The sequence below is a fragment of the Thamnophis elegans genome, chromosome 16 (assembly GCF_009769535.1).
Source record: "Thamnophis elegans isolate rThaEle1 chromosome 16, rThaEle1.pri, whole genome shotgun sequence".
Classification (NCBI taxonomy): domain Eukaryota; kingdom Metazoa; phylum Chordata; class Lepidosauria; order Squamata; family Colubridae; genus Thamnophis; species Thamnophis elegans.
Window position 1 is genome coordinate 30,386,042 of NC_045556.1, and position 259,331 is coordinate 30,645,372.

The 259,331-nt window shown below is 45.3% G+C and overlaps 8 protein-coding genes across 13 annotated transcripts in view; 1 reads left to right on the plus strand and 7 right to left on the minus strand.

The window, feature by feature from the left end:
* Window positions 1–9,287, minus strand: part of AK1 (adenylate kinase 1) — a 43,011-nt gene extending 33,724 nt beyond the window's left edge. Inside the window, exons 1-4 of the mRNA XM_032233731.1 lie at window positions 9,135–9,287; window positions 4,425–4,605; window positions 2,801–2,962; window positions 10–182 (exon numbers count right to left, since the gene is read on the minus strand). Of these exons, the coding sequence (XP_032089622.1) occupies window positions 10–182; window positions 2,801–2,962; window positions 4,425–4,605; window positions 9,135–9,197 (579 nt within the window). The 5' untranslated portion in view covers window positions 9,198–9,287. The remainder of the gene's footprint in view (window positions 1–9; window positions 183–2,800; window positions 2,963–4,424; window positions 4,606–9,134) is intronic.
* Window positions 9,288–14,703: 5,416 nt separating this feature from the next.
* On the minus strand, window positions 14,704–32,459 carry ST6GALNAC6 (ST6 N-acetylgalactosaminide alpha-2,6-sialyltransferase 6). Of its 2 annotated transcripts, none has more exons than XM_032233509.1 (7): window positions 32,212–32,459; window positions 29,809–29,986; window positions 26,562–26,626; window positions 22,739–22,921; window positions 21,069–21,466; window positions 16,785–16,892; window positions 14,704–16,678 (listed from the first exon to the last, which is right to left on the minus strand). In XM_032233509.1, the coding sequence occupies exons 3-7, from the start codon at window positions 26,574–26,576 to the stop codon at window positions 16,492–16,494; spliced, it is 891 nt and encodes a 296-aa protein (XP_032089400.1). In that variant the 5' UTR covers window positions 26,577–26,626; window positions 29,809–29,986; window positions 32,212–32,459; the 3' UTR covers window positions 14,704–16,491. The 2 variants fall into 2 exon arrangements, with proteins under 2 accessions (XP_032089400.1, XP_032089399.1); XM_032233508.1 differs by lacking the exon at window positions 32,212–32,459 and adding an exon at window positions 31,803–32,175.
* Window positions 32,460–40,751: 8,292 nt separating this feature from the next.
* ST6GALNAC4 (ST6 N-acetylgalactosaminide alpha-2,6-sialyltransferase 4) lies at window positions 40,752–52,299 on the minus strand. Its single transcript, XM_032232396.1, has 6 exons — window positions 52,162–52,299; window positions 48,406–48,470; window positions 47,416–47,601; window positions 43,458–43,870; window positions 42,429–42,536; window positions 40,752–41,492 (listed from the first exon to the last, which is right to left on the minus strand). The coding sequence occupies exons 2-6, from the start codon at window positions 48,415–48,417 to the stop codon at window positions 41,303–41,305; spliced, it is 909 nt and encodes a 302-aa protein (XP_032088287.1). The 5' UTR covers window positions 48,418–48,470; window positions 52,162–52,299; the 3' UTR covers window positions 40,752–41,302.
* An 11,874-nt stretch (window positions 52,300–64,173) lies between these two features.
* PIP5KL1 (phosphatidylinositol-4-phosphate 5-kinase like 1) lies at window positions 64,174–76,208 on the minus strand. Its single transcript, XM_032232476.1, has 10 exons — window positions 75,961–76,208; window positions 74,939–75,133; window positions 72,575–72,625; window positions 71,173–71,327; window positions 69,988–70,112; window positions 69,833–69,867; window positions 68,631–68,686; window positions 67,624–67,736; window positions 66,401–66,563; window positions 64,174–65,234 (listed from the first exon to the last, which is right to left on the minus strand). Exons 1-10 carry the CDS (start codon window positions 76,018–76,020, stop codon window positions 64,718–64,720), a joined length of 1,470 nt encoding a protein of 489 aa, XP_032088367.1. The 5' UTR covers window positions 76,021–76,208; the 3' UTR covers window positions 64,174–64,717.
* Window positions 76,209–81,205: 4,997 nt separating this feature from the next.
* On the minus strand, window positions 81,206–89,029 carry DPM2 (dolichyl-phosphate mannosyltransferase subunit 2, regulatory). The gene is made up of 4 exons (XM_032232429.1): window positions 88,949–89,029; window positions 87,054–87,143; window positions 84,135–84,237; window positions 81,206–81,947 (listed from the first exon to the last, which is right to left on the minus strand). Exons 1-4 carry the CDS (start codon window positions 88,949–88,951, stop codon window positions 81,889–81,891), a joined length of 255 nt encoding a protein of 84 aa, XP_032088320.1. The 5' UTR covers window positions 88,952–89,029; the 3' UTR covers window positions 81,206–81,888.
* Window positions 89,030–93,064: 4,035 nt separating this feature from the next.
* On the minus strand, window positions 93,065–158,955 carry FAM102A (family with sequence similarity 102 member A). 2 transcript variants are annotated; one of them, XM_032232622.1, is made up of 13 exons: window positions 158,877–158,955; window positions 152,689–152,811; window positions 152,097–152,325; window positions 117,534–117,654; window positions 116,732–116,761; window positions 109,255–109,371; window positions 105,869–105,915; window positions 104,199–104,365; window positions 103,296–103,388; window positions 100,370–100,559; window positions 99,501–99,622; window positions 98,032–98,101; window positions 93,065–97,483 (listed from the first exon to the last, which is right to left on the minus strand). In XM_032232622.1, the coding sequence occupies exons 3-13, from the start codon at window positions 152,240–152,242 to the stop codon at window positions 97,438–97,440; spliced, it is 1,149 nt and encodes a 382-aa protein (XP_032088513.1). In that variant the 5' UTR covers window positions 152,243–152,325; window positions 152,689–152,811; window positions 158,877–158,955; the 3' UTR covers window positions 93,065–97,437. The 2 variants fall into 2 exon arrangements, with proteins under 2 accessions (XP_032088513.1, XP_032088512.1); XM_032232621.1 differs by lacking the exon at window positions 158,877–158,955 and adding an exon at window positions 155,895–155,914 and having other exon boundaries at window positions 152,097–152,811.
* Window positions 158,956–166,591: 7,636 nt separating this feature from the next.
* NAIF1 (nuclear apoptosis inducing factor 1) lies at window positions 166,592–178,706 on the minus strand. 3 transcript variants are annotated; one of them, XM_032232384.1, is made up of 3 exons: window positions 178,545–178,706; window positions 176,504–177,082; window positions 166,592–167,850 (listed from the first exon to the last, which is right to left on the minus strand). In XM_032232384.1, the coding sequence occupies exons 2-3, from the start codon at window positions 177,015–177,017 to the stop codon at window positions 167,378–167,380; spliced, it is 987 nt and encodes a 328-aa protein (XP_032088275.1). In that variant the 5' UTR covers window positions 177,018–177,082; window positions 178,545–178,706; the 3' UTR covers window positions 166,592–167,377. The 3 variants fall into 3 exon arrangements, with proteins under 3 accessions (XP_032088275.1, XP_032088273.1, XP_032088274.1); XM_032232382.1 differs by having other exon boundaries at window positions 178,536–178,705; XM_032232383.1 differs by lacking the exon at window positions 178,545–178,706 and adding an exon at window positions 177,543–178,417.
* Window positions 178,707–179,155: 449 nt separating this feature from the next.
* SLC25A25 (solute carrier family 25 member 25) lies at window positions 179,156–234,921 on the plus strand. 2 transcript variants are annotated; one of them, XM_032233355.1, is made up of 10 exons: window positions 179,156–179,454; window positions 225,178–225,304; window positions 225,414–225,501; window positions 227,420–227,531; window positions 227,853–228,011; window positions 230,780–230,932; window positions 231,540–231,647; window positions 232,156–232,323; window positions 232,535–232,685; window positions 234,055–234,921. In XM_032233355.1, the coding sequence occupies exons 1-10, from the start codon at window positions 179,176–179,178 to the stop codon at window positions 234,237–234,239; spliced, it is 1,530 nt and encodes a 509-aa protein (XP_032089246.1). In that variant the 5' UTR covers window positions 179,156–179,175; the 3' UTR covers window positions 234,240–234,921. The 2 variants fall into 2 exon arrangements, with proteins under 2 accessions (XP_032089246.1, XP_032089247.1); XM_032233356.1 differs by lacking the exon at window positions 179,156–179,454 and adding an exon at window positions 216,387–216,719.
* Window positions 234,922–259,331: the final 24,410 nt, after the last annotated feature.

Here is a 259,331-nt window from a genome sequence, read left to right on the forward strand (position 1 = left end):
TTCGCTTACCGATGGGGCTAACTCGCCGTCGGCAATGATCTTGGCAATCAGCTCCCATTTCTTCTCGTTGGTGGCCCGGCAGAGCATCCGAGCGCGCAGAATTTCTCCGATGGAGACACAGACAAAGCCAAAGTGGGAGGCCAATCTCCGGCTTTGCGTCCCCTTCCCGCTGCCGGGACCCCCTGTGAGGGAGAAGAGTGGGGGTCATTTCGAGAGGAAGTAGGATCGAAGGGGCAATCTGAGCGTTGGGACAAGAATTAGTCAAAGGGGTTTGGTCTACATTAAGATGCCCTGAAGGAATTCTACATTGCCTCTTTTAATCCTGCAACTTCTTAACTCTTTTTTTAAAATATATAAAAATATATATTGTCTTTGCACCACTTCTACATCTTTTAAATATCCATTATGTTTCTATCTATACATATATACCTTATACATCCATATCTATCTATGGTATCATCTATCTATCTATCTATCTATCTATCTATCTATCTATCTATCTATCTATCTATCTCTATCCATCCATCCATCCATCCATCCATCCATCTATCTATCTATGGTATCATCTATCTATCTATCTATCATCTATCTATCTATCTATCTATCTATCTATCTATCTATCTATCTATGGTATCATCTATCTATCTATCTATCATCTATCTATCTATCTATCTATCTATCTATCTATCGTATCATCCATCTATCTATCTAACTATCTATCTATCTATCATCTATCTATCTATCTATCTATCTATCCATCTATCCATCTATCTATCGTATCATCCATCCATCCATCCATCCATCCATCCATCCATCCATCCATCCATCCATCCATCCATCCATCCATCTATCTATCTATCTATCTATCTATTATTTATTTATTAGACTTATATACCGCTTCATAGGGCTTTCAGCCCTCTCTAAGTGGTTTACAAATTTTTTAGCAAATTGAGTCAGCAACTTGCCCCCACAGTCTGGGTCCTCATTTCACCCACCTCGGAAGGACACCCACCTCGGAAGGATGGAAGGCTGAGTCGACCTTGAGCTGGTGAGATTTGAACCGCTGAACTGCAGATCACAGTCAGCTAAAGTGGCCTGCAGTACTGCACCCTAACCACTGCGCCACCTCGGCTCCTATCATCTATCTATCATCTATCTATTTACATACATATTTTTACATATCTTTTACCTCTGTTGATTCCATACAATACCTCTTTTATATACATTTGATTCTCTTATATTTCTTATTTTGTACTATTTTTATATACAATTGATCTTATACTTCCCCCTCTTATTAATTCTAGAGTTTTGTATTTATTTTCTGGTCTCTTGATCTTTTTTCTTCCCTTTATTGCGTTCCTATTTTTTCCCTTTTTCCTCTAGCCAATTGTACCATAAGCCCCATTCTAAGTAGTTACTCGGATTCCTCTTTGTCTTTTAGCTCTTTTGTGAGTCTGTCCATTTCGGTGCATTCCAATATTTTTTTAAATCACTTTTTCTTCTGTTGGCGTATATTTGTTTAAACATTTCCTTTTATAATCCTGCAATTTATTAACTTCAATCTGCAAAAAGTCTGGGATTAAAAAATCCACGGGAATTTTTTTTTTTTTTTAAACCAGTGGGAATTTCTCATCCCACTAAAAAATTTGGTAGGTTGAGAAGGGAGATTCTTTCTAGGGCTGCATAGAGAGAGGACAAGTAAACTATGCTTCTCCAGATGGTCTTCTGATTGATCATTATGCTTTTGTCCATCTGCTCTTCCTTGCTTCCTTTTTCCTCCAAAGTGATCTATTAAATTGCGACACCCTCCCAAAGAAAAGACAAAGTAGCTACAACACCTTTGGGCAGGGAGTTGGTCTACAAGACCTCTAAGGTCCCTTCCAGCCCTATGACTCTATGGTTTATCTTCTCCTTCCTCCTCCTCCTCCGTTTTCTCCTCCTCTTTCTATCTTCTCTTCCTTCTCCTCTTTCATCTTCTCCTTCTCTTCCTTCTCCTCCTCCTCCTCCATTTCTTCTCCTCCTTCTCTTCCTTCTCCTCCTTCATCTCCTCCTCCTCCATTTCTTCTTTTTCTCCTTCATCTTCTCTTCTCCTCCTTCATCTTCTCCTCCTCCATTTCTCATTTTCTCCTCCATCTTCTCCTTCTCTTCCTCCCCCTACTTCTCCTTTTCTTCCTTCTCCTCCTCCATCTTCTCCTTCTCTTCCTTCTCCTCCTCCATCTACTCCTTCTTCTCCTTTTCCTTCATCGTCTCCTTCTCTTCCTTCTCCTCCTCCATCTCCTCCTTCTTCTCCTCTTCCTCCTCCATCTTCTTCTTCTCCTCCTCCATCTTCTCCTTTTTCTCCCCTCCCTCTCCTCCTCTTCCTTCTCCTCCTCAATCTCCTCCTCCTCCGCTTCCTCCTCCCTCTCCATTTACTCCTCCATCTCCTCCTTCTCTTCTTTCTCCTCCCCCTCCAGCTCCTCCATTTCTTTCCTCTCCTCCTCCTTTGACCATGATGGTATAAGGCCTCCTGCTTTGAACAGGAGGTTGGACTAGAAGACCTCCAATCTCCCTTCCAGTCCTATGATTTTATGACCTTCTACTGTCCTCCTCTGGAGTGACCTGTCACATCTCCCACCGTTCACAAACAAAGCTCTCGTGGTCCTGCAAGAAACACAAATCTCGTGTGGAATTGGTCCTCTGCCAGCCTGACTGAATCCAATGGCTGGAAGGGACCTTGGAGGTCTTCTAGTCCAACCCTCCAAGGACCTGCTCCTCTGACACCCCCCCATCCAATTCTTTCCTTCTGACTGAAACCTCTCACCTATCACAAACACGATCTTGGGACGGGGGCGTTGGGGGTCGAATGCATCGTATTCTTGGATGAGTCCCGCGGATTCGGTCATATCGGAATCGCTCTCGATGGAGAACTGGCTCTGCACGGAGGATCCGTCCTGGTGGAAACTGAATGGAGCCGAGGAGGAGCCTGCCAGAGAGAAGGAAGAACTCATAGCCTAGTTGGGAAACTCCTCAGACAACGTGAGATGGACAGGACTAAAAAAATATATGGAACAAGATATAATCCTTAAGGTATGACCACAACGGTGGGGGTGGGATGGGGAGCAGAATTTCCGTTGCTCAACAGAATTGCTTCCGTTCAGCGAGCCGGTTTCGCAACCTTTTTATTTTCTCTACAGCTAAGTGAATCGCGATGTCATTAAGCGAATCGCTGAGGTTGTTAAGCAAGCCTGGCTTTCCCCACTGATTTGGTTCCGCTGGGAAGGTTGGAAATGGCTCTGGGACGCTGCAACCATCATCAATAGCCATCCAACCCCCAAATGCTCAAATTTTGATCAAGGACAAGGAGTGGTGTGGTGGCCCAGAGGGGGAGCTCTCACCTCACCATCGAGAGGCTGTGAGTTCGATCCTAGATAGAGGCAGATATTTCTCTCTTTCTGGGCACAATGAGAATGTAACTGCCGAACAAAACTCCGCATTGGCGACAGGGAGGGGCATCCGGCCAGTAAAACACTCTGCTAGCTCCATTCAGTTGCCCAGACTCCACCCTGCGAGGGATTATGGAGTCGTTACAAGATGATGACGATGATGATAGATAGTCGTCGATTTACAACCGCAATTCAGCCCAGAATTTAAGCGGCTAAGTGAGAAATCTGTTAAGTGTGCTTTGTCCCAAAGGACCTCTGTCCCTCTCCAGGAGCTAGAGACACCATGGATCTCAGAGGGAAGGATGCCTGGGGAGACATAGTTCTCCTCCCAAGATCCTGTCCCTCTCCAGAACCTGGAGACCATGGATCTCAGAGGGAAGGGTGCCTGGGGAGACATAGTTCTCGTCCCAAGATCCTAAAGGACCTTGTCCCTCTCCTGGAGCTGGAGAACCCCATGGATCTCAGAGGGAAGGATGCTTGGGGAGACATAGTTCTGCACCCAGGACTCGAAAGGACTTCTTCTCCCATCCTGGAGCTGGAGAACCCCATGGATCTCAGAGGGAAGGACTCCTGGGGAGACATAGTTCTCCTCCCAAGATCCTAAAGGACCTCTGTCCCTCTCCAGGAGCTGGAGACACCATGGATCTCAGAGGGAAGGATGCCTGGGGAGACATAGTTCTCCTCCCAAGTTCCTGTCCCTCTCCAGAAGCTGCAGACCATGGATCTCAGAGGGAAGGGTTCCTGGGGAGACATAGTTCTCTTCCCAAGATCCTAAAGGACCTTGTCCCTCTCCTGGAGCTGGAGAACCCCATGGATCTCAGAGGGAAGGATGCCTGGGGAGACATAGTTCTGCACCCAGGACTCGAAAGGACTTCTTCTCCCATCCTGGAGCTGGAGAACCCCATGGATCTCAGAGGGAAGGACTCCTGGGGGACACATAGTCTTGGACTTCACCTTGTCAGGTCAATCTCAAAACCCACCACCTGTAGAATGAGCATCCACCTGACTGGAAGATGGCATTCTTGTTTAAGCCCTCAGCGGTAGGTTGAAGGTCTTCTTGTCTGAGGAACGTGTCCCATTGCAGCTTCTCCAGACCACCTATCGCCCGGACCTTCTTCAAGCATCCTTCAAGGTAGCTGATGGGATCTTCAGGCCGGTAATACATCAGGCCTGTCAACATGCTCTGGAGGAGGAGGCAATTGAAGAATGAAAGGAGGAGGAAGAATGGGAAAAAAAGAGGAGGAGGAAGGGAAGGAGAAGGGAGAGGAGGGGAAGGAAAGGAGATGATGATGAGGAGGAGGAATGGAGGAAAAAAATGAAGAATGGAGGAAGACAGGTGGAGGAAGAATGGAAGAAGAAAGAGGAGGAGGAGGAAGGGAATGAGAGGGGAAAGGAGGGGAAGAAAAGGGGATGAGAAGGAGGAGGAATGGAAGAAGGAAGAGGAGGAGGAAGAGGAGGGGAGGGGGGAAGAAAAGGGGATGAGGAGGAGGATTTCTGCCTCCAGAAATCGTGGGGGCTTCATCACTGGAGGTTTTTAAGAAGAGACTGGACAATCGCTTGTCTGAACTATTTTATAGGTTCTCCTGCTTGAGCAGGGGGCTGGACTAGAAGACCTCCAAGGTCCCCTCCAGCTCATTCTATTCCATTCCATTCCATTCTATTTTCTGTTCTAGTCTATTCCATTTCCTGGGAAAAGCCTCACATTTCTGCTTTGTCATTTTGTCCATGATTCATTTACCAATGTGATAGATAGATAGATAGATAGATAGATAGATAGATAGATAGATAGATAGATAGATAGATAGATAGATAGATAGATGGCTGTGTGTGTGTATGTTCCAGCATAACTCTGGAACGCCTTGATCAATTTCAACCAAACTTGGTATACAGATGGCTTACTCTCTGGAAACAAATACTGTGTGGGTAAGACACTCCTAAAACCCCTGTTAAGATACAGCCGGTTGTGCCTTCAAATGGCTTCTACTGTACTGCTGTAAAATGGCTTCTACTGTACAGGGCAGTGGAGTTGCCATGATAACAGCTTCACAGTACTCCACAAGGGGGCTCCCTCTAGTAAGCAAGAAAATCCAACATTAGAAATTATGTTTGATCCGGACAATTTCCCCCTATAACTATAGGGGTTATCAGCTATATTCCCCAAATGGGGACAAGAAAACCATTCTGATTGCACTGGATATACTTCAGAATAAAACAGGACCATCAATTTAACACTATTAAACTTAGAGTAACATTATTGCCAGTTTGATAGATAGATAGATAGATAGATAGATAGATAGATAGATAGATAGGTAGGTAGGTAGGTAGGTAGGTAGGTAGGTAGGTAGGTAGGTAGGTAGGTAGGTAGGTAGATAGATAGATAGATAGATAGATAGATATATGATAGATAGATAGATAGATAGATAGATAGATAGATAGATAGATAGATAGATGATAGATAGATAGATAGATAGATAGATAGATAGATAGATAGATAGATAGATCTAGATCTAGATCTATGTATCTATATAGATATAGATTAACAGAGTTGGAAGGAACCTTATAGGCCATCTAGTCCAATCCCCTGCCCAATCTCTTGGTAGTCCAATCTCTTCTCTTAATGTAAGGAGAGATGTAAGGAGAGATGTGTTAATTGGAGGTATAAAATGCAAATTTCAGCCTAGTGTTTTGCACTCTCAGTTATTTTAAAACCAGTGGACAAAAGGGGAATTCTAGGCAGTTGAAGTCCACTGCTCTGAAAGTCACCGGATTGAAAACCATGACTCTCACGCCCTTTTGTTAAAAGTTCCCAGAAGAAACACATTGCAAAACCAGCTTTCAGGATTAGCCATGGAGACGTTTGCTGCACTGTGATGCTGCTATGTACAAACACACCCTTGTTGTTTAGACTGCTCTGCAGAATTGTCCGAAGAGAAAAGGGACTCGCTGAGCTAAACAAGACAATGCGCAACTGAATTTAGCTAGCACTTTTTTTAATACCCCAGAATGCCTCGGGGTGTAGCATCCCTCTGATGTATTGTGGGAAAATCAGTGGGGAAGATCTCTGGCCTTCATACACCCTTCGCTGGTTGCCACTGTTATCTCTTGCATTTAATTCTATTGTTTCTTCCTACCTGGGAGTTTAATGCAGTGCATCTAAGACACTGAGCTTGTTGATCAGAAAAGTCAACAGTTTGGCGGTTCGAATCCCTAGCGCCGCATAATGGAGTGAGCTCCCTCTACTTGTCCCAGCTTCTGCCAAGCTAGCAGTTCGAAAGCACATAAAAATGCAAGTAGAAAAATAGGAACCACCTTTGGTGGGAAGGGAACAGCGTTCTGTGCCCCTTCGGCGTTGAGTCATGCCGGCCACATGACCACGGAGACGTCTTCGGACAGTGCTGGCTCTTCGGCTTTGAAACGGAGATCAGCACCGCCCCCTAGAGTCGGGAGCGACTAGCTCATATGTGCAAGGGGAGCCTTTACATTTATCTGGGAGTTCCCCCCCCCACTTTAACTCAACAACAATCCTGCGAGGATGCAAAAAGTCCTCATTATGTTTGCCGCCTGGAGTTATTTGTAAAAATAATAAAAGCAAAGACAAACATGAAAAGACATGAAAAGCTGTAAGCTGGGATAGCTGAATAGAGAGCCAGCCTTTATAGGAATGTTATACCAGCAAATATTAGTTGTAAATGGAATATATATTTTAACAGAGCAGAAGGCTGTGGCCTTCCAACCCTGATTATAAATTGTGATGGGCCCATTTTACTGCATTTCTCTGCTGTGTAAACTTTTTCTCCTTGTTTTGTTTTTCTTGTTCTTGGAAATTGTTTATAAACTCAGCTGGTCTTGAAAGGCGGGACAATAAAAGCTATAAAGAAACAAAATCAGGAAGCTTGAGCAAAACATTCGACTTTGGCCTGAGATACCATCTGCCTTATTCTTTTCTTGGTCCCTTTTAAGTAGAGCCTCCTGAGGGAGAGGCAGTCTATCTGTCCATAGAATGTCTCAAGAGCGACTTCGGGCAATCTAATCTCACATTTTGGAATCAGGGAATGGCGAATCAGCTATGCCTTTTACTGAAAATCACGGCTACCTGCCTCACTCAGGGGCCCTGTGGGCGCCCACGAGCACAGGGCCCCCCATACTAATCTGTGTATGTTAACCCTTCAATGCACCTTGTAAATACAGCAACATATTTATTACATTTTACTGCATTTTAAATTAATACTAAAAAGGGAAAGGGAAAGGTTCCCCTTGCATATATGTGCCAGTCATTCCCGACTCTAGGGGGCGGTGCTCATCTCCATTTCAAAGCCGAAGAGCCAGCGCTGTCCGAAGACATCTCCGTGGTCATGTGGCCGGCATGACTCAATGCCAAAGGTGCACGGAAAACTGTTACCTTCCCACCAAAGGTGGCTCCTATTTTTCTACTTGCATTTATTTACGTGCTTTCAAACTGCTAGGTTGGCAGAAGCTGGGACGAGTCACGGGAGCTCACTCCGTTATGCGGCGCTAGGGATTCGAACCACCAAACTGCCGACCTTTCTGATCGACAAGCTCAGCTCCTTAGCCACTGAGCCACCATGTCCCTATCATATAAATACAACATATTTATTACATTTCACTGCATTTTTAAAAGTTAATAACTAACATGCATTAATAGAATTTAACACTGATAGCACTGATAAATATATGTTTAATTTTATTTATTGACCATTTACATTTTTATTCCTGTGAATCGTTGTCGTGGGGGTCCATAATGCTGTTAAGACCCCCACCCCCCAGCCTCACTCTTGGGTGGTATTCAGCAAGGTTAAAAAAATCAGGGCCAAGGAAAGCTTAAGATAGCACCTCACAGCAGCTGGAGTTTCTACAGGGGGGGGGAGGGGAAGGGGAAAGCAAAGTGGAAGGCATGAGGAACAGGGACTCAAACCTCCTCAGTTCTGGTTGCAAAATTGTGTCCCAATTGTTCCATGCCAGCTGATGGTTTGACTCACCCAGGACATTCATTTCATCCGTGGCATCAGCCACGCAGCCTGGTTTGCAGAACAGGTGGGGGCAGGGCAGCACCAGCCCAAAGAGGACCCCAGAGTGGCATTAATGCAATGGGGAGGAAGGGGGGGGGGGAGGAAACTCCAGTCTTTCGCCAGCCAGGTTTGGGGTCGCGCCAGAGGAAGCCCCGCGCCCGGGCAAAAACGTCGTTGGCTCTGCTTGGATTGGCAGCTCAACGTGTCCGGAGCCGTCTGGGCATCTTTCCAGGTAGTCCCACGTGAGTGTGTGTGTCTGTGTGTGTGTGATTGTGCACAATCTCCCCTCCCGTTGTAGCAGCGTTCCCGTCTCCACTTCATTTATTAAGGAGCGTTGGCACCCGCGCTCCAGACGAATTAAGGGGCAGTCTTGCCCATCCCGAAGAAGCTCCCACCACCACCTTTGCCCGAATTGCCAGCCCTGAGAGCGCTCTGCTTATGCTCAGAAACCCTCTGCCTCCCATCCTGGGTATTCTGGCCAGACTGGCTCCCCCCCCCCCACCGCGTCCCTCCTGGCGTCTTGCGCAAAGTTTGGAAACTTTGGATACTCCCCAAAGCGCCCCGGAGCGATGCAGACCGCGCGCCGGGCGCTTTGTGCATGCTCAGAGGCGAGCCCAGGCGTCCGGGAGGAGGGGGCTCGCTTGCACCGGTGGAGGAGACCCCCCGCCCCGCCCGCAGGACCTACCTCGAAGAGCCGCGGGATCTCCCGACGGGAGATGTATTCTCCAGCCTCGGCTGAGTCGCTCATCGCCCTGCTTGGACACTCGCCTTTCCCTGCCCTTCCCTTCCTTTCCTTGTCCAGCCCGGTTCTGGCTGCCGTTCTTCGGCTCGGGGCGGGGAATGGGGGCGGGAGGTCGAGCCGAAGACTGCCCACCACGTGTGGCTGGGTGGAAAGAGCGTCTCTGAGCCTGTGCAGAGGGCTAGGCAAAGCTGGCTGAGTTGTTTCGAAGGCTCTTTAAAACTGCCGCCAACTCTCTCTCTCCCTTTAACCTTTTTTTCTTTCTCTCTCCTCCCTTTTTCTCTCTCCTTCCTTCCTTCTCTCTCTCTTCTTTCTCTTTCCCTTTCTCTTCTCCTTCCCTCCCTCCCTTCTTCTCTCTCTTTCTGTGTCTGTCTTTAAAACTACCTCCAATTTTCAATCCCTCTTTTCTTTTTCTTTTCTCCTTCTCTCTCCTTCCTCCCTTCTGTCTCTCTTCTTTCTTTCCCTTCTCCTTCCTTTCCTTCCCTCTCTCTCTCTCTCTGTATCTCTCTTTGTCTTTAAAATTGCTTCCAACTCTCTCTCCCTTTCCCTTTTTCTTTCTTTCTCCCTTTCTCTCTCTCTTCCTTCCGTCTCTCTCTCTTCTTTCCTTTTTCCTTCCCTCCCTCTTTCCCTCTCTCTTTAAAACTGCTTCCAACTCTTTCCTTTTTTCTTTCTTTCTCTGTCCTCCCTTTCTCTCTCCTCCTTTTCTTTTTCCTTTCTTTCTCCCTTTCTCTCTCTCCTTCCTTCTCTCTCTCTTCTCTTTCCCTTTCTCTTCTCTCCTTCCCTCCCTTCCTCCTTTCTTCTTTCTTTCTCTGTATCTCTGTCTTTAAAACTGCCTCCAATTCTCTCCCTCTTTTCTTTTTCCTTTCTTTCTCCTTTTCTCTCCTTCCTTCCTTCTGTCTCTCTCTTCTTTCTCTTTCCCTTCTCCTTCCTTCCTTTCTTCTCTCCCTCTCTCTTTGTCTTTAAAATTGCTTCCAACTCTCCCCCCTTTCCCTTTTTCTTTCTTTCGCCCTTTCTCTCTCTCCTTCCTTCTGTCTCTCTTCTTTCCCTTTTCCTTCCCTCCCTCCCTCCTTCCCTCTCTTTAAAACTGCTTCCAACTCTTTCCTTTTTTCTTTCTTTCTCTCTCCTTTCTCTCTCCCTCTTTTCCTTTTCCTTTCTTTCTCCCTTTCTCTCTCTCTCCTTCCTCCCTTCTCTCTTCTTTCTCTTTCCCTTTCTCCTTCCCTTTTCCTTCCTTCTCTCCCTCCTTCTCTCTGTCTGTCTTTAAAGCTGCCTCCAACTCTTTCCCTTTTTCTTTCTTTCTCCCTTTCTCTATCTGCTTCCTTCCTTCCGTCTCTCTCTTCTTTCCCTTTCCCTTCCTTCCCTCCCTCCCTCCTTCCCTCTATCTTTTTCTTCCTTTCATCTTTTCATTTCTCTCTCCTCTCTATTTCTCTCTGCGTCTCTCCCTCCCTCCTTTCTCTCTCCCTCTCTCTCTGTATCTGTCTTTTTTCTTTTTCTTCCTTTCATCTTTCTCTCCCAGTTTCTCTCTCTGCGTCTCTCCCTCCCTCCTCTCTCTCTTTCTCCCACCCTCCCACATGTATGAGCTACAGCCTGCCACCACTCACCACCTCAGTCTCCTCTGATAACACCTCCCATCGTCCCCAGCCTGAGGCTCTTTCTTCCAACTGCTACACTCTCCCAAAATTCTGCAAAAAGCCTCCCACATCCAGCTAGCAAGATCCACCTTTTCCTTCAAAAACAGCAGGGAAAGAAATCACAAGGATACTCTTTTTTCTTTTCTCTTTTGTTATAGAAAGAGACTCCCCTGCGCCAGCCTCGGTCCCTGCTTCCTCCTGCATGGAGGGTCCTTGCGCTGCTGGAAAAGGAGCCAAGGGACCCCCAACTCCTGCCCTGGCTGCTCTCCTCCCTTCCTCTTCTTCCTCCCGCTTTGAATGTTTTTCCAGGCCATGTTGCTGGAAACGGCCTCCGGGTTGTGCAATGCCAGGGCAGCCGGAGTAGTTTCCAACGGCATTTATGGGAAAACAGAACACAGCCTCCGGATGTGGGTGCGAGTTTGACCTCGGTCCAAAACGGTTCGGAAAAAATCAGGTGATCCACAGAGGAAATAACAGCCTTCGGAAGACTTCGAAAAAAAGGGGTGAAAATGAGCAATCCTCTCTTTCCTTCCCAGAGGTGGGTTCCTACCAGTTCGGCTGAGTAGGTAGTAATGCGGCTGCCCATGCCCCCGAACCGGTTCTATCCGCGGCATCTTGATTTTCATTTCTGCGCCTGGGCAGATAACCTTCACTGCAGAAATGTCATTTTTTCTGCCTTTTCTTTTTTGTTCTTTGCAGATTTTTTAAAATTATTTTTTCCCTTCTACAACACCTTACAGTCATTACATCAACATTGTTATGTCATACCTGTACATGTATATAATATTTCGCTTCTATATTCACACACCTTTATACACAGTTCTCTCTATATATATATATTTATATATATATATATTGTTTTTTGTCTTAATTAATTTTATTCCTGTTTTGCAGCCGTTTGTGCCAATTGTTCCAAATTTCATAATATTCCGACTCTTCTTTATCTTTTAATTTCAGGGTTAATTTGTCCATCTCTGCACAATCCAAAGTTTTTTTTTATCCCTAATTCGTCCGAGGGGGGTATTATTTTGTTTCCAGCATTGGGCAAATGGTATTCTAGCTGTAGTTAGCAGATGTGTTAATATGTACTTAATTTTCTTTGTATATTTCCCTTTGATTATTCCCAGCAGAAGGATTTCGGGTTTGTATTTTCTAACGTTTTGTGCCTTTTCTAATGTTTTGTGCATGTGGAGAAGTTTTTAAATGCAAATGCGAGCAGCGCGCAAAATTTTTTGCACACCGAACCAGCAATAATGCCGGCAGCAACCCACAGCCCCATCTCTGCAACTGGTATTCTCACCATATCGGGAAACTAAACTGGAATAACGGTAATCTACCAGGCCGATATCTGCAAAACTTGGCAAGGAGTCTCGGAGAGTCATCAACCAATTAAGTAAACTAATTGCCTCCTGCAAACTCCACTCCCCTTTCGCTCCTCTTTTATTTCTTCTGGGAGGGGCCATTCACAGTCCCCCTGTGGCCTTACTCCCAAGTCGACCCGTTCTTTAGCTTCGTCAGGAAACTCTGTGCATGCACAAACTGGGAACAGGCTCCCGCTGTTCTTCTGCCTCACTGATGTCTGACTCTGAAGGCAGCTGATAACTGTCAGATGGCCCTGTCCCCCTCTCTGCCTCCGACACAGAGCCCTCATCCGAGCCTTCCCCAGACTCCAGGACTGGCCCAGGTTCCTCCCCAACCTCCTCGCTGTCCGAATCTGCTGCCAGCACCACAAAAAAAAAAGGCTGAATCTTTTGCCAGCTAGGGAAGCTCTGACTTTTTTTGCCCTCCTTAGAGTTTACAAAAAATAATGGGCGATGTAATGCTACATTCCAGTGATGTTGCCCCTAAAGCACATACCGTCTCCCTACCATTCAAGGTTGTGCCAGCTTTGGGGGAAGGAGACAGCATGGATGATCATAATGGCATCAGATGTCAATGTCTAAGTGCCAGCTTAATAATTTCTCCCACTCTGAGCCAAGAATTATTGAAATCCCTCCAAAGCGCCTGGCATCCAAATTCTCCCTTGTCTAATCACGAGATTAGAACGAGATTAGAACATAACAGAAGAGATTAGAATAGAATAGAGAAAGAATAGAATATAGAGAATACAATAGAAATAGAATTGGAAGGGACCTTGGAGGTCTTCTAGTCCAACTCCCTGCTTAGGCAGGAAACCCTACACCACTTAAGACAAAGGGTTATCCAACATCTTCTTTAAAACTTCCAGTGTTGGAGCATTTACAACTTCTGGAGGCAAGTTGTTCCACTGATTAATTGTTCTCCCTGTCAGGAAATTTCTCCTTAGTTCTAGGTTGCTTCTTTCCTTGATTAGTTTCCACCCATTGCTTCTTATCTTGCCCTCAGGTGCTTTGGAGAATAGCTTGACTCCCTCTTCTTTGTGGCAGCCCCTGAGATATTGGAAGACTGCTATCATGTCTCCCCTAATCCTTCTTTTCACCAAACTGGACATACCCAGTTCCTGCAACCGTTCTTTATATGTCAATATCATTTAGACAAAGTTGATCCCCTTATTCTCCACTCCAGAACCTTGGAGTTTGAAGTTCTTTGGTTCTCTTCTCCCACCCTCTGTGTTCCCACGAGGGGATTAGCATCACAGCTCAACTGCCCCCCCTCCCACCCATAAAGACCAGGAGAGCATCGCTGCGCATAGCCAAATGCTACCATAGCAACTATGGCGTTGTCTGATGCCTTTCTTGCACACTAAGATGGACTGACGGGGTGAAGCATAGCTTGGCATTGTCCCTAGTGCGGATTCTTTTCCCAGCCTTGGTCACTTTACGAGGGGTAGACTTCAGTTCCCAGAATTCTTCAGCCAGGGAAATTCTGGGAGCTGAAGTCCTCTGTCCCTCCCTTATTCCTGTTTCCTTTTCCTTCATTATATTCAATTGTTTCAATATTAAGTGTAATTCCTCCTTCCTAACATTTTTCCATTTTCTTCCTTATATTCTTTTCCATTTCAACATTGTCTTTGTTCCTTCCATCCTTCCTTCCTTCTTTCAATACTTCCAATATTTTTTCCTTCATTCCCTTGTCTGTTTCAATATTAAGTACAATTCTTCCTTTCTTCCTATACTTCTTTCCATTTTCTTCCTTATATTCTTTTCCATTTCAACATTGTCTTCCTTTTTTCCTTCCTTCCTTCCTATACGTCTTTCCATTTTCTTCCTTATATTATCTTTTCTGTTTCAACAGTCTTTGTTTCTTCCTTCCTTCCTTCCTTCCTTCCTTCCTTCCTTCCTTCCTTCCTTCCTTCCTTCCCTTCCTATACTTCTTCTTTCATTCATTATATTTTCTTTTCCATTTCAATATTAAGTGTAATTCTTTGTTCCTCCTTCCTTCTTTCAATCCTTCTAATACTTTTTCCTTCATTCTCTTTTCCTTCAATATTAAGTGCAATTCCTTCCTTCCTTCCTTCCTAAGTTATTTCCATTTTCTTCCTTATATAATATTTTCTGTTTCAACATAAAGTGCCTTCCTTCCTTCCCTCCCTCCCATCCCTTTCTTTATGTTTTCTTCATGCTTTCTTTTCTTTTTCCTCTGCTCTTTTTAACCCCCCCCCCCTTTTTCTCCTCTACATTTAGGTTGGATTAGTTTGTACGACGGTCATCAAACTTCTGAAGTAAAAATAAATAAATAAATCCATATTTAAGAAGAAGAAGAAAAAGGAAGACGTTTTTAGTTAAGTCAAACGTTTTAATAAAAGTTTCATCTTTTAAGATTCATCCAACACGTCCAATTGTAACCTTAACAGTAAAGAATATCACCCCAGCTGCTAAAGGTTCAACCAGTCTGAGAACCATTGAAAAGACAACAGTGCAAAATCCAAAAGACACAACTTCCTCACCGCCATTGCTTTGGTACCAAATCTTTGAGGAAGGGGCTCCAGAAAGAAGGAGGAAGAGGAGGAGGAGGAGGAGGAAGAGGAGGAGGAGGAGGGGTGGAGTCATCGTTTAACCTGGCTGTCGCAGCTGGGGTTAATGGGCACTGCAACCCCAACAGATGGAAATGAACTGAACTGAGAAAGATGGATGGATGGAGGTCTGGGTTTTGCAGGAGAGAACTCAAGAGTCGCAAAGCTCAATTCTCTTGTTTGAATTTTGCCATTTAAGGTGTAGGAATGGTGATGTTATTTGCGGAGTTGGCAAATCGGAGGCCAGCTACCTCGGTGCTCAGGCCTGGGTACCCACCACGTAACAGAAAAAAAATAAGATCAATAGATTTGGGGACCCCCTTTCCTGGATAGGACAGATAAGGGGTTTCATCACTTGGCCAGCAGCAGGTATGAAATGCCTTCAGAAACTTTGGGGGCAGATTAGATGACCACTGGAGGGCTCTCCCTTCTCCCTTCCCTGTTCTGTTTTTTAAAAAAGTATTTTAATTTTTAAAATCTTTTCGTAATAAGGACAGGAACAAAATAGCACCTTCATCTTGTCTCCCCTTGATAGCCCAAGATTACAACTCCCATCCTCCACAACTGGGGAGGGGCAAGCACCAAGGGAAGTTTAGCCCAATTGACCTCTCTTAAAAAAAACAAACCCAACCTTTGAAAGAATTAAAGAGATGGAGCAAGACGGGGGAAGAGGGGGGTTAAACAGATGGTGACCACCTTCCAAACTATCATTTTCTCTGATCATGAGCAAGTTGGCTAGGAATAATGGGACTTGGAATCTGTAGTTCAGGAGGGCTCCCCTGCCAGGATCAAGTCTCTAAAGTTGAACAAGGCAGTGAAGAAAAACCAGAAAGAGATGGGGGGGATCTATCTTGGAGAACTTATCAACCATTAAACTTCCAACTAGAAGCAAGCTTGATGGGCTTCCAACCAACTGTGAGTTCACTAGACTTCTAATTTCCCACAATGCCTCAAGGCACACCTCTATGGCATGATGGGAAACTTAATACAGCAGTCCAGGAACCAGAGAAAGGGGAAACAAATCTCTCTTGGAGAACTTACCAACCACCAACCATCCAACTAGAAGCAACCTTGATGGACTTCCATCCAACTGTGAGCTCATCGGACTTCTAATTTCCCACAATGCCCCAAGGTGCTTCTCTATGGCATGATGAGAAATAACAAGAACAGAGAAGGGGGGGGGTCTCTTGGAGAGCTTACCAACAAGCTCCACCTAGGAGCAACCTTGCAAGGGGCTGAGATGGACTTCCGCCCAACTGTGATTCTCATCGGACTTCTAATTTCCCACAATGCCCCAAGGCACTCCTCTAGAGCATGTTGGGAAATAACACAGCAGTTCCAGGAACCAGAGAGAGAAGGAAAATAAAACTTTCTTGGAGAACTTACCAACCACCAACCATCCAACTAGAAGCAACCTTGATGGACTTCCATCCAACTGTGAGCTGACCAGACTTCTAATTTCCCACAATGCCCCCAACTCCTCTAGGGCATGATGAGAAATAACAAGAACCAGAGAAAGAGAGAGAGAAAATTCTCTTGGAGAGCTTACCAACAAGCTCAACTTAGAAGCAACCTTGGCCTTCCATCCAACTGTGATTCTCATCGGACATCTAATTCTAATGCCCCAAGGCACTCCTCTAGGACAAGATGGGAAATTTAGAACTCAGCAGTCCAGGGGTGGGGAAGTCTGCAGGATCCCAGTTTTGGCACTTGTGGGGGGGGGGGGTTTGTCTCCTTGTTGCCACTATTCCCATTCGGGGTGCGAGAAAGTGATGTTGTAGAGATTAGCCCATCGGCCGAAGACTCGTTTCTCGGTGATGAAACGGTGATGATTTCCTTTGTGGCTACGTTCGTTGTGGATGTAAGTGGTGCATTCATCTGGCCCTTTGGGTTCGTAATAGTGGTAGGGCAGCCGGTGGGGAGGGGTCTTACTGTTAGGAGAAAAGACAGGTGAGGTCGAGAAAGGGGATTTCCCCACCCACCCACCCACCCACCCACCCACCTCAAGCCTTGAAAGCCAGGCGGGCGGCTACTTACTTGCAGTAACTGGGGGGCACCATGCCATAAACGTGGAGTTTGTCGCACAATTCCACCGCGATCACCATGGTAAACCATCCGGTGCTCAGCCAGGACCGGGAAGTCTGCCTGGGTAGGGCAGAGAACAACAGAGAAAAAGAGGAAATGTTTTGGAAGCTTCCAACCAAAAGAGAAAGAAAACGGCCACATCACATAAGGAACATCTCCATAAAATGTTCAATAAGTGGCATCTTCCCCACCACCACCACCACCAAGATTGGCCAAAATGTTTAACAATATGTCCCCAAACCCGTTGGAAATATTAACAAATACCTGGCACATATTATCACATGTGGTGGAACTGTATAAAGGCAAGGACATTTTGGATACAAATGCCTGTATGTGGTTAGAAAAAAAATGGACTGGACAATATATAGGGTTTAAGCCAGAGTTATTCTTATTAGGCATTATAGCAATAGCAATAGCAGTTAGACTTATATAGCACTTCATGGGGCTTTCAGCCCTCTCTAAGCGGTTTACAGTGTCAGCATATCGCCCCCAACAACAATCCGGGTCCTCATTTTACCCACCTTGGAAGGATGGAAGGCTGAGTCAACCCTGAGCCGGTGAGATTTGAACAGCCGAACTGCAGAACTGCAGTCAGCTGAAGTAGCCTGCAGTGCTGCATTTAACCACTGCGCCACCTCGGCTCAATTATATCAGACGATTATGATAAAGGGACAATATCCCCAATATTGCACATCTTGACCACGGCAAGAATGGCGTGTGCGTAGTAATAGAAGAGTGGAGATAACAAGGAAGATCCTGGTCCATGAGAAAATGGACAGAGTAACGTTAAAGGATAAACTTTGCATACAACCTAATCTTGCGTAGCTTCTTCTCTGGTAATATTGTACTGCTAACCAGAGCACACAAAACCTTTGCTAGACCAATCCTTGAATACAGCAAACCTGTCTGGAACCCGCACTGCACATCGGACATTAATACAATCGAGCGAGTCCAGAGATATTTCACAAGAAGAGTCCTCCACTCCTCTGCTCGTAACAGAATCCCTTACGCCACCAGGCTCAAAATTTTGGGCTTAGACAACTTAGAACTATGCTACCTTCAGTCTGACCTAAGCATAGTACATAAAATTATCTGCTACAAGGTCCTATCTGTCAACGACTTCTTCAGCTTCAACCTCAATAATACACAGGCAAACAATCGATAGAAACTCAAGATAAACTGCTCCAAACTCGATTGCGGAAAATACGACTTCAGCCACAGAGTGGTCAACGGCTGGAATGCTCTACCTGACTCCTTTGTTACATACTCAAACCCCCCAAAACTTTAACCTTAAACTGTCAACCTCACCCCATTCCTAAGAGGTCCGTAAAGGGGGCGTGCATAAGCGCACCAGCGTGCCCACCATCCCTGTCCTATCGTCCCCATTTATTCGTCCCCATTTCATGTATTCATAATCATGTTTATACTTATGTTAACTAATACGTGCTTGACGAAATGAATAAATGAAGGGGATGGAGAATAATATGTTGAATAGATTCTATCAATTTGGAATCACGGGGTGGAAGTTAAGAATGCCATAGAATGAGGTTAGGTGGAAATGGAAAGGGATGCTATATAGGTATGTATTAAAATGTAGGTATTGGAATAGTTTTCCCAGTTGCAATGGAAGGTTGGGCCATAAGGAAGGCTGAGCACCAAAGAATGGAGGCCTTTGAACTTTGGTGCTGGAGAAGACTTCGGCGAGTCCCTTGGACTGCAAGGCCATCCAACCGGTCAGTCCTAGAGGAGATCAACCCTGGCTGCTCTTTAGAAGGCCAGATCCTGGAGAGGAAACTCAAAGACTTTGGCCACCTGATGAGAAGGAAGGACTCCCTGGAGAAGAGCCTCATGCTGGGAACGATGGAGGGCAAAAGAAGAAGGGGATGGCAGAGAATGAGGGGGCTGGATGGAGTCACCGAAGCAGTTGGCGTGAGCTTAAGTGGGCACCAGAGGATGGTAGAGGACAGGAAGGCCTGGAGGAATGTTGTCCATGGAGTCACAATGGGTCAGACAGAACTTCACAACTAACAACAACAAAAACCCAGTCTAAATTTGAGTCTCCAAATAGTACAATGGATCTTAACCATCCTGGATTCAAAGGGCAAGATGGAATTTAGTAATAGTTCTGTGGCACACCAGAAAATCATTAATTGTGTATCCGTATTTTTAAATGTGTCAAACTTGGTGGGGAAGTTATATATAGCTCGTCCTCCTCTTACGATCACAGTGGAGTCCAAAATCTTCTGTCATTAAGCGAGACATTGGTTCGGTGAGTTTTGCCCCCATTTTACAACTAACAACAAAATTAGAATGAAAGATAAATTTGATCCTCTAGAATAAGTTGGTCAGAAATAATCGTACAGCATTAGCACTGTTTAAAATAGTATATATGTTAGTTTGTTTTTTACCTTTGTTTCATGGTTTCAAGTGGAATACCACTTGACAACTGCACTGAATTCATTTCCTTTCATATTTAAACAATAGGAACATTTTTTTTTTTAAAAAAAGAAAAAAATGTTTCTGAAATTTCCAGCAGGAAAAGAAAGAAAATGTTTTTGAGATTTCCTTTTGGGGAAGGATAAAATGCAGAGGATTTCGTTGGCTTTCGCCAAGGCGCGATGTGGCTAGTTGGCAGTTTAAGGATGTGTGAACTACACCTCCCATCATTCCCTACAACCGCACTGAAAAAGGAGACGGATGGCCGTTTTTCACATTTACGACGCAATATCTCTCCATGGGATAAAGTTCAGACGAGCCCTTTTGCAACCTTCTGACTTAAATAGGGAAGCTTCCTGCAGTGATTCACTTAATAACTGCAGAAAGAGAGGTTATTAAATGGGGGCAAAACTCGCTTAGCAAATATCTCAGTTAGCAACATAATTTTTGGGCTCAATTGTGGACATAAGTGTATTTCAAAGTTTCCTAGGCCATCTGTCCACAAACTTTTGCCAGAGCAGCACACAATTGCCCCCTCCCCCAAAGGATAATATTAGGGCAAATTAGCTCTTTATATGCTATAGGGAACTTCACCCCAGAACAACTAGACACAGGGACGGTTTCTTCTCAAATGCTATCACTCTGCTAAACAAATAATTCCCACAACACTGTCAATAATTTACTAAGACTGTATTACTATTATTCTTCTCTTCCTTCCTAGTATCTATCTCTCCCCACTTATGATTCTAACCATGTTGCTTGTATCTTTCAAATTATATTGTTGTATTTGTTTACTAGTACAATTTGAAAGCTTATTAGTAACCTTGACTAAATGTTGTGTCTTTTTACTCTTGATGAATGCATTTTTATTCTCCTTATGTACACTGAGAGCTTCTGCACCAAAGACAAATTCCTTGTGTGTCCAATCACACTTGGCCAATAAGGCAAGGCTATTCTATTCTATTCTATTCTACTCTATAGTCTATTCTATTCTATACTACTTATATTCTATTCTATTCTATTTTATTCTACTCTACTCTATATTTTATTCCATATTCTATTCTATTCTACTCTACTCTCCTCTATATTCTATTCTATTCTATATTCTATTCTATTCTATTCTACTCTCCTCTATATTCTATTCTATTCTATTTTATTCTACTCTACTCTATATTTTATTCCATATTCTATTCTACTCTATATTCTATTCCATATTCTATTCTATTCTATTCTATTCTATTCTACTCTACTCTATATTCTATTCTACTTATATTCTATTCCATATTCTATTCTATTCTACTCTATTCTATTCCATATTCTATTCTATTCTATTCTACTCTATATTCTTTTCTATTCTATTCTATTCTACTTATATTCTATCCTACCCTTTCTATATTCCCTTCATTTCCATTCCACTCCACTCCACTCTATATTCTATTCTATTCTATTCTATTCTAAATCCAACTTACAAACATTCAGAAATATACAAATTAAACATAGTTCTAATTTGGCTAATTGATTTTAAAGGATGCTCACTAAGTTTTAGCTCGCTAATATTTCTGGGAACTCTCTTGACCAAAGCAGAAAGATTGCAAAAGAACAAACATCGTTCTTGAATTAGGTTTTTGTCTGATTGCGGCTGATATGTTTTGAACCCCTAAAAAGCTTCTCTCTCTCTCCCCCCCCCTCCCTCCCCCTCTCTCTCTCACTGTCTTGTGGCAAGGAGTTCCGCAGGCTCTCGGTTCAGGATGCAAACCATCCCACCACCACCACCCCCTGCGTTCCTCAGGGAAGACTCACCTGTCCTTGCCGGTCTCTTTTCGGAACAATTCGTCAAACTGTTGCATGCGCTTGGGAGAAACCGCGAAGGCCGACATGTTGGGGAAACTGAGGCTGACCCTTTCGATGAGCTTGATGATGCTCTTCTGCATCTTGAGGGGGGGACCCCAGAAAATCAAGATGTTCTCGGGGGTCTTGTTGATGAATTCCTGCGGCCTCTTCAGGACCCGGAAGGCGCTGGAGTGAGCCACGACCCGGAAGGTAGTCTTGTTCCCCACGTCGTCCGAGAAGCCCGTGGTGGGCGCGTCGTTCATGCGGATGGTGCATTCGGACTCGTCGATGGCTCGGCCCAGTTTGCTGCCCAGGAGGTGACTGGAACTGGTGATGAGGGCACATTCATTGCAGTGCTGAACCAAGGGCTGGGGTAGAAAGCAACTCAGTTGGAGCAACTCAGTTGGGCTTAGACCACTAAATCATACTTTTAAATCCCGCGGACCACTAATACAATCTGCCTAATGACCGGCAGGGTGGGCGTGGCTAGGCGGTCATGTGACTGGGTGGGCGTGGCCAACTCGATGCCGCTCACATTGAGGGGCGCCCCGACAGCCTCTACTTGCCCCTCCCCTCCCAGCCCCTCCTCGCCTGCCCACCCGGGCTCCTAGGGGACCCAACAGGAAGCCGTTGCTGGAGCTGAGCAGCCCCCAGGAGAAAGAGTTGGCAAAACACCCGAGAGGGAAGCTCAGCAGATGCACCTCACTGAGGACTAGGAGCATGGGCTTTCCAAGCAGAGGGAAGACCTGCGGGAGTGCAAGGCCAGGTGCCGGTGCCTGGAGGCTCAGCGGGCTGAGATGGTCAGCCAGTTCTAGTCTATGATGCAGTAATAGCAATAGCTTTCAGCCCTCTCTAAGCGGTTTACAGAGTCAGTATATCGCCCCCACAGTCTGGGTCCTCATTTCACCCATCTTGGAAGGATGGAAAGCTGAGTCAATCTTGAGCCGGTGAGATTAGAACTGCTGAACTGCAGATAACAGTCACCTGAAGTGGCCTGCAGTACTGCACCCTAACCACTGCGCCACCTTGGCTCTTGCAGTCCCACTGGAACGAGGCCCTCCGGCTCTTCCCCACCAGCGACTCTTCCCTCCAGCCTTTGCCCAAAGCCCCCCCTCCAGGAGGCTGAAGCAGACCCCAAGTCGGAATTTCTGCCCCCCTCCAACCCGCATAAGAAGACCCCAAAGGGGGAGACTCTCTGCAGCAACACAAGGATATCCATTGCACGTATCCGTCCCAGGGGCCGTAGTTTGAGCACCCCCTGATTTAGTGCAATATAAACAATGCAAAGAAGGATAAGGAAGACAGGGAGGAGAAAGAAGGAGAAGATGGAGAGAAAGGAGGAGGAGGAGGAGGAGGAGGAGGAGGAGGAGGAGAGGGTGGAGAGGTAATTTGGTCCTTTGACGCTTTCAAAATCCAGATTTTTGGAAGCCCCTTCGGAAAACTCCCCGTAATAGGGGGGGGAAATCCACCATCCTTGCGCGAAGAAACTCAGAACTTGGGCAAATTCATCACGCGGTGCACCTGGAGACCTCTTGGCCAGGAAACCCTGTGGTCTTTGCTAGAACCTGGGAGCCCCATCCTAAGCCAACCAGGCACAGAGACCCCTTTCCCCACCTACCCACCACCTCCCTCCCCCTTACCTTCCCTCCGGGCACAGGCAGGTATTCGCCCTTCACCCCCCACTTCTTGAGGCTGGAGGGCAGCGGGGTCTTGGCCTGCGACACGGTGTAACGGAGGAGGGCCTCATTGTGGCTGTTGGAATTGTAAATGATCAGCAGCATGAACAAGGCGAAGAGAATCACCAGCACGACGGTGTGAGGGCTCTGCAGGTACGGACACAAGAAGCGGAAAAGGGGACCACCAGGGGATCACGAGGTCAGCCAGGAATCACCGAGCCCCTGAGAAGAGCTGCCATATTTCCCTCCCCTTCCTCTTTGCCATTTTTTAATTTGAATTTTATTTGAATTCCCTTCCTCTTTGCCATTTGTTAATTTGAATTTTGCCAAAAAATCCCTTCCCTTCCTCTTTGCCATTTTTAATTTGAATTTTGCAAAAAAAAATCCCTTCCCTTCCTCTTTGCCATTTTTTAATTTGAATTTTGCAAAAAAAAAAATCCCTTCCCTTCCTCTTTGCCATTTTTAATTTGAATTTTGCCAAAAAATTCCTTCCCTTCCTCTTTGCCATTTTTTAATTTGAATTTTATTTGAATTCCCTTCCTCTTTGCCATTTGTTAATTTGAATTTTGCCAAAAAATCCCTTCCCTTCCTCTTTGCCATTTTTTAATTTGAATTTTGCCAAAAAAATCCCTTCCCTTCCTCTTTGCCATTTTTTAATTTGAATTTTGCAAAAAAAATTCCCTCTCCTTCCTCTTTGCCATTTTTTAATTTGAATTTTGCCAAATTTTTCCTCCCTTTCCTCTTTGCCATTTTTTAATTTGAATTTTATTTGAATTCCCTTCCTCTTTGCCATTTGTTAATTTGAATTTTGCCAAAAAATCCCTTCCCTTCCTCTTTGCCATTTTTTAATTTGAATTTTGCCAAAAAATCCCTTCCCTTCCTCTTTGCCATTTTTTAATTTGAATTTTATTTGAATTCCCTTCCTCTTTGCCATTTGTTAATTTGAATTTTGCCAAAAAATCCCTTCCCTTCCTCTTTGCCATTTTTTAATTTGAATTTTGCCAAAAAATCCCTTCCCTGCCTCTTTGCCATTTTTTAATTTGAATTTTATTTGAATTCCCTTCCTCTTTGCCATTTGTTAATATGAATTTTGCCAAAAAATCCCTTCCCTTCCTCTTTGCCATTTTTTAATTTGAATTTTGCCAAAAAATCCCTTCCCTTCCTCTTTGCCATTTTTTAATTTGAATTTTGCCAAAAAATCCCTTCCCTTCCTCTTTGCCATTTTTAATTTGAATTTTGCAAAAAAAAAAATCCCTTCCCTTCCTCTTTGCCATTTTTTAAATTTGAATTTTGCCAAAAAAATCCCTTCCCTTCCTCTTTGCCATTTTTTAATTTGAATTTTGCCAAAAAAAATCCCTTCCCTTCCTCTTTGCCATTTTTTAATTTGAATTTTGCCAAAAAAAATCCCTTCCCTTCCTCTTTGCCATTTTTTTAATTTGAATTTTGCCAAAAAAATCCCTTCCCTTCCTCTTTGCCATTTTTAATTTGAATTTTGCAAAAAAAAATTCCCTCTCCTTCCTCTTTGCCATTTTTTAATTTGAATTTTACCAAATTTTTCCTCCCTTTCCTCTTTGCCATTTTTTTATTTGAATTTTGCCAAAAAATCCCTTCCCTTCCTCTTTGCCATTTTTTAATTTGAATTTTATTTGAATTCCCTTTCTCTTTGCCATTTTTAATTTGAATTTTGCAAAAAAAAAATCCCTTCCCTTCCTCTTTGCCATTTTTTAATTTGAATTTTGCCAAAAAAATCCCTTCCCTTCCTCTTTGCCATTTTTTAATTTGAATTTTGCAAAAAAAAATTCCCTCTCCTTCCTCTTTGCCATTTTTTAATTTGAATTTTACCAAATTTTTCCTCCCTTTCCTCTTTGCCATTTTTTTATTTGAATTTTGCCAAAAAAATCCCTTCCCTTCCTCTTTGCCATTTTTTAATTTGAATTTTATTTGAATTCCCTTTCTCTTTGCCATTTTTAATTTGAATTTTGCAAAAAAAAAAATCCCTTCCCTTCCTCTTTGCCATTTTTTAATTTGAATTTTGCCAAAAAAATCCCTTCCCTTCCTCTTTGCCATTTTTTAATTTGAATTTTGCAAAAAAAAATCCCTTCCCTTCCTCTTTGCCATTTTTTAATTTGAATTTTGCCAAAAAAATCCCTTCCCTTCCTCTTTGCCATTTTTTAATTTGAATTTTGCAAAAAAAAATTCCCTCTCCTTCCTCTTTGCCATTTTTTAATTTGAATTTTGCCAAATTTTTCCTCCCTTTCCTCTTTGCCATTTTTTTATTTGAATTTTATTTGAATTCCCTTCCTCTTTGCCATTTTTTAAATTGGAATTTTGCAAAGATTGGACAAATTCTGCTTTGCTTCCCTTCCTCTTTGCCATTTTTTAATTTGAATTTTATTTGAATTCCCTTTCTCTTTGCCATTTTTAATTTGAATTTTGCAAAAAAAAATCCCTTCCCTTCCTCTTTGCCATTTTTTAATTTGAATTTTGCCAAAAAAATCCCTTTCCTTCCTCTTTGCCATTTTTTAATTTGAATTTTGCCAAAAAAATCCCTTCCCTTCCTCTTTGCCATTTTTTAATTTGAATTTTGCCAAAAAAAAATCCCTTCCCTTCCTCTTTGCCATTTTTTAATTTGAATTTTGCCAAAAAAATCCCTTCCCTTCCTCTTTGCCATTTTTTAATTTGAATTTTGCCAAAAAAAAAAATCCCTTCCCTTCCTCTTTGCCATTTTTTAATTTGAATTTTGCAAAAAAAAATTCCCTCTCCTTCCTCTTTGCCATTTTTTAATTTGAATTTTGCCAAATTTTTCCTCCCTTTCCTCTTTGCCATTTTTTTATTTGAATTTTATTTGAATTCCCTTCCTCTTTGCCATTTTTTAAATTGGAATTTTGCAAAGATTGGACAAATTCTGCTTTGCTTCCCTTTCTCTTAGCCTGACTTTTGCAAATACGCTGCTTGGCGTATAAATAAAACATTTTCCCTGTGGCGATACAGCCATTCCTTGATGCCAAATCAATGGAAGGTTTGCATTTTAAACAACAACAACAACAGAACAAAACTTTCATTCTCATCCTGTAGTTTCTTTCCAGAACAGGTTAAACAAAACAAAAAGAGGAGGCTGAAATCCACAAGAAATTGACCAGGCCCCTCAACTACATGGAGGGGCTTTCTTTCTAACCCCCCACCCCCTTGCAGCCTGTCCATTTTCCTGGACTACAAAACCCATACAAAGGGCAGAACTTCCTTCGCTGCCCTGATTTTTAGGATCAGGCCTCAAAATCTTGCAAAGGTTTAAAGCTTAAAAATTGAAACGCAGGGGTGTTAAACTTTTGCAGGAAAATGGACCCCGTTTTACTCTGGGCAGATGGAAATCTACCCCCCCCCCCCGTCCTCTCTTCTGGGGAGCTCCACCCCCCCCTTGCTAAAAATCTCACCTTCCAAGAAAGGATGATGGGAGGGAGAGTCCTTTGCCCCATTTTGGCCCTGCCACCAATGCAATTTAAGTTCATGGCTCACTTCTCTCCTTCTGCATTTCGCTCTCCACTCGTCCTGCCGCCCCCCCTTCTCTGTCCCTCCCCTTTCTGTCTCTCTCTCTCCCCCCCCACCCAAAGGAGCTGGACTCCAAGTCATAAGTCAAGGACGAGATGCATTTTGCAAACAATGGCGATGGAAGGGGGGGGGGAAAGGATTTGCCCCCCCCCCCCTTAGTTTGCACCATCGTTCCCATTTAAACCGCACATCCAGGAAGAGGGTGGGAGGATCTGACCACGTTCTCCCCCAAAATTCATACCTGGTGGTTTTTCATTGTGGTCTCAGAAGTTTAGGTTGGAAATTCAGTCACTCTGACCTGGGCACCTGCGTTGAAGTCAAAGGGAGAAAGTCACCTCAAGAGCTCCAGAGTTGTCTCCAAATCTTAGATTCCTCATTCATTCTATCACTCTGACCATTCCACCTCTCTCTCTTTTTCTCTCTCTCCTTCTCTCTCTCCCTCTCTCTCCTTCTCTCTTTCCCCCTCCCCCTTCTCTCTCTTTCCCTCTCTCCTTTTCTCACTTTATCTCTCTCTCTCACACACACACACACACATACACCTATCAGCTATGTCTATCATCTATGTATCTCTATCATCCATCCATCCATCCATCTCTATGTCTGTCTGTCTATCTCCATCATATCTATCTATCTATCTATCTATCTATCTATCTATCTATCTATCTATCATCTATCTATCTATCATCTATCTATCTATCTATCCATCCATCCATCTATCTATCTATCTATCTATCTATCATATCTACCTACCTACCTACCTCATCTATCATTTCACTCTCTCACTTACCTACCTATCTATCTATCATTATCTATCTATCTATCATTATCTATCTATCTATCTATCTATCTATCTATCTATCCATCCATCCATCTATCTATCTATCATATCTACCTACCTACCTACCTCATCTATCATTTCACTCTCTCACTTACCTATCATCTATCTATCTATCTATCTATCTATCTATCTATCTATCTATCTATCTATCTATCATCTATCTATCTATCTATCTATCTATCTATCTATCTATCTATCTATTTACCTACCTACCTACCTACCTCATCTATCATTTCACTCTCTCATCTACCTACCTACCTACCTACCTACTTACCTATCATCTATCTATCTATCTATCTATCTATCTATCTATCTATCTATCTATCTATCTATCTATCTACCTACCTACCTACCTACCTACCTACCTACCTACCTACCTACCTACCTCATCTATCATTTCACTCTCTCATCTACCTACCTACCTATCTATCATCCATCTATCTATCTATCTATCTATCTATCTATCTATCTATCTATCTATCTATCTATCTATCTATCTATCTATTTACCTACCTACCTACCTACCTACCTACCTACCTACCTACCTACCTACCTCATCTATCATTTCACTCTCCTATCTATCTATCTATCTATCTATCTATCTATCTATCTATCTATCTATCTATCTATCATCTATCTACCTACCTACCTACCTACCTCATCTATCATTTCACTCTCCTATCTATCTATCTATCTATCTATCTATCTATCTATCTATCTATCTATCTATTATCTATCTATTATCTATCTATCTATCTATCTATCTATCTATCTATCTATCTATCTATCTATCTATCTATCTATCTATCTATCTATCTACAGCCGTCCCATCTTCTAAACAACTCCTGGAAGCTCCTAAATCAGGCAGCCGCAAGGCTTCAAATTTGTCTTTTGGTCCTAAATTAACACACACACCCTCTTCATCCACCTTTCCAGCAAATATTATTTCTTGGGCCACGGGAGTCTCCGCTGGGAAAAACAGCAGAAGAAAAGAATTCGGTGGGTCTACGGAAGCATCGCTTCGAAGCACATTATGATTTAAAACTCTGGAAAAACTCCAATCCTTTTATTCAAAAGTACCCCAAAGGTTGGCCCCTCCATCCAGAAACTGGCCTCCCCCCCCCTTTCTCATTTTCTAAGATCCAAATGGAGGCAGATACCTTCCGTTTGAGGACTCCTCCTTGACAGCGACTGGAAAAATTGACTAATTTTCCATAAAAGAAGAGAAGGAGGGAGGGGGGGGAGGGAGAAGAAAGTCCAAGGGACGAGAACAATCGTATCTGCTTAGCATTCAGGGGTTATCAACCTTTCTATACCTACCGTCCCCTTTTGTATCTCTGTTAGTAGTAAAATTTTCTAACTGCCCACCGGGTTCCACAGTAACGGTGATTTATAAAGTAGGGAAGTAACTTTGCTTTATAAAATTTATAAAGCAGAGTTACAGCAAACCCCCTACCGCCCACCAGGAAAGCTGGAACGCCCACTAGTGGGCGGTAGGGAGCAGGTCGACTACCACTGGCTTAGATTAAAGTTGTTGTCTCATTTCCCTGGGTAAACTCTTGCCTCCTCTGTGCATCCTCTGTCAAACAAGAAATAAAAGCGTCTTTTATTGGAGTGCTTCAAGAGACGGGGAAGATTTTATGATTGGCTAGAGAAAGGAAAAGAAAGAAGGGAGAAGATATAGAACCCAGGCGATGTTACTATCATAACAAAAGGGACGTGGAAACAAATTGTAAGCAGTGATTTGAGGGGAGAAAAGGGTTTAGATCAGTGTTTCTCAACCTTGGCGACTTTAAGTCGTGTGGACTTCAACTCCCAGAATCACAGCTGGCTGGGGGATTCTGGGAGTTGAAGTCCACAGGACTTAAAGTCGCCAAGGTTGAGAAACACTGGTTTAGATATTTTGTCAACTAATTTTTAGGGTAGGAAGAGGAAGAGTAGGAGAAAGGGAAGGGAAGGGGAGAAGGAAGGGGAAGGAGAGGAGGGTGGAAGGGAGATAAAGAGAAGAAGAGAGGAAAGAGAAAGAGAGCAGTAGGGGAGAGGTAAGGGAAGAAGGAAGAAGGAAGGAGAGCAGGGAAAGAAGAAAGAGGTAAGGAGAAGAGGGTGGAAGGGAGAGGAAGAGAAGGAGAGAGGGTAGGAAGAGGAAGAGTAGAAGTAGGAGTAGGAGAAAGGGAAGAAGGAAAGGGAAGGAGAGAAGGAAGGAAGAAAGTAGAGAAGGGAGGGAAGGAGAAAGAAAGGGAAAATAAGGTGGTGCTACAAAAAGGAGGAAGAGATGGCAAATAAAGCAACCCAAACTGTATATTATATAACCTATTAAATGAAATAATAAATGTATAAGAATGATAAATGTAAAGAAGGAGAACAATCATGTGAATGTAGACTTAAAATGGTATGTAGGAGACTAAAAAATAAAAAAAAATTCTGAGAAAAAAGGAAGAAATAAAAGCGTATTGTGGATGAATAAACCAAGGAAGCAATCTTTCTCTTTGGATTTAAATCCCAAAGGGGGAGAAGTGAATGATATTTCCCCATTTTTCTGCACAGGCCAAGCTGGGCATTCATTGCAAGAGCTTTGGAATATATTCTATATATTTAAAAGGACCAAAATAACCTGGAGGAAGGCGGGGGTACCCCACCCACCCCCATTTACCATGGCAGGAGGTCTCCTTAGAGTGAAAGCAGGAGCACATCTGGCTGGGTCTTTTCCTTCGTCTTGGGGGTGCCATTTCTGACTTCCGGATTGGTCTTCCATGCGTCTGGATTTTCTCTCTCTCTCTTAGCCTCACATCACGGTTGGGGGGGTCCAAAATGAGGATGGGCAAGCAGAGCTGTGGAATAACCAGGATGCATGTCAGAATGAACGTAAAAAGAGTGATAGGTTTATGATCAAGCAAAAGGAAAGAAAGAAAGAAAGAAAGAAAGACAGACAGACAGACAGAAAGAAAGAAGGAAGAAAAGAAAGAAAGAAAGAAAGAAAAAAGAGGAAAAGAAGGAAAGAAAGAGGTAGAGAGGGAAGGAAAAGAAAGGAAGGAAGGAAGAGGGAGGGTGGGAGGGAGGGAGGGAGGGAAAGGAGGAAGGAAATAACAGTAAGAAATCATATAACAGAGTTGAAAGGGACTTCGGAGGTCTTCTAGTCCAACTTCATTCTCAAACAGGAGATGCTACTATTCAGGACAAGAATAGTAAAAGAAAAAGAAAAAGAAAGAAAGAAAGAAAAAAAGAAAAAAAAGAAAGAAAGAGGGAGAGGAGGAGGGAGAGGAGGAGGGAGGGAAGGAAATAACAGTAACAGAAATCATAGAGTTGAAAGGGACCTTGGAGGTCTTCTAATCCAACTTCATGCTCAAACAGGAGACCCTACTATTCAGGACAAGAAAAAGAAAGAAAGAAAGAAAGAAAAAAGAAAGAAAGAAAGAAAGAAAGAGGGAGAGGAGGAGGGAAGGAAGGAAATAACAGTAACAGAAATCATATAACAGAGTTGAAAGGGACCTTGGAGGTCTTCTAATCCAACTTCATGCTCAAACAGGAGACCCTACTATTCAGGACAAGAAAAAGAAAGAAAGAAAAGAAAGAAAGAAAGAAAGAAAGAAAGAAAGAAGGAGGGAGGGAAGGAAGGAAATAACAGTAACAGAAATCATATAACAGAATTGAAAGGGACGTTGGAGGTCTTCTAGTCCAACTTCATACTCAAACAGGAGACGCTACTATTCAGGACAAGAAAGAAAGAGAAAAAGAGAAAGAAAAAAAAGAGGAAGGAAGGAAGGAAAGAAAGAAAAAGAAAGAAAAAGAAAGAGAGAGAGTGAAAGGAAGGAAGGAAGGTGGGTGAGTAGGTGGAAGGAAGGAAACAAGGAAATAAATAGAAATAGGAATAATAGAAATTGAAATAATAGAAATTGAAATAGTAGAAATAGAGATACAGAAATAGAGATACAGAAATAGAAATATTACAATCTCTTCTCCCTCCTCAGTTGATCTGAACAAGACCCACATTTTCTGGGGGAAGATCAATCAACCACTTGAAGCCAAAAAGACTTCATTTGGCTAAGCTTCCCAACATCCCCCATCCCCCCTTTTCTTGCTGCATCCATCTTAAGCCAAGCTGCTGGCTCTCTGAAGCGGGGAGAATGCCCGGCTCTTAAGCCTGCCAGGAAATGCCCAGGCAGCTCTCATTAGAGGCCATCCAAAAAAAAAAAATGCCAAAAGAATTCTCTCACAATCTGGGGAAAATGGGGAGACAGGGAGCACTGCACCCCAATCATGGGGAACCATCTCCCTTCCCCATCCCAGACTGGCATCCAAGCCACCCAGCCGCTTTTCACTTGCCTTGGCAAACCCCTGCCCTCCTTTTTCTTCTGAATGCTGGGCATTGCAAAGAGGGGTTTTGGATTATTTAATTTAATTTTTAAGGCTTTTCCAGCTGCAAATGTTGCCTCTTCTCTACCCACCACTCCCAAAAGGCTCTATATCCCAACACTGTTCCAACGGGAGAAAGAAGAATCAGACCAGGCAGTTTGGATGCCCAGGATCTGCCTGGGACCCGGCTTCCTCCAGTGGGGGTGGGGGGGTTTCTCCCTTCCTGCAGCCCCCACCCCACCCCACCCCTAAAAATCCAGGCTTCTGTGCAAGGCCCTGGCGTGCTTAACTCACCCGCTGGTCCAGGCAGTCGGTTTCCCAGGGGAGCGGAGGAGTTAAAAGGACAGCGGCCAAGCTGGCATGTTGGGGTTCGGGTGTGTCTCCAAATTCCAGGAAGCGGAAGGTGGGTTTGGGTCTCTCCTCTCTGCCCCCTCCCCAAAAGCTGGACCCCTGTTTTAATGGCAGTTTTAACGGCAGTGCATCTTGGAGATAGCTGTAGACTGGAGCATCCAGAGAGGAAATCTGGCAGGCTGAATTTTCCTGGGTCCTCGGTTTCCCCTCGGTTTCCCCCCTCGGTTTCCCACTTTTTCCTCCTCCTCCTCCTGCTCCTCCTCCTCCTCCTCCTCCTCCTCCTCCCCCTCCTGCTGTGCCCCAATCCAATTTCAGCAGCGTTCAAAAAGGAAATGTCAAAGGCTGGTCTTACAAGGGATGGCAGCTGGTGGGGACGTGCAGAGAAGATGGCCAGCTTGTTCCCAGGTTTCCGGCTCCTTTTTTTTCTCTCTCTCTCTCTCTTTCCCCCCGTTGGAGGAAAGGATTTCGGTCTGACGCAGATTGGGGATGAGTTGATACAAACCGATGCCAAGCAGTTACATCGAGAACTCTGTGTGCTGGAGTCACAATAAGCCACATTGGTGTGGGTTTTTTTCCTTCCACCACCCAAAGAATTCAGAATCTGCTCTCTCTTTCTCTGGATCTCTGCAGCCCATTTAGAACGGACAGGGGTTACTCAACGTGCTAAATCAATAAGCAAGGTAAATAAAGGAAAGTTCTACATTTAGGCAGGAAAAACCCAATGCACAGGTATAGCATAGATAGGTATCTTGCTCAATGGTAGTAACTGTGGAAGGGATCTTGGAGTCCTAGTGGACAACCACTTAAATAGGAGCCAGCCGTGTGCAGCAGCTGCCAAAAAAGCCAACACAGTTCTAGGCTGCATCAACAGAGGGAGAGAATCAAGATCACATGAAGGGTTAATGCCACTTTATAAGGCCTTGGTAATAATGCCACACTTGGAATACGGCATCCAGTTTTGGTTGCCACGATGTAGAAAAGATGTGGAGACTCTAGAAAGAGTGCAGAGAAGAGCATCAAAGATGATTAGGGGATTAGAGGCTAAAACATATGAACGGCTGCAGGAACTGTGCATGTCTAGTTTAATAGAAAGAAGGACCAGGGGAGACATGATAGCAGAGTTGCAATATCTCAGGGGCTGCCCCAAAGAATAGGGAGTCAAGCTATTCTCCAAAGCACCTGAGGGTAGAACAAGAAGCAATGGGTGGAAACTAATCAAGGAGAGAAGCAACTTAGAACTAAGGAGAAATTTCCTGACAATGAGAACAATTAATCAGTGGAACAACTTGCTTCCAGAAGTTGTGAATGCCCCAACACTGGAAGTTTTTAAGAAGATGTTGGATAACCATTTGTCTGAAGTGCTGTAGGGTCTCCTGCCAAAGCAGAGGGTTGGACTAGAAGACCTCCAAGGTCCCTTCCAACTCTGTTATTCTGTTCTATTCTAAATGCAAGATTAAAAAAACAAATAAACAGACACAAACCATCTCCTCTTTGCTAATACTAAACAAACAGACCATTGTGGGACTTGCAGTCTGCAGATGTAACTTATTTATAAAATGTATTTGCTATCTATCTCTGCAACATTTTGAACTTTTCTGACTAATATGTTGTGAGAACAAGACACTATGCCTGGGACTGACTCAACGTTCTTCGTTCATTTACCCCGAATTGTCAAATCTCTCTGCAGAGATAACAATCCACCCAAGGATTGAAAAAAAAACCCGGTCTTTCAGAAGGTGATAACCAAACTATTATCTTTCACCGGAAACTCATCAATATTCCATAATAAAGAGCTAATTCAAGATGGACTAACAGCCTGTTGCCTACATGGCAGGGTTTTTTTTTCCTTCTGGCTGAAAGACTGAAATCCTTTGGCAGAAAATGGGTTATAAGTAACCCTGGGGAGGTCCGTCGTAACTTCAGATGGTCATTAAGCAACTCATCATGAGTCGAGGACTACAGCCTCCTGGGTTATTAAAGCTACTAGATAATCCTTTAAACGCTGCATTTTCTGGATCTTCTTAAATTTTCTTGTGAGGCAAAATAGTAGAATTGGAAGGGCCCTTGGAGGTCTTCTAGTCCAACCCTCTGCTCAAGCAGGAGAACTTATACCATTTCAGACAAGTGGTTGCCCAGTCTCTTCTTGAAAACCTCCAGTGATGAAGCACCCACAACTTCTGGTGGCAAGCTGTTCCACTGATTAATAGACAAACAGACTTGGAAGGGACCTTGGAGGTCTTCTAGTCCAATTCCTTGCTCATGCAGGAAATTCCATTTCAGATAAATGGCTATTCAATCTCTTAAAAACCTCCCCAGTGTTGGAGCATTTACAAGTCCTGGAGGCGAAATCATTCCACTGATTAATTGTTCTCACTGCCAGGAAATTTCTCCTTAATTCTAGGTTGCTTCTCTCCTTGAATTAAGGAGAAATTTCATGACAGCTAGGGCTGTCTCAGACAGGGATGGGGGTCAAGCTATTTTCCAAGGCACCCGAAGGCCAGACAAGGAACAATGGATGGAAACTAACCAAGGAGAGATTCAACCTGGAAATAAGGAGGAATTTTCTGACAGTGAGAAACAATCAACCCATGGAGCAGAAGTTGCCTTCAGAAGTTGTGGGAGCTTCATCACTGGAGGCTTTCAAGAAGAGGCTGGACTGCCATCTGTCAGAAATGGCGTAGGGTTTCCTGCTTGGGGGGTGGGTGGGTTGGACTAGATGACCTACAAGGTCCCTTCCAACTCTATTAATCTGTAAATCTGTATGTAGAGGAATATAAGATTTTGGAATGTATATTTATTCTACTTAACCTAGAAATAAGGAGGAACTTAGTGACAGCGAGGACAATCCACCCATGGAACAGAAGTTGCCTTCGGAAGTTGTGGGAGCTTCATCACCGGAGGCTTCCAAGAAGAGACTGGGCTGCTCTCTGTCAGAAATGGTGTAGGGGTCTCCTGCTTGGGCAGAAGGGGGTTGGCCTAGATGACCTCCAACTCCAAGGTCCCTTCCAGCTCTCTTGTACTATACTATGTTGGAATTTTGTAACGATATTTCTTTCCACTTTTGTTATTCTGTACTTAATCAGTGGAACAATTTGCCTCTAGAGGACTGTTGGAATTTTTTTTTTTTGAGACATCTAGAAGAAAAAGCTTTTTTTTTCCTAGTTCAAAAAGGATTTGGTATCTATACCCTCTCCTCTGCTCTCCAAATTCAGTTGCCATAGTAACCCTGGATCACTCCTTGTAAGATCTCTGTGCCGGTTAAAATAGGCTTAGCAAGGGATTTTTTAAATAATAATAATAATAATAATAAAGAAAGCAAAGGCATTTTAAGCCCACAGTCGTAAACAGGCAGTTTCACACAAACGCTATTGTTTAGAAAATCTTCTTGATTCAGAGACTCAGAGCTGGCTGCCCTTTAGAGGTTCCCGAATAGCACATTTGTTTTTGGGGGTTGACCCCACAACACAATGCTTGCAAATTCCATATTTCAGACACCAAAGGGATGCCTTGTTCTGCTTCTCTTTAAGCTCCGACAAACGGCAGATCTGTTTCTCTGTGGGATAGGAATTATAAATTAACGATGTCAACTGCATATAAAGAGAATTTATATAAGATGTTTTATAGATGGCCTCTTCCATCAGCGAGGCTGGCAAAGACATTTTAAAGACAAATCAGCTAAATGTTGGAATTGCCACCAGATATCTGGGTCTTACTATCATATGTTGTGGAAAAGCAAAGAAGTATTGGACAAAAATAAAGATATGGTTGGAAAAAAGGTGATAAAACAACAGATTGAGTTTAAAGCAGAAATATTTTTTGTTGGGGATCCGGCCTGAAACTTATAACAGAGAAAATATATATTTAATTATCAGTGTATTGATTGCAGCTAGAATTGTATTTGCACAATATTGGAAAAGTGGAGAGATCCCTACCACCAATGAGAAGGGGACTGGGAAAATATTAGAATGTGCAGAAATGAATAGACTAAAACTAGCAATTAAGGAGAAGGAACAAGCTAATTATTATATGATATGGGAAGCATTTTACCAATGGTTAGAGAATTAAAAAAGGAAATTGGAAATAAAGGAAGAAGATAATAGCAACAACAAAAAGACAATATGTCCCTCATCTTACCAACGCAGCAAACTTGGCCCCACAATTTTGATTTAAACTTTTTTTTTTTTAACCAGAAACAAGGGAGCGAAACAGCTTCATAAATTCCTTTGGAATGTTGGAAGTAAACATAAAGCAGCCTTTAATCTCTTTGTCGCATTCCCCGCCTCCCTCCCAAAAATTTCAGAAGTTTGGGCAGCCCCTGGCAGGTTCCGCCCCAAAAACAAGGTCTTAAATCAAGAATAATGGGCATTGCAGTCCATTGTCCCCCATCAAATCTTTCTTCTAGTTCCCTGCCCTGATTTATTCAGCTGGTGTGAGCAAAATTTGAGCAATTCTTTTAATTCAATTTTCATTTCCAAAAAGCTAATGACTCAGACAGGGTTGATGCCAGTTTTAAGTAATATCTTTCCGACTGGCAGCTATTCATATATTGCAGAAAGGAGGAGGAGGAGGAGGAAGAGGAGGAGGAGGAGGAGAGATTATGTTGAAGAAGGAAGGAGAAGGAGCAGGTGGAGGAGGAGAGTATGTTGAAGGAAAGAGAAGGAGCAGGAGCAGGAGGAGGAGGAGAAATGTTGAAGAAGGAAGGAGGAGGAGGAGGAGAAGAGATTATGTTGAAGAAGGAAGGAGAAGGAGTAGGTGGAAGATGAGGAGGAGAAGAAATTATGTTGAAGAAGGAAGGAGGAAGAGTAGGTGGAGTAGTAGGAGAAGAAGAGATTATGTTGAAGAAGGAAGGAGGAGGAGGAAGAGGAGGAGGAGAAGAAGAAGAAATTATGTTGAAGAGAAGGGAGGAGGAGGAGGAGGAGGAGGAGGAGGAGAAATGTTGAAGGGAGGAGGAGGAGAAGAAGAAATTATGTTGAAGAAGGAAGGAGGAGGAAGAAGAGGAGAAGAAATTATCTTGAAGAAGGAAGGAAGGAAGGAAGGAAGGAAGGAGGAGGAGGAGGAGAAATTATGTTGAAGAAGGAAGGAGGAGGAGGAAGAGGAGAAGAAATTATGTTGAAGAAGGAAGGAGGAGGAGGAAGAGGAGAAGAAATTATCTTGAAGAAGGAAGGAAGGAGGAAGAGGAGGAGGAGGAATTATGTTGAAGAAGGAAGGAGAAGGGGTAGTAGGAGAGGAGGAGGAGGAGGAGGAGGAGGAAGAAGAAGAAGAAGAAGAAGAAGAAGAAGAAGAAGAAGAAGAAGAAGAAGAAGAAGAAGAAGAAGAAGAAGAAGAAGAAGAAGAAGAGGAGGAGGAAGATTGCACTCAATCCTGACAAGACTGAGTGTCTTGTGTTTTTTCCTCCCAACAGTTGGCCAGATATTCCATCTCTCAGGCTGGGGGGTGAAATTCTATGCCCCTCAGACAGGGTTCGCAATTTGGGAGTCCTCCTGGATCCACAGCTGACTTTAGAACATCATCTGTCGGCTGTGACCAGGGGGGCATTTGCCCAGGTTCGCCTGGTGCACCAATTGCGTCCCTACCTGAACTGGGAGGCTCTCGCAACAGTCACTCACGCCCTTGTGACCTCAAGACTGGACTACTGCAATGCGCTCTACATGGGACAGCCCTTGAAGAGCATTCGGAGACTTCAGCTTGTCCAGAATGCAGCCGCGCGAGCGATTGTGGGTGCACCCCGGAACACCCATGTTACACCTATCCTCTGCGAGCTGCACTGGCTGCCTATTGGTCTCCGGATACGCTTCAAGGTGCTAGTCATCACTTATAAAGCCCTTCATGGTATTGGACCTGGGTACTTGAGAGACCGCCTGCTGCCAATTACCTCCCAAAGACCCATCAGATCCCACAGATTAGGCCTCCTCCGGATTCCATCTACCGGCCAATGTCGATTGGCGACCACCCGGAGGAGGGCCTTCTCTGTGGCTGCTCCGGCCCTTTGGAACAAACTCCCCGCGGAGATCCGGACCCTTACTCCCTTCAGGCTTTCCGTAAAGCCATTAAAACCTGGCTGTTCCGGCAGGCCTGGGGTTGATGAGTTCCCTTCCCCGCTCAAATTATGTGACTGTTGATTGTTTTTAAATTTTCTCTGTATCCTGTTTGTTGTTTTTGCCTTGTCTGTATTACCCCCCTCCCCTGGGTTTGTTAGCCGCCCTGAGTCCCTCCGGGAATAGGGCGGCATATAAATGAAATAAACCTATAACCTAAGAAGAAGAAGAAGAAATAATAATTGGCTAATATAACGTGGCTTTTGATCAAATCCACAAAATTGCAACAAGAAAAGGCAAGTCCCAAGTTTAAAAAGCACACAGAATATGAAATTGTTGCATGCAAACTAGATACGGTTCAACTGGACAATGATATAAATTAGGAGGTCATGGTTTATCTCTGCCCCAGGAACTGTCTGCAAAACAACTGGAATACAAAACAGTTGTGCACAAAAGCCCCAGCAACAAACCGTTGTTGCGAGAGTTTATGGGTTTGGCACTGATCCAAAGAGATTGGTGGCAGCCAAGAAGGGAAGGAGAGAAACCGAGGAAGCCTTGCATGGACAAGGAGTACGGATGTGCGTAAACGCAGGCACGCAAGCGCAGAGGGAGGATTCCCACGTATGCATTGAGAAGTCCAGTTTGCAGGAAGGCAATGCAAGGGAAAGAAAGAGGAAGAGAGAAACAGAGAGAGAGAGAGAAAGGGAGGGAGGGAGAGAGAAAGAAAGATTGATTCCCAGCTGGCCTACTTCTTCCCCACGCCAAGTCCAATATCATGGAGCTAAAATCAGAATGAATTTAGGTAGGTAGAGAAGGAAGGAAGGAAATAGAAGGGCAGAGAAAGGGAAGGGGAAAGGGAAGGAGTGAAGGTGGGGAAGAGAAAGAAGGAAAGAAGGAAGGAAATAAAGGGCAGAGGAAGGGAAGGGGAAAGAGAAGGGGGAGGGAGGGAGAGAGGGAGGGAACAAAGGAGGGAAGGGGAGAAGGAAGGAAAGAAGAAAGAAAGGAAATGAAGGGCAAAGGAAGGGAAGGGGGAAGGGAAAGTGAAGGTGTGAGGGAGAGAAGGAAGGAAGGAAATGAAGGGCAGAGGAAGGGAAGGGGAAAGGGAAGGAGTGAAGGTGAGGGAGAGAAGGAAGGAAAGAAGGAAGAAAATAAAGGGTAGAGGAAGAGAAGGGGAAAGGGAAGCGGGAGGGAGGGGGAGAGGGAGGGAAGGAAGGAGGGGAGAGGAGAAGGAAAGAAGGAAGGAAAGAAAGAAGAAAGGAAGGAAAGGAAGGGCAGAGGAAGGGAAGGGGAAGAGGGGAGGGAGGGAGAGAAAGAAGGAAGGAAGGAAGGAAGGAAGGAAAAGGTGATGCGACGGAAAACAAACAAGAGTCAGAAGAATAAACCACATTTATTGAAAATGTATTTCTAAGCCACAGTTGAATTTCTCCTGAGGGAACTTCAGGATTCTGCCCTAAATGCGCCCCACTCCTCAAATTCACGTTGTTCCCCACCCGTTTTTGCTCCTGCCGCCCTCAGCCTGCTTGGCCCAGAGGACCAAACAGGGATGAGGGGGAGGAGGCAACGGGGAGCCACGCACTTCAAAGCGGCCCCCTCCCCCTTGATGAAAATTTGGGTTCAGGGAATTTCCCACCCAGTCGGTTTCCCACAAGCAAAATCGATGGGGGAAGCCAGCTTTGCTTCACGACCAAGTGACTCACTTACAAGCGGCAGAGATTTGCTTTAGAGCCACGGTGGGGGAGGGGGGAGAATCCTTTAGCCCCCGCCTTCCTTAGCCACGGACATTCCACTCCCGAATGCGGCCGTAAGCCGAGGACTATCTCTCCTGACCTCTGGGCTCAGGTGAGAGGCGAAGAGACAACGTGAGCATGGATTCGTTATGGAAAAAGCCATCTTAGGTCTAACCTAAGCTGTAAACAAGCCACTGTAAACTGGTTTAATTAAAAGTGTTGTGCATTCGGAGTCGGGTTTTCGACTTTTACGTCCCGGATCTCCTTCTACGGTTCTGCCCCAGAATTGCAAACTTGGCCAAATTGAATGAGGGCAGGAGAGATGCAAACAGGAGGATATCCAAGTGCACAACCACTTAAATAGGAGCCAGCCGTGTGCGGCAGCTGCCAAAAAAGCCAACACAGTTCTAGGCTGCATCAACAGAGGGATAGAATCCAGATCACGTGAAGTGTTGATACCATTTTATAAGGCCTTGGGAAGCCACACTTGGAATACGGCATCCGGTTTTGGTCGCCACGGTGTAGAAAAGATGTGGAGACTCTAGAAAGAGTGCAGAGAAGAGCAACAAAGAGGATTAGGGGACTGGAGGCCAAAACATATGAAGAACGGTTGCAGGAACTGCGTATGTCTAGTTTAATGAAAAGAAGGACCAAGGGAGACATGATAGCAGTCTTCCAATATCTCAGGGGCTGCCCCAAAGAAGAGGGAGTCAAACTATTTTCCAAGGCACCTGAGGGTAGAACAAGAAGCAATGGGTGGAAACTAATCAAGGAGAAATCCTTCTTTCTCTCCTTACTTCCTTCCACCCTCCCATCCTTCTCTCCTTCCTTCCCTCCTTGCTTCCTTCCTCCCTCCCTCCTCTCCTTCCTTCCCACCTTCCTTCCTTCCAATATCTCAGGGGCTGCCCCAAAGAAGAGGGAGTCAAACTATTCTCCAAAGCACTGAAGGCAGGACAGGAAGCAATGGGTGGAAACTAATCAAGGAGAGAAGCAACTTAGAACTGAGGAGGAATTTCCTGACAGTGAGAACAATTAATCAGTGGAACAACTTGCCTCCAGAAGTTGTGAATTCCCCAACACTGGGAGTTTATAAGAAGACGTTGGATAATTTGTCTGAAGTGGTGTAGGGTTTCCTGCCTGAGCAGAGGGTTGGACTAGAAGACCTCCAAGGTCCCTTGCAACTCTGTTATTCTGTTCTATTCTGTCTCTCAAGGCCTTCATGGGTTGCAATTGTGCCTTTTTAAGTTTTCAGGGCGGGTTTACAGCATAAAACGTCAACATCCGTTTCTTCTCCGTTCTACCCTCCGGAACCCGCCCCAAACAGGAAGCATCTAACCCCTGGCCTCCGACTTGCGTCAGAGCGCTTCCTTTTTCTTTTTTTCTGTGCAAAATATATATATATATATATATATATATATATATATATATATATATATATATATATAAATCATCACACAAAACCAGGCACGGAGGAAATCATAATAAAAGAGAGGAAAAAAAAAAACAGGAAGAATTTGCAGTCCCTCGACAGAATGTTAAAAACGGGGAGCTAAGAGAAGAAGACGGAGAGGTGTTTTGTTCGCAGGGGATGTCTCTTGCTGCAAACTTTCCAACTTTCTGCAGCGCCGTAATTTCTCCGGGCTCGCCAAGTGGCAAAGTTTCCGCCGACAAATAACTCCTTCTACCCATCGGACCATGACGGATGAGTGAAGACAATGTTCCTTTTCTTCGCCCAGCGGGAAAAGATTGCTTTCTCGGTGATGAAACGGTGCCCGCCGCGGGCAGCCCGTTCGTGGGCTTGGTACATCCGGCATTCGTCCAGTCGCCCCTTCTCAAAATAGTGATAAGGCACAGCCGGTTGGTTCTTCTCTCTGCCAATCGAAGGAGCCAAGTTTAAAGTTTACTTACTTACTTACTTACTTACTTACTTACTTACTCACACACACAGACACACACACACACACACACACACAGCTAGAGCTAACATGCCACAGTGACATTCCACCGAAGGCAGCTTGAAATAACTAGCCATTAATAAAACAAAAATATTGATTGAGGCAACAGAGAGAAAAGATTTTTGTTGTTGTTTATCCTTACCTGGGGAAGAGCCAAATGTGTTTTTTTTTTTTTTTTTTCAAAAGGCAACTTTGGTTTTTCCTTGAAGACAGTTCGCTTCTCATCCAAGAAGCTTCTTTGGTTCTCACTCAAGAAACGTCTTCTGCCAGAACTGAAGAAACTTCTTGGATGAGAAGCAAAATGTCTTCAAGGAAAAACCAAGTCCAGTTGCCTTCTGCAGAACTGAAGAAGCTTCTTGGATGAGAAGTGAAAGGTCTTCAAGGAAGAACAAAGTCCACCTGCCTTCTGAAGATCTGAAGAAGCTTCTTGGATGAGAAACAAAACGTCTTCAAGGAAGAACAAAGTCCAATTGCCTGAAGGACTGAAGAAGCTTCTTGGATGAGAAGCGAAATATCTTAAAGGAAGAACAGAGTCCAGTTGCCTTTTGAAAAAAAGCACCTTTGGGACAACCATGACCTGGATGACCATGAATCTCCATAGAGATTTACCTGGGGAAGAGTTGATCCTTTGGATACAGCCTCCCCATCTTTGTGTCTTCTGGGAAATGAGCATTTTGGGATGGCATCATTTTTTGGAGAACATCTCCAAGATGTTCTCCACCTCTTCGCCCTGGCCACCAGAGCACAGATCATAGCCTCCCAAGATGTAAGGGATGAAGAGAAGTCTCTCATAAAGAGTCCCATCTTCTCCTTTGGCTTCCCAGCTCAGAAGACCACCTCAAAATTACTTACTTGCAGTGGTTCTCGCTGACCATCCCGAAGACAAAAATCTGCTCACACAACTCCATCGCCAAAACCATGGTGAACCAGCCGGTACTGAGAAAGGAACCAGATTTCATCCTGCGGGTTGGGAAGAGAAGATGCTGAGATACCATGTAGGGGGAACCAGGGAAAGCCCTGTCAGATGCAATGAAATCGAGTTTGACACCCCTAGCTTAGAAGGAGCTAAGAGAAGAAATTTGGCAGGAGTTGGAGCCTCAGCTGTCGCTGGAACTCAACCTCATGAGGGCTTCCGTCCTTGCTTTGCTACCCAAATTCCACCAGAAGCCGCTCAACTTCTTTCCAAGCTTCCCACCAAGAATGGAAGCTGGGAATTTCATCACAGAGCTTTGCTGCTCCACCGGGTCCCTCCCTTAGTGAGGAGGTTGTCATCCTCTCTCTCTTTCGAGAGTGGCTCGCTTGGCTGTGGAAGAAACTGGGGAAGGGGCAAAGTCAGGCGGGGCAGAGTAGGGGAGAGGTAGAACAAGGGAGAGCGGGTTCAGATAAAGACCAAGGCCCACCCCCCTCCGTATCCTAGGGCACGCAGGGAAGAACGGAGAAGAGAGCAACGGCTCTCCGTTGCATGGCTTATGAGGGAGGAAAGGGCCCCGATTCCCTTCACAAGGCACACCTGGGGAATGGAGTTTAAAGGAGAGGCAAGTGGGAAGGACAGTTGTCGGAAACAAACACTGAGTTTAACTGCTTAGCTGAGTTCCCAGCATCCTCCCAACTGGTTTGATTTACTGTCCTGCTGCTTCACTTCTGGAACTCCTTATCTTGATTGCTCTACTCAATTAATTACCTTACTTTGCCTCGATGGATTTGTAGTTGGAAGTTTTCAGCTTACAGTGTTTGGACTGGAGCATTTTCAGCCAAAGGCTGTAAAACAGGTTTGTGGAAGAGCGTTTCTCCAGGCCGCAGAGTCGAAAGGGACGTTGGGGGCACAGTTGGTGTTCATAAAGGGACTCATAGGGTCACCAAGTCACCACGCTCCCCGCTCACCTGTTTTTCCCTGTCTCCTGTTGGAAGAGCTCGTCGCAGCGGGCCATGGTTTTCTCGGTGAGCGTGTAGAGATGCAAAGCAGGGTACATCTCCTTGATCTTCACCAGGGTCCGATAAACCAAGCCGGTTTTCTCATGGCTCATCAGCCGGGGAGGCCCCCAAATGATATAGGTGGTGTCGCAGGATTGCTTGAAGAAATAACTGTGGTTGCGTAGCAGCAAAGGGATGCTGGTGTGGGAGACCACGCGGAGGGTGCTGCGGCTGCCCACGTCTTCCTCGTAGCCCTGAGTGGGGGCCTGGTTCATGCGCAGGACGCATTCCTTGGCGTCAATCTCCGTTCCCGAACGGGAACCCAACATCTGCCCGGAACTGGACACAATGGCACATTGGCGGCATGGCACTTGAACCAGGGGCTAACCAGAAGAAGAAGGAAAAATAAAATAGAAGAACGTGCCGTAGCATTGCTCTCTAGGCTTACATTGGGGAGGGGGATTCCTCCGCCGAGAGATTTTCTCCCCCACGGCAAGTTTCATTTCCCTGGGGGAGATTTCAGTATGCCAATGTAGCTCCCAGAAGTAAAATCCTTCCATCGTTCAGTTTCCGGCCACCCCTCCCCATCCTTTTCTCCAAATGGGCTTGGACACGTATAATAAGTCAATTCCAAATGGCTATGCAATGTTAGAAGCAAAGAGCTGTGGTTTTCCGCTCCCAGAATTCATGTTGTCAGGGGAATTCTGGGAGTTGACGTCCACCTCACAAGTCTTAAAAGTTGTTGAGGGTCACAAACACTGCTGAAACCAGTGGACTTCAAATTTCGTAGGTAGGTAGGTAGGTAGGTAGGTAGGTAGGTAGGTAGGTAGGTAGGTAGGTAGGTAGGTAGGAAGGAAGGAAGGAAGGAAGGAAGGAAGGAAGGAAGGAAGGAAGGAAGGGAAGAGGGAACAAAGAATTACTTTTGATACCGAAAAAGAGAAGAAAGAAAATAATGAAAGAGAAACAAAATATGTAAAGATTGGATGGATGGATGGAAGGAAGGAAGGAAGGAAAGAAAGAAAGAAAGGAGAGGGACCAAAGAATTACTTTTGATACTGAAAAAGAGAAGAAATAAAATAATGAAAAACAAAATATGTAAAGATTGGATGGATGGAAGGAAGGAAGGAAAGAAAAAAGAAAGAAAGAAAGGAAGGAAGGAAGGAAGGAAGGCCCAAAGAATTGCCTTTGATACTGAAAAAGATAAGAAAGAAAATAATGAAAGAGAAACAAAATATGTAAAGATTGGATGGATAGAAGGAAGGAAGGAAAGAAAAAAGAAAGAAAGAAAGAAAGAAAGAAAGAAAGAGGAGAGGGACCAAAGAATTACTTTTGATACCGAAAAAGAGAAGAAAGAAAATAATGAAAGAGAAACAAAATATGTAAAATTGGATGGATGGATGGATGGATGGATGGATGGATGGATGGAAGGAAGGAAGGAAGGAAGGAAGCCCCCACAATTTTCCTGGATGGGGAATTCTGGGAGTTGAAGTCCACACATCTTAAAATTGCCGAAGTTACGCACCATAATCAAGGAACATCACATTTCTTCTGGCTGGTTCTTGTCAAAAAAGCTCTCCTGTGATTGGTTGACACGCCACACAACCTTTTCAAGCCACCCATTTGTGTAGCTGAACGGTTGCATTAATACCAGATAAGAGCCCCTGCGTTACTAAAAAGCTTTTGTTATGCATCTATATGGCGTTCTCATATTGAAAACGTTCTCCTATGTGTCTCCTATCTTGCAAAGAGCAAACTAGCATCGAAGGGCCATTTGAAATGTATTTATAGAATTAAGAATAGAATAGAATAGAATAGAGAAAATGCAGAAAAATAGAATAGAGAAAATGCAGAAAAAAATAGAATAGAGAAAATGCAGAAAAAATAGAATAGAGAAAATGCCAAATAGAGTGGAATCGAATAGAATATAGAAAGAATAGAACAGAATAGATAAAAAGCAGAAAAAATAGAATACAATAGAATAGAGAAAATGCAAAAAATAGAATAGAATAGAATATAGAAATAGAGTACAATAGACTAGAGATAATGCAAAAAAAAATAGAATAGAATAAAGAAAATGCAGAAAAAATAGAATAGAGAAAAGGTTCAAGGTTCAAGGTTCATTTTATTTATATGCCACCCTATTCCCGGGGGGGAATCAGGGCGGCACACAAACCCAAGGAGGGGAAGGGAAACACAAGAACTACAACAAAAAGTACAGGGAATTTAAAACAACCAACAGCCACACGATTCGAGAGGGGAAGGGAACTCATCGACCCCAGGCCTGCCGACACAGCCAGGTTTTAACGGCTTTTCGGAAGGCCTGGAGAGAGGTGAGGGTCCGAATCTCTGCAGGGAGCTCGTTCCAAAGGGCCGGAGCCGCCACAGAGAAGGCCCTCCCCCCGGGTAGTAGCCAGATGACATTGGCTAGTAGACGGAACCCGGAGGAGGCCTAATCTGTGTGATCTAATGGGTCTTTGGGAGGTAATTGGCAGCAGGCGGTCTCTCAAGTACAACTTACTTACTTACAAATATCGAATAGAGTGGAATAGAATAGAATATAGAAAGAATAGAATAGAATAGAAAAGATAAAATGCAGAAAAAATAGAATAGAATAGAATAGAACAGAGAAAATGCAGAAAAAATTGAATAGAATAAATGCAGAAAAAATAAAATAGAATAGAATAGAGAAAATGCAGAAAAATAGAATAGAATATAGAAAGAATAGAATAGAATAGAGATAATGCCGAAAAAATAGAATAGAATAGAATAAAGAAAATGCAGAAAAAAATAGAATAGAGTAGAATAGAGAAAATGCAGAAAAAATAGAATAGAGTGGAATAGAGATAATATAGAAAAAATAGAATAGAATAGAATAAAGAAAATGCAAAAAAAATAGAATAGAATAGAATAGAGAAAATGCAGAAAATTAGAATAGAATAGAATAGAATAGAGAAAATGCAGAAAAATAGAATAGAATATAGAAAGAATAGAGATAATGCCGAAAAAATAGAATAGAATAGAATAAAGAAAATGCAGAAAAAAATAGAATAGAGTAGAATAGAGAAAATGCAGAAAAAATAGAATAGAGTGGAATAGAGATAATATAGAAAAAATAGAATAGAATAGAATAAAGAAAATGCAAAAAATTAGAATAGAATAGAATGGAGAAAATGCAGAAAAATAGAATAGAATAGAATAGAATAGAGAAAATGCAGAAAAATAGAATAGAATATAGAAAGAATAGAGATAATGCAGAAAAAATAGAATAGAATAGAATAAAGAAAATGCAGAAAAAAATAGAATAGAGTAGAATAGAGAAAATGCAGAAAAAATAGAATAGAGTGGAATAGAGATAATATAGAAAAAATAGAATAGAATAGAATAAAGAAAATGCAAAAAATTAGAATAGAATAGAATGGAGAAAATGCAGAAAAATAGAATAGAATAGAATAGAATAGAGAAAATGCAGAAAAATAGAATAGAATATAGAAAGAATAGAGATAATGCAGAAAAAATAGAATAGAATAGAATAAAGAAAATGCAGAAAAAAATAGAATAGAGTAGAATAGAGAAAATGCAGAAAAAATAGAATAGAGTGGAATAGAGATAATATAGAAAAAATAGAATAGAATAGAATAAAGAAAATGCAAAAAATTAGAATAGAATAGAATGGAGAAAATGCAGAAAAATAGAATAGAATAGAATAGAATAGAATAGAGAAAATGCAGAAAAATAGAATAGAATATAGAAAGAATAGAGATAATGCAGAAAAAATAGAATAGAATAAAGAAAATGCAGAAAAAAAATCAAGTGGAATAAAGAAAATGCAGAATAGAATAGATTATCTAGGGTTTTTTTGGCTGCAAGGGTTTCCTGGCCCACTTCGCATCTAAACTGCCTTTCTCCCTAATCTTGAGATCCGACTCACCTTGCCATCTGGAACGCTGATATAGCCCTCAAATCGGGCAGTTTTAAAACTCTGTGCCAGCCTGCCCTCCTTCCCTTCTCTGGGCTGGCAGCTGAGCCAGCACAGGGAGCTACAAAGGCGTGGGCACAACAGGAAGTAAGCGATGCTGCAGGCAGACAAGACAACGAGAGTGAAGAAGAGGCGAGGCTGCAAAAGAGAAGCTGTGTCGGTAAACCGATAAGATACCCAGACGCAGGCAGGATTCAACTGTACAGAGCTAACAGACCAACAGAGCTGGAAAGGACCTTGGAGGTCTTCTAGTCCACCCCCCACCCACCCCGCTCAGGCGGGAAACCCTATAACATTTCAGACAAATGGTTATCCAATCTCTTCTTGAAAACTTCCAGTGTTGGATCATTCACAACTTCTGGAGGGAAGTTGTTCCGCTGGTTAATTGTTCTCACTGTCAGGAAATTTCTTCTCAGTTCTACGTTGCTTCTCTCCTTGATTAGTTTCCACCCATTGCTTCTTGTCCTGCCCTCAGGTGCTTTGGAGAATAGCTTGACTCCCTCTTCTTTGGGGCAGCCCCTGAGATGTTGGAATACTGCTATCCTGTCTCGCCTAGATCTTCTTTTCATTAGACTAGAATAGAATAGCAGAGTTGGAAGGGACCTTGGAGGTCTTCTAGTCTAAACCCCTGCTCAGGCACGAAACCCTACACCCCTCTTCTTTGGGGCATCCCCTGAGATATTGGAAGACTGCTATCATGTCTCCCCTTGTCCTTCTTTTCATTAAACTAAACATAACCCAATTCCTGCAACCATTCTTCCTATGTTTTAGCCTCCAGTCCCCTAATCCTCTTGGTTGCTCTTCCTGCACTCTTTCTAGAGTCTCCACATCTTTTTTACATCGTGGCGACCAAAACTGGATCCAGTATTCCAAATGTGGCCTTCCCAAGGCATCACGGAGCCCTGCAGATCTCTAGGAATGTCAGAGCCACGGGATACTTACAAGCACTTGCATCCTTTACGGAGTTTTCAGCCATGTATCTGGTTTGGAAGTCTGGGACAACTTCCCTGCAAAGAGATAAAAGACAGGTGAGCGATTCCAGAGGTGACTTTTCCCATTGCTTACAAGATGCTCAATCATCCAGGTGTTGCTCGTCCCAAAGGACCTGTTTTCCAAAAAAACAACTAGACTTTCCCGGGAGTTTTTTTTATTCCTTTGAAAACATTTCGCTTCTCATCCAAGAAGCTTCCTCAGTTCTAACGGACAGCTGGGGAAACCGAAGGATTTATTGAACGGAAGAAGAATAAACAAACAAGAAAATCGAAGGATAAAAGCACTTCTCCCTGTGTTCAGCTGAGGCCTTAACAGGTCTGTGTCTCCAGGCATCCGAAGAAACTAATTACAACATTAAGAAATTTCAGCTATTAAAGATAGCACAGTGGCACAGTGGTTAGAGTGCAGCACTGCAGGCTACCTCTGCTGACTGCCGGCTGCCTGCAATTTGGCAGTTCGAATCTCACCAGGCTCAAGGTTGACTCAGCCTTCCGTCCTTCCGAGGTCGGTAAAATGGGGAGCCAGATTGTTGGGGGGCACGAGGCTGACTCTGTATATCGCTTAGAAAGGGCTGTGAAGCAATATTATAAGTCTAAGCGCTGTTGTTATCTAAGCAACATGGTGTCGCGATGGTTAGAATGCAGTAAAGGTAAAAGTTCCCCTCACACATATGTTCCAGTGGTTCCCAACTCTAGGGGGCGGTGCTCAGCTCCGTTTCAAAGCCGAAGAGCCAGCGCTGACCAAAGACGTCTCCGTGGTCATGTGACCGGCATGACTCAACGCCGAAGGGGCACGGAACGCTGTTCCTTTCCCACCAAAGGTGCTTCCTATTTTTCTACTTGCATTTTTTATTTGCTTTCGAACTACTAGGTTGGCAGAAGCTGGGACAAGCACATTTAGCCTCCTTTCAAATCTTTCCCATCTTCAACCTTGGGAAAGGGAGAGAAAGACAGTGGGAGTCAGCCAGCCTTCTCTGGTGACGAGATACTTAACAGCTCAGAAACTGGCCTCACGAATGTGTTTGGTGCTCTCCCAAGGAAAGTACAAGACAACATATTATTCAAGTCAGAAAGGTGGTTCCTATTTCTCTACTTGCATTTTTTACGTGCTTTCGAACTGCTAGGTTGGAAGAAGCTGGGACAAGTAATGAGAGCTCCCTCTGTTATGCGACGCTGAGGATTCGAACCAGCGAACTGCTGACCTTTCTGACCAACATACTCAGCCTCTTAGCCCCTGAGCCACCCCATCCCCTTGGATGCAGTATTGCAGGCTAATTCTGCTAGCAGTTCGATCCTGACCAGCTCAAAGTTGACTCAGCCTTCCATCCTTCCGATGTGGGTCAAATGAGGATCCAGATTGTTGGGGGCAGGAGGCTGACTCTGTAAACCGCTTAGAGAGGGCTGTAAAAGCACTGTGAAGCGGTATATAAATGCTATTGCTGTTTCAGTGTGCCACACAAGTTGCCAGAATCAGGATGTTTTTCTGTTTTAAAACCATATAAGACTGGACTTGTTTTAGCTAATCACCCCCAGCCAAATTGGTAAATGCGTTATCAAGAGAGAGAAAAAAGTGTTTGATTTTGCAGGCCTCGTTTCCAAACTAACTTTCTTAGCTGCCTGTAGATTTCATCACAACGCCAGCTGTGTTGTAACTAGTTGACAACAAGAGAAACACAAAACTATTCCATCAATTTTTCCCCCCCTCCCCTGACAACTACGCTAGTTTAATATTGTCTTAATTTAGGATTATTTGAAGCCAGTTGGCCAATTCTGAAAGAAAGACCGGGTAATTTTAACTTTGCCCAAGCGTGATCCATTCAGGGGTAGGAAAACAGGCCATGTTTTCTGCTGGTTAAACTATGATTCCCAGCAAACCCTTCTCTTCCCAGCAGAGAACAGCAAAATGCTTCGATTGAGATCCACATATGTGGGACTGATTGGGGTAGATTGTAAGGGTGACACCGAAATATAATTTTAGGTCATTTTATCCTATTTCATATATTTATGTATTAAATTACATTGTATCTTATTCCATAACTTTTGTGTTTTACCCTACTCTGATTTTAAATTGTTTGTATAAGTTTTTACTGGCGACATGTGTTTGAACCTTGTGCTTTGATATGGCCTATATAGGCTAATCAATAAAGCTATCATATCCCAGCAGAGGATGCTGGGAGTTGTAGTCCGTCAACATCTGGCAAGCCACAGGGGGTCTACAGCTGTTCCTTAAGAGAAGAGCCATGGATTAGCACCCCTCTTCAATTAGGAATAATTTTGCCCCCTTCTCTAACGAAAAAAAACAACCTAACAAGCATTTCACCGCTTAAATTGATCCGCAGTTCGGCAGTTCAAATCTCATCGGCTCAAGGTTGACTCAGCCTTCCGTCCTTCCGAGGTGGGTAAAATGAGGACCCAGATTGTTGGGGGCAAGAGGCTGACTCTGCAAACTGCTTAGAGAGGGTGGGAAGCGGTATATAAGTCTAAGTACTATTGGGAAGGAAGGAAAGAGGAAGGAAGGAAGGAAGGAAGGAAGGAAGGAAGGAAGGAAGGAAGGGAGGGAGGGAGGGAGGGAGGGAGGGAGGGAGGGAGGGAGGGAGGAAGGAAGGACCGTGGTTTCACAGTGGTTAGAATGCAGTATTGCAGCCTAATTCCGCCAGCAGTTCGATCCTGACCGGCTCAAGGTTGTCTCAGCCTTCCATCCTTCCGAGGTGGGTGAAATGAGGAGCCAGATTATTGGGGGCAAGAGGCTGACTCTGTAAACTGCTTAGAGAGGGCTGTGAAGTACTATGCAGTGGTATATAAGTCTATTGCTATTGCTGAGGCTAAGTGGATGTTGCATGGCGCAGTGGTTAGAGAACTGCAGGCTACTTCTGCTGCCTGCTGGCTGCCTGCAATTCGGCAGTTCGAGTCCTTCCGAGGTCAGCAAAATGAGGACCCAAATTGTTGGGGGCAAGAGGCTGACTCTGTAAACAGCTTAGAGAGGGCTGGAAAGCACTGTGAAGCGGTATACAAGTCTAAGTCCCATTATCTTCCTTCCTCCCTCCCTATAATTCTGCCCACTGCCAGCAGTTTGATCCTGACAAGCTCAAGGATGACTCAGCCTTCCATCCTTCCCAGGTGAGTAAAATGAAGAGCTAGATTGTTGGGGGCAAGAGGCTGACTCTGTAAACTTCTTAAAGAGGGCTGTAAAAGCACTGTGAAGCGGTATATAAGTGCTACTTCTATTGCTATTTAACCACCCAGAATCCAGAGCTCCAGGCAGGCAGAAGGGCGAAGAAGGACGCTCTGCACATGCCCCCGAGTCTCCTCCGTGGGACAAAGCGCAGGGAGGGGAAAAGAGGTTCCCCCTTCGCTGGATGGCATGGGGGGAAAGAGACAACACCCTCCCCCCAATCTATCTGCGGCGATTCATTCCTAGCAAGCGGTCGCGGGAGGAGGGAAGGCTGGGAAGGGCAGGCGGGGGCATCGGAGCCCGGGCCGAGGGAAAGAGGGCGCCAGAGGGAACGCGCAAAGGAGCCCGAGGACGCGGCGGGCAAGCCTTTTTTTGCCAGCCGCGCGCGCCCCAGGGGGACCCGCGAAGTGCCAAGAGAAAAGACGAGGATGGCAAGGCGGGGGGAGGCGTCTCTCTCCGCCTTCCCTGGAGGGTCCCCCGGGGGCTTCTCCCGGCTCCAGGCAGACGGGCCTGGCTCGCCAAGCAGCCACTTACCAGCTTGGCCAAAGGAACCCACAGCGTGGCACGCGCGCTCGCCCTCTCCAAGCGCGCCCGGCGCTGGCGGCCCCGTTAATCTCCAGCTGCCCGAGCTGGCGAACCCTTTAAGAGCTCTGCAAAGAGGCGCAGGCTCCGCCTCGGACACCACCACCCCCGCGCGCCCCCCACGTCCCACCCACAGCCCGCCAGCGCCCTCCCTGCCAGTCGGGAGGCGGTTCCGGGCTCACCCACTCCTCCACGTGGTGCAAGGGCGCAGCGGGCAATCGGTGCGCGCTCCATGCCATGCCGGTTTTTTTCTTCCGTGGAAGGGTTGGTTAGGGTCTCATGGCTGAGTGGGGGTGGGGGAACGGACTAGATTTAGGGGCGAGTAGGCAGGAGACAGACAGACAGGGTTTGGCCAAGCACCAGCCTGCCACGCAGCATGGAAAGCCAAGGGGCTTCAAAGCCAACATTCCTGGTGCTGAAGCCAGGGGCCCAGTTCACACAAGACACTAAACCAGTGTTTCTCAACCTTGGCAACTTGAAGATGTCTGGACTTCAACTCCCAGAATTCCCCAGCCAGCATTCGCTGGCTGGGGAATTCTGGGACTTGAAGTCCAGACATCTTCAAGTTGCCAAGGTTGAGAAACACTGCACTAAACTGTGGTGCGGTTGATAAGCTTGTGGTTCAGGAAGTGTGCAAGTCTAGGTTACATACTGGGTGCAGTAGAATTTATCTTCATTTGTCTGCTTGCTTGCATGCACTTCTATAACTGTCTGGTTTGGCCCTGCAACTCAACAAGACAGACACGGACTTCAACGGATAATCCAGAATTGCAGGAAAAACAATGGCTACCAACCTGCCTTCCATTGAGGACCTGTACACTGCACGAGTCAAAAAGAGGGCTGTGAAAATATCTACAGACCCCTCGCATCCTGGACATAAATGGTTTCAACTCCTACCCTCAAAAACGACGCTATAAAGCACTGCACACCAGAACAAATAGACACAAGGACAGTTTTTTTCCTGAATGCCATCACTCTGCTAAACAACTAATTCCCTCCCCACTGTCAAAGTATTCACTAAGGCTGCATTACTATTACTATTAGTCTTCTCGTCGTTCCTATCACCCATCTCCTCCCACTTATAGACTGCAGGACTGTAACTTTGTTGCTTGTATTCTTACGATTTATATTGATATTGATTGTTTCCTGATTGCTTATTTGTACCCTATAGCAATAGCAGTTAGACTTATATACCGCTTCATAGGGCTTTCAGCCCTCTCTAAGCGGTTTACAGAGTCAGCATATCGCCCCCACAGTCTGGGTCCTCATTTCACCCACCTCGGAAGGATGGAAGGCTGAGTCCGTGACCCGTCAAAAGCGCGTTCCACAAAAGCGCGGTCGACGAAATCGCGTATGTGACGTCATCACAACGCGATGAAAAAGATCGAAAAATTGAAATAAAAATTAAATTACAGCAAGTCAATTCACATAAAGGTAAGGGTTAGGTTAAGGGTTAGGGTTATGTTAAGGGTTAGGGTTAGGGTTAGAGCGTTAGCGTTACGTTTAGCGTTAGGTTAAGGGTTAGCGTTAGGTTTTTCGTTACGTTAAGGGTTATGTTTCAGGTTAGGTTTAGGGTTAGGTTAAGGGTTAGGTTTAGGGTTAGGTTTAGGGTTAGGTTTGGGGGGGTTAGGGGAAGGTTTTAGCTTTATTTTTACATTTTTCGATCTTTTTCGATCTTCTTCGTCGCGCTGTGATGACGTCACATACGCGCTTTCGTCGACCGCGATTTTGTCGTCCGCGGTTTTGTGGTAGAACTGGCTGAGTCAACCTTGAGCCGGTGAGATTAGAACTGCTGAACTGCAGATAACAGTCAGCTGAAATGGCCTGCAGTACTGCACCTTAACCACTGCGCCACCTTGGCTCCTATGAGTATCATCAAGTGTTGTACCTTAGGATTCTTGACGAATGTATATATGTGTTACAGAAAATAAGGGTTTCTACTAAAACCAACCAGTTTGTATCCTCATTACTATTCCCCCTTCAAGATGAAGGCACATTTAGCCTCCTTTCAAATCTTTCCCATCTTCAACCTTGGGAAAGGGAGAGAAAGACAGTGGGAGTCAGCCAGCCTTGTCTGGTGACGAGATACTTAACAGCTCAGAAACTGGCCTCACGAATGTGTTTGCTGCTCTCCCAAGGAAAGTACAAGACAACATATTATTCAAGTCAGAAAGGTGGTTCCTATTTCTCTACTTGCATTTTTTACGTGCTTTCGAACTGCTAGGTTGGGAGAAGCTCAGACAAGTAGCGGGAGCTCACCCCGTTACGCGGCGCTGAGGATTTGAACCGCCGAACTGCCGACCTTTCTGACCGACAAGCTCAGCCTCTTAGCCCCTGAGCCACCCCATCCCCTTGGATGCAGTATTGCAGGCTAATTCTGCCAGCAGTTCGATCCTGACCAGCTCAAAGTTGACTCAGCCTTCCATCCTTTCGAGGTGGGTCAAATGAGGACCCGGATTGTTGGGGGCAAGAGGCTGACTCTGTAAACCGCTTAGAGAGGGCTGTAAAAGCACCGTGAAGCAGTATATAAGTGCTATTGCTGTTTCAGTGTGCCACACAAGTTGCCAGAATCAGGATGTTTTTCTTTTTAAAAACCATATAAGACTGGACTTGTTTTAGCTAATCACCCGCAGCCAAATTGATAAATGCATTATCAAGAGAGAGAAAAAAGTGTTTGATTTTGCAGGCCTCGTTTCCAAACTAACTTTCTTAGCTGCCTGTAGATTTCATCACAATGCCAGCTGTGTTGTAACTAGTTGACAACAAGAGAAACACAAAATTACAAGATCTGCAAGTACAAGACAACATATTATTCAAGTCAGAAGATTTAAAGAAATCCTTGTTGGTCCCAATGGACAAAGCAGAGCTGCTTATATATCTGGCCTCCCCATTCATTGAGCCTCTCACTTCTCCCCCAGAGGACGAGGAATTGCACCAACAAGAGACCATGGAAAATAGAAGCCAAGAGCCAAAGGGGCCATTAGAGGTCCCAGTAGAGATGGAGATACTATCACCCTTATCTGAATATCCCATGACACAGTGACGTGCGGTGAGGTTTATGGCTGGTGAGGCACTGACACAGTGGTGGGTTTCAAAAAAAAATTTTTTAGACTTGTGGACTTCAACTCCCAGAATTCCACAGCCAGGCATGCTCAGTTCCGATTTAAAGCGACAGCATTTGTTTTTCTCCTTTGCGAAAAAGTTTCCTTCATTCTTTTTCTTCTCCCTCCCCCTCCTTCCTCCCTCTCTCCCTCCCTCCCCCCTCTCTCAAACAGACACACGCACACAGAGAAGTTGGATTGGACTATCTCTCCTACCCCCTTCCCTCTCTCATTCACTCTCTCTCAAACAAACACAAACCCAGAAGTTGGATTGGATATATTTTCCTCACCTACATCAGGAATTTTTAGGCTTTTAACCCTTGCTTAACTCTGCTCGAGTGATCATAAAACACCTAAAGTCAGACTGGATGAGGCACGTCTTTCTCCTGCCTCCTCCTGTAGAGGGTGCTTTTTTAGAGGCTTTTTAAAACAGTTAAGCAGAGTCATCCATGGTGATTCTGGCAGCAACTAGCTCAGCCTGACCTCAGCTCTTGCCTTTTGCCTTTTACATTTTTTTTCTTTTCATGACGACAGTGGTGAGGCTCTGCCTCCCCTGACTGCACATCCCTGCATGACACCTTCAGCACCAAACCAAGAAACTGAGAGAGCCATCATCTCAAAAAATGAAGCATGACCTAATAACTCCTTCGTGACCCGTCAAAACCGCGGAGGACAAAATCGCGCTCGACGAAAGCGCGCATTTGACGTCATCACAGTGCGACGAAAAAAATTAAAAATTGAAATAAAATTAAAATTAAAGCAAGCCGATTCACATAAAGGTAAGGGTTAGGGTTAGGGTTAGGTTAAGGGTTAGGGTTAGGTTTAGCGTTAGCTTAAGGGTTAGCGTTAGGTTTAGCATTAGGTTAAGGGTTACGTTTAGGGTTAGATTTAGGGTTAGGTTTAGGGTTAGGTTTGGGGGGGTTAGGGTAAGGTTTTCGCTTTATTTTTACATTTTTCGATCACAGCGCGATGTTTTCGTCACACTGTGATGACGTCAAATGTGCGCTTTCGTCGAGCGCGCTTTTGTCCTCCGCGGTTTTGTGGTGGAACCAACTCCTTGCCCCACACCCAGAGAAGAGGCATCGGAATGGCAAGCTCTGTTAGCTGGCGCTAAAATCTCTTAACTCTGAACAAGATCCTCAGGAGTCTACACAGGACTTAGATGGGACACCTCCCCTACTTTTAGAGAAGGCCAATTCTGTGCGTGACGACACCTCAATCCATGGCAACAACCCAACTTCTTCCCTTTGTATAAATCAAGTTTCCTGATGAGCTGCAAAAGATGCCTCACTTTCCCTTATAACCTGGAATATAGCAGGCTGATCTGTTCCATCAAAAGACCAACTCTTTTTTTTGACTATATATATCACAATTTGACATCCTCATCGTACAGGAAACCTGGGCCTCTGCAGAGATACCGTTAGATGGTTATGGGGCTAACTCAATCCCAGCTGTCCCAAGCATGGTGGGTGGGTATTATGACATTAGTTAATACATCCTTGCAATTTAAATGTGCATCACTGCCACCTTTCCAGTCATGGGTTGTGACTCCCTTATTCTTATTTAGACAGGTGGAGATTTCGCTTTTGCATGACTTAAATGCTAGGATGGGGCCAAATGATCAAGCTGTCAGGCCTGCAATTATATTCCTTTTAGAATTTTGGCCTGCCACATTTTCTCTTATTTCATTATGCTGTTTCTTTAGTATAGTTGATGGGAAGGGGGAATAGACAGGAGTTAGATTGTGGAATGTATTGTTTTCATTCTTTACTAGAAGCCAAGGTCATCCTTTTCCGCACCAGTACACCTGACCGGAAGCAGCTGGGTGTGGATGCCAGCATGGAAGAAGACGATTGGACCATGTGATGGATTTGTGGGTGTGGGGGACAAGATCAAGAACTTTTAACTGGGTGGAATTGTGATGTCATTTCCAGTATTGGGATTAACACAGATGTGCTAAGATGTCTGCTTTATTAAATTGGAACTTTAAGGATCATTTTGCCTTTGATTCTGATTTAATTCTACATGATACTGACACAAGCATTATTTAATCAATTTTAAGATCCACTATGATGAGAATGTACCAAGAGAACCCCTGCATTCCAGACAATTTAAAGACCCTTAAGCAAATCGGGCAGGTTTGTGTGTAAGACAGATGACTGTACATTTGGATCTTTGTATCCTTAATGGGTCCACATGGGGCGACTACCCAGCAGAATATACTTATTGGGGTGCAGGAAGAAAATCCACAGTTGATTACTGGATAATATCATATGATTTCCTGAAGTTCTTAACAAAAGATGGAGGTAGACTCGCGACTGGAAAACTATCATGATTCAATAATCTTTATTTTCTCACATTGCACCAGATACCCTTAAGGGCAGGCACAGCCTACCTACTTAGGTTAGAGAGCCAAAATACCCAGGTAAAAATGAAATGGAATGAGAAAAATGGAAAGGAAGTTACTAAATGGATGTGAGTTCCAGAAACCATAGAGCTACGTACATCTCTACTAAGGAATAAGTTTGAAGGATCTTCCTTAGAGGGGTTTGAAACTTTGATTTCAAATTTGAAATCGGTTCTCACTAACAGAATACTGGCTCACTCCAAAAGGCCGGTCTCAAAAGAATAAAAAAACGGCTTGATGGAGATTGCATGCAACTAAAAAGGATATATAATGTGGAAAAGTAAAAACGCCCCTTTTGAGGTTCACACTCACTACTTCAACAATTGGAAGCACAATATTAGACTCTTGTAAAAGCAAAGAAAACTGTGGTTCTGAAGGAGTCTTGGCATAGACTAATTACATCAGACAGGACTAAAAATACATCCCTTTTTTGGTACATCACCAGAGGATTGGGGAAACCTCCCCTAACCCCAACTAATCAGGTACCGATTCATGCCTGGGAAGAATATTTTGGGGAGCTATAAACAGACCCCGACTATGTAACCAAGGAAAGCCAAATTAGTTTGAACCAAACTTCTTACTGGCTCTCTGTTACACCAGAAGAGATATCCTGGTTGATAGGAGCCCTCAAGGCTAATAAGGCATCTGGTACTGATAACGTCCTGCCAGAAATAATTAAAAAAATGCCAGTTGACGGGGTCCACTTTTAGCATCTCTGTTTACATTTATAGATAACACGGCCCATATGCCAAGAGATTGGTGAGTAGCAATTATCATGCCAATTTATAAAAAAGGTAATAGAAATGACCCAGCATTTATACACCCATTAATCTTCTCAGCGTTATTAGTAAACTGTATGCCAAACGCCTAAATTATAAACTTCAGGATTGGCTAATTTCAGGGGGGATAATCAAAGACGAAAAAGCTGGTTTTAGAGAATAAAGATCAATGGTAGATCATATCTTGGTACTCCACCATCTAATACAAAAATATACGTATAAAAAAAATCCTCTCTTTTCATGGCCTTCCGGTTCCAGAAATACCATCCCAAAGAAACATAAATGGAGTTTTGAAATAAACACCAACAACAATAGAAAAAGAAAGAGAGAGAGCAGACAATGAAAGGAAAATGGGGAAAGAAGAAAGAGGTAAGGAGAGGAGGATGGAGGGGAGAGAAAGAGAAGGAGAGAAGGTAGGGAGAGGAAGAGTAGGAGAAAGGGAAGGGAAGAAGGAAGGGGAAAGAGAGGAGGGAAAGAAGAAAGAGGTAAGGAGAGGAGGATGGAAGGGAGCAAAAGAGAAGAAGAGAGGGTAGGAAGGGGAAGAGGAAGAGTAGGAGTAGGGGAGAGGTAAGGGAAGAAGGAAGGGGAAGGAGAGGAGGAAGGAAGAAAGTAGAGAAGGGAGAGAGGGAGAAAAGAAAGGGAAAATAAGGTGGTGTTACAACAGGTGGAAGGGATGGTAAATAAAGCAACCCAAACAGCATATTATAACCTATTAAATGAAATAATAAATGTATGACAAATGTAAAGAAGAATAACAATTATGTGAACAATTAAAATGGTACATAAGAGAATAAAAAATAAACAACTCTTTCAAAAAAGTATATCCAGGAACATCCTCTGGGAGAAATTAAAATGCATGATTGTTCTGACCCCCTCCTCCATCCAGTAACGAAAGCCGAGACAAGCGTAAAATGGAATGTCCTTTAATAACAAGACCAGACTCTTGGTGGCTGAAAGCCAAATAAACAAACAGATAAGGACCTTGGCAGCAAGGCCAACAAACCTTGGCAGCAATGCAAACCAACTCTAGCAGCAATCCAGCCTGCCAAGTTTGTTTCTCTTTAGTCAAACGTTGACCTGCAAGAAGGGTGTGGCACAAGCAGTCTCTTTTATAGTCTGGGAGAGGAGCTTAATGACCATCAGCTGAGCGTAATTACCTCCTGTAATTACGTAGTTGTTCTTGATGCCGACGGCGTGCATCCCGGAACAACTCACAGGTGGTTTCTGGATCACTCTCTCTTATCTCCTCTCACTGATCCAAGGCTCAGGCGCCACCTGGCGGCCAACCAGTCTCTCTGCGCCCTGCTCGGAGTCGGAACCCTGTCCAGGGTCCTCCACATCCTCCAGGGCCGACTCATAGGGCCCTTCGCTGTCGGAGTCTGGTGGCAGCTCCAACGGTTCCTGCCGGGCCACAACACATGACTATCAATAAACGCCTCCTTATCCTCATACAAAAATTGTATGCTAATTCCACCTTGAAAGTGAGGCGCAATCCTCAAGGGACTTTAACCGGCCCAGTAAGGGTACAAAAAAGGGGGTACGGCAGGGTTGCATCCTGTCCCCCTCCCTTTTTAACTTCTATATCAACCCCCTGATCGATCTCTTACAGAACCCTGATCTCCATCCTCCGAACCGAGCACAACGCAAAAATTCCGATTCTCCTATATACCAATGATGCCACTATTATTTCACAAACTCCTGTAGGACTGAAGAGAGGACAACACTTGGCTATTACAGGCAAAACAAGCTGGTCCTTAACTTTGATAAATCATTTGGTTTTTTTTAGTTTTTGCTCAAAGACCTCGCCAATACTCCTGGAAAATAGAAGGACATAGTTTGGAACAGGTTAGAATATTTAGATACCTTGGGGTGGTTTTCCACTCGCAAGGGACATGGAAGGCACACCTGGATCACACATTGCAAGTAGCCAATAGGACCTCAAATGCAATTAAACATTTCTTTTATACAGGTGGAGGTCAGTTAGTACCTGCTGCCTTAAAACTTTTCGAGGCCAAAACATTGGCGCAAATTCTATGTGGGGCACAAACAGGAATCCTCGCATAGAAAAACTTGCTAGAAACCATACAAACCAAATTCCTGAGAGCCATCTTAGCTGCACCCAAAGGAACACCAAATGCCCAGTTAGGAATTGAGACAGGCATACCTCAAATTCAGGTAAGAGCCTGGAAGATGATGATCATTCATTGGCTTAAAATGCATTTCTTTCCAGAGGGACTGTCCCCACTAGTGTTGACACACAACTTCCCCTCCCCCTGGAAACAAACAATTGATCACAAGTTGGGTTCTCATGGGCTCTCACCCCTATTCTTAATGTCCCTAGCAGGGATGGGTTCCTGCCAGTTCTAACCTCTTTTATAGAAAAGGTTCCACAAATCTACAATGCCCTTTAGAACCGGTTCCAGCTCCCTCCCCCCGCCTGTCCGCACATCATCAAGATGAAGAGCGAGAGGAGGAATTCTGGGAGTTGAAGTCCACAAGTCTTAAAGCTGTCAAGTTTGAACACCCCTGGGTTTTTTTTTTCTAAAGGGTTAGGAGTGCAAGGGTATTGTAACTTGACAGCTTTAAGACTTCCATGCTTCAAATGCCAGAGTTCCTGAGCCAACATTTTGGTTGCTAAGCAAGAGCGTTGTTAAGTGAGTTTCACCACATTTTACAAGTTGGCCACGCCCACCCAGTCACATGACCGCCAAGCCACTACCTCTCCGTCATATGGCTGGCAAGCCACTCCCACCCAGTCATATGGCTGGCAAGCCACTCCCACAAAGCAGGCCACACCTACAGAAGAGGTTCTAAAAAATGTTGAAACCCACCACTGGTCCCTAGGCTTTGACCAAACAAAGCAAGTAGTAATCAATCGAATGGAGGACATGGGAGTTCCAAGAAGAACTAAATAGGTTGCCTCTCCACAGTAGGGACAAGGAAAAAAATTGGTGACAGAAGTATAGTTGTCATCTTGTACCAATTATGTGGACATATCTCTAATCAATTTCTGGATCATTTACTCCCATACTTATCGGCTTTTCACCCACATAAAGCAGGGAGTGACTCGAACAGCTGGAGAGCGTGTATGTTATCATCCACTTTTAATGTCAGAACTTTTTAAACATATTGTAAAAAGTAATGTCTATTGCTGTCCTTTGACCGTAATAAAGATACATATTCTATATTCTACTTGCATTCTTTAACCTGCTTTTGAACTGCTGGCAGAAGCTGGGACAAGTAACGGGAACTCACTCTGTTACGCGGCACTAGGGATTCGAACCGCTCAAACGGCCGACCTTCTGATCAACAAGCTCAGCGTCTTAGTCACCGAGCCAACGCATCCCTCATCTTCTTTTAATGACCCCATAATCCCTTGCAGGGTAGGCGTGTGGGCAACTGAATTGAGCCAAGTGTTTACTGGCCGGATGCCCTTATTGTTGCCAGCGCGGAGTTTTGTTTTGACAGAATATATTCTCATGGTGCCCAGAGAGAGAAATATCTGCCTCTACCTAGCATCGAACTCACAGCCCTTTGATTGTGAGGCGAGAGCACTACCTCTAGGCCACCGCACCACTCTTGAGTCCTTCTTTTATAATCTGAGAAAACAGGTGATTTGCAGAAAGATCAGCTCCTCGGTTGCTTTCCTGCTTCCTTTTTGTAGGCCATCTAACAGACAAGCAGAATGGCACAGCACAGGTAGAATATGCAGGTGATCACTGCCATCATGGGAGACCTGGAAGAGAAGCCTTCCCACTTTGTGTCACTAGGCTCCCTTCTTCTTAGCTTGGTTCTGAACCAAGCCAATATCTCTTGATGTTCAAGGTCTCCTTGGACCAGGTTTAACCTTCGGAATCCAAGGAAGGCCCAACCTCCATTTCCTGGCAGGCCCTGCTCAAAGCTTCAAGGGGGCCGTCAGCCAAATATATGGGGCAGATGGTGGCTCCTCGGGCGTCTGCTAAGGCGGGGGTCCCCAACCTTTTGGACCTCAGGGACCACTAAATTCATAATTTTAAATCCCGCAGACCACTAATAGGATCTGCCTAATGACTGGCAGGGTGGGTGTGGCTAAGTGGTCATGTGGCTTGGTGGGTGTGGCCAACTCGGTGTCGCTCAAATTGAGGGGCGCCTCGACAGCCCCTACTTACCCCTCCCAGCCCCTCCTCGACTGCCCACCCGGGTTCCTTAGGGCCCCAACAGGAAGCCGTTGCTGGAGCTGAGCAGCCACCAGGAGGAGAAAGAGTTGGCAAAATAGCTCAAATTGGATATGACCGAGAAGGAGGCTCAGCAGAAGGACCTCACTGAGGACTAGGAGCATGGGCTTTCCAAGCAGAAGAAAGACCTGCGGGAGTTCAAGGCCAGGTACTGGCGCCTGGAGGCTCAGTGGGCTGAGATGGTCAGCCAGTTCCAGGCCATGATGCAGTCCCACTGGAACGAGGCCCTCCGGCTCTTCCCCACCAGCGGCTCTTCCCTCCAGCCTTGGCCCAAAGCCCCTCACCAGGAGGCTGAAGCAGACCCCAAGTCGGAATTTCTGCCCCCCTACAAAAAGACCCCGAAGGGGGAAACTCTCTGCAGCAACACAAGCTTTCACTGCACGTATCCGTCCCAGGGGCCGTAGTTTGAGGACCCCCAATTGAGTGCAATATAAAAAAGGCAAATAATTTTTCTGAGGACCACCAGTTGGTGACCACTGTGCCAAGGTAGAGAGAAGGTGCCCAAGGGTGATGCTGTCTGTCCACTTGGGCTGTCCAAGTCAGGGAGTAGTTAGGAAGCTGAGCAAAGGAATGGAAAGGTGAAACAACTGCTCCTCACCTTTTGGGGGGGGGGGGGCAAGCAAAAGCAAAGAGTAACATTTGGAGGAGACGAAGGCATGGTACGAAACTAGGGGAATGGCCAAAGAGCCGCTTGTGGCCCACCAGCCACCAGCGGAGCTGGCAGCAGATTCAGACAGTGAGGAGGTTGGGGAGGAACCTGGGCCAGTCCTGAAGTCTGGGGAAGGCTCGGATGAGGGCTCTGCGTCGGAGGCAGAGAGGGGGCCAGGGCTGTATGCCAGTTATCAGCTGCCTTCAGAGTCAGACATCAGTGAGGCAGAAGAACAGCTAGAGCCTGTTCCCAGTGTGCCCATGCACAGAGCTGCCAGGAGAAGGGAAGAGCTAAAGAACAGGGGTCAACTTGGGAGGAAGGCCACAGGTGGGCGGTGAATGGCCCCTCCCAGAGGAAATGAAAGAGGAGTGAAAGGGGAGTGGAGTTTGCAGGAGGCAATTAGTTCGCTTTATTGGCTTGTGACTCTCCTTGCCAAGTTCTGCAGAATATCGGCCTGGCAGCTCTCCAAGCCAGATAAGGTCTGTGACTGTAAATCCTCCCTTGAAAGACTTTGCTGGAGGTGAAGGAGCAGAATTCACAGTCAATGAATAAAAGGGTTTTTTGTTGGGACAAGGAGTTTGCTTCCTGCTCTTGGGAAGCCTCGGTCGGAAGAGAGCTCCTACAAAGTTAGCTTGGCAAAGAGGCCCACCCATCATTCAGCATCCAGACCACCCCGCAGGCCCCTTCTGAGACAGATGGATACCCCCTGGGCAGGGAGGTCACTAGGGAAGAAGACTTGGAAGCCATCCTTGGAGAACGTCCAAGGTGGGTTTTCAAAAGAACCAGTCCAGTCCTTTCTCTGGAAGCTCTTTATTCTTCTCAATCCAAATTCTCCTCCCTTCTTTGCCCCTCGTGGATTTGGGACCTTAATCATTCAAGGAAGGAGCTCTTGATTCACCCCGCACCCGCCTGGTTTGGGTTGGCCTACAGAGCACCAAATTGTTCTTGGTCTACAGCTCTGGAAAGTGATGGTTCGCAAGAGGACGCGGCTTGCTTGGGAGAAGGCTGGATGATGTCCCCTTGCACTGTTGAGGAATTCAGTGCCACTGATTGCAACGTCCGTAGGGTTGAGGTGTCCACCTATTTTCCGCAAAGACACCACCTAGGTGCCCTCTAGAACTTCCATGCTCCATGGAAAACTGCCTCCCCCCCCCCTGTTCCTTTCCGCCAAGCGGCCTATTTCTAGGGAAATTTCACTCAGCTCCATCTCCTGGGTAGCCAAGAGGTCACCAGAAGAGGCGACTTGTGTCGAAACTGGAATACTGATCTGCAGGGAACCGGGAGAACTTACGAGAAGGGACGGGGAATACCGCCCTACTTTCAAGCTACACCTGGCCCCTTTCCGCCTCCTCTCCAGTTCATATAGTGTGGCTTTCCACCCACTGGCACAATCTCTGGGCGTAGTAAGAAGGTTGCACCGTGGAGAATTGTTGGCCCCTGTAACGGATCCTCTTCCACAAGTTTTCCAATTTCTTGCGGAAGGTGTAGACCGTGAAGAAGTCAATGATGCCTATGTGATAGCGGTAATCCGGCCCATCGATGGTGTGCAGGGGGTTTTTAGAGGCAGGCAGGACCCGCCGATGCTGCATGGTGAAGGCCTCGCTGGATAAATCGGAGACGCTGCAGGAGCAGAGCGTGCTGCCCATGACGCAGCTTACGTCCTCGTAGCTGTTCTGCATCAGGAACGGCGTCACGACGTTATGCATGAAGCCCTCGCTCTTGATGAGCTGCTCGGGAGCCCGGTCGAGTCTCAAGTAGGGGTACAAATAATCTGGATAGAGCCGGAGGATCTGCTCATAGCTGGAGGAGCTGGTGGAAGAGATGTTGGAGGAAACCCTGCCGAGGTTGCGGCGAGGATAGTCACAGCTGACTGACCTAGTGGCCGGAAAAGAAAATGGAGGTTAGACGCACCTGCGTTCCAGGTGTCTTTGCTGAGGGCCACTTGTTTAGAAGCCGTTCGAAGATATGCCGGCCCTGGAAAAAGCGACTTATGGCTGTTTTCCACAATGGCGACATTTGTAGCCTCCTCACGATCACGAGATCAAAATTTGGATCCTTGGGGAATGGATTCATATTTATGACAGTTGCAGTTTCCCAGGGGGTCACGCTATCCCCTTTTGTGACCTGCTGCAAGCAAAGTCAGTGGGGAAGCCGGATTCACTTAACAACCGCAGTGATTCACTGGGGAATTCTAGGAGTTGATATCTACCCATCTTCAAGCGTGTTGGATGGGGAATTCTGGGTGTTGAAGTCCATACAGATATCAAGAAACACGGTGTTAAAGTGTGAAGTAATTCTGAGTTGTTGGAGGATAGAGAATGAATGAATGAATGAATGAATGAATGAATGAATGAATGAATGAATGAATGAATGAATGAATGAATGAACCAACCAACCAACCAACCAACCAACCAACCAACCAACCAACCAACCAACCAACCAACCAGCAGCTAGACAGTCAGCCAGCCAACCAACAAACCATCCCTCCTTCTCTCTGTCCCTCTCTCCAGCCATTCAACCATCCAACCATCCATCCATCAAACAACCAAAAACCAACTATCCATCCATTCATCCAACAATCCAACCATCAACCAACCATCTATCCACCCATCATCCATCCATCCATCCATTGAACCAACCATCCATCCATTCATCATCCATCCATCCATCCATCCATCCAACCATCCATCCATCCATCCATCCATCCATCATCCATTCATCCATCTATTGAACCAACCATCCATCCATCCATCCAACCAACCATCCATCATCCATCCATTGAACCTACCAACCATCCATCCATCCATCCATCCAACCAACCATCTATCCATCCAACCAACCAACCAACCAACCAACCAACCAACCAATCAACCAACCAACTTATGTTCATGCCATCTGATCTTGCAATCCTCTGATGATGTTGAGGCTAATCGGATTACCTTGGTTTTGATTATGATTTATAAACCAAAATTCAGAGTGTTATGCATTGGACTCCTCTATCTACCCACCCACCCACCCACCCATCCTGGCAAAAATCTCACATTCTTGTCTTGGCTAATATACTTCCCAGCGTGTTGTCCAGGAATTGGTCATCACCATGGATAGGTTGCAGGCCCACCAGCAAACTGTAATCAATCACATGCAAAGTTTTGAGGAACTGGGTGTCCAACTTCACTTGCTGCAGCAACCATGTCTGGTCTTGATCTGGGTGGAGGAGAGAAGGGGAGAGGCTTGATGCCCTCTGGAGTAAGAGGACCCAGAAAGCAGGGATATCTCCCAATGGTTCTAGAATCAGATCAGCTCTCCCACCCTTCTGAGAACTCAGGTGCTCTTGTACCCGTCCAAGCGTTGCCACCCTCAGTCCTTTTAAAAACAGGGGTACTCTATACAAAGCGTTTTTTCAGTCCGACATATTCCAATCAGATTGCTCCGATCTTACCAGGAATATCCTAAAATTGTTCTGTTTTTATTGGAAACGTTCTGAGTTCTAGCGAATCTGAGTGCCAAGCTTCCATGCTCCATAGCTGTTTCAAACTAGAAAGGTTTCCAATTCTGAGCGTGCTACAGGCCACCGAATAACAACAACAACAACAACAACAACAACAACAACAACAAACCACCTTACTTGGAACAGCTTATATTGTTCGGTGTTACCTTAACAGTTCCTAGGTCCTTGGTTAGGACTCGAGCTGTTGAGTTATAACCAGCTCTAAAGGCTGTGAATCTTACCAAAGATTAACCAAATAATAATAATGAGGAGGAGGAGGAGAAGGAGGAGGAGGAGGAGGAGGAGAAGGAGACAGAGGAGGAGGAGGAGGAGGAGGAGGAGAAGAAGAAGAAACAACAACAACAACAACAACAACTGGAAAGTCCTTGTGCTACTCTATGTAATAGTTTATTTATCTGGAATTAAACAAAAGTCACAGTAGTTGGATGCCATCTAAGTTGGCACTAGCCAGCGCATAGGACAACTCAAAGAAGCAGGACATGATCAGAAGATCTGGAGAGACCTGGACCATAGAATCACCAAGAATCAGACACAACTTCATGGGTAACATCCTCATCATCCTCATCATCAAGTAAAAGGGGGGGGGATCACAGTTAGGGTTCGTCTTGGCCCCGTATTCAAAACTGGGAATTATGGCCTCAGGCATTCTTAGCCAGTATGAAATATCTTGCATGGGTTCAGTTGTAGAGTTTTAGTATGACCTCCCAACGGATCCAAGATTGCAGATCCCATGTACCGTGGCGGGCAGAAACTTACTAAGGGAGATCACCTTCTCTCCAAAGTCGCAGTCCTTGAAAACCACAATGACTTCACTGCTGTCTACAGGTGGCTCGGTGCAGCGTCCGACTTGACACCCTTTGATGTCATACCTGGAGGAACACATGAAATCCAGAACCTCAATCCATGTTGATTCAGTGTGTGGTAAGGGTAGGGTTAGAGTGTTCCCCAGCCTGAACAACATCTAGATGGGTTAGTGTTGTGGCCCAGCAGGAGCCGTTGGAGCTGCCACCAGACTCCGACAGCGAGGGGCCCTATGAGTCGGCTCTGGAGAATGAGGAGGACCCTGGACAGGGTTCCGACTCCAAACAGGGTGCAGAGAGGCTGGTTAGCCACCAGGAGGAACCTGAGCCTTGGACCAGTGGGGAGGAGACAAGGGAGAGTGAGCCGGACGTCAGCAGTGAGTTGTTCCTGGATGCCCGGCACCGAAGAGCTAATAGGCGTAAGGAACAGTAGTGCAGTTACAGGAGGTAATTGCACTCAGCTGGTCGTCATTAGGTTCCTCTCCAGACTATAAAAGGACTGCTTGTGCACATGCCCCTCTTGCAGAAGTCAACGCAGGAACTAATGTTGGAGAACATTATGGTGAGCTTGGCAGGCTGGATTGCTGCCAGGGCTTATCTGTGCTGGATTGCTGCCAAGGACCTGTCTGTCTGTTAATTAAATGCCGTAACTTATCTTTGGTTGAGAGTGCATTGGTGTGGGACAAGGGGGGTCAGGACAGGTTAGGGTCCCAGAATTCTTAGTGGTGACTATGAACTCAGGGGGAGATGAAGTCCACCCATAAGGAGATATCCCATCCCAAAGAGATCTAAGAAGACCTCTGCTTGTAATCCAGTCCTAAAGGAATATGTTTGTGGCACTGATTTTAATGCTTGAGTCTTCTGAGAGAAGTGTGGGGAAGTATCTAAGGATGGACCCATGGCCCTCATCTTCAGCCAAGCTTGGCCACCTTCCATCTCGCAGAGCCAGTGCGGATAACTCACCGTTCGGTAATCTTCTCATGTGGATAGAAGACACTTTGCATGATGATGAAGTATCTCTAGGGGAAGAAACAGAAAGAGTGAGCAGATGATCAGGTTGAACCTGAGGGAAGAGTTGAAGGGTCAAAAGCCAATGTTGGCTCTCAAGAGCCATCAAAAAAATAAGGGGGAGGTGGGAGTCTCCCCCAGAGGAAGACCAGCCCTGGAGTGAAAATCTCTCCCTCACTCTCTTTGTCTCTCTGTCTCTGTCTCTGTCTCTGTCTCTGTCTCTCTCTCTCTCTCTCTCTCTCTCTCTCTCTCTCTCTCTCTCTCTCGGAAGAAACAAGGAGATGAAAATGAAAGTGTTGAGATCTCTCTCTCTTCCTCCCTCTTCCTCTCTCCTTCTCTCTCTTTTTCTCCCTTCCTCTCCCTCTCTCGCCCTCTCCCCTCTCTTCCTCTTTCTCTCTCCCCTTCTCTCCCTCACTTTCTCCCTCTGTTCCTCCCTCCCTCATCTCCCTGTGTGTGTGTGTGTGTGTGTCTCCCTTTTTCTCTCTGTTCCTCATTTTCTGTCTCTCTTTCTGTCTCTGTTTCTCTTCCCTCTCTTTCTGTCCCATCTCTCTTCCTCTCTCCCTTTCTCTCTCTCTGTCTCTCCCTCTCCCCTTCTTTTCCTTTCTCTCTCCTCTCCCTCACTTCCTCTCTCTCTGTTCCTCCCTCCCTATCTCCCCACTCTCTCTGTGTATCTCTCTCTCTCTTCCCTCTATTTCTGTCCCGTCTCTCTTTCTCTCCCTCTCCCTTTGTCTCTCCCCACTCTTCCTCTTTCTCTCTCCCCTTCTCTCCCTCCCTCTCTAACCCCCTCTCTCTGTGTATGTCTCTCTGTGTCTCTCTCTTTCTGTCTGTTTCTCTCTTTCTCTTCCCGTCTCTCTTTCTATCTCTCTCTCTTTCTTTTACTGTCTCTGTTTCTCTCTCTTACTCTTCCCCTCTCTTTCTGTCCCGTCCCTCTTTCTCTCTCCCTCTGTCCCTCTCTTTCTGTCTCTGTTTCTCTCTCTTTTCCTTCCCTCTCTTTCTGTCCCCCCCCTCTCTCTTTCTCTCTGTCTCTCTCACATGGAAGAAACGAGATGGAAATGAGAGGGATGAGATTTTGGAAGTGGGCTGGTCACAGCTGATTCCTATGAAGAGGAATCTGATCGTAGGCTGCCCATTTTGGCTGCCGTTTGAAGACTGCCTACCTTCTTCTCTTGGGGGGCAATGATGCTGTAAACACCTGTGGGGAAGAGCCAGAGAGGAGACACTTGGAAGGGGAAGATGTAGCTCATCCTCTTAAACCACTTTTTGTTCCTTTTCTGCTACCCGCTAAGTTAGCCAGCGGACGGCCCAGCCTCACCCAGGAATTTCACAAGGATGGAGTGTGGGTATCTCTCCATGTGGTCGAGGTACTTCGACAGGTTAGTGAGGAGGAAGCGGATCTCGCATTTCCGTTGCGTCTTCAGGAAATAACGCTTGTCATACCTGCCCAGGGGAGAAGAAACAGCAAGATAGATGGGGGGGAGGGAGGATGGTAGGCTGTTCCTATATATTCATATATAAACATATACACACATACACATACACACACACACACTCACATATATATATACAGCTGACATATATTAGATAGATATTAGATAGATAGATAGATAGATAGATAGATAGATAGATAGATAGATAGATAGATAGATAGACAGATAGATGATAGATAGATGATAGACAGACAGATAGATAGATAGATAGATAGATAGATAGTAGACAGATAGATAGATAGATGATAGACAGATAGATAGATAGATAGATAGATAGATAGATAGATAGATAGATAGATAGATACATAGATACATAGATACATAGATAGATAGATAGATGATAGATAGATGATAGATGATAGATAGATGATAGATAGATGATAGATAGATGATAGATGATAGATAGATAGATGATAGATAGATGATAGATAGATGATAGATAGATGATAGAGATGATAGATAGATAGGATAGATAGATAGATAGATAGATAGATAGATAGATAGATAGATAGATAGAAGACAGAGACTAGGTGGGTGTGTGGATGGATGGATAGACTGATAGATAGATGATGGATAGCTAATAGATAGGTAGATCATAGATTGACAGATAGATAGCAGACAGACAAACTGGATGGATGGTAGATTTGAGTAGGTGGATGGATGGATGGAGATAGGTAGATTGATAGCTAGCTAGCTAATAAATAGGTGGATCATAGATGACAGATAAACTGGATGGATGGATAGACAGAAAGACAGACGGACAGACGGAAACTAATAGATAAGTAGATCATAGATGATAGACAAGACAGACAAACTGGAGGGATGAATGGATGCAGATCAACCGACAACTAGACAGACTATAGGTTGAGTAGGTGGAAGGATGGATGGAGGGATAGATAGTCGATAGAGATAACAAAATTAATGTAAATTGGTTTGGTTGTCAGTCCTGTCCGGTACGAGACTTTCTAAAAGAATTTGTCCCCTTGGATTTCCCCCTTCCGATGACTTACGTGAGGAAGAAGTCAGCTCTGCTTTTAGAGTTACTGATGAACTGCAAGTAGGAACTCTCAGACGTCAAGGACTTTTGGAAATCCGTGTCCATCATGCCCAGATACTGCCGGAAACGGGCAAAGACAGGAGCTGCGTATGTCCGTATCTCGTAACCCTGCAGAAGAACGGAGCTGGGGAATCACCTCAAGAGGCAGACAGAGAAGTGTGGGAAAAGGTCAACGGAGAAGACCTGGTCTTCAGTTTGCCTCCCTGGGTTGAAGAACCAATTGATAAAGGTATAGTTTACTAGAGGTCAAGTGAATGACAGCAGTGGGGAAAAAAACAGAGCTAAGGAGTGGCGTGCTAAATTTTCCCAGATAACTTTCCTCCTTTAGTCCCATGCTCAGGGGTGAAATGCTACCAGTTCGGCCTGTTTTAAATGCTTTAAAAAGTTTTTTTTTAAAGTTCCCATGATCAGCTGTCTCCTGAGACTGTCGGAACTATTTTGTAGCATTTTTTTTACTACGTATTCGTCCGAACTAAAAAAAAATGTAGAAAAAAGGTCCCACCATCAGCTGTGCAACAATCAGCTGTGCCCTGCAACTGTCAGAACTATTTTGTAGCATTTTTTTTTTACTACGTGTTTGAACTAAAAAAAAAAGTAGGAAAAAAGTTCCCACGATCAGCTGTGCAACAATCAGCTGTGCCCTGCGACTGTCGGAACTATTTTATAGCATTTTTTTTACTACGTATTCGTCCGAACTAAAAAAAAGTTCCCATGATCAGCTGTGCAACAATCAGCTGTGCCCTGCGACTGTTGGAACTATTTTGGGGCATTTTTTTTACTACGTATTTGTCCGAGCTAAAAAAAGTTTTTTAAAAAAGTTCCCATGATCAGCTGTGAGACAATCAACTGTGCCTGATTGTCTGTGAGGTTCCTACTTGTTGCAGGGGACACCTTGTGTGAAGTCCAGCTGCTTTTGCCTTGTGTGTCAGTCAGTTCTGCAGCCACACCCACATGAACACCAAGCCACGCCCACACAACCGATAAGGAAAAAAATTGAATTTCACCACTGCCCATACCCATTGCTGGTCTCTCTCATTGACCAATCCATTTAAAAAAATGGAGATGTTTTGGGAACCATCACTCTACCTGTTGGCATTCTTCTCCCAGGGAAAACGGCCTTGAAGACGTCCTTGGTTCTCGCGTGAGAAACTATTCTCACAGCACAATTTCACTTTCCCAAAAGCTCTCGACCTCCCTTCCAGCCTCCCGCTTAGGGTTCGTGGCAGACTGGCAGGGAGGTGGCAAGTTCTGACACCAAGTCTAGATCGAGATGCTCGGGGATGGGGGAGTGTCAAAGGTAGCTTGCTCATCGCTTTGCTTGGTTCTGCTACGACTATCAATCCAGCTGTTTTTACCTGATGATATTGCTTAAGCACCCTGGTAAAATCAGATGGCTTCTGCGAGTCCTAGAGAAGAGAGAAGAAATGATGGGAGTTGGTAGACCTTCCATTCCCACCTGGTCTTCTCAACAATCATGGAAACCTACCATCCTCAGAGATCCCCTGCTATGGCGCCCAGGAGAATATTATACATATAGTGTTATTAAGTGTTATGCCCAAATATGGGAGGGAGCATACTGCTTCCCTTTTGCCTTTCAGCTCCACCCTAGGAGCCTTCCAGGCAGGAAACCATTTTTGTGTTGCATTTGTGCTGATAAATAAATGAAGGGAGACTAGTATAGATCTATTTCAAGCTATTTAGCTAGCCATACCCTTCCTGGGATTCGAACCTGAGCTGTTTTTACATATTAGGCAGTTGTATTAGCCTCTAAGCCACAGGCTCTCCTCCCTTATCATCTGAGCCAAGGAAATGATTGTTATGTCAAAGCACCATTATCAGCACAAATGCACCACAAAATATAGTATTGCGCAGGCATGCATAGCGTGCGGTGCCTGTGCGAGCTCTGACAAGCAGCTGGTTGTCACAGGGGTGGTGGATTGCACATGCGCGTGTGCACGAAAGAACGCACGGCCCCGTGAGCACCGAACCGGTAGCGACAGGGAAAGGAACCCACCACTGATACACATACATCGTGACCCGTCAAAACCACGCTCGACTAAGCCACGCCCGATTAAACCGCATCGCTGGCGTCATCAACAGAGCGACAACAGCTAGCGTGGAGAAAGAAGGGCGCTTTAAATAGCGCTTTGAAAGCAAGCCGATTCAACTTAAGGTAAGGGTTAGGTTTAGGGTTAGGTTTAGGGTTAGCTTTAGGGTTAGGTTAAGGGTTAGGGTTAGGTTTAGGGTTAGGTTAAGGGTTAGGGTTAGGGTTAGGGTTAGGTTTAGGGTTAGGTTAAGGGTTAGGTTTAGGTTTAGGTTTAGGGTTAGGTTAAGGGTTAGGTTTAGGTTTAGGGTTAGGTTAAAAGTTAGGTTTAGGGTTAGGTTTAGGATTAGGTTTAGGGGGTTTAGGTTTAGGTGTTAATTTTAGGTTTAGGGTTTACAGCGTGCTTCTGTCTCCGCGCTGTTGTCGCCCTGTTGATGACATCAGCGACGCGGTTTAGTCGGGCGCGGTTTAGTCGAGCGCAGTTTTGTGGTGGAACCCACATACATATATACATACATACATACATACATACATACATACATACATACATACTAGTGCTGGAAGGGGCTTTGGAGGTCTTCTAGTCCAGCCCCCTGTTCAAGCAGGAGACCCTAGATCGTTCCAGACTTTCTCTTCTTGAAAACATCCAGTGATTGAGCAACCTCAACTTCTGAAGGCAAGCTGTACTACTGGTTAATTGTTCTCCCTTTCAGGGAATTCCTCTTTAGTTCCAAATTGCTTCTCTCCTTGATGAGTTTCCATCTGTTGCTTTTTGTGCTGCCTTCAGGTGTTTTGGAGAATATTTGTGGCAGTTCCTCAAAAACTAGAAACCTGTTATCATGTTCCCCTTTGTCCTTCTTTTCTCTAGATTAGCCATATCCTGCAACTGTTCTTTATATATCAGCCCCAGTCCAGGAGTCTTTGCAGGCAGTCACTCTCACAACATTTTACCAGTAAAATGTAACATAATGGTTCGTCGTGAAAGTGACTGCCAGCTATGTGCTAGTCGTTCCCGACTCTAGGGGGCGGTGCTCATCTCCGTTTCTAAGCCAAAGAGCCAGAGCTGTACAAAGACGTCTCCGGGGTCATGTGGCCGGCATGACTCAATGCTGAAGGTGCCCGGAACGTTGTTCCCTTCCCACCAAAGGCTCCTATTTTTCTATTTGCATTTTTTAAAAAAATATATATTTTTATTCTTTTTCTTAAAAAAAAAGCAACACATAAGAAACAAAAGCAAGAAAAAAAGAACAACTTTCCTCCATTTCATCAAGCATGTCGTTTGGTTACAGGTTTTTGCGCATCAATTCTTAAGATTATGAATAACATCACAGGTTTTGCATTAAACGTAACTGAATATTTCGCTGTCATTGAGCCTTGGGGGTTCAAATGACCATTAATATTCTTTCGTTTGTAACAATCCTTATTTCTACTTGCATTTTTACATGCTTTCAGAACGGCTGAGTTGGCAGAAGCCGGGACAAGTCACGGGAGCTCGCTCCGTTACGCGGCGCTAGGGATTCGAACCGCCGAACTGCTGACCTTTCCGATCGACAAGCTCAGCGTCTTAGCCCCTGAGCCGCCGCATCCCAGACTACCCATACCCAAATCCTGCAACCGTTCTTTAAGTTTCTAGGACAAGATTTCTAATCAACCCTGTGGTCCTTCTGGAACTTACCATGCTGACCGGTTCGTCGATGGTTTTCTGGATGGAGGCCTTCAGCCCATCCTTGAGCATGCAGGTGAATTTATAATATTCATGCTGTTCGTTGATTTCGAAGAAGCCCAGCATCTTCCATTGCAGGCGGACTCGCGAGAGTACCCTTTGGAGGGCTGACCAGGTCCTGGGTGGCCTTCGGTACGAGACATTGGACTGCAAGGCCAAATGGTTAGGGCAGGTTAGCCATGCAGAGAGGCAAAGGGTTGCCAAATCAAACATGGGTTCCCTCTTTAGCGGTGCCAAACTCTGCTTTTCACTGGGGAGTGGGAAAGTCTCAGGGTGGGGGAGGGAGGGAAGAATGATTAAACCAGGAAAGAAGGTAAGAGAGAAAGGAGGAAGGAAAGCAGGAAAAGAGGAGAAAGGGAGGGAGGGAAAGCAAGGGACAGAGTGAGAAAATAAAGAAAGAAGAAAGGGAGAGAAGGAGAGAGGGAGAAAAGAAAGAAAAAAGGAAAGAAGAGAAGGAGAGGGAGAAAAAAGAGAGGGTCACAGAGAAAGAAAGAAAGAAAGAAAGAAGGAAGGAAGGGAGGGAGGGAAGGAGGGAGGGAAAGGGAGAAAAAAGAGAGGGATACAGAGAAAGAAAGAAAGAAGGAAGGAAGAAGAAAGGAAAGAAAGAAAAAAAAGAAAGAAAAATTCCCAGCTGGCCTCTCCTCCTTCTCCAAGCCTTAAAGTCCAATTTCATGGAACTAAAATCAGAATGAAGTCTTTTTAAAAAGCCAAAGGAAATTATTAAAGGGCTGGGAAGCAACGGGTGAATTCAATGTATTGATCGATTGCTCCCGGAGTGTTCAATAATGTAACAAGTGAGCAACTTAATTGTGAGATTCTTACCTTCCTAGGTGAGGGAGAGGGGGGGAGGGGAAGGGAAAGGGAAGGAAGGAAGAAAAAAGAGAAGTAGAGAGATATAGACCCATAATCATCTTTTAGAGAGGCATCAGTGCAAGGGGAAGAGAAGTGGAGAAAAATAAGATTCCTAGAGATACCTTCATGTGCAGGGATGAACCCATGATGCCGGATGAACCCATGATGCCGGATGAACCCATGATGCCGGAGAGCCAAGCCAGAGATCGCTTGATGGTTCTTGTCTCCTTAGAAACTATGGAACCCAGTGGGAAAGCTCAGATGATGTTTAACCGTCAGTCAATGATCCTGCTAGGATTCCATCCACAAGGACCAGGAGAGGTTTACAGGTCCAACTGTTCTGACTTAGGCTTCCCAAGAGCATGAAGCAAACTCCTGGTCCCGACAAAAAAACAAACCCCTTTTATTAATTGACTGTGAATTCTGCTCATTCACATCCAGCAAAGTCTTTCGAGGGAGGATTTATGGTCACAGACATTATCTGGCTTGGAGAGCTGCCAGGCCGACATCAGCAAAACGTGGCAAGGAGAGTCACAAGCCAATGAAACGAAGTAATTGTCTCCTGCAAACTCCACTCCCCTTTCGCTCCTCTTTTATTTCCTCTGGGAGGAGGCCATTCACCGTCCCGCTGTAGCCTTACTCCCAAGTCGACCCCTGTTCTTTAGCTCTTCCCTTCGACTGGCAACTCTTCGCATGCGCACAATGGGAACAGGCTCCAGCTGTTCTTCCGCCTCACTGATGTCTGACTCCGAAGGCAGCTGATAACTGTCAGACGGCTCTGGCCCCCTCTCTGCCTCCAACGCAGAGCCCTCATCAGAGCCTTCCCCAGACTCCAGGACTGGCCCATGTTCCTCCCCAACCTCCTCACTGTCCGAATCTGCTTCCAGCTCCATTGGCGGGCTGCAACATCAACACAGCAGACTGGTTTCAACCTTGGTAGATTTTAGGAGAAGCCCTCCTGTTCTACCACCTCTTCTGAGACTAGACAACACTGTTGGCAGGCCTGAAGTCCGAAAGAAAAGATGGCAGTAGGGACCTTCAAATTTATGGGCTCTATGATATATGGACACCTAACGTCAGAAAGAAAATCATCAAAAAAAAAAAAAGCACAACAAAAAAATGTCCTTCCTGCACCAAATTCAGAAAGCTCGGACTGCTCAAGGAGCAGATAAAGGAATTATTGAGTTTATCATCTGTACTTCTATAACTGTCTGGTTTGGCACAGCAACAGGATAGCAATAGCAGTAGACTTATAGCAGTAGACTTATATACCGCTTCATAGGGCTTTCAGCCCTCTCTAAGCGGTTTACAGAGAGTCAGCATATTGCCCCCAACAATCCGGATCCTCATTTTACCCACCTCGGAAGGATGGAAGGCTGAGTCAACCCTGAGCCGGTGAGATTTGAACCGCTGAACTGCTGATCTAGCAGTAGCCTGCAGTGCTGCATTTAACCACTGCGCCACCTCGGCTCTTGGATGGATGCAGGATGGATAGTTAGGACTGCAGAAAAAACAATGGCTACCAACCCGCCTTCCATTGAGGACCTGTAACACTGCACAAGCCAGAAAGAGGGCTGAGAAAATATCTACGGACCCCGCGCATCCTGGACATAAACTGTTTCAATTTCTTCCTGCAAAATGATGCTATAGGGCACTGCATGCCAAAGACAGTCCCCCCTTCCCACCCTCCGCTCCCTGCCATCACTCTGCTAAACAACAAATTCCCCCTGGGATGTTAAACCACTTAGTAAGGATGTGTTATCTACAGTATTATCTTTCTCATCTTTCCTATTCCCTATTTCCTTAGTTTCTTAGGGTTATAGCTTTTGTTGCTTGTATCTCATAATGTTCAAATACTTTAGCCACCTAATGAGAAGGAAGGAGTCATTGCCTAATGCTGGGAACGACGGAGGGCAAAAGAAGAAGGGGACGACAGAGAAGGAGGTGGCTGGATGGAGTCACTGAAGCAGCCGGCGTGAGCTTCAATGGACTCCAGAGGATGGCAGAGGACAGGAAGGCCTGGAGGAACGTTGTCCATGGGGCCGCAATGGGTCGGACACAACTTCGCAACTAAGAACAATCATGATTTATATTGATTGCTTTTATCTAGTATCCTGATTTGTGTTGATTGCTTATTTAGCATCCTATGACTAGCATTGAGTGTTGTATCTTATGATTCATGATGAATGTATTTATGACTCTGATCATGATTAATCATTTGTTGCTTGGATGTACACTGAGAGCTTCTGTACCGGAGATAAATTCCTTGTGTGTTCAATCACACTTGGCCAATAATGATTTTATCATAAATGTATCCTATCAATAAATAATTTATCATAAACTAGGATCACTTGTTGCTTATATGTACACAGAGGGCTTCAAATTCCTTGTGTGTCCAGTCACACTTGGCCAATAAAGAATGCTAAAAATAAAGATGGATTAAACCTCTGAAACATTGTATTTCACGAGGAGATAGTGGTCCTTAGTCTTAATGGTCATTCGTGGGGGTCCATTAAATCCATTTAAACATGTGCAATATTCTAATATAGCCATGTCTTGCTAGCAAAACTGTAATCTCATTTTTTTAAAATCAACCTTCCAGGATTTTTTTGCTTCATGTTGTTTCCGCCCTGCTTTACCTTGGAGAGTCAGACTGCTTTCTTTAGCAACAGCACTTATACATCACTTCACAGTGCTTTACAAGCCCTCTCTATCCCCTCTCTAATAATCTGGGTTCTCATTTTACCGACCTCAGAAGGATGGAAGGCTGGGTCAATCTTGAGAAGCCCTGGCTGGGTCAATCTTGAGAAGCCCTGGCAGTGGAACCCCTGGCAGTGGGCCGAATTAGCATGCAACACTGCATTCTAACCGCTGTGCCACCATGGCTCTAGATAGATGGATGGATAGCAAAAGCACTTAGACTTGTATACTGCTTCACAGCCCTCTCTAAGCGGTTTACAGAGTCAGCCTCTTGTCTTCAACAATCACTCATTTGACCCACCTCCGAAAGATGGAAGGCTGAGTCCACCTTGAACCGGTCAGGATCGAACTGCTGGCAACCGGCAGAATTTCTCTGCAATACTGCATTCTAACCATTGTGCCACCACGGCTCATAGATGATAGATAGATAGATGATAGATAGATAATAGATAGATGATAGATAGATGATAGATATAGATAGATGATAGATAGATGATATAGATAGATGATAGAGAGATAAGCTAGATATAGATGATAGACAGATGATAGATGATAGATAGATATAGATGATATAGATACAGATAAATGATAGATGATAGATGATAGATAGACAGACAGACTGAAAGACAGACAGACCTAAAGAGAGAGACAGACAGATAGAAGAGAGATATAGATAATAGATCAATAGATAGATAGATAGATAGATAGATGGATAAATATAGATAGATGATAGATAGATAAGATATAGATGATAGGTAGATGATAGATAGAGATGATAGATATAGATAGATGATAGACAGATATAGATGAGTTAGATAGATGATAGATAGATGATAGATATAGATAGATACAGATAGATGATAGACAGAAAGACCAAAAGACAGACAGACCTAAAGAGAGAGACAGACAGACAGACAGATAGAAGAGAGATATAGATAATAGATCAATAGATCGATCGATTGATCGATCGATAGATATAGACATAGAAATAGATAGATAAGATAGCAATAAGATTTATATACTTCACGGTGCTTCTCTAAATGGTTTGCAGAATTTAGCATCTTGCCCCCAACAATTTTACTGACCTCGGAATGATGGAAGGCTGACTCAACCTTGAGCGGGTTAAGATCAAAACCCTGACAGTTGGCAGAGTTAGCCTGCAAATACTGCATTCTAACCACTGCCTCCTAAAAAGCATTTAGGAACTACTTCTGTTCTTTAATCAGCCAGCGTTGATAAGAATTCTGCTTGCTGGGTTGTTCTCTTTATTAAGGACCAGAAACTTTATTTTTTTTTATTTTTTTGCAAAATGAAAATGGACTGTAGGAGGAGGCCTGGAAGAACCCTTCCCAAAGCCACAAAGTCCACAACCTTATCATTCTCCGACAACGCGCCGAGGATCACCCGGAAGCAGAAGAGGCAGGAAAACCAAATTACTACAAGAAAAAAAAAAATTTATTGTTCGACTTTTTCACATAATCAAGACCCGAAGACAGAAAACTGAGTTTTGAATACTGAGGAATGGATCTATGTTGCAGAAAACGAGATCCAGAAATGTATTTTTTGGGAGGGGAGGGGGAAACATTTGAACGGGGGACTCCCATTTTGTGGCCCCGGAGTGCAGGTCTGTATTTTGGAATCTTCTCTGAATTATTAATGCATTTGCACAAACATTAATCCTCCGCACTTTGCTTTTTTTTTTAAAGTGCAATGAAAGTGAAGATTGGAAACTTCAAAGGGCCCCAGTTAAACGGTAATTACAAATATGAATGATCCATTTCATTCTGGACAGTGAACTAAAGAAATTAGACTGCAGTTCTATGACAAAACATCCCACAACATCTTCGCTATTCCTATCTTCATCCAGTAAACAAACTTTTCTGCGCTGGGATGGATTTAACGAGGACATCAGCAGAGGATGCTTTTGTGAGTGAAAAGGAAACTTTGGAACGAATCTTTTGAACTGTGTTTTTTCCCCATTACATCATTCTAAAAAGCAGAGACATCACCCTGCCAATCAAAAGTGTGTCTAGTCAAGGCTGTGGTTTTCCCAGTTGCAATGGATGGCTGCGAAGGTTGGACCACAAGGAAGGCTGAGCGCTAAAGAATGGAGGCCTTTGAACTCTGGTGCTGGAGAAGACTCCTGCATTGAGTCCCTTGGACTGCAAGGCCATCCAACCGGTCAGTCCTTGAGGAGTTCAACCCTTTCTGCTCTTTAGAAGGCCAGATCCTGAAGAGGAGACTCAAAGATTAATGAGAAGGAAGGACTCCCTGCAGAAGAGCCTCATGCTGGGAACGATGGAGGGCAAAAGAAGAAGGGGACAGCAGAGAAGGAGGTGGCTGGATGGAGTCACCAAAGCAGCCAGCGTGAGCTTAAATGGACTCCAGAGGATGGCAGAGGACAGGAAGGCCTGGAGGAACGCTGTCCATGGGGTTGCGATGGTTCACAACTAACAACAATATTCCTTTTGGGGGGATGAACTAAAAAAAACAAAACCAGACAGCGGTGCTATAATGAAACATCACACAATGTCTTTGCTATTCCTTCCTTCATCCAGTAAACAAACTTTTCTGCCCCGGGATTTAATGAGGACGTTGTCAGAGGATGCTTTTGTGAGTGAAAAAAGAAACTTTTGAACAAGTCTTTTGAACTGTGTGGTATTTTTGTTTTTTTTTACAGCATTCTAAAGGACAGGAGTGGAACTTATTTGTAATTGCCGTTTAACGGGGTCATTCAAAGCTTCCAATTAACACGCATTAACCCCATCTCAATGGTCACTTGGCTCGAGAGGTAAATAATAAAAAAAGAAGAAGAAGAACCGATCTGTGACAAGAATAGGTTTCTCGCTACGCTGGAAAAACCGAAGGGCAATTCTGGATGGATGTATCATCCCTCGGGAGGGGGGGGGGGGAGTTACAGGTTTGAGTGGGAACTCGCACGAGAAAAGACCAATGCAATCCAGAGACTCAAAAGTCACCACACAAACCACACAAGACGATGCAGGAGAAAAGCAGGATTTAAAAACACCCACACACCCACACACACAAAAGACACAACTAGAACAGGGGCCTGGTAAACGACTGTCCTAGTCGAATTTCCAGGCTAAATTTGGACCCTTAAAAAAAACCCCTCGCTCCGGGATTTCAGATTCTGTAGCACATATGTGGGAATCTCTGCAAAAGGATTCTCTTTGGTTCACAGTTTGGAAATTCGGTCCGTGCCTGGATGGGGTGGGATAGGATGGGATCAATCCTGGGCCCCAAATATCTTGCTAATTGCCGCACCGTTCCCCCCCCCCCCCCAACTGAACCCTGGAAGGGATCTCCCATCTTCCTCCTCTTCTCTCTGTTCAAGCAGTCTTTTTTTCCAATTTCCGATTCTTCCACATCACGATAGATATAAACGTTCCTAAGGAGACACAGAGAAAGAAAAGTAGAAACCTTCTACGCCCTGGCTGAAGGAAAACAGAAAAATTAAAATACAGGCAGTTCCTGTTCGTGTTGTATTGTGAAAATGTGGCGTACGTCTAAGTTTTGTGTGTGTGTGTGTGTATTTTACGTGTTTGTTAATAAAAAATTAATAAAAATAAAATAAAATACAGGCAGCCCTCAAGAGCCGAGGTGGAGCAGTGGTTAGGGTGCAGTACTGCAGGCCACTTCAGCTGACTGTTATCTGCAGTTCAGCGGTTCTAATCTCACCGGCTCAAGGTTGACTCAGCCTTCCATCCTTCCGAAGTGGGTGAAATGAGGACCCAGACTGTGGGGGCGATATAAACCTGTAAACCGCTTAGAGAGGGCTGAAAGCCCTATGAAGCGGTATATAAGTCTAACTGCTATTGCTATTGCTAACTTACGGCGAGTTCATTTAGCGACCGTTCATAGTTACTACAGTGTGGGAAAAAGTGACTTAGGACTGTTTTTTTCGTAGGCCGCCCCATAGTCACACAACCAAAATTCAGTCGCTTAAGTATAAGTTTAATCTTTATTGTCATTGTACTTAAATACAACGAAATTGGTTCCAGACTAGGGATGCCGACCTTTCTGATCGACAAACTCAGCGTCTTAGCCACTGAGCCACCGCGTCCCTCTCACTGCCAAAAAAAAAAAAGGATGCTTAATTAAAACTCAAAACAAATAAACAGCTAGCCAATAACAGGACAGTAAAGTTCGAATAGATGAATGGATATCATTATTGGTTTATTTGTTTACATATTACATTAAGTGCCCGGTTCTCCTTCTTTTTCCCCTTCACTTCCTTTTTCCTTCCTTAGGATTTGATCGCTGCAGAAACCTCGACTTTTAATATTTTATGTATATTTAAAATAAAAAGTTTATCTAGCCACCCCCCCAGCAGCTCATGTGCTGCCGGGGGGGTGGGGGGGTGGCTAGATAAACCTTTTTTATTTTAAATATACATAAAATATTAAAAGTCGAGGTTTCCGTAGGGCAGATCAGACATACGAGACCAAACAGCGATTAAATCCTAAGGAAGGAAAATGGAAGTGGAGGGGTGTCAGCCTCTGCTTTGCTGCTGCTTCGGCTGCCATAGAAACGGGGAGGGGGGGCATGGTATTTGGGAGGGGATTATTAATTGTGCTGGAGGAAGATTCTGGAGTTTCTGCTGCGGAGGAGGTTTCCCGCCAAAGCCAACGGCACCGACATTCCATCTTGGTGATGCCTTTCGAAGTTATCTCGCACCTGACACTTGGGAGAATTATGATTGGACTGTAACTGGGATGCCAAGGGGTGGGGAATGGGTTATTCTATATATCATTTGCTTTCGCGCCTAAATAATCAGTCTTCACTTTGCTACGCTTCTGATCATTTATAATTAGTAAAAGTACACTTGATTTCTATCAATGGAGTCTCGTGGTTTTCTTTCCTAATTATCTAATGGAGGAGTGCTGACAAGGGGAAAAAGAAGGAAAACTAGGAAGCAAGGAAGACTTTCTAGCCAGCCTACGGAGTATTTTCGGGGGTTTCTTATCTTCTTTCGAGCCCCCTGTTGGGTTAGTGTTGTGGCCCAGTAGGAGCCGTTGGAGCTGCCACCAGACTCCGACAGCAAGGGGTCTTATGAGTCGGCCCTGGAGGAGGTGGAAGACCCTGGACAGGGTGCCTTCTCCGAGCAGGGTGAGGAGAGACTGGTTGGCCACCAGGTGGCGGCGGAGCCTTGGATCAGAGGGAGTGTTCAGGAAAACACTTGTGAGTTGTTTCAGGATGCACGCCGTCGAAGGGCTACTCGAAGGAACAACTGCGTAATTGTAGGAGATGATTGCGCTTAGCTGATGCTGATTAAGATCCTCTCCTGATTATAAAAGAGACTGTTTGTGCCACGCCCTGTTTGCAGGAGTCAACGTTCACGATTCAGAGAAACCAACTTGGAGAAGTGGTTTGCTGTGAGAGCTCGTTTGCATTGCCTAGGTTTGTAGTAATTGCTGCCCGAGTGCTTATCTCTTTGTTTATTTTGGGCTTGCAGCCAACGAGAGTCTGGACTGATTAAAAGTATTCTTATTTACATTTGCTTTTGGCTTTCGTTCCTGGATGGAGGAGGGGGGTCAGAACAGGTTAGCCGCCCCTAAATTTGGATGAAACTCACCAATAAATAGGAGCAACACCAGTCCGGCCACCACAGGAATGATGACTGAATATTCTCGGGGTAGGAAGTACTTGTGAACGAGGTGGTCGCTTTCAATGAAGGGCTGAGAGAGAGAAACAGAAAACGTTATCAATGACGCCAGGAAATATTGGCTTAAAATGAAGGATTGGTTGAACAGAGGTTGAACAATTGAACAATTGAAACCAGAGTCATGTTTATTAGGTATATTAGACCCAGAGATGGATAAGAAATATCAATATATAACATTACACGTACTCACCGCTGCAAGGATCGCCTTTGCACAAAATTGGAAACCAAAAACTACACACACACACACACTCACACTCACACACACATACACCCAATTGCATGGTAATTAGGAAGATACTTAAATGTGCTGAAATGGACAGGATAACCATGGAATTAAAATGAAGAGAAGAATCAGACTATTATAAAATTTGGAGTAGACGGTACGAGTGGTTAGAGAATAGATACCAAAACGAGAAAGAAAAGTTTTGTAAACTATCGAATATACTATGAAGAAAAATGTAAGTAATGTAAAATTTGATTATATGCACTATACCACTAGATTATAATATGATTAACACAGATAATCATTAGAATTGTTAAAAACTAAGAGAAGGCAATACAAATAAATCGCAAAAGCAGAATATACATGCTGAGGCGGATAGCTGCAAAAGTACATTATGTGGTTATGTTGTTTGTGTTTTTATCTGTTTTGTGTTTATTTATTTTTCTTGTTCTTTTTAAACTTGAAAATGTTGGATAAAAACTATTTTAAAAAAAAGAAAACGTATCAACAAGAGAGCAGAGAGAAATCTTTCCATGGGTCCCTGAAATACAGCAACTTGTCTTGTTATTTATTAAATGTATATGTTGATAAGGCAAAGTCGTCATAAGGCATCTTCTGTAGATAATAGGTAGGCAGAGTGGTAGTTACTAGAAAAAATAACCAATGTTGGGTTGATTTTCTAGCACTGATGACGTCACCTAGTTGGGTTGTGAAACGTCCGCAAGAAAACAGCTGAAATCAGAGAGCACCAAGGACCCCACAGTTCTCCTCCTGCTCCTTCATTCCCTTCTAGCACTGATGGTGTTACCTAGTTGGGTCGTGAAACGTCTGCAAGAAAACAGCCAAGCTCAGAGAGCACCAAGGACCCTCTCGTAAGCTGCATTGTTAAGCTGTGCTCTTTGTTCCTAGATTTATATGGTTTTATTTTTGTGGTGGTAAAGCATCCGGAGCCCCTTAAGTGAGATGGGCAGGGTAGACATTTAATAATAATTCAAGTTAAGTTGAATTATTGGGTGTTGTCCCATGTGAAAGGGAATTGGATTGTTCATAGCTGTTTAAGAGGACATTATCCATCCATCCATCCATCCATCCATCCATCCACCCATCCATCCATCATGAATCTAACTATCCATTGTATATGTCTCTCTCTCCATCATGTCTCTTTTTCTCTTGTCTGTCTGTCTGTCTGTCTCTGTTTATCTATCTATCTATCTATCTATCTATCTATCTATCTATCTATCTATCTATCTATCTATCTTCTCTCTCCATCATCTCTTTCTCATCTGCCTGCCTGCCTGCCTGCCTGCGTATGTATGTGTGTGTGTCTGTCTGTCTATTATCTTTCTATCTATCTATTTTTCAATCTATCTATCATTAACATACCTAACTACCTATCTTTCCATCTATCCATAGATCTATCATGTAATCATGCATCATATCTATCCTATATTCTCTTGCTCTCTCCATCATCTCTCTCTCTCTCTTTCTTTTCTTTCTTTCCTTTCTTTCTTTATCCATCCACTCAACCTGTCTGTTTATCTATCTAGTTGGCTGAATCTCTATCTCTATATCACACGACCAACTGGAACACAAGACATTTATAAAGCGAAGGAGAATAGGACAAGAAAATCCGGCTGATGGTGTTACTCTGGTAACAAAATGTTCAGAAACTAAACTGAAACAAGCTTGGAGAGCAAAACTCTGCCAAAATCTAAAACCTGAGCTTATAAGTATGTTCTATTCCCAATCTCTCTCTCCCCACCCTCTCCCCCTCCCTCCCCATCCATCCATCCTCCAGACACACAGAAAAACTTGGAAACTTGGTTGCTTGGAAAGAGCGCTAATACAGGGAAAAGTGGAAGGAAAGAGAAAAAGGGAATGACCAGAATAAGACGGATGGATGGATGGATTTTGGTTCCAGTGGTGATGGGGGCATTGTGGGGAGCCTTGAAAGAACAGGCAAGCGATAGATCATCATGGAGATAAATCAATGAATCAGTTTGCTGTTAGGAGGGGGGGAGGAAACAAAATCAACTTGATGGCCCACAAAGAATCAAATTAACACGAGCGAGTCCAGAGGTATTTCACGAGAAGAGTCCTCCACTCCTCTGCTCACAATAGGATCCCTTATGCCACGAGGCTCGAAATTTTGGGCTTGAACAACCTGGAACTACACCACCTTTAATCTGACCTAAGCGTAGTACATAAAATTATCTACTACAACGTCTTACCTGTCAATGACTACTTCAGCTTCAACCGCAATAAACAATAGATGCAAACTCAAGATTAACCGCTCCCAACTCGATTGCAGAAAATACGACTTCAGCAACAGAGTGGTCAACGCCTGGAATGCTCTACCCGACTCCATTGTTACATCCTCAAACCCCCAAAACTTTAACCTTAAACTGTCTCCCGTGGACCTCACTCCATTCCTAAGAGGTCCGTAAACGCACCAGCGTACCTACCGTCCCTTTCCTACTGTCCCCATTTATCTGTGTTTACTTCCTTCCTTCACATCCATGTTCATACATATCCTGCTATCTTGTACCTGTTTGACAAACTAATAAAATGAATAAAACAAATGCTAGAGAAAACTCAGGACGTACCAGGACTATGATCCAGATGGTGTAGTAGGCGAAGAGAACCAAGCTGAAGGCCACTAAGCCATACCCAACCAATTGGTCACTCACCGTGGCCTGAAAACAAAACAAAAGCAGAAGAAATATTTATTTCATTCCAAAATGGAAAAGGAAGTTCCATTCAATAAGCAGGACTCATTTTTTTAAAAAAAGAAATGAATCTCATTGTACACATGTTGAGATCAACCAATCTCATTGTGCATATGTTGTGCACTGACAATAAAGAATTATTATTATTATTTTATTCAAAAAACATGAAACTCAAGTCAACTGAACATTCAAAAATGCATCACAAATACCAGTGACTGGTGCTAATGATTGATACAGGTTGCTGCCAGCGTCCTAGGTATCAATCAACAACCTTCTTAAAATGTATAATAATAATAATAATAATAATAATAATAATAATAATAATCTTCTTCTTCTTCTTCTCCCCCTCTCCCTCCTCCTCCTCCATATTATTATTATTATCATACTTTATTCATTAAACATGAAACTCAGTCAACTGAACATTCAAAAATGCATCACAAATACCAGTGACTGGTGCTGATGGTTGTTACGGGTTGCTGCCAGCATCTTAGGTATCAACCAAGGAGCTTCTTAAAATATAAGATGTTCCGAGTAGTGCAGTTTTTTGCAGTTCCGCTGGTGTCATTGCAGGAAGCTGCAATTTGTTGATGTATCTTGTAAAATTCTTGGACATGGTACTAAATGCCCCGATGACAATGGGTATCACTGTTACATGTTTCATCCATAATCGGGTAGTTTTGATGGCCAGGTCATAGTATTTCGTGATTTTTTCTAGAGTTTTCTTCAACTCTAGCATCTCCTGGTTGTTGTTATTGTTACTGTTAATCTTTGGTGAGATTCACAGCCTTTGGGGCTGGTAGCTCAACAGCTCGAGTCCTAACCAAGGACCTAGGAACTGTTAAGGTAACATCGGAGGATATAAGTTGTTCCAAGTAGGGTGGTTTTTTGTAGAATCAGAAAAATTTAGAATTTCCAAATAGCGAGGTAGCCCTTTAGGTATTGCTCCAAGGGCTCCAATTACAATCGGGACAACACATGATTTCTTTTTCCACAGTCATTCAAGCTCAATTTGCAAGTCCCGGTATTTTGTGATTTTTTTTCTTGATGTTTATCTTCAGTTCGTGCATCTCCAGGTATTGCAATGTCAATGAACCATACTTTTTTCTTTTCAACTATTGTTATGTCAGGTGTGTTGTAGGCTGAGTCCTGTCAGTCTGGATTCTGAAGTCCCACAAGATCTTGACTTTTTCATTCTCTAAAACCTTCTCAACCTGATGTTCCCAGTGGTTTTTGCTGTACTCAAATCCAAACTTTTGGCACAATTTCCAGTGAATGATCTTAGCAACACGATCATGGCGTTGTAGGTAGTCAGTTTGTGAAATACTAATTATTCTTCTTCTCCTTCTTCTCTTTCTTCCTCTTCCTCCTCCTCCCTTTTCCCTTCTTCTTCTCCTTCTTATTAAAAAGGGAGAGCAAACAGTGTTTTTTCTACAAGCTTATGGCTTTCAAATTTCTCGGTAGTTACTTTTCGCAAAAGCAAATAAACAAAACGCATCAAATAAAAATAAATCTGGCCATCCTGCATGGGTTTTTGCAAGGTTTTTGCGCTCCGAAGGCAACACCACTGGAGACAGTGTAGCCAAATCGAAACAGGCAACTCCATATTAAAAATAACAATAACAATAAGCAAACCCCACACTTTTAACACAAAGCACTGCGCCTTCTCACTTTCTCCTCCCTCCCAATTGTTTTGCAAAAGACAGCAACAAAAAAAAACCTTTTGCAAAATCAACGAAAACGACCCTTTCCCCCTTGCAAAAAGCGAGCCTCACCATTGCAATCCACCAATCCCGCCTCGCTCTTCTGCAACTTGGCTCTGCGAGCTGAGCCAGGATGACCTACTTCCGGCCACGCTGGCCAATCAGGAGCGGAGAGGACGTGCGAAAGTTTCCCACGGACAGTAGAGTTCGGGCCGGAGGAAAGTTTAGAGGGGCACCCACTTGGATTTGCTGAAACGTTGAGGGGAAAAAAATCCCCGGGAAAATCAAAGACTTATTCAATAGTGAAGAGTCAGAAATGATTCCAGGTTTGCTTTAATTTTTTTTAATTTTTAATTTTAATTTTTTTTTGGAGGGGGGTGGAATAGGGAGAACTGCAATGTAATGCAATTTGGATAGTTAGAGGATGAAGGGCACAATTTTTTTTGGGTGCTGTCTACCTTAAACAGGTAATCCTCGACTTATGACCACTGAGCCCCAGATTTACGTTAAGTGAGACACGTGTTAAGTGACTACTGCCCCATTGTATGACTTTTCTTGCCCCCTGTTTTTAAGTGAATCACTGCAGTTGGTAAGCTAGTAAGAACGATCACGGCTAGTTCTTGATTTACAACCACAAGGAAGCCCCACATTTATGTTGTTAAGTGAGACATTTGTTAAGTGAGTTTGGCCACATTTTATGATTCTTTCTTGCCACAGTAATGTGTACTGCTGCAGTTGTAAAATTAGTCACATGGTCGTTAAGCAAATCGGGCTCCCCTTGCTTGTCAGAAGGTCGTAAGAAGGGATCATGTGACCCCAGGAACATGGGAACGGTCATAAATATGTATCAGTTGCCAATCATCCGAATTTCGACCACATGATCATGGGGGATGCTGGAACGGACGTAACTGTGAAAAACGGTCATAAGTCGCTTTTTTCAGTGCCATTATAATTTTGAATGGTCACTAAACTAACGGGACTACCTGTAAGGAAATACAGGTATATATAATTATATAATAAGGTAAAGGTTCCCCTCGCACATATGTGCTAGTCTTTCCTGACTCTAGGGGGCGGTGCTCATCTCTGTTTCAAAGCCGAAGAACCAGCGCTGTCTGAAGACGTCTCAGTGGTCATGTGACCGGCGTGACTCAACGCCCCCGAAGGCGCACGGAATGCTGTTCCCTTCCCACCAAAGGTGGTTCCTGTTTTTCTACTTGCATTTTTTACGTGCTTTCGAACTGCTAGGCGGGCAGAAGCTGGGACAAGTCACGGGAGCTCACTCCGTTACGCGGCTCTAGGGATTCGAACTCCCAACCTTTCGATCGACAAGCTCAGTGTTTTAGCCACTGAGCCATCTAATAATATAATATATATGAATAATAAGAAAAAAGAAGATTTGCGTAGTGCTCTTAAGAGGTCAAAGTCTTCAGAATGGATCAGTTGCTATTTTAATAGGGATTCTAAGTTTCCCCTCTTTTTTCTCCCGTTTTCTTCCAGTGGGGATTGCAATGAAATTTGAGGATTCGCATTCAGATATTCTTACACTCATCTCATTTTGAGCATGGCATTTTTGGAAAATCCAGACTTCAAAGGTTCACTGATGTCCTTGTTTGCTTTTCAAACCCTCCCCCCCCCCCAATTTTTTTTATTGTTGTTTTTTTTAAGCCGTAGGTAATTTCCTGACCAGTTTTATTCTATCCAAGGCTTGGGGTGCATTTCACTGCTCCCTCCACAAAGTAGCACATTTGGGTTAGCATCTACTCTGTTTCCTCGAAAATAAGACCTCCTCAGATAATAAGTCCAATCGGGCTTTTGAGTGCATGTGCTAAAATAAGCCCTCCCCTGAAAATATTGCAACACAGCAGCAGCCATGTGATCAGACTCGCTGCCTCCTGCACCCCCAAAATAATAAGACCTCCCCAATAATAAGGCCAAGCACTTATTTCAGGGGAGGGGGATAGAAAGTAAGGCCCTGTCTTATTTTCAGGGAAACACAATTTTGTAATTTAAAAAAAAATGTAGTTACTTTCCCTTTTTGGGGCCGAATGTAAATTTTTGTACCATAGTCATAAAATTATCTAATTCCTTTCATCCTGGATCAAATCTTTAGTTTCTCAACTTTGGCAATGTTTAACTCCCACGATCCTGGAATTTGATCCACCTGTCTTTGGTTGGCCACGGTTGAGGAAACACTACCCAAACCAAGTTAAAAAAAAAAAACCCAAAAACAAAGCCATTATGAACACATTTCTGCTTTGTAGTTCAATACATGGATTTTGTTTTTTATTTTGTAGGGTCCATATTTTAATTTCATGGAGATATTTCAATGACAATTAAGTTTTGCATTCGGACCTCGCAATTCGGAACGGATTGACTAGTTTTCCTTGCTTAGTTGGGTTAGGTAAAGGTAAAGGTTCCCCTCGCATATAGGTGCTAGTCATTCCCGACTCTAGAGGGCGGTGCTCATCTCCGTTTCAAAGCCCAAGAGCCAGCGCTGTCCGAAGACGTCTCTGTGGTCATGTGGCCGGCATGACTCAACGCCCCCGAAGGCGCACAGAACACTGTTCCCTTCCCACCGAAGTGGTCCCTATTTTTCTACTTGCATTTTCTACATGCTTTTGAACTGCTAGGTTGGCAGAAGCTGGGAGAAGTCATGGGAGCTCACTCCGTTACGCGGTGCTAGGGATTTGAACCGCCGACTTTTCTGATCGACAAGCTCAGGGTCTTAGCCACTGAGCTACCACGTCCCCTTAGTTGGGCTATTTGCTTACAATTCTCAGAAGTAGCCTCTTCCCTAATTTAGCACCTTGTGGATAAATTGAAATATGGCTTTGCAAGTGTAAGGACAGAACTTTGACTCCTGATGTTTGAGTCCTCGGCCTGTCAATCTTTTTTGGGCAAGAAACTAGGTATTAATCGAAGTGGATGATTAATTAATTAAATTTGTATTGCCGCCTATTCGCCCATGACTCAGGGCGGCTTACATAATTTAAAACCACATAAAAATAAACAATAAAACTAATAAAAGAATCAGGTAATGTAATATAATAAACTCACCCTCCCATCCTGCCACCAGCAGATCACATGAGCTACTTAATGGGCTCCATCCCACTCTGGATTCCCCAAGCCTGCTGGCAGAACCAGGTCTTCAACACCTTCTAGAAGTGTATGAGAGTGGGGGGGGGGAGCGTTCTAATCTCTGGGGAAATGATGTTCCAGAGAAAGGGAGCCACCACAGAGAAGGCCCTTCTCCTAGGTCCCACCAGGTGTATCTCCTTCAGGGATGGGACCCGCAAGGGGCAGCATTCCCTGCCTCTGTCCTCTGGTGGTCAGATAGATGTGACCGGCAAGACAGTCCCTCAGATCTCCTGGTCCCAAGCCATGAAGGGCTTTCAAGGGGACAACACTTGAACTGCAACCAGAAGCAAATTGGCAGCCAATGCAGCTCTCGCAGGAGAGTCAATACACACCGGGATCTGAACAAAACCGTGTGGGGCCACTGCATTTTGCACCAACAGGAGCTTCTGGATGCTCTTCCCATTTTTGGCCTCCACATGCCCCATTTCCCACCCATTTTGATCCCCGCCGCCTGGAATGAGCCAAAAATGGGATGCAGAGGCAGAAAATGGGCTTGCAAATGCGGCAATAGGCTAACCTTTTTCTAAAGGTGTGCCAAAATTGCATGGCCACCCACCTTGCACGTGTGTGAGGACCCCCCCCCCCGTGGGTTTCCTGAAGCCTGGGGAGAGTGAAAAATGACCCAACAGGCAAACCAGAGTGGCAAAAATGAGCTGGAGCATGCCGGAGCTGAAAGCTGCCGTGCCAGGAAATATGACTGCGTGCCACAGGTTCGCCAATCCCTGCAGCATGAAACAGCTGATCGCCGGGAGGCCAATCAAATCAACAATCAGCTGCTTGTGCTAATCAGGCTGTGCTGAAACTGAAACAGGCTGTTTGCTGCAAGGAGGCAAATTGCTGGGAGGCAGAGGCAGATTTTTTCCCCCCTCCCCAAAAGCTAGGTGCGTCTTATACTTTGGAGCGTTTTATACTCTGAAAAATACATTGTTGATTGCACCCACATAATCTCCAGGATTTAAGAGCAGCTGTGTGTGTGTGTGTGTGTGTGTGTGTGTGTGAAGATTTCGGCAGCGAGAAACAAAAAGAACAGCAGAGACACTGATTGTGATGTACCAAAGAAAACCCAATCTTTATTTCTGCCCCTCCAAAACCGTCACGACATTTGATTTTATAGTGATTTTTCTTCTTTTTTATAACTGTGGCTTTTCTACCAGGTAACAGAGAATACAAAACTGTTTGAATCAAAGACAGCACAGCATCCAATACAAAAAATGATAAATACTAGAACGAGTTAAAACGGGGGAATGTGCAGATCTATGACGGATTCTTCTCTGGGCTCAACACTTTTTGAAAACATATTTGGAAACAGAGAACAGGGGTGGGTGGAAGGAATTTTTTTTTAAAAAAAATCTTTTCTATAAATGCTTTTTAAGGATTTGAGTTTTAATCTACTTTTCAGATTTCAAAGTTCAGAACACATCAAAACTATCTCTTCCGGCAATTCTCTACCTTAAATTTTTGCATAGTCCTGGTTTTTTTTTCTCTCTCTTCCAAAAATATATTTCCTGCTTAATAGAAATATTTGAATATAAATCGCGTGCGCCTTTCGAATCTCTTAAAAAGTTTCGTTCGCTTTCCAAGAAAATAAAACACGATCTCTTTTCTTTCTCTCTCTCTCTCTCTCCTTAACAACCCCCTGAAAAATATGGGCTTAAAAAGCAACGGCAAACTTAAGAAAACGTCACTTTCTTAAAGCACGGTGAAGAATTTATTCGAGTTTATTCTTTTACATTCCAAGTTCGTTTGATTTTGGGAGTCAGGGCAAAAGGATCTTTGTCCTTAGAAGCTGGCGAGGGAAGAGGGGAAGGTTATGCAGCTTTGAAGTTGGCTTAGGTGGGGAAAATCAGATTTATTTTTTTTCAAGGGGGGAAAACCAGACAGTCCCAAAGTTTGGGTGTCAAGAGAAATTATTGTGCCTTGTTAAGAAAGACCAGCTCTGTCTACAGAGCCTAAGAAAGAAGGTAGCCAACTTGCTTATGGGGAAATGGCATTTTCTTCTAACTGGTCCTGAGATCACCTGAAGGAGAGATCTGCTCTCCAGTGGATCCCCTCTCCAGGAGGGGGCGTCCTGATCCGTACCTAGCGGGAATGGGAGATCACCTTCCAGAGGTTTTACAAGCATGAGTGCAGCCCAGCTGCCTCGATCAAGTTTTACTTCGTTTTTTTCCTTTTAAAACTTTTATTTTTTTACAAAGGGGGAACTTGAACTGCAGAAGGAAGCATCATCATCATCATAAAAAGAAGCAAGCAAGCCATTTGGGAGTGGGTCACTGCGGAGACCCAAACTATTAAAAAAAGTGTTAATAATAATAATAAAAAGGGGAATAAATTTTCTGAAGAGATTAGGCGCTACGGGACGGGACTGAGAAGCGTGCTAGTTTTGCACCAAGCTACACAGATGCTTTCTTTGCAATGGGGTCGTCAAATTCTTCATGGGAAATGAATTACTCTCGTGGTCTCATTTTTTTGCAAAATTGGAGGGGGGGCGTTTGTGTGTGTTTGTGGAGTGTTTTCTCGCCTCTCCAAAAAATAGCTCCTCTTGAGAACTTTTGCTCCAAAGATCCAAGAGGGTTTATTTTTTCCTTGCTGCAGAACCAAGCACAAAACGAGTCAATATATTTGGCACCATGTGCGGAAGGAGAACAGAATCCAGCTGTGCCCTCTTCCTTCAATCGGGGGCGCCGTTTTGAAGTTCTGCCGCCTCTTGGTTCTTTTGATCCCAGTTGGATGGGCGAGTGCTAACACCCCCCCCCCCAAAAAAAAAATGTCAAAGGAACGCAACGAAGCCGAGAAACTAGAGAAGTGGAAACTCTGGTTCCTTCCCTCTCTCCCTGGTCAAATTAAGACATAGTTATAAAACAACAGCCCGACAACATACTATTATAAGCAATGAAACAATGATTTAAACAACACCCCCCCACACCTCCCTCCAAAATTCACAACGTTACACCAGCCTGCTGGGTTGATCAACGACAAAAAAAAAATCAATAGATTTCAAAAAAAATCAAAAGGGGAGGAGAAAGAAGTTTAACCGTGGTGTAAGGAGGTCAAATGAAAAACAACCATTTCTCAATTGGTCTCTTTTGGTTAATTGTCCCAGATAGTGTTTGGCTTAGGTGTGACCAATATCTTTTTAGAGAACAGAATTTGCCCACCAGGGGGAAAAAACACCATATATCAAGCTCTACTGCCTCACCCATTCATTGGTGGGACAGGCCACTGGAGACCAACAGAGGTATCTCAAGAAGCTTCGGCTTCTTCCAATTCACCAGGTCCTTCTTAGCAAACCACACGTATGAATGGTGGTATCAAGAAAAGCTCCAGAGGACCTCTTCTGACATGGTGGTGCAAGGATTTCACAAGGCCACCAACTTTCAGATGGAAGTTTCCCAGGTCTATCCTGGAGATTCTAGGCCGTTCCCAAGTTATTTCCTCTTTGCTGAAGATCAGGATCGGCCTGAGATGGTCAGGGAGGGTTTGAGGCTCTCTGATCTGCTCGACACAATGGCCTTGAGCTGGGTTGGAGTCTTCAACTCATACAAACCTTGGCTAGCTCAGCTGAGATAGGAGAGGAGGGTTCTGGTCAGTGGTTGGGTGAAGAACCCAACTTCTGGCAGATCCTCACCACTGATGACTCCTTTGCTACCACTCAAGGGACCACAGGGCTGGCCTTTGATGTCCGTGTGTGCCCCTCTCCCCAATTCCTGATCCTGTTCTGAATTCCATTTGCACACTCTTGTTTTAGAGCAGTCACTCGTCTAAAGGCATGTGGGGGAGATGACACCCTCAAGCCATTATTAAACCACGTGAAATGTAGGTGTGAATCCATTCAACTGGTGCCTCTATCAAGGGCAAGCTACTTTCTTGAAATGGGGAAAACCTGAGTCTCTCTCCCCCCTAAAAGCAACAAGTGAAGGGTGGGGTTGGGGGGACACCCTATGCCTAGGATGAAACTGCCCAGGTCTTCTAGCTGTAGCTTGCAGACGACCAACGCAAGAACACAACGTGGGGAAAAACAGCTAATAAGCTTCACTGCTTCTACACCAAGCCCTAAAGCTTGCTGTGTTCCCTACACAAATCTCAACATCTGGATGGAGAGAGGGCAATAAAAGACTCCATCCGATGGAAAGACAAATCCAGGGGTTCCCCCACCCCCGCCTTCCAAACGTGGAAGAACTCAGTTGAGGACACAGTTGAGTGATGATCGCTGATGCTACTCTCCCCATTTCATTGCTTATGGAGTTTGGACTCACCACAGACTCCACACACTCTATGGGGAGAGCAAGGGATTGGGGAGCATGTTGGCCTATCGTGATGGAAACTTCTCCACCACGCTTGGGCAGGAGGAAAAGAAGGATCCGGATACCTTCTCGATGCTCAAGGCCTTTGGTTTCAAATCAAAACCCAAGCGAGGAGAACCCTAACCCAATGTGTTTTGCATCTGGAAGGCAACGCTGTTGGAACTGATAGGGGATATTCTTCTACTCTACTACCAAGTGAACACAGAACTTCTCTCCACCTTGCAAGCAGGGAATGTGTGTCACCCCAAACAATTGTTCTTTAAAAAAAATAATGAAAAAATTCAAGAGCGGTTCTCATTGAGGAAAGTCCAAACTTTCTTTTCCTGGGCATATCTGAGCTTCTTCAAGAGTTGTGCCGTGCATGGCAGCTGGCCAAGATCATCCCCCTTCCTTGTCCTGCAGGAGAAGGAGGACTACAAGCTACAGTGGCATTCAACATCTGCAAAGCTTTCCATGGCTCACGGATGCTTGAAAGGAGGATTTTGAGGAGGCCAAAAACACACCAGGGGCTTCCTATGAAAGACAAGGACGTGGGGAGGACTTCCGGTTCAAAGCAGTGGCGTAGGCTGGCCCTCCGTTCCTTGGGTCTCAGCCCTCGGGAGGGATCAATGCAAGAGAGGAGATGCGGGTCAACCCAGCTCTTGAATCCTCGCGACGTTCCTGACTAGCAACGTTTCCCATTTGAGGCTTCCTTGGACGGGAGAGGGAAGTGTTCACAGTAAACTAGGTGGCGGAGAAAGGATTGGTCAAGCCACGCTCGCCGAACTGTGGCGCTCGGCACAAGAGTTGCTGTCCCTCCGAGGGAGCCGTTGCATGCGGACATTGATCTGACGTCCTTCTGAAGATCGTCGATGTTACACCTTCCCAGATCCCACCTAAAGTGCCTGTTTTTGAAGTACCTCTGGGCAGGTGTGGAGTGCTTGGATCCCTCCCCAAAAATAAAAATTTGAGAAGTCCTTCCTGGAATGTTATGTGCAGAGAAGACTAAAAAAGAAAGGAAGAAAAGAAAAACGGGGTGGTGGGGTGGGGAGGAAAGGACCACCCACCCAAAATGCTGAGACAAGTTTCCATCGGGGGGTGGGGGACGGACGGATGGACGACGACCACCCATCTAGTTCACATTTAATGGGTTTCGATGACCACTGGCTCGTAAACTCCAGACGAAACTCTGCAGGGAAAAAAAGAACAGAAAGACACTGTGATGGATCTGTGGTTTAAAAGAACAGAAGGGAGAGATTTTGACTTAAATAAAGAAACATGGACCAGTTTGGGGTTCTAAATGTACATTTAGAAAGTAACGTGGTGGCTCAGAGGCTGAGATGCTGAGTCGGTCGATCAGAAAGGTCGGCAGTTCGAATCCCTAGCGCCGCGTAATGGGGTGAGCTCCCGTGACTTGCCCCAGCTTCTGCCAACTTAGCAGTTTGAAAGCAGGTAAAAAATGCAAGGAGAAAAATAGGAACCACATTTGGTGGGAAGGGAACAGCGTTCCGTGCGCCTTCGGCATTGAGTCATGCCGGCCACATGACCACGGAGACGTCTCTGGATAGCGCTCTTCCGCTTTGAAAGGGAGATGAGCACCACCCCCTAGAGTTGGGAATGAACAGCACATATGTGCGAGGAGAACCTTGACTTTTTTTACACTTAGAAAATCCTGCATCTCTCCTAAAGGGAGGCTTAAACCCCAAGTATTGAGAAGCGACGGCTGTAGGATTGTACCTGTTTGCTAGCTGAATCCCGCTTAGGGTTGTCGTGCCATCTCTGCTCACAAACAGCCTCAGGTTACTATCTGGAAGACAAAAAGGAAGAGGACTGCAGTTGCTGAGATGTCCAGGAGGCAAATATTTGAGCCTTTCTTAAAAGATTTTGGGGAAAGGCCAACTCGGCTGGAAGGAGAGGTCAAGCAAGAGCCTAGCTTGGCATCCTTGCGCAGCTGCCAGAGGCACAAACCTTGAATTTGCCCAAGAGCTATGAAACTGGCCGTTTCCAGGGGAAGGCAAGCAGTCTGGAAAGATTCATGGAAGGCAATTCAAGGGTGAAAAAAGGAAGGTTCTACATTTAGGCAAGAAAAACGAAATGCACAGGTACAGTATAGGTGGTACGTGGCTCAAGAGTAGTAACTGGGAGAGGGATCTTGGAGTCCTAGTGGACAACAACTTAAATAGGAGCCAGCTGTGTGCAGCAGCTGCCCAAAAAGCCAACACAGTTCTAGGCTGCATCAACAGAGGGAGAGAATCAAGATCACGTAAAGGGTTAATACCACTTTATAAGGCCTTAGTAAGGCCACACTTGGAATTCCTATGGAACGATCTCCCCGTTGAGATCCGGACCCCTACTACCCTTCCGGCCTTCTGCAAAGCGACCAAGATCTGGCTGTTCCGGCAGGCCTGGGGCTGTTGATTTATCTAGCCCCATCCTATGTTATGAATGTTGTGAAATTTTTAATGTTTTTTTTTTTTTGTATGTCCCCCCTTCCTTTTTTACCTGTAAGCCGCCCTAAGTCTCTCGAGAGTGGGCGGCATACAAACCAATTAAATAAATTAATAAATACAGCATTCAGTTTTGGTCGCCACAATGTAAAAAAGATGTGGAGACTCTGGAAAGAGTGCAGAGAAGAGCAACAAAGAGGATTAGGGGACTGGAGGCTAAAAAATATGAAGAACGGTTGCAGGAACTGAGTATGTCTAGTTTAATGAAAAGAAGGACTAGGGGAGACATGATAGCAATGCTCCAATATCTCAGGGGCTGCCCCAAAGAAGAGGGAGTCAAACCCTTTTCCAAAACACCTGAGGGTAGAACAAGAAGCAATGGGTGGAAACTAATCAAGGAGAAATCCTTCTTTCTCTCCTTCCTTCCTTCCACCCTCCCATCCTTTCCTCTACCATCCTTCTCTCCTTCCTTCCCTCCTTGCTTCCTTCCTTTCTCCCTCCCTCCTCTCCTTCCTTCCCACCTTCTTTCCTTCCAATATCTCAGGGGCTTCGCCAAAGAAGAGGGAGTCAAACTATTCTCCAAAGCACCTGAGGACAGAACAAGAAGCAATGGGTGGAAACTAATTAAGGAGAGAAGCTTAGGGATCCTGGAAGATGAACTTCAAGGCAGGCTCTATTTGGTGGTGAAGTTGGAAAACTGCATGAGGGATGGAGGAAAACGGGGTGAAAAGTTTCTTTAGGGGGGAAGGGACACCTCACCTTCAGTGTTGCTGACGTTGGTGAAATCTTGGCTTTGCATGATCTTCTCTACAATGTCACCTGCGTCGATCCGGGTGTCGTCCACCCAGGTGGGATGGCTTTCTACAGAATCCTTTTTCCTTCTGCAGGAAAAGAGGTGGAGAAGAAAGGCATTCTCACCGAGGGTTCTCCAAAGCATGAAGCAGACTCCTGATCCCGAAAAAAACCCCTTTTATTCATTGACTGTGAATTCTGCTCATTCCCATCCAGCAAAGTCTTTCAAGGGAGGATTTACGGTCACAGACCTTACCTGGCTTGGAGAGCTGTCAGGCCCATATCTGCAGAACTTGGCAAGGAGTCTTGGAGAGTCACGAACCAATTAAGTGAACTAATTGTCTCCTGCAAACTCCACTCCCCTTTCACTCCTCTTTTATTCCCTTTGGGAGGGGCCATTCATCGTTCACCTGTGGCCTTACTCCCAAGTCGATCCCTGTTCTTTAGCTCTTCCCTTCATCTGGCAACTCTCTGGGAACAGGCTCCAAATGTTCTTCTGCCTCACTGATGTCTGACTCCGAAGGCAGCTGATAACTGGCATACGGCCCTGGCCCCCTCTCTGCCTCCTACACAGAGCCCTCATCGGAGCCTTCCCCAGACTCCAGGATTGGCCCATGTTCCTCCCCAACCTCCTTACTGTCCAAATCTGCTGCCAGCTCCACTGGCGGGCCAGAACAAAAGGCATAATTTAAAAAAAACAAAAGGCATAATTTAAAAAAAATAGGGGGAAATAGGGAATGAATCCCCAACACTTGCAACCGGATGACCTTAGTGCCAGATTTATTTTAAGGCAGAAGAGACATTCCTCCTCTGCCATTCCAGTTCACAGTCCTTACCGAGAAGATCTGTCCGATAAAAGGTTGGGCCTGGGAGGTCTCGGAGGCTTCTCCAACCTGTGCTCCCGTTCGCCCTCCGGGCATTCGACCGTCATACTGAGACCCCCGGAAGCGCTGCTGCTGGTTGACGTGTTCCGGCGGTGGGTCAGGTCTGAGAGGCTGGAGGATCGGGAGTGCTCCGTGCTGTATCCTGCGAACGAGAACGTCAGGATGACCTTGGGGGTGAGGCCGGGAATCGTCTTGAACCCAGCGTTTGTTCCCAACAAAATGGCCCACCCAGAAGAAGTTCTTCTAACAAAATGAAATCCAATGGTGAAAAAAGGCAGGTTCTACATTTAGGCAAGAAAACCCCAATGCACAGGTACAGTATAGGTGGTACGTGGCTCAAGAGTAGTAACTGGGAGAAGGATCTTGGAGTCCTAGTGGGCAACCATTTAAATAGGACCCAGCCGTGTGTAGCAGCTGCCAAAAAAGCCAACACAGTTCTAGGCTGCATCAACAGAGGGAGAGAATCAAGATCACGTGAAGGGTTAATACCACTTTATAAGGCCTTGGTAATAATACCACACTTGGAATACAGCATCCAGTTTTGGTCCCCACGATGTAGAAAAGATGTGGAGACTCTAGAAAGAGTGCAGAGAAGAGCAACAAAGAGGATTAGGGGACTGGAGACTAAAATGTATGAAGAACGGTTGCAGGAACTGGATATGTCTAGTTTAATGAAAAGAAGGACTAGGGGAGACATGATAGCAGTCTTCCAATATCTCAGGAGCTGCCACAAAGAAGAGAGAGTCAAGCTATTCTCCAAATCACCTGAGGGCAGGACAAGAAGCAATGGATGGAAACTGATCAAGGAGAGAAGCAACTTAGAACTGAGGAAAAATTTCCTGACAGTTAGAACAATTAATCAGTGGAACAGAAGTTGCCTCCAGAAGTTGTGAATGCTCCAACTGGAAGTCTTTAAGAAGATGTTCTGAAACAGAGGGTTTCCTGCCTAGACAGGGGGTTGGACTAGAAGACCTCCAAGGTCCCTTCCAACTCTGTTATTGTATTGAATTGTATTGTATTGAAGCTCCTTAGCAGGAGATGGAGACGGACCTGTTCAGGTTACCTGAGATTTGGAAACAAGCTACCTTCACTGCAGAGGTGATTTAATTTAGTCTTCAGGACTAGTGAGTTAAACCGATTATCGTGTAGGATACACCAATCCTACATGAATTTAGCGGCCTCCCTCTGTGTTTAACAGCAACTCAAGAGCTGCAAGGGACCTTCAGAGGTCTTCTAGTCCCGCCCCCTGATCAAGCAGGAGATGTTGTGCCCTGTGTTGGCAAACCTATGGCACACATGTGCCACAGGTGGAACACGGAGCCCCCTTGGAGTGCCTATGAGCCGTCGCACAGATCAGCTTTATTGCGCATGCGCGCGCGCCTCCCTCTGGCCGGCTGGTTTCTGGGTCTCTGCTGGGAGATGCATGCACATGCGCGGAGGGTTGCATGTGCATACACAAGGGGTGGCCCCCCTGTGCTGTTTTTGGTGCAAGGAGGCTTCAGGGAGGGCCTCCGGTGCCTGGGGGAGGCTGTTTTCGCCCTTCCGGAGGCTCAAGGAAAGCCTCCAGAGCCTGGGGATGGCTAAAAGGCCTTCCCTGGTGTGGCGCAGGGTGTGTTGCACTGTGGGTGTGGCCACGCATGCATGTGCACGATTTTGGCATACAAGGACAAAAAGGTCAGCCATCCCTGCTGGTCCCATTTCAGACCAATGGTTGCCCAGTCTCCTCTTCAAAAACCTCCACTGATGGAGCCCCCACAACTTCTGGAGGTCACTTCTGCTCCACTGGTTCATTGGCCTCCCTGTTAGGAAGTTTTTCCTTAATTCCAGGTTGCTTCTCTCTTCGATTAGTTTCCACTCATTGCTTCTTGTTCTGCCCTCAGGTGCTTTGGAGAATAGTTTGACTCCCTCTTCTTTGTGGCAACTCCTGAGATATTGGAAGACTGCTATCATGTCTCCCCTAGATCTTCTTTTCATTAGACTAGAATAGAATAGCAGAGTTGGAAGGGACCTTGGAGGTCTTCTAGTCCAACCCCCTGCTTAGGCACGAAACCCTACATCACTTCTGACAAAGGGTTATCCAACCTCTTCTTAAAGACTTCCAGTGTTAGAGCATTCATAACTTCTGGAGGCAACTTCTGTCCCACTGATTAATTGTTCTGACTGTCTGGAAATTTCTCCACAGTTCTAAGTTGCTTCTCTCCTTGGTTAGTTTCCACCCATTGCTTCTTGTCCTGCCCTTAGGTGCTTTGGAGAATAGTTTGACCCCCTCCTCGTCTTTGTGGCAGACCCTCAAATAGTGGTAGACTGCTATCATGTCCCCCCCTCCACCCATGTCCTTCTTTTCTCTAGACTGGCCATACTCAAATCCTGCAACTGTTCCTCCTACGTTTTAATCTCCTGGTCTTTAATTATCTTAGTTGCTCTTCTCTACATTCCCCCCACCCCCAAACACACAAAGTCTCAACATTGTATTTGTAATGTACTGACCAAAATTGGATGCAGTACTCCAAGTGTGGCCTTACTGAGGCTTTAGAAAGCAGTACGTTGTGACTCTATCACAATGCCTTGGGCTGTGAATATCCCAAATTTACAGCAGTAAGTGTAAATTCTGCAGAATGCAATTAAAGCAAAAACCAACACTTCTTGTTGGCTTAGATAAAATAAAATAAAAAACCCTGTATTTATTAAACATTGCCACCCCAGTAAAAAGAAATTGAAAACCCTCTTGTTGGTTTAAACTAGGATAAAATACATTACTATTACATTTGTATCATTTTATCGTTTTGTTTTAGGTCTGGAAAAAAAAGACAGTTAGAAATTGAAGCACCACTAAGATCAAATCGTGAAAACCCAGCTCCTGGTGGGGATGGACACTGACCAGAGATTTTGGACTGTTGGCTGGCATAGCTTGAATTTCGTGAGTGTCCGGAATGAAATACTTCTTCTGGACTTGATAAGTTCTGGTCCGGTTCTTCCAAAACCCCAGGAAAGGAAAAAAATATATATTAGAATTTAGATGCCGAGCTGGTCATCTTTCCCCACCAAGTGAAATAAGGAAGCTGTTCTGACCGAGGCTTCCCAAGAGCACGAAGCAAACTCCTTGTCCCGACAAAAAAAACCCTTTTATTAATTTCCACATCCAGCAAAGTCTTTCCAGGGAGGATTTACGGTCACAGACCTTATCTGGCTTGGAGAGCTGCCAGGCCAATATCTGCAAAACGTGGCAAGAAGTCTCGGAGAGTCACGAACCAATGAAGCGAACTAATGGTCTCCTGCAAACTCCACTTCCCCTTCGCTCCTCTTTTATTTCCTCTGGGAGGGGCCATTCCTCATCCACCTGTGGCCTTCCTCCCGAGTCGGCCCCTGTTCTTTAGCTGTTCCCTTCGTCTGGCAGCTCTGTGCATGTGCACACTGGGAACAGGCTCCAGCTGTTCTTCTGCCTCACTGATGTCTGACTCTGAAGGTAGCTGGTAACTGGCGTACAGCCCATGGCCCCCTCTCTGCCTCCGACACAGAGCCCTCATCAGAGCCTTCTCCAGACTCCAGGACTGGCCCATCTTCCTCCCCAACCTCATTGTCCGAATCTGTTGCCAGCTCTCCTGGCTGCTGGCAGGCCACAACAGAAGCTGAATGTTTTAAACCAAGACTATTAAAAATTTAGATCCTGTTTTTGCATTTTGGGGGCGAGAGGAGAATCATGTAAGAGAAGTGCTTTGATATCTTTGATTTTTAAATCTTTCTCAAAGTTCGGACTGGGGTAGAAAATTTCCTTTGTTTATACCTGATCCCAGGATGGTGGGCCTGGGTTTGTTCTGACGGACGGAACCGATCGAAGATGGCGCGTTGGTGCTGGGAGTTACAGTCCGGCTGGTTCCCTCCCCTTTGCAGGTGAGCTGCAGGCTCGAGTCTTCTCCTGGGATGACCACGGATTTGGCCGTGGAGGGTGGCCTGCGAAAAGGCAGAAGGGGCTTTTATTTTATTTCCCCACTCCAGGGGAAGGATACTGCAAAATCCCCATTCCCTCCCCACTCCAGGGGAAGGATACTGCAAAATCCCCATTCCCTCTTCACTCCAGGGGAAGGATACTGTAAAATCCCCATTCCCTCCCCACTCCAGGGGAAGGATACTGTAAAATCCCCATTCCCTCCCCACTCCAGGGGAAGGATACTGTTAAATCCCCATTCCCTCCCCACTCCAGGGGAAGGATACTGCAAAATCTCCATTCCCTCCCCACTCCAGGGGAAGGATACTGTTAAATCCCCATTCCCTCCCCACTCCAGGGGAAAGACACTATAAAATCCCCATTCCCTCCCAACTCCAGGGGAAGGATACTGCAAAATCTCCATTCCCTCCCCACTCCAGGGGAAGGATACTGCAAAATCCCCATTCCCACCCCACCATGGGACCAGCCAGAGGTGGTATTTGCTAGTTCTCCGAAGTACTCAAAATTTCCGCTACCGGTTCTCCAGAACCTGCCGGATTTCACCCCTGGGAGGGAGGCTTGTGAAAAGAGTCTCTAGCCAGTCGAGATGTTTTTTTTTTGACAGGCTTACACACCATTGTGACACTGGCGAACTAGTGACAAGGTCATTCTTGCAAAAAAACAACAAAAAAACACTACCTACGCAACAGGTTTGTTTCCTCTCCCGCTGCCTTGGTTACCGGTATAGAATTGCCAACACCTTTTGCCTACTGCGTGCCCCACCCCTGCCAGTAATGTCTGAGCTGCTGGTAGCTAATCAGGAGCCGCCTCCTTGGAAAGTCAACAATAGCACACCTGTTGCTTTGTTAAATGATTTTTTTAAAAAAACCCACACCTCTTATTTTTCACGAATCTTGGTGTCCTGGCATTGGGTCAGAGGTTTTAGTCTTCCGAGCTTTCGGATGCGTGCTGGAGCCCATCCTCGGGGGAAGTTCGCTCTGGCAAGAGTGTGTGCTGTTCTGCGTGGGGTATTTATGGGGTGCCTGGTTGTGTGCATTTTAGATGTTGATTGGGGTCTGTTGGCTGCCCAGCCCTCGCCTTCTAAGTACTTGGTAGGCTGGTGGTAAAATTAGCACTCCAGTTGACTGACAAGGGGCCTGTTTTCCCAGGCCCTGGCTGTTTTTGTCCCTGCTCGTCCAACAATCTTAGTTAGCTGCAAAATTGAATGTGGGTCTTTGTTCATGGTCATGAGGCTACCAATGAGTTCAGAAAGCACATCCTCTACTAGAGAGAAGTTTCTTGAAGATGGGCTCCAGCACGAGTCCGGAAGAGAGAACCTCTGGTCCTGGTGGCAGATCCAGGTTGGATTCGCTTTTGTTTTTCTCCTTTCCAGTCTTCTCCATCCAAGGCTGGTGGTTGCCACCACCAGGATATTTTTTTTTTAGGAGAGGACATCAAGAGCTACGGAGATGTCCTGGCCTTGGAAACTTCCTCGCCCTGAAGAGTTTTAAGCTTCCTCAAAGACTCACGTTTTGAAACAAGGGTCTCCGGATAAGAGGGACATGCCAATCGTGACCTGCCAAAGAATGAATACGAGAGACAGAGAGAGAGAGAGACGGGGGGGGGGGGGGGGAGAGAGAAGGAAAACTCATGAAAAACAACCTGCAAAGGAAAAAATAAGTGTGTGCAAAATAAACGAATTACTGTATTTTTTGGTGTATATGACGCACCTTTTACACTCAAAAAAGAGGGTGAAAATTTGGCTGCATCTTATACATTGAATACAGCATTTTTGGCCTCCTGAAACCCCGCCCCCTTCACCAAAATGGCCATGCATAGCCTTTAGGAGGCTTTCGGAGTTTTCCTGGGGGCTGGGGAGGGCTAAAATGAGCGAAAAATGGGCTGTTTTTTTGCTCATTTTTGCCCCCCCCCCCCAGACCCCAGGATCACTCTATAAGCCTCCTAAAGGCTATGCATGCCTCCTTTTTTGGACAAAAAAACCGACAGTTTTCGTGAAAAAAAAGGCCCATTTTTGGGAGGTCTGCAGAGTGCAAACACCCCCCCCCCCAATTTGCCTCTTCAAAATCTTGGTGCATCTTATACTCCAAAAAATACGGTAAAACACAGGGGCTCTTGATAAGGACCTGGAGAGAGGGGTCACCCAAACCACCTGATGGAAACTAATCAAGGAAAGAAGCAACCTAGAACTAAAGAGAAATTTCCTGACAGTGAAAACAATTAACTTGCCACCAGAAGTTGTGAGCGCTCCATCAGAGGAGAAGAGATTGGACAACTATTTGTCTGCAATGGGGTATAGTTTCCTGCTTGAGCAGGGGTTGGACTAGAAGATCTCCAAGGTCCCTTCCTTCCTTCCCAAACCAGTGCAACGACTTGCCTCCAGAGGTTGTGCATGCTCTTACACTGGAGATTTTTAAAGGTGAGATTGGACTGAAGTAGTATAGGAGCTCCTGCTTGATCAAGGGGTTGGACTAGAAGATCTCCAAGGTTCGTTCTTTCCTTCCTTCCTTCCTTCCTTCCTTCCTTCCTTCCTTCCTTCCTTCCTTCCTTCCTTCCTTCCTTCCTTCCTTCCTTCCCAAACTAGTGCAACGACTTGCCTCCAGAGGTTGTGCATGCTCTTACACTGGAGATTTTTAAAGGAGAGATTGGACTGAAACACTATAGGAGCTCCTGCTTGATCAAGGGGTTGGACTAAAAGATCTCCAAGGTTCGTTCGTTCGTTCCTTCCTTCCTTCCTTCCTTCCTTCCCAAACCAGTGCAACGACTTGCCTCCAGAGGTTGTGCATGCTCTTACACTGGAGATTTTTAAAGGTGAGATTGGACTGAAGTAGTATAGGAGCTCCTGCTTGATCAAGGGGTTGGACTAGAAGATCTCCAAGGTTCGTTCTTTCCTTCCTTCCTTCCTTCCTTCCTTCCTTCCTTCCTTCCTTCCTTCCTTCCTTCCTTCCTTCCTTCCTTCCCAAACTAGTGCAACGACTTGCCTCCAGAGGTTGTGCATGCTCTTACACTGGAGATTTTTAAAGGAGAGATTGGACTGAAACACTATAGGAGCTCCTGCTTGATCAAGGGGTTGGACTAAAAGATCTCCAAGGTTCGTTCGTTCGTTCGTTCCTTCCTTCCCAAATTAGTGCAACGACTTGCCTCCAGAGGTTGTCCATGCTCTTACAATGGAGATTTTTAAAGGAGAGATTGGACTGAAACACTATAGGAGCTCCTGCTTGAGCAAGGGGTTGGACTAGAAGACCTCCAAGGCCCCCTTCCAAATCTGTTATTATATTATTCTGATCTCTGGCCAGCTGAGCAACTTTCCCAACTCGAGATGTGATAATATATCCCCAGCTGTCATTTCTGCCCAACAATCTTTGGAGCAGAAATCCAGACACGGAAGAGTGTGATAAAATTGCACCCACAAACAACACACAAACAAACAGGTTATAGACTGAACGGAGCCTGTGACCAAGCAATTACTTTTCTTGTCTATTTTTCCTCAACCTTTCCTTGTATTTTTTTTGCTGTGTCTTCAATTTCCTTTTTTCCCCCCTTCCTTATTTTACAAACGCTTGGGTTATTACAATACAATATAATACAATACAATAGCAGTGTTGGAAGGGGCCTTGGAGGTCTTCTAGTCCAACCCCCTGCCTAGGCAGGAAACCCTATACCGTTTCAGACAAATGGTTATCCAACATCTTCTTAAAGACTTCCAGCGTTGGGGCATTCACAACTTCTGGAGGGAGGTTGTTCCACTGATTAATTGGTCTCATTATTAGGAAATTTCTCCTCAGTTCTAAGTTTCTTCTCTCCTTGATTAGTTTCCACCCATTGCTTCTTGTTCTGCCTTCCAGGTGCTTTGGAGAATAGCTTGACTCCCTCTCATTATTGGAAGACTGCTATCATGTCTCCCCAAGTCCTTCTTTTCATTAAACTAGACATACCCAGTTCCTGCAACTGTTCTTCATATGTTCCACTGATTAATTATCAGTTTTTATGTCCCAGTTTCAATGTTTTAATAACAATGAGGTGCAAAAGGGGAGCTAGGGCCCTCTCAGAGGGTGTTGGCTGGTTAAGAAGTATGAAATATAATAAATTAAAAAGAAAAAAGAAAACACACTCCCTTGTCTAGAATAAGCAAGGGAGCAGCATCCTGGGTTTTTTTTAACTAGGCACACTACCTATCTCATCCTAAAAGTAAAGGTGAAGGTTCCTCTCGCACATATGTGTTAGTCGTTCCCAACTCTAGGGGGCGCTGCTCATCTCCGTTTCTAAGCCGAAGAGCCAGCGCTGTCCGAAGACGTCTCCGTGGTCATGTGGCCGGCGTAACTCAACAGCGAAGGCGCACAGAACGCTGTTCCCTTCCCACCAAAGGTGGTGCCTATTTTTCTACTTGCATTTTTCACCTGCTTTCGAACTGCTCGGTTGGCAGAAGCTGGGACAAGTCACAGGAGCTCACTCTGTTACGCAGCGCTCGGGATTCGAACCGCCAAACTTCTCATTCTGGCCATCATTTTATTTATTATTTGCATTTACTTGCAGCTAGACCTTGGACTTTCAAGAGTTCATTTAGTGGCTATTCGAAGTACTTATGACTGGTTGCAATGTCCTGGGGGGGTGATCCCCATTTTGTGACCTTTCGACAAGCAATAATCCATGGGGAAGCCGGAATCCCTTAAAAAATGTGTGCCTCGTTTATCAACAGCAGCGTTTCGCTTCAACAACGGTGGTGAGAAAGGTCATTATAATGAGGCAAAGCTCACATAATGACGGAAAATGTGTCTGCAAGTCTACTGATGGGGCTACTGGGTTTTTTTAAAAATTTTTATGAAGGCATCTCCAGCAACCACGGCTGTCCATCAGCCCCATCCACCCTTCCCTCCATCCAGAGGTCTTGGGGACTCACCTTTAGGATGGAGTTGTCCTGTCTGGTGTTCTTCGTGTCGTATCCTTCCAACAAGCAGCATCGGACAGTCAGCCCCGAGCCTGCAAACTCGGCCAAGTTCAGGTCGGTGAATCCCAGCTGTAAGGTGAACGGAGAAAAGATTAGGAGGATGGAAAGGATGCACGTTGCAGGCGAAGCAAAGTATGCAATCCCACCTGCGCTCCAGGAGCAGCTGTTTGGAGAGATAACTGTTGGTCTGAAATGGTGCCTGAACAGGGGGTTGGACTAGGAGACCTCCAAGGTCCCTTCAAACTCTTCTATTCCATTCCTTTCCATTCCATATTCTATTCTTTTCTCTACTCTACTATATATTCTATTCTATAGTCTACTCCACTCCATTATTTCATATTCTATTCTATTCTTCCTCTACTCTAATTCTATACTCTATTCTATTTTTTTACTCTTGTTCTATTCTATTCTAATTCTATATTCCTATTCTATTCTCTATTCTATATTCCTATTCTATATTCTTATTCTATATTCCTATTCTATTGTATTCCATCCCATTCATTATTTCATTATCTATTCTATTTCTATATTCCTATTCTATTATACTCTATATTCCTATTCTATTCTATTCCATCCCATCCCATTATTTCATTCTCTATTCTATTCTAAATTCCTATTCTATTATACTCTAAATTCCTATTCTATATTCCTATTCTATTCTATTCCATCCCATTCATTAATTCATTATCTATTCTATTTCTATATTCCTATTCTATATTCCTATTCTATTCTTATTCTGTTCCGTCCCATCCCATTATTTCATTATCTATTCTATTCTAAATTCCTATTCTATTCTATTCTATATTCTTATTCTATTTTATATTCTTCTATTCTATTCTAATTCTATATTCCTATTCTATTGTATTCTATCCCATTCATTATTTCATTATCTATTCTATTTCTATATTCCTATTCTATTCTTATTCTATTCCATCTCATTAGTTCATTCTCTATTCTATTCTAATTCTATTCTATATTCCTATTCTATTCTATATTCCTATTCTATTTTATTCTATTCTTATTCTATTCCATCCTATCCCATCCCATTCATTATTTCATTCTCTATTCTATTCTAATTTCTGTTCTATTCTAATCATATTCTATTCTATTCTGAATTCTATTCTATTCCTATTATTTCATTCTCTCTTCTCTTCCCTCTCTGCTTCTCCATTCCATTTACTCTCTTCTGTTCATTTCCCCATCCTAACCTTGCCCTTGTTTTCCAGGAAACTCTGATCGTCCCGGGAAAGGACCAGGATTATAATCAGCCTGGCAAGGAAAATGTTAACTCGCCCAGAGAGGTTGCATAACCAAGGACACCAAACATGCCAGGTCAGTGATGTGGAAAAGGTTCACTCCCATGTTTGCGTACACAGATACAATAAGGCACTCTTTGTCCTACGCTCATCCCAGAGCCCATGCAGCCAGCATGGGGAGGGAGGAAAAATTGAGAATGAGAAATGAAAGCTGGTTTGGTCTCCTTTAGGGGGGCAAGATTGAAAGGGAAGCATCTCCAAGCACGTTAAAAAATAAATAAATCATACCCAGCTGGTCCTCAATTTACAACAGTTCATTTAGTGTCTATTCAGTTACAACAGCACTGAAAAAAGGGACCTAGGACCATTTTTCACACTTTTACGACCTTTACAGCCATCCCTGGGGGGGACGATTGTAGTGCCTCTCTCCCCCCGACCCCGGGGTCATGCGACTGATCCCCTTTTGCGACCTTCTGCCAAGCAAAGTCCACAGGGAGTCCAGATCCGTTTAACAACCGTGCCGCTAACGATAACTGCGGCAATTCGCTTAAACCACTGGGGCAAAGGAGGTCGTAGAATGGAGCAACGTTCACTTTTAACGAATGTCTCATTCAAGAACATAAATCCGGGGCTCAGTTGTGTTTGTAAGTTGAGGACTACCTATACGAAGATTTAAGCATTTCCTTAAGCAGCCTTGAAGTCAACTGTTGACTTCCAAGACCTTGAAGTCAACTGTTGACTTCCAAGAGCTTGAAGTCAACTGTTGACTTCCAAGAGCTTGAAGTTAACTGTTGACTTCAAGGCTGTTTCACAATTAAAGTGAGAAGTGTGGTATCTTCATGTATCAAGGTGCCTAGGATACAGGAGGACAACTTGATAGTCTTAAGACCTTCAAGATGTTCTCCTTCCCTTGTCAATTTATCCTCTTGAAGGAGACAAACTGATTAAAGTTCCTCTTTATTGCTGCTATTCTACCCATCATGGAAAGTTGCGTCTTCCATCTCTCCATATCCAGTTTAATTTGATGCCTTAATTTTGTATAGTTGTCCTCTTTGATCTTACTGTTAAGATAGATTCCTAAGTATTTCACCTTTTCCACTATCTGGACATTCATTTTCTTTATGAATTCATCCCTCTGTTTGTTTGTAAGATTTTTTTAACCATCATTTTAGTTTTTCTTCCTTATTTACTTTTAGTCCATATTTCTCTAATCTCTCTACAAGTCTCGGGCCTGATTCTAAATGGTTCCTCTAAGACGAAAACTAAGTCGCCTGCAAATGCTTGTAATTTGTACTTCTCTCTTTTGATTTCCTTTGATATTAACTTCATTCTCAAGGCCAAAGAGATACAATCAATTTTAGCTTTTAGTCTAGACACAGATGTTTTTTGTGGCAGTAGAGCTCCAGGGCTGGAGCGATCCAGGAGAAAATGTGCATATGGCATAAACTCCATGTTGTCCACTTGTGGCTTTTCAAAGGTGGTGGGACGGATGAACCTGTTCTGATCTAGGCTTCCTTAAAAAGCAAGAAGCAGATTCTTGATCCCGGCAAAATCCCTTTTATTTACAAGACTGTGAATTCCTTTCATTTACAGTCCGCAAGGCTTAGCAAACAGTCTTTCAGAGGAATGCTTATCCACACAAACCTTATCTCACTTGGAGAGCGGTCAGATAACTAGTATCTAAATGCAGAGCAAGGCAAAACTTGGCACAGAGTCTCTTATAGTCACAAACAGAACTTTCCACTCTTGAAACGACCGAAGGAATTGTTTCCTGCAAAAGCCCCCTCCTCGTTCGCTCCTCTTTTGTTTCCTCTGGGAGGGGCCAATCACCTCCAAGGTGTGGCTTTACTCCCAAGTCGACCCCGCTTTCTTAGTTGTTCTTGTTTTCTGGCAGATTTGCACATGCGCACACTGGGAACAGGCTCCAGCTGTTCCTCTGCTTCACTGCTGTCTATCTCCCTCTGACGCAGAGCCCTCATCAGAGCATTCCACAGCCCCCCAGGACTAGCCCATGTTCTTCCACAGCCTCCTCACTGTCCGACTCTGCTGCCAGCTCTGGGCCACAACTGAACACGGGGAACAAGAAGGAAGGTTTTTCTGCAGAGGACGTAGAGCCGAGATCTTGTGTTGCAGGAGGACAACTTGATAGTCTAAGACTGTTAAGATGTTCTCCAGCCTTCTCCCCTTGTCAATTTATCCTCTTGAAGGAGAGACAAACTGATTAAAGGCACAACTAGAAAAGGAATGGAGGTGGGGCGGGGGGATGCTTTTTGATTTTACTTCACTTTCAAGGCTGAATAGATACAATCAAATGTAGGTTTTAGTCTAGACACAAGATGTTGCGTTGCAGGAGACCCACAAAAAAACAGGCCAGGGCTGACGGGGGTGGTGACATTTGCTGCAGTTTCTCAGCTCCAAAACCCCAGAGATTTAATCAGATTTAATCTGTGAGCGATTCGGCAACCACGTGGCGGAATTGCAAGCCGAGACTCGCACGAAAACCACTTCCCGTTTTTCTTAGCCGACGTGCCAAATTATATTTGATGTTTTAAAGCTTTTTTTTTTTTTTTAAACGTTTTGAGTTTGTTCCGACCCTGGTCAACCTGCTCCTTTCTCTTCTTCCCCCTCCATCTATGGGTCAACTGCTTCGATTGGGCTTGGCTTGGCTTCAAAAAAGAAATAGGAGGGAGGTTTAGATATAAACGCAACCCAGGAGTTGCTCACTTTGTGCAAATTAAAAGATGCCTGGGGAAGAGCTACAAGGGAAGAGATTTGCAAGATCCCCAGAAAAAGAGATTGCCAAGGTTAAGGTAAACAGTTCTCCTTGCCCATATGTGCTAGTCGTTCCTGACTCTAGGAGGCGGTGCTGATCTCTGTTTCAAAGCTGAAGAGCCAGCGCTGTCCGAAGACGTCTCCGTGGTCATGTGGCCGGCATGACTCAACGCCGAAGGCGCAGGGAATGCTGTTCCCTTCCCACCAAAGATGGTTCCCATTTTTCTACTTGCATTTTTTACCTGTTTGCGAACTGCTAGGTTGGCAGAATCTGGGACAAGTAAAGGGGGCTCACTCCATTACATGGCGCTAGGGATTCGAACCGCCAAACTGCCAACCTTTCTGATCAACAAGCTCAGTGTCTTAGCCACTGGAGTGGACAAAACACAGCTGGGATTCCTGAATTCTCAGGGCCAGTAGGTAAAATATGGGTAGTTTTTGACTTAGAATAAGTTTGTCTAATGACTAAAGTTACAAAAAATGACTTACGACTGCTTTTCACACTTACGACCCAAAATTTGGATGGTTGGCAACTGACTCATATTTTTGAAGGTTGCAGAGACCTTTTGATGGTCAAAGCCAATGGGGAAGCCAGATGGATTTATCCATCCTGTTACTCACTTTAAAATGGCAGTGGTTCACTTAACAACTGGGCAAGAAAGGTCATTAAATGGGGCAAACATCACTTCACAAATGTCTCATTTAGCAATAGAAATGTTGAACCCAATTGTGGTCATAAGCGGAGGACTCCTTATACAAATATTTTCTAAGGGGATGGACAATAGCTAGTTAACAGCAGACAGGAAAATGTGTCTAATGTTTCATCTCTCTCTCTCTCTCTCTCCTTCTTTCTCTCTTTCTATATCCCCCATCTCTCTTTCTCTTTCTTTGTCTCTTTATCTCCGTCTCTCTTTCTCACTTTCTTTCTCTCCCCATCTCTTTTTCTCTTTGTCTTTTTCCTTCTTTCTTTTGTCTCTTTCTTTTTCTTTTTCTCTTTCTCTATCTCCTTCTTTCTCTTTTTTTGTCCCCATCTCTCTTTTTTCTGTCTCTTTCTCTCTTTCTATGTCCCATCTCTTTCTTTCTATCTCTTTATCTCCGTCTTTCTCTCTTTCTGTCTGTCTGTCTTTTTCTTTCTTTTTCTCTTTTTGTAATTTTCTTTCTTTCTATAGCCCTGTTTCTCTTTTTCTTTTTTCTTTGTCTCTCCTTCTTTCTCTTTTTTTATGTTCCCCGTCCCTCTTTCTCTCCCTTTTTCTCTTTCTATATCCCTTTCTTTTTCTCTTTGTCTCTTTCTCTGTCACTTCCATTCTCTTTCTATCTCCACCCGTCTCTCTCTTTTTTTCTGTCCCCATCTCTTTTTCTCTCTCTTTCTGTCTTTTTCTTTCTCTCTTTCTATATCCCCGTTTTTCTTTTTCTCTCTTTCGGTCATTCTTTTTCTCTTTGTCTCTCTCTTTCTGTCGTTCTTTTTCTCTGTCTCTGTCTCCTTCCTTCTCTTTCTATGTCCCTGACTTTCTTTTCCCCTCTCTCTCTGTCTCTCTTTTTCTCTTTGACTTCCTTTCTCTCTTTCTATGTCCCTCCTCTCTATCTGCCTTTTTCTCTCTCTACACACACAGAGAGACAGAAAGATATATTTTCAGAATCTTACAATTGGCAAAATTACCGGTGTGTAACGTTAGAACAATTTGAACGCTTCATCGTACAGAGGACAGGTCATTCTTACATGACAAACCTCCAGTCTTCTTGGCCAAGCTGAGAAAAAACACACCACCACCTGTCTTTTGAGTACATTTATCCTGAGCAATGAATTACGCCGGAATTTAAATTCATCGTACAGAGGACAGGTCATTCTTACATGACAAACCTCCAGTCTTCTTGGCCAAGCTGAGAAAAAACACACCACCACCTGTCTTTTGAGTACATTTATCCTGAGCAATGAATTACGCCGGAATTTAAGTATTTTACACTTCGTCTTATTTTTAGGGGAAGATTATAAATAGCCTCGGGGTGGGGGGGAGCCAGGCCAGGGTTAAGTGACTCCCAAAGACTCCGTTTTTAGTCCTGTTTCATGCCAGATTCCTCTTTTAGACTTGTTAAGAGTCCTCTATTAGTGATGGATTTAATCAATCTTGCCGGGAAATCTATTAGCACCTTTGTCTCCAGTGGTCTGGCCTGCAGTTTTCTCCCATCAGAGTGTCTCAATTGTGGTTTATAAAAAGAGTTTCACTCCTTATAATATGTTTGAACAGGATTTTGGCAATGGTGGGAATCAATTGTGGGCCGGAAGGAAGCATCTCATGCTGGACGGTCAGAAACCTTTTGCTATTTTTTTCCCCAATGGGTTTTAGGTAATTGTTTGGATCTCTCAAGTCATTTTAAACTCTAGGCTGCAAGGTTACTTTAAAATGTACATTACAATGTACAGATATCGCTCCCAACGTCTGGTTTCGGGGCAAGGGTGGTTCAAAGGAGCTTGGGAGACCTTGTACAATTGGCTTTGCAAGCTCTGAAGTCTTACCACCAGCATCTTCTAAAGCAGTGGTCACCAACTGGGGGTCCGTGAGAAAATTTTGGTGGTCCGCAGAAAAATTATTTGCATTTTTTTTATATTGCACTAAATCAGGGGGTCCTCAAACTACGGCTCCTGGGACGGATGCGTGCAATGAACGCTTGTGTTGCTGCAGAGAGTCTCCGCCTTCGGGGTCTTTTTGTGGGGGTTGGAGGGGGGCAGAAATTCCCACTTGTGGTCTGCTTCAGCCTCCTGGTGGGGGGACTTTGAGCGAAGGCTGGAGGGAAGCGCTGCTGGTGGGGAAGAGCTGGAGGGCCTCGTTCCAGTGGGACTGCATCATGGCCTGGAACTGGCCAACCATCTCAGCCCATTGAGCCTCCAGGCGCCGGCACCTGGCCTTGCACTCCTGCAGGTCTTCCCTCTGCTTGGAAAGTCTTTGTTCCTAGTCCTCAATGAGGTGCTTCTGCTGAGCCTCCTTCTCTGCCAACTCTTTCTCCTGGTGGCTGCTTAGCTCCAGCAACTGCTTCCTGTTGGGGGCCCTAAGGAGCCCAGGCAGGCAGGCGAGGAGGGGCTGGGAGGGGAGGGGCGAGTAGAGGCCATCGAGGTGCCCCTCAATGTGAGTGACATCAAGTTGGCCACGCCCACCCAGTCACATGACCACCTGGCCACGCCCACACACCCAGTCATTAGGCAGATTATATTAGTGGTCCGCGGGATTTAAAATTATGAATTTAGTGGTCCCTGAGGTCCGAAAGGCTGGGGACCCCTGTTCTAAACTCTCTTGGATTTAGGCAGATCTATCCCAAGTTTCAGAGATGGCTGAAGGCGTATTTGCAAACACAGACATGATCATCATCTAACACAGCTTTGCTCTGGATGGCTTGGTGTGTCCTCTTACCTTGGAATAAGCTTTTCCTCCCTTCAGTTCCTGTGACAAGGGGGAAAAAGAAAGAAAGAAAGAGAAAGTCAGTTTACAAAGAAGGGCTCAAGAGAAACAAAAGTACTTTAACTCTTAATAAATGACAGTTTGGGGCAAAATGGTGCATAAAATGTGGCCAGGTGATGATGACGATGATGCAAAGAGTCACAAACATGAGCTGGTTGCCGAGCGCCCAAAATGCCCTACAAAGAGGTCCGTCGTAACTTTGAACGGTTGTAAGCCAAGGTCCAATTGTAATAAGAGCTTCCGGATGGCTATCTGGACGATTAGAAAAAGGTTCTTTGAAGGATTTGGAGAGAGGAATCTAGGGATAAAGGTAAAGGTTCCCTTCGCACATATGTGCTAGTCGTTCCTGACTCTAGGGGGCGGTGCTCATCTCCGTTTCAAAGCCGAAGAGCCAGCACTGTCCGAAGACATCTCCGTGGTCATGTGGCCGGCATGACTCAACGCCGAAGGCACACGGAACGCTATTCCCTTCCCACCAAAGGTGGTTCCTATTTTTCTACTTGCATTTTTTTACAATTGCTAGGTTGGCAGAAACTAGAAGAATTAATGGGAGCTCACTGTGTTACGCAGCGCTAGGGATTCGAACCAACCCCCCCCCCAAAAAAAGAGGGCTTTCTCCTGGATTCGGGGTTATGACTCCAAAATATCTCACAGGGAAGTTTTTACAACAGCCGTGGGGAGCCCAGAAGTTTTATCAATGAGGTTCCGTCGTTCTCCCGCCCACCCTTCCCCAGCCCAAAATCAAAAGACTCACTTTGCGGACCGAGACTCGGCAAATGCAGGGGTCCAGGAGTCCCGTGGTGGGATTGGCACTCATTTTGCAGATGAAGGTGAATTTCTTCCTCCAGCGGACACAGTTCTCCTGGACTTCTTCCCTGGGGGGTGGGAGACACACATAAACAAGAGATGCAACTCAGCTCTGGTTTCTTCCAAATATTTGAATCGGTTCTGAACTAGGCTTCCAAATATCATGAAGCAGATTCCTCCGCCCGATAAAACCCCTTTTTTATTTAGGTTGAAGGGAATTCCTCTCCAGCAAAGTCCCGGCCAACAGTCTTTCAAGAGATTTCACAACTACAGGCCTTTCTCAGGCTTGGAGAACTGCCAGACCGATATCTTCCAAATGCCAAGCTGTAGCAACAATTCCTTGGCAAGGAGTCAGGGACAGATCTTCACCCAAATGAATTTAACTAATTGCCTCCTGCAAACTCCACTCCCAAGTTGCTCCTCTTTTATTCCCTATGGGAGGGGTCATTCACGGTCCACCTGTGGCCTTACTCCCAAGTGGACGTGATGAATCGGGATCTTGAGGCCGTTAAGGACTGGATGAGAGCTAACAAACTGGTACTCAACCCAGACAAGACCGAGTGGCTGTTGTGTTTCCCTCCCAACAATTTGGCCAACATTCCATCACTCAGGCTGGGGGGGTCAAAATTTATACCCCTCAGACAGGGTCCGCAACTTAGGAGTCCTCCTGGACCCACAGCTGACTTTTGACCATCATCTGTCGGCTGTGACCAGGGGGGCATTTGCCCAGGTTCGCCTGGTACGCCAGTTGCGGCCCTACCTGAATCGGGAGGCCCTCACAACAGTCACTCGAGCCCTTGTGATCTCCAGGCTGGAATACTGCAATGTGCTCTACATGGGGCTGCCCTTGAAGAGCATCCGGCGACTTCAGCTAGTCCAGAATGCGGCCGCGCGAGTGATCGTGGGCGCACCACGGTTCGCCCACATAACACCGATCCTCCGTGAGCTGGGCTGGCTACCTGTTGATCTCCGGGTGCGCTTCAAGGTGGTACTCACCATTCATAAAGCCCTCCATGGTAGTGGATCTGACTATTTGAGAGACCGCCTTCGGAACGATCTCCCCGTGGAGATTTGCACCCTCACCACCGTCCAGACCTTCCGCACAGCCCTCAAGATCTGGCTATCCCGTCAGGCCTGGGGATAAGACCCTAATCTCGCCCCACCCGAATGCTGAATGAATGTTGTGTTTTACTGGTTTATTTTTATTCACATTTTTTTTCTTGTGTTCTGTCTTGCACTCCCTCCCTATTAATTGTAAGCCGCCCTGAGTCCCCTCAGGGAAAAGGGCGGCCTATAAATGTCAAATAAATGACAAAAAAAAATAAAATAAAAATAAAAAGACTTCCAGTGTTGGGGCATTCACAACTTCTGGAGGCAAGTTGTTCCACTGATTAATTGTTCTCACTGTCAGGAAATTTCTCCTTAGTTCTAGTTGCTTCTTTCCTTGATTAGTTTCCACCCATTGCTTCTTGTCCTGCCCTCAGGTGCTTTGGAGAATAGCTTGACTCCCTCTTCTTTGGGGCAGCCCCAGAGATATTGAAAGACTGCTATCATGTCTCCCCTAGTTCTTATTTTCATTAAACTAGACATACCCAGTTCCTGCAACCGTTCTTCATATGTTTTAGCCTCTAGTCCCCTAATCATATCAAAATATATTAAGAAGAAATTAAAGTTAGGCTGGAAAAAATATGGAATGAAAATAAAGAGGGCTGAAAAGTGAAATGAAAGTAGGATGTAAAATGAATTATGCATAACAGAAGACGTAAAGGGGAAAGACCTGGGCAACTCTTTGTTTATAAAATATGTTAAAATATGTAATAATAATAATAAATGTTTTTGTTTAAAATCCCATTTTTCCTCTCTTGGAAGCTGACACCGATCCATGTTCTGGAACGGCTCATTCCGCACCGTAGTTTCCTTGAGTGTTTTGCTGAAAAGTGTAAAGTGGGGGGGGGGGAATGCAACTGCCCACATCAAGGAAAAGATGCAGCTGGCTAAGAGGGGGAAATAGTGTTTGGAGTGGTGGAGATTTGCAGAAACTTTAAGTAGGGTTGGATGAGATGAGAGAGAGAGGATGGGGGGGGGGTTAGAGGAAAGAAGGAGAGAAAGAGGGTGGGAGGGAAGGAAAGAAAGAGGGTGGGAGGGAAGGAAGAAAAGAAGAAAGAAGGAAAGAAGGAAAGGAAGAAAGAAAGAGGGTAGGAGGGAAGGAAGGAAAGAAGAAAGAAGGAAAGGAAGAAAGAAAGAGGGTGGGAGGTAAGGAAGAAAAGAAGAAAGAAGGGAAGAAAGGAAAGGAAGAAAGAAAGAGGGTGGGAGGGAAGGAAGGAAAGGAAGAAAGAAGGAAGGAAAGAAAGAGGGTGGGAGGGAAGGAAGGAAAGAAGAAAGAAGGAAAGAAAGAAAGAGGGTGGGAGGAAAGGAAGAAAGAAGGAAGGAAAGAAAGAGGGTGGGAGGGAAGGAAGGAAAGAAGAAAGAAGGAAAGGAAGGAAAGAAAGAGGGTGGGAGGGAAGGAAGGAAAGGAAGGAAGGAAAGAAAGAGGGTGGGAGGGAGAAAGAAAGAGGGAGGGAAGAAATAAAGAGAGTGGGAAGGAAGGAAGGAAGCAAGTAAGCTCCAAAAAAAATGATGATTTTTTAAAACGTTTTTTTTAATTGGATTTTTTAAAAATTGAAATCATATTTTTTTATTTAAATCAGATTTCTTTGATTTTTATTAAATTTATTTTAATAAAATGCTTTGGGGGTAAAAATAGTTTTCTATTTAAGCTGCATTAATAATTAGGTTTACTCAGCATGAAATGGAGCTTAGTGACGTAGCGTGAGGCTGTCTATTCTGCAATATTGGAACTGTCAGTGAATCAACAGTGGGCAAAGGAGGAGCCCCCACTGGGCAGAGATGACAGCTGCTCTTTAAAAAATGATGATTTAAATCGAGTTGATTTAAATCAAGCCTTTTTACTAGTGATTTAAATCAAGATTTAAATCAAATCCACCATGGAAGGAAGGAAGGAAGGAAGGAAGGAAGGAAGGAAGGAAGGAAGGAAGGAAGGAAGGAAGGAAGGGATTGGGAGGGAAGGAAGGAAGGAAGGGAAACAGAGAAAGAAAGAAAGAAAGAAAGAGGGAAGGAGAGAGAAAGAAAGAGGGAAGAAAGAGGAAGAAGGAGGGAGAAAAAGAAAGAAGGAAAGAAAAAGAAAGAGGGGGGAGAGGGAAGAAAGAAAGAGGTAGAAAGAGAAAGAAAAAGAAAGAGGGAGGGAGAGAGAAAGAAAGAGGGAAGGAAGAAAGAGGGAAGGAAGAGAAAGAAGAGGGAGAGAGAAAGAAGGAAAGAAAAAGGAAGAAAGAAAAAAGTGGGAGGGAGGGAGGGAGAAAGAACGAAAGAGAGGAGAAAGAGGGAGAGGGAGAAAGAAAGAAGAAAAAGAAAGAAAGAGGGAGGGAGAGAGAGAGAAAGAAAGAGGGAAGGAAGAAAGAGAAAGAGGGAGAGAAAGAAGGAAAGAAAAAGAAAGAGGGAGGGAGAGGGAAGAAAGAAGGAGGTAGAAAGAGAAAGAGGGAGAGAGAAAGAGGAAAGAAAAAGAAAAAAAGAGGGACAGAGAAAAAGATAGAAGGAAGGAAAGAGGGTGGGAAGGAAGGAAGGAAAGAAACAAACAAACAAAGAAAGAAAAGCCAACTCAAGTTGCATTGAGGCCAACAGTCGGGTTTCCCACACTGCTCTAAACCACTATTTGTGGTTTGTGACAATGCAAAGCTGAACAAGATGTGGGGCCAGCCCCTACTAAACCAGGATTTAACCCGTCAATGAGCCTAGGGGGGGTTCAGGCGTTTGCAAGATCCTAAGAGCTCAACAATGATTCTCGGTTAGCGTTGTCCTATTGGATTTGACTTTGCAACGCAATGCCGGAAACGTTGCACCATCAGAACATAAAAAAAGGAAAGAAAGGCAGTGCCCTCAACTTACAAAGCAATGCTTGACCCAGAGACATCAGCGGGAAGAAGAAGACGGACTTGACCCTTTTAGACGAATCCGGATGGCAAAGGAAGGAAACGGAGGGAGGGAGGAACGGAAAGGATAACCCACAAGCAGAGGTGAGCAACGCCACGAGAAAACCAGCCATTGCTCGCCTGCTCCATCATGCAGTGGCGAGATCCATGATGGGGAACCTATGGGCATGGATGGGTGCCACAGGTGGCAGGCCTGACCCTCTCTGTGGGCACACCAGCCGTCGGCCCAGCCCAGGCCACTGCACATGCGTGCACACCTCCTAGCCAGCCAGCTGGTCTTCGGGTCTCTGCCACGCATGCGCGGGGTGGGGCCTTCCCCGATCTCCGCAGGTTCCCCCCCCCCCCGGACGCCTTAAATTTCTCCCCGCAGCGCGCCCTAGCTTTCTCCTGCCACAGAGTGGCACCTACGGAGGGTGGGACCTGCAGAGATCGGGGAAAACACAGGCAGTAGAAATGCAGAACAGCTGGCGTGCCCACAAAGAGGGCTTTTCATGCCACCTGTGGCCACCATGAGAGAAACAGTGGAGATTGCGAGGCACCCCTCCACCCCATTTTGGGCCTGAAAACACTCCTTCAGGAACCTGGAAGCCAAAAGGAGGGCTGGGGGCCTGCGTGCGCGGCGGGTGCTCACACTGCATTTTGGGGATTGTGGCACACCTGTGTGCATTGTCCACCTGATGAGAAGGAAGGACTCCCTGGAGAAGAGCCTAATGCTGGGAAAGATGGAGGGCAAAAGAAGAAGGGGATGACAGAGAAGGAGGTGGCTGGATGGAGTCACCAAAGCAGCCGGCGTGAGCTTCAATGTACTCCAGAGGATGGGAGAAGACAGGAAGGCCTGGAGGAATATTGTCCATGGGGTCGCGATGGGTCGGACACAACTTTGCAACTAACAACAGCAACAATCAAAGAATGTGAAGAGAGAAAGACGGGGAGAAGGAATAGTGGAGAAGAGGAGAAAAGAGAAGGGGGAGGAGGAGGGCGGCAGAGAAGGAGGTGGCTGGATGGAGTCACTGAAGCAGCCGGCGTGAGCTTCAATGGACTCCAGAGGATGGTAGAGGATGGTGTGGTAGAGGTAGATGTTGTCCATGGGGTCACAATGGGTTGGACACAACTTCACAACTAACAACAACAACAATCAAGGAATGTAAAGGGAGAGAGAGGGGGGGAGGGAGAAGGCATAGTGGAGAAAAGAGAAGGGAGGAGGAGGAAGAGGAGGAGGATAGCAATAGCAATAGCAGTAGACTTATATACCGCTTCATAGGGCTTTCAGCCCTCTCTAAGCGGTTTACAGAGAGTCAGCATATTGCCCCCAACAATCCGGATCCTCATTTTACCCACCTCAGAAGGATGGAAGGCTGAGTCAACCCTGAGCCGGTGAGATTTGAACCGCTGAACTGCTGATCTAGCAGTAGCCTGCAGTGCTGCATTTAACCACTGCGCCACCTCGGCTCTAAAGAGAAGGAAGAAGAAGAGGAGGAAGAGGAAGAGGAGGAGGAGGAAGAAGACAGAGGATGAGGTGGCTGGATGGAGTCACTGAAGCAGCCAGTGTGAGCTTAAATGGACTCCAGGGGATGGTAGAGGACAGGAAGGCCTGGGGGAATGTTGTCCATGGGGTTGCAATGGGTCAGACACAACTTCACAACTAACAACAACAACAATCAAGGAATGTAAAGAGAGAGAGGGGGGGAGAGGAGGGAGAAGGCATAGTGGAGAAGAGGAGAAAAGAGAAGGGGGGAGGAGGAGGAGGAAGAAGAAGAAGAAGAAGAAGAAGAAGAAGAAGAAGAAGAAGAAGAAGAAGGCGGCCAAATGGAGTCACCGAAGCAATCGGCATGAGCTTAAAGGGACTCCAGAAGATGGAAGAGGACAGGATGGCCTAGAGTCCATGGGGTTGCAATGGGTCGGACACAACTTCACAACTAACAACATCTTCACACAACCTGTGGGCGTCTCCCTAACTCAAACACACGGTTTCTGCAAACCAGGTTACTGACATCTAACCTTGTTAAAGGAGGTTCTCACAAACACACCAGGTACACACTTGTCCTCGGCCCCGAAGCACTTTTCCCCCCACAAGTTTTGATGGCTGATGGGTGTTTAGGGATGCTCATCTTGACTCTTGCCAACTCTAGTTTTGACATCACTCTTCTGGAATGTAGTTTCTCTCCAAACTACACAACAGAAATGGCTTGAAAAGAAGACCAACCAGATGTTTTTCATAGATATATTTTTTTCCTTGTCTTTTAGCCTCACAGAGGTCACTCTCTTAGCCAACTGTTAATTCCAGAACAATCGTGTCAGAGAGAAGGGGGGGGGGGAGATTTCAGAACATCCCCTTTTAATAGCCAGCCTGCCTCGTGCCAAAAAAGCATTTTGAAATCCTTTGGTTTTATTTCACCCGCGGCTGTAAGAGAACCGCAAAGGCGGGGTGTGTCCGTGCAGAGGGGAAAAAAAAATGCCTTTAAAAGCTCATGATGGACACCCCAAAAGTTTACAGTATTGCGTTTGCCTAGGCAGGACTTCGCGCTGGGGCTGCAATGGCGAACCTCTCTCGGTGGGCGTGCATGCCACCACCAGCTTCTCTTTTGGTTTCCAGCTGGTATTCGTGGGCGCCAGAGCACCAGAAAATGGCCTGAAAAATAGCCCAAAAAGCCCAAGTCATTTTCAGGCTGTTTTTGGCCTGAAAACAGCTAAAAAAACAGGCACATGCGCACCAGCCAGCTGGTTTTCAGGTTTCCGGTGCGCCAATGCGCACACATGCACCTGCATTCCAGTTTGGGCACTCAGTGCTGAAATAATTAGCCATCACTGCTCTAGTGCGTGACTGATCAATCTTCTAAGGAAATCTGACACCAGATGCTGGAGATCAGATGATGTTTTAAACCACTGCAGAGGAACTAAAAGCATCAGACGAAGGGGAAACCGATGAACTGGTGTAGGATTTCCTGCTTGGGCGTGGGTTGGGCTAGATGGCCTACCACAGGGATGATGAACCTTTTCCGGCATCGCGTGGCCAAACCGGAAGGTGCGTGCGTGCGCGCAGTCAGGCCTGCAGCCATCTTGTCTTTTGGATCTTTGGCCTGCCACACTTTCTATTATCCTACTGTGCATTTTCTATGATGGGAAAATGGGATTGTGCGGAGTTAGATGATAGGTAGCCATAACAACATTCTTTTCTAGAAAGCCAAAGTCATCTTTTGTCTCTGCACCTCTGCACACCTGACTGGAACTGGATGGGTGGAAGCTGCCAGCATGGCAGTGGGAGATTGGACCATGGGATGGACTTGTGGGTGTGGGGGGCAAGATCTTGAATTTTCAACTGGGTGGGGAGAACCGGGAAGATTTCAGATTTGGGTTTCCCCAGATGTGCCAACGTGGCTCTCTTAATGTCAGGCCTGCAATTATATTCCTTTTAGAATTTTGGCCTGTCACACTTTCTCTTATTTCATTATGCTGTTTGAATAGTATAGTTGATGGGAGGGGGGAATAGACAGGAGTAGGATTGTGGAATGTATTGTTTTCATTCTTTTCTAGAAGCCAAGGTCATCTTTCGTCTCCGCACTTTTACACCTGACCGGAAGCAGCTGGGCGGAGACGCCAGCGTGGAAGAAGAAGATTGGACCATGTGATGGATTGTGGGTGTGGGGACAAGATCATGAACTTTTAACTGGGTGGGATTCTGATGTCATTTCCAGAATTGGGATTAACACAGACTTGCTAAGATGTCTGCTTTATTAAATTGGAACTTTAAGGATCGTTTTGCCTTGAACTTGGATTTAATTTTGGATGCTGTTTGGAACCCTGACAGTGTGCGAATGTGCACGCACCGGAGTACCGGAAACCCAAAGACCAGCTGGCCAGCATGTGCATGCATGTTTTTGGCTCAAAAATGGGCCTATTTTTTAGCCATTTTCAGGCACCTACGAAGACCAGCTGGCCAGCATGTCAGAAACCAGAAGAGCAGCTGGAGATGGTGTGCATGCCGGCAGAGAGGGCTCTGCTGCCTCTGGCACGCAAGCCAAAGGTCCTCCATCACGCAACTATAAGGTTCCTTCCAACTCTGTTAGCCTAATCAGCTCCTCTCTAACCACCATTCTTAGGGTGCTCGGTTAAAGGGGGGGGATTGGTTTGAAGGGACAGGTAGACCTCGAGTTAAGACCACAACTGAGCCCAAAATTTATGTTCATGAGACTTTTGTTGGTGAGTTTGGCCTCATTTTACGACACTTCCTGCCACAGTTGTTAAATGAACTGCCAAAGTTGATAAGTTAGTAACCCAGTTATTCAGTAAAACCTGGCTTCCCCCCCATTGGCTTGGTGTTAGGGTTTCCGAAAGACGCCCCAATTAACTTACGAGCCTCAAGACAAGTTTCAAAAGAAATCGACACTTGGCTTGTCAGAAGGTCACCAAAGGGGATCGTGTGACACCGGGACACTGTGACCGTCATAAATATGAATCACTTGTCAAGCATCTTAATTTTGATGATGCGATCATAGGGATTCTGGAAAAGTGGTAATTGAAAAATAATAAGTCACTTTTCGGTACCGTTGTAACTTGGAATGGTCACTAAGCAAACTGTCATAAGTTGAGGATTACCTGTAGAATCCTGGTTTAGCAGCTGCCAAACAAGGGAAGCCTATTAATATCTATCTATCTGTCCCCCCCCTCTCCATCTCTCTGTCATCTATCTATCTATCTATCTATCTATCTATCTATCTATCTATCTATCTATCTATCATCTATCTACATTTTTATCTATCATCTCTCTCACGCTCTCTGTCTGCCTTTCTATCTGTCTGTCTCTCTGTGTCTATCTCTCTCTCGATCTGTCTGTCTGTCTCTCTATCATCTATCTATCTATTTATCTATCTTATCTATTTACATTTCTATCTTTCTATCTATCATCTCTGTCTGTCTGTCTGTCTGTCTCTCTCTTTAGGTCTTTCTGTCTGACTCTCTCTCTCTGTATCTGTCTCTCTCTCTCTCTCTGCCTATCTATCTGTGTCTGTCTGTCTGTCTCTCCCTCTCTTAAGGTCTGCCTGTCTGTCTCTCTATATATACTATCTCTATCTATCTGCCTGTCTGTCTCTCTTTAGGTCTGTCTATCTATCTATCTATCTATCTATCTATCTATCTATCTATCTATCTATCTATCTATCTATCACATCTATTATCTATCTATCATCTATCTATCTATCATCTATCTATCTATCTATCATCTATCTATCTATCACATCTATTATCTATCACATCTATCTATCTATCTATCTATCTATCTATCTATCTATCTATCTATCTATCTATCATCTATCCTCTCTCTATAAAAATATATATTTTAACAAGTCTTCCCTTGTTTGGCAGCTGTTCAGTCCACGTTTCTGGGATGAAGTGATGTGGCTTGTTCCACCAAACCTCCAGATCCCAAACTCAAAGACATCCTGCAGTAGTGATCCCAGACCTCTTATGAGTCAAGGAATTGCTCATCCCCGCCCCCCCAACTAAGAATAAGGCTTGGGATCAAAAAGTAGCTTGTCTTCCCATCAACTGTCCTCACAACGCAATCAGTCATGGCCAAAAGTCATCCCTTCGTGACTTTTGCGCACGTCACTCAAGATACCACTGAGCCAAGTCCGATGAATGTCCAGCTGTTTTGTTCTCCGAGGGTTGTTGCTTGGAAAAAAACAGGGCAGTAATTCAGCAAGACAAGTCATCGCTAACAAGGGGGGGTGAAATGATGCAAACTTCATTAACAATTGAGCCAAACGGAGGGATGTATGTGTTTGTGTGTGTTGATGTATCTCAGTTTGTTTTCTCTGAAGGGCATTGAAGATGACCAACTTCCTTCTTCTACCCACAAAACCGCACTCTTTCCCCGAAATCATCTGGGGTTTGAATAGCCTCTACCCCCTACTTCCCAACTTGCTTCTGACAACCCAGTTCCTACGTTAACTTGGTCTTATCATTATTGAGTCTGTCATCAGCACCTCCATAACTGTCTGGTTTGGCTCTGCAACCCAACAAGACAGACATGGACTTCAATGGATAATTAGAACTGCAGGAAAAACAATGGCTACCAACCTGCCTTCCATTGAGAACCTGTACACTGCATGAGTCAAAAAGAGGGCTGTGAAAATATCTACACAACCCTCGCTTACTGGACATAAATTGTTTCAACTTCTACCCTCAAAACGATGCTATAAAGCACTGCACAGTATAACAACTAGAGACAAGGACAGTTTCCCCCCCGAATGCCATCACTCTGCTAAACAACTAATGCAACAACACTATCAAACTATTTATTAAGACTGTATTACTATTATTCTTCTCATCCTTCCTAGTACCTCTTCCAACTATAACCTTGTTGCTTGTATCTTTACAATTTATATTGTTCTATTTGTTTCCTAGTATGATTTGATTGCTTATTAGTCTCATTAAGTGTTGTATCTTATGATTCTTGATGAATGTGTTCTATTTTATTTTTCTTTATGTACACTGAGAGCTTCTGGACCAAGGACAAATTCCTCGTGTGTCCAATCACACTTGGCCAATGAAGAATTCTATTCTATTCTATTCCATTCTACTCTAATTCTCTTCTCTACTATTCTATTCTATTCTATTGTTCTCTTCTACTCCATTCCACTCCATTCTTCTAAAAGAGCCGAGGTGGCGCAGTGGTTAGAGTGCAGTACTGCAGGCTACTTCAGCTCATTGCTAGTTTGGCAGTTCGGCTGTTCAAATCTCACCGGCTCAGGGTTGACTCAGCCTCCCATCCTTCCGAGGTGGGTAAAATGAGGACCCATATTGTTGGGGGCAATATGCTGACTCTGTAAACTGCTTAGAGAGAGCTGAAAGCCCTATGAAGCGGTATATAAGTCTAACTGCTATTGCTATTCTATTTTATTCTATTCCATTGTTCTCTTCTATTCCATTCCACTCCATTATTCTACTCTACTCTACTCCAAATTCCTTGTGTGTCCAATCACACTTGGCCAATGAATTCTATTCTATTCTATTCTACTCTAATTCTCTTATCTTCTCTACTATTCTATTCCATTCCATTCTATTGTTCTCTTCTATTCCATTCCACTCAATTATTCTACTCCTCTACTCTACTCCACTCCACACTCTATTCCTATGACTATTACTAAATATTGTATCTTATGATTCATGATGAATGTAACTTTTCTTTTGATATACACTGAGAGCTTCTGTACCAAAGACAAATTCCTTGTGTGTCCAATAACACTTGGCCAATGAAGAATTCTGTTCTAAAAGGACCACTTAGCTTCTTGCCAATGAGCTAGACCAGTGACGGTGAACCATTTTCTTACGGCGTGCCAAAATTGCGTTCCCGAACTTCTGGTTGGCCTGTTGGGGTCATTTTTCGCCTTCTCTAGCCTCCGGAGGCTTTTCTGCGGCCTGGGGAGGGCGAAAACAGCCTTCCCCAGCCCTCCAGAGGAGCGAAAAATCAGTGACCGTTCAAAGCTACAATAGCAGTGAAAAAAGGGGGACATTTTTCACACTTACAAACTTCGCAGCATCCCCATCGTTATTGTTATTAAAATTCACACGCTTGGCAACTGGCACATGCATACGAGGGTTGCAATGATCCCCTTTTGCTGGGCAATGGGGAAAAATAGCCATAAGTCTCCTTTTCCGGTGCCGTGGTTTAACTGTGAATAGTCACTAAGCGAAACGGTTCTGATTTGAGGATGAACTGCTCTGGTAATTCGTTGCAAAGCCAGAATTCAGACTCAAGACTAGACTGCCAGGGGCAAACAGGTTCATAAATCCGATTTTATTTTGCAAGCTAAACACAATATTGATTTCCAGGTGATCTCTGCCGAGAAATCAACACCACGATTAGCTAGGCAGACCCACCCACCATGTATGAGACTGAGGTCAGCGAACAGCGACGGTTTTATGTTTGAAATGCCGTAAATGTCGTTCCTTGTGCTCTATGATGAAGCAGCCCGGAATTTTAAGGCATGGGTGAATCTTTGGCAGGTCACACAGATAAAAGACAATGGGAAGTGAACTTCCCAGGGTTTTAAGGCCTTCTGGCAGGAAGACAGTCTGCTGATGAAGCCCAAATCCCTGCCATCTAGAAGGTTTATGGCTCCAACTTCCCCGTTATTACTGGAAGAGAATTTAATGCCAGTTGGAGTAACGCAGCACAAGGAGAGGGTGTGTGTGAAAAAGAGGACTACAGGGCTGAGGTGAGACCCTCAGATGGATTCATGGCTGGCTGACCAACCACACTCAACGGGTAGTCCTCAATGGAACTGCATCTACATGGAGGGAGGTATGCAGTGATGAACCCCAAGGCTCTGTTTTAGGCCCAGTATTCTTCAACATCTTCATTAATGATTTGGACAAGGGGATAAATGGGGAACTCATCAAATTTGCAGATGACACCAAGATGGCAGGAATAGCCAACATTCCAGAAAGGCTCAAGATACAGAGGGATCTTGACAAACTTGAACATTGGGCACTATCTAACAAAATGAAATTCAAGGGTGAAAAGAGTCAGGTTCTACATTTAGGCAAGAAAAACGAAATGCACAGGTACAGTATAGGTGGTACCTTGCTCAAGAGTAGTAACTGTGGGAGGGATCTTGGAGTCCTAGTGAACAACCATTTAAATAAGAGCCAGCCTTGTGCAGCAGCTGCCAAAAAAGCCAACACAGTTCTAGGCTGCATCAACAGAGGGATAGAATCACGATCACGTGAAGGTTTAATACCACTTTATAAAGCTTTGGTAAGGCCACCCTTGGAATAGGGCATCCAGTTTTGGTTGCCACGATGTAGAAAAGATGTGGAGACTCTAGAAAGAGTGCAGAGAAGAGCAACAAAGAGGATTAGGGGACTGGAGGCTAAAAAATATGAAGAACGGTTGCAGGAACTGGGCATGGCTAGTTTAATGAAAAGAAGAACTAGGGGAGACATGATAGCAGTCTTCCAATATCTCAGGGGCTGCCCCAAAGAAGAGGGAGTCAACCTGTTCTCCAAGGCACCTGAGGGCAGAACAAGAAGCAATGGGTGGAAACTGATCAAGGAGAGAAGCAACTTAGAACTGAGGAGAAATTTCCTGACAGTGAGAACAATTAATCAGTGGAACAACTTGCCTCCAGAAGTTGTGAATGTTCCAACACTGGGAATTTTTAAGATGATGTTGGATAACCCTTTGTCTGAAGGGGTGTAGGGTTTCATGCCTAGGCAGGGGGTTGGACTAGAAGACCTCCAAGGTACCTTCCAATCTGTTATTCTATTCTATTCTAACCTTTGACCAGAGAACATGATGGGGAAGTTCAACCTAAGCCCTGATTTGCTACGTGAATAGAAGAGAATGTGGGTCATTGTTTGGATGGAAGCCATGGCTGACTGCCAGAGAGATCTATCTCAAGGGTCATTAAGCAAGCACTGGCTGCAATCCAAGGTAGAGGAGCTTCAGCAGAAGTGAACTGCAGACCTTTGGAATCTGGGGGGTAGGGTATTCGTGGCTACGTTCACTGCAGCTCCACAAATAAATTTAGTTTCCTGATCTCAGAAGGGAATTTGAATTATTTCTAGCTTATGGAGGAAACACACATTTTGATTCCTGGCTAAGTGTTCCTCACTCAACAGAGTTGAGCCAAATGGGGCCTTCCAAAGCCTGTTCCTCACCTCCAAGTTCTATCTTCTCCACTCGACTAGGAAGGTTGGGTTTTACGGGTGGCCACCTCGATTTTCCGTGTTCCCGTCCCATTTGGTCTTGAGAACATGGGTGATTTAAAGTTGTTGTTGTTGTTAGTTGCGAAGTCATGTCCATGGACCCCATGGAAAACGTTCCTCCAGGCCTTCCTGTCCTCTACCATCTTCTAGTGTTCATTTAAGCTCATGCCGAATGTTTCGGTGACTCCATCCAGCCACCTTCTTCTCTATTGTCCCCTTCTTCTTTTGCTTTCCGTTGTTCCTAGTAGGAGGCTCTTCTCCAGGGAGTCTTTCCTTCTCCTTAGGTGGCCAAAGTCTTTGAGTTTCCTCTTCAGGATCTGGCTTTCTAAAGAGCAGTCAGGGTTGATCTCCTCTAGGACTGGCCGGTTGGATGGCCTTGCAGTCCAAGGGACTTGTCAGAGTCTTCTCCAGCACCAGAGTTCAAAGTCCTCCTTTCTTTGGCGCTCAGCCTTCCTTATGGTCCAACTTATAGAGCCGAGGTGGCGCAGTGGTTAAATGCAGCACTGCAGGCTATTTCAGCTGACTGCTAGTTCGGCAGTTCAAATCTCACCGGCTCAAGGTTGACTCAGCCTTCCATCCTTCTGAGGTGGGTAAAATGAGGATCCGGATTGTTGTTGGGGGCAATATGCTGACTCTGTAAACCACTTAGAGAGGGCTGAAAGCCCTATGAAGCAGTATATAAGTCTAACTGCTATTGCTAACTTTCACAGCCATCCGTTGCAACTGGGAAAACCAAAGCCTTGACTCTACACTCTTGGGTTGGCAGGGTGATGTCTCTGGTTTTTTGTCTAGATTGGCCATCGCTTTCCTCCCCAGGATTTAAGATGGTCACTCATAAAACCCAAGCATTACTGGTAAAGTGGAGAAGGCAGAACCAGAGATGAGGAAGAAGATTATGAAGGCCTCATTTTCATCTGGTCTTCGGGGGGGGGGGGGCATTAGAAGGACACCGATGCGCAAAATGGGGATTCTTGGGAATCAAGCAGAGGAAGATTGAAAATGGATGTAGATAAAGAAGGCATAAGTAATGGAGACTACTGTCATCTTCTAGGGAACGTTGGGTATCCCAGAACAAAATTCAGTGGGAACAGAAGATTCCCAGGATGTTCTTTTGGTGGCTACAAAAAGGGGTTTTTTTTGGGGGGGGGGAGGGATACTCAGATTCTCTTGCTTTAAAATCCCAACCTAGTATTATCTCGAGAGACAGTGAATTCTTAGTGCTGCTTTCCTGACTTGGCAAGCTAACTGGCAATTTACGAAGGAGCGTGGATCTCTTTTGAAGCTGCCCCATGTTCTTCCCAGACATCAAACACCAGACAACATCTCCACAACTGGTATTTAAAATAGAAGTTGTTTTGACTTTGGGGTTGCTAAAGATACCGAAAAGGATACCACATTAAAAGCCACTTTGCCTTTATAATTGCACAGTTAATAGGTGACTGGCGGATTGATTTCAAATTCTTCCCTTAAAATGGGACCAGAAGTACTTTAAAAAGTCCGAGATCACAAGATTTAGTTAAGAAGAATTGATTAAACAGCCTAGCAGATAAGAAGCAGGCGTCTTCAGTCAGCGTTGTCGCACAATAAGGACACACAAGACTCATCTAATTTTTCTGGACTGTTCCCGTTCGATGCTTTCAAACAATTGCAAATTTGTTATATTTTGATGCCCTAAGTCTAATTAAAACCCACATCAGTAAGGAGCTACGACATTCGAAGTGAACATAATAATAATTCGACACAATTTGTGATATTTTTTATGCTGGTTTTCAGCAAAAGCAAACGGGGGGGGGAGGGGTGTTTCACTTAAATACCACTTAGACTTATATACCGCTTCTCTAAGCAGTTGTTATTGGCAAATCAGTGGCCAACAGAGCTGGCAGCAGAGTCAGACAGTGAGGAGGTTGGGGAGGAACCTGGGCCAGTCCTGGAGTCTGGGGAAGGCTCGGATGAGGGCTCTGTGTCAGAGGCAGAGAGGGGGTCGAGGCCGTCTGGCAGTGATCAGCTGCCCTCAGAGCTAGATAGCAGTGAGGCAGAGGAACAGCTGGGGCCTGTTCCCAGTGTACGCATGCACAGAGCTGCCAGAAGAAAAACAACTAAGAAAGTAGGGTCGACTTAAGAGTAAAGCCATATCTTGGAGGTGATTGGCCCCTCCCATCGGAAACAAAAGAGGAGCGAAAGGGGAGTGGAGTTTGCAGGAAACAATTTGTTCGGTCGTTCGTTAAATTCGTTTCAGGAGTATGAAGATCTGTCCGTGAATCTCAGAGACTCTGTGCCCAGCCTTTCCTTGCACAGCCCCTCATTTGAAAAATATTTACATGGAAGCTTTCCAAGCTAGATAAGGTCGGTGGTCATAAATACTCCTTTGAAAGACTGTTTGCCAAGCCTTGGCTGAATGCGAATGAGAGGAATTCACATTCGTTTAATAAAAGGGGTTTTGTCAGGACCGGGACTCCGCCTCCTGCTTTTTGGGGAAGCCTGGTTCAGAACAGTGCTTTTCAGAGTCAGCGTATTGCCCCCGACAATATGGGTCCTCATTCTTCTGACCTCGGAAGGATGGAAGGCTGAGTCACCCTTAAATAACAATGCTCGTTTAACAACCACTGCAAAAAAATGGCTATAAAATCAAGCAAGGTAACGTGGTGACTCACTTAACAGCCGGTACGACTTAGGACCATAATCCCAGGCTCAATTACGGTTGTTAAGTTGAGGACTACCTGTATACCAATTGGTTCTTCCTCCATGTCACATTCTGGAGCTTTGGCTTCAAAAGCCCCACCGCAGCCTTCAGAACGTCTGTTCCTCCGTTTGTGTCCGTGACTCACTTGTATGACTAGAGGCCCCTCAAATGTTGCGGAGCATGAAACGGGGCTGTTCTCCCCCCTCGGTTCTCTTTTTTTAGACTGCCCATCTTTCAAAGAAGGCGACTGCCAAGGATGGCTTGTTCCAGGCAAGCCACCTACGCGTTTCTCTCTCGTAAATGACTTGAGTAAATGTATTGGCTGGGTCTCCGTATTTTAATCCAGTCGCTCTCACTTAGGGCAAATCCTGAGTCACCCTTGAAGAGCAAAAAGCAGAGGTGGGTTCCTGCCAGTTTGCTAGAACCGGTTCGTCAAATCTACCGAACCGGTTAGAAGAGGTTCCACCAGTGGACCCGGAAAGCAGGCCACACCTACAGAAGAGCTTCCAAAATTTTTTGAAACCCACCACTGACACACACACACACACACACACACACACACACACACACACACACACACAGACTCACACATACACACACACAGACTCACAGAGAAAGAGAAAGAGGAAGAAAGGAAGAAATAAATAAAAAAAGAAAAAAGAAAGAAAAAGTGAGAGAGATGAAAGAAAAAAAGGAAAAAGGGACAGAGACAAAAGGAAAGAGAGAGAGAGAGAGAGAGAATGAACACATGGCCGGCAAGCCACTCCCACCAGGTCACATGGCTGGCAAGCGATTCCCACAAAGGAGGCCACACCCACAGAGTAAGTTCGAAATTTTTTTGAAACCCACCACTGGCAAAAAGGCTCCTCAAACAGTGCAAGAACCTGCTTGGGGGAATTTGAGAAGCTCATCCTATTCCCCAAAGCATCTGAAGGCAGGACAAGAAGCGACGGACGGAAACTAATCAAGGAGAGAAGCAACTTAGAACTAAGGAGAAATTTCCTGACAGCGAGAACAATGAATCAGTGGAACAGAAGTTGCCTCCAGAAGTTGTAAATGCTCCAACACTGGAAGCTTTTAAGAAGATGTTGGACAACCATATGTCTGGAATGGTTATAGGGCCTCCTGCTTGAGCATGTTGTAGTCTGCCAGTGGAGATGGCAGCAGATTCGGACAGTGAGGAGGTTGGGGAGGAATGTGGACCAGGCCTGGAGTCCGGGGAAGGCTCGGACGAGGGCTCTGTGTCGGAGGCAGAGAGGGGAACAGAACCATCTGACGGTTATCAGCTGCCTTCGGAGTCAGACATCAGTGAGACAGACAAACAGCTGGAGCCTGTTCCCAGTGTGCGCATGTGCAGAGCTGCCAGACGAAGGGAACAGCTAAAGAACAGTGGTCCACTTGGGAGTAAGGCCACAGGTGGACAATGAATGTCCCCTCCCAGAGGAAATAAAAGAGGAGTGGAGTTTGCAGGAGACAATTAGTTCGCTTTATTGGTTCGTGACTCTCTGAGATTCCTCGCCAACTTTTGCTGATATCGCCCTGGCAGCTCTCCAAGGCAGATAAGGTCTGTGACTGTAAATCCTCCCTTGAAAGACTTTGCTGGATGTGAATGAGCAGAATTCACAGTCATTGAATAAAAGTGTTTTTTTGTCAGGACAAGGAGTTTGCTTCATGGTCTTGGGAAGCTTCGTCAGCACAAGCAGGGGGTTGGACTAGAAGACCTCCAAGGTCCTTTTCAACTCTGTTATTCTGAAGGGGGGTAGTGGTTTCTCCTTGTTCCAAATTCACTTTGTGAATTTGACAGATGAATTAGAACCGGGACACCTCAGCTGGAAAGGCAGTGATGTTCCTACTCACAACAAACTCTTCTACTTTTTTTCTCGTCATCGTCTTAAGGAAGGAAGTGCAAGCCAAAACTGAATTACATCACACTTAAGAGATCTAAATAGAGACCAGGGTGACACACCGACATGCCTAGACATGACCTTCCTGACATTGGGCCATCTGATGATCTAAACCGGGATGCCAAAGCCACGGCATTGGCACTGTGAGGGTAAACAACCACATTGCCCAGAATCCAGTTCTTGCTGAAGCACCTCAACAAATCTTCTCAACAGAAGATGCCAGGACAATGTTAGCTGGGACTTCTGGAAGATTTAAATGCAGGATGTTAAGCATGGTGGCTCAGTGGCTAAGACGCTGAGCTTGCCCATCAGAAAAGTCCGCAGTTCAGCGGTTCGAATCCCTAGCGCGGCGCAATTGACTTTTCCCAGCTTCTGCCAACCTAGCAGTTTGAAAGCATGTAAAAAATGCAAGTAGAAAAATAGGAACCACCTTTGGTGGGAAGGGAACAGCGTTCTATGCACCTTCGGCGTTGAGTCATGCTGGCTACATGACCAGGGAGACGTCTTCGGACAGCGCTGGCTCTTCTGCTTTGAAACGGAGATGGACACTGCCCCCTAGAGTCGTGAACGACTAGCAAAGATGTGCGAGGGGAGCCTTTACCTTTAAAGCATGGAGTTCTAGCCTTTCCTATCTGATTAATATTTTGGGGAAGGGGTTTAGAAATAATTATTTTGGGCATTCTGTTCCTGATATTTAAGAGAGAGAAACAGAGTGCTGTAATAATTCAGAACTCCAAATTTTATATATGCAGCGGGACAGAGAGAGGGAGATAGTCAAGGTCTCAAAGCACATCCGAAAATAGTTAGCAGCTTGCTATGTTTGAGTGTGCCAAAAGGAAAATTTTTTAAATATGCTATTGTAGAAGAATCATACTATGTTTAATTACGGGTGTATGCACACGTGAAATTTAAATCTTTTAATTGAAATGGAAGCCAGATGAGATTTAATTCAGCTTTTGACCTTCCATTCTGGATCCTACCACCGTCCTCCAATGTCAAATCTCAGCCTCAAAAGAAAAAAAAAATTCACTGTGCTCCTCAATTAAGATACATTTATATCCAAATCGCACTGGGATACTCTAAAGACAAACTAAGCAGAGAATAACCAAACATAAAGTCTTGCTTTGTTTTCAGTTATGCTTAACCTCAAAAATGACACTTTTTTGCAAGTAACTCATTTCTCTAAATAAACAAGGGGAAACTGATGTTTTGTGTTCCAGTGACACTTGGTTTCCTTTCGCTCTCTTTTCAAAAGTTGCTTTGCTATTTTATTTGGTCAGCTAACACACTGCTCACTGCCAGGGGTTTGATTCTGACCGGCTCAAGGTTGACACAGCCTTCCGTCTTTCTGAGGTCGGTCAAATGAGGACCCAGATTGTTGGGGGCAAGAGGGCTCTAAAAGCACTGTTAAGCGGTGTATAAGTCTAAGTGCTATTTCTTTCTTTATTTCTTTCTTTCTTTCTTTCTTTCTTTCTTTCTTTCTATCTATCTATCTATCTATCTATCTATCTACCTACCTACCTACCTACCCACCCTACCTTCTCTGTCTGTCTGTCTATCATCTATCTACCTACCTACCTATCTTCTGTCTGTCTGTCTATCCATCCATCTATCTACAGTTTCTACAAATCCATCATCTATCTTCTATCTATCTTCATCTATCTATCTGTTCTATCTATCTATCTATCTATCTATCTATCTATCTATCTATCTATCTATCTATCTATCATCTATCTATCTATATGTGCTATCTATCTATATGTGCTATCTATCTATATGTGCTATCTATCTATATGTGCTATCTATCTATATGTGCTATCTATCTATCTATCTGTCTGTCTGTCTGTGCTATCTATCTATCTATCTATCTATCTATCTATCTATCTATCTATCTATCTATCTATCTATCTATATGTGCTATCTATCTATCTGTCTGTCTGTCTGTCTATCTATCTATGTATATGTATCTATGTATCTATGTATCTATGTATCTATGTACCTACCTACCTACCTACCTACCTACCTACCTACCTTCCATCCTCCTGAGGTTAGTAAAATGAGGATCCAGGTTGACAATAGGGGGGCAATAGGCTGGCTCTGTCTAAGTGCTATTGCTATTTGCACCTTTCAGCTGAAATTTTTGATTTTCTTTTTTACACAGGTCTTAGGGTAAAGACTTGTGCAAAGAGAAGAGCAACCAACATGATTAGGGGACTGGAGACCAAAACATATGAAGTACGGTTGCTGGAACTGGGTATGTGTAGTTTAATGAAAAGAAGGACTAGGGGAGACATGATAGCAGTCTTCCAATATCTCACAAAGAAGAGGGAGTCAAGCTATTCTCCAAAGCCCCTGAGGGCAGGAAAAGAAGCAATGGGTGGAAACTAACCAAGGAGAGAAGCAACTTAGAACAAAGGAGAAATTTCCTAACAGTGAGAACAATTAATCAGCGGAACAACTTGCCTCCAGAAGTTGGGAATGCTCCAACACTGGAGGTTTTAAGAAGAGATTGGACAATTATTTTGTCTGCAATGATCTCGGACAGTGATGGTTAACTGTAACACGCTCTACATGGGGCTGCCCTTGAAGAGTGTTCGAAGACTCAAATTAGTCCAGAATGCAACCACGCGAGCGATTGTGGGTGCACCTAGGTACACCCACGTTACACCTATCCTCCGCAAGCTGCACTGGCTTCCCATTGGTCTCCGGACACGCTTCAAGGTGCTAGTCGTTACTTTTAAAGCCCTACATGGCATGGGACCTGGCTACCTGAGAGACCGCCTCCTGCCAATTACCTCCCAGAGACCTATTAGATCGCACAGACTAGGCCTCCTCCAGATTCCATCTGCCGGTCAATGTCGGCTGGCGACTCCCCGGTGGAAGGCCTTCTCTGTAGCTGCTCTGGCCCTCTGGAACGATCTCCCCGTTGAGATCCGGACCCTTACTACCCTTCCGGCCTTCCGTAAAGCGACCAAGACCTGGCTGTTCCGGCAGGCCTGGGGCTGTTGAATTATCCAGCCCCATCCTAAGTTATGAATGTTGTTGCAATTTTAAATAGTTGTTTTATTTTTTATATTCCCCCTCCCTCTTTATTGTAAGCTGCTCTGAGTCTTCCGAGAGTGGGCGGCATACAAAACTAATAAATAATAATAATAATAACCATTTCGGCACTGAGTGCCTAAATTGGCGCGCATGCTGAAGTGCCCAAACCTGGAAGAGAGCAGCTGGCTGGTGTGCAACGGAAGCAGAAGAGCAGCCAGTGCGGGTGTCCACAGAAAGAGCTCTACAAGCCACTTCTGGCACGCATGCCATAAATTCGCCATCACGGATGTTATCTCCTGCTTGAGCAGGAGGTTGGACTATAAAGGTCCCTTCTTCCAGCTCCCTTAGTTCTGTTATACTGTTAAGTAACTTTTATTTCAGCCACTTTTACTTAAGTAACCTTAAGTCCACTAACCTTAAGCTGTCTTTATTGCCTCGTTATAGATTATGAAACGAGACATTCGTGCCTGTGATTACTTTGTCCACCGAGTTAAGCTTTGCACACACAAATTCCTTAGGGAGAAATCCTGAGTGACAAAATGCATTCTTCCAGAGGAAGAATTAAGCAAGCATTTACTTCTCGCCTATGGAGATCCCGCCTCCCTCCCCAGAGTTTAGAGAGGGCTTAATCTCATAATTATTGAATTGGTTTATACCCCACAGCCTTCGCTATTGACTTTGATGGAGGCCTATCCTTAATAATGGCCATTAGCGAAAACGCAATTGTGTTTTCTCTGGAAACAAATCGATAAATGGCTACACAAATTGAAACCCGGCCCTTGGTTTAAGAGCATTTCTTGACTTCCTGAGAACTTGACCATGCGTAGTTCCAAGGTCGGCTTGCAAGGTGAAACTAAGAGGCAGGATACTCATGTATTATTTTTATTGGATTGACATTAATCTACATCTTCTAAAGATGTCTTGGACTGTAGTTCCAATAATTCCCAACCAGCATAGCCAGAAGTACTGGATGATGGAAGCTGGACATATCCAAAGGCGACATGAGGATTCTGAGACTTTTGTCTTCTGCTCCTCCAAGCGGACCTTTTTTGGACAGGTCTCACCTCAAGTTCCATAATCCACCAGAGCCAATACTTTTGGTGATGCTGGCTGAAATTATGGGAACAAGACACAGAATAACGGAGTTGGAAGGGATCTTGTAGATCATCTAGTCCAACCCCTCCACCCAAGCAGGAGTCCCTACACCATTTCTGACAGAGGGCAGTCCAGTCTCTTCTTGAAAGCTTCCAGGGATGAAGCTCTCACAACTTCCGAAGGCAACTTCTGTTCCATGGGTCGATTGTTCTCACTGTCAGAAAAGTCCTCCTTATTTCCAGATTGAATCTCTCCTTGTTCAGTTTCTATCCATTGTTCCTTGTCTGGCCTTTGGGTGCTTTGGAAAATAGCTTGACTCCCTCTTCTTTGGGTCAGCCCCTGAGATATTGGAAGGCTGCTATCCTGTCTCCCCTGGTCCTTCTCTTCCCTAGACTAGCCAGGCCCAGTTCCTGCAACCGTTCTTCATGTTTCAGCCTCCAGCCACCTAAAACATCTTTAGAAGAAGGTTAATACTGACAAGTCTCAAATCTGGACGGGATATTAAAAAATCCCAACGCTACAGACAGTTTATCTGAGTTTCTGTTCTGCTGTTTCCCAAAAGTTGAATGAACTGTGGTGAACTTCAACCCAATGGGAGGATCTATCAGTGTTGAATACAGCTTCGTGGATGGAGTGTAGAGGGCAGAAGATACCAAGGCCAAAAAACAAAACAGAAACCAAGATGTCCAGAACAGACTTCTCCCCCCCACCCAACACCGACAACTTCACAACAGCCCCGTCCCTTCATTTGTGGACATTGTGTAGACTATTCATCCTGCAAACATAAGCATAACTGTTTCTAAACGGACGGGGCAGTTCTTTCAAAACTCAAGCCAGAGCTGAATTTTATCGCCTGCTTTCTGAATGGTACCACCTCGAGATTGGTCAGGATGAAGTCACTGGGATGCGTGCCACCATTTTTTTTTTGTGAGATGGTGGGCAAAGAAGGGTAGAAATTGGAAGGAGCTTTGAAAAGCCAAGACAAGGCAAAACTGATTAGGCCACTATTTAGAGCAGCGATCACCAGCTGTTGGTCCGTGAGAAAAATTTGGTGGTCCGCAGAAAAATTATTTGCATTTTTTATATTATAAATCAGCCTCTGGCCACCAACAATCTGGGTCCTCATTTTACCCACCTCGGAAGGATGGAAGGCTGAGCCAAACTTGAGCAGGTCAGGATTGAAGGAATCGAACTCCTGGCAAGGTGAGCAGAGTTAGGCTGCATTCTCACCACGCTGCGCCACCACGGCTCACGCTGGGTGAATCGAGCTATGGTGGTTTGAAAATTCCGATTTAGTTTAGAACCTGGGATTTCCCCCAAAAGATCATGTTTTATTGTGAAGAGAATCTAGGTTTCTGAGTAGCGGGAGTCAAACAATGTTTTTAGGTATGGAACACGCTAGGATGTCCTTGTAGACACGGTGCTTGGCCCAGTCTTATGCACCAAAGACAAATTCCTTGTGTGTCCAATCACACGGCCAATAAAGAATTCTATTCCATTTCATTCCATATTCTATTCCTTATTCTATTCTATTCCTTATTCTATTCCATTCCATATTCTATTCTATCCTACTATAGTCTATTCCATATTCTATTCTACCATACTCTATTCTATTCTATTCCATATTCTATTCTATTCCATTCCATATACTATTCTATGCTACTATAGTCTATTCCATATTCTATTCTACCATACTCTATTCTATTCTATTCCATTCCATATTCTATTCTATCCTAATATAGTCTATTCCATATTCTATCCTAATATATAGTCTATTCCATATTTATTCTACTCTATCCTACTATATTCCATATTCTATTCTATCATATTCTATCCTATTCCATTCCATATTCTATTCCTTGTTCTATTCTATTCCATTCCATTCCATATTCTTTTCCATCCTACTATATACTCTATTCCATATTCTATTCTAACCATCATACTCTATTCTATTCTATTCCATATTCTATTCCTTATTCTATTCCATATTCTATTCTATCATAATATAGTCTGTTCCATATTCTATCCTAATATATAGTCTATTCCATATTCTATTCTACTCTATCCTACTATAGTCTATTCCATATTCTATTCTATTCTATCCTATTATACTCTATCCTATTCTATTTTATCCTACTATACTCTCTTCCATATTCTATTCTATTTCTAATTCTATTCTTAAGCCTTCTCTCAGTTTCCCAAGGGGGACCCATTGGGATGGCAATCTGTGGTCAGGAGGAGCAAGACCAAACCATATCAGATCAGGGGAATTTTATAACCCAACCCGCTACATGGAAAAGCTAACTGTGCCTTCTTTTACTTCTCATTCATGCCACAAATAGACCGAGGGTAATTGAGGAAAAACCTAGTTGCCTTCGAAAAAGTTGCCTTTTGGGTCAAAAAGCCAAAACAATTCTTAGTCACCAACTTCTTCATTCTGTTCTACTGTACCCAAGCCCTACTGTTTCCCCAAATGGCCAAGAGGAACAAGTTGTGATCTTTGCAACTTCAGGGTTGTCTCATCCAGGCAGTTTCCTCCAGAGAAGAAACATCTTGCTTGCTCCTCAAAAGAGAAGTCCTAGTGTCTACGCAAAATGACCAAAATGGGCATCCGCCTATATATTTTGCCTTCCTAAGGAAGTTCAAAGCCTTAATACAACTTCATGTTCCTCTACATCGTGGGCCGGCAACTTTAAACACTCAAAGAGCTACAAAGGTCCTAACCGTAAGCCCCCCGATCAGTTCTGAAGCCGACTGGAAGTCTGGTTCCCCCACCATAGAGTCTCCTCCTAGCGTTGCGTCCCTTTTTTCCTTTTACCGACTGGAAGTCCAATTCCCCCACCATAAAGTCCCCTCCTAGCATTGCGTCCTTTTTTTGTCTGTCGACTGGAAGTCCGGTTCCCCCACCATAGAGTCTTCTAGCATGGCATCCTTTTTCCTCTACCTGTCTTAAGGGAAAGCTCTATCAATTGTGGAGCCGACCGGCGACAGGGAGCCGCAGCAGAAGGATGGAAAGAGCCACATGCGGCTCCGGAGCTGCAGGCTGCTGACCCTTGCTCTAGACCAACGAGAAAGTACGTATTCATAGGGAGTGAATGTAAGTTATTCACTTTGCCTTGTGACATTTCTTTCCACATTTTTGGACAGGTCCTACCAGCAGGACAGCCAGGAAACAGCTGCCCAAACCTTTATAACAGTGATCCTTAGACTGTTTGACCCATTACCTTTTTTCCTCATCTTAAAAAATGCCACAAATGGATTATTTTCACCAGCGTCTCAAAAGCAGCAATCCCAAACTCGACTCGCAAACAAAGCTTTACAAATGGATGTGTGTTACCCACAGGACAGGCTTTCAAATGCAGGTGGTCCTCAAATTTATGACCACTACTGAGCCAAATGTTTCTGTTGCTAAGTGAAACACTGAAGGGGATTTTGCCCCGTTTCACGACTTTTCTTGCCACAGTCACTAAGTGAATCACTGCAGTTGCTAAGTTTGCTAAGGGAATCTGGCTCCCTTATCAACTTTGCCTGCCAGAGGGTTACAAAAGGGGATTGTATGACCCCCCACGACATAAATGTCACAAATGGGAGTCAATTGTTAAGCGCCTTAATGTAAATCACAATGGTTGTAAGTGTTAAAAAAATGGTAATAAGTCACTTTTTCCAGTGAGGTTGTAACTTTGAACAGTTTGAACTGAGCAGGGCTGTAGCCTTAGCACACATTCCCAGAAGGGCGGTCTGTTTGATTACGGATTAGGCATCTTACGAAACTCCACCAGCAAGAAAGGAGCGGTGAGATTTAGCACGCAACATTTTATTGACGGAATGAAATGAATAAATAGACAAAAACCAACTCCTGGGACGCCTTTTAACATTATCCTAATTTGGCAATACAGTGGTACCATGGCACTCTAAACTGCTTTGAAACTCAACGAACGTGGGACTGGATTTTGATGTGAATTTTTTTAAAATTTTGTCCCGGCATTTATTGTTTGTTTGGTACCCAACGCACAAGCGACAACTTGTAAATGTCGGCTGCCTTGTAACTCACGACGTTGTTCCTTATGGGGAGAAAAAATGGTACTCATCGCGCCTCCCAGAACTGATTAACAATGAGTACCATACACCCAAACAGCCCCCCCCCCATGTTTCCAATCTAAATTAAAGAGTTACTATATTTTTCAGAGTATAAGACATACTGGAGTATAAGATGCACCAAGATTTTGAAGAGGTAATTTTTTTTTAAAAAAGGTTTTGCACTCTGAAAGTCTCCCAAACCCTCTGCATGTCTCATTTTTTGTGAAAAACGGGGTGTGCAGAGAGTTTGAGAGGCCTGCTAAGTGCTCCTGGGGGCCAAAAACGAGCAAAAAATGGCCAGTTTTGGCTCATTTGCCCTCCCCAGGCCTCCCAAACCCTCTGACCGTCCATCTTTGTGAAGGAAGGGATCAGGGTTTCGGGAGCCAAAAATTCTGTATTCAGTGTATAAGGCACACCCAGATTTTTACCCTTTTCGGTGGGGGAAAGTGCGTTTTATACTCTGAAAAATAGGGTAATTTGAAATTAAATTCAAATTGACGTTTATTTTAATCTCACAATCTGACTGCACATTTTTTTTTCATGGAAGGAATCCTAAAACCATCCACACACCACTGTGTCAAACTTTGATCGTTGCCACTGATCTACTGGGACGTTATGCCATTTTAGTAACGCTCTTGGCTGATTTTATCGCAGCCAAGCTCGCTGTGAGCACGGCACAAGGCTGCTTCGCGGTCAACGTCCTGCAGATACTGGAGACCAAGATGTAGCCATGCAAGTTACCACACAGCACTCGGCGTGTAATCAAGGTTGGTTTATTGAATATCAAGACTTTTGAACCAAATACTGTGTAGAGAAATAAACAGCCCATGGAGCTAATAGGCTGCGGCGAACCCAAGACAACTGCTCAACGCCCCCCGAATCTCGCCTCCTAGAACCAGGAAACAATCCTGACTGCGGGAAATCACTCCTAACCGCAGAGGAAGGAAAGGACTTGACAACCCAGGAAAAAAATCCAGATAGCAACCCTTCAAACAGGATGCAAAGCAGCATATTTCAGAGAATTCGCAACCGGCGGAAAGTCACAAGGGTGCAGCCGAATTTTTTTCCAGGATGTTGCAAACTCTTGACTAGTTTTTAAATCGTCACCATGTTGGACAAGTAACTCCTTGTTTTAAGGACTTGCACCCAGGAGGATCTATCCAAGGTAGACACGCAACAACTGAACTATCTCCTCTCAATCCTTTGGTCCTCAACCTTTCGGACCTCAGGGACCAATAAATTCATCATATTAAATCCCACGGACCACTAATATGATCTGCCTAATGACCAGCTGAGCATGATAAAGTGGTGCTCATGTGACTGGGTGAGCATGGCCAACTTGGTGTCACTCAAGTCGAGGGGCACCTTGCTGGCCTCTCCTCGCTCCTCCCCTCCCAGCTACTCCTCCCCTGCCCGCCTGGGCTCCTTAGGGCCCCAATAGGAAGCCATTGCTGGAGTTAAGCAGTTACCATGAGAAAGAGTTGGCAAAACTCTTGGAGTTGGATCTGACCGAGAAGGAGGCTCAGCAGAAGCACCTCACTGAGAACTAGGAACTTCCAAGCAGAGGGAAGACCTGTGGGAGTGCAAGGCCAGGTACTGGTGCCTGGAGGCTCAGTGGGCTGAAATGGTCAGCCAGTTCCAGGCCATGATTCAGTCCCACTGGAACGAGGCTCTCCGGCTCTTCCCCACCAGCGGGCATTTCCCTCCAGCCTTCGCCCAAAGCCCCCCACCAGGAGGCCGAAGCAGACTCCAAGTCGGAATTTCTGCCCCTCTCCAACTTATACAAAAGGACCCCGAAGGGGGAGACTCTCTGCAGAAGCACAAGTGTTCATTGCACATATCTGTCCCAGGGGCCGAAGTTTGAGGACCCCTGATTTAGTGCAATATAATAAATGCAGGTAATTTTTCTGCAGACCACCAGAATTTTCTTCTGGACCTCCAGTTGGTGACCGCTGCTCTGGATGTCCACTATGGGGCCAAGAGGACAAGGAGAGAGAGTGTGACAGTGGTAGACAATCCACAAGAGGCCTAAAGCCACCACAAGCTCCCACAATGGAAACGGCGATGGCACGCTTTAGAGGTGTCCAACCTCCTTCCACTTTTAAGACCTGTGGACTTCAGCTCCCAGAATTCTCCAGCCAGCATGGTTGAGAGATCTTGGGATATTAGAGCCAGGCAAAATCCTTTGATTGCATATCTTGACTGAATACCTCAAGTCATGCCGGCTGGGGAATTCTGGGAGTTGAAGTCCACAGGTCTTAAAAGTGGACAAAGTTGGTCTGGAAGGGGAAGTTAACAGAAAGGTATCTGTTGGCTTGAGGTATTCCTTCCCTTAGGTGTGCAAACAAGGTTTTTGTCTGAATCTAAAACCCAGAGATCTCCCAACCATGCTGGCCGGGGAATGCTGGGGGCTGAAGTCCATAGGTCTTAAAAGTGGACAAAATTGGACATCTTGTTATAGTCCATAACCCAGTCCTTCCCAAACTTTTTTTCCTTTCTTCCATGCTGGGAATTCTGGGAGCTGAAGTCCAGAGGTCTTAAAAGTGGACAAAATTGGACACCTTGATATACACATAACCCAGTGCTTCCCAAAACTTTTCCTTTCTTCCATGCTGAGAATTCTGGGAGCTGAAGTCTTAAAAGTGGACAAGCTTGGACACTCCTGCTTTTAATAGTTTAGCTGAACAACTTCCCATGTGTTTTCACTTGCAGCCTCCCCCCTCCCCGCCATGTCAAGTTTCCAATTTTTGCCTGTTTACAGAAAACCAAGAGAGAAAGAAAGAGAAATTGCATGCATGCATTTGGCTTGAATTAGAGGCCAGTTTCCTTGCTGGAAACACATCTGCAAGCTGCAATAATAAACCGCTGTTGAGCATGGGTGAACATCAGACAGGGGGAGGGGGGAACACAACCAGAAGCAGCGGCTACAGATGCAAACTCCAAAACAGCACTTCTACAGCCAGCAAGCCTGAAACGCAGAAGTCAACGGCTGAGAAATATGACATATAGTACGTTAATTTTCTTTGCCACCTTCTAATGGGCATCTGTATTTTTGTCTCCTTTGGCATCCTGAGTAACGCCGTATCCTAAATCAAAGAAACAACGCAATGCGGGTAGTCCTCGATTTATGACAACTGAGCCCCAAATTTCTATGGCAGAGTGAGTTTTGCCCTGTTTGACTTGCCACAGTTGTTAAGTGAACCAATGCAGTTTTTCAGTTGATGAAAAATGCTAACGGCGATTTGGAAAGGAGAAAAGTTTGTTATTAAATATTATGGATGTTTAGCTAGAACAGGACATAAGGATTCAGTGTTATTGGAGGATTTTAGAAATATTAAATGCAATGCCAGTATCTGGTTATGTATTGAATTTCGGTATATTTTATGATGGATGTTTAAATAATTATAGTCAAATATAAATGGAGGTACAAGGGTAACATGTATAAATATTTGAGTTAAAATACTTGAGTTAATATGAATTATGTTTGATGACTGTGGAAGAGATGCACGAAAGTCTTTTGTAACCAACTGATACGCTTTCTTCAGTATGTAAGGAAGGAAGATTTTATGTGTGTTGTTTGTTTTGAAAAAATAAATAAAATAAATGTAAAAAAAAATTTGCTGGTCACAAAAGAGATCACGGGACCCTGGAACCATCATAAATATGAGTCAGTTGCCAAGCACCTGAATTTGTTCTTGTCTTCTGGCAGCTCTGCGCATACGCTCACTGGGAACAGGCTCCAGCTGTTCCTCTGCCTCACTGCTGTCCATGGGGACGTTGCTACGGTCGTGTGAAAAAAATGCGGGAGTCACTCCCCCCCCCAGTGGCATTGCAACTTTGAAGGGTCAGCAAATGAATGGTTGTAAGTTGAGGACTTGCAAGCAAATGGTTGGTTTCCTTCTGTGTCTGGTTTGCCAGTTGCACAGTGGCAGATAGGATGCACTCCAGACAGTGGTGGGATTAAAATAATTTAACAACTGGTTCTCTGCCCTAATGATTTCTTTCAACCCAAACTACTCAGAAAGTTAACAACTGGTTCTCCCGAACTGATGCGAAACTGCTGAATCTCACCACTGGATCCAGAGGGTCAACATCATTGCCCAGAGGATCATTGGCTGCCCTCTGCCCTCTTTGGAAGAGCTTTAGAGCTCCCACTGCCTTAAGAAAGTTCATAACATCCTTAAAGATCCATCTCATCCTGGGCACCCTTTTTTTTTTTTGAACTATTACCATCTGGCAGCCGGTACCGGATAATACAAAAACCAGAACAAATAGGCTGAAAAACAACTTCTATCCCAGGGCAGTAACTATATTGAATTCTACGGTATAGTGCAATATGAATGCGATATCAGGGGTTTTCAATTTTATTTATATAGAGTGTGAAGGATGTGTGTTTGTGTTTTCATTTTTATAGTTATAATGTATGCTGAAGATGGCATTTAATTTCATTGTACCATGTGCAACGGCAATAAAGAAAACTAACTAACTAAACTTCCTCAGAGTCTACTGATAAAACCAAAATAAATCAAAAAGGAAGCAAGGAATAGTTTGAGGAGCACTAAAGTAGTCAAACACTGAAAAGACACCATCTCATGCTATTATTATTATTAATATCATCAGCATCACTATAACAACAACAACAACAACACAGGATTCTGAACTGCAGAGACACCATTTGCTCTGGCAGAGAAAAACCAGGCCAAACTGAACGTTTGACCTTGCAAATTCGGTTAAAAATCCACGGGAAAATAAAGAGCAAGAGTACGGAAAGAAGGGAAGATTTTGGTCCCTGCCCAACAGCCACCGTGCTTCGCCCTTTAAAAATAAATAACTAAGAACTTCCCTGCCAAAGACATGGGTAAAGGCAAGTCTGAGGTTGTTTTGGAATTTGTGTGTGTGCCCAGTGCTAGGCAATAATCAACATACACCCAGGTGACTATAAAAGCAACATCTGATTAGGGGAGAGAAAGAAACAGAGAGAGGGAGAGAGAGAGAAAGGGAGAAAGAGAGAGGAAAAGAGAGAGAGAGAAAGAGAGGGAGGCAGAAACAGAGAGGGAAAGAGAGAAAGAGAGGGAGGGAAACAGAAAGACAGAGAGAAAGGGAAAGAGAGGGAGAGAGAGAGGGAAAGAGAAAGAAAGAAACTGAGAGGGAAAGAGAGAGGGGGGAAAGAGAGAGAGGAAAAGAGAGAGAGAGAAAGAGAGAGAAAGGCAGAAACAGAGAGGGAAAGAGAGGGAAGGAAATAGAGAGGGAAAGACAGAGAGAAAGGGAAAGAGAGAGGGAGAGAGAGAAAGAGACGGAAAGAGAAAGAGGGGGGAGAGAAAGAGGGGGGGAGAGAAACTGAGAGGGAAAGAGAGAGAGAGGAAAAGAGAGAGTCACTTCTCTGTGTGTGAAGGGCAAACTATCCTGTAAATTAAGGCTAAGAACAATAGCCCGAAGCAAAACAGCCTCTGAAATTATATCAATGCAATCAATTGCTGATGCATTGGGACTTATTTTTGCCTAGAGAGAGAGGGGGGGGAGGGAGGGAGGGAGGGAGAGGGAGAGAAGAAGAAAGGCAGGGAGGGAGAGGAGGAAGGAGAGAGAGGAGAAATTAAGAGGAGAAAGGGAAAGATGGAAAGAATGGAGGAGAGGAGGAAGAGGTCACACAGCATTTAAGATTTTAGTCTCCCAGTCGGTGCAAAACATGGAAGGACGGAAACGGAGAGGAGAAAGAGAGAGAGGGAAAATAATTCCAGAATAATTCCCAGGCTTTGAACACGCCTCTGTATATATAGCAACACACAAGCTCACTGGTACAACAGGGGAACATAGAACAACAGGGTGGGTCCTCGGAGGTCTTCTAGTCCAACCCCCTGCTCGAAATTGCACCGTTTCAGACCAATGTCTGTCCAATCATCGATAAGGTTCTTGGGCAGACTCACTCAACAACTGTGCAATCTCAGCACCGTGATTGCGTGCAGGAATACGGGATTAGGGGCTCTTGGCGCTCTCCGAACTTGCTTGTTTTCTTGCACATGTTTCATGACCCAACTAGGTAACATCATCAGTGCTAGTAAGGGGTGCGGTTTGCTGTCAGCTTTATATTCTGGTGCCTTGCCTGTCTGTGTGGGTGGAGAGGAGTCTTAAAAGAGATTCTTTACTGTTGGCTTCCTTGGCAGTTTTCTTGGACTGAGGCATTGTTTGATTTTTGGCCGGATATTAACCTTGGAGTTAATTTATACGGCTCTGAGTGCCAATTGCTGGTGGAGGGGCTGTTCCTTTTTGGGCTGGGGGACAATCCCTTTTGCATAGTCTTTAGATCAGTGTTTCTCAACCTTGACGACTTTGTCCTGTGGACTTCAACTCCCAGAATTCCCCAGCCAGCTATGCTGGCTGGGGGATTCTGGGAGTTGAAGTCCACAGGACTTAAAGTCGCAGAGGTTGAGAAACACTGCTTTAGATGTTGTTAATGTCTAATGTGTCCTTTTTTTGGTGATTTGTCAGAGTGCCGGTTCGAATCCTGACGTTTTGGGAGATGGCTTGGTTTAGGATGGTCACATTTTCCCAATTGAAATGATGACGAAGTCTATCTGTCGTGACATTAAAAGAATTTTCACCATGTCTTGTGACTAAATCTGGCAGGGGTTCCCAAACTTTTCTATACCCCTAGAACACTTCTGATATATTCTTGCGCCCCTTACAAAAGTAAATAATTATAGGCATGTATAAGGGACACCGGTGTCTCAGGGGCTGAGACGCTGAGCTTGTCGATCAGAAAGGTTGGCGGTTCGAATCCCGAGCGCCACTTAACAGAGTGAGCTCCTGTGACTCGTCCCAGTTCAAAAGAATGCAAGTAGAAAAATAGGAACCATCTTGGGTGGGAAGGGAATGGCGTTCCGTGCGCCTTAGGCGTTGAGTCATACCGGCCACATGACCAGGAAGACGTCTTCGGACAGCGCCGGCTCTTGGGCTTTGAAACAGAGATGAGCATCGCCCCCTAGAGTCAGGAACAACTAGCACATATGTGCGAGGGGAACCTTCGCCTTTACTAATTATGCATACACACTATAATTTTGAAATTTCTAAACCCATGTTTTTGCACCCCCTGGACTATTGTCTCGCAACCCCTCCCCCTAATTGGGAAGCCCTGGATTATGGGATTTGCAGTTAGTAGATGATGGGGGACAGGAGGGGGACAGCTTGACCATACATATTACCTAGGCACACACACAAAATGCCCATACGACGGAGTAGGGGCGATTTGATTGGATGGTGGGTATCCATCTCACCGCTCTTGAGTTGTCCCTCTGTGCTTAAGATGTAGATTTTATAAACTGATATTGCCCTATCCATCTAGAAGAAGGGCTCTGGGTTTGTTTCAACCAACTGTCATTCTTGATTCCTGCTCTGGAGATCAAACAAGGGAGGACAATAGGCTGTTGTGGCCCACCAGCAGAGACTCAAGACAGTGAAGAGGTTGGGGAGGAACATGGACCAGTCCTGGAGTCTGGGGAAGGCTCTGTGTCAGAAGCAGAGAGGGGGCCAGGGCCATCCAACAGCTGCCTTCGGAGCTTCGGAGATCAGTGGGGCAGAGGAACAGCTGGAGCCTGTTCCCGATGTGCGCATGCGCAGAGGTGCCAGGAGAAGGGAAGAGCTAAGGAACAAGGGCCGACTCGGGAGTAAAGCCACAGGTGGGATGGTGAATGTCCCCTCCCATAGGGAATAAAGAGGACGACTGGGGAGTGCAGGAGACAATTAGTTTCAATTCATTAGGGTGAAGATCTGTCCCTGACTTCTTGCCAAGGAATTGCTGCTACAGTTTGGCGTTTGGAAGATATCGGCCTGGCAGCTCTCCAAGCCTGATAAGGTCTGTGGTTGCCAATTCACCCTTGAAAGACTGTTTGCTGGATGCAAATGAGAGGAATTCACACGAGCTTCATAAAAAGTGGGGTTTTGTCTGGACAAGGGAGCCTAGATCGGAACACAGGCAAAATAATATCCCCCCTCCCCCCCCCAAAAAAATCCCATTTCTTACTTACCTGGAAGACAAGGTGACGAAGTCTCCTCCGTCCAGCAGACGGATTTTGCAGAACAGCATGCCATTCACGAAAGGTACCGCCGTCAGCTCTTCCAAGGTGAAACTGATCTGAAACTTGAATTTCTTCTTCTTCATCAAGAAAGCCATGGGCAGCTTAGCTTCCAACCGGGGGGAACGGAGAGTTTTCTTCCTCTTCTTTTTTTAAAAATAATAATAATATATGCCAGAAACTAAAAAAAGAAAAGAAAAGAAAGGACCAGCTCTGAATCCGGAGCGGTGTTGTGGGTCTTTTTGTTTTGTTTTGCAAAGGCGATGATGACGAAACCTCCCCAGAACTCGAAAAGACTATTTTTTTCCCCTTCTTTATCTCAGATGAAACGGCAGCCTGGCTTTAAACGACAGTTTCTCCTCTTTCTTTGGTGGTCTGCTCTGGGCTATCGGATCAGGGATCGCCAAGCGCAGCCGGGAAGGAAGAACGGCGGTTCCAGGTAGGGAAAAAAGCCAGCTGAGTCTTTGGTTCATCTCCAAGGGGGGTGGGAAAAAACGTAGAAAGGGGGGTGGGGGGAGAAGAGAAAAACTCAGAAATCCCGGACCTGCGGGAGCTGGCTGTTCAGAGGTGACCAAAACCAGTTCCTCTGGAGACCTCACTGGGAGGCATGGCTGGTTTCCTTCTCTGCCAGCTTGTTCGGAGTCTCCTCCTCTTTATTTATTTCAGCCTAGGGAAAAGGAATGAGGAGGTGGTGAGTCTCAGTCCCTCCTCCCTCCGTTCTCACCCCCCCCTCCCCGACTGCCCACTTCGTTAGGCGGCAGTCCAACTTTCTTCCCTTCCGAAGGAGAAAAAAAATTGGTCTGTCTTTCTTAATTTTTCTTGGTGCCTTTAAAGACCAACTGCTACCTCAAGCCGTTCTGTTTCTTCCGGGTGCCACGTATGGGGATCTGAAGGGAAGATTTTGTAAACAGCTCCACCAAAGCGTGGAATTTATTGTACATACAAACCCAAATTTTTTTCTCTTATTTCTTTTACACTAACTCACATTTATCAGTTGCAATATCTATCTATCTATCTATCTATCTATCTATCTATCTATCTATCATCTATCTATCTATCTATCATCTATCTTCTCATCTATATCTCTAACTTCTCTATCTTCTCTCATCCATCTATCTTTGCATCTATCTTCTCATCTATCTATCTCCTCTATATCTATCTTCTCTCATCTATCTTCTCTCTCATCTATATCTATCTATCTATCTATCTATCTATCTATCTATCTATCTATCTATCTATCTATCTATCTATCTATCTATCATCTTCTCTCTCATCTATCTTCTCCCTTCCATCCACTCATCTATCTTCTCATCTATATCTCAATCTTCTCTATCTTCACTCATCCATCTATCTATGCATCTATCTATCTATCTCATCTATATCTATCTTCTCTCATCTATCTTTTCTCTATCTATCCTTTCCTATCTATCTATCTATCCCCATCTATCTCTATCTATCTATCTATCTATCTATCTATCTATCTATCTATCTATCTATCTATCTATCTATCTATCTAGCATTTTTTTTTAGCATTTTATTAAGATTTATAGGCCGCCCTTTTCCCTGAGGGGACTCAGGGCGGCTTACAATCACAGGGAAGGGGGTGCAGTATCAAAAGACAAAACAAAATGTGAACAAAAGAAAAATAATAAAACACAACTTTCATTCAACAGTCAACACTCGGGCGGGTAAATTGGGAACCTATCCCCAGGCCTGTTGGGAGAGCCAGGTCTTGAGGGCTGCGCGGAAGGTCTGGATGGTGGTGAGGGTACGGATCTCGACGGGGAGATCGTTCCACAGGGTCGGAGCTGCAACAGAAAAGGCTCTCCTCCGTGTAGTCGCCAGTCGACATTGACTGGCGGATGGGATTCGGAGGAGGCCCAGTCTGTGTGATCTAATCGGTCAAAGGGAGGTAATCGGCAGAAGGCGGTCTCTCAAGTACCCAGATCCACTACCATGGAGTGCTTTAAAGGTGGTCATCAGTACCCTGAAGCGTACCCGGAGACCGACAGGTAGCCAGTGCAGCTCGCGGAGGATGGGTGTAACGTGGGCGAACCGCGGTGCGCCCACTATCACTCGCGCGGCTGCACTCTGGACTAACTGCAGTCGCCGGATGCACTTCAAGGGCAACCCCATGTAGAGCCCATTGCAGTATTCCAGCCTAGAGATCACAAGGGCTCGAGTGACTGTTGCGAGAGCCTCCCGGTTCAGGTAGGGTCGCAACTGGCGGACCAGGCGAACCTGGGCAAATGCCCCCCTGGTCACAGCTGACAACTGGTGGTCAAAAGTCAGCTGTGGATCCAGGAGGACTCCTAAGTTGCGGACCCTATCTGAGGGGTATAAAATTTGACCCCCCAGCCTAAGTGTTGGAACATTAGCCAAATTGTTGGGAGGGAAACACAACAGCCACTTGGTCTTGTCCGGGTTGAGTACCAGTTTGTTAGCGCTCATCCAGTTCTTAACGGCCTCAAGACCCTGGCTCATCACGTCCACCGCTTCATTGAGTTGGCACGGGGCGGACAGATACAGTTGCGTATCATCCGCATATTGGTGGTATTTTATCCCGTGCCTCCGAATGATCTCGCCCAGCGGTTTCATGTATATGTTAAATAGTAGGGGGGATAAGACCGAACCCTGCGGCACCCCACATGTTAGGGGCCTCAGGGACGATCTCTGCCCCCCGACCAACACCGACTGCGACCTGTCCGAGAGGTAGGAAGAGAACCACTGCAAAACAGTGCCTCCCACTCCCACCTCCCGCAGTCGTCGCAGAAGGATACCATGGTCGATGGTATCGAAAGCCGCTGAGAGGTCAAGGAGAACCAGGATGGACGCATAGCCTCCATCTCTGGCCCTCCAGAGATCATCGGTCAATGCGACCAAAGCGGTTTCTGTGCTGTAACCAGGTCTGAAGCCGGACTGGAAGGGGTCAAGATAACTAGCTTCCTCCAAGGCCCGTTGAAGCTGGAAGGCCACCACCTTCTCCACAACCTTCCCAATAAAGGGGAGGTTGGAGACAGGAGAAAGTTGTTTAAAATGGCTGGATCCAAGGATGGTTTCTTCAGGAGGGGTCTCACCACCGCCGTTTTGAGTACGGCGGGGAAGTGCCCCTCCCGAAGGGAGGCGGTCACGACCGCCTGGATCCAGCCATGTGTCACCTCCCTGCTGTTGGCAACCAGCCAGGAGGGACACGGGTCCAGAAATCTATCTATCTATCTATCTATCTATCTATCTATCTATCTATCTATCTATCTATCCTCTCTATATCTTTTCTCCGTCTGTCTGTCAGATAGATGAGAGAGAAAATGTCTGACTGTCTATCATCCATCTCTCAATCAATATATCAACCACCAATCTACCTGCCTATCTATCCAATTGTATATCTATTTCTCCAGTTGCCCATCAATCCATCCATCTTTCTATCTCACATCTCTCTCCTTCACCTATGTAAAGGTGTATCATTCACCTGTCTATTCATCTATCTGTCCATCCATCTACAGTATCTACCTCAAATTTGAGATATACTCACAAAAACATGTATCGGTTTATAACACACATACACACACACAAAACATATGTATCTCTGTGTATCTGTAAATAAATATATTTCTACTTTAAGGCTGTATTCTTTTCCTCTATACTTTTCCTCCCTATTTTTCAACCAGCTGTTATACCTTCAAAACTCACTTTTCCCCTAGGAAGACAAATGCAAATGGGTAAGGCCCCCCCAGGCATTTATAAAAGTTAAACCTTATTCCCAGCTTCTGCAAGGCCTTATGTCGGGATCTGAATCCCCCAGTTCGTTGTGTAGAGCAGGAGAGGAGTTAGTAACAGATTGTGTATGCGCAGTGCACTGCAAAAGCACCTTTTGATAAGACATTATTGATCTGGAGAACTTTACCCTATTCTGCAACTTGGGAATGCTGTTTTTCGGCCCGCCTGCACTTTCTCCCCGAAGGAATGGTCCAAAGTTCAGCGTTAGAAGTTCAAGGTGATCTTCCGAGGAATGTTTGGCTCAACCAACTTTGCTGCTCAGATCGGAGACAACCTGTCTCACCAAGTAGCGTAGGCCTCACACTGCACCATTATCCCATGGAAAACAAGAGCCTACTTCTGCTGTTCTTCACCATTCTTGGACATTGAGGTTCCTCAACCACTTTCCCAACCAAAACCATTCTTAGCTTGCCTCAACTCCCCAACACATCAAGTTCTCGTCCATCTCAACATCCCCTCCATTCCAAAACCAAAAACATGGGCAATTCTTCTAGGTTTCGAAGGCACCTACCCCATCATCTGTTAGGTCTGTCTCATCCAGGGTCAATTCCCAAGGGGACACACAATGGTGTGCTTATGGTACACTACAATGCTAAATATTGACCCTAAGATTCCCCTCGCACATATGTGCTAGTCGTTCCCGACTCTAGGGGGGCGGTACTCATCTCTGTTTCAAAGCCGAAGAGCCAGAGCTGTCCGAAGACGTCTCCATGGTCATGTGGCCGGCATGACTCAATGCCGAAGGCGCATGGAATGCTGTTCCCTTCCCACCAAAGGTGGTTCCTGTTTTTCTATTGCATTTTTTACGTGCTTTCGAACTGCTACGTTGGCAGAAGCTGGGACAAGTCATGGGAGCTCACTCCGTTACGTGATGCTAGGGATTCGAACCGCCAAACTGCCGACGTTTTTGATCAACAAGCTCAGCAGCTACTGAGCCGTCATGTCCCCATATTGACCCTAATGTAACTTTAAGGAAGGGGTTACAAGTCTTATGGCGGCCTTTCTCAACCTCAAACCTTCTCAAGGATTATCTCAGTGGGAATTCTGGGAGTTCAGGTCCATCTTAAACTAGGTTTAAACTAGGATAGCTGAGCAATCATTGAGATCCTCGCAACATTTGCCATCCGCATAGGACGTAACCAGGTTGATCCATATCAACCTAAGGGAAGGCATGCTTCTTGTAGGGATGGGGTGAACCCAGAATGATGGTTTTATCCAGTTAAGGAGACCACGATGTCAAACGCAATGGCAGGGAACTCCCATCTTTTTTTAAATTCGCGGTGCTGAATTGAACGCAGCTAATCTGGTCTGAAGACCAGCCATCGCTGGAGGAATGAAGATCTGATTCCTTCTACTCCAGTGGTTCCCAAACTTGGCAACTTTAAGACTTGTGGACTTCAACTCCACAAGTCTTAAAGTTGCCAAATTTGGGAACCACTGTTCTACTCTAAACCACCTTCTGTGTGGCGATTGGAACAAATAAGGACTCTCAATTCGGACAATCCAGAGGGAGAAACAGTGAAAACAGATCAGCTGAACCTTGGAAGACATCCTGGTTATTCATTCTTGCTTTCTTAAAATTGGTTGGATTAAGGTTTTTTTTTTCCCCAAGCGAAAACAAGTAGGTCATCTAAGTCTCGAGACAGCTCACTCTTCACGCCTCTTTGTTTGCAAGAGGGTATAAATATAACCCCCCCCCCAACATTCAAGAAACAACTCCTAATTTATAACCAGGTCGTCTGTTGTGTGTGAGTTGCGCTCTACTCCATGTTTACTACAACAATTAAGACAGGTATCAACAGAGAGGCAAATTTCGGTTGAGTTGCAATCCGTAGCTAGTTTCTCTGGGGGAATAAATCCGGTGCTTATTTCCCTGGATTAACGTGTGGGGTTTATTGCAACCTGACACAGTAATCTTAAATGTGCTAAGAAATACGAAGGGCGAGATCTAAACTCCCAAGGGATTGCACAAATTTCCCCTGTAACAACAAACACCAGAACTAGTAACACCTTACTAAGCCTGACATTTGCACAACACATTCTTCACAATCCGAAGCCAAATGCCTTGAAACCGGCTGTAGGAAAAAGACTTTCGGGCAAAGAGATAGGAAAAGTTTGCGGCATGCAGGTACATTTAGCTAGGAGACAAAGATTATAGGATCCAGGTGCGAGATCGAATCCTGGCTTGTTTTAACTAGGGTTTGTTGAATGTGGCCCAAGGTCCGGACTCAGAACAAGCCATCATTGGCTAGGATAACCTTCTGGCTTGGTACAGAGACACCTGTAGGCAGGTGTACCTGGCTATGAGACAGGGGAGAAAGATATATACCATGTGGGAGCCAGGTTGGAGGCTAAATCGTGGCCGGTCTTAACCATGGTTTAGTTGGATATGGCCCGATGACTCATCGCAGCCAAAGCCAGAATGGGCAAAGGATACACGTGAGCGAGACGCACTTACGTGTCTTGCACGAGCCTTTTCCGGCAAGGCTTGCGCTGGGGGTGAAACGGCTCGGGGGGGGGAGAGTGTGCGTATGTGTACATGCACCATCAGTTGGGGGTGGGCGCACCGACCCCAAACTTTGCCCGTCCTCCATAGGGGCGCCTTTTGCACACATGCAGGCACGTGGGCATTTTGCATGCTTGGCACCCCTAAAGGGATAGGGTGCAAGCGACCCCTCCCCAGCCTTTCCCCCCGCTACTCCCAGGGGCTCGCCAACGAGTCTCTCCAAGCCTTCCCTTGCACTGCCCTCTTTGCAGCGTGCAATGGCTGCCCCCAGACCTATTTTAGAGCTCAGCTGCCTTGATTGCATTGCACCCCCTCCCCAAATCCCCCCTCCCCAAGGGAGAGAGGTGCATTGCTCCCCCATAAGCATCTCATCCTCTCCCAATGCACCCCATGATAGGGAGTGGGGAAGGGGATTTAGCAATCAAGCCTTGGGGAAGGGTCTCTTCTCCTACCTCCGCGATCCTTCCAGACCTCTGTGCTCGTTGGGCTTGCCAGTGCTCTACGCCAATTGCGCCCGCTACGCCGCTGGCGTAATGGGGGAAGAAAGGGGCGGAGAGAAAGCCCGCGGGTGTTCCAAAGCCGCAGATGCTGGAAGCCGATTGGATGAGCCTCGAACTGAAGGTGAAAAAGAAAAAAAAGGGGGGGTGGGGAACGCATCCGCGTCTCCATTGGCTCCGCGTGACCACGACGGCGGAAGGGAGGCCGGCCATTGGATGATGCGTGACGTCAGTCATGCGAGAAGGGGGGGAAACGGCCCGCCCTCTGCATTGAATTTAAACTATGGGATATTGCTTCTGCAACCAGGCGCCCTCAGGAAGGTGGAGGTACTCCCATGCCAATCATCCCCGGCCATTGCGGGATTAGAGTTAGCATATCTTTAGGAGATGGGGATTCAAAGGTGGAAAGGCCGAGTGGGATGTTAGGTACTTGGGGCAATGGGAATTGTAGTCCCAACGAATTGAGAGGGTAGCCGGCTTTGGGTAAGGGGATGATGGGCAATGTATGGGCAAGTTGCAATGGATGGCTGTGAAACCACTCAAATGGCAGAAAGTGAAGAGGAACTAAAGAGCCTTTTGATGCGGGCGAAGGAGGAGCGTGCAAAAGTTGGCTTGAAACTCAACATTAAGAAAACTAAGATCATGGCATCCGGCCCTCTCAATTCCTGGCAAATAGATGGAGAAGAAAATGGAGGTAGGGACAGATTTTATTTTCCTGGGCTCCAACACCACCACAGATGGGGACAGCAGCCAAGAAATTAAAAGAAGCTTGCTCCTTGGGAGGAAAATTATGGTAAATCTAGACAGCCTACTAAAAAACAATCACCCTGCCAATCAAAAGTACGTGTAGTCAAGGCTGTGGTTTTCCCAGTTGTGGTGGATGGCTGTGAAGGTTGAACCATAAGGAAGGCTGAGCGCCAAAGGATGGAGGCCTTTGGACTCTGGTGCTGGAGAAGACTCCTGCATTGAGTCCCTTGGACTGCAAGGCCATTCAACCGGTCAGTCCTAGAAGAGATCAACCCTGGCTGCTCTTTAGAAGGCCAGATCCTGAAGAGGAAACTCAAAGACTTTGGCCACCTAAGGAGAAGGAAGAAGGACTCCCTGGAGAAGAGCCTCATGCTGGGAAAGATGGAGGGCAAAAGAAGGGGATGGCAGAGAAGGAGGTGGTTGGATGGAGTCACCCAAGCAGCCGGTGTGAGCTTAAATGGACTCCAGGGGATGGCAGAAGACAGAAGACATGGGGTTGCGATGGGTCGGACACGACTTCACAACTAACAACAACATGATGGGCTTTATGATGATGCCCATCTGCCAGGCTGTAGGTTTAGAAGAAAGGAAGAGGGCGAATTACAGCAAGGCAGGCCATCAGGAATCAACCACCTTGTAAATTTGGAGCAAGATTGTGTGTGTGTGTATGTGTGTGTGTGTGCGTGTATATGTTTGTGTGTGTGTATGTATGTGTATGTATGTATGTGTATGTATATATATGTTTGTGTGTATATATATATATGTATGTATCAGAAAACACACACACACACACACACATATATATATTTAAAGTCACAACCCCTGGTATGCCCAAATAGCTTGAAATAGATCTATACTAGTCTCCCTTTATTTATCAGCATAAATATAACAAATATATATACACACACACACACACACACACACACAAACACACACACATATACACACACACAAACACACCCCAAATAAAATAAATTATCCAGTATCCTGTTTTCCAGAGCGGCTAAGCAGATGTTTTTCAGAAGCCTCCCCAGCTGCTTCCTCTACCCCACCATCACCTTTCCTCTGAAATAGGATGGCAGGATGCGTTTCCATCATCCTGCACCACGGGTGGTCGTGGCTGGGTCGCTGTTGCTCAAACACAGGTAGTCCTTGACTTACGACCAAAATGGAGCCCCAAGATTTATGTTCCTAACCAAGAGGTTTGCCTTGCCCCCATTTCCACGGCTTTTCTCACGACGCCTGTTAAGCGAATGACGGCTGTTCTTAAAATTAGTAACACGCTTTTGTCAGATCACAAAAGACGTGACAAGGGACAATGCCACGTGAGCCAGTGTCAAAGCATCTGACTGTAAATCTCGTGACAATGAGGATGCTGCAACGGTCGTTAAGGGAGGAAAAATGGCCATGAGTCACTTTTTTTTCAGCCCCGTCGTAACTTCGGTCACGAAATGGACTGTGGCAAGGCGAGGGCTACCTGTATACTCACAACTGGCTTTATTTGCACAACTCAAGGAGCCCTAAACCCTGGTTTATTGCCAAGGATGTCTGGATTCACACAACAAAATGAGCCCCCCCAAAAATAATCCAACCCCTGTTGACTTGGGGCATTGTGAGGACATCTTCTTAACATCAGAGGAATCGTGAAGCTGTGGCCTTCTTGACTTTTGAGTAACAGGAGGACAATTTTTTTAAAAAAATGCTGCCCCAAGAATTAAGGATCTAGAGGCATGAAATGATATAGCCATCCTTAGTAAGGGTAGGCAACTTGAAATGGCTGAGTAATGGAAATGTACTTTCCAAGTAGACAGCTGTTTGAAGCTACAACTGCCAAAGCATCTTAGGGAGATATTGAAGCGAGTGGGATTCGAACCGCTTGACACGATGGTCAGATATGGGAGATGCCACTCTTCACCCTACAATGAGCGTCTCTGCATTTGCGGAGTGGCAGAGGTAGAAGATCTGGCTCACATCCTATTGGATTGTTGCTTGTAGAAGGGGGTGAGAGAGGGGTACATTGGTCCATACACCAAACGACGGACCCCTTGGGATTCCCATATCAAAACAACTTGTGTTATGTGCGGCGAGAACTGGAAAATGACATTTAACACAGCAAAGGACTTTGACAAAATGCTTTGGTTGAGATCTGCATAAGTGGGACTGATTGGGCTAGATTGTAAGGGTGGCACTGAAATACAATTTTAAGTCATTTTATCCTATTTTATATATTTATGTATTAAATTGTATTTCATCCTATAACTATTGTACTTTACTCTTATTTTAAATTGTTTGTATAAGATTTTATTGGCGGTATGTGTTTGAACCTTGTGCTTTGGTATGGCCTTTAGGCTAATCAATAAAGCCATCGTATCATATCATGAAGGATCTAATAACACCTTCTCAACGGGGAAAAAAACAACCCACATTTTCCTAACTAATTATAATGCCAGGATGGAAAATTTCTTTTTGTGATTCAGTCTTCTAAACTTCCCCTTTTGCCATGTGATTATACCAACAGATTACGCCTGTTTCAAAGTTTAGTGGGTCTATAAATCCTCAGAATTCTCATGCATATTGATTTCAACGGCTTTGGCCGGAAAGCTTTCATTTCTCTGGAGGCTTCGTTTTATAATTAATCTTAGTACAAAACGGACTCGATGGTATTAATCAACAGATTTGTAAAAAAGGCCCATAGAACCTATTCAATTCCCAGGATACACATCCAATGTCCGAAGTTCTCGGAAATCAACATCTCAAATGCATCTAGGGGGTGTGTGATAAATTAGCATGATTTTAAAATAAGCATATGTGAAGGCATGGCTGGCTTAGCCATGATTGGAAGGCTTACACACCAACAATAGTCTGAATACTGATTCACAGCTTATCAAATCCTTAGGAGGGTTCACTCAACACAATGAGCCGTAAAGCTTTGTTTATGAGCCGTGTTTGCCAGCATCAACCCCCGTGAGTGAATCACCGACAAAAGATACCACAGTTTGGTCAAGACCCTGACCACCAAGCAAGTGACATCATGACTGCTTAATCCCGATCACCATCTTTTTGGTAATTTAGGGGACTGTTCTTGGCTAAAGAATTTTCTATGTATGAAGTGTGTAAACTTAGTCAAGGACAACGGGCAGGACGCAAAGCCAGACCCCTCCTCTTATCCCAATTTGTCAATTCAACCGTGTTTTGACAGGATTCTTCAAAAAAACCCTTGTTGTGGTTTGGCTTCCAATCCTTTGATGGGTTCATGGTCGCAGCTGGTTTCTCCAGTCCACCATGGTTAATAATCTGCCAACTTCTCACAACAGGGAAAAAAATGTGACTCTTTGAATCCAGAGAAGGTCAGCTACCCATCGTGACTGCTCAACAGCTGGGTTGTACCTCCTCGTCTTCTCAATGATTAAAAAAAACAAAACCAGATGCTTTTCTGAAGGTATGGGTGATGCCTTCTCCAAGCCTGGCCTTCTCCAAGTTGGTCTGACTCAGAATCCCTGCCTGCCAGGAAAACCAAGGAGCTGGTAAGATGCCAACTGGACATTTGGGGCCATTAACCAAGGTAGGCTTGGAGGATGGCCAAGAAATTTAATAGCACTTAATTGGCCTTCATGGCCCCCTATTGTTTCCTGGCCTTTCTAATTCTTACCAGTAAAAATGTCCCTGTAGCAGGAAGAGTAGAGAAAGTGCTGGAAATATTAGGTATTACAGGAATGCAGTGAGATTTTTTATTTTATTTTGCTTTCTTGCACCAGAAGCATTGCTGCTATTTTCTGGAACGACAGAAAGCTTCCATTCCCAGATGGCTGAGAAAGCTGGAAAAAATATGTGCCTTATAATACCCCACAAAGGTAAATGAAAGCACATGAGAGGGGAAAAAAAGATTTTCTCAGCATTACATCAACAATATAGGTTAATATTTTGTTATGCAAACTATTGCTCAGGTTGGGATTTTAAAAGGTAATTAATTCCGATGACGTAGGCGGTGTCCTACTTAGCGTGTTTCTAAGTCTCAAACCTAGCAAATGTTGATTTATTTAATCAGCTGCTGTTAAAACAAGACGGATGCTAACTTTGAACAGTTTGTTATTCTGGGCAGTTCTGTTGATGCTGAGTAATGCTCCCTGCCTCTGCCAACAAAAGTGTGTCTAGTCAAGGCTGTGGTTTCCCCAGTTGCAATGGATGGCTGTGAAAGTTGGACCATAAGGAAGGGTGAGCGCCAAAGGATGGAGGCCTTTGGACTCTGGTGCTGGAGAAGACTCCTGCGAGTCCCTTGGACTGCCAGGCAATCCAACCGGTCAGTCCTAGAGGAGATCCACCCTGACTGCTCTCTAGAAGGCCAGATCCTGAAGAGGAAACTCAAAGATTTTGGCTACCTGATGAGAAGGAAGAAGGATTCCCTGGAGAAGAGCCTCATGCTGGGAACGATGGAGGGCAAAAGAAGGGGACGGCAGGGAAGGAGGTGGCTGGATGGAGTCATCGAAGTAGCCGGTGTGAGCTTGAATGGACTCCAGAGGATGGTAGAGGAAGAACGTTGTCCAGGTGGTCGCAATGGATCGGACAAGATTTTGTAATTAACAACAGCAAACTCTCCCTGCCATGCCGGTTATGGTATTCTCTCTGCTCTTCTGTTTGGACTTTAAAGTCATGAATAGATGAAAATAAATTGTATTTTGAGCATATGGAGAACTTGGAGGTTGACCAAGTGGTGAATCTCAAGAGGTCTACTTCTGCATTTTGAACAATGGGTTAAAAGAGGCCAGTTCTCTTTGTAGAAATTTTCCCCAGTTATGCAGAAAAACCAGAATCTTTTGTTTAAAGAAAGCCTTTATACTTCCTTACTGTTGTCGTGAGGAAAATACCACAAAGCAGGAGAGGTGATGATCGCACTTTCAACTGGTTTACATAAGCTCAAACTGGTTTGTTCAGTTTCCGTTGCATAGTTCAGGTGTCCAACTAAGAACGGGGAGGATAGGTTGACATCCTCACACATCCTGAATTATAACACTAGGCCACAAACTGTGCTTTGCAAACCATATAAAGGCTGGAATTCACACGCCACGCTAATTATGCTGTGGTTAGCGTTTCATGCTTAAACTTAACCTGTGAGAATAAAACTGGCTGAGGCAGGAAGATGCCCACCTTAACACCTTGGGGAGGTGGGGGGGAGAAGGGTGACATTTCCATTGGTGGCTGGGGGATTCTGGGAGTTGAAGTCCACACATCTTCAAGTTACTGAGGTTTAGATTGCCTTTTTTTAAAAATAAGGAACTTGGCTCTGAAGGAGATTAGGCAGAATGGTAAGTGGTGAATTGCTACAAGCACAAGCTATAAAGTTGAGTAGCATTTGAAAGCTTGTTTTTCCCCAACTCTGTATATTGGTATATTTCTTATAAATCTAATTGTATTCTGCTCTCTTACAATAGTAGACTATGCCGCAAACCCAGAAGAGAAAGGCCGGAGTTTGCGAACGGCCAAATTCTGACTCTGCAGATTTTATATTCCTACAGAGAACATCATGGAAGAGAACTGGGATCTCATAAATGTCAGGCAAGGCTCAGAATCTATTCTTCGCGACGCTGCTTTCAACTAATTATTTCAGGGGAGAGTTTGCCAATTCCCCAAAATGTTAAATAAATAAATAAATCTTTAGGCTCCTCCTTTCCCTTGTTCGGACTACGTGAGCATCAAAGAACCAAAAGTACAAACGCAGCTTCTTGGTCGTTCTGATACTGCAGTGTTCATTTGTCACAGCTTACGTGGCTGATGGTTGAGCAAAGTTCTCAGTTAAAGGCCTTTCAGATTTATTTTCCTTTGGAGACAAGCCCCAGGGTTTTCTACTTAACACAAGTTTTTAAAGGTAGATATGTGAGGGTATTATGCCCCCTGCAGGTAACAGAAACACTTGGAATATATATAGGATGTCTGGACTATTTTATCTTGCAAATCCAAGTTATTGGAGAATTGCTCTGTATTTTTTAAAGCTTCAGATATTGAGAAATCTCTGCATGTAAAACATTTAACAGCTTTCTATAAGCTTTTGTTATAGGCCTGTTATACAGGCAGCCAAATGCATTGAGCATCCATCCACAAATGCAAAGTTTCATAATTTCATAATTTAGAATAAGAGTTGGAAGGGACCTTGAAGGTCTTCTAGTCCAACCCCCTGCTTAGGAAGGAAACCCTACACCACTTCAGAGAAATGGTTATCCAACCTCTTCTTAAAACCTTCCAGTGTTGGAGCATTCCCAACTTCTGGAGGCAAGCAGTTCCACTGATTAATTGTTCTGTCAGGAAATTTCTCCTTAGTTCTAAGTTGCTTCTCTCCTTAATTAGTTTCCACCCATTGCGTCTTGTTCTACCCTCAGGTGCTTTGGAGAATAGCTTGACCCCCTCTTCTTTGGGGCGGTTCCACCACAAAACCGCGGTAGACTAAAGCGCGCTCGACGAAAGCGCGTACGTGACGTCATCACAGCGCGACAAAAACAGCACGCTGTGAGCGGTAAACTTAAAATTAACGCGTAAATCTAAACCTAACCCCCCAAACCTAACCCTAAACCTAACCCTAAGCCTAACCCTTAACCTAACCCTAAACCTAACCCTTAACCTAACGCTAACCCTTAACCTAACCCTAACCCTAACGCTTAACGTAACCCTAACCCTAACCCTTACCTTTATGTGAATCGGCTTGCTTTAAAAGCGCTTTTTAAAGCGCCCTTTTTCTTTCTTGTCAAGCTGCTGATGACGTCACGTACGCGCTTTAATCGGGCGCGCTTTAGTGGACCGTGGTTTTGACGTGCCACGCTTTGGGGCAGCCCCTGAGAAATTGGAACACTGCTATTATGTCTCCCCTAGTCCTTCTCTGCATTAAACTAGACATACCCAGTTCCCTCAACCGTTTTTCCTATGTTTTAGCCTCCAGTGCCCTTATCATCTTCGTTGCTCTTCTCAAGTTATGGCTGGGTGCACTGCATTAAGCCAGAATATGATTTTCTTGTGGCTTAGTGTTGTGTGAACTTCAGACACCGTGTCTCGCTCAATAAACTAAGGTTCACTGTCTCATTGCTTGCAATACCAGTGTATGCGATTGTCACCTTGGAGGCTGTCCTGATAGCAGATCAGGATGTGTCTAAGTACTGATAGCATCATCAGAGTGGTGTGTGTGTATGTGCGTTTAGATACCCCATTCTGCGATCAACACATCCCAGCCACAATATCCAAGGATCTGTGGACAGTATCTACAATAATTTGCACTTACTTGGCTACCTGTGATCCAGCCTTTGTCAACCTGGTTTCTTTTCTCTGAGCTGGGCCTTCAAGTTCCAAGAATTCTCTAAGTGCGATGGCGGAGACCATCACCTCTCTCTCTCCTAGCCTGAATCCTGAAAACAGCAACTCTTTGACCATTTTTTTTGTTTTTTTTTTAAAAAAAGAGAGTGAAAGTCTGCTTTCTGTTTGTATAAAAATCTATTTGCCCACCTTTTCCTTTAAAATCGAACATTTAAAGTTATGGTTTATTCCTAGCAGAGCCAAGGAAAATGCGTAAACGGTTTTAAAAAAGGACATGAGTTGAGCCGGGTAAGTAAGTAATCCGGAACGGGTTTTTTTTGGCTTCTAAACCCGTCGGATGGCACAAAATAGGATGCCCATCGCCTCTTCCTGGGCCAGGCTCGGGTTTAGAGGATTTCACACACACCCTCCCCGAAATTTCATTGAATGAGGCTATCCTGTCCATTCTGAGTCGCTTGGCTCGGATCGGTGGTCCCCGAAGGGGCGACGGGGGTGTTGCTCTGTAGAAACCGTCGGAAGTCCTTAATCACGGGGTGCATGATCTGGATGAGGGCATTGAGAGCGGCCTGCATCCCTTCCATGGCTTGGGCCTGGCGTTCCTGCGCGCAGGCCTGTACCTCCTGGGAGTGGCGGATTTTCTGCAGCAGGTCGTTCTGCTGTTCGAGGTGCTGGGCGATCTCTTTGACGTGCAGATTGGTCACTCGCTGTTCCTGCAGGAGCTTGGCGGAGTTCAGCGCGATCCTGTTTTTCAGTTCCTGGGGCTTGGCGGAGACTTCGGCTTGCTGGGTGATCATCTCCAAGGGGGTTTCGGCTGTGACAGTGGCGGGGGCTTCGGTGGTGCAGTACTCGACTACCCCCTCTTCCAGGCTGTGGTACGTCATCTCTGCCGGAACTAAAAAGAGGAGGAGAGCTTTTTTTGAGAAATAGGAAGTTTGCAATGTGGCCTTCCAACCAAGGGTTCCCAAAACAGTTGGCAGAGTTAAATCTGGGAATGTGAAGCATTCTAAGAATCGAGTTTAGAATTAAATCTGGGAATTAAAGTTTTCTAAAAATTGCGATTAGAATTAAATCTGGGAATTAAAACATCCTAAAAAATCGAGATTAGAATCAAATCATCCTAATAATCAAGTTTAAAATTAAATCTGGGAACGACCATTGGTCTTACCTGAAGGGTCCTTCTCTGCACACTGCGGGAGAGTCCAAGCTGTGGGTTATTTCAGTCTGGTTGCCCTGAAACTGAGGAAAGACTTTTCCTTGGCCACGCCTCCAGGCGTGCCTAATCCCCAGAAATTTGAGACACTTTGGCCGTGGAGATGCAGCTGAAGACGACCGTAGAATGGAACCGTGTTGACACGACGATCTGTAACCCCGGACAGACCAGGGTGGGTTGGACTCTCCCGCAGTGTGCAGAGAAGGACCCTTCAGGTAAGACCAATGGTCGTTCTCCTGCACACTGCTTGGAGAGTTCAAGCTGTGGGACATACCCAAGTTAATGTCCATCTGGGCGGGCAGAATCAGAGTCACAGGGTACAACAGAAGAAGTCACTGCCTGCAGTATCCGCCTGCCAAAGGCCGCCGTGATGGGAGAATCTATGGCCGGGAGAGCCAAAAGGTCTTCCAGGACAGGCTCCATTGTGTACAATTTCTTGTCCACCCCGCTGGGAGAGGACAAGGTGGCTGTCTGAACCCACTGACGCTGAATAAGGTCCAGAAACAAACCCGGAACCGGAATCAACTCTTGCTGGGAAGTTGGGGCGTCAAACATGACTGTATTCGGGTTTACTGGGGCCGAATCAGCTTGCGGTTGAGTGGGTTTTGGCTTAATGCCTACCATGGTAATGGCCTTCACCTTGCGAAGGACCGACTTGAACAGGCTGGGCTTGAACAGGCCGGAAAAGGAGGGAGCGTCCGGAGATAGGTCTTCATCTTCGGACAGGCCCTGCTCTATAGGGTCCGTTGCCTCCAAGGCCGAAGCCTCGCTAACAACAGAGGACTCCAAAGAAGGATGACGTACCCTCTTGGCGGGTGGCGGATCACCCTGAGTCAGGGGAACAGAAGGGGCCACCTGCCTATTCTAGGAAGAATAGCAGAGAGTCCAAGCCAAAAGTTATTTCAGCCGGAGCTCCCAAATCAGCTTCCAAACGGGCCAAACTGAGGAAAATTTCTGGGGATTAGGCATGCCTGGAGGCGTGGCCAAGGAAAAGTCTTTTCCCCAGTTTCAGGGCAACCAGACTGAAATAACCCACAGCTTGGACTCTCCAAGCAGTGTGCAGGAGAATTAAAGCATCCTAAGAATCGAGTTTAGAATTAAATCTGGGAATTAAATCATCCTAAAAATCGAGATTAGAATTAAATCATCCTAAGAATCAAGTTTAGAGTTAAAACTGGGAATTAAAGCATCCTAAGAATCGAGTTTAGAATTAAATATGGGAATTAAAGTATCCTAAGAATCGAGTTTAGAATTAAATCTGGGAATTAAATCATCCTACAAAATCGAGATTAGAATTAAATCATCCTAAAAATCGAGATTAAATTAAATCATCCTAAAAATCGAGTTTAGAAATAAATCTGGGAATTAAAGCATCCTAAGAATCGAGTTTAGAATTAAATCTGGGAATTAAAGTTTTCTAAAAATTGCGATTAGAATTAAATCTGGGAATTAAAACATCCTAAAAATCGAGATTAGAATTAAATCATCCTAAGAATCGAGTTTAGAATTAAATCTGGGAATTAAAGTATCCTAAGAATCGAGATTAGAATTAAATCATCCTAAGAATCGAGTTTAGAATTAAATCTGGGAATTAAAGTTTTCTAAAAATTGCGATTAGAATTAAATCTGGGAATTAAAACATCCTAAAAATCGAGATTAGAATTAAATCATCCTAAGAATCGAGTTTAGAATTAAATCTGGGAATTAAAGTATCCTAAGAATCGAGATTAGAATTAAATCATCCTAAGAATCGAGTTTAGAATTAAATCATCCTAAAAATGGAGTTTAGAATTAAATCTGGGAATTAAAGCATCCTAAGAATCAAGTTTAGAAATCAGGGAATTAAAGCATCCTAAACATCAAGTTTCAGCTACAGTATAATCTGATTAAATAAAGGTTTGAAAACACCATTGAGGCTGGATCCAGAAAAAAAAACATGAGGCTACCTTTCCCACCTTGTAATACTTTAATTTTTCTTATTTTGAAGAGAGTTTTACCCTAGCTAGCAAAGAGACTGTGTTTGATAATAATGCTATTTATAGATGAATATTTATCAGCTTCTATGTCATGTCAGAGTAAGTGAATGATCAGTGATTAGATTGTTGGCAATCCTGGTGTGCATTGTGTGAATCCAATCAATTGTGCCTAAGTTGGTGGTGACTTCTTCCCCCTCTTTTATGCCTTCTGCACATATTCACAGCTGGTGTGAAGGAACGAAAGGAACAGGCCTGGGGAGACAGCTTGAGGTATTACACACAGCAAATGTCATGTGGGAGGAGGGAAAAACATGTTTCCTGGCTGCTCCAAATCCAGCCTGATCTGCTGACACTGGTAACTCTGCACCTGGCAATGAATGTCAGAATTGGAAGGGACCTTGGAGGTCTTCTAGTCCAACCCCCAGCTCAGGCAGGAAAACCCTGCACCATTTCAGACAAATGGTTATCCAATCTCTGCTTGGAAGCCTCCAGTGTTGGAGCACCCACAACTTCTGGAGGCAAGCTCTTCCACTGATTACAGGTAGTCCTCGACTTACGATGTTTGTTTAGCGACTGTTCAAAGCTACGACGGCACTGAAAAAAAATGACGTCGGGCCAGTTTTCACACTTACGGCCGTTGATTCCCATGGCAATGGGATCAAAATTTAGACGCTTGTCAGTTGACTCATATTTATGATGGGTTGCAATGTCCGGGGTTACGTGATCCCCTTTCGCGACCTTCTGGCAAGCAAAGTCAACGGGGAAGCTAGATTCACTTAGCAACTGGGCTACTCACTTATCAATTGCAGTGATTCGCTTAACAGCCAAGGCAACAGAGGTTGTAAAATGGGGCAAAATTCACTTAACCAAGGTCTCACTTACCCAACAGAGTTTTGGGGCTCAATTATGGTCATAAGTCGAGGACTACTGGTATACAGGTTTTTTTGTGTTTTTTTTTGCTATGTCTGGGAAGGAGAAGTTGGATGACAATAGAGAAGACTAGCTTTGAAAGAAGAGGAAGAGCTGGCTCTATAAGCCAACCTGTGAGCAAAATAATCTAGGTTTCCCAAGAGCATGAAGCAAACTCCTGGTCTCAACAAAAACCCCTTTTATTAATTTCCTGTGAATTCTGCTCATTTACATGCAGCAAAGTCTTTCAAGGGAGGATTTACGGTCACAGACCTTATCTGGCTTGGAGAGCTGCCAGGCCGACATCTGCAGAACTTGGCAAGGAGTCTGGGAGAGACACGAACCAATTAAGCAAACTAATTGTCTCCTGAAAACTCCACTCCCCTTTTGCTCCTCTTTTGTTTCCTCTAGGAGGGGCTGTTCATCGTCCACCTGTGGCCTTACTCCCAAGTTGACCCCTGTTCTTTAGCTGCTTCCTTTGTCTGGCAGCTTTGCACATGAGCACACTGGCAACAGGCTCCAACTGTTCTTCTGCCTCACTGATGTCCGACTCTGAAGGCAGCTGATAACTGGCATACGGCCCTGCCCCCCTCTCTGCCAGACTTCAGGGCTGCCCATGTTCTTCCCCAATCTCCTCACTGTCCGAATCTGCTGCCAGCTCCGCTGGCCAGCCACAACAGTAAGAGGGAAAGCATGTATTGGTAATTGAATCATTGTAGAAAAAACACCAGGCCCCGTTCTCTTTCCTGCATTTAAGAAGTTGAACAGAACAGAATAACAAGAGTTGGAAAGGACCTTGGAGGTCTTCTAATCCAACCCCCTGCTCAAGCAGGAGACTTATCCAATCGAGATCAGGTCTTTCAGTCTCCTGGCCGAGGAAATCTTGGTGCCAAATTTAATAAGCTCAACTGGCACTGGGGGCCCACAACAACGGCTTGGGTGGAGGTGTTGAAGATATGATTCATAGATCTCATGATGCAAGGATGCAGGAGCCTCTGAGATTTTCCCCTTAGGGCTTTGAAGAGAGTCACATTACAGATCTAGTGCTATCAGTGCTCCATAAATATAGGATGGTATTACAGTCTCACACCTGATAAATTGCCCAGGGTGAATGAAACTTATCTACTGATTATCACAACAAAGCCTATTGACTGATAACAACATGACTATTCCTGGCCTTTATGGGAAAGGGATATTTCCTGAGAAATTAGGGCTATTGTGTTTTATCAGAGCAATTATTTTTTCCAAGGAAGAGTTAGCGGTAGGGAAGAATCAATTCCAGGGAAGGGAGTCAGTTGAGAACACAACAGGTTACAGAATGTTTTTTATCGAATATCTCAGGGCTACTTGCGAAAACAACAATCCACAGCTAAATCACCTGGCAGAAGGTTAATAGAAGCAGTGAGTGAAGGTGAGCCGGGAGAGCTTGGTTTTTTTTTTTAAAACATTCAACCCCACCCTGATTTTTGCATGCCTCGCTTATATTTTTCTCCTCCTCTGGCAGCCAAGGACAGAATGAGATTGCGGTGTTCTGAACATGCTGAAGGCAGCAGGGTTACAGAATCAATCAGAGGCAGTCAGGTGTGACCTTAAAGGTGCAGGTTACCACCAACTGCGAAGCACATTGAGCAGCTTCCGGGCAAGCTCTTTCCCCAAATTCTAGATAAGGGGCTGGATAAAGGGTTCAGACCAGGATCGCAAAACTAAAAACACCAAATCAGTGTAAAAAAGATGTTGAGACTCTAGAAAGAGTGTGGAGAAGAGCAACCAGGATGATTAAGGGACTGGAGGCTAAAACAGATGAAGAACGATTAAAGGAACTGGGCATGGCTAGTCGGGCGGGCAAGGGTAGCTGATGCACAAAATATACATTGCCACAGCTGGTGTGAAGGAACGAAAGGAACAGGCCTGGGGAGACAGCTTGAGGTATTACACACAGCAAATGTCATGTGGGAGGAGGGAAAAACATGTTTCCTGGCTGCTCCAAATCCAGCCTGATCTGCTGACACCGGTAACTCTGCACCTGGCAATGAATGTCAGAATTGGAAGGGACCTTGGAGGTCTTCTAGTCCAACCCCCAGCTCAGGCAGGAAAACCCTGCACCATTTCAGACAAATGGTTATCCAATCTCTGCTTGGAAGCCTCCAGTGTTGGAGCACCCACAACTTCTGGAGGCAAGCTCTTCCACTGATTACAGGTAGTCCTCGACTTACGATGTTTGTTTAGCGACTGTTCAAAGCTACGACGGCACTGAAAAAAAATGACGTCGGGCCAGTTTTCACACTTACGGCCGTTGATTCCCATGGCAATGGGATCAAAATTTAGATGCTTGTCAGTTGACTCATATTTATGATGGGTTGCAATGTCCGGGGTTACGTGATCCCCTTTGGCGACCTTCTGGCAAGCAAAGTCAACGGGGAAGCTAGATTCACTTAGCAACTGGGCTACTCACTTATCAATTGCAGTGATTCGCTTAACAGCCAAGGCAACAGAGGTTGTAAAATGGGGCAAAATTCACTTAACCAAGGTCTCACTTACCCAACAGAGTTTTGGGGCTCAATTATGGTCATAAGTCGAGGAATACTGGTATACAGGTTTTTTGTGTTTTTTTTTGCTATGTCTGGGAAGGAGAAGTTGGATGACAATAGAGAAGACTAGCTTTGAAAGAAGAGGAAGAGCTGGCTCTATAAGCCAACCTGTGAGCAAAATAATCTAGGTTTCCCAAGAGCATGAAGCAAACTCCTGGTCTCAACAAAAACCCCTTTTATTAATTTCCTGTGAATTCTGCTCATTTACATGCAGCAAAGTCTTTCAAGGGAGGATTTACGGTCACAGACCTTATCTGGCTTGGAGAGCTGCCAGGCCGAGATCTGCAGAACTTGGCCAGGAGTCTGGGAGAGACACGAACCAATTAAGCAAACTAATTGTCTCCTGAAAACTCCACTCCCCTTTTGCTTCCTCTAGGAGGGGCCGTTCATCGTCCACCTGTGGCCTTACTCCCAAGTTGACCCCTGTTCTTTAGCTGCTTCCTTTGTCTGGCAGCTTTGCACATGAGCACACTGGCAACAGGCTCCAACTGTTCTTCTGCCTCACTGATGTCCAACTCTGAAGGCAGCTGATAACTGGCATACGGCCCTGCCCCCCTCTCTGCCAGACTTCAGGGCTGCCCATGTTCTTCCCCAATCTCCTCACTGTCCGAATCTGCTGCCAGCTCCGCTGGCCAGCCACAACAGTAAGAGGGGAAGCATGTATTGGTAATTGAATCATTGTAGAAAAAACACCAGGCCCCGTTCTCTTTCCTGCATTTAAGAAGTTGAACAGAACAGAATAACAAGAGTTGGAAAGGACCTTGGAGGTCTTCTAATCCAACCCCCTGCTCAAGCAGGAGACTTATCCAATCGAGATCAGGTCTTTCAGTCTCCTGGCCGAGGAAATCTTGGTGCCAAATTTAATAAGCTCAACTGGCACTGGGGGCCCACAACAACGGCTTGGGTGGAGGTGTTGAAGATATGATTCATAGATCTCATGATGCAAGGATGCAGGAGCCTCTGAGATTTTCCCCTTAGGGCTTTGAAGAGAGTCACATTACAGATCTAGTGCTATCAGTGCTCCATAAAAATAGGATGGTATTACAGTCTCACACCTGATAAATTGCCCAGGGTGAATGAAACTTATCTACTGATTATCACAACAAAGCCTATTGACTGATAACAACATGACTATTCCTGGCCTTTATGGGAAAGGGATATTTCCTGAGAAATTAGGGCTATTGTGTTTTATCAGAGCAATTATTTTTTCCAAGGAAGAGTTAGCGGTAGGGAAGAATCAATTCCAGGGAAGGGAGTCAGTTGAGAACACAACAGGTTACAGAATGTTTTTTATCGAATATCTCCAGGGCTACTTGCGAAAACAACAATCCACAGCTAAATCACCTGGCAGAAGGTTAATAGAAGCAGTGAGTGAAGGTGAGCCGGGAGAGCTTGGTTTTTTTTTTAAAACATTCAACCCCACCCTGATTTTTGCATGCCTCGCTTATATTTTTCTCCTCCTCTGGCAGCCAAGGACAGAATGAGATTGCGGTGTTCTGAACATGCTGAAGGCAGCAGGGTTACAGAATCAATCAGAGGCAGTCAGGTGTGACCTTAAAGGTGCAGGTTACCACCAACTGCGAAGCACATTGAGCAGCTTCCGGGCAAGCTCTTTCCCCAAATTCTAGATAAGGGGCTGGATAAAGGGTTCAGACCAGGATCGCAAAACTAAAAACACCAAATCAGTGTAAAAAAGATGTTGAGACTCTAGAAAGAGTGTGGAGAAGAGCAACCAGGATGATTAAGGGACTGGAGGCTAAAACAGATGAAGAACGATTAAAGGAACTGGGCATGGCTAGTCGGGCGGGCAAGGGTAGCTGATGCACAAAATATACATTGCAACGCTTATTGCAAAGCCTCTCAGCTATCAAACGACAACCCGGCCTTCACGTGGTGCCCCCCGTTCCCACCAATCGGGCTCTGTCGACCCTTGGGACTGGCGCCCCCTTGGGTATATCCAGCCGAAACAGCTTCCATGGATCGCCGTATCCATTCCAATCAGCCCTTTTTAGGGCTAAACAATATCGGTTGCCTCAATGTGCAACAACCCTAGCACAGGACCGAAAACAGTGGCATCAAATTTCCATGGAAGTCGCCTATACCCACGATGGGTGAAGAGGCGTCAAGTAAGTAAGTAAATGGCTAGTCTAGTGAAGAGAAGGAACAGGGGAGACAGGAGAGCAGTCTTCCAATATTTGTGGGGCTGCCACAGAGAGGAAGGGGTCAAGCTATTTTCCAAGGCACCCAAAGGCCAGACAAGGAATAATGGATGGAAACGGATCAAGGAGAGATTCAACCTAGAAATAAGGAGAATTTTCCTGACAGGGAGAACAATCAACCCATGGAACATAAGTTCCCTTCAGAAGTTGTGGGAGCTTCATCCCTGGAGGCTTTCAAGAAGAGACTGGACAGCCATCTGTCAGAAATGGTGTAGGGTCTCCTGCTTGAGCGGTAGGTTGGACTGGATGGTCTATAATGTCCCTTCCAACTCTTTCAGACAGAATTCTGGGAGTTGAAGTTCATATATCCCCAGACAGAATTCTGGGAGTTGAAGTTCATACATCCTGAGTCAGAATTCTGGGAGTTGAAGTTCATACATTCCCAGACAGAATTCTGGGAGTTGAAGTTCATACATCTCTAACCAGAATTCTGGGAGTTGAAGTTAATACATCCCCAGACAGAATTCTGGGAGTTGAAGTTCATACATTCCCCAGTCAGAATTCTGGGAGTTGAAGTTCATACTTCATCCTAGCCAGAATTCTGGGACGTGGTCGACCCATCTTAAACTTACTAAGTCATTCACTAATCTGAATGGCTCTGACTAATGATGGCTGTGCGGGAAGGAAAGAACAAGCTACTTACTCTGTGTAAGGGTGACGGTGGTTGCGGCAGCTGTAATGGGTATTTCCGACGTATGGGTGGCGGTGCAGCTTCCCGCAGGCAAGCTGATGATGGTGGCTTCTCCCAGAAGGTTACAGATGCGCTGCTGCATGGGGGTGAGAATCACTGGGGCAGCAGAGGTCCCTGTTGCATCTTCTTCAACCTCCTGGACTTCCCCGCCTCCTTCCTGGTCATTGCCACCATCTTCTACGGCAGCTCTGACTTGGGCAACTTTGCGCCGTACCTCCGTCTTGAGGTCCGACCACTTCTTCTTCACTTCCGGCAGCTCCCGGTGGCAGGTCGCCACTGCATTGACCCGTCGCAGGATGTTGTGCCATGCGGCGGCCTTGACAGTCAGCGGCACGCCCGCGTTGAAGTGATTGATGAGCAGGTGCTTGCTCCGCTCCAGTTCCTCTACGATGATCTCCACCTCCCGTTCCGAGAAGTTCATCTTCCGTTTCTTAGCGGGTGGTGCCGGAGGGGACGACATGGTCATACGAGGGTCCCAAGATGAAGACAAGCCAGGTCAGGGGGTCTTGAGACGAAGCACGGGGGCTCAGCCTGCAAAAAGGAGGAGATTGCGTTGAAGAAACAGACCCAATTTGGATCGAGTCACCCTATTTCGGAAGGAAGGAAAGAGGCTTCGTTATGCAAGAATATCTCCCCAAAGGGTGGGTGGATGCAAAATCCTACCAAAGGGCTGATAAACAGAGCCAGCTCTGTAGTGAAGCATTTACACATTTTATAATATTAGTATTTGTAAGTATTTATAATGCAGGTAAATGGCCAAAGTTAGATAGGAACTATATTTGGGTTAACGCCAAGCAGAAGTTAGGTCTTAAGGTTAGCGTGCTACCTTCCTTTCCAAAATTACAGAGAACCATAGGGAAGGGGGGTGGCGTTTTAGCAAAGGAAAACGGTCAAATGAAGGAGCCGGGAGGGTGGATGTAACGGCAAATACGAGGAGTGTGTGTGTAACGGACTCCGAGCCTATTCAGATGGTCCTTTTGCACAAACTTACCTAGGAGAGCATCTTATTTAGCATTTCTGGACTGGGAAGTCCAGAAATCAGAGTTAGGGTTGTTTCAAAAGGGAGCCAAGAGAAGGGATGTCGAGGTTTAAGGATGGCATTTTGGAACTGGGCCATCTCTAAAGCAGATGGGAAAAATAGGGTTACCTCTCCCAATGGGATATTTGGGGGTCTCTAAAATAGGGGGGCTACATGGAAAGCGTCACGACCCTTCAGTAGACTTTGGGAAGGGGGGGATAAAAGGGAATAAGAAAAGAAATAGCTAGCCCCAGTCATTTCTGGAGCATGAAAAAAAAAGGAATGGATTCTTTCAATTCAAAATTGAATTGTAAGTTCAATTTTGGGGGGAGGGCAGGAGTGGGAAAATAGCCATGTAACGGACATAAATTCATTTTTAATTTAATTCCTGAGGAATTAAAATCCCAACAATTTTAATTTTAGGGAGGGGAAATGAGGAAAATATGGGGGTTTCAAAAATAGGGGTGGGGGTGGGGGGGAGAAGGAAATTCATATAGTTTCCATTTCAGGAGTTCCTTTTCAGTTTAACTTCTCAGAAAGGAACAAAGAAGCCTCCATAATTATTATGAATATTATTATTTTTTTTACTGGGGAGGGGGAAACAGGGGAAAAAGAAATTAGGGAGCATTGGTGGCTTTGAATTTGAGGGGGGGGGGAAGAGAAGGGAATTGATTTACATTCTGTCAGAATTGAAAAGTTAATTCTAATTTATAAATTAAATATTTTTTTCAACCCCCCCCCCAAAAAAAAATAAGAGGAAAAAAGGGGGGGTCAGGGGGAATTTTGGGGGGCTCAGCCAAGGGGTTTCAGGCTTCGGGCCTGGTGGGAGAAAATCCCCTCAGCCTGGATTAGACTTTCCCCTCCCCCCGCGCCCACCCCCGCGCCCATCCCGCCATTTCGAGGCCCCTCCGCCCTTCCCGCCATCCCCTTTCCCAGCAGGCGAAGAAAGGTACGCAAATTGCGTACCCCAACTACCCGGCGACACCCGCCCCGCAGAGAGCCTCTAACTTTGCGGCAGTGGCGTAATGGCTTCCAGAATCGGCCCCCTCGTGCCCCTTCCTTCTCATTGGCGCAGCTCTTTGCCCATTAGGGGGTCAGAGCCCGCCCTCCCGGGCGTCCCAGCCTCGCGCGAAGGGGCGGCGATTGGCTCGGAGCGCCGCGGCGGGAGGGTCCCTTCATCCGGGAGAGCTTGAAGACGATTGGCGAGGAGGCAGAACTCAATTGGCTCCCAGCGTTGTCCGTCAAGAGAGAGTTTTTTTGATTATCCTTTTCCTATCAACGCCACTGGTTCTTCCTCAGATTCGGGTTTGACGTTCTTCCGCCGGCCAACAGGGGGCCCTTGCGCACTGACGTAGGAGGAGGAGAAGGCGGAGCAAAGCAAGACACTTTTTTTCCCGCCCTCCCCTCCTTTCTTCTCGCGAGATTTCTCCCCGCCCCGCCCTCCACGCTCCGGATTGGGCAGACTGGATAACAAGCGGTGTCCTCGAGCAATCGGAGAGCGGTGCGCCCCTCAGGGAGGCGGGAGTGACTTCAGAAAAGCCGCTTCCGCTGGGCAGGCGGCCACTTCCGCTGAGAGAGGTGGTGCCGGTTGAAGTGTGTGGCGGTTATGCCGGCCGGCGCGCGGCGCTCGCTGGCTTCCCCGACGGTCGTTAACGGCGTCTTGTGCCAGTGCGGTGGGGTCTCCCCGTCCCCCTCCCCCGCTTCCTTTGCCACCTTCTCCGGCGGAGGCGGTGAGGCCGTTTCCCGGTTCCTGGCCGAGCACGAGTGCCGCCTGTACAGCCTCTTCGTCCAGCTGGATGTTAACCGGGACGGCGCCCTCTGCGTCCACGATCTGGCCGTCGGGCTGGAGCGGCTCGGCCTCCACCGCTCCGAGCGGGACCTCAGGGTGAGTTTATCCCCCCCCACCTATCTATTTCATATATCTCATCTATTATCATCTGTCTATCATTTGTTATCTATCAATCCATCTATCTATTATCATCTGTTTAGCAATCTACCATCTATTATCTATTTTATATATCTCATCTATTATCATCTGTCTATCATTTGTTATCTATCAATCAATCTATTTATTATCATCTGTTTATATATATCTATATCATCTATTATCGATCAATCCATCTATTATCATCTGTCTATCAGTCTATCATTATTATCTGTCTATCAATCTATCATCTATTATCATCTCTATCATCATCTCTCTATCATCTGTCTATCAATCAATCCATCCATCCATATATGTATATAAATATACATATATACGTATACATATACATACATACACAGACACACACACATATATATATATGTATATAGTCATATATCAGATTGGGGAAGGGGAATTTGTGAGATATTTTCTGTGAAGGAAAAATAGCGTAAATAACTAATAGCAAGAGATTATGGATAAGAAGGAAAAGATTAATAGAAGAGAGGTATAATTATAGGGAGGGTGTGTGTATGTGTGTGTGTATGTATGTATGTGTGTGTATGTGTATGTATGTGTATATATATATATATATATATATATATATATATATATATATATACATACACATACATACATACATCATACATACATACATCATACATACATATATATATGTATGTTCGTAGATTTTCACGGGTATAGGTATGCTGATCTTGTTGTATTTGGGTCTTTTCCCATGTAAGATTGAGATTGTCTTGGCAACGTTTCAGCGAGGTCTCACTCGCTATCTTCAGGCTGGTGTTTTTGGCTTAGATTTAGATTTAGATTTAAAGTTTATTTATATGCCGCCCTTTTCCCTGGGGGGACTCAGGGCGGCTTACAACTTAAAAAGGGGGGGGGGAGACAAACTTTTAACATATAAGACAAATACATAATTAAAACACAACATTCATACTATTCGGGCGGGTTGTAGTCTTAACCCCAGGCCTGACGGGATAGCCAGGTTCTGAGGGCTGTGGGGAAGGTCTGGAGGGTGGTGAGCACTGGTCCCTCTAAGGTGCGCGGCTGCGCGGCCGCGCACATGGCAAGAAACCCCCGCGCAGAGGTTTCTAACTGCCGCGCAGAGGTTTCTTTCAAAGCAAACGTGGGGAAGTCCTTTGCAGGCGGCTAGAATTGGCCGCCTGCAAAGGACCTCCCCAAACTTGTTTCAGCGGCAGCTCTCAGCCTGGGCGGCAGCGTCACACAGGCTGTGGAAGGAGGGGGAGGAGGAGGGAACCAAAGAGAGGCTTTTGCCGAGTCTGCGCCCCACAGCCAGGACCGTCCTGGCGCCTCAAGCCGCGTTTCTTCCTGCAAAGCCCTTCTGGCGTCAAGCGGAACTCTCGGGTTGCCCGAAGGGCTTTGCAGGAAGAAACGCGGCTTGAGGCGCAAGGACGGTCCTGGCTGTGGGGCGCAGACCCGGTAAAAGCCTCTCTTTGGTTCCCTTCTCCTCCTCCTCCTTCCACAGCCTGCGTGACGCTGCCGCCATAGGCTGAGAGCTGCCGCTGCCGCTGCTGCACAACTGAGGGAGGGAGAGCGAAAGCAGAGGTAGCCTCAAATTTAATTTAAATTCTTTAAAAGAATTTTTGGATTTCTCCTCACCAAACCTTTAAGACTGAAAGTTTTTCCTTACATGAACTTGAGCTAATATACTTAATATGAGAAAGGTGCAGCAATTAACACTGCTTTTTAAAAAGAACAATATTCCTCAATTGTTTATCTGTATGAAGTCTGCCTATCTTAAGTTCCTACTATACAAAAGGTATTGCCTTCTAAGGCAACCTGTATACAATACATTAGTGGCCAATGTTACATTGCTCCTAATGACAAAATTAGAGCTGTGTTAAGCCTATGAAAAAAATCCCAAATGAATAAAATCATTATTAAGACCCAATGAAAAAATTACAAAAATTATGCATAAACTTTCATGTTCCCCAAATTTCCAATCCAAAACTTAACCCAGATTCTTCAGACATAGATTTGTAATTCAGTCAGACTCAATTATTAGAATGAATGCATTAATCAGGGGTGAATAATGTTGGTGAAATCTCATCTAACCTTCCATAATAATAACATACATACACAAATAGCTGACAGCCACATCTCTGAAACACTATTAAATCTGAACTAAATGTTTATCTAGAACTCAAATAAATAGCTACTTTTTGGTTTTATTTTTTTAATATTTATCAGTCTCTCTTTTATTCCATACTTCTGGTTGAAAGACTATTCTATGTCATGCTAAACAAATGCATATTCTAGTGGCGGTGGGGGCTCGTTGGCATCTTCAGCAGCACCCCTGCCCCCTGTGAAAAAAACCGAAGATGGAGCAGATCCACGCAGATGACGTTGCTGCAACATGACTGGAGGAGGAATTCTGGGAGTCAGCAAGGCTTAAAGCTGTCAGGTTTGAAGACCCCTGGGTTTTTTCCTAAAGGGTTAGGGGTGCAAGGGTCTTGTAACTTGACAGCTTTAAGACTTGCGTGCTTCAATGCCAGAATTTCTGAGCCAACATTTTGGTTGCTAAGCAGGACCGTTGTTAAGTGATACTGATATTATATAACACTTTTAATTAAGCGGGCACCTTGAATAAACATAACTTTGAGTTTCAAATAACACTGATTTCGTTGTTGTCTTAGGTGACATCTGTGAAAAAAATTCAGGTGCTCAGGCATGAAAATGTGCCGCTCAAACACTATACTTTTCCGCTCACACTGAAAAAAAATTAGAGGGAACATTGGTGGTGAGGGTACGAATTTCCACGGGGAGATCGTTCCACAGGGTCAGAGCTGCCACCGAGAAGGCTCTCCTCCGCGTAGTTGCCAGTCGACATTGACCGGCAGATGGGACTCGGAGGAGGCCTAACCGGTGAGATCTAATAGGTCGTGTGGAGGTAATTGGCAGTAGGCGGTCTCTCAAGTATCCAGATCCACTACCATGGAGGGTTTTATGGGTGGCAAGTAGCACCTTGAAGCGTACCCGGAGATCGACAGGTAGCCAGTGCAGCTCGCGGAGGATAGGTGTTATGTGGGTGAAACGAGGTGCACCCACAATCGCTCGCGCGGCCGCATTCTGCACTAGCTGAAGTCGCCGAATACTCTTCAAGGGCAGCCCCATGTAGAGCACATTGCAGTATTCCAGCCTAGAGGTCACAAGGGCACGAGTGACTGTTGTGAGAGCCTCCCGGTTCAGGTAGGGGCGCAACTGGTGGACCAGGCGAACCTGGGCAAATGCCCCCCTGGTCACAGCTGACAAGTGATGTTCGAAAGTCAGCTGTGGGTCCAGGAGGACTCCCAAGTTGCGGACCCTGTCTGAGGGGCGTAGTGTTTGACCCCCCAGCCTGAGAGATGGAATACTAGCCAAATTGGTGGGAGGGAAACACAACAGCCACTCGGTCTTATCTGGGTTGAGCACGAGTTTGTTAGCCAGTCACTAACAGCTTCAAGTCCCTGGTTCATCACTTCCACCGCTTCATTGAGTTGGCACGGGGCGGACAGATACAGCTGGCTTAAACACCAGCACCAGAAGATGGCGAGTGAGACCTCGCCGAAATGTTGCCAAGACAATCTCAATCTTACATGGGAAAAGACCCAAATACTAGATGGGAATGTGAAAGTAGATAATTAAATAAATACTATTAATTTTGAAGGTACTTTGAACAATGTTGGAAATTTTTAATGTTAATGATTGGGGAAGGGGAATTTGTGAGATATTTTCTGGGAAAGAAAAATAGGGTAAATAACTGGAAATAACTGATTTATCCTGCTTTATAGATTTTTTCCCTGCCTTGCTGATCGTTTGTGTAGGCAATCCTTGTCTTGCAACCGCTCATTTTAGTGACCGTTCTAAGCTAGGACGACACTGCAAAAACAGTGATGGATGGCCGTTTTTCACACTTGTGACCATTGTGACATGGTCACATGATTTACATTCAGAACGTTTTGACAACTGACTCATACTTATGATGGTTACAGCATCCTGGGATCACCTGATTCCCTTTTGCGACCTTGGGACAAGCAAAACCAATGTGGGGAGCCAGACTCACTTAACAACCATGTGACTAATTTGACAACGGCAGCAATTCACTTTAACAAGGGGAGCAAGAAAGGTCCTAAAATGGGACAAGACTCACTGAACGAATGTCTCACTTAGCGACATAAATTTGGGGCTCAGTTGTTGTAAGTCGAGGACTACATGTATTTTACTTGTGGCCCTGTGTTTATTTCTAACAGTACTCCCGGATTCTGTAACTGCTTTGTTCCCTATGCCATCCATCTGCTAAACTCTCAATATTCGTTTGTCTTGCCATGTACATGTATACATCTGAACTACACTGCGTTGTGTCATATATGTGGATATTTGCACAATTTTGTATATTGTCATGTTTATGTAGTGTAAAGAGGGTAGCTCAGTGGCTAGGATGCTGAGTTTGTTGATCAGAAAGTTTGGCGGTTTGAATCCCTAGCGCTGCATAACAGAGTGAGCTCCTGTGACTTATCCCAGCTTCTGCCAACCTAGCAGTTCTAAAGCACGTAAAAATGCAAGTAGAAAAATAGGAACCACTTTTGGTGGGAAGGGAACAGCGTTCTGTGCACCTTTGGCGTTTTTAGTCAGGCTTTGAAATGATTGGTTGATTGTTCTCACTGTCGGAAAATCCCTCCTTATTTCTAGGTTGAATCTCTCCTTGTTCAGTTTCCATCCATTATTCCTTGTCTGTCCTTTGGATGCTTTGAAAAATAGCTTGACACCCTTCCTCCTCTCTGTGGCAACCCCTCAAATATTGGAAGATGCTATCCTGTCTCCCCTGGTCCTTCTCATCACTAGACTAGCCATGCCCAGTTCCTGCAACTGTTCATCGTATGTTTTAGCCTCCGGTCCCCTAATCATCCTGGTTGCTCTTCTCTGCACTCTTTCTAGGACAATTAAACAGTGAAACAGCTTGCTACCAGAAATCGAGGGCACTCCGTCACTGGATATTTTTAAGAAGTGTTTAGACAGTCACTTGCCTAAATTAGTATAGGTTCTCCTGCTTGAGCAGGGGGCTGGACTAGAAGACCTCCAAGGTGCCTTCCAGCCTATTCTATTCTCGCATAATTTCTGATATCTTCCCTCCTCCCCTCAAATGCCTGAAATGGTTTACAGCTTAAGAGGAACAAATTAGGGGTGACTGACAGTTACTGAAAATATTTCTGCCTAGAATGGCTGAATCAAGTTGAGAGAGGAAGTTTATGACATGTCAACCCCGTTTCCAGGCTGAACAAGCCAATGTAGGTAGTGATTTTGGTTTCTTGCCTGGAATTCCTTGTAGAGTTGTCAGTACATTTGCTTTCATCCATTCCTTGCGCTGTCCTTCCTTTATCTAGTTTTATTTTTCCATCCTCAACATGTTGATTGTAAGTTTACAAGGGGAAAAGAAGAGATCTGTCAGGAATGGTTTAGGGTCTTCTGCTTGAGTAGGGTGGGGGGGGTTGGACTAGATGACCTATAAGGTCCCTTCCAACTCTATTCTGATTGATTGATTCAGTCTAGAAATAAGGTGGAATTTTAAGGAAGGAGTCAAGCTATTCTCCAAAGCACCTGAAGGCCAGACAAGGAATAATGGATGGAAACTGATCAAGGAGAGATTCAACCTTGAAATAAGGAGGAACTTTCTGACAGGGAGAACAATTAACCCATGAGACAGAAGTTTCCTTCGGAAGTTGTGGGAGCTTCATCCCTGGAAGCTTTTAAGAGATTGGACTGCCATTTGTCAGAAATGCTTGAGGGGGGGGGTGGACTAGATGACCTATAAGGCTCCTTCCAACTCTGTTAATCTGGATCTAAAAAAAAACAACCCAGAAGAAAAGGCATTGACTTGCAAATCTTCTTGGTTTTCTTTTTCTTTTCTGCTTGTATGTCACACACCCCCTTTTCCTTGTTTCTTTTCCTTCCCTTAATGTCTTGTTTTTATTGTTTCTTTGCATTTTATATAATAAAGGCAAAATTTGATAATGACAACATGGCAATCTTAAAAGTTTGTGAAGGTGTGTGTCTTGATCCATTGATTACTGTATAAAATGCACGTACATCACTAGTGTTAAGTAAACAACGATGTGTCCAGCTGGCTTTCTGCCTCCTTCCTCATGATATGATTCATAATCAGTTACGTTTTTGGCTAATGCAAAGAAAAAGCTGATAGGGAAGCCTTTGTGTGGTGAGCATTGGCGTCGCCACCTTTCCAACTGCGTAAGCCTGAACTTAGAAAAACCAGAATCTTGTCCCAATAGACTTAGCAACCATTCCTCTCACCAAGTTAACTGTCATTGTGAACTAGGTTTCTGCTTTGTGCTGTGCGCTGACGTTTTGCAAAAGCGGATGGATAAATGGCCATTTCTGAGATTAACAAACCCAGCTGTAGAAAGGGGTGGTGGAGGGAGGTTTCCTTGCATAAATATGTCTCATTGAACCACTCACTATGCATTCACCAAAGCCTTATCCTGCCCCCTCTTCCCCTATCCCCCAATAAAGGCCTTCAAGGCGTTGCAGATTATTCAACATTTGTTGTTGTTAGTTGCAAAGTCTTGTCCGACCTATGGCAACCCCATGGACCATGTTCCTCCAGGCCTTCCTGTCCTCTACCATCCCCTGGAGTCCATTTAAGTTCACGCTGCTTCGGTGACTCCATCCAGCCACCTCAATCTCTGCCGTGCCCTTCTTTTGCTCTCCATCGTTCCCAGCATGAGGCTCTTCTCCAGGGAGTCCTTCCTTCTCATCAGGTGGCCAAAGTCTTTGAGTTTCCTCTTCAGGATCTGGCCTTCTAAAGAGCAGTCAGGATTGATCTCCTCTAGGACTGACTGGTTGGATGGCCTTGCCATCCAAGGGACTCAATGCAGGAGTCTTCTCCAGCACCAGAGTCCAAAGGCCTCCATCCTTTGGCGCTCAGCCTTCCTTATGGTCCAACCTTCACAGCCATCCATTGCAACTGGGAAAACCACAGCCTTGACTAGACACACTTGTGTTGGCAGGGAGATTACAGATACTGAATAAAACCTGCAAGGCAACTTCAAAAAGGCTTTCATTTGGGGAGTGGGAGATGGGTAGGAAAAGGGCCTGCTGCAGGCATAGTGGAGTGGTCCTCAGGACAGAAAAATACACGCAGCCCTCGACTTACAACTACAACTGAGCCCGAAATTGCTGAGTGAGACTGTGGTGATGTGAGTTCTGCTCTGTTTCGCCACCTTTCTTTGCTACAGCTGTTGAGGGAATCACCAGAGTTGTTAAGTAAACACGGTTGTTAAGTGAATCTGGCTTCCCCCTCAGAAAGTCACAAAAGGTGATCGCTTGACGTAAATGCGAGTCAGTTGCCAAAGAAGCCAAACTTCGATCCTGTGACACAGGGATGGCCCCGAGCCACCGTTTTCAGTGCCCTTGTAACTTCGAATGGCCACTAAGCGAACCGTCACAAGTCAAGGACTGCCTGTACTGGGAGGTAAGCCCGTTCCTTATCCCTGTGTGTAAATATATGCCCTCTTCAATCATTCCTTTTGTTTGCTGTAGTTTTGATACGATTGCCTTGGCATCGGATGGTCTTGGCCACAAAGTTCGGCCCTTGTCAAACAAGCTGAATTTATGCACCCTTGTTTGCTTTGGACAATTGCCCCCCGCTGTTTAACCTTTGTGTTGGCTTATCAGATGTGGCAGCCCCGAGTGGCGTCTGGGACGGTTGGCCAGGGTCCATTTCCAAGTTACCTTTCACACGGTGGAATCTATTGCTGGCACAGAAAAAGTTCTCCAGAACTTCCTCATCAAGAGGTGGAGTTCAAGTGCCTTCAGACGTTGTGGGAGCTGCAACACTGGAGGTCTTTAAGAAGAGACTGGGCAGTTACTTGTCTGAAATGGTCTAGGCTCTTCCTGCTACAGCAGGGGGCTGGACTAGAAGACCTCCAAGGCCCCTTCCAGCTCTGTTATACTCTGTACTCTGTATTTCCTTGTGATTTCCGTGATGGCTAATCTTTTTTTTTAAAGTTTTTATTGTTTTTATTAAAGGAAAAAACACACACAAAAAATCATCTTTCATTACATCTTGTAGAAAGCGTATCCATTTGTACAGGTACATTTCGTGCGTTTCTTCCACAATCACATATATTTCATTCAGTTTAAATTGTACATTTTAGAATTTATATATTTTACTATCACTGTACCACCATTTTCATTTAATTGGGTTTTAAGGACACAGCCACCTACTGGCATTCCCCCCCCCCCCCCAGTCTCAATGAATCTGCCGTAGCTTTACATCTTTATAACTAATTCTAGAAAAACGTCGGTTAAAGAGATATCTAACAGTCCCTCTCCCTTCCCCCCCCCCCAAACTCACAAATTGACACTTCTGTCCATTTTACTTTTACTAGTACATCGCACCTGCTTGTATCATTAAATATTATCCATTAACATTTCTTTGTTATTATTGTAGTTAGCTAGAGATTATTTATTTTTCTCACCTCTCCTCTCCATAGGCCCGAAAGAGATTTACCTTTATAAACAGAAATGTATTAATAAGTGTTAACAAAATAACCATTTAAAATCTAAAACAGTCTAAAAGATATTGACATTTCTAATTAATAATCACCAAAAGTATGCATTAACATTTCCTTATTATAGTTAAAAGAAAAAAGAAAAAAACCAATTGTTTGCTATTTATATCACTTCTAATCTTTTTGTTGTCATGTGCCTGCAGCCATAATGCAATGCACATGCAACCCCCCCCTTCCCCGTGCATGTGCCCTGCCCCCCCTCACCCATTTTGGGCTTCCAGATTGGTGCAGGAGGTTTTCCAGGCCCAAAATGGGGCATGGCGGCAAGGCCCCAAATTGCAATGCAAGCATCCCCAGCGTGAACCTCTGTGCATGCACGCATGCCCCCCTGCATGAGCTCCGTCCCTTGCACATGTGTGGCAGAGACCCAAAGACCAGCTGGCCGCTGGGAGGTGCGCACGCATGCGCGGTTGAGCTGGGTTGGAGCGATGGCTGATGTGCCCGCAGAGACCATAGGTTTGTCATCATGGGACTATTTTTTTTTAATTTACAAACATGTAAAACACACACACACAAAACTTAGAAATACACCACATTTACACAATACAACACGGACAGGAGCTTCCTGTTCTTTCTAATAGCAATTATCAATCGATACCGCTCACCTTATATGATTTCCCCTTCTATTGTATTTCATTTGGATTTCACCATTCTTAACCCTCTTATTTTACTCATAACTATTATTTTTTGAGTTTTGTTATATTACTTCATTGATTCTTGTTTCTTTCCTCCATCCACCTATTCCATTTATCCCATATCTGGTAGAATTCTGATTCTTCTTTTCCCTGGATTTCTTTAGTTTGTCCATTTCAGCACAATCCATAACCCTTATTATTTCATCTTCGCTTGGAGTTAATTTCTTTTTTCCATTTCTGGGCAAAGGCAATCCTTGCCGCTGTAATTATATGTTGTATTAAAATCTGGATTTCTTTTTTTTTGTATTTTGCAGACATTATTCCTAATTTAAAAAACTTCAGATTTCCATTCTATTTTAACCCCTGTTATTGCCTCCAGCCAATTTTTGATCCTTTTCATGGGACTGTATTGAAGTAGGGAAAATACTTAGGGACAGAGAGTTGCATCTGACCATATACTGCATTCCGGTATGTGGTGAGTAATACGTTTTCTGACTTTTTTCTCCCACGAACTCAGTCTCTGCATATTGCTTTTATCCCACTCTTGTCTGGTTTATAAAAAGAAGAAAGCAATTAAAAATAGCACGGAAAGGAAAATGAGCTAAACAAAAGCAATTTATATTTAGGCTTGGCTGCCCCTCTGATTCTGTGCCAAACCACTTCTTTGTCACGAGTATTTAATTTTCATTCCTGACTGACACAGCTCGTGCTTCCTCTTCTGTGAACGCCGGACCGGTTGCAAAGAGCAAGCTTAAACACCACCGTGGCGGGAATACAGTGCAAACAATGTCATTCTTGCTGCCAAGAATATTTAATCTTTTGTGAGCCAACGGTAGCATGTCTTTCTTGGCTTCAAGTACAACTCGGATATCTGAAATCTGATCTGCCTGGCTTTGTCCAAATTCGAGCAGCGATTTCTTTCCCGAAAGCATCCACAGGTTGATTTTAATATAATTTTTGGAGGGGCCAATACTCTCGGGGGAAACCCCAAGGTGCTTCTGAGTTTGTGTTAGTTGTTCCTAAGAGCTTCTGCTCTTAGGCACAAGAACTTCTTTGTTTTTGCTTTGAAGACGTTTCGCTTCTCATCCAAAGAAGCTTCTTCAGCTCGAATCTCCTTGGATGGGAAGCGAAACGTCTTCAAAGAAAAACCAGAAAGTCCCATTCCTTCTTCAAAAAAAGTGCATTTGGGACAACCATGACCTGGATGACTGAGAATCTCCATAGACTATCAGGGAAATACCTCAATTTATAGCAGGCCTAAGGAGTGGCTGATCTTAAGGCCCTGCTATTCCTTTTTGTTGGCCAGACAGATTTAGCTATTAGGAGTTATTCAGTAAAATGTCTATGGAAATTCTCAGTCATCCAGGTCATGGTTGTCCCAAAGGCGCTTTTTTTCAAGAAGCAATGGGATTTTCGGGGGGGGGGGGGTTTGAAGACATTTCGCTTCCCATCTAAGAAGATTCTTCAGCTCTGAAGAAGAGATGGATGAGAAGTGAAACGTCTTCAAAAGTCTGTGGTTGTAAGCCGCCCTGAGTCCCCTCAGGGAAAAGGGCGGCATACAAATCCCAATAAACCTAAACCTAAACCTAGTGAAGAGAAGGACCAGGGGAGACAGGATAGCAGCCTTCCAATATTTGAGGGGCTGCCACAGAGAGGATGGGGGTCAAGCTATTGTCCAAAGCACCTGAAGGCCGGACAACGAATAATGGATGGAAACTGACCAAGGAGAGATTCAACCTAGAAATAAAGAGAAAATTTTCTGACAATGAGAAACAATCAACCCATGGAACAGAAGTTGCCTTTGGAAGTTATGGGAGCTTCATCCCTGGAAGAAGAAACTCCACTGCCATCAGTCAGAAATGGTGTAGGGTCTCCTTGGTTGTGGGGGTGGGTGGGACTAGATGACCTTCCAGGTCCCTTCCAACTCTGTCTTCAAAGAAAAAACAGAAAGTCCCGTTGCCTCTTGAAAAAAAAAAAGCAACTACTTCAGCAAGATTTGAAGGCCTCCATTTCCCTACTTTTGAGCTGCGTGGGGAGGACGAAGAGAAAATAGTGTGCTTCATTTGTAGCACCCGCTGTTAAAACCATAATGTGAAATCATCCGTGTTACGTTGACAGCCCAACATGCTTGTGATGACATTCTGGCAGTGAACGTTTGTGTCAGCTACACACTTGTCCCGTGAATGTTATTTCGGCTGCCTGGGGATTGATCCATCCTTGGCATTACAAATTTCTTTTTACTCTGGTTTAAAGAGATCCATGTTAGCCTGGTACATAAAAACTGCCTTTCCGCTTCTGTATTTATAGCCAACGAGTCTGCTTTCAACGCTTGTCTTTGCAAGAGTGCCTGTCATATCAAGGGGCATTTTTGTTTCCTCCTTTAGCCTGTCATGCTTTTTCATCTCTCCTTGACTGACAGCTTCCTCTGGCTTTTCATCTTTTCTCCCGCAGGGCTGATGAAACCTCTCTTCCCTCTCTTCTCGGGACGAGAGCCCAGCCTCTGAATTCTTCTACTTCTTCTCGTCTGTCCAACAGAGCGAGGCCCGTTGAGTCTCAAGGCGGCTGCGACGAACCGGTGCATTTCGAGATGTCCCACCTCTGAGGTCCTGGACTACACAGGGAATTTTGACAGAATTATTTTCATTGTGCATGCAAGCAGAATGTTAGAGCGACATACAGGAAGTTCCGCCTGGGATAGCAATAGCCCTTAGACATATATTACTTTACAGCCCTCTCTAAGCAGTTTACAGAGTCAGTCTTTTGCCCCCAACAATCTGGGTCTTCATTTGACATCCTTTGAAGGATGGAAGGCTGAGTCAATCTTGAGCAGGTCAGGATTGAACACCTGACAGTGGGCAGAGTCAGCCTGCAATACTGCATTTTAACCACCGCCACCATAGGAAGGAAGGAAGGTAGGAGAAAAGGGAAGGAGAGAAAGAAGGAAGCAGTAGCAATAGCACTTAGACTTATATACCTCTTTGCAGTGCTTTTACACCCCTCTCTAAGCGGTTTGCAGAGTCAGCCTCTTGCCCCCACAATATGGGTCCTCATTTGACCCACCTTGGAAGGATGGAAGGCTGAGTCAACCTTGAGCTGATCAGGATCGAACTCCTGGCAGTGGTTGGAATGCAGTACTGCAGCAGAATTAGGCTGCAGTACTGCATTCCAACCACTGTGATACCACGGTCTGTCCTTCCTTCCTTCCTTCCTTCCTTCCTTCCTTCCTTCCTTCCTTCCTTCCTTCCTTCCTTCCTTCCTTCCACTACTTAGACTTCTATACCGCTTCACAGTGCTTTTACAGCCCCCTCTAAGCGGTCTCCAGTGTCAGCCTCTTGCCCCCAACAATCTGGGTCCTCATTTGACCCACCTTGGAAGGACAGAAGGCTGAGTCAACCTTGAGCCTGGTGAGATTTGAACTGCCAAATTGCAGGCAGCCAGCAGGCAGCAGACATAGGCTGCAGTACTGCACTCTAACCACTGCACCACCATGGCTCATCTTGGGCCTGGCCGGACTATTTTCATTTTGCCTGCAACTGGGCAAAAGCAGTATGCAGGAAGTCCTCGACTTAACAACTGCAATCAAGCCCAGGATTCCTGTCCTTAAGCGAGTTTCATCCCGTGTTACGACTTTTCCTGCTGCGGTTTTCCAGCGAATCACTGTGATTGGTAAGTCGGTTAAGTGAACCTGACTGCCTCCGCTGACTTCTGCTTGCGAGGTGGTCTCCAAAGGGGGAAGAAGAATCAAGTGAACTTGGACGCAGCCACCTTCGTAAGTACAAGCCTATTGTCAGTGTTGATTACGTGATTGTGGGGATGGCGCAAAAGTTCCTCTGTCCTGTTTTTCAGTGTCATCGTAAACTTTGAATGGTCACTAAATTGAACTGTTATAAGTCAAGGATTTCCCGCAGTAAGTCCAAGAGAAACATCCATGATGAGGACTTTGAACCTGGTATTTCATCTTTTAGTTACACATCGGGCACTTTGGAATATTGCGGGCCCTTAACAGATTAACAGAGTTGGAAGGGACCCGATTGCTCATCTAGTCCAACCCCCCGCCCAAGCAGGAGACCCTACCCTATTTCTGACAGAAGGCAGTCCAGTCTCTTCTTGAAAGCTTCCAGGGATGAAGCTCCCACAACCTCTGAAGGCAACTTCTGTTCCAGAGGTTGGTTGATCACACAGTCAGAAAATTCCTCCATATTTCTAGGTTGAATCTCTCCTTGATCAGTTTCCATCCATTATTCCTTGTCTGGCCTTCAGGTGCCTTGGGAAATAGCTTGACCCCATCTCTCCTCTCTGGGACAGCCCCTCAAATATTGGAAACTGTTATCATGTCTCTCCTGATCCTTCTCTTCCCTAGACTAGCCATGCCCAGTTCCTGTAACCGTTCTTCATATGTTTTAGCCTCCAGGCCCTTGATCATCTTAGATAGATTCAGTTTAACAGAGTTGGAAGGGACCTTGTAGTCCATCTAGTCCAGCCCCCACCCCTAGCTCCTCAAATATCGGAAGATTGCTATCTAGTCTCCCCTGGTCCTTCTCTTCCCTAGACTAGCCAGGCCCAGTTCCTGCAACCGTTCTTTGTATGATGTAGCCTCCAGTCCCCTCATCATCCTAGTTGCTCTTCTCTGCACTTTTTGTAGAATCTCAAAATCTCAATATCAGATTAACAGAGTTGGAAGGGACCTTGTAGGTCATATAGTCCAACCCCCTCCCCCCAAGCAGAAGACCCTACACCATTTCTGATAGAGAGCAGTCCAGTCTCTTCTTGAAAGCTTCCTGTGATGAAGCTCCCACAACTTCTGTTCCATGGATTGATTGTTCTCCCTGTCCGAAAATTCGTCCTTATTTCCAGATTGAATCTCTCCTTGTTCAGTTTCTATGCATTATTCCTTGTCCGGCCTTCAAGTGCTTTGGAAAATATGTTGATCCCCTCCTTTCTGTGGCAGCCCCTCAAATATTGGAAGCTGTTATTATGTCTCCCCTGGTCCTTCTCTTCACTAGACATGTCCAGTTCCTGCAACCGTCCATCATATGTTTTAGTCTTGACGCCTTTGTTCATATTAGATTAATTCATATTAACAGAGTTGGAAGGGACCTTGTAGGTCATGTAGTCCAACCCCCCCCCCCCCAAGCAGAAGACCCTACACCATTTCTGATAGAGAGCAGTCCAGTCTCTTCTTGAAAACCTCCAGTGATGAAGCTCCCACAACTTTTGAAGGCAACTTCTATTCCATGGGTTGATTGTTTCTCACTGTCAGAAAATTTTCTCCTTATTTCCAGGTTGAATCTCTCCTTGGTCAGTTTCCATCCATTATTCCTTGTCTGGCCTTCAGGTGCTTTGGACAATAGCTTGACCCCCCCCCCTCTCTGTGGCAGCCCCTCAAATATTGGAAGGCTGCTATCATGTCTCCCCTGGTCCTTCTCCTCTCTAGACTGGCCATGCCTAGTTCCTGCAAATACGTTTTAGTCTCCAGTCCCCTAATGATCCTGGTTGCTCTTCTCTGCGCTCTTTCCAGAGTCTCAACCTCTTTTTCTATAGTGTGGGGACCAAAACTGGATGCCATATTCTAAGCGTAATCGTTTGACCTTGAGCAAAATGTCTCAGTATTATTTCACAATTATGTCAATGGCCATTTCCATCTGCAAAATCTGCGCTAGTCATGAGAGCCAAGTTTTATTTCTGGTCCCTCCGCTCCAACCTTTGGACCTTAAACCAAGAGGCGAGGCATCCTGTTTTTCTTGGCAGCTTGTGGTGATAGTTGCGTTGTTTCCAGAATTGTCTAGACTCACCAGAGAGGGACTCGGGCTTGTCCTGTAACTCTCCTGTACCCAGTGAATTGCTTGGAAAAATCTCCTATCAGGGCTGCTTCACTCTGCTTCAGTTGCAGGCTCCACCTATATACTGGTAGTCCTCGGCTTACACGAGTTCGTTTAGTGACTGCTAAAAGTTAACAACAGCACTGGGAAAAAAAGGGGGACCTACGATCCTTTTTCAGAGTTACGCCCTTTGCAGTTTCCCCATGCGGATGTGATCAAAATCCAGACGCTTGCCAACGGATCCATATTTACGATGGTCAATGTGCGACATGATCCCCATTTTGCGACCTTCTGACAAGCAAAGTCCACGGGGAAGCCACTTAGCAACCCCGCGGCTAACAAACTGCAGTGGTTCGCTTAACAAATGTGGCCAAGAAAGTCGTAATACGGCAAAGCTCAATGAAGAAATTTCTCACTTAACAGCCAGGCTACTAACTTAATCAGCCACAGCGATTCACTTAACAACGGAGGCAAGAAAGCCCGTAAAACAGGGCTCACTTAACAAACGTTTCTCTCAACAGCCGGGCTAGTAACTTATCAACGGCCAATTCACTTAACAACGGAGGCAGGATTGGTTATAAAAGGGGGCAAAACTCACAAATGTTTCACTTAACAACATAAATTTGGGACTCCATCATGGTCTTAAGTCGAGGACTTCCTGTAGGTTCCCGTTGGTGCCCACCAGAGCAATAGTAGATTTTCTGGATCTGTTGTCGAGCATTGGGACCGTTTCCATTATGACATGAAAGGTGCTTTTTTTTTTTTTCATTCTGATTTTAGTCATTGGGTTTATTTCTGATGTTCTCTTATGTTTCCATACGGCCTTGCGATACTTTTGAATCATTTTTGGTGTTTTGCTTGCGTGGAAAATGAATACTTTTTTGCGTTCTGTTTGGGAACAAAGCTACATAGTAAAGACCCAAAAGAAGGTTGTGTTGCTTGGAGGGCAAGTTAGCACAATGGAAGGATTGTGTGTGGCGTTGCCGTTTTAGAAAGTTAACTGAAAAACAAACGTATTACAGAGAGGCCCCCCGTTCGCTTTGTGATGCATTTGCTTGGTCTGATGTCAGGTTCTTGCCTTTATTTGTGTGAGAAGCGCCCACAAATTATAACCCTTCAACCCAGAGCAATTAAAGCAGGTATAAAATAGGTCATTGCACTGTAGCTCAGGTAAAAAGTATGTGCAAATAAATAGGATTAAAACTAAGTGACATTCATTCAGTATTGAGCCACATCGACAGCATTTTCTCTCCCCAGCGTGAGTTCTTCCTCCATATGTCATGAAGGACATTGTATGCGCTATGGATTCTTCTTCTCCACATTCACACAGCCTATCTTCTATTAGGAACCCCCCCCCCTCTCCTTTTTTTTTAAGATTATCCTTTGGCCTTTCTATCCTGGCATGCAGGAACTCATAAAAACCTAGGGAATAGAATAGAGAGTAGAGTAGAGAATAGAATAGAGTAGAGTAGTTGGACCTTGGAGGTCTTCTAGTCCAGCCCCCTGCTCATACAGGAAACCCTATATACCATTTCAGACAAATGGTTATCCAACATCATCTTATAAACGCCCAGTGTTGGAGCATTCACAACTTCTGGAGGCAAGTTGTTCCACCGATTAATTGTTCTATCTGTCAGAAAATTTCTCCTTAGTTCTAAGTTGCTTCTCTCCTTGGTTAGTTTCCACCCATTGCTTCTTGTCCTGCCTTCGGGTGCTTTGGAGAATAGCTTGACTCCCTCTTCTTTGGGGCAGCCCCTGAGATATTGGAAGACTGCTATCCTGTCTCCCCTAGTCCTTCTTTTCATTCAACTAGACATGCCCAGTTCCTGCAACCATTCTTCATATGTTTTAGCCTCCAGTCCCCTAATCCTCTTTGTTGCTCTTCTCTGCACTCTTTCTAGAGTCTCCACATCTTTTTTACATCGTGGCGACCAAAATTAGATGCAAATATTCCAAGTGTGGCCTTCCCAAGGCCTTATAAAGTGGTATTAACAGCTCACGTGATCTTGATTCTCTCCCTCTGTTGATGTAGCCTAGAACTGTGTTGGCTTTGGGCATCTGACGCACACTTTCTTCTCCTCCACCTCCCCCATGACTGTGTGAATGGGTCATCCCAACATCTTCCTCGTCACCTATGGTGGGACAGGGCTGGAATTCCCATCTTGAGTTGAAAAACTGCCTCAGCTCTCTGATGTTCTCGCTCTCTTTTCTCCGCAATCCTGAGAGGTCCCAGGTCCCTCATTAACGCTTCACAAATGCAACCAAACCCGGATTTGAATCGGATGGTCAAGAATAGCCATGACGGCTGCCCGCTTGTGTAACGCTGGAAATTCACAAAGTCACCCCAATGTTGAAAGTCAACGGGGGCCAAGAGGAACTTCCTGCTGATTTTTTTTTTAATTCAGCTCAACCCTTCCTGGAGGAAGAGGGCATTTCTTTCCCTGCTTGCCCCATAATCCTCTTGCTTCCCCGATGTGACCAATGTGTGAAAACGCAGAAATCCCTCGTTTGCAATTTCCCGAATTATACGAAAAAAACCTGAAGCCCATCCCTCTGAGCTCAGCAGAGAGTGCTTTCTTCAGAGCTTATGAAATCATCATTTTTTTCCCAAAGTTACTTCATACTGCCTTTTTTAACCTCTCTCAGTTGCCTAATGGAGTGAAGGGACCTATCCGTATGCTTGTAACAGATTAGCAGGGTTGGAAGGGAACTTGCAGGTCATCTAGTCCAACCCACAGCCCAAGCAGGAGTCTCTACACCATTTCTGACAGTCTCTTCTTGAAAGCCTCCAAGGATGAAGCTCCCACAACTTCCGAAGGCAACTTCTGTCCCCCTGGGTTGATTGTTCTCACTGTCAGAAAGTTCCTCCTTGTTTCAAGGTTGAATCTCTCCTTGATTAGTTTCCACCCGTTGCTTCTTGTCCTGCCCTCAGGTGCTTTGGAGAATAGCTTGACTCCCTCTTCTTTGGGGCAGCCCCTCAAATATTGGAAGATGCTATCATGTCACCCCTAGGCCTTCTTTTCACTAGACAAACCATGCCCAGTTCCTGTAACCGTTCATCGTATGTTTGAGCCTCCAGTCCCCTCATCATCCTGGTTGCTCTTCTCTGCACTCTTTCTAGAGTCTCAACATCTTTTTTTATAGTGTGGTGACCAAAACTGGATGCTGTATTCCAGGCGTGGTTTTATGCAGAACGGAGTAAAATAAATCTTAACTGGCTAGCCTTCCTTTGAAGATGGATGTGTCATGAAAGGAAAATGTTGTGAATTAGGGCAGAAAGAGAGAACTCTTGTGGAACAAGTTTTCTTTGATCTTCGGGCTAACTCGTCATGTCATTGTTAGTAAAAATTAGGAAGCAAATATATCTATCTATCTATCTATCTATCTATCTATCTATCTATCTATCTATCTATCTATCTATCTATCTATCCCATCCATCCATCCATCCATCCATCCATCCATCCATCTATCTATCTATCTATTATCTATCTATCTATTATCTATCAATCATCTATCTATCTATCTATCTATCTATCTATCTATCTATCTATCTATCTATCCATCCATCCATCCATCCATCCACCTATCCATCTATCTATTTATTATCTATCAATCATCTATCTAATCTATCATCCATCCATCCATCCATCCACCTATTATCTATCTATCTATCTATCTATCTATCTATCTATCTATCTATCTATCTATCTATCTATCTATCTATCTATCATCCACCCATCCATCCATCCATCCATCCATTCATCCAAGGGTTGGACAAAGGGTTCTCCAATATCTTCTTAAAAACATCCAGCGAAGTTTTATATGAGTTCAACCTGGTTCTAAATCTTCTTTAAAACTTCCAGTATTTGAGAGGCTGCCACAAAGAAGAGGGGGACCAGAGGCAGGACAAGGAGCAACGGATGGCAACTAAATCAAGGAGAGAAGCAGCTTACAATACAATACCAGAGTTGGAAGGGACCTTGGAGGTCTTCTAGTCCAACCTCTGCTTAGGCTGTACTGTTTCAGACAAATGGTTATCCAACATCTTCTTAAAGACTTCCAGTGTTGGGGCATTCACAACTTCTGGAGGCAACTTCTGTTCCACTGATTAATTGTTCTCACTGTCAGGAAATTCCTCTTCAGTTCTAAGTTGCTTCTCTCCTTGATTAGTTCCCACCCATTGCTTCTTGTTCTACCCTCAGGTGTCTTAGAGAATAGTTTGACTCCCTCTTCTTTGGGCCAGCCCCTGAGATTTTGGAAGACTGCTATCATGTCTCCCCTAGTCCTTCTTTTCATTAAAAGAAGGAATTAATGAGAAATTTCCTGACCGTTAGAACAATTAATCAATGGAACGATTAATTAAGAAGTTGTGAGTGCTCCATCACTGTCAGTTTTTAAGAAGAGATTGGGCAGCCCTTTGCCTGAAATGATACAGGGTCTCCTGCTTGAGCAGGGGGTTGGACTAGAAGACCTCCAAGGTCCCTTTCAATTATTATTCTGTTACTTTCGGGGAGTGTTGTGCCAAAGAATCCTTTGCTCTGTTACTACTTCGGGAAATTGAAGGACGAAACCAGTGAGAGAAGTCAGCCCCTTCCTTTCATGACCTGTCTGTTTTGACTTAAGATGGACCTAACCAGGTTAAACGGATATAAAATGGCAACAGAAGGTGGAATTCTTGGTTTTGATGCCACCAGAGACGGGCAGCTCCTTGGGCTTTTTATCACGTCAAAAGCAGAAACATACCATTCGGGACACTTATCTAATCTGTCCCTTCACATGGCCAGGCTGCCTTTTGAAGTCTGCATCTTGAAACTGAATTCTCCTCTGGATGTACGATTCCACCCCCAGAATCTGGGTCTGATTTGGCCTTTTATTTGTCTTGAAGGGTGGGGGAGCAGGCTATAATTGAAATGCTTGTGATACTCTGCTGGAAACAGAGGCAATAAGGGGGATAGGGTAGCCAAAATACTCGCCTTTCTGTTTCCCGGATTCCTGTCTGGGTAGGATAGGGCTCGAGAAAGTGGCCCATTTTTAACCAATAAAGGAGAATTATTTGTAGCCCAAGGTTGAGCTGAGGGGGTTCCTTGGTGGTTTTCTTGCAGATGTTTCTATGTAAGATCTTTGGGGGGGGGGGATTTATTTGGCAAGGAGGGAAGAAAGCTTAAAACAAGACTGAAAAGGTTGCAAGAATCCAAATATAAATAGGAGGATTTTTTTCTCCTCCTCGTGCATTTTTTGGGGGGGGACAAGTCTCTTCTTCTTCTTCTTCTTCCTCCTCTTCCTCCTCCCTCCTCCTCTTTTCTCCTCCTCTTCCTCCCCCTCTCTCCTCCTCCTCCCCCCTCCTCCTCCTCCCCCCTCCTCCTCCTCCTCCCTCTCCTTCTCCTCCTCCTTCTTCCTCCTCCTCCTCCCTCTCCCTCTCCTTCTTCCTCCTCCTCCTCCTCCTCCTCGTCCTCTTCTTCTTCCTCCTCCTCCTTCTCCTTCTCCCTCTCCTTCTCCTTCTCCCTCTCCTTCTCCTCCTCCTCCTTCTCCTCCTCCTCCTCCTCCTCCTCCCTCTCCCTCTCCTCCTCCTCCTCCTCCTCCTTCTTCTTCTTCTTCTTCTTCTTCTTCTTTTTCTTCCTCCTCCTTGTCCTCTTCTTCTTCTTCCTCTTCCTCTTCTTATTCTTCTTCTCCTCCTTCTCCCTCCACTCTCTCAAGTGACCCTCCCTGGGCCGTGCAGCCTCCTAGACCGAGGTCCCTGTCTGCAACCAGAAAAAGTGTCCAGTCACAGGCTCTTCTGATTGGCCCGAGGCGGCTGGTTTGAATAATGAACCTGTTAGTGTTGGGTGCGTCGATTGGCCAGGCCCTGCTGCAGTGAGAATGCAGGCTGGATCATTGGGGCTGCTGCTTGTGCTCCTTTTGACGTGCTTTGTGTTGGGGGGAGGAGGAGGACGCTTCCCCGGCTAATCCTGCAGCTGGCAACGAGCACAGAGCTCCCATCCTTCTGGCCAAAGGAGAGAGACTTCTGCGCAGGCTTCGCGCGGCAGACAGCATCCTTCCTTCCTCCCTCCCTCCCTCCCTCTCTCTGTCTCTCCTTGAATGAACTACTTGTGAGTCCAGGCACGACAACACTGCCAGCATTTTCAAAAGCAGGCAGGCAGGCAGGCGGGCACTGCAACTGCAACATGAGCCGGGTGTGAAGCTTCCCGTGGCAGGACCGATTCCTCCTCCTCTTCCTCGCGCATCCTTCCTGGTCCGGCTGAGCGAGCCTCTCCCTTCGCCAAGGGATTAAGGGATGCTGTCGTCCTTCTGGCGTCTCTTCTCTTCTTTCTTTCTAAATGCTGGGTGTGAAGGCCCCGCGAAGGAGGATGCGGCCAAGGAAGAAGCCCCACTTCCCCACCCCGGGGACTCCCAAGCGCCAAAGATGCCCCAAAAGTTGCACAACGGCAAAGAGGCCGATCCCTCGGAGAGGAGGCCGACCATTCTCCTGGTGGTTGGGCCCGCCGAGCACTTCACAGAGGTAACATTTCTTAGGCAGACTTCTCCTCCCGCCCTCCCCCCCCCCACGAGACTGGGACCTGTTGGGGTGGGTTACAAGAGGGTGGGGCAAGGAGCCTCCAGGGGGGGCTTCGGAAAAGCCGTTTGGGGAATGGGAGCCTTGCTTACAGTATCGCTGAGGAATAAAAAACACACCCGCCAAGAAGTTTCAGTCGGCGTGATGCAACTCTCCTGCTGATATTCGCGCTCCATCTGCAATCCTTGCATCGCTTGGCTTAATCTACCGAAGGCCGATAACAGCAATAGACTTGATAGCCTAAGTGGAGGTTTTCAATAATAGCTCTTGACAAGGAGTTTTGTCTTAACTTAGGATCTCATGGCATTGTGTGTGAGATTCCCTCGGATTCCGCGTGGATCTCTCGGTGCTCTCCAGTTGCGTTTGTCTCAAGGAGAGCCGAGAATCCCGCGTCCAGGGGACCGAAAAAAGGATTTTCAATTAGGGGAAATTGCAGCCTCGCCGCTTGGTTTTGTGCCGCGGTCAAATCGATGGTTGATGCCCTCAGGAGGGCAGCGAGTCTTGGAAAAGCTGCCTCCGTTCATTGGTGCAAGAGAATACATTTATTATTATTTTATTATTATTTTTAAAGTTAGCTCTCTTGTTAAATATGTAAAAACCAAAGGGGTCTTTCTGTCTATTGGCAAACTCAAAAGTTCGCCCTGGTCTCCAGTTTGGAAGCCGGATCCGGCCACTTGGTACAAGCCAACAGTGAACATATACACCGAAGTATGACCCCCCCAAAATATTGCTGGATTAAAATTTTAACGTGCCAGAAAGGAGGTTGATCATGACTGAACTTGTAGTGTACGTACAGTAGAAGATTTAGGTAGGAGGTGGGCGGGGCAGGTTTAAAAAAAATGAGGAAAGGGAATAGAATAGGAGAAAGAATAGAATTAGAATAGAATAGGAGAAAGAATAGAATAGAATTAAAATAAAATAGGAGATAGAATAGAATTAGAATTCAATAGAATAGGAGAAGGAATAGAATAGAATAGAATTAGAATAGAATAGGAGAAGGAATAGAATAGAATTAGAATAGAATAGGAGAAGGAATAGAATAGAATAGAATTAGAATAGAATAGGAGAAGGAATAGAATAGAAAAGAATAGAATAGGAGACAGAATTGAATAGGAGAAGGAATAGAATAGAATAGGAGAAGGAAAAGAATAGAATTAGATTAGAATAGAATAGAATAACAGTTGAAAGGGACCTTGGAGGTCTTCTAGTCCAATCCCTTGCCTAGACAGTAAATTCTATACCATTTCAGACAAATGGTTATTCATTGAATGTGCTAAAATTTCTCACACCTTATAGGAAAGATGGAGGAGAGGATGGAGAGATAGGTAAGAACTGGGGGGGGGGCAGGGACGGTGTGTGCTTAATGTAGAAAAGGAGAATGTATTTACTTCTTCAGTTCTTTCTCTCCTACAAATATACAAGAAAGAGAATAATGAATCGATGCTACCACCTGGATCGCTTCTTTTAATACTGGGGCGGGAGGGGGGCACATGTGGAGGTGGGTTTCATTTGTGCCGCGTCTAGGACAAATAATAAACCCTTCCTATTTTAGGCATCCATTGAAATCGATGCAGGTAAAAGAATGCCGTCCGAAGAAGCTGGCATTTCCCTCCCAAAATGTTCAGCTTTGTATAACAACAAGGCTACCTGAATTTAAAGAATGGAGGCAAACTGGTTTTCAGGTGTTCATTTGGCTTGATAAGGATCTCCAGATTTACAAAGGAGGGGCGATGAGGAGAATAAGAACAGAGGGAAAATGCCAAAGGAAGGTTTCAAGTTGCCGAACTTTTGTTCTAGAGAAAGAGCTTGAATATTGATTTTGAAATGCCTGTAAGGCGAAGGTCACACCAGGAAGAAAGAAATGGATTGCCGCACAATCTTTTGGATCAGTTCCACGGAGCAGGTTGAAAAGCTGGAGTATCTCACGCTGCCGGCTTACGACAGTAGCAAAGGCAGGAGCTGGCACGGTTAATGGTTTCTAAGGTTGCGCTTACTCCCTTGTGAACCGAGGTTAAACATTTTCCACCTCCCCGCCGTTTAATCCGGGAGCTTTCCTTAGCATCTTTCCCCCTTTATCAGGGATCCCAAGAATCTTATCAACATTCAGGGTCGTCCTTCCTCTTTGTGCAATCCGAGAATGCAAAGTCTAAAAAAAGAAGAAGAAGAAGAGAGAGAGAAGCAGTTTTAAAAGGGGTCTTACATAGGTAGGAGTGAAGTCAAAAGTTGCGGGCATTTGCCTTGCTGTTACGATGAAGAGTTCTTCAAACTTTGGGATGACGGAAGTTAGTCTTTGAGTCTCCTCTTCAGGATCTGGCCTTCTAAAGAGCAGTCAGGGTTGATCTCCTCTAGGACCGACCGGTTGGATGGCGTTGCAGTCCAAGGGACTCACAGGAGTATTCTCCAGCATCAGAGTTCAAAGGCCTCCATTCTTTGGTGCTCAGCCTTCCTTATGGTCCAATCTTCACAGCCATCCCTTGCAACTGGGAAAACCACAGCCTTCGCTAGATGCACTTTTGATTGGCAAGGTGATGTCTCTGCTTTTCAGTCTGCTGTCTAGATTTGCCATCGCTTTCCTCCCCAGGAGCAAGCCTCTTTTAATTTCTTGGCTGCCATCCCCATCTATGGTGATCTTGCAGCCCAGGAAAATTAAGCTGGTCCCTGCCTCCATTTCTTCCCCATCTATTTACCAGGAACTGAGCACCCCCTAATGTAGCCTGACTGGTGCAAGAGAATCCAAAATCCATCTCACGATGGGGCGCATGCATTGGGAAAGATGCAAATTTCCCGACTTGTTGGAGGGATCATTGTGCAAAAAGATGGCACACCAAGGAATTCCTGTCTTCCTCTGTTGTTCCATTGATTCAAAGGCCTTGCTTGAATGCCATTTTTTTGAGACCAAAGCATTCCTGCCCTGTTGCTGCTTCTTCCTTGGATACAGGATGTGCCGTATTTTTCGGAGTATAAGATGCACCCTTTTCCCTCAAAAAAAGAGGCTGAAAACCTGGGTGCGTCTTATACACTGAATACACATGTTTTGCCTCCCGAAACCCCGCTCCCTTCATCAAAATGGCCATGCAGAGCCTGTATGAGGCTTTTAGAGAGCTCCTGGGGGCTGCGGAGGGCAGAAATAAGCAAAAAACAGGCCATTTTTTGCTCAATTCCTCCCCCCCCCCCAGCCCCAGGAGCACTCTATAAGCCCCCTAAAGGCAATGCATACCCTTTTTTTGGGGGAGGGGATGAAAAACGAGCCGTTTTTGGGAGGTTTGCAGAATGGAAAAACTTTTTAAAAAATTTCCTCTTTAAAACCTTGGTGCGTCTTATACTCTGAAAAATTCAGTACTTGCTCTGAATTTGGCAACACCATAAAATGGCACAAACAGGGGGGGTGTTGCTGCTTCGTATGTTGCCGGACAACTTCCCCACCAACTTTGTTCCCCAGCCTTAGTTTGTTGGTCTAGAATCAGGAGTGCTTCGGTTCCCACAATTCCTCTGGCAGTTCTCAGAAACATATTCCTGGTACCCGTTGTTTTTTTTTTTTTTAAACGCATCTTTTTATTACTTCCCCAAGTCTTTAAAAAAAAAATCTCACGGTTGCATTGAGTGTAGGTTTTTTTTTCCCCCCTTACCACTTCACTCGTTGTTGTTTTTACCCGGCGTTTGAAAGGTCATTTTAATTTTTAAATTTTGTCCCTGCTTGAGTCCATCTCGGGAAATTGGGGTGGGTGTTCGTTCCTTTTAGAGGTTCCAAAGGAAGGCAACCCCCTTCTCCCCCCCCATTTGTTTGTGCTGCGGTGGTCACATCGGGAACAGATAATCCCAGTTCCAATTTGAGTGCCATAAAATTGCTTCACCCTTTTTTGAGAACAGAGGTGATATTTGCTGAGCAAGAAGGAAAAGTGTCTCCCCCCTCCCCCCGCCTGCCTGCACTGCAGCATCTGTTGATTTCAAGAGCCTCCTGTTTGCTCTCTCTTACTCTGCAAAACACACTCCTGGACCTTCCCAGGATTAGCAGATCCGATGCGGAGATGCTTCAGAAGCTCGGGAACAAACACTATTAATCAGTTCCATAGTCCACTTGGAGGTGATTTTGTTGACTTTCTCCCTTGAGCCAACTGGGGCACCTCTCTTCTATATAACAAGATTTGCTCCCCTTTCCGCCCTCCTCCCAACTTGTGAAATATTTTTTTTTTGGAAAAGTTTTTTTTACTGTTTTAATTGAACAAAAACAACAAAAAAAGAATCATCCTTCATTGCATCTTGTAGAAAGCGTGTCAATTGGTTGCAAATTAGTTTCGTGCGTTTCTTGCACAATCATTACTTACACTTCATTCATCTTGAATTGTACATTTTAAATCAAAAATCTTTATGTATTTCACTATCAATGTACCCCAATTCTCATTTAACTACAATTATTTAAACGCGCCTTTATCTGAAATCATTTGCATTTAAAGACACAACCACCTACTGGCATTCCTTCGCAATTTCAATAAACCTCTAATAACATTACGCCTTTATAACATATTCTGAAAAAAAAATCAATTAATAAGATAGCTAAGCATTTCACCAACTTGGTGAAATATTAATGGACAAGGGTTGGATCGGTGCAGCTTTCCTATTCAGAGCATCTCAGTTTGAAACAGAGATTGATTTGTTTTTTCTTCTTATTTTCTTGCTGTTCTGTCCTGCCAGGTTTTCTTTTTACATGAAAAAACAAAGGCAGAAGCACAGATTATAGACGAAACCTGGCTCGAACCCAATCACTGGGAGAGGGACCATGGAGTCCTAGTGGACCAGCCCTTAAAAACAGTAGCCAGCCGTGTGCGGCAGCAGCCAAAAAGGCTAACACGATCCTGGGTTGTATGAACAGAGAGGTACAGAATCAAAATCACGTGGCGTGTTAGTACCGCTTTATTAAAACCTTAGTATGGCTTCCACCCCTGGAATACGGCATCCAGTTTTGGTCCCCACATCACAAAAAACAAATGTTGAGACTTTTGGGGGGGGGGAAAGTGCAGAGAAGAGCAACTAAGAGGATTAAAGGCCTGGAAACAAAAAAATATGAAAGAACGGTTGCAGGAATTGAGTTTGGCCAGTTTAGAGAAAAGAAGGAATAGGGGTGGGGGACATGATAGCAGTTATTATTTGAGGGGCTGCAATAAAAAAGAAGGGGTCCACATTTTCCAAAGCCCCTGAAGGCAGGACAAGAAGCAACGGATGGAAATTAATCAAGGAGAGACGCAACTTAGAACGAAGGAGAAACTTCCCAACAGTGTGGGCAATTAACCAGTGGAACAGCTTGCCACCAGAAGTTGTGGGTGCCTCCAACACTGGAGGTTTTAAAGAAGAGATTAGATAACCATTTGTCTGAAGTGGTGTAGGGTTTCCTGCCTAAGCAGGCGATGGGACTAGAAGACCTCCAGCTCGATTCTGATTCTGAGCCTTGATTTGAAGATGCTGTTTGTTTAACAGCGGGAGGGGGGTGGGGGGAATAATAGAACCCTTGGACATTTGTCCTTCCGTCCCTTCCCCCAGGGGCACCAGCTCTCTGCAACAAACTCCTTGCATCCTTTCCCTGGGAAATAAATCATGAGTCACTTTGCAAGAGATAGGAAAAGCAACATCTGTTGGGAGAGCCTGTATCATTTCCATAGAAATAGGTCACCTTGTGAGGGTTCCCTTCCCCCCCCTTCCACAGCAGACATTTGTCCTGTATTAATAAGGTAAAGGTTCTCCTTGCACAGAGGTTTTGCTTCTCATCCAAGAAGCTTCTTCAGTTCTTCAGAAGGCAACTGGATTTTGTTTTTCCTTGAAGAGGTTTCGTTTCTCACCCAAGAAGCCTTTTCAGATCTCCAGAAGGCGACTGGACTTGGTTTTTCCTTGAAGAGGTTTCGCTTCTCATCCAAGAAGCTTTTTCAATTCTTCAGAAGGCCACTGGACTCGGTTTTTCCTTGAAGAGGTTTCGCTTCTCACCCAAGAAGCTTCTTCAGAAGGCCACTAGACTTTGCTTTTCCTTGAAGAGGTTTCACTTCTCATCCAAGAAGCTTCTTCAGTTCTTATCCAAGAAACTTCTTCAGTCAGAACTGAAGAAGCTTCTTGGGGGAGAAACAAAACATCTTCAAAGAAAAAGCAAGTCCAGTTGTCTTCCGAAGAACCGAGGAAGCTTCTTGGATGAGACCATCCTTGGCTGCAATTGCGTCGAATGCGACAGTTGAATTCAGCCCATGTCAAGGCAGCCTTGGAGAAAACAATGAAGTTTGTTTCTTTTCACAAGGACATAAAACCGAGGACAAACAGCCCCGTTGATAAGTGCTGATCGGTGGAGAATGGAGAAAGTCTGTAGAATTGTAATTTAGCACCACACAAAAAGCAACTTTTCAAGAAAGGGTTTTTTTTTTTTTGGTTGCCTTTCTCAACTGCAGGAAACTTTTCTCCTTGGCGAAGTAGACAATGCGTGCACCCCCGTGACCCTCATGTGCACTCACCGCGCATGTGTACAACCCTTGCGATCGCACATCTGACCCCCCCACCTCCTGTGCATGCACGCATGAACCCCCCTCATGCAAACGCTCCATCCCCCCGTGGATGCGCACGCGTCTTCCGCCTGCACCCCACTCCCACGCATTGTGCGGCAGACACCTGCCAACTGCCTGGCCAGCGGGAGGTGCGCGCACATGCACGGAGGAACTGAGCTGAGGCTCGCGTGCCCACACGGAGATCTCTGCATGCCACTTGTGGCACGGGTGCCATAGGTTTGCCCTCATGGTGTTAGTCCATTATGCAACCGCTTTATAACCTCTTAACTTGGTTACCTAGCTGGAATCATTTGACAGGCAGGGGGCTCAGGTGCCTCTCGCTTTGATGGCTCTTCCCTTTCTCCATTTTGCAAAGTTTGAGTTTCCACAACTTAGCTTGCAAAATCTTGGATGACTCGCAATTTCCCTCCTTCCTTCCTTCCTAAACCAGTGCAACGACTTGCCTCCAGAGGTTGTGCATGCTCTTACGCTGGAGACCGAAGACTGAGTCCACCTTGAGCAGGTCAGGATCGAACTGCTGGCTGTGGGCAAAATTAGGCTGCAGTACTGCATTCCAACCATGGTGATACCATGGTCCTTCCTTCCTTCCTTCCTTCCTTCCTTCCTTCCTTCCTTCCTTCCTTCCTTCCTTCCACTACTTAGACTTCTATACCGCTTCATGGTGCTTTTAAAGCCCCCTCTAAGCGGTTTGCAGAGTCAGCCTCTTGCCCCCAACAATCTGGGTCCTCATTTGATCCACCTCGGAAGGACGGAAGGCTGAGTCAACCTTGAGCTGATCAGGATCAAACTCCTGGCAGTGAGCAGAATTAGGCTGCAGTACTGCATTCCAACCACTGTGATACCACGGTCCGTCCTTCCTTCCTTCCTTCCTTCCTTCCTTCCTTCCTTCCTTCCTTCCTTTCTTCCCAAACCAGTGCAATGACTTGCCTCCAGAGGTTGTGCATGCTCTTACACTGGAGATTTTTAAAGGTGAGATTGGACTGAAGTAGTATAGGAGCTCCTGCTTGATCAAGGGGTTGGACTAGAAGATCTCCAAGGTTCGTTCGTTCGTTCGTTCCTTCCTTCCTTCCTTCCTTCCCAAACCAGTGCAATGACTTGCCTCCAGAGGTTGTGCATGCTCTTACACTGGAGATTTTTAAAGGAGAGATTGGACTGAAACAGTATAGGAGCTCCTGCTTGAGCAAGGGGTTGGACTAGAAGATCTCCAAGGTCCCTTCCAACTCTATTATTCTGTTATTCTCCTGGGTTTTCCTGGAGGAGGATCGGTGAACCTATTCTCCAAAAGAGCTGAAGGCAGGACAAGAAGCAATGGATGGAGGCTAAACTTGGAGAGAAGCAACCTAGAACTAAGGAGAAATTTCCTGACAGTGAGAACCATCAATTTGCCTTCAGAAGTTGCGGGTGCTCCAACACTGGAGGCTTTTAATAAGAGATTGGACAACCATTGGTCTGAAATGGTATAGGGTCTCCTGCTTGAGCAGGGGTGAGAGGCTGTGGCTCAGGGGCTAAGACGCTGATCTTGTTGATTGAAAGGTTGACAGTTTGGCGGTTCGAATCCCCAGCGCCGCATAACAGAGTGAGCTCCCGTTCCTTGTCCCAGCTTCTGCCAACCTAGCAGTTCGAAAGTAGGTTAAAAAATGCAAGTAGAAAAATAGGGACCACCTTTGATGGGAAGGGAACAGCGTTCCGTGCGTCTTCAGCGTTGAGTCATGCTGGCCATGTGACCACGGAGACGTCTTCGGACAGCGCTGGATCTTCGGCTTTGAAACGGAGATGAGCAGCCCCCTCCTAGAGTCGGGAACGACTAGCAGATTATGTGCAATGGGAACGTTGACCTTCCTTGAGCAAGGGGTTGGACTAGAAGACCTCCAAGGTCTCTTCCACCTCTCTGTTACTCAGTTCTGTCCTTACTCAGTACCAGGGTTGTTCATTCAGCTTTTAGCCTTTCCAGAGATATAGACAACCTTCAGCCCAGCCTGGATTTGGCAACCCTCTTCTACCCCCCTCCCCCCCTCCCCATCTCTTCAGATTCCCTGTCTGCTGCATTTTCCTTTGAGATCAGGTTGCTACCCTCCCGCTGCAGCCAAGAACGCTACTTGAAAACGAATGTGCTTGCTGCATTGCGTTATATTCTGGCTTTGGGCTACCCAAGAGCAGCCTTTTCCCCCAGGCTTTTGAAGCCCCCCCCCCTCCCTCTTTGTTAGAAGCCAAGCGGAGCAAGAGAACTTGTGTTAAGGAACCTGGCTGGTTGGGGATTCTGGGGGCAGGGGGGAGCCGAGGCTGAAAAGCGACATCTCTAGATCACTGGGCACCTTTCAAATTTTAGATTTCATTTGGAAACGCCTGTCTCCAGATTAACACAGCCCCGATCCAGAAGGAAGCGTTGCTGGGTTAGAGGGCTTTTCCTGTATTTCCCCCCCCCCCCAGCTGATCTTTGGGAAATACTCAAAAGAGCCATTGGGACCTCTGCCCACAGGAAAAAAAACTCACCGGGAGCCACAAAACCCTTCCCATGCCTATTTATCTCTCCCAAGTTCCTTAGAGGCTCCCAGCCAAAAAGAAATATTGGAGAGCCGAGGGGGGGCAGATTTAAAGGGGAGATAATGAAGGGCAAACCCCCCCTGGGCCCACTCAGTCCGAAATTGGGATCAAATATCCTGGTTCCCCAGAGTCAAGAATTTATGGGTGTCTCCAACCATCCTGGCCAGCTCCTGATTGGGAGGGTCTCTCCCATTTGCAGAGGCACCAAAGTGGGGGAAATTTACCTGTGGGGTGCAGGGCTAGGAACCTGTTAACCCCCTCTCCCCACAAATATTTAGCCCTTGATGGGTTTTAGTTGACGAGCAGGTGGCTGCAAACAGCTTCCTTTGTGTTTAGTGTGTAATTAATCCTGTTACCAGGTTGTGTATACCGGCAATGGACGCCTGATTAAACTTTAATTTGTCAGGATTTATTACAGCCGGCCTTTAATTTTATTATTATTTATTTATTATTTTTTTCCATTCCATCCGCTCCACCTTTCTGGCACAATTTTGCTTCCCAGGTTATTTTGCTGAATGAATGAGTAGAAAGAACTTATTTCGGAAGTTTTTTTTAAAAATCTTTTGAGAAGAAATTCTCGGCAGACTTCAACATTTTCTGCTTGGACTTCCTCCTCCTCCTTTTCTTCTTCTTCTTCTTCTTCTTCTTCTTCTTCTTCTTCTTCTTCTTCTTCTTCTTCTTCTTCTTCCTCCTCTTCTTCTTCCTCTTCTTCCTCTTCTTCCTCTTCTTCTTTTGGTCAAAAGAAACTTTGTACGATGACGATTCTGGCTGCAGGCCAGGGCTTTCTAGTCTTGAGGACTAGAATCTTGGTGCCGAGTAGGTCAGTATTTGAGGGGCTGCCATAAAGAAGAGGCGGTTGGGGTGGGGGCGACATATTGTACAAAACACCAAAAAGGCAAGGCAAGAAACAGTAGAGGGAAACTAATCGAGGGGAGAAGCAACTTGGAATGAAGGAGAAACTTCCTAATAGAACAATTAACAACTGCCAGAAGTTAGGGTGCTTCATCACGGGAGATTTTTAAGAAGAAACTGGCAAGCTACCTGGGTGATGGGGTATAGGGTCTCTTGCTTGAGCAGGGGGTTGGGCTAGATGACCTTCAAGGTCCCTTTCCAGCTCTCTTCTGAACTGATTGGTTGTTTTAAATAGCGGAAGGTTGAATCACAGCAACTGGGATGACTCGAGTTTTAAATGCTCAAAATGGAAGCACAGGGAATTCGAGGTATATGGTATATGACCTAACCTTAGCCAAGAGCTCCGATTCGAATCATAAAGGACTTACGACTTACTGTCGTAAGTCCTCGACTTACGACAGTTCACTGAGTGACTGTTCAACCTTCCAAAGACGTCTCCGTGATCAGGTGGCCAGCATGACTGAACGCCGAAGGTGCACAGCACACTGTTCCCTTCCCACCAAAGGTAGCCCCTATTTTTCTACTTGCATTTTTGACGTGCTTTCGAACTGCTAGGTTGGCAGAAGCTGGGATAACTAACGGGAGCTCCCTCCGTTATGCAGCGCTTGGGATTCGAACTGCCGAACTGCCGACCTTTTCTGATTGACAAGTTCAGCGTCTTAGCCGCTGAGCTAAGGGTCTTTTTTTTCTTCCCTTTTTAATGGAGGATTGTTCCTGGCTGTGAGCCAGGTTGGCTTCCCGAAAGGGCATGCTGCGGGGCATAATGGAGCCAGGCCGGTGGGAACTGGCCAAGAATGTGTAATTCGGACTGGTCTTGAGGGCAAGCGCCCCCGTAAATCACGCAGTATCTCAAGCACGCCAAGCACATGGCTACAGCCGTGTCCAAAGTGGGGGTGGGGGGGATCACAGCGATGCCAAAAAGATATGAGATGGGAAGGAAAACGGGGACCAAAATCTCTAGACAATGGGTGCTGTGCCTTTTTTTTTAAAGCACCAGCTCTCATTTCTATTTTTTTTTCCTTCCCACCCCCAGTGAGGTTTGCTTTAGAAGCAGTTTGGAGGAAAGAGAGGATTGAAGTTAGTGACGTGACCCGACAAATGCGCGAACAACAAAAGCGCGCCGACAAAACCGCGGCGCTAAAACCGCGATGTCAACAGTGCGCCGACAGAAGCGCGATTTAAGTTAAGGTAAGGTTTAGGGTTAGGGTTTGGTTTAGGGTTAGGGTTACAGTGCGCGTCTGTCGGCGCACTGTTGTTGGCGCGCTTCAGCGCTCATTCGTCGGCGCGGTTTTGTCACTGCGGTTTAGTCAGGCGCGCTTTTGTCGTTCGCGCATTTGTGGTGGAACCGTTAGTGAGATATTGGAAGGAGATGGTGAATCCACCTGGGTGAGACAGCTTGCAGCATTGCTTGTCTGCCAAGAGTTTTTTAGGATAATTGCTCCTATCTTCCTCCCTTCCCTTCCTTCTCCCTTCCTCTCATTCCAAGAATCACTTCCTTCCTTCCCTTGCTCCTTCCCTCCCCTCTCTCCTCTCTCTTCCTTCCTTCCCTCCCTCCTTCCTTTCCTCCTCCCTCCCTCTCATTCTATCTAAGAATCACTTCCTTCCCTTGCTCCTTCCCTCCCTCTCCTCTTCCTTCCTTCCCTCCCTCTCCCTTTCCTCCTCCCTCCCTTCTCATTCCATCTAAGAATCCCTTCCCTTGCTCCTTCCCTCCTTCTCCTCTTCCTTCCTTCCTTCTCTCCCTCCCTCCTTCCTTCCTTTCCTCCTCCCTCCCTCTCATTCATCCAAGAATCACTTTCTTCCTTCCCTCCCTTTCCTCTTCCTTCCTTCCCTCCTTCCCTTCCTCCTCCCCCTCCCTCTCATTCCATCTAAGAATCACTTCCTTCCCTTGCTCCTTCCCTCCCTCTCCTCTTCCTTCCTTCCCTCCCTCCTTCCTTTCCTCCTCCCTCCCTCTCATTCCATCTAAGAATCACTTCCTTCCCTTGCTCCTTCCCTCTCTCTCCTCTTCTTCCTTCCTTCCCTCCTTCCCTTCCTCCTCCCTTCCTCCCTCTAATTCCATCTAAGAATCACTTTCTTCCTTCCCTTGCTCCTTCCCTTCCTCCCCTCTCTCCTCTCCTCTTCCTCTCTCGTCTCCTTCCTCCCTCCCTCCCTCCCATTTCCATCTCTTCCCTCCCTCTCCTTCCTTCCACCCTCCCATTTCTATCTCCTTCCTCCCTCTTTCCCTTCCCAACCGTTACAGCTTTTTGAGATACGTGGGTTTCAATTCCCAACTTCCTGTGCCAGTTGGGGAATTCTGGGAGTCAAAGTCTCCCACACACGTCTTACGTTTGCAAAGTTGAAAAGCGCTGCCCCGGAGCATAAACCTGCGACCCTCTCATATCGAGACTCAGGCCGTCTGTCCCTCCATGTCTCTTGTTTCGTCCTCTATCCTACCGCAGCTCCTGAAAAGGTTGCGGAGTTTAATCCCCGACAGTCACACGGGATGACCTTAAATTGGAGCCGCTGCCCGGCTTAAAGTTGGCATCTTCTGTCTCCCAATTAGGTGCGGCTTCAGTCTCCAGTTCTTCCTCCACAAATCTTGCCAGGCAGTTTGAAGGTTGGCATTAGGCAAGTCCACCCCTATCACCTTACTAGCTTCTTCGTGCAAACTCTTCCAACGTTTCTCTCTTCCCCACAAGCCTCCCATTAGGAACATGCCAGGTTTCCGCAATTTGGGTCTTCCCCGTCTCACTATTCAAACATTCTTAATTCCTTTGAAAGGTTCCTGACAGCAAACATTGCCAAAACTCCATCCCTCCCTTTATAATTGGCCGGTTGAGAGAAATAGGAGGTGGTGGCTCAGGGGCTAAGATGCTGAGCTTGTCGATCAGAAAGGCCGGCAAGTTTGGCGGTTCGAATCCCTAGTGCCGCGTAACAGAGGGAGCTCCCGTGACTCGTCCCAGCTTCTGCCAATCTAGTAGTTCGAAAGCACGTCAAAAATGCAAGTAGAAAAATAGGAACCACCTTTGGTGGGAAGGGAACAGCATTTTGTGTGACTTCGGGAGTTGAGTCATGGCGTCCACATGACCACAGAGAGGTTTTTGGGCAGCGCTGGCTCTTGGGCTTTGAAACGGAGATGAGCACCGTCCCCTAGAGTCAGGAACGACTAGCACGTATGTCCGAGGGGAACCTTTATCTTTAGAGAAAGAACTGAGCAGAGACACTGCAGAGGATGGTTGGTAGGACATCCTTTTTTGGATCTGCCTTGTTGTCCAGGCCTCGCCCCGTTGGAGGAGGTGGCTTCCACTGACTTCTCCTGCAACTTTTTCCTGCCGAAAATGTTTCCTAGAAAACGCGCTGGGCTTGCGTCTTTAAGACGGGCTCGTCTCCCCGAGACATCGAGCAACTCAGCCCCAGCCCCAAGTGGTTTTGAGTGTTGAGTCTCACTTCACTAGGAGGCCCAAGCTGCTCCTTCTTTCGTCCTCCTTCCTCTTTCCACACCACTTCCCCGAATCTGGAAAGGACTTCTGGGAAATTAATTAAACAGATTAACAGAGTTAGAAGGCACCTTGTAGGCCATCTAGTCCAACCTCCCTCAAGCAGGAGACCCTACACCATTTCTGACAGAGGGCAGTCCAGTCTCTTTTTGAAAGCCTCCAGTGATGAAGCTGCCACAACTTCTGGAGGCAACTTCGGTTCCATGGGTTGGTTGATCTCACTATCAGGAAATCCCTCCTTATTTCCAGGTGGAATCTCTCCTTGATCAGTTTCCATCCATTATTCCTCGTCTGGCCTTCGGTGCTTTGGAAAATAGCATGACCCCCCTCCTCTCTGTGGTAGCCCCTCAAATATTTTTGATTTTACCGAGAAAAGAAGAACCCACTGGAGATCAAAGGATGGAGCAGAACCCAATACTCAATAGGGTTGAGGATAAGTGTGGGTGCATTTTGTGCAATCGTTGTCTTCCCTGGTTCTTCTCTTCCCTAAATTAATCTCCACTTATCCTAAAACCCTACTAAGCGTTGACTTCCACTCCATCCCTCGATCTCCAGCTGGTTCTTCTTTCTAAAACCGGTACCCTAAAACTGCAGAAAGTTTTCTGCTCCGTTCTCTCTCTCCTCCCTCTGTGTGTGTGTGTCTCTTTCTTTCTGTGTCTCTATCTCTTTCTCTCTTTCTCTTTATGTCTCTCTGTCTCTGTCTCTCTCTTCTCTCTCTCTCTCTCTCTCCCTTTCTCTGACTCACTTTCCTCCCTCTCTGTATGTGTGTCTCTCTCTTTCTGTCTCTCTCTGTGTCTCTCTCCCTTTTCTCTCTCTCTTTCTCTTGTCTATGTGTCTCTCTTTCTGTCTCTCTCCTTTTCTCTCTGACTCTCTCCTCCTCTGTGTGTGTGTGTCTCTCTCTCTGTCTCTCTCTTTCTGTGTCTCAGTCTCTTTCTTTCTCTTTATGTCTCTCTGTCTCTCTTCTCTCTCTCTCTCTTTCTCTGTCTATGTCTCTCTCGCTCTCTCCTTTTTTCTCTGACTCCCCCTTCTCCCTCTTTGTGTGTGTGTGTGTCTCTCTCTCTTTCTGTCTCTCTCTTTTTGTGTCTCAGTCTCTTTCTCTCTTTCTCTGTCTCTCTCTCTCTCTCTTTCTCTGTCTATATCTCTGTCTCTCTCTTTCTCTTTCTCCTTTTCTCTCTGACTCTCTCTCGTCCCCCTCTCTCTCTCTGTGTCTTTCTGTCTCTCTCTTTCTGTCTCTCTCTTTCTGTGTCTCTGTCTTTCTTTTTCTTTATGTCTCTCTGTCTCTGTCTCTCTTTTCTCTCTCTCTTTCTTTCTCTTGTCTATGTCTCTCTCTCTTTCTCTCTGTCTCTCTCCTTTTCTCTCTGACTCTCCTCCTTCTGTGTGTGTCTCTTTCTCTCTTTCTCCTTTTCTCTCTGACTCTCTCTCCCTTTCTCTCTGTCTCTGTCTCTCTTCCTCTGTCTGTCTGTCGCTCTCTGTGACTCCGTCTCTGTGTGTTTGTGTGTGTCTCTCTCTGTCTCTTTTTTCTCTGTTTCTTTCTCTCTCTTGTGTCTTTCTCCCTCCCTCCCTCCCTCCCTCCCTCCCTCCCTCTCTCTCTCAGTCTCTCAGCTCTGCAGGCTTGGAGAGAGTTAAATTTTCCCTGCCAGGGAAAGTGAGTGACGTGTGTGCGTGTGTGTGTGTGTCTGTCTGTCTGTGTGAAGCTTTTTTACGAAAGACCCGGGTGGGGGCAACGCCCTTGCATCACATGCCTTGGCAGAGAACGGCCTGAGCTCTAGATTTCCCCTGATCGCAACTTCCCTTTTGAAGCAGGAGGGCAGGGCCGGCTCAGCCAATGGCAGGCGAGACAGCCCGCTCATACCCGGGCGCCATGCCCACTAGCCCGGCATTTCGGCATTTCCTCTCTTCCCGGCAAGGCCACGACTGACAGAGCAAAGAGAGAGAGAGAGAGAGAAATCCAGCCGGTAGGATCTATCGTGACCACGCAACTCGGGCGAGGGGGAGATGCTTTGTCTGTCTCTCTATGTGCCAAACTTCGGCGCTTCCCAGGGGGAATTTGAGTACTTTGAGTCAAGGGGCCTCCCCGCCGGACTGAAATCCATCTTCAGGTTGAGCCTCTTGATCCCTTCCCAGGAATTCTCCATCTATCGGCAGTGGAAGCAGGTAAGGAAGGAAAAGAGGCAGTTTTCTTCGCTTTGGTGTGGCCAAGAAGCACCAGGGGGGGGTCTTCTCCCCCCCTTCCCCCCTTCTTCCTCCTCCTCCCCCCCTTCTTCCTCCTCCTTCTCCCCTTCTTCCTCCTCCTTCTCCCCTTCTTCCCCCTTCTTCCTCCTTCTTCCTCCTTCTTCTCCCCTTCTTCTCCCCTTCTCCTCCCCTTCTCCCCCCTTCCCCCCTTCTTCCCCCTTCTTCGCCCTTCTTCTCCCCTTCTTCTTCTCCCCTTCTTCTTCTCCCCTTCTTCTCTCCTTCTTCGCCCTTCTTCTCCCCTTCTTCTTCCCTTCTTCCCCTTCTTCTCCCCTCCCCCCCTTCTTCCCCTTTCTTCTCCCCTTCGCCAAAGCCTTTCGGATGGAGATAAAGAGAGATTTGCCCCATTCGCATCTCAAAGAGAAGTTACCTGGCGCTGGTTGAGACCCTGATTGCTTCTCCCCCCCCCCCCTGCATTTCTTTTCTGATTTGGGGCTCCCTTCTCAATTTCCTCATTCTCCTTTTTCCTCCTTTCGGCTTTGGCCCAGGTGCTTCACTCTTTCTGCCGCTACTAGTCCTAGTCCTCTGCTCTTCCCTGTTGCCTATTGCACTCCTCCCGACCTCATCTTCCAGCGCCGTGAATCTTTTTGCCTTTTTGGTACCGTCCGTGGGGTTTTCGTGGCAAAAGATCCTGGAGTGGGTTGCCCTTTTCTTCCCCAGGGGATCCCCGTTGTGTCAGAGCTCTTGTGCTAGGACCTGTTATAGCTTCCTTTTTTTAATTTTTAACTTTATTTTTATTTTTCCCCATTCAAGTTCATTCCCAAATATACATTTTTCTAATTGCTATTTCGTCCATTCATCACTGGTCTCTATAATTATTTACACACACACACATACACACACACACACACACACACACACTTCAGTTTGGGTCACTCTCTTGCCACCCCCGTTCCTCCATCTTATTTTGCGACAACCTTGCTCCTTCCATCTTCTCTACCTTCTTCTTTCTTCCTCTCCTTCCTCCTTTCTTCTACCCCTCTCTTTCCCCTCTCCTCCTCCTCCTCCTCCTCCTTACCCTCTCTCCTCTAGATTCCCCACCCTTACTTTCTCTGCTATACCCTTTCCCTCTTCATCCTGCTCATAGCTACGCAAGCAAGCCCCTTCCGCCACGACAAGGCGGTAATCCCTGAAGAGGGGTTGTGTGTGCTGTTACTTCTCTGGTTTTGCCTTTCCACTTTTCTGCATACCAATAGAGACGGAGCAGCGGGCGTAAAGAATCTACTTTTCTTGGTTTCTGCACTTAAGAACTCCCCACATTCAGTCCTCGTTCCTTCCTCTCTTCCCAACTGACCTACTTTTCCCAAAAGCGAAGCTTTCGGGACTTCCGATCTGCCCGTTGGTTTGAGTTTATTGGAGTGCATAATTTGGTGTGCTGGGGAAGATTTCCTTCCTGCCTTGGCGTCATGGGGACAGCGGAATGAGTAATGCAGATGGAATTTCTCTGACTTCCTTTGAAAACGCTTGTGGGGTTTTTCTTGAAGCCGAGCCTGTTCTCTCTCGCAACCCGAGCCAGGCACCTTTCGGAGATGCGGGAACTATAGCTCCCATCACCTTCACCTAGTTTGGAGAGGAGTCTTCCGGCCTGAGGGACTTGCTTTTATCATAGTTCCTGACCCTGCCCAAGGTGCAGAGAAATGGTGGGGCGAGTCACCTCAGAGAAGATCAGGAGGAGGAGGAGGAGGAGGAGAGGTGGAAAATGAAAAGGAGGAGAGAGGGGAGAGAAGGAGGAGGAGAAGGGGAAGAGGGGGGAAAAGGAAAGGGGAAGAGGAGGAGAAGAAGGAGAAAAGGAGAAGGGAAGAGGAGGAGGAGAAGAGGTGGAAAATGAGAAGGAGGAGAGAGGGGAGAGAAGGAGGAGGAGAAGGGGAAGAGGAGGAAAAGGAAAGGGAAGAGGAGGAGAAGAAGGAGAAAAGGAGAAGGGAAGAGGAAGAGGAGAAAGGAAAGAGGAGGAGGGGGAAGAAATAACTTGGAGATAGTTGATGGAAGGTGGTGCATCTTCATAATGAAGGAAGGTGCTTTTTTAACTCATCAACTTTCAACCAGGATAGGCTGGTCTAGAAATTGCCCTGGGACAAAATTTCCAAACTTGGCTTATGCAGATGGGTGCTAAGAAGAAGCCCGCATCCACCTGTATCGGTTGAGCAAAGACCTGGGAAGTCTCTAGCTTGAGTTTCTTTCCTGGAAACCGCATCCCTGGCCGATGAGCCTGGATGGACCACATTCCTAGAAGGCCCTCTTTTTTTTTGGCATGACAAGTTATTTTAAGGCCAAAAGCATGGAGCTTGTGAGGTTGCTTTTGTTAAAAAACTAATGTAGGAGCCTCCAGCTGAGGTCCTGATCCACTCAGCTCACTGACACTGTGAGTTGAACGGAGGAAGAGCTCAGTGGAAGGTCTCAGCCAGGGCTAATTCCAGACTTGGGACAGTGGAGATGGAAAGCAGGTGTTTAGCAACTTGGACTTCTTTTCATACTTGCAGAATTTAATAGCAGCAGTTCCTAATCATTGTCCCCACCAACACAGAGTTGTGGCACAGCCTTGAAAAATGACTCTGTGGGTTGTCAGTAATTTGTGTTTCACCGGGGCACCACCAGCCCTTTTGACTGGGTGTAGGCATCTCTGTAGGGTTTGATGTTCAGAGCACCACCAACACTTTGACTGGGTGTAGGCATCTCTGTAGGGTTTGATGTTCAGGGCACCATCAACACTTTGACTGGGTGTAGGCATCTCTGTAGGGTTTGATGTTCAGGGCACCACCAACACTTTGACTGGGTGTAGGCATCTCTGTAGGGTTTGATGTTCAGGGCACCACCAACACTTTGACTGGGTGTAGGCATCTCTGTGGGGTTTGATGTTCAGGGCACCACCAACACTTTGACTGGGTGTAGGCATCTTCATAAGGTTTGATGTTCAGGGCAAAACCAACCCTTTTGACTGGGTGTAGGCATCTCTGTAGGGGTTGGTGTTCAGTTCTTCATGCTGAGTACCAGATAACAGGTGTTCTCTTTTTTTTATTACGGCATTGTTTAATCATTAACTGACCTAGAGGGATAACTCCAGGTCCAGCAGGAGCACATGACAATGTAGTAATTTCAGAATTACTACAGGCTGTTCTCTTGCATTGACATTTGGCCCAATCTGTCTTAAGCACCTCTTTCCCTATATCTCATCCCCCAAGTCTCTAGATAACGACACCGACAGCCTAAAAAGCTCCAAAGTCAAAAATAAAAGACTCAAATTTTACCCCCCAAAGGCATTTGCGGCATCCTAGTTGCAAGGAAAGACTTTTCCATGGATTTCAGGAAAAGGAATCTTAGATTTTCCACTTTGATTCACTTCTTCGCTGCCAGAATGCAAAGACCTGAAATATTTTGGCACCGGGCGGGACATGGCGTGTTGCAATTTTAGAAACACCCTAACTGAGCCAACAAGATCCTTCATGCCGATTGAAGTTCCTTCTTCCTCCTTCGCTGCGATGCATGGCAAAGTTTCTGGGGAGAGGAATTCTGTATTTTAGGGCAGCTCCAGGGTTGATTTATTAAGGCCTTTCTTAACTTGCTTTCTTTCTCCCCCAAATTAGGGTCCTTTAAGGCCTTTCTTAACTTTCTTTCTTTCTCCCCCAAATGGGGGTCCTTTGCCCGGGGTGGGTGCAAACTCTGAATAGGTTTGCCCATGCTGTGTTCTGCTGACACACCTTTTTCTATCTTTAGCCTGCAAGTGATGATGCCTGCTCTCGTTCTCTCTCTCTCTCTCTCTCTTTCTCTCTCTCCTTTTTACAACCATCATATGATTGTCTGGTATGTTGGCCCGCTTGGAGGTACCAAAGGTCATTGCAGATGGTGGCTGGATGTCCTTACCGAGCAGGAAAAAAAAGCGGGCTTAAATTATATAACAGTCCCAACTTGAGCTGTTGAGCGGGAAGGGACATAGCGCCTCTCGAGTAAAATTTTAATGTCATAATTCTCTCTCTGAACAAAATCATAATTGCAGAGTTATTTTTCAGCAACGGCACCTGTGCAGCGCACTGTGCCAGGGTTTTTATTTCTGCAGGATGTTGGCATTTGGTGCACCAGCTGTTTGGCTGCTTTTAGTGGTTTGATTTGCTGAGGGATGGGGTCCTGAACTCCAGCTCAAGCTTCATCTGGCCGACAAAATGAGGACAGATTACGGAGCTTAAAATCTCTAGTGGGATGCTCCATACAAGCCAATTGTTCTGACCGAGGCTTCCCCAGCAGCACGAAGCTGAATCCCCGTCCCGATCAACCCCTTCTATTTAATTTACAGTCTATTCCTCTCCAGCAAAGTCTTTCCCCTCCCACCGTCTTTGAAGGTAGTTCACAATTACTGACCTTTATCAAGCTTGGAGAGCGGCCAGGCCGATATCTTTCAGACGCCGCAATACTTGGCAAGAATACAGGAATGAACTGATTACCTCCTGCAAGCTCCATTCCCCTTTTGCTCCTCTTTTGTTTCCTCTGGGAGGGGCCATTCATCGTCCAAGGTCTTACTCCCAAGGCAGCTCCTGTTCTTTAGCTATTCCCTTCGTCTGGCAACTCTGTGCATGCATACACTGGGAACAGGCTCCAGCTGTTCTTCTGCCTCACTGATGCCTGATTCCGAAGGCAGCTGATAACTGTCAGATGGCCCTGGCCCCCTCTCTGCCTCCGACACAGAGCCTTCCCCCGAGCCTTCCCCAGACTCCAGGACTGGCCCATCTTCCTCCCCATCTTCCTCCCCACTGTCCGAATCTGCCGCCAGCTGTGCTGACGAGCCTCAACACCAATCCAGAGTCCTGTACAAACCCAAATTCTTGACTTACTTCTCCAAACAAGGCAAAATTGGCAGCCAAGGAGGAAACCATGGCTTCTTGAGAGGATGAGGAAGGAAGGACTGTTCCCGCTTCGTGCTGTTTTGTAATCCGATCCCCCAAATCCCAATGTTTACACGATACACAAACATCAGCAAGCACCATCTTTGCAGCCTTAAATTTTATAGGCTGCTGCTTTAGTGTTCAATTATGATATCCTAGGTCAGGGGTCGGCAACCTTAAACACTCAGAGCCACAAAAGTCCTAAATGGAAGCCCCCCCATTCAATTCTGGAGCCAACCGGAAGTCCGGTTTCCCCTACCATAGAGTCTCCTCCTAGCGCTGCATCCTTCTTTCCTTTACTTGTCCTAACTGAAAGCTCTATCAATTGTCGAACCGACTGGCGACAGGAAGCCGCAGCAGGGAGATGAAAGAGCCACATGCGGCTCCGGAGTCACAGGTTGCTGAGCCTTGTCCTAGGTGCTTATGGGGAAGATGGATGACTGAGATCATCGTGCCGTGTGAGGATGAGTAACTAGCCTAGATGAGAGACTGTCGGGCTGTTCCTTCCAGAGGTGGAGCCGTGTTATTTTATTGCAATGAAAAGATTTACACCATGGCTACTCCGTGGAAGTAACAATCGCATCATTTGTTTGGTTTTCGGCATTTACCTCCCAGTCTGGTTGCCAGTTTATTGAGTCATCGATGGTGGGACAATAGCTTGAGTATTTGGTGATTCGAAGTCACAAGTTTTCAGCGCAGAAAGAAATCCTTTCCTTCCTGGACGATATTCAAAACCAGGTCTGTCTCCTAAACCCACTATGCAAAGCAGGTGGCGCAACTGGGTTGAAGAAGCCAAGATTGGCTGCATTAACACAGAATCAAGAATGCGTTAAGTGTTAAGTACCACTCTATAATGCTTTTTGGTAAGAGCTCACTTGGTGAACTGCATCCATTTTGATGGCCACGATGTAAAAAAGATGTGGAGACTCTAGAAAGTGGGCAGAGAAGAGAAACAAAGAGGATTAGGCGACTGGAGGCTAAAACATATGAAGAACGGTTGCAGGAACTGGGTATGTCTAGTTTAATGAAAAGGGAGACAGGATAGCAGTCTTCCAATATTTGTGGGGCTGCCACAGAGAGGAAGGGGTTAAGCTATTCTCCAAAGCACCCAAAGGCCAGAGAAGGAATAATGGATGGAAACTGATCTAGGAGATATTCAACCTAGAAATAAGGAGGAACTTTCTGACAGTGAGAACAATCAACCAAGGGAACAGAAGTTGCCTTTGGAAGTTGTGGGAGCTTCATCCCTGGAAGCTTTCAAGAAGAGGCTGGATTGACATCTGTCAGAAATGGTGTAGGGTCTCCTGCTTGGGAGATGACCTACAAGGTCCCTTCCAACTCTCTTATTCTATCATCATTCTGTTCTTGGATGCTGTAGGATGCCTTGGGAATTGGTCAATGGAACCCATATTGGACTTTCTTGTGCTGCACTTTGAGAATCCTTAGAAGAAAAAGGACTAGGGGAGACATGATAGCAGCGTTCCAATATCTCAGGGGCTGCCCCAAAGAAGAGGGAGTCAAGCTATTCTCCAAAGCACCTGAGAGCAGGACAAGAAGCAATGGGTGGAAACTAATCAAGGAGAGAAGCAACCTAGAACTAAGGAGAAATGTCCTGACAGTGAGAACAATTAACCAGTGGAACGACTTGCTTCTAGAAGTTGTGGGTGCTTCATCACGAAGAGATTAGACAGCCTTTTATTGGTCTGAAATAGTATAGGGCTTCCTGCCTGGGTAGGGGGTTAGACTAGAAGACCTCCAAGATCCCTTCCCACTCTGCCATTCTATTCTCATTCTCTCCCCCGCCCATGTCTCATGACGGCTGGAAGGAACTGTTTCTGCTGGTGGGAATGTTCAGGGTGAAGGGTATTTATTTATGAAACAACCTGACCTTGCCATCTCTTAATCTCTTTTGCAAAGAGACACTTTGCTCCTGAATTCTAGTTTCCCCCAGGTAACTCTTGCACAAGAATATATCTGCAGGGCGTCCAAACCAGTTCTGGCTTGTTTTAGAGCCTTTAACGATCGCTTATTAATGTTGTTTCTTAGCTTACCCAGCAAGTTTTCTAGTGGCGGTTAGATTCCCCCAGAAATAGCTAGTTTTCCTGTTGGTTCTCCTTATTAAAGCAAATATATATATATTTTCTGGTGGAAAGGCTAAAAAGCCATCGTGGGCTTTTCACAACTTCTTGGTTCGAGTCACTTTGGGTGTCCAGGTGTGGGAAACATGGCTGAAGATGGTTTATTTTTCCTGCAGCTCGTACTCATCTCACGACCATGATTGAAGCCAGAATTTAGGTTGCTAAGTGAGTTTTGCCCCATGTGGTGACTTTCCTTGCTCCATTCATTAAGCGGATCGCCACAGGTGTTAAGTCGGGCACACTGTTGTTAAGTGAACCTGGCTTTCTCCCTTGACTTGGCTTGTCACATAAGGGGGGGTCATGTGACACCCACCCACCGACATTGCGACCGTCGTAAATGTGAACCAGTTGCCACGGTCACAAGTCTGAAAATATGGTCACCAGTTCCTTTTTTCCCCCATGCCGTTGCAACTTTCAACAGTCGCTAAACGAACAGTTGTAAGGGGAGGATTATCTGGAGTTGGGCTCAGCAGGCTTTTTACTTTTCTTTTTGAGGCATCAAGAGGCATCCCAAACTCTTATTTTATAAAAAATAAAATTAAAAAAACAACAACAACACAACTTAGTAAAAACGCTTCTGGAGTGAATTTCCCAAACCCAGCCTGGAAACCATTAAACATCCTGGCCATAGTAGGAAGCATGCTTAAGTTTTTCCAGACTGAAAAACCTCTTTAAAAAGTGGATTTGGGAGAAGTCTTTTAGAAAAGATGAAAGTTCCCCTCGCCCATATGTGCTAGTTGTTCCTGACTCTAGGGGGCGGTGCTCATCTCCCTTTCAAAGCCGAAGAGCCAGCGCTGCCCGCATGACCCAACGCTGAAGGCGCACGGAACGCTGTTCCCTTCCCACCAATGGTGGTTCCTATTTTTCTACTTGCATTTTTTACGTGCTTTCGAACTGCTCAGTTGGCAGAAGCTGGGACAAGTCACGGGAGCTCACTCCATTACACGGCGCTAGGGATTCGAACTGCCGACCTTTCTGATCAATAAGCTTAGCATCTTTGCTGCTAAGACACCGTATCTTTTAGGGTAATAATTTTTTAAAAGTCCCGTTCTTCTTCAGGATTAAGGACCTCTACTTTCCAAAATCCGTATTTTAAAACATTGGAGAAGTTTGAGATATCCAGTTCGGGCATTTGATCCGCCTCTTTTTCCATTCCTCGGAAGAGAGTAATGTTTGTTTGTTTGTTTTTAACCCGGTGGCCAAGTTGCGCTTGTCAATTTGAACATTTTGTTGCCTTTAATTTATAAATATTTATAATTTAACACTTTAATTTATAAATAGGAACCGGAGCTGTCAAAAGATGCTTCCTTGCCCTTGTTCCTTGAACAATAGCAGTGATGAAGCCAACCAAAGATTTATTTTTTTGTCATTTTGCAGAAAATCGTAAAAGCTGGAGATAAGGATCTGGATGGCCAGTTGGACTTTGAAGAATTCGTCCACTACCTTCAGGACCACGAGAAGAAACTGAGGCTGGTCTTCAAGAGCTTGGACAAAAAGAACGATGGTGAGAAGACCGGTGGGTTGGTTTTCGGTTGGCCCCTTTTGCATATCACAAGCTTTGAGGTTCACTTCTCTCTTTCTCCTCCCCTCCCTCCCTCGTCTGGATGTCGCAGGTCGCATCGACGCTCAAGAGATCATGCAGTCCCTCCGGGATCTGGGCGTCAAGATCTCCGAACAGCAGGCGGAGAAGATCCTCAAGAGGTAAATGGGCCCCATCTCGAAAGAGGCCGCCTGCACAAACACTTCGCTTTGCCATTGATTTTTCCCCTTAATCTTTCCATCGTAATAGCGAGTCAAGGAACAAGCTGCCCACATGTTTGTCTGTCTGTCTGTTAGCTCTCTAACTAACTAGCTAACTACGTCCATCCATCCATCTATAGAATAGAAGAATAGAATAGAATAGGGAATGGAATAAGGAATTAGAATATAATATAATATATAGTAGAGTAGAATGTAGAGTAGAATAGAATAACAGAGTTGCAAGGGACCTTGGAGGTCTTCTAGTCCAACCCTCTTCTCAGGCACTTCTCACCACTTCAGACAAATGGTTATCCAACATCATCTTAAAAATTTCCAGTTTTGGAGCGTCTGTCTGTCTGTCTGTCTGTCTGTCTGTCTGTCTGTCTATCTATCTATCTATCTATCTATCTATCTATCTATCTATCTCTCAATCATCTATCTCTCAATCATCCACCCACCCACCTATATCTATCTATCTATCTATCTATCTATCTATCTATCTATCTATCTATCTATCTATCTATCTATCATCCATCCACCTATCCATCCATTATCTATCTATCAATCATCCACTCACCCACCCACCTATCTATCTATCTATCTATCTATCTATCTATCTATCTATCTATCTATCTATCTATCTGCTATCTATCAATTATCTATTTATTTATCTATCTATCTATTGTCAGCACTCTGTTTTTCCATACGTTTTTCATCTGTACGTGCATAAGTATCTCAAAATACTTTTTGTGAGCTGACGGCAGCCAATTTTTAACCATCACTTACTCGTCCCTCTCTTTGCCTTCTTCCCTTTGCTTGCCTGACTGCCTGTCTGTCTGTCAGAATAAGGACAGGGCACTCCTGGGGTCCTGTCACTTAGTAAGTACCATGAGGTTCTACCTCTGCCCGGCCTCTTGTCCTTGTCTGTATCCTAACATTCCCCCCTTGGTGAAGTTTGAAGCGAGTTGCATGTTTCTCGCAGGTCTGGCAACGAAGGATCAGGGACAGCGTTTAGCGATTGCTTTCCCAAACAATATCAAAATCCATCTGGCAAAAAAGCTCTTAATTTTTCAGTGGAAAGAGCGTGGAGCCCACCAAAAAGCTTGTTTTATGCAACGAATTATTTTAAGTCATAAATTTGTAAACTCTGACCTTTCGGAAAAAAACACCATGGAATCTAGAATAACGACCTGGAAGTAACCAGATCGGTTATTCTCCCTCGTTGCCAGAAATCTCCTGTTAAGAGTGTGTAATTAAAGAAGCTGTTCAATTTTTTTTTAATTACCGTATTTTTCAGAGTATAAGACACACCTTTTTCCCTCAAAAAAGAGGTTGAAAATCTTGGTGCGTCTTATACACAGAATACAGCATTTTTTGCTTCCTGAAACCCCGTCCAAAACGGCCATGCAGAGCCTTTAGGAGGCTTTCAGAGAGCTCCTGTGGGCTGGAGAAGGCAGAAATGAGCAAGAAACGGGCCGTTTTTTTGCTCAGTTTTGCCCCAACATTCCCCAGGAGCACTCTATAAGCCTCCTAAAGGATATTCATGCCCCCCCTTTTTTTGACAAAAAACAGGCCCATTTTTGTGGAAAATGGGCCATTTTTTGCTCGTTTTGGGGGGGGCACCCCCCAGGAACACCCTATAAGCCTCCTAAAGGCTACTCATGCCTTTTTTTAGAAGAAAAAAAAAGCAGACCCATTTTTTGCGAAAACCGGGCCACTTTGGGGAGGTTTGCAGAGTGCAAAAACTTTTTATTTTTTTTTAATTTGCCTCTTAAAAACCTTGATGTGTCTTATACTCCGGTGCTTCTTATAGTCTGAAAAATACGATAGCACAGGTTTAATTCCCTCTTCCCTTTTCCTTCCCGGCCGATTCCCGCAGCATGGATAGAAACGGGACGATGACGATCGATTGGAATGAATGGAGGGATTATCACCTTTTGCACCCGGTGGAGAATATTCCAGAAATTATCCTGTACTGGAAACACTCAACGGTAAGACGGGAAGATCTCATGGGCATGTAGAACCAGAACAAATTTTTATTGCGGTCACAGAGCAGCAAATAAAAAAAACCATTAAAACCGCCGTTTTGGATCATATGCTGCAAGTGTGAAAAACGTCCATGAGTCGTCTTTTTCCATGTGGTTGTAACTTTGAAAATGGCCCCTCAAATGAATCGTCGTAAATTGAGACCTACCTGCAGCTGTTCCTGTGCGGCTACAGGAAACCGGTGCTCATTTTCAGACTGAAAGGTCTTCAGAGTGCCCTGATGATGGTGGCAGAGGCTGATGGGTCTTGGCTTCATTGTCTTTCAGATTTTCGATGTGGGGGAGAATCTCGCCGTCCCGGATGAATTCACCATAGAAGAGAGGCAGACGGGGATGTGGTGGCGCCACCTGGTGGCAGGAGGAGGCGCCGGTGCTGTATCCAGGACATGTACTGCCCCCCTGGATCGTTTGAAGGTGCTAATGCAGGTAGGAAAGACCACCGAGGCATGGGAGCTGTTTTCCACACAATTCTTTGTTTTTGAATAGAGCAGGGGTGTCAAACACAAGGCCTGCGGGCCGGATCCTTCCCACAGGGTCCTTAGATCTGCCCGCGGGGTCACCCTGGAAACAACGAAGGACCGGCCCATGGTGCCCCTGCCAGGAAAAATGGAGGTCTGGAGGCCCGAGCTCTATTTTCACTGGCAAAGGGTTGCAGGAGACTGTTGCAGCAGGTCGGTTGAGCTCCATTTTCTGCTGCGACAGACTCCTGCAACCCTTTGCTAGTGAAAATAGAGCTTGGGAGGATTGTATGCGGCCCTCCAGACCGCCATTTTCACCGGCAAAGGAGACCGTTGCAGCAGGAAACGGAGCTCAAATGCACGTTTTCGCTGACAGAGTGCTCGAGCCAGTACTGGTGCCCCCCCCCCCAACATGAGTGACATCAAGCTGGCCAAGCCCACCCGAGGTCAAATACAACCCTGATGAAATCAAGTTCGACACCCCTGGAATAGAGGGAACACTTGAATGTATTCTGATCTCAGCTTCCCCAAACCACAAAGCAGACTCCTTGTCCCGACAAAACCACTTTTTATTAAGTTACTATGAATTCCTCTCATTCACCTCCAGCAAAGTCGTTCAAAGGTGAATTTACAGTCACAGACCTTATCTGGCTTGGAGAGCTGCCAGGCCGATCTCTGCAGAACTTGGCAAGGAGCCTCGGAGAGTCACGAACCAATTAAGCGAACTAATGGTCTCCTGCAAACTCCACTCCCCTTTCACTCCTCTTTTATTTCCTCTGGGAGGGGCCATTCATCGTGCACCTGTGGCCTTCCTCCCAAGTCGACCCCGGTTCTTTAGCTGTTCCCTTCATCTGGCAATTCTCTGGGAACAGGCTCCAGCTGTTCTTCTGCTTCACTGATGTCTCTGAAGGCAGCTGAGAACTGGCATATGGCCCTGGCCCCCTCTCTGCCTCCGACACAGAGCCCTCATCCGAGCCTTCCCCAGACTCCAGGACTGGCCCCGGTTCCTCCCCAACCTCCTCACTGTCCAACCGCTGCCAGCTCTCTCTGCTGCTTGCTGGCGGGTCACAACAGAATGTTCCAAAGCCACCATGTCAATGGCCAAAAATTGGCAGCCACCGCCGACTTCAGAAGCAAAGGAAACCAATATGAAAGTTCAAACATGTGACACCCAGCCGAAGTTCTTGGAAATTTGCCTTTTGCATAAGAATCGTCCTTACATCATTCTGGTCATGCTTCGGCTCCCAAAGTACTGCACGTCCCTATAAAGTTGGCAAGCCTAGACCTATGTCACCGCGTTGCTGAATGACCTTTCGGCCTTTACGGGTCCGGCCTTGGCAGGACAGCTCTTGGTGGGGCGCGAGATGACTCATGACTTGGTGGCACTGTTTTCCCTGTTGGCACGATCAAAGGACAGCAGAGTTCTTTGTTGCGTGTCAAACGAGGACTTTGGACTTTGCGTGGAAGCGGCCCAAGCTGTCCATCCACACTTATTTTTTATCAAATTTGGTGTGGGTTTAGCTGCTGTACCAAAGTTCATGTTTTCTTTGGATCTTGTTTTCCCCTAAAGCTTCTACTTTTTAAAAATGGCATGGAATGGAATAGAATAAAATAGAAAATGGAATGGAATATGGAATTGGAACGGAATGGAATAGAATAGAATAGAATAGAAAATGGAATATGGAATGGAATGGAATAGAGAATTGAATATGGAATGGAATAGAATAGAGAATTGAATATGGAATATGGAATGGAATGGAATATGGAATGGAATTGGAATTGGAATGGAATATGGAATGGAATAGAATAGAAATTAGAATAGAATAAGGAATAGAATAGAATAGGAAATAGGATAGTATAGAATAGAGAATTCAATATGGAATATGGAATGGAATAGAAAATTGAATGGAATATGGAAGAGCCAAGGTGGCGCAGTGGTTAAATGCAGCACTGCAGGCTACTGCTAGATCAGCAGGTCAGCAGTTCAAATCTCACCGGCTCAGGGTTGACTCAGCCTTCCATCCTTCCGAGGTGGGTAAAATGAGGACCCAGATTGTTGGGGGCAATATGCTGACTCTCTGTAAACCGCTTAGAGAGGCCTGAAAGGCCTATGAAGCGGTATATAAGTCTACTGCTATTGCTATTGCTATTGCTATTGCTATTGGAATGGAAAATGGAATAGAATAGAACAGAATAGAGAATTCAATATGGAATATGGAATGGAATTGGAATGGAAAATGGAATGGAATGGAATAGAATAGAAATTAGAATAGAATAGAATAAGGAATATAATAGGATAGGAAATAGAATAGAATAGAATAGAATTCTTTATTTGGCCAAGTATGATTGGACACATAAAGAATTTGTCTTTAGTACATATGCTCTCAGTGTACATAAGGAGAATAAAATACATTCATCAAGAATAAAAAGATACAATAGTGATAGTCAAGGTTACTAATAAGCAATCAAATCCTACTAGGAAACAAATGAAACAACATAAATTGTAAAGATACAAGCAACATGGTTATAGTCATAAGTAGGGAGAGAAAAGTACTAGGAAGAAAGAGAAGAAGAATAGTAATAAGTCTTAGTAGATTATTTGACAGTGTTGTGGGAATTACCTCCTTGGACCAGTTTAAAGCAAATTGAACTGGTAGCTTGGTGTGTCGGTGAGAAAAACTGCCAGAAATGCATCAACGGGTCTCCGCCTCAACCCAAAATTGTCTCTTTTCTCAGGTCCATGCTTCTCGCAGCAACAACATGTGCATTGTCGGAGGGTTTTCTCAGATGATCAGAGAAGGTGGCCCCAGGTCCCTTTGGCGTGGCAACGGCATCAACGTCTTGAAGATCGCCCCGGAATCGGCTATCAAATTCATGGCTTATGAACAGGTAAAAGCATCAAGGACCACCACCACCACCACCACCCGACTCCGGGGTGATTTGTGCATTTCCATTTTGGAGGCCATTGAGGGAGGGAGAAGGAAGCAATTGACAGCAAGGGCACTTACACTTATATTCTGCTTCACGGTGCTTCAAAGCCCTCTCTAAGTGGTTTACAGAGTCAGCCTCTTGTCCCCCAACAATCCGGGTCCTCATTTGACCCACCTCAGAAAGGTTGGAAGGCTGAATCCACCTTGAGCCGGTCAGGATCGAACTGCTGGCAGTGGGCAGAGTTAGCCTGCGATTCTGCATTCTAACCACTGTGCCACCACAGCAGGTGGATGGATGGATAGATGGATAGCAATAGCACAGACATATAACCCTTCACAGTGCTTTACAGCTCTCTAAGCAGTTTACAGAGTCAGCAATCTAGGTCCTCATTTTACCGACCTCAGAAGGCTGAGTCAACAACCTTGAGCCTGGTGAGATTCAAACTGCCAAATTGCAGTCAGCCAGCAGTCAGCAGAAATAGCCTGCAGTACTGCACTCTAACCACTGCGCCACCGTGGTTTATGTAGACTTCTCCAGGCTAAGCATGGAACACCTTTCTCTGCAGATCAAACGTTTCATCGCAACAGACCAAGAGGTCTTGAGGATTCACGAGAGGCTGGTGGCCGGTTCATTGGCTGGAGCCATTGCACAGAGCAGCATTTACCCCATGGAGGTGAGTTGCCTTCTCTTCTTTGCCTCTCCTGGGCACGGTTTCAAACTTGGCTGGAGGTTGAAGATCTGAAGAAGCTGACCCCCCGATCTGCTGCCATCTTGATCCGAGGTCTCCACACTTGGCAACTTTTAAGACTTGTGGACTTCAACTTCCCAAAATTCCTCAGCCGGTTGAGGAATTCTGGGAGTTGAAGTCCACAAGTCTTGAAGATCCCAAGTTTGGAAACCCCTGACCTTAGATGGACAGCATTGTTGATCATGCTGTGAAAAATAACAGAGACTAGAAGACTGGAGGGTGGGAGGCAGATTGGGGAAGATGGTTTGAGGACATTCAACCTTCCCTCTTGACGTTCTCCAGGGCTTTCTTCATCAGAGATATTGGTGCACCTCTACCTCTCCCTTGCTCTTCCTTGGCAGTGAAATCTTCTGTGCATCCGTCCCAGAGGTGGTGGTGTTCCCTGTCTCCCTCCTGCCTAGATTTCTCACAACTCTTCCTCTCGTTGGCGTAGGTTCTGAAAACCCGGATGGCCCTGCGTAAAACTGGGCAGTACACAGGGATGCTGGACTGTGCGAAGAACATCCTTGCCAAAGAAGGACTAGGTGCTTTCTACAAGGGCTACGTTCCCAACATGCTGGGGATCATTCCGTATGCTGGGATTGACCTGGCCGTTTACGAGGTAAGCCATGTGGCTCTTCTCTCTGGCAAGGAACAGAGGTTCTTGAGATGGTGGTTGGTGGCCCTCAAAACCCCCAAACAGAAGGCCTAGCGGTCTTCGGCTCCAGCTTCTCTCTGAAACCTTAACCGCTCCGTGCCAAATGGCATTTGCTCAAGTTCAAGGTTCTTGAACCAAGTTGGCTCTCCGTTGACTGTTGATGGTTTCCTTCTAGACGTTGAAAAACAGCTGGTTGCAACATTACGCCGTGAACAGTGCAGATCCAGGGGTCTTCGTCCTGTTGGCCTGTGGTACCATGTCAAGCACTTGTGGGCAATTGGCCAGCTACCCCCTTGCTTTGGTACGGACACGAATGCAAGCTCAAGGTAAGATAACACCCCAGTGTTCTGACCTAGGCCTCACCCAAAAGCACGAAGCAGATTCCTGGTCCCGACAAAACCTTTGTTATTAAATGAATGTGAATTCCTCCCATTCACATTCAGCGGAGGTCTTTCAAAGGAGTATTTATGACCACAGACCTTATCTTGCTTGGAAAGCTGCCAGGCAAATATTTTCAAAATGAGGTGCTGTGCGAGGAAAGGCTGGGCACAGAGTCTCTGAGATTCACGGACAGATCTTCACACTCCTGAAACAAATGAACAAATTTCCTCCTGCAAAGTCCCCTCCCCTTTCGTTCCTCTTTTATTTCCTCTGGGAGGGGACATTCATCGTCCACCTGTGGCCTTACTCCCAAGTCGACCCCTGTTCTTTAGCTGTTCCCTTTGTCTGCTCATGCACACACTGGGAACAGGCTTCAGCTGTTCTTCTGCCTCACTGATCCCCGACTCCGAAGGCAGCTGATAACTGTCAGACAGCCCTGGCCCCCTCTCTGCATCTGACACAGAGCCTTCCCCAGACTCCAGGACTGGCCCAGGTTCCTCCCCAACCTCTTCACTGCCAGCTCCGCAAGCACAGTTTTCGATACATTGGAATATGTGTTCCAAATAGGTCTTCCCTGGTTGTAGAAATATGGCATATCAATGAGGAAGAAGGCCACAAAATTCATTTCTCATGCCATTCGTAGTTGGTTTGTGCGTCTTAGAGAGTAAGATATTAAATCACGGAATCATGGGTATGGAAGGGACCTTGGAGGTCTTCTAGACCAAGCCAGAATGCCTAGACCAGGGCTCAGCAACCCGTGGCTCTGGAGCCGCATGTGGCTCTTTCATCCCTCTGATGCGGCTCCCTGTCGCCGGTTGGCTGCACAATTGATAGGGCTTTCACTTAGGACAGATAGAGGAAAAAGGACGCTAGGAGGAGACTCTATGGTGGGGGAACTGGACTTCCAGTTGGCAGAGGAAAAAGGATGCCGCGCTAGGAGGAGACTATGGTGGGGAAAGCGGACTTCCGATCGGCTCCAGAATTGAATGTGGGGCTTCCAGTGAGGACTTTTGTGGCTCTTTGAGTGTTTAAGGTTGCCGACCCCTGCCTTAGACCATCCCACACAAATCGGTGTTCAGGAATAGACTGGACCAATGGACCATGACTTCTTGTCTTCCTGTCGCAATCAGGAAATGGTCCCTTAGTTCAAGTTTGCATTTCCCTCCATATGCTGTACTCGTTGTTGGTACCCATAGGAGCTATGGAGAATAGAATCATAGGTCAGGTTGGAGGACTTTCTCCTAGTCCAACTCAGAATCCTCAGATCAACCCAGGATCTCAACCCCGTTGACCGTCTCCTGTCTTCCCTTTCAGCCTCCATCGAAGGTGCCCCGGAAGTCACCATGAGGAGCCTCTTCAAACACATCCTGAAGACCGAAGGCGCCTTTGGGCTCTACCGGGGCCTGGCCCCCAATTTCATGAAGGTGATCCCCGCTGTGAGCATCAGCTACGTGGTCTACGAGAACTTGAAGATGACTCTGGGGGTGCAGTCGCGATGACCACCAAGTGGCCTCTCGTGGACTCCTTTGGCTGAGCCTCAGAGCGACAGCTCTTGGGCGGAATGGCCGTTTCATTCTGTGAATGGGTTGAAGACACTAATGAGTTGTGTGAACCAAGCTGTGATAACTCCCAGGCCCAGAGGGGACTGGGGGGAAAGAGGGGTGGGGTGGGGCTTTTATCTTTGTCTTGCTGTCAGAAGCACCAGGGCGGGGGAATGAAGGACCAAACTAGGAAACCCCCCCACCCCACCCCTCCTCTCTATCCTTTGGCTAGGAGACCATCCCAAGTTGCTTCTAAAGGAGCCAAAGACTTGGGACAATCACTTTCCCCCCAATCCGCTTCAGAGCGGGACGATAGATCCATCCTCCCCTCTCTGTTTTTCTTGTTGGGGCCGCCCGCGTCTCCCGCCCACGGCTTCGGTTCCCCAAATAAGACCTGGATAAGGTAGAAATGGCTAAGAGCCAAACCCCCCCCCCCCAATATCTTTGCTGTTTACATCACATTCTGCTGGGTGAGAGCGATTTACATTACAATCCTGACACTGCAATGTATATTTTTTTAATTTAAAACAAAAAAACCAGGTTGGAGGGATGAGGAATGTTACTTTTATCTCCTCCTCCTCTTCCTCCTCCTCCTCATCCTCGTCGTCCTCCTTCTCCTCCTCCCCTCTTCCTCCTCCTTCTCCTCCCTCTCTTCCTCCTCCTCCTCCTTCTCCCTCCTCTTCTTCCTCCATATTCTCCTCCTCTTCCTGCTCCTTTTCCTCCTTCCCCCCCAAAAAAGCTGGACAGGCAGAGCGAAAGAGGGCGGCAATTTATTTTTTTTGCCAGCCTGCAAAAATGAGATGCACTTAATTTTGGAAGGCCCCCTGTCAAGGCGTGTCTTCGCTGCTGATTATCAGGGGGGGATACAAAATCTCTGCTTCCTGTTGCAACCTTTCTCTCTTCCCTCCCCCCCTTTTGGCTCCCGAGGAGCATCGTTTTTGGAAACTCTTGAACCGCGTGGCTCTCCGTCTTTAGTTCCTTCCAGAGACGGATGCCAACACTTTGGGTTAGGGTGTAGGAGAGTGGGTTACAGCCTTTGGTGGGGGGGATGTTTAGGGGTAACAAGTAGCTTTTTGCTACAGGGAGCAAAAAAGGGGTTAGTTTGATAATGGAGCAGCACATTGTCTTAGTGGGGGGGGGTGGAAAAAATTGAGCTGCCTTGTTTTATCTCCTTTTTCTGCGAGGTCCTTCTCCCAAGGGAAAAAGGGAAAATTGTAGCAGCCGTATTTATGACTTTCCTGAGGGGCTGTTTAGCCCTCCTGGGGAGATGGGGGGGGACGGGGAATGACAATTCTCTGAATTTTTTTCGGAGGCCAGCCCCTCTCATTTCATTTCTTGTTTTTACTGCTTAGAAACGTATTTATTTTGTATTTATTTGGAAGGCGGAGCCGCGCCTACCCATCTATTTTTATAGATTTTCGTTTGCCACAGAGTTTGTTTGCTCGTGTCCTTCGTCTCCTGTTATTTTTGTAGAGGTTCTCTGTATTTATGTTCTGAATTAAAAACAAACAAATGTTTATTTTGCACGTTGAAACTTGGAATTCCCCCTCCCCCTGCCCCCAGAGGAAGAAGGAAGAAGAAATGGAGGCAATCGCCTCACCGAAAGGGCGCCGGCAAAGTTTGCCTTTCAGTGAGCGAGCGCTGCCCGTTTTATGTTTGAACCACTGACAGGAGGGAAAAATGTTGAGCAGATGAGGAGGAAAAGGGATGGTGACGGTGGAGAGAATCTTGTTTTCACTTGCACGAGAGTTTCAGATCTGCCTCCTCCTTAACCTTCCTCGGGGATTGGGGCTGGTGGATGACCTAACCGCGCGCGTTTTGGGTTGCGTTGATGTTTTTCTTCTTCGATAATGCAAAGGGCTGGTTGGACTCTAGAGGGAGATCTCAGGGACCACCCAAAAAACAAGCAAACACATCACCACGAGGTGCCAGTTTCGTTAACGCACGGAAGAAGGTGGGAAGCTGCTGCTGGGAAGGCCGCCGGGTGCCCCAACCGAAGGTGCCTCTTCCCAAATTCACCAAACCTTCGCAAGGAGAAGCTGCGATCTCGAAGCAGCAATGCCCCCTGATGTCCTTCACCCATCCGGTCTCAGCTGCTCTGTGTTCCGAAAGACTAATTTGATGGGTAGTTGTGGCAGCATTCAGCGTCTCTCTTTTCTCCGTCCTTTGTGTTGGGACCATCCGCACGCTCATCTTCACTTCACCACAGTGAAGCACAGTGTCTGTCCAGATCAGTAATAATGACAGTGTCGTGTCCTCCCCCCCCTCCCCTTGTTCTTCTCACGAGTTGTCGTGTTTGTCTAGGCAACTCTTTCTTTCCTTACCATTGGTGGCCTGGAGATAGTATTCGGAACATGCAAATCAATGCAAAATTAACCGCCTCGGGAGCTGTAACTCGGGTGTACGAAGAGCAGAAAAAAATAAATAAATCCAGAAGTCTTTGATGGTAGGGAACAGTTTGCTAATAAAGGTTTATCATGCTAATATTTCTCCGGCTTCGGGTTGTCTTCGTTTGTTTTTTTCAGGTGGACCAACACACAGGTGAAATATTACTGGTTGTAAAAAAAAAAATGCTTTAAAAAGTTTTTTAAAAAGTTCTGATGATCAGCTGTGCGACAAATCAGCTGTGCCACACGATCGTCGGAACTTTTTAAAAAACTTTTTAAAGCATTTTTTTTTAAACTACCGGTTTGTAAGAACGGGTAGTTAAAAAATGCTTAAAAAATGTTCCAACGAACAGCTGTGCAACAATTACCTTATTTTTCAGAGTATGAGACGGACCTTTTTCCCTCAAAAGAGGCTGAAAATCTGGGTGCGTCTTATATACTGAATACAGCATTTTTTGCCTCCTGAAACCCCACCCCCTTCACCAAAATGGCCGTGCATAGCTTTTAGGAGGCTTTCAGAGTGCTCCTGGGTGTTGGGAAGGGCAGAAATGAGTGAAAAATGGGCCAGCCCCCAAGAGCATTCTATAAGCCTCCTAAAAGCTATCCATGCCCTTTTTTTGACAAAACATGGACCCGTTTTCACAAAAAACGGGCTGTTTTTTGCTTATTTTTGGCTCCACCCCCAGCCTCCCAAGAGCACTTTACAAGCCTCCTAAAGTCTATCCATGCCCCTCCCTTTAAAAAAAAAAAAAAACAGGGCATTTTTGGGAGGTTTGCAAAAACAAAATTGCCTCTTCAACTCTCTTTGGAGAGTTACAAACCAATGAAGTGAACTAATGATCTGCAAACTCCACTCCCCTATCGCTTCTCTTATTTCCTCTGGGAGGGGCCATTCATTGTCCATCTGTGGCCTTACTCCCAAGTTGACCCTTGTTCCTTAACTGTTCCCTTCATCTGGTAACTCTGCCTATGCACACACTGGGAACAGGCTCCAGCTGTTCTTCTGCCTCACTGATTTTCGACTCTGAAGGCAGCTGATAACTGTCAGACCGCCCTGGCCCCCTCTCTGCGTCTGACACAGAGCCTTCCCCAGACTCCAGGACTGGCCCATGTTCCTCCCCAACCTCCTCACTGTCTGAATCTGCCGCTAGCTCCACTGGCCTCTGGCGGGCCACAACACCAACTTCAAGGTGTGGCTTCTGACTACTCCATGGCCATTTCTAAGCTCAAGCACCATTAGATCAATGTGTCCATTGGGAATTAAATGTGTTTTTTTTGGGGGGGGAAGCTTGTTCAAAATACATGGGACTGCACTGTTGATCTTGTATAAGAGACCTCTCCTAAGACCACCTTAGAAGAAACCCCTACGGCCTCTTCTAAGAAGTCTCGCATGCAAACGCTAATTCATCGTCTAGGGGACTACAGAAAGGTCATTCTCCATAAAACATGTCCCTGTTAAAAGCAAGTTTATTTGAACTAGAAATGATGCAGGACAGCAATTCAGCCATAAATCTTCCCTTCAGGTCATGGCCCTTGTTTGGAGCACCTGCTGCCGCTTGGACTCAGGTGTTGTCTTTCTGGAAGAGGTGCTTACATTTAACCAGTCTCCTCTATTAGATGTATGGACAGCTGCTAGCACAGGTTTGATGAACACGGAATGTTCAAACAAGCATTGATTTGGAAAACGCAATCGGAGGTGGTAGCATCTAGACCAGTGATGGCAAACCTTTTCGGCACCAAGTGTCCAAGCTAGAAATGTGTGTGGATGCGTGCCTGTGTGCATGCTTGAGCACTGGAAAACCGAAGACCAGTTGCCCGTTGCTCACATGTCTGGTTTTTGCCCAGTTTTCGGGGCATTTTTGGGTTGTTTTCAAGCCATTTTTGGGGAGTTTGCCCGGAAAATGGCCCCCGAAACAGCTTGTTTTGGGGCTGTTTTCAGGGCCATTTTCAGGGAGTTTTGGGGGGAGTTTTTGTCCTGGAAAATGGCCCAAAATGGTCCAAAAACCAGCTTGTTTTTGACCCGTTGTCAGGCCTTTTGGGGGGCATTTGTGGCCCAGAAAATGGCCCCCAAAACAGCTTGTTTTTGGGCTGTTTTCAGGGCCATTTTTCAAGCCATTTTCAGGGAGTTTTGGGGGTAGTTTTTGTCCTGGAAATGGCCCCAAAACAGCTTGTTTTTGACCCGTTGTCAGGCCTTTTGGGGGGCATTTGTGGCCAAGAAAAAGGCCCCCTAAAACAGCTTGTTTTCGGACCATTTTCAGGCCTCTTTTCAGGCCTCTTTTCAGGGTGTTTTTGGCCTGGAAAAAAAGGGCCCAAATGGCCCAAAAACCAGCTTGTTTTTTGACCGTTTTCCAGTACTCCAGTGCCCACCAGGCCAGCTGACTGGCGCACCTGTGCACACTGGAAACTTGAACAGCAGCTCGCCATCACGGATCTAGACAATGGAAACTTTAAGCAAACCCAACCTTGGTTAGGACTTGTTTGGGTGACCCCCAAGAGTTCCAAGGCTCTGAGCTAGGCTTAAAAACTGAAAAATATCCAGCCCTTCTCTTAAGGAAAGGGCAAATATTTTCTGGAAAGTCAGAATACGGTTGGCCGGATGGACAGTCTCCAAAAGTTCATCCCTTCTCAAGATGCCTTTAGAAGAAACGATCATTTTAGGACGCTTCAGATTTGCCATGCTGGTGGTTCTCCACAGAGGGTGACCGTTCTGGTCTGCTTCTTTCCACATCATAACTTTCTAAAAGCAGGAAGGACCTCAAAAGGGCGTCCTCCTCCTTTGGCATGGGTGAGGCTGGAGCAGCTGTGGGTGCCGAATGCCAGGAATGGAAGCCCATTCATTGTTGAAGTCCCCAGGAATGAAGGATGATACGATTCACAAAGCCGTCTTGAAAGGCATCTACGTAGCTCATCCAGGAGGGGGAGACTTTGGCCAAGAGTTTGGCATCTTGTACAGTACATGCAGCTCTTTCCAGAGTTGGTGAAATCTCTTCTTGACTCAAAACGCCAGTAGCGGCGTTTAAGTTGCATGATGAGTTTAGGAATTCAAGGCAAAGGTAGACTCTTCTCAACCGGGGATAACTCAAAAGTAGAATAACAGAGTTGGAAGGGTTGTCTAGTCCCGTGACCCGACAAATGCGCGCACAACAAAAGCGCGGTGACGAAACCGCGGCGAGAAAACCGTGATGTCATAAACGCACCCACAACAACGCGCCGACAAAAGTGCCCCCACAAAAGCGCAATTTAAGTTAGGGTTAGGGTTATGGTTATGGTTATTAGGTTGTTATTACATATTTGTTGAAGGCACGCTTTTGAAGGCACACTTTTGTCGGCGTGCTTCTGCGCTCATTCATCGGCGCGATTTTGACCTTGCGGTTTTCTCGCCGCGGTTTCGGCAGGAAAATCTACACCACTTCAGACAAGTGGCTATCCAACATTTTGGGTCACCTCTGGCAGCAAGTTGAGGCTGATCAAATTGGCAACTCCACAACTGGCAAGGAAAAGGGCCTTTGTTTTTTTACAGCAGCAGTCACCAACTGGTTGTCCGTGGACCATTAGTGGTCTGTGAGAAAATTTTTCGTGGTCCTCAGAGAGATTTTTGCACCTTTTATATTGCACTAAATCAGGGATCCTCAAACTACGGCCCGCCAAAACAATTATTCCCACTCGTTGACGGGATGGGGTCCTTCAGGCACTTAGCTTGGCTGCCTGTTTAGCAGCAGTCACCAACTGGTAGTCCGTGGACCATTAGTGGTCTGTGAGAAAACTACGGCCCGCCAAAGCAATTACTCCCACTCGCTGACGGGATTTGATTTGATTTGATTTGATTACATTTATATGCCGCCCTTTTCCCCAAGGGGACTCAGGGCGGCTCACAATGGGATGGGGTTCTTTAGGCACTTAGCTTGGCTGCCTGTTTAGTAGCTCCAGCCCTTCCCTCCCTCCCTCCCTGGGAGTCCAGGCACTTCAGTGAGGGGTGCACGGAACTTCGGCCAGGCTCCTCAAAAGACAGAGTTTGCTGGGGGCCAATTTAGCACCCGGGCTGGCTACAAGACAAAAATTGATTCTTGGCCGTATTTGAGATTCCTAGCTGCAATGGGCAGCAAAGCTAGGGTTCACCCCGGGCGCTTCTCTCCACTGACAGGCAGCTAAACTAAGTGCCTGAAGGACCCCATCTCGTCACTAATTCATATGAGTGGTCCATGAGATTTAAAATTATGACTTTAGTGGTCCCTGAGGTCTGAAAGGTTGGTGACCTCTGCTTTACAGGCCAAATTCTCTTGAGGTCCATCTTTAAGTCTGAGGCTAAACGTGATGCAAATTCCGTGTGGATTGAAAGGACAGGAGGTGACCTATTTCATTGGTGGCTTCTCGTCTGCCGAGTGTGGGGAGAGAGAGAGAGAGAGAGAGGAGTTGGTGTGCAAATATTTGGCTCTTGAGGCGTGTAGATTTCCCTTAGGTGAACTTCTTGTGAAAGAAGTGCACTGTGTTGAAAAGTAGGCAACTTTGGCTGAAGGAGGAAAGTTTCCGCCTAACATGATTTTAGGACGGCGGCTGTACAAGGGCTTCAAGCCAAGAGTTGTGTCTCTGAAGGGTAGTAAGAAATTGGTCAGTCCTTCAAGAAAACATTATGTATAAAGATAGATCTGCCAAATGTTGGAAGTGTAATCAACCACTGGGTCCATAATATCATATGTGGTGGACTTGCCCAAAAGCTAAAAGTATTGGACAAAAATACACACCTGGTTGGAAAAAATGATAAAGCAGCATATAGACCTGAAAACAGAGATATATTTTGTTGGGCGTGCTACTTGAAAAACACGAAAAAAAAAAAGACTATATATTTGGTTTTACATATACTAACTGCAGCCAGAATTGTAACTGCACAATGGAAATACTATGAGACTCCATGAAGAAAATGCGCAGAAATGGATAGACTAACGTTTACTGTTAAGGATAAAGAAGAAACTGAATATTTTTTGATGTGGCATGTATTTTATCAACGGTTAGACAATAGAAACAGACGTTAGAAAGGAGGAGATATAAAAAGAGGAAATGTTAATGTGGAGAGAATTTGATGATGAAGATGTTATGTATTACTGCAATTATATTAATATATAGTTATATTATTAACAGTATTGTGACATATATAATAACAAGTATGTGGATTAAAGATAAAAGTTCCCCTCGCACATGCATGCTAGTCGTTCCCGACTCTAGGGGGCGGTGCTCATCTCCATTTCAAAGCCGAAGAGCCAGCGCTGTCCGAAGATGTCTCCCTGATCATGTGGCCGGCATGACTAAACACCAAAGGCACACGGAACAAAGGCGCATGTTCCCTTCCCACCAAAGGTGTTTCCTATTTTTTACAATAGAATCCCTTATGCCACCAGACTCAGGATTTTGGGCTTGGACAATCTGGAATTGCGCCGCCTGCGGTCGGACCTAAGCATAGTACACAAAATTATCTGCTACAACGTCCTACTTGTCAACGACTTCTTCAGCTTCAACCGCAATAACACATGGGCAAACAATCGATACAAACTCAAGGTCAACCGCTCCAACCTCGATTGCGGAAAATACGATTTCAGCAACAGAGTGGTCAACGCCTGGAATGCTCCACCTGACTCCGTTGTTACATCCTCAAACCCCCCAAACTTCAATCTCAAACTGTCTACTATGGACCTCACCCCATTCCTAAGAGGTCGGTAAAGAGGGGGCATGCATAATTGCACCAGCGTGCCTACCGTCCCTGTCCTACTCTCCCCATTTATCTGTATTCATTTCCTTTGTTCATATCCATGTTCATACTTATACCTGCTATCTTGTACATGTTGAGAGCCGAGGTGGCGCAGTGGTTAGAGTGCAGCACTGCAGGCTACTTCAGCTGACTGCAGTTTAGCAGTTCGGCTGTTCAAATCTCATCGGCTCAAGGTTGACTCAGCCTTCCATCCTTCTGAGGTGGGTAAAATGAGGACCCGGATTGTTGGGGGCAATATGCTGACTCTCTGTAAACCGCTTAGAGAGGGCTGAAAGCCCTATGAAGCGGTATATAAGTCTAACTGCTATTGCTATTGCTATGTTTGACCAGCTACTAAATAAATAAATATCGGCACCACTTCCTGGGGAGCCCTGGCACAAGATCAATCAACATGGCGCACACTGATCCACCAAGGGTTCCAGACATCTGAAGACAGAAGGACCACCGTAGCACAAGAAAAGCGAGCACTCCGCCAAGCCAGAGTTGCAAATGCTGCGACAATGGTGCCCACCCATACCTGCCCAATATATGGCACAATGTTTCATGCCCATAAACATTCCGGCCACCTGCGGACACATTCTGGACAGCCCACAACCTATTAGATGTCAAGATGTCCTCTTCAAACATAATGGACGAACATCGAGGAAGTCTGGATGGTCCATCACCCTCCAATTAAAAACTGGCCCCTTTTTCGACTCTGTGTTTTGAGAAAAATGTTATTGGGAGTCAGATCTGCCTTTTTTTTTAAAGTTGCCAAGATTTTTTAAATATTTTATTTTTATTTTTAAAACCAACAAAAACAAAACAACACATACAAAAAACACTTTCCTCGATTTCATCAAGCGTGTCGTTTGGTTACAAACTTTTGTGCATCAGTTTTTGCAATTAGAAGGTCACTGATTATCCATCAAACATAACTAAATACATCATTATCATTGAGCATTATGTGTTCAGGTTACTGCTAATATTAATCATCCATAGAGTATACAATACTTATAGTGTGGCATATTCAACTCAGAAATAGTTTTCCAATGATGATGTAATGAATAATTGATACATACATGTTGTGGCCCAGCAGGAGCCATTGGAGCTGCCACCAGACTCCGACAGTGAGGGGCCCTATGAGTTGGCTCTGGAGGATGTGGAGGACCCTGGACAGGGTTCCGACTCCAAGCAGGGCACAGAGAGGCTGGTTGGCCACCAGGAGGCACCTGAGCCTAGGACCAGTGGGGAGGAGATAAGGGAGAGTGAGCCGGACGCCAGCAGTGAGTTGTTCCTGGATGCCTGGCACCGAAAAGCTAATAGGCGTAAGGAACAGTTGCGCAATTACAGGAGGTAATTGCACTCAGCTGGTGATCATTAGGCTCCTCACCAGACTATAAAAAGACTGCTTGTGCACACACCCCTCTTGCAGAAGTCAACGCAGGAACTAATGTTGGAGAACATGATTGTGAGCTTGGCAGGCTGGATTGCTGCCGGGGCTTATCTGTGCTGGACTGCTGCCCCGGCTTATCTGTGCCGGTTTGCTGCCAAGGACCTGTCTGTCTGTTAATTAAATGCCGTAACTTATCTTTGGCTCGGAGTGTGCTTTGGTGTGGGATGAGGGGGGTCAGAACACATACATGAATTAAAATATTCAATAACTACTTGGATTGACAACAGATCTGGCTTTAAGGTGGCCTTCCATTGCTAACAAATGCCTGGGGTGTAGCAATCAATCAGACAGAAGCAACACGGGAGTGAGACATTTCAATGCAGGAGTCAAGAAAACATTTTGTCATCTGTGACGGGTTTTCGTCAGCTAGAATGGGGTCTTAATACAGAATGTTTCAGTTCAAATAAACTTGCTTTGACAAGGACATGTTTTAGGGAGAATGACCTTTCTGTAGTCCCCTAGGCGATGAGTTAGTGTTTGCGTGCGAGACCGCTTAGAAGAGGCCTTAGGAGTTTCTTCTAAGAAGGTCTTAGGAGAGGTCCCACTTACACAAGGTCAACAGTGCAGTTCCGTGCATTTTGAACAAGCTTTCCCCCGCAAAAAAATGCTTTAATTCCCAATGGACAAATTGGTCTAATGAGGCTCGAGCTTAGAAATGGCCATGCAGAAGTCAGAAGCCAAGCCTTGGCAGTTGGGTTGAGTTGAGTTGACTGCTAGGAAGGGTTGGACTATTCTCCTAATGCAGTGGTCAGCAACGGAACGCTGTTCCCTCCCCACCAAAGGTGGTCCCTATTTTTCTACTTGCATTTTTTAAACATGCTTTCGAGCTGCTCGGTTGGCAGAAGCTGGGACGAGTCACGGGAGCTCGCTCCGTTATGTGGCACTGGGGATTCGAACTGCTGACCTTTCTGATCGACAAGCTCCCTGTCTTAGCCCCTGAGCCACCGCACGTCCCTTCTCAACAATGAGACCCCAGTTTAAATGACCTTGGAGGCACACCACAATCCTAGGCAAATAGCAGAGCCGTTTATAGCTACAAGAACGCAACTACTAACCCTCCCGAATTTCCAGTGATTGACCTCCTTCAACCAGGAGGAGCTTCCACCAGAACCTTTCCTTCTGCGTTTCAGTTCTCTGTCCTCCTCCAACTTTCCTCAAGCATGAATAGAGGTTGTTCATGCCTCTGAAAGAGAGAGGACAACGCTGCCCTTCACCCCAGAAAGACCCAGAGGAGAAAGTCCTCTCTTAACTCCCTCCACCTTCAAGGGCCGCGCCTTTGCTATTTAGGGTAGTGGTGCCAAGACTAAATAAATGCATTTTCCACCCATTTCTCTCTCCCACCGCCCCATACGGAGATCTGTTCCAATCCGAACAGGAAGCCAGAGAAAGAGAAAGAAAAGCGTATAGGTAGAAATATTAATGAGGCCTTCCCTCTCGCCCCCACCCCACCATCGCTGTGTTATAAAGAGCTCCATTGAAGAAGGGGTTGAAGGGGAGGGAGAATATGTGCCTTCTGGGACGAGGCTTTTTATTGGCCAAAACTCAGAGAGATGGTATGAATTTTTAAACACCGTTCCATCTGGTCTGAGAGGCAGGGGTCGAGGTAGCCAAAGGCAGCTTGGAACGAAGAAAATGTCCATTTTTGAAACGGACAGGCGAATAACAGGATTGGAAGGGAGCCGAATAACAGAGTTGGGAGGAACCTTGGAGGTCTTCTAGTCCAACCCTCTGCTCGGGCAGGAAGCCCTATATCGTTTCAGACAAATAACTATCCAACATCTTCTTAAAGACTTCCAGTGTTGGAGCCTGTTTAACTTCTGGAGGCAAGTTGCTCCACTGATTAATTGTTCTCACTGCCAGGAAATTTCTCCTTAGTTCTAAGTTGCTTCTCTCCTTGATTAGTTTCCACCCATTGCTTCTTGTTCTACCCTCTGGTGCTTTGGAGAATAAGTTGACCCCTGCTTCCTTGGGGCAGCCCCTCAAATATTGGAACACTGTTATCATGTCTCCCCTAGTCCTTCTTTTCATTAAACTAGACATACCCAGTTCCTGCAACCATTCTTCATATGTTTTAGCCTCCAGTCCCCTAATCCTCTTTGTTGCTCTTCTCTGCACTCTTTCTAGAGTCTCCACATCTTTTCTACATGGTGGCGACCAAAACTGGATGCCGTATTCCAAGGGTGGCCTTACCAAGACATTATAAAGACCTTGATAAGGTCTTCTACCTTGGAGGTCTTCTAATCCGACCCCCTGCTTAGGCAGGAAATCCTATCCTGTTTCAGAGAAATGACTGTCCAATGTCTTAAAAAGTTTCAGTGATGGAGCACCCACAAATTCTGGGGGCAAGTTGTTCCACTGGTTAATTGATTTATTCCATTCCATTCCAATTGTAATTCTGTTCTGTTCTATTCTATTCTATTCTATACTCTACTCTATTCTACTCTACTCCATTCCAATTGCTATTCTATTCTATTCTGTTCTATTCTATTATCTACTCTACTCTACTCTACTCTACTCTACTCTACTCTATTCCATTCCAATTGCTATTCTATTCTATTCTCTACTCTACTCTACTCTATTCTACTCTACTCCATTCCAATTGCTATTCTATTCTATTCTATTCTATTCTATTCTATTCTCCACTCCACCCCACCCCACCCCACCCCACCCTATCCTATCATATCCTTATTCTTCATGGATGAATTTAATCCTTATTCAACCGTCTTCTACATGAAGATTAGGACCATGAAGGTCTTCTAGTCCAACCCTCTCTCCCCATGAAGATCTGGAGGCAAGTTGTTCCACTGGTTAATTGTTCTCGCTTTCAGGAAATTTCTCATTTACAGGAAAAAAAACAAACTACCTTCCATCCAGTTCTACGTCTACTTTTCATCCTTCTTTTCTTTGGGGGCAGAGTCCGAAGAACCACCACAGTTGGCAGGAGGAGGAGGAGGAGGAGGAGGAGGAGGAGGAGGAGGGGGAGACCAGGTTTGAGAACGTGGCAGTTTCACATCAAGGCTACATAAGGGTGGAAAGCTCCTTCTAAACCAATCACTATTTGGGGTGTTTTCTGAATCCTACTAACTCAGTGGCAAGATGCCAATGTCAACTGAGAAAACTACGTGAGTGATTCATCTTACAGGGTCTTTAAAGGGTCTTTATTCTCCCATGGGCTGGTGTCCCAGTTGAATATGTTAATTTGGCACATGAGGAGCCACACCTTGGTATCCTGGGTTGAAATGCCAACCCAGGTGGACTGTAGATTTACTGTGCCCACTCTGGAGCTTTATTTTTTTTTAATGCATACAGTTATTTTTATTTTTTAACTTGAAAGGATTCCATTTTCGTTTAAACAGTATGTTTGCCTGGGTACAAATAGTTTTGAAAGATAGCAGTCATCGTGTTTGAAGGATCGCGATGCCTCAGTGGCAAAGACGAGGAGGTTGTCGATAAGAAAGGTCGACAGTTCGACGGTTCGAATCCCTAGCGCCACGTAATGGCGTGAGCTCCCATGACTTATCCCAGCTTCTGCCAACCTAGCAGTTCGAAAGCACGTCAAAAATGCAAGTAGAAAAATAGGAACCACCTTTGGTGGGAAGGAAACAGCGTTCCATGCGCCTTCGGGAGTTGAGTCATGCCAGCCACATGACCACAGAGACATCTTTGGACAGCGCTGGCTCTTCGGCTTTGAAGCGGAGATGAGCAGCACCCCCTAGAGTCAGGAACGACTAGCACTTATGTGCAAGGGGAATATTTACCTTCACCTTAGTCAAAATGTTTACATTATGTCAGAACAGGTAGATTTACTGTGCCCACCATGGTGTTTGACTTGCTATAATTAACAGAAGAAAGAAAAGAAAAGCTCATTTTTTCCATCCTCCAATTAATAAAGTGAAGCCAACAATTAACAGTGAAGCCAACACCTCTTGAAAAAAAAGTGAAAGGACCTAGAATAGGGCGATTGTCTCCACAAATTACGTTGCTGAGCAAGGTAGCCGTAAAGTGAATTTTGCCCCATTTTATGACCTTTCTCGCCATAGTCGTTCAGTGAATCATTCCAGTTGTTACCTTAGTAACACAGTTGTTCAATGAATCTGATTTCCCCCTTGACTTTCCTTGTCAGAAGGTTGTGACCCTGGGATACTGCAACCGACATAAGTTCATGCCAGTTGCCAACTGTTTGAATTTTGATCACGTTGATTGTGCGAATGCTACAATGATCCTTAATGTTGTAAACCGATTGTAAGCCATTTTTCTCAGTGCTGTCGTAACGTTGGGCAATAAATGAACCATAAGTCCAGAACTATCTGTACTGGGATGGAGAGAAGAGAAAAAAAGAAGAATAAAGATACAAAATACAAAGATAACAAACAGCGCAATGAAGGTTGAACTTCACAGTTTGAGTCTGGTATATTTTCTTCTTTAAAAAAAATAAATGTTAAAAAAAAAGGAGGGCTTGCTTTTTTAGAAACTTGCAGCCTCAAATTTAGCTCCAATTTTGCAGCTGCGTCCAGAAGTCCTAAACCCCGGAGTTTTTTATTGATTTTCTTGCATGAAAAGTCACGCTTTAAAAAAAAAATCTTTCCCACAGTGATGTGCTGCATGGAACTCTTAAAGGTGGCTGAGAAGGAAATAAATGAGGCAACAATTGTTTTGCACGCTAGGAAGAATATTGCACCCCCAATGTGAAATACCGGGCAATAATAACCATTTTATTTCAGTTGGAGCTCTGTTCCCCTTTCCAACCAAATGCAAAATGTAAAAATAATAATCTATATATATATAAAAGCCAAATTCCATTCACTCATCATGAAATCTCCACAACTGTAAAGCCAACAAACTTGAAATTTGTCACCTATGTTCCTCTTGGCTCCTAGGTGCTTGCTTAGAAAGGATTTTTCACAATGATCATGAGATCATTCGTATTTCTTATACAGTAATTAACACGCTCTGATGCTAGGGAGTTCTACTCTCCCTCCCCACCTGAAAAGAACTCTGTTCCAACTGCCATTTGCCTCACATTCCGTTACCTCAGTTCAGACTGGCAGACGTTCCACTCCTTCACTCAGGAGCGGTTTGGGGCGCCTTACAGTACTAAACGTCAGGTACCTCACCAAAATATCTACTCCTTCCACTTATGGAACTGCTTCTGGACTCAAGGCGACAGGAGAGATATTCCCTTACGTGTTTCAATCACCGACCACTACTGAGGCAACGGATAGAACCGGAATGAACTGGATTTCTCCTGCATTGCCCGATCACATAGTTTCATCGCGAAGCACAGGTATCCAGCTAGTAATAAAATAAAACAGCATCTTAGCACTGCCAGTTTCTGGACAAACAACCTTGAAATATCTCCGTGAGGAGAAACTAATTTTGAGGAATAAATCAACGTTGTTCACCTCGAGCCTTTCCAAGTTAAACCCTCAGCTGAGAGTTGATTAAGAAAAAGGGATCCAGCAAAAAAAAAGCAGCGATTTTTCTAATATTAATGAGGGGAAAAAACTCTCAGGCCAACAATATAATTTAGCTGGAGACTTCAAATCACCTCCAGAGTCATTCTGACGGAAAAGGAAGTTAAATTTGATCAAAGGTTTGGGCCTTGGCTGCACGGGGCGGTATGTGTAATTTGGGCGTCTAGGTGTAATTTGGGAAACTTTAATCTTTAATCTGACCTTTTGCTTTTCTAAGTAATAATTCTTTGTGAGACAGGAGAACGCTGTGGGGAGGAAGGACACTGGGAGGGAAGGCGAAACTTTCCAAAATTGTAAAAATAATACATAAAACATGCAAATGCATCAGTGTAGTCCTCAGCTTACGGCAGTGGTTCCCAAACTTGGCAACTTTAAGACTTGTGGACTTCAACTCCCAGAATTCTCCAGCCAGCTCTGCTCTCCCAATTCTGGGAGTTGAAGTCCACAAGTCTTAAAGTTGCCAAGTTTGGGAACCACTGGCTTACGGGCACAATTGTGCCTGGTGTTTCTCTGTGTTAAGCGAGGCATTTGTTAAGATGAGTATGCTCCCCCTTCCTTTTATGACCACCGTTTCTGGCCACCGTTGTTAAGTGAATAAACCATGGTTGATAAGTTAGTAGCACGGTTGTTAAGTGACACTGGCTTCCCTGTGGACTTTGCTTGTCGCGTGAAACTTGGGGTCCAACAACGGTCATAAGTATGAACCAGTTGCCGAGCGTCTGACTTTTGATCCCCCACCAGCGTGGGGCTGATGCAAAGGTCGTAACGGTGAAAAATGGTCATTTTTTTTCCAGCGCTGTTGTGACTCTGAATGGTCACTGAGTGAACTGTTGTGAGTTGAGAACTACCTGTATAAGTGTTACCTGGCTCAACAGGAGTAACTGTGAGAGAAGAGAAGAGAGACTAGAGCTTGGAGGGGACCTCAGAGGTCTTCTAGTCCAGCCCCCTGCTCAAGCAGGAGAACCTATACCATTTCAGACGTCACTGTCCAGTCTCTTCTTAAAAGCCTCCAGTGATGGAGCACACACAACTTCTGGTGGCAAGCTGTTCCACTGGTTATTTGTCCTCAATTTCCCCCCCCCCCGAAGTTTCCAGAAGTTGTAAATGCTCCAACACTGGAAGTTTTAAAGAAGAGATTGCGCAACCTTTTGTCTGAAATGGTATAGAGTTTCCTGCCTGAGCAGAGAGTTAGACTAGAAGACCTCCAAGGTCCCTTCCAACTCTGTCATTCTGTTATTCTGGTCTTGCAAGAATCTTGTAGTGGCCCACCAGTGGCCAGGAGATTCGGACAATGAGGAGGTTGGGGAGGAACCTGGGCCAGTCCTGGAGTCTGGGGAAGGCTCGGATGAGGGCTCTGTGTCAGAGGCAGAGAGGGGGCCAGAGCCATATGCCAGTTATCAGCTGCATTCAGAGTCAGACATCAGTGAGGCAGAAGAACAGCTGGAGCCTGTTCCCAGTGTGTGCATGCACAGAGCTGCCAGGAGAAGGGAACAGCTAAAGAACAGGGGTCGACTTGGGAGTAAGGCCACAGGTGGACGGTGAATGGCCCCTCCCAGAGGAAACAAAAGAGGAGCGAAAGGGGAGTGGAGTTTGCAGGAGACAATTAGTTCGCTTAATTGGTTTGTGACTCTCTGAGACTCCTTGCCAAGTTTTGCAGATATCAACCTGGCAGCTCTCCAAGCCAGATAAGCTCTGTGACTATAAATCCTCCCTTGAAAGACTTTGCTGGAGGTGAAGTGGCGGAATTCACAGGAAATGAATAAAAGGGTTTTTTGTCGGGACAAGGAGTTTGCTCTTGGAAAATCTCGGTCAGAACATCTTACTTATTTCTCATGCTGCAGGATCCAGCTGGTGAGAAGAAAGACAACCTGGTGGATTCCTGGATTCTCTCCTGATCGATCTACACGGCAAAGGGCGGAGTGGATTCCTTTCCAGGTAGAGAACATGGGTGAGCTTTGTGGTGAGATGGCAAAGGCGGGCGGCTGGGAAGAGAGAAGCTTGGATTTGTCTGCTGTGAAAGCATCTTTCTTTTGGGCGTCTGGGGTGGTGGCAGCTGGTTGGCACCAACGGTTTGGAAGGCAAGCCCCATCTGAGGTCAGGCCCCATCCCAGCTCAACAGGAACGCACAGAGTTGTCCTTGCCAGCTTGCCAGATCCAACATCTGTAGTTGGCCAACGCCTTCCGCCCTGAAGTCCCAAAAAAATCCCGCCAAGTAATCCGAAGGCTTTGCAGTTTTATTCGGGGGAATATGAAAATGAATAATCTCTGCGAAACACAAAAAAGTAATCCAGTATTTAATATTACATATAGGATTGCCTTTGCCCAGAAATGGAAAAAACAAATTAATTCCAAGCGAAGGTGAAATAATAAGAAAGGTTATGGATTGTGCTGAAATGGACAAACTAAAGAAATCCAGGGAAAAGAAGAATCAGAATTCTACCAAATATGGGATAAATGGTATAGGTGGATGGAGGAAAGAAAACAAGAATCAACGAAGGAATATCACAAAACTCAAAAAATAATAGTTATGAGTAAAATAAGAGGGTTAAGAATGGTGAAATCCAAATGAAATACAATAGAAGGGGAAATAATATAAGGTGAGCGGTATCAGTGGTGGGTTTCAAAATTTTTTGGAACCTACTCTGTGGGTGTGGCCTCCTTTGTGGGAGTGGCTTGCCAGCCATGTGTTTTCTTTCTTTCTTTCTTTCTTTCTTTCTTTCCTTTCTTTCTCTCTCTCTCTCTCTCTCCCTCACTCCCTCTCCTCTCTCTCTTTCCTTCTTTGTCTCTCTCTCCCTTTTTTTCTTTTTCTTTCATCTCTCAATCTTTTTCTTTCTTTTTTTCTTTTTTTTCTTTATTTATTTCTTCCTTTCTTTCTCTTTCTCTCTCTCTCTCTCTCTGTCAGTCTGTCTGTCTCTGTGTGTGTGTGTGGCAGTGGTGGGTTTCAAAAAATTTTGGAACCTCTTCTGTAGGTGTGGCCTGCTTTCCAGGTCCACTGGTGGAACCTCTTCTAACCGGTTCGGTAGATTTGACGAACCGGTTCTACCGAACTGGTGCGAACTGGCAGGAACCCACCTCTGAGCGGTATCGATTGATAATTGCTATTAGAAAGAACAGGAAGCTCCTGTCCGTATTGTATTGTGTAAATGTGGTGTACGTCTAAGTTTTGTGTGTGTGTATTATGTTTGTTAATAAAAAAAAATTTAAAAAAGAAAAGAAAATGAAACGAGGAAGGGAAGATGCATGCATAGATCAGGTCTTTTTCTCTTCCTTCCCTTTTTTCCGAGCTGAGGTGGCGCAATGGTTAAATGCAGCACTGCAGGCTACTTCAGCTGACTGCAGTTCTGCAGTTCGGCTGTTCAAATCTCACCGGCTCAGGGTTGACTCAGCCTTCCATCCTTCCGAGGTGGGTAAAATGAGGACCCGGATTGTTGTTGGGGGCAATATGCTGACTCTGTAAAGCACTTAGAGAGGGCTGAAAGCCCTATGAAGTGGTATATAAGTCTAACTGCTATTGCTATTGCTATTGCTATTTCCAAAGAACGAATGCCTTCGTCAATCAGCATCCTCCTAGCTAGCTTCCCTTCTGCCTGTAAATAAAAAGGAAGTCTTTGTCGTTTTGTAATGTAAGAGACAGTGCTTAAAATTTCCCCCAAGACAGCAGATGGGCAGGAGACTTAAAAGAACAGATATGGCAAAATCCGTGGCTGCCGCTGGTGAGGCCACACTTGGAATACGGTGTCAAATTCTACTCACCGACATGCAGGAAAGACATTGAGACTCTAGAAAGAGTGCAGAGAAGAGCAACAAAGATGAAAGGAGTCTCCTAGTGGGGACCCTCACCCAAATGAGAAGTGACAGATGGAAGATGATCAAGGAGAGAAGCAACGTAGAATTAAAGAGGAATTTCCTGACAGTAAGAACCATTAATCAGTGGAATGGCTTGCCTCCAGAGGTTGGGAATACTCCATCACAGGAGGTTTTTAAAGAAGAGATTGGACAGCTATTGGGCTGGAATGGCATAGGATCTCCGTGGGCAGAGGGTTGGACTAGAAGACCTTCAAGGTCCTATTCTTCTTTGTTTACAAGACAATTGAATAAGGATTAAATGCATCCATGAAGAATAAGGGTGGGGTGGGGTGTAGTAGAGTAGAGTAGAAATAGAAATAGAATTGAATTACAATTGGAATGGAATGGAGTAGAGTAGAGTAGAAATTAGAATTGAATTGAATTACAATTGGAATGGAATATAGTAGAGTAGTGTAGAAATTAGAATAGAATTACAATTGAAGTGGAGTGGAGTAGAGTAGAGTAGAAATTAGAATAGAATAGAATAGAATTACAATTGGAGTGGAGTGGAGTAGAGTAGAGTAGAAATTAGAATTGAATTGAATTGAATTACAATTGGAACGGAATGGAATCAAGATGGAAGGGACCTCAAAGGTCTTCTAGTCCAACCCCCTGCTCAAGCAGGAGACCCTATACCATTCCAGAACAAGTGACTGCCCAGTCTCTTCTTAAAAATCTCCAGTGGTGGAGAGCCCAATTTAAGTGTAGTTGCTACAGAATTCACTTTTATCCCAGGACTTATGCAGCCATAGCGAGCATTGTGATTCTGCACATGTATAACAGTTGTTGGAAAATAGCAACAAGAAACGGACCGTATATCCTGTCCAGATCCTTCAACTAGATAAGACTTGGGGTTTGATCCATTTATAGGCTGCCTAGATCCTGTGGTTGGAGAAGCAGAAGGTCTTCTCGGGACGGTTGGCCAGCACGTCTCCAGCGATCCAATCTCGGCCCTCCCTTGAATGTAGAAATTAAATTCAGACGGCCCAATGCGTCCAACGGGAGGCTTATTTTAGAAAGGGGTCTCCAAGGCAGAAGCTTAAGGGAGATTACAGATGTCAGGAGGAGGCTAATCATAGCTGGTGGTTAAGGACCGCCTAGGTGTCTTCAAACCGATGGATTCTCTCAGGTCAAGACAGGGCCAAATGAAACCAGCTTGCAGAGGGCACCTTTGGGAAGCTGTGCCAGGCATGAATCCATTTTGGGGGAAAAACAACAAAGCCTAATATCAATAAAGGAGAATATTTGTAGCTCTGGGCTGAAATGAGGGGTCCTTAGTGCTCTCTGAACTTGGTTGTTTTCTTGAAGACATTTCATGACCCAACTAGGTAACATCATCAGTGCTAGAAGAGAGGGAAGTTTGCAGAGAGGAGGAGGGGGGGAGGAGGAGGAAGAGGAGAAGGAAGAGTGGGAGGAGAATGACAATGAGGACTACGACTAGGACTGTGGTTTATTGGTGCTTTCTGAGATTGCTTGTTTTCTTGCAGACCTTTCGTTACCAAACTAGGCAACATCATCAGTGCTAGAAGGGTTTGGAAGAGGAGGAGGGCTGTGGGGTCCTTGGTGCTCTCTGAACTTGCTTGTTTTCTTGAAGACATTTCACGACCCAACTAGTAATATCATTAGTCCTAGAAGGGAGTGGGGTTTGCTGGGAGGCGAGGAGGAGGAGAGAGAGGTGGGAGAAGGGAGGAGGAGGAGGGGGGGAGGATGGGGAGAGGAGGGTGAGGAGGAGGCAGGAGGTATAGAGAGGAGGATTGAGGTAGAGAGAGGCGGGTGAGGAGGGGAGAAAACGTGGTACTCTTCAGTGCTCGCTGATCTTGGTTGTTTTCTTGCATGACCTAACTATGTAACATCATCAGTGCTAGAAGGGAGGGAAGTTTGCAGAGAGGAGGAGGAGAGGAGGAGGAGGGAGGAGGAGAGGAGGAGGAGGAGGAGGAGGAAGTAGAGGAGGGGAAAACTGTGGGATCGTTAGTGCTCTCTGAAACTTGGTTGTTTTCTTGCAGATATGTCATACCTAAGCGAGGTTGATATCATTAATGCTAGTCAATGATGCTAGCCACTGGCACTGATGATGTTCCCTAGTTGGGTCATGAAACATCTTCCCAAGAAAACAACAAGCTCAGGGAGCACCAAGGACCCTCAGTACCTAATATAACTGATTACTGCACCCAGCTAGAGTTCTGCGACTCAAATGGATGCTTCTGCCTAACAATCTTCGACATGCTACCTATTTTCTGGGAGGAGTTTTATTAATTTAGTTTGGCCATGCCTAACTAGCAATAAACTAGCAATATCATCGCGATTTCTGGTTATTGCATTGCCGCTCGAAAGAGAGATGTCTGACTCATTTTAGCTTCTTTGGCTTCTAGCTGAATTGTTCCATTGGTCTAATAAGCTCTCTAACTTAGGTCAAGGTAAAGGTTCCCCTTGCACATCTGTGCTAGTCATTCCCGACTCTAGGGGGCGGTGCTCATCTCCGTTTCAAAGCCGAAGAGCCAGCGCTGTCTGAAGATGTCTCCGTGGTCATGTGCCAACATGACTCAATGCCAAAGGCGCACGGAATGCTGTTCCCTTCCCACCAAAGGTGGTTCCTATTTTTCTACTTGCATTTTTTACCTGCTTTCGAACTGCTAGATTGGCAGAAGCTGGGACAAGGAACGGGAGCTCACTCTGTTATGCGGCGCTGGGGATTCGAACCGCCAAACTGCCAACCTTTCCTGATGGACAAGCTCAGCATCTTAGCCACTGAGCCACCCTTAATCTGGACTTCTTGGGTAGCAAGCACCACTATTTCCCCAGCACAAGGTCTCTTTTGCATTGACTTCTGTCCCCGAAATAGCCTGCTGGGATTAATCTATTCCTGGTGTTGTGTTCCTCCATCCAACAAGGGATGTTTGTCTACAAAAACAGTTGGTTTTCCTGCTTAGGAAGAACTCCCGGCGGCCCAACAGAATAAAGAACCCACAACAGAGCTCCAGTTGTGGAAGAGATGGAGCTGATTGATATCAGCCTCTCGGCTCCATGGGAGATGGAAAGGGAAGCCAACATGGTGAGCCAGCCTCATGTCTCCTGCCGTTTCTAAAAAAGGAGGAAGCCGAGACGGGTGATGTACATCGTCTTTGTTTAACTGAAGAGGGAAAAAAATGAGCCAGCTTTGGAGATCCTCAACTTCCTTCCCTTCTCCTTTTGCCGCTTCCTGCTTGCAAAATGAATCAGAAGCAGAGTAGAGCGGGAAGGGACTTTGGAGGTCTTCTAGTCCACTTCCTACTTAAAGAGAATAACAGAGCTGGAAGGGACCTTGGAGGTCTTCTAGTCCACTTCCTACTTAATGAGAATAAGAGAGTTGGAAGGGACCTTGGAGGTGTTCTAGTCCACCTCCTACTTAAACAGAATAACGGAGTTGGAAGAAACCTTGGAAGTCTTCTAGTCCACCTCCTACTTAAAGAGAATAACGGAGTTGGAAGGGACCTTGGAGGTCTTGTAGTCCACTTCCTACTTAAACAGAATAAGAGAGTTGGAAGGGACTTTGGAGGTCTTCTAGTCCACTTCCTACTTAAAGAGAATAACAGAGCTGGAAGAGACCTTGGAAGTCTTCTAGTCCACTTCCTACTTAATGAGAATAAGAGAGTTGGAAGGGACCTTGGAGGTGTTCTAGTCCACCTCCTACTTAAACAGAATAACGGAGTTGGAAGAGACCTTGGAAGTCTTCTAGTCCACCTCCTACTTAAAGAGAATAACGGAGTTGGAAGGGACCTTGGAGGTCTTGTAGTCCACTTCCTACTTAAACAGAATAAGAGAGTTGGAAGGGACTTTGGAGGTCTTCTAGTCCACTTCCTACTTAAAGAAATAACGGAGTTGGAAGGGACCTTGGAGGTCTTGTAGTCACTTCCTACTTAAAGAGAATAACAGAGCTGGAAGGGACTTTAGGTCTTCTAGTCCACTCCTACTTAAAGAGAATAACAGAGCTGGAAGGGACCTTGGAGGTCTTCTAGTCCACTTCCTAAATGAGAATAAGAGAGTTGGAAGGTTACCTTGGAGGTCTTCTAGTCCACCTCCTACTTAATGAGAATAAGAGAGTTGGAAGGGACCTTGGAAGTCTTCTAGTCCACTTCCTACTTAATGAGAATAAGAGAGTTGGAAGGGACCTTGGAAGTCTTCTAGTCCACTTCCTACTTAATGAGAATAAGAGAGTTGGAAGGGACCTTTGGAAGTCTTCTAGTCCACTTCCTACTTAAAGAGAATAACAGAGCTGGAAGGGACCTTTGAGGTCTTCTAGTCCACTTCCTACTTAAACAGAATAAGAGAGTTGGAAGGGACTTTGGAGGTCTTCTAGTCCACCTCCTACTTAAACAGAATAAGGGAGTTGGAAGGGATCTTAGAGGTCTTCTAGTCCACCTCCTACTTAAAGAGAATAAGAGAGTTGGAAGGGACCTTGGAAGTCTTCTAGTCCACCTCCTACTTAAAAGAATAACGGAGTTGGAAGGGACCTTTGAGGTCTTCTAGTCCACTTCCTACTTAAACAGAATAAGAGAGTTGGAAGGGACTTTGGAGGTCTTCTAGTCCACCTCCTACTTAAACAGAATAAGGGAGTTGGAAGGGACCTTGGAGGTCTTCTAGTACACTTCCTACTTAAAGAGAATAACAGAGTTGGAAGGGATTTTGGAGGTCTTCTAGTCCAACCCCCTGCTCAAGCAGGAGACCCTACACCATTTCAGACACACCACAACTTCTTTTTTTTTTCTTAATTAAATGTTTTATTCATTTTCATTTTCAATTTTGTACATTCACTTATACTGGATATTTGCAATAATAATATAATAGTAAGAAAAAAAAAAACCCCAACCTAAACACAACTCATAAACCCAACCTATCGCTTTCATACACCCCTTCTTCTCCCCCTCCAACTTTCCTTTCCCCTCCAACGATCACCCCTCCTACTTCCCTTTCCCCTCTATCTTCCTTTCTCGCCTTCCTCACCCTCCTTCCCCTCTCATCCTCCTTACATTCCCCCTTCCTCCCTTACTTCTCCCTCTTCCTTTCCTCTACTTCTCACTATGGTGCATTTCTCTATTCCTTACGCCAAAAAGAAAAAAAGAAAGGAAAAAAGCAAAAAAAAAAAAAAGAGAAAAATAAAAAGAAAAGATAAGGAACAACAGTATACAAGTGTATTCTTCTTATTCTATATATTGAAACTATATCTCCACCCGCCCACCCACCCCCAATGAACCCCCCTCCCTAACCCCCTCCTTCCAGGTCACACACCCGGCACAGTTCAGTACCATTCACCTTCAAATCTTATTAACAATAATAATGAAAATAAAATAAAAAGAACACTCCGAAAAAGAAAAAAAAAACAAAAACCAAAAAGTAAATAAAAAATTTTAAAAATCTTTTGCATTATGCTCAGCCTCCCATCGTTCTTAAAATTTAAACAGTGTGAATCATTCCATTTATTTTGTCCTCGTCCCTTACTTCTTGATATTTACCCCCATCTTCCTGTAGATTCTCCAGATAGCCTTTCTTAACCTTATATTCAAATATTAGTTTATACAAAAATCAATTTATCTTCATACTTTCGCTACTCACTTCCTATCCTTCGTTTCACGTCTCCATCCTCCTCCAAGCCCAAATTGCATAAGATTAGGATCTCGCTCTTCACTTTAAAATCCTGAGCTTTTTATGTTATACTTCAAGCATGTAAATCCGTAAAATGTGTGCCCAAAATCCATACCAGTTCGTTCAATGCCAAGATCCCTTCATCAATATCCCGCTCCACCTGCCTTTCTGCCCCACTCTTCCCAACTTCATTCATCCCAAACCGCAATTCAAATACTTAATCCCCGCTTTCCTCACAGAAACACTTCATGCGCAGTTTGGATTGAAATTCAAATAAGTCTTGTAAAAGTCCCGTATAATATCTGCTAGAATAAGCAATGCTTCCTTCCATTCCTCATCAGTACACAGCTTTACCATTTCATACCAAACAAAAATCCTAAAGTTTTAATCAGTCCAAAAGCTCAGAAAGTATTTTAAAGACGTCGCTGGGTCATATTCGTCTTCTGCCCTTCCGGAAAGAAAAGGCAACCCTCTGCCTTATAACCACGTGTCCCGCTGCTTTGAAAATATGACTGAATCCTCAGTTTCCCCGCT

What these genes read in the sequence shown, in the direction of transcription:
- ST6GALNAC4 (XM_032232396.1), bottom strand. An exon ending in CAGGAGACAGGGAAAAACAG is followed by an intron (nt 42,537 to 43,457) that starts GTGAGCGGGGAG and finishes CCCAACCCGCAG; the next exon opens with GATGAAATCTGGTTCCTTTC. An exon ending in GTCAGCGAGAACCACTGCAA is followed by an intron (nt 41,493 to 42,428) that starts GTAAGTAATTTT and finishes TTCGATTGGCAG; the next exon opens with AGAGAAGAACCAACCGGCTG.
- DPM2 (XM_032232429.1), bottom strand. An exon ending in CCATCTGGATCATAGTCCTG is followed by an intron (nt 84,238 to 87,053) that starts GTACGTCCTGAG and finishes TCTCTCTCTCAG; the next exon opens with CCCTTCATTGAAAGCGACCA. An exon ending in GGTGTTGCTCCTATTTATTG is followed by an intron (nt 81,948 to 84,134) that starts GTGAGTTTCATC and finishes GTGTCTCCTTAG; the next exon opens with GAACGTTTATATCTATCGTG.
- NAIF1 (XM_032232384.1), bottom strand. Translation starts at nt 177,017, where the DNA reads ATGACCATGTCGTCCCCTCCGGCACCACCCGCTAAGAAACGGAAGATG. An exon ending in CACCGTCACCCTTACACAGA is followed by an intron (nt 167,851 to 176,503) that starts GTAAGTAGCTTG and finishes TCCTCTTTTTAG; the next exon opens with TTCCGGCAGAGATGACGTAC.
- ST6GALNAC6 (XM_032233509.1), bottom strand. An exon ending in AAAGAGACCGGCAAGGACAG is followed by an intron (nt 16,893 to 21,068) that starts GTGAGTCTTCCC and finishes TGCCCTACCCAG; the next exon opens with GCAGACTTCCCGGTCCTGGC. An exon ending in GTGCCCCCCAGTTACTGCAA is followed by an intron (nt 16,679 to 16,784) that starts GTAAGTAGCCGC and finishes TTCTCCTAACAG; the next exon opens with TAAGACCCCTCCCCACCGGC.
- PIP5KL1 (XM_032232476.1), bottom strand. Translation starts at nt 76,020, where the DNA reads ATGGGTTCATCCGGCATCATGGGTTCATCCGGCATCATGGGTTCATCC. An exon ending in AGAGCTGACTTCTTCCTCAC is followed by an intron (nt 70,113 to 71,172) that starts GTAAGTCATCGG and finishes TCCCCTGGGCAG; the next exon opens with GTATGACAAGCGTTATTTCC. An exon ending in ATATTAGCCAAGACAAGAAT is followed by an intron (nt 65,235 to 66,400) that starts GTGAGATTTTTG and finishes TCCGGCCACTAG; the next exon opens with GTCAGTCAGCTGTGACTATC.
- SLC25A25 (XM_032233355.1), top strand. Translation starts at nt 179,176, where the DNA reads ATGCCGGCCGGCGCGCGGCGCTCGCTGGCTTCCCCGACGGTCGTTAAC. An exon ending in GCTCCGAGCGGGACCTCAGG is followed by an intron (nt 179,455 to 225,177) that starts GTGAGTTTATCC and finishes GTCATTTTGCAG; the next exon opens with AAAATCGTAAAAGCTGGAGA. An exon ending in GACACGAATGCAAGCTCAAG is followed by an intron (nt 232,686 to 234,054) that starts GTAAGATAACAC and finishes CTTCCCTTTCAG; the next exon opens with CCTCCATCGAAGGTGCCCCG.
- FAM102A (XM_032232622.1), bottom strand. Translation starts at nt 152,242, where the DNA reads ATGGCTTTCTTGATGAAGAAGAAGAAATTCAAGTTTCAGATCAGTTTC. An exon ending in TTCGTCACCTTGTCTTCCAG is followed by an intron (nt 117,655 to 152,096) that starts GTAAGTAAGAAA and finishes CCCACCCCCCAG; the next exon opens with GGAAGAAGTCCAGGAGAACT. An exon ending in CAACGTCAGCAACACTGAAG is followed by an intron (nt 98,102 to 99,500) that starts GTGAGGTGTCCC and finishes TTTGTCTTCCAG; the next exon opens with ATAGTAACCTGAGGCTGTTT.